Raw genomic sequence first — 288,358 nt, forward strand, 5'->3', positions numbered from 1 at the left:
CCCGTATAAAGATGGCCCCCAAGGTGTTTTCGGTGTCGGACGCATACGCTCTTATTGCCTCCGACACCAAAACAGCCAGTGAGGATGAATGGGGGGATCCTTATCTCCTCCATTCATCCTCATCATCCAGTGACGTGTCTGGGGGTAGCGTAGCGTACGCTGCCCCCCAGACACGTCTTTTCCGCCAGTACCGTCCCAATAAGAGATGACGGTATGGCGTGAAATTCTACACACTCTGTGAGAGTACCTCAGGGTACACTTACAGATCCAGGGTACGTGCACACTGCGGAATGGCGAAGGATAACCCTTTGTGCATTCTGCAGCTGGCACCCGCCGGCGGACTGATGGAGGCGAGCGTCTCCACCCGTGTCATAGACTCCATTCTATGCACGGGCGGATTCCGTCGTCCGTCCAAAGAATGAACACATTGGACAGAGGGCAGAATCCGCCCTTGCATATAATGGAGTGTGACACGAGCGGAGACGTGCGCCTCCATCAGTCCGCCGGCGGGTGCCAGCTGCGGAATGCACAAAGGGTTATCCTTTGCCATTCCGCAGTGTGCACGTACCCTTAGAGTGTATGAAGGAAGGGACACCCGAATCCAGCCCCCAGATGCTCCCCCCCCCATCCTCCGAGTTAGTGGGAAGATCATTCGGGAACTGATCTTCCCACTGCTGGATAAAGGTTACCACCTGTACGGGGATAACTTTTATACCAGCGCCCCCTCTTCCGGTCCCTCGCTGCCTGAGCTACTGTAGCTTGCGGTACGATCCGTAAATATCAGAAGTAGTAATAAAGCCCTAATATTTAGCAGCCATGGAGCGGACCCAGCGCTTCTGGATATGAAGGACCCCGTATCGCACCAGGACAACATTTTCCAGGTGACATCCCCCACACTGGAAAACAGGAGACCCCAGAAGAAGTGCAGAGTGTGGTGTAACAGGGGGATCAGGAAGGACACCATTTTTCAGTGTGACGCCTGTCCTGATCACCCCGGCCTCTGCATACTGGATTGCTTCAAGGCGTACCACACGTCATTGGGGTTCTACATTTTCTAAATTCTGTCCCTTATTCCTATTTCAGGGGTCACGTTGATCCAGGGATTATTCTGATCGCCATTATGGAGGCGGGAAGGAATTTTTCCCCTGTGATGAGGCTACTGTCGTCTGCCTTATGAGGGTTTTTTTTGCCTTCCTCTGGATCAACACAGGTTGAATTTGATGGACACCTGACATTTTCAACCTTATAAACTAATAATTGGCCTAATACCCCCAAATAAATTAGAATGGTCCCTTTTCCCCAGCTAAATAGGTATGGCCGCCATTCCCATTAGAGGATCCCATGATGCAATTATAAACCCTCTGTGATGCCAGGGCAGTAGAAACCCCCCACAAGTGACCCCATTATGGAAACTACACCCCATAAGGAATCTAACGAGGGGGGCAGTGGGGATATGGCCCCCTGGTGACGGCCACATTTGGGCCGTGAAAATGAAAAAATTGTATTTTTTATTTTCATGGCATATGTTCCACTTATGTGCCCGTCACCAGTGGGGTCCATATGCTCACTGTACCCCTTGTTGGATTCCTTATGGGGTGTAGTTTCCAGAATGGGGTCACTTGTGGGGGGTTTCTACTGTCCTGGCAGCACAGGAGCTCTGTAATTGCGACATGGCCTCCATCCTCCATTCAAGCCTCTAAATGGCGCTCTGTCACTTTGGTGGCTTGCCCTCTGCCCATATGGCACATTATATCCACATGTGGGGTATTTTCGTACTCAGGGGAAATTACCCTACACGTTTTGTGTTCACTTTCTTTTTTAACCCCTTGTGGAAAAGGAAAAAATCAAGGCTAGACCAACATTTAATGTAAAAAATGTTTAATTTTTACACTAAATCATTGATCTTGTCTTGATTTTTTCATTTTCACAAGGAGTTAAAAGATAAAAAAAAACACTAAATGTGTAGAGCAATTTCCCCTGAGTATGGAAATACCCGACATGTGGACATAAAGCGCCATGCGAGTGCAGGGTAAGTCTCCAAAGGGAAGGAGCGCCATTTGGCTTTTTGAGGCTGGATTTGGCTGGAATGGATTTCGAGGGGCCATGTTGCATTTAAAAGGCCCCTGTGTTGCCAAGACGGTTGAACCCCCCCACAAGTGACCCCATTATGGAAACTACACCCCTTAGGGAATGTAACAAGGGGTGTAGTGAGCATATGGACCCCACTGGTGACGGGCACAAATGTGGAACAATATGGCGTAAAAATGAAATATTACATTTTTTACACTATAATGTTGGTTTAGCCTTAAATTTTTCATTTTCACAAGGGGTTAAAAGAGAAAAAAACACACAAAATGTGTAGAGCAATTCCCCCTGAGTCCGTAAATTCCCCACATGTGGACATAAAGCGCCATGTGGGCGCAGGGCAAGCCTCCGAAGGGAAGGAGCGCCATTTGGATTTTGAAGGCTGGATTTGGCCAGAATGGATGATGAATGCCATGTCGCATTTACAGAGCCCTCGTGCTGCCAAGACACTGAAAACTCCCCACAAGTGACCCCATTCTGGAAACTACACCCCTCAAGGAATCTAACAAGGGGTGCAGTGAGGATATGGACCCCTTGATGACGGCCACATTTGTGCCGTGAAAGTGAAAAAATGAAATTTTTCCCTTTCACGTCACATTGTTCCACATTTGTGCCCGTCACCAGTGGGGTCCATATGCTCACTGAACCCCTTGTTAGATTCCTTGAGGGGTGTAGTTTCCAGAATGGGGTCACCTGTGGGGGGTTTCCAGTGTTTTGGCAGCACGAGGGCTCTGTGAATGCTACGTGGCCCTTGAAATCCATTCCAGTAAAATCCAGCTTGCAAAGGCCAATTGGCGCTCCTTCCCTTTGGAGGCTCGTCCTGTGCCCGCTTGGCACTTTATGTCCACATGTGGGGTATTTCCGTACTCGGAAGAAACTGCGCTACATGTTTGGTGTTTTTTTTTCTTTTATCCCTTTGTAAAAATGAAAAATGAATGCTAGAACAACATTTTAGTGTAAAAAACAGAATTTTTCCTTTTTTACACCACATTGTTCTGAAAATCTGCGAAGCACCTGTGGGGTCCAGTTTTCTAAATGGTGTCCCTTTAGGGGTGTTTTTTAGGTTTTGGCACCCCAGAGCCTCTGCCAACCTGAAGTGGTACAGTCAAAAATGACCAAATATAACGGAGGCGTTGAAATTCACTAGGCGCTCCCTTATATCTGAGGCTTGTGGTTGCGTCAAATAGCGCAATAGGGCCACATATGGGGTATTTCTATAAACTGCAGAAACGGGGCAATAAATATTGGGGTGCATTTCTCTGCTAATAGGTTTATCATTATCTCTGCACAGAAAATTTTCAAATTTCTTACACGCTTTTATTTCTGTAACTCCCCTAAAGGGTTAAAAAACTTTCTGGATATGCTTTTGCAGAGTTTGGGGGTTGCAGTTTCTGAAATGGGGTGCTTTGTGGGTCTTTCTAACATACAGGCCCCTCAAATACACTTTGAACCTGAACAGGTCCCTAAAAATATCTGATTTTGAAATTTTACAGAAAATTTGGAAAATTGCTGCTAATGTTTTAAGCTTCCTATTGTCTAAAAAAATGAAATATAGTTTAATAAATGCCGCCAACATAAAGTAGACATGTTGCTAATGCTATTTAATATATAATTTATGTGGTATAACCATTTTCTGTATAAGCAGAAAGGTTTCAAAGTTTGAAAAATGCATTTTTTCACAATTTTTACGTTATTTTGGTGTTTTTCATAAAGATTCGTTATGAGTATCGACTCCATTTTACGAGAAATGTAAAGTACAATATGTCACGAGAAAACATTCTCAGAATCAGCCGGATAGGTAAAAGCATCCCGAAGTTATTAATGAATAAAGTGACACTGGTCATATTCATAAAATTTGTCTCTGTCCTTAAGGCCATTTCAGTCTCTGTCCTTAAGGGGTTAAAGAGAAAGGCTTTGCAATTTCATATTTCCAGAAACCTGAAAAGAGAACCTGTAAAACTCAAATCACCAATAGGGACTAGGGATTGTCCGAAACTACCGAGGTTCGGGTTCGTATGAACCTGAACGCTCGGCATCAGATTCCCGCTGTCTGCCCGCTCCGTGGAGCGGGTGGATACAGCGGGAGGACCGCCTGGAAAACTGGGATACAGCCTATGGCTATGGCTGTATCCCAGTTTTCCAGGCGGTCCTCCCGCTGTATCCACCCGCTCCACGGAGCGGGCAGACAGCGGGAATCATTACCGAGAGTTCCGGTTCGTACGAACCCGAACCGAACTCGGTTCGGACCATCCCTCACAGGGACCGTTTTATATGCAATGTCACATACAAACAGCAATTATAAAGACTTATAAAACATAACTCCAACCTTCTATAAACAAAGTCACAACATCCTTTCATATAGAGATGAGCAAAGTGAATCAGGCAACTCAAGATTTGCTGTGAACCGCGCTGTCAATTTGCTGAATTCCTGCCGATTCATTAAGGAAATTTGCAAAAAAAAAAGGCTGCCTGCAGCGTCACTGGGCAGGAGAAAGGGATTAACCATAGTCCCTAGCGCTCGTCCGATCAGCTGCAAGCCCCTCTGTGATGTCAGCCCCTCCCCCTCTATATAAGTAGGTTCGGTAATGGAGGCGGCCAGTCGGTTGTGTGTGGAGGAGAGAGCAGGATGGCAGCAGGGAGTTACAGCAGAGCAGGGAGAGACTAACAGAGCAATATAGGGACAGAGAGGAGAGGAATGGCGGAAATACGATGATTGACTTTATATCTATTAAAAAAAAGAGAAACCTGCAAAATTGTATTTTACAATAACACCAGTATTAAGTTTGGTTTCCACATATTTTGGCCTTTATAACAGACTTTATTTGTGCAAAGACGGCCGTTGTTATAAAAGACAGAGATCATTTTTATATAGTGTAACCTAGCCATAGGCTTACAGCAAAAGGATTTTGGGCCATTTGTTGGAGAGACATTTTGCATTGACTAGATTTTCATGAAAGTGTTCAGGAGAATAGGAATTTGTTAAATGTTCACGCAACATTTGAAAAAAATCCCATCCCTAAAACTCTACTTTTATCATATATGTTGCAAAATAATCAACACAGAATTTTGAGCTGATTCAGATGAAAAAAAATAAATAAATAATATATATATATTGCACCAAGAAAACTTAGGGCCATATTTATTTGCCCGCTTACTGACCCTATACCACGGCTCGATAATCCTCAGCAAGGGCTCAATACTATATCTTGTTTAGGGATGGTCCGAACCGAGTTCGGTTCAGGTTCGTACGAACCCGAACCCTCGGTAATGATTCCCGCGGATCCAGCAGGAGGACCACCTGGAAAACTGGGATACAGCCATAGCCATAGGCTGTATCCCAGTTTTCCAGGCGTTACTCCCATTGTATCCGCCGGCTCCACGGAGCGGGCAGACAGCGGGAATCTGCTGCCGAGCGTTCGGGTTCATATGAACCCGAACCTCGGCAGGTTCGGACCATCCCTAATCTTGTTAGTGATGTCCGTGCAGCCCTTGTCCTAATGTAAAATAATAAACCTTTTACATACCTCTGACTTGGCAGAATATGACTCCATGAAATAGGGCCCTTACACGGACAGGTCAAGGCATATGTATTTCTTATTGTTACTCTATGGCAACAGAGAAACAGGGACCTCCTACTTATCTTATCCTCAGCATCACAGTTATAAAGCGGGCTTACCCAGATCCCCTTGAGCATCTCAAGACCAGTGGTCATGGAGATAGGGGGTGTCATGGGAAGGATCAATGGACAAACAAACAGAGAAGGAAGAAAATAAGAACGGAACATAGAACTATCGGAACCTACAAACAAAACGTCAGAGGATGAAGAAAAAAAATTGACTTAAATCCCAAAATAATAATCTTGGTATAACCCCTTTAAAAGCTATGAACACCTTTGGGGGCATTTCTTATTGAAATTAATGTATTTTAGATAATTAAAAAAAAATTGCAATAGGTTTTTATTAAACATTTTGGAGTGTTTAGCTTTTGTAGCTTATTTGTACAGTATATCACAGGGTGCAGTAGCCTGATCATAGGGTTATCCCTCCCAGAGCTTGTAGGACTGCTCAGTCTCCAGCTTATCCTGTATTTTTCTGAGCTGTCACCTTCGAGTTGATCATACTTGAGCTTAGACAATCATTCAGGGGAAGGCAGCAGTGACTGTGGATCGACACTGCCAGGAAAGGTCTCTGACAGATTTCACTGTGGATGGGTTTGCACCTTGTGTATACAGCAATATCTAGAAGCTAATGGTTCAAATAATAATACTAAAAAAATCTAAAAATACATTTTTTAAAAATCCCTGAAAGCCGTCTATAGTACCACGCATGCCCAAATGTTCTATTTCCTAAATCTATAAAATAAGCAGAATATTATAATAAAGAATACTACATAAAAATCGGATCTTATACCTGGAGAATGGAGACAGAATAATGAACGCAGCATAGAGAAATCCAGATCCAGAAGACATAGCTACATGCCATATCAGACGGCATTAGTATTCTGTCTGGTAATGCAATAAAATGCCTTCTGGCATTTGGAATATTGACAGATAGCTGAGACCTGCTTGAAACAATTTCTCTCCCAGAAGACACAGTGGAGTTTGGGTTAAGGTGAGAAGCATTACATAGAATACATACTTATATGCTGGAGCAGCCATCTGCTTAAAGGGGAACTGACTATAATAAAACACTGATTCTACATAATATAAAATGGAATCTAGACCTATTATATTACATTTAAAAAATTGTGTTTGTTTATTTATATATATATATATATATATATTTTTTTTTTTTTTTACATCGGACAGCACTTACCTATTATAATTATCTTAAGGGTACGTTCACACTTACCAGATCCGCAGCATATTTTCTGCTGTGGATCCGCAGCAGATTTCATTTAAATAACTGAACACAGCATCAAATCTGCACCATCAAATCTGCTGCGGATCCTGTAGGTGTGAACACACCCTAAGGGTACAAACACACACACCGTATCGCAGCATATTTTCTGCTGCGATACGCAGCAGATTAGATCTAAATAACTGAACACAGCATCAAATTTGCACCATCAAATCTGCTGCGTATACGGTGTGTGTGTTTGTACCCTCAAGGAAATATCCCATGCATTTCATGTTAGTTTTAGTCATTAGATGGAAGTCTGTAGAAGAGATATGAAGTTGCTTGTTCTTTTTTCAAATGTTGGATCTATTTATTTTTAATTTTTAAAAACATCCCTGGGGGGCGGCCATTTTAGAGGCTCGCACTTCCTTCCTGCATTTCTCTATATAACGTAGGCAACAGGGTTTAGAGGAGTAGTTCATGAAACAACCTCCATCCATATGCTCCATTAGGTGAGATGGATTTTGTAGAGGTATTAAAAATCTAAAGTCTTACAGTACTTATCAGCCACTGTATGTCCTGTAGGAAGTGGTGTATTCTTTCCAGTCTGACCAAACACAGGGGATTTGATTACCGGTGGCTGAAGAAGTTGGATGCAGCCCTAAGGCTGCCTGGAAAACATGGATACAATCATAGGCCATAGGCTGTATTCATGTTTTCCAGGACTTCCTATGGCTGCATGCAACTTCTATAAGACTATGATATACAAAGATATCAATGCGCCTGGTGAGAAGGCCTGTGATAAAACCTGTGTGCCCGCCAAGAGGTGGACACAGAAGTCATGAGAACAAGGGACAACAGGGGGCGCTACCACTGACATCAATGTAAGATATCTCATGACAGAGAAAGATTTTTTTAATCAATTGCTATTAATTTCATATATCCTATTAAAATACACATAATACTTTTTGTGATAATAATTTGCCATGAAGAAATAAGTTCCGGGTGGCTATCCTCTACATGTGGGGACTTCATTTTAGCTGGGGACAGTAAAATGCTGAATAAATTTAACCTTAGATTTGATTGTAAATTCCCACGACGTAAAAGGTTAAATCATCTAGTTCAGAAATTTATATAGATTTGTAATTTACTTCTTTTCATAATTCTCAAGTCTTCCCATACTTTCCGGCTGCTGTATGTCCTGCGGGAAGTGGTGTTTTTGTCCAGTCTGACACAGTGCTCTCTGCTGCCACCTCTGTCCAGGTCATGAACTGACCAGAGCAGGAGAGGTTTTCTATGGGGATTTGCTATTGCTCTGGACAGTTCCTGTCATGGACAGAGGTGGCAGCAGAGAGCACTGTGTCAGGCTGGAAAGAATACACCCTTTCCTGCAGGACATAAAGCAGCTGATAAGTACAGGAAGACTTGAGAATTTTAAATAGAAGTAAATGACAAATCTATATAACTTTCTGATACCAGATGATTTGAAAGAAAAATATTTTTGCTCTTTAAATGCTGATCTTGATCATATACTGTATAATAGTGTTGGCCCATACTGCAAATCTGGGTCACATATGCAGATAAGGCTATATCTGTGATACAGGTTCCAATGGATTTAGTTAATGTCATGTTAGGCCGTAGCACCAGGGTAAAATACTATAAGTATATGGAAATATAATTGTCGGATTATTATATTATACATTATAAGTCACTAGATGGGTGAACTGATCAGTAGGATTTTTGGATTAAAAAAAAATGAACTAGTAAATGCAATGATATTATAAGAACAAATCACAAATCATTGAACAGTCATTGAAATAATACTGATCCCCTTGGAGAAGGACATATGAGTTGTGGGTTAGGGATTGGGGTTAAAATCGGTTTACCTATTGTTAGTAATTGTAATAATTTAAAGGGGTACTCCCATGGTAGAATTTTTTTCTATATGCTACTGCTCTATTTAAAAAAAAACGAAAAAAAAACACATAACAAACAAACAAAAAACATCTCTTATTGTTACCTTTCCGCACTCCCCCAGTCTATGGTGTCCGTCGCTGACTGCAGCCCTGCCACTTCCAAGATGGAGGAGTATATTTAGTATAATACCCCTGTTGATTTCTTTAAAAAATAAAATGAAATTTCTTATGACCCTCCGATGATCCAGAATATTTGATAATCTGGCACCATGTAAACCAATGGGATTAGTTCAGTTAGTGACGACTTATAAATCAATAACTAATGTTTTTCTGTTTTTTCTATGTTATAGGATACAGGTGTATGTCTGCATGTGCTAGATTACCACCATAATGAGTACCACATCGTTTTAAATAGCTTTCAACTCACGCTGTTCCTCGTAGTCATCCAACAGCTGGGCTGATACGGTTACCTAAGCTAAATGTGTAAAAGACAAAGATCTGCGGTTCACACCCAGCCGCAGGCTGCAATGCCAGCTGCAGTTACACAAGCGCCATCTAGAGGCAATTTGTAGTAATAGCAATTGGTTCTCAATTAAAGTGACAGATGACTATTGTGCCTTCATCTCAGTCATCTTTCAGTTTTATTGCAAAGTCATTGACTTTAATTGTTGTAAGTTCAAGATCACCATATATAATGATAATGAATTGGATGGGGAGTGTAAAGTATTGTCTAGTTGGAGAAATATTCTCTGGATTGTTGTCTAACCTTTCATCATATGATGGGTATAAGGCCAGGGCTACACTGTGACATTTTAAGGGGCTACTAATTGAATTTAACTATTGAACTATGGCTACAGTCTAGAGAAATACACTAAGCTGCATGCGTCTTGTGGACGGCAGCTGTCACTCAATAGGAAGTGATGCTACAAAAGGTCACAGTACAGCCCAGGCCTATAGCATGAGCGGAAGGATAACCGGAGAACAGTCCCTGTCCAACTGCAGTGACAACCGAGGCTGGACTCCTTTATAGACACAATGAGGGAGATTGATCAAACATGGTGTAAAGTGAAACTGGCTCAGTTGCCCCTAGCAACCAATCAGATTCCACTTTTCATTCCTCACAGACTCTTTGGAAAATGAAAGGTGGAATCTGATTGGTTGCTAGGGGCAACTGAGCCAGTTTCACTTTACACCATGTTTGATAAATCTCCCCCATTAATAGGCCTAATTGGAGCCATTGAGGAAGGATGTCTGCTAATAGGAAAATATATACAGTAGATAAAAACAATGAACCACTAAGGAGAGCCTTAAAGGTGTTATTTAGCCTTACTAAACTGATGGCCTATCACCTAGCACCCTGCACCCCCAACAGATCAGTTTGCTTGTGCGTATACCTACAATTGCTGTATTAGTGATGCAAGGTACTGTTCACTTGGGCAACTTTGTTATACCACCACTACTAACAGTATAGCAGCATAGTATGGAAGGACAAGTAGAAGAGACTTCAGCTCTGGCCCAATCGTCATCACCCCCTCAAATAATTAGGGTGATGCCCCTCATCTGATATCGAAGGATAGGCTATAAATTTGTAAGGGTGAATAACTCCCCTTTAAGGTATGATCTACTTGATGGTCAGACAGTATAGCCTTATAGGAACCTAAAATGTAAATCCGGCACTGACAGCACTGGTAGCATTTGGTGGAGAACAAATAATGATCTGAGACTGCTTTGCTTGGATTGGGCTTTCAGTTCCATTGAAGGTATATTCTAATTGGAGATGAGCGCAATTTGAGCATGCTCAAGTCCGCTCATTAGGTATTTGAATACCGGTGGCTGAAGAAGTTGGATGTAGCCCTAAGGAGTCTGGACTGCATCCATGCAACTTCTTCAGGACCTCTGTTGTGGAGAACAGAGGGGAGGTACCAGCCAAACCACAAACCCCACACAATCATACACTTATTCCCTATCCTGGGAAAGAGGAAATGGGTTATCCAGCATTAGAAAAAACATGTCTACTTTCTTCCAGAGACAGCACCACTCTTGTCTCAGGTGTGATTTGCAATTAAGCTCCATTCACTTGGTTGCAAAACCTGCACCCAAACCGGAGGCAAGAGTGGTGCTGTCTCTGGAAGAAAGTGGTCATGTTTTATAACCCCTTTAATAGTTGGAATATTCCCCAAGTTATTCATTCTATCAAGGATTCCAATGTATCAGCACACATATCTATGGGTGCCATATTACTAATACGTATCTCAATCTTGCTCTTAACCCTGCACCATGCCTGAGCAATACATTTCTTTATTCTGTGAACTGCAAAGCTCTTTTTTGTGGAGTATCTTTAAGGTTCTAACCCCTTTTGTTTCCTGAATAGTCTACTTGCTACCTACCATGGTCTTTTTCTTGTTCCCCTTGATGACTGAACTCTATTTGCCCTCAATGACTAAACTCCAGGTGCCAAGTCCTCTGTCTGTACATCTATGCCTTCTGTCTACTTCTAAGGTACCATGCCTAGATACTTTATACTGTACTTCAGATGTTGCTTCTAGGGACTACATCAGGGTTAGTGACTTGGGGATTCCTTGTAAGTTCTCACTAGGGATGAGTGAACTGGGTTCGGGTTCAAGTCCATCCGAACCCAAACTTTCGGCATTTGATTAACGGTGACTGCTGAACTTAGATAAAGCTCTAAGGTTGTCTGGAAAACATGGATACAGCCAATGACTATATCCATGTTTTCCACATAGCCTTAGGGCTTTATCCAACTTCAGCAGCCACTGCTAATCAAATGCCGAAAGTTCGGGTTCGGATGGACTCGAGCATGCTCCAGGTTCGCTCATCTCTAGTCCACACCCTTTGAGGAAGTTAAAGAAGTCTGGTGATTTGACAAATTTCACAGCCGTCAGGGGCAGGGGGAACATTATAAACAATATGCACCTTGGGGATGTTTAGCCGTCCAATAAACAATCATCACTTACCTCTCCCTGTGCCCGCGGAGCGTTGCTTTAAAGGCTCCGGGATCCCTGTCAGAAGGCATTTTCCCCCCAGTTCTGATGATGTCACAACATCACGGAAATGCCCATCCCCGGCTGATAGATTGCACACTCAGCCAATCAGTGACTGCAGCAGCGTCCTGCCCCAGTCACTGACTGGCTGAGTGGTCATTCCATCAACTGGCTATGGAGGAGATCCCGGAGCCTGGCGGCAGTCCCGGAGTGGCAATCCAGTGCTGGAGAGGTGTGGGGAGAGGTGAGTTGGGATTGTTTGGTATGTTCCCCCCCCTGCGGGATGAAAACTATTTTAAATAGTTGAACTTTTCCTTTAAGGGTAAAGATTGATATGCTCCCTTAGACTCCATTCCCTGACCTAGCCCTGTGTCAAACCTAACCCTGAAAGTGACCCAGCGGATTCATTGCCACTACCAGGTACAACATGTGTCTTTATAAAAAAAAATATGAATGTAGTAGCTGGATATACAGTGGTACCTTGGTTCTCGAACTTAATTGGTTCCGGAAGGCAGTTTGTGAACCAAGCAGTTTGAAAACCGAGCAGTGTCTTCCCATAGGAAATAATGTAAATGTGATTAATTGGTTCCAGCAGCCACCAATAATTACCTACAATCCTCATTTATTACACTGATAAGTGCTCAGTATAATCACTACAGTACAGTACAGAACAGCACTATACTGTACAGGACATTAAACATAAGAAATGTTCATCAGAACCAGCAATTATAGTACAGTAGTCACCAACTCCTCACCCATCCTTTACTGTATAGCGTCCCCCCCATCCAAGCACTGTAATGTATGGGAGATGGTGGTGCACTGCCTGTACTACTACTGCACTGCACTGTACAGTGCGTCTTTCTACTGTATTTGACAGATATTGCAACTCCTTACCGAGGAAAGAACGAAGCATCGTTCTTAAATGCGTCTAAGAGTTGCAATATCTATCAAATACAGTAGAAAGACGCACTGTGCTCAAACCATCACCACCAGTCCGTATCATCTATTCTGTTTATTGCACACTGGACCCCTTTGAAGCACTCCCATACCGGCAGCAACCTAGGGAGTAGCGCCCCGTCAAGGGTGAACGCCCAGCCACATTGGGGGAGAGAATTAGACATCAAGCACATCTCTCTGAGTTTTACAACACTCTCGGGCAGGGGAAGCTTTACATCTATTTATACACTCCCCGTAACCTGCGACCACAGAGACTACAAATACAGAATCTTCGGACTGGTGAGAGGTGTACTGCCACCACTTTTCTCTATTATCTTAAGTGTATCACCTTTGCAAAATACGGGAATAGTTACTACTAATTGACATCCCAAACTGACAAATAGAGAAATGACTATTTACTCAATACAAGCACAGTGATTACAAACATTGCAACCTGCAAAAGCCCTGCAAAGTCACATATGGACATAATTCTACTGGTTTCATGAAATATACAACACAAGGATATGTTTCAAGCCACATATATATATTTTTTATGATATGATATTTTTATGCCAGGAATTCTTCCATATTTTTTTTATATATCCATATGATCAATTTATGAACCATAATATAGGGACACACATCGATATATATATACCTATGGATACATATGTCCTTCTGAATTTTGCTACAGTTATATATTTTAATTGTGTCCTTATTTCATTTCTACTTTGATTTTATGAATATAAAAAGTGTTTACTTCTATATACTACTTTGACTCTTATATGAATTACAATATTAACCTTAATCATCTATGCTATACTAATTTAGATGTTTTAAAGGGGGTTATGCTAGAGAGCCTACTATTACTACTATGTTTTGAAGGGAAACACCTTTCTTCCTCAGATCCATCAGTTTAACCTGATGAAAAAGGGAATTTTCCTTCGAAACATGTCCAAAAACCTTACAGAAACGGCAGTATAATTATATTTTCTGCTCTTTTTTATTAGGCTGTTTTCTATGATTTACTCTTTGAAGGAAAGGACTGAGGACTACCTTATCATTTTCTCAGACTTTTCAGTGAATGATTGTTACAGTTTAGTCGCAAAGACTACTTCTGTATAATGAGAAAACACACATACACGTGCACCGGATAACCACATAGAGTGCTTTTATTTTCAACCTGCAATATAATTCAGATCCATTAGTGAAATCGCCATGGCTTTCCACACACAGAGCCCTCAACTAATACTTTTTTAAAATTTATATACAAAATGCAAGATATATATTTATATATATTTATTTTATTTATACTATTTTATAAAGAGTATGTTGGAATACATTTCCTTTATATTTGGCTATGCATCATGTAGGATCAAGTTAAAGATTACAAAAATGTGTATTACCTGCAGGTTACATCCTCGTGTGATCTAAGGTTCTAATAACAGATTTCAAATATGGCTTTCTACTATATTAGTATTATACACAGAGACGTGAAGGCAAATATAAATAGGAACTTTTAATAGGCTGTGTCTTAATAAAGGGGTAATATGTGACTAATAAGAAAGAATTTTATTTCCCTCGAAAAACGTCGCCAATCTCCATTAGGGGCTCTTCCCCCTTATTAGGGCATATTGCTATTAAAGAGGTTATCCAAGCTTAGGAAAACATGGCTGCTTCCTTCCACAAACAGCGCCACCCTTGTCCTCAGTGTGGGTGTGGGTTTTGCAGCTCAGTTCCATTGAAGTAAATAAAGCTAAATTTTAATACTACACACAACCTGAGGACAGGGGTGTTGCTGTTTTTGCAAGAAAGTAGCTTTGTTTTTTACGTTTAAAGGGTTATCCCCATGTTGATGAGTTATACCTTATACACAGTAACTAAGAGTTCACAGGGGGTCTGAGCACTGGGGTCCCTGGTGATCTTGACAACAAAAAGCCCAAACCAGAATGGTGGGCTACGCATGCACACTGCAACCCCATTCATTCTCCAAAAGCTGCATTTGTCTATCTGCAGCACCTCCTTAGAGAAGAATGGAGAGGCGCCATTGATAAGTGGCTCACCACTCCATCCAGTGGGAATTATGGGGGTCCCAGTGGTCAGACCTCCTGTAATCTCTTAGTTATGCTCTATTCCATGGATACTCTGGATAGAACATAATTAGTCAAGATGGAAATACCCTTTTAAATATGGCTGACCTGCAATACTAGACAAAGCCCAGGGGAAAAAAAAGTGGCACGGTTTCTTAGGTTTCTTAGAATAAATGGATATTTATCTCATACAACCCCTTTAAGTTACACTGAATTGGCAAAACAGAGGAAAGCAGTGGCGTAATGCTGTAAATGCCAAGCAGATGCCAACATTGTCTAACTTCTATTTACAAAATGATAACACCACTGTCCTTATTGTACTAAGTTTCACACAGGCCCAGACCCGTAATAGGTGACAGCTGAAAATGAATAGACTTAAAAAAAAGGTACAAAAATAAAGTACATAAATAAATTATTGAATAAATATAATAATAATAATAATAATAATAATAATAATAAAAGGTTTTCTAAAACATGAATGCCCTATAATATAATCTTATTGCCAAGTAAGAATCTTTAAAGAGCATCTTTCTAAAGGAAAGAAATATATCAAACATAAGAAATGTTCACATTCTGAAGAGTCTACGGCTCGGTTCACATGTAGTACTTTGATCAGCATTTTTAGCCAAAACCAGGAACCGGTCTAAAAGACACAAAAAGGTAGAAAAAAATTCCATTATAGTTTTTATTGTGTCAGTTTCCCCTGCTGATTTTGAATAAAAATACTAAGTGTGAACCCAATCTTAGCGTCTGCTCACAAAGCATTCAGTTGGCTATACTCAAGAGCATGGGTCTCCAAACTGCAGCCCTCCAGCTGTTGCAAAACTACATTTCCCATCACGCCTGGACAGCTAAATCCAAAGCTTTAGCTGTCCAGGCATGATGGGAGTTGTAGTTTTGCAACAGCTAGAGGGCCGCAGTTTGGAGGCCCATGCTCAAGAGTGTCCTTTGGCATATGTGGCTGGTATACAGTAGTGGCATACCTGAAAATGACACAGTTACACAGTATGGTTGTATAAATGTCCATCGATTTCAACCAAGGAGGGGAGAAACTGTAGTTAACTAAACTTACAACAGTAAAGAAGAAAATATACTATGATGTACTTGGTTTTACGATAGCCACTAGAAATAACCCAATCTTGAGCACGCTCGGGTGGCTGAAGTAGTTGGATGCAGTGCTAGGGAGTCCTGGAAAACACGGATACATCCTATGGCCTATGGCTGTGTCCATATTTTTCAGGTTGCCGTAGGGCTGCTTTCAACTTGTATCATTGGTAATTTAATGGTGCACAGTGCTAAGCATGCTCGCGATTGGCTCATCTATAATAGTCACTTTGTACATGTATAACTCTGGGACATTTGGGGGCACTCTTCATATGCCAAATAAATAGCCTGAACACAATGTGGACAGTGGCCAAAACACCATCACCACGCCATAAAAGGACTATGAAAAGACCTCAGATTTGTGTTTGTGGGCTCCAAGGAGACAATGATTAGACCATATTTGTTAAAGGGTACCTGTCATTGGGTTCACTCACCGGATCAGCGTGCAGTTGGCGTGAATGAGTAAACTTAACGACAGGTACCCTTTAAATAAATTCACTTAAAAAGGGTAGGTAATGGTTCTCCTTTGGGAGAGCACCATAAAGGTGTGAGGAGATTTATGAGTCATTTATACTGCACTGAGAATTCTGGGAAGAAGCATATGCAAAGCAGCTCTCCGGTGCCTCTAAATGTGGCTGCTTTGCATATCCATCTTCCCAAAACAGCTCAAATGACTGGTTTGATTTTTTTGCCTATTTGAAAGTCAAGTTTCAGGAGTCAAGTGCAAACTACACCTACTACTTTCTCCACTGCAGTCATAGAAAATGTGGGTCTTCATGTTCATCCACCATACAGTAAGTAGTTTCTCCATGAAAGCTATAGAATAAGCTAAACCCATAGACTAGAGTTGACTTCCGAGTTGTATTCACCATTGGTAAAGGAGCAAAAACCTAGCAAGACCTCCAGTGAGCAACTAATTTTTGATTAACATAATCTAAGAAGTAGAAAATTTGAGTGAAGAGAGTTGACTTTTAGAAAATGTTACTGCGGCTGTTCAAAAATTCTAATTCCCTGTTATATATATATTATAAGCGTGTTCAGTGATTTTTTTTTTTACTTTTTGTTCCTTTGTACAGAAGAGCACTTTACAGAAATGTGTAGAACGTGTTCAAGCTGAAGGACCGAAAACCATTTGTGACGTCGGAGGCACATTAACATAGTTGAACATTGGACATCAACCGGTAAAAAATAGATTCGGTAGCTTCGATGGATAGTGTTGGTGTTGGATAGTAAGTATCCATTTTCACAAGTTGAACCCATCATTTTTTTTTACATCTGATAAATGCATCCAATGATCTAGTGAGTACTGGTCACATGACATTGTAAGAAGAGCAGCAGAAGTCACTGTGATTGTCCAGCAGAGTATATAGACACCTAAGCCCAAAGACCCTTAGAGTAAGTGGATAATTTGCATCAAAAAGTTCATAAACTGAATACAAAAATGAGCCTCCAAAAGTTTTTCTTATAGATCTTTTGTAGATTCCAGAGAAAGCTTCATTTCCATATAGTATTATAGGCACTAAACTTACATCATACATATAATAGACAATTTGGCATAGATCTCCAAGCAAACACCTGTGGACCTTTTTAGTCTATGACCTTTATAAATGGTGCATCACACATTCGACGTGAATTTATTTTGCATGACTTTTTCTCCCTTTACCATCTTCTTCCTTTTCAGCGTTGTCTTTTTCATTTGTCTTTTCGATACTGTCGTAGGAAGGGGGTGACATAGTTGAGCTGGACATGTCTGAATCAAGGGTGTTCGAATTTTCAGCATATTTTAAAGAACTTTGCTCACTTTTAGCCTTCATACTAGAACGTTTGTTCTTATTCTTTTTGGGCACCGTCGAACCACATGCGGCTTTTCTAGAGCGGTAACGCCTGTAGCAACGTTGGATGAGGACAGCTGATACCTCTTCTTGTTTACGTCTTAAGGTAGTTGTTATAGGCTCATAAGGAGTCTTAGATGGGTTTGAGGCCATAAACCGATCCTCCATTGTTAGACGTAGAGAGTCCATAAACTCCTCCCCACCCAAAACACGGTTTGTGAAAGCAAACAGGATGTCAAGGCAGTGTATTCTGTCTCCATTTACCATGGGCAGATCCATCGCAATGAGCTGAATTTGGTTTGGTTTTGGTATTTGTAGAGGTGGGTCCAGTGCATCTGCAAAATCAAAAAGTTTATTGTATTCAATAAACTGTGTAGCCTTTGGGTCAAACTTTTCCCAGACCTCATAGAACCTGTCAAAGTCATCTTCTCCTAAGGGTTCAGCACTTTCTTCAGTGGCGACACTAAAATTTTCGAGAATGACAGCAATGTACATATTTACCACAATGAGGAATGAGATGATAATGTAGCTGACAAAAAATAAAATGGCAACTGATGAGTTACCACAATCACCTTTAACAGTACTTCCGGGGTGTGAAAAATCAGGGTCACAGTCGGGTTTTCCAGTCTTAAGATTTGGACCCAACAGTAGATCCCAACCTGCTGATGTTGTGATCATGAACAAGCAAAGCATACTGTTGCCAAATGTCCTAAAGTTAAAGATGTCATCGATGCCACCACCATTCTTCACAAAGGCAAAATTGGACATTCCAAAGATGGCGTAAATGAACATGACTAGAAAGAGCAGAAGACCAATATTGAATAAAGCAGGAAGTGACATCATCAGAGCGAAAAGCAGAGTACGGATTCCCTTTGCTCCTTTAATAAGACGCAAAATTCTTCCAATCCTTGCAAGTCTTATGACTCGGAATAATGTTGGTGAAACAAAATATCTTTCTATGATGTTTGCCAGACACATACCTGTATGGAACAGTAAAGCATACAATATGTTACATTTTATGGATGCACACTGTAAAGCTCATTGCAAATCATACAATTTGATTTGGATGTATACAGGAGCAGGGGCTCTTGTTAAAAGACAGACATCCCTGGTCCTGTATGTACTAAGCATGGAGGCACTTGCCCGATACCTTAGCTAGGCCAAGAGCTGTAGACACTTTATGCCTTATCGCTTAGTACTGGAGCAGGGAGGGACTCCTATCTTTGACAGGACACAATGCTCTTGTATTGATTTGGGGGAAGGAACAAAAAACTTTTTCTTGTAAAAATCTGAACAAATTTAAAGTGAATGTACCAACAGGTACATTGCTGTAAGATTTTCAAATTAATACAATGGTGCCACTGTGGGGATGCCACTGCCGTAATCCTACTTTTGAACTGCGACCCGGTTCCCATGCACGGCACAGTTTTTTCCCCAGGCCTGAAGCACTGGAGGGGGCCCTGTCAACCCCCAGGCAGACGAAACCCCCTCCCCTCTGTAACGTGGCTCCTCTAGAATCAATGGAGCCGCGTCACAGAAGGGAGGGGTTTCATCACCGTGGGGGCGGGTGGGCCCAACTCCAGTGCTTCAGGCTGGGCCGGTGCCCGGGAATAGACTTGGTTCAAAAAAGGGACAGATGCACCAGCATCCTCACGCCGGCGCCAGCCTATTGATGTAAAAATCTGAAAGCGATATACCTCCTGGTACATTCGCTTTAATTAGTTCCAAATTGATTCCCTCATCACTATTCCCTATGAAGAAATGTTGATCATTTATATGGAAAAAAAAATTACATATTTGGGAAGATTTATCAAACATGGTGTAAAGTGAAACTGGCTCAGTTGCCCCTAGCAACCAATCAGATTCCACCTTATATTTTCCAAAGAGTCTGTGAGGAATGAAAAGTGGAATCTGGTTGGTTGCTAGGGACAACTGATCCAGTTTCACTTTACACCATATTTGATAAATCTCCCCCAATATGTATTGCAAATGTACTAAATTTGGTCAATCGACCCAAACCACGGTCTTACCTACAATGGAGAGTATGACCACAACCAAGTCAAATATATTCCATCCATTGGTAAAATAATAATGGCGCAAGGAGAAGAGTTTGAGAAGGAATTCACCAGTAAAGATTACAATGAAGACCATATTGATCCAGTACAAGTTTTCCTCTTTTTCTTTACTCTGGTCATCAGTTTCGATCATCATTGTCACCATGTTAAGGAATATGAGACACATGACGATGATATCAAATATTTGGTTTGTGACTATGTCAAAAGCAAATGCCTGTAAAACATTCTGTGGAGACAAGATATTGGTTATCACTATAAATATATTTATTAGTAATCAACATAGTAGACCTAAAGAATGACTGTTTAAGACCAGACAAAGGGTCATTCAGATGCCCGCCCCTAAATATGTAGTTAAAGGGGTTTTTCAAGCAAAGTAGACAGCTTATCAGACACTGATGCCAACACTCCCACTGACTAGTTGTTCTGCGCCCACACTACATAGTGAATGGGGCTGGAAGCGGTTGTCTCTGTTCATTTTGTAGTGGTGGTGACTTGTAGCTGCAGCTAAGCTCCCATTGAAGAGAATGGAAGGAACTGGGTCCACCTACTATACAGTGATTTGAGACAACTGCTTCCAGTCCCATTCACTGTGTAGTACAGGCACTGAGCAACTTATCGGTGTGGGTGGCAAATGTTGGCACCAAACTGATCAGTCCATTTTTCCTGGAAAAGGTTTTTAACACCCACATGGCCAAGTAGCGTGCCCAATGTAGTTTACCAGAATTTCTTTTGAATGTGCTTTATTCAAACACATCATTTTTATTGGTCAACTGTAAGATTTTATTCTTTATTTACCCAGCCTTGTTTATCCCTTCTTTATTTTCCCGCCAGCTTGTCATAATGAACCCAGGATTTCCACAGGGACCTTCCAGGCAGCTGAAGATCAGGTTACCATGTATGTGCCTCACACCGGCTAAGTTCCAAGCCCGAGCCCTGTTTTAAGTAATAAGGCTCATTGATGCAACTTAATGCGATGTGAGCTATAACCACAGTGCCACAATCTTTTGGCATCAGCAGCAACTGCATGGGAAATAGCTGCATCATGACAGGTCCCCATTAAGAAGAAATGGAGCCCATGTTAGACCATTGAGTAGAGGGTGAATGAAAAGGGTCCTCAGAGGGGTCACTTGGAAAAAAAGACATATCTGCAGAGACTGGGAAGTCTAATAGACAATCACAGAGAAGCCAGTGGTGTGTCTTCCCCAGAGTATCAGTTAAGCTGCAACATATTTTTTTTGTATAAGAACCAGTTGCCCCACAGCCAAGAGACTCAGACTATGAGAGAATACATGGTATGATTGAATGATGGCCAGAAAAGGTGTCTATAGGTAACCACACCAGTGATTCACTGCTACAGACCAATGGTCTGTAGAAGTCTGCCCTCTGCAAGTAAAGATACTTGCAGAAGGCAAGTATCTTTAGAAATAGGGAGATGTTACCCTGTTAACTATGGCCTCAGTCTTAAAGAGGTACACTCTATTGAAGCTCAAATGTTGTTGGTGTGTATGCTACATGCATTCAGCTGGAACCATCCAGGTTAATTCTGGAAAGTGTTCCATAGTTTTTTGGCATGTTGCCCACCTACACTGATAAAAACCAACAAGATGTGACCCTTTAATCAAGACTGTAACTATTAAAGGGTCATTCCTCTTGGTGACATTAGTAAATATTTACGGTTGGCATCAAAAAGCATCTGTGACATTCTAGCAGGGTGTAGTAGCCCATTTATTCTAAAGTAGTTTCACTGAAATTTGACATCTAACCTTAGGTCGTGGGATTGGCTTTTGGGGTTTCTTGGATCCAAGTTTCTTCATTGCATTGTAGTATTTCTTCTGCTCCTCTGTCATAAAGATATCTTGTCCTCCTAAGTAAAATAATAAATCAATATAAATCGAAATGTAAATGTAGTTCTCCCACTTTTCTAAAGGTCTCTAATAAGTGGAAAACATTTTGGGATTCTTTTCACTTTCTATGGCAATCCTTGTTTCTGTTGCAATTTTTACTTCTTTATTTGTTTTTTACACAATTTATTCTTCTAGTGGTTAAAATTAGATCTAGAAGGTCCCCCCCCCTCCCTTGTTGGTTCCTGAAGTAGTTGTGAAAGGTAATTGTCTTTTCCTATTTACGCAAGCCTGCATTCTTTGCTGAAGCTGCTGGTTTCTGCTTTTCAGTTGTATATCGGGGTAGTTAAAAGGAATCTGTCACTAGGTTTATGCTGCCTTAAATGAGGGCAGCATAAACTAGTGACAGAAATGCTGAACAGATTGGTATATTACTTACATCATTTTGTTCAGTCGTTCTCCTAATATGCAGAAGAATAGGATTCTCTGCCCCCCCCCCCCGCCTGCCCTCCAGCTGCTGATTGACAGTTAACTGCCTATACACAGCATTGATAGATAATTGCCAATCAGAACAACTCAAAAACGCAAAAACAATAGCATGCCTTCAATTGTCTATGGACTATGATAAATACTTTACCACACTATAACAAGAAATACTTATCTTCTTTTTCTGCTGATTGAAGTTATCTATAATAACACCGATGAAGAGATTCAGGGTGAAGAAAGACCCGAATATTATGAAGACTACAAAGTATAAATACATGTAATAATTCTCCTCATATCTGGGTTGCTCATCTTTCTATGTGAAAAAAAAGGACATACAATTAAAATATAGTGTGTGATACTGAATATGGCACACAGCCCTACATAGATTCATACCAAGAAACACCAATTAAAGGGGTATTCTGGCAGCTCACATTTTATTTAGCTTATGATACTGTAAAAATAGAAAATAAGCCATACTTACCTACCCCAATCCCCCGCTGCTGCCATTTGGATAGTTCCTGTCCTTGCTGCCCTTGGCTGCTTTCTAGCTTCAGTTATATGGTGTCCCCCAAGAACTGATGACTCAGCTAATCACTGGCTAAGGTGGGTCACTGTGGAAAGGGATTGGCTAACCTGAGATTTCCCGCAGAGCAGCAGGAATCGGGAGGCATTGCAATGGCATTCAGAAAAGTTTCCTCTTTATATCAGGAACTGTACAGTACTGACAGTATGAAGGCAATACCACGGCCTTATAGGAGCTGGTTGGTATATGTCTGACAGCAAGCTTGTTGACTGTCTCCAATGAAAATGAGCAGAACTATGAATGTAGCTCTGAAGTAAAATACATGATGTAGCTCAGACTCAATACAAAAAAATATATATATATTTTTTTTACTAACCTCTAAAATTAGATTAAAAGCCTATCACATTTCTGTCACTGTTATACAGTATCAGTAGAAAAGGACACAAAAGGGTTTACTATAGACTGATTATCCTAGTAAATTTTCCCCCTAAGTATTTATCCAATATATTCTCGAGCTTCCTTATAACTAATTAGATGAAATCATGTTGCCATTTATTTAAAGCACGAACCTTTAAAAAAATGAATACTCACTGCTCTGGCGTCAACAGCTGCATACATAATAGGCGTCCATCCTTTAAAAGTGGCCTTTGGGGAAAAAAAAAAGTTATTTTATGCAACCTAAACACTTTAAAGCGAATGTACCATGAGGTACATTGCTTTTTTTTTTTTTTTTTTTTACAATTGCAGATTAGCGCTGGTGCATTAATCCCAGTGGCGTGGTCCTTTTTTCTGAAACGCTGCCCGGTTCCCATGTTCGGCAACATTCTTTTGCTACAACCTAGCTCTATACACTGGCGCCGATCTGCTAATTTAAAAAAAAAAAAACAATGTATCTCCTGGTACATTTACTTTAATTTCTAAAAAGGTAATATTAGTTAAAGGGGTATTCCGCTCAAATATAACTTTTCATATGTTTCTGCCCATGGTGAGAATGTAGAAAAAAACGGCACTCACCAAATCGTTTTGCTCATTTATTGTAGTGCAGTATGCATCAGGTTACAGTAAGGATGTGTTTCGGCAAAGCATGGCCTTCATCCACAAAGCTTAGCTGATGAAGGCCATGCTTGGCCAATAAAGGTCCTAACTGTAACCTGATGCATACTGCACTACCATAAATGACCAAAACGATTTGCAGAGTGACGGGTTTTCTAAACATTCTTGGATATCTCCAGCTCGAGCACCACCGACCTCTGGAGTGCTATCCTTCCTAACCTACTAAGCTGCCCATGGTGAGACTAACAATTCTTTCCATACTTGTTATTATCTATTCAGTCTCCTACTCCCAGTTCTGATCTGCTACTTTCTGCTGAAGACACAGAAAACTGTGTGTGAGCTTTTTTCTCTGTCTCCCCCTTCTTCCCCCCTCCCTTTCAAGACGGCTGATGTAAACAAGTCCCTATCTGCAACTCTGTAGCAATTTTGTGAGGCTGGGAGGAATAATCACTGTGAGTTCATCAGCAACTTGTTTACATCAGTCATCTTGGAAGAGAGAAGGGAGGAATGTGCGACGGAGAGAACAGATCACACAGTTTTTTGTGTTTTTAGCAGAAAGCAGCAGCTTAGAACTGGGTGAAGGAGACTGAATAGATAATAACAAGTATAAAAGGAATTGTTAGTCTCACTACGGGCAGCGACATATCAAAAATTATGTTTGAGTGGAATAACCCTTTAAGTAAAGGGCAACAATATGCTACTTACCACTTGCAATAAAGCTAGGTATCCTGCTCCAACATTATCAAAATTCACTTTGACATTGTGCCATATAGCACTCTTGTTTGCCTCTTCTAGTTGCTGACATTCTGATTTATTATTAACTTCAGAGACAAGGAAATCTTCATCTGTTGAAGTATTAGTGCAGTGATAAAACCTTCCGGCGAAAAGGTTGACTCCCATTATGCTAAAAATCAACCAAAATATAAGGCAGACCAGCAGTACGTTCATGATGGATGGAATAGCCCCGACCAGTGCATTTACCACCACCTAAAAGATCAAGAAAAATAATATCATCAAGATAAATCTTGAATACCAAAATCCATAGGTTATACTATTTTTTTATGTATTTTCACACATGGCGGCTGTCGTAAGGCAGAAGGTTTACAATGGGGAAATGTTCCTACCATTAAAGCAGAATGTTCCTACTATTGCTTCTATAATATAACTCTTTATACTAAACTGTGCATATAGTGATTTTTCATATCAAGCATTTGCAATTTGTTTTACCTATAGAATGTTTTCCTTTGTGGCCCATCATTTAACCCTTTGAGGACCAGGCCCAAAATGACCCAGTGGAACGTGCAATTTTTGATCTTAGGGTTTTTCCCTCCTCCCCTTCTAAAAGCTCTAGCACTTTCAGTTTTCTATCTACAGGGCCATGTAAGTGCTTGTTTTTTACAGGAATAGTTGTACTGTGTAATGGCGTCTTTCATTTTGCCATAACATGTATGATGGAATTCCAAATATATTATTTATGAAGATATAAATTGGTGAAATCGTAAAAAAAGAATGCAATATGGTAACGTTTGGGGGGTTCCTGTGTCTACGTAATGAACTATATGGTAAAGGCGACATGATACTATTATTCTATAGGTCAGTCTGAACACAGCCATATGCAGGTTACACAGATTCCCTAATGTTATATATATTTTTTAATGAAATCCTTTTTTTTTTGGCAATTAATTATTAATAAAATGGGCCTATTGTGACTCTTATAACAGTTTTATTTTTTCACCTACGGGGCTGTATGGGGTGTCATTTTTTCCGCCATGATCTCTAGTTTTTATTAATACCATATTTGTGAAGATCGGACGTTTTGATCACTTCTTATAAAAATTTTTATATATAATGTAACATCAAAACGGTAATCCGCGCACTTTTTTCCCTCTTTTCGTGTACGCCGTTCGCAATGACGCTTTTTATATTTTAATAGATCGGACAATTACGCACGCTGCGGTATATTATATGTTTGTTTATTTATTTATTTTTATATGTTTTATTTATATAATGGGAAAGGGGGGTGATTTAAACTTTTATTTGGGGAGGGGCTTTGGGGTAGTGTATTGGTGTTTTTAACTTTTTTACACATTTCAAGTCCCTTTGGGGGACTCTTACATACATTAGTGTGATGCCTGTGCAGGCTCAGTGAACAGATCGCCGATCGGACAGCACGGAGGAAGGTAAGAGACCTCCAGTGGCCCGATACAGCATGACTGCTGGGGTCCCAATCGGTAAGTGACAGGGGACCCCCTTTGTCACTTACACTTAAACGCCGCGGCTGCGCTGCGATCGTGGCGTTTAAGGAGTTCATGACACGCTGCAGTGCGATTGCCTGCAGCCTGTTATTAGCGGTGAGGTGCCGGCTACTCACTACAGCCGGCCGCCACCTCCTATGAAGCGCGCTCCGCTCTGGAGCAAGGATCCGGGTCGTGACATGTCAGCCTCACTCAGCCAGTCAGCGCCCGGGGAACCAGGAACCGGAGTGGGGGACAGTGGACCCCTGAGCTGGAGCCGGGGAGGTAGGTGCGGTGTCCGACTAGGGTATCTGTGGCCAACCAGAGGAAATGCTCCTGGGGGCCCACCAATGAAGAACCAGTGATAAATGACATGTCAGTCAGTGTTAGTGCAGATTCTAAAGCAGGGGGGCCCAGCGGAAGATCCTCCGGTCCTCCGGTGCATGTTGTTCTGTTCAGCACACCTTCTCCCTGACTCTATTAATTAAATGCCTAACGCCGGACTTCCCCTTTAAATACTAATTCTAATTCAAGGGACGAAATATACAAAAATGTAAATAAAAAAATGTGATACGTTACTTACTACAAGAAACAATAAAAGTAGACCATGCACCCTCCGCTCTGCCGAGCAGGTTAAATGCTCAAGTCTCCCATTGATCAATGGGGTTTGGAAACAACAAAATAAATTTCTAGGGGCCAAAATCAGGCTCTACTGACCACATTTTCTAAGTACATATATTTGTTCTCCACTATATGTAGCAGTTTTTTTGTTGTTTTATATGGGTAGTCACTGGCGGTCTGCACCATCTCCTTGTCCTGTCAGATAATTAAGTAACAGCAATTTCTTGTAAATGAATTCAATGTATTTGTTTTATTATGCAAACTTACCCTCATGCCTTCAAAACGTGACAATGCCCTCAGAGGTCTCAAAGCCCTTAATGTTCTTAGTGACTTGATCGGCCCTAAGTCTGAGAATCCCAGCTCGTTGGCTATAAGGCTAACCAAGGATATCTGAGAAAGAGAGAACAATTAGGGTGTGATAGAATGTTTTTTCTCTGACATGGACACTTTAATGTTTTGTCTAGAAGGATGGGCATAATAGAATTAGGTACATAGGAATCTATTTCAGCATTATATACTATATACTATCCTGATAACATTTATATACTATTAAAATAAAATAAATATGAAAAAATTGCACATACATATAGAATAAAACCAAGATCTTACGTCTACTATCACAAAATCCAGGCAGCACCAAGCGTTGGTAAAATATGCTGCAAATCCATAGGCCACCCATTTCAGAAGCATCTCTGAGATAAAGATGTAAGTGAAGAGCTTGTCAGCGTATTCCAGCACTGTTTTGATTGTTCTACGGTTCTCTATGTAAATGTCTTCAAACGCCTGGGAATACAATTTATAAAGTATATAAGACCATATAATGGCAAATTTTTTTAAGAAACACAGAATGTAAAAAATAAACTAAATATAAAAAAAATACTATATAGAGTTAAAAAATAGCTAAAAAGTTAAAGGGGTACTCCAGCAAAAAGCTTCCCAGTAATTGAAAAACATTACAAAGTTATATAACTTTGTAATATGCTTCAATCACCTATCTGCTCTCCTTCTCTATCTTTTCCCCCCTCAATCCCCCCACCAGGAAGTGAAGTAAACTTATTCTTACCTAATGACTGTTGACCCCAGGCTGCTCTGTGGCAGCCATTTTGTGACAATGACATCTTCTAGAGGGAGGCGGGTCTAAGCCCTGTTAGGCCAGCCTCCCTTTGCTCAGCTCTGATTGGCTGAACAAGATGTAAGCCATCTAACAGTTTTACAGAGTCAGTTAGACATCAGAGGAGACAAAGTGCATCATAGGAAAGCCCAAACCAGGAAGTAAAGGAAAAATGAAGCTTCAGGGATCTGCAAACAGTAGGAAATTCAAACGGAGACAGACTACAGAGGGATGGTAAGTGGGAAAACTATGATTGATTTTCTTTTTTTTTTATCAGCGCTGGAGTACCCCTTTAAAGGTGAAATATAGGAAAAATGAAAGATGGAGATGAGCAAACTTGCTGAAAGTTCAGGTTTGCACAAACCAGAACGATTGGCATTTGAATCCTGCTGCCTGAAGAAGGTGGATGCAGCCCAGGAACTGCTCCAGGTTTTTGTGGGCTCTCAGGTGACAGAGACTCAGCGGGCTCCTCATCCATCCATTATGCATGATCACTTAAGACACCACTAACATACACAAACACACATTATTGACACAGACACTGACTGACACACACTGACTGACGCTGACACTTACTGACACAGACTGACTGACACTGACTGACATTGACACACAGCACTTACAGCTTAAAAACATTTGCATAATAAGGTCACAAAATGAGATAAAAAAAAAAAACTGTAGGCATCATAAACCTAAAACTTTTCATTTTGGAGTTTATGAAGCCGTACTACAGAATTATGATGAAATAAGCACGATTAGGCTCTCTGACTAAAATGAGAAGTATTGTGCTCACCAGGGCACCGCTGCTAAGTAGGATCATGAGGATTATAAATGACTCAAACCAGCTGTGTTCAACAATAAGGTAGCAGGTTTTTCTAAGATTCCACCACATTTTTCCTCTTCCCTCCTCAACATTTATTTGGCAGCATGGAAATGCCTTCACACAGCCTGAAGGGAATTAGAAGAAAGCATTGGGACAAAGGTAAAGGTTTAAGGATGAAAACAAACAATATGGATCCCAGTTGCAAAATTCAATGATTACATAAGTATATCGAAACATATTGCAGTGATTGGCTGCCACATTTTGACTGCATTACTCTAGTAAAGCTCTGTGAGTGCTACTGTATATGGATACTTTGGCCTATATCTTGGTCCAATTGTCTTGAACACAAAGTCACTCTCTCTCTACTTCTTCCTTACTTTAAAGGGGAACTACCAGCAGGTTAGATAAATAACGCACAGCGCACTGAGGAGGAAGGGGTGTTTCTTACCTCCCTCCTCGGCGCCATTCTCGTGCAGTTGTTAATATAATCCTGTGCCCGGTAAGGCCATTTGGAGCACTACCCCACCCCTGAGCAGTGATCCTCCCCGGCCGAACTACCCCTACTAATGATTCTCAGTGGAGCAAGCCAGCTGGGAAGCAGGCCTGATCGGTGCTCTGGGCGTGGTAACTGCGCCCCCCAGTGCGCCAAATGGCCTTACCGGACACAGGGTTACACTACAAATTTCACAGGAACAGTGCCAAGGATGAAGGTAAGAGACATACCTTCATCCTCAGCACCTGTGCGCAATAGGAAGCAATCAGCTGGTTAGTTTAAAATTCTGCAGCTGGCGGGGCAAATTTGATTACAAGTACGAACTTACATCTACTTGTTGTGATAATGTCATAACCCGGGGGGAAAAGGCCTGTCCCGGCTGATGGACTGGCCGGGTCATGACGTGACAGCGCGGGGGTCCCAAGGGCAATCCAGGACCTCACCATAGCCCAGAGAGAGGTAAGTGTGTACTTGTAATCAAATTCCCCCCTGCCGAATTTTAAAAATGGGCGGGCTTCTTCTTTAAGCCTTTGTATAAATGGAGGTTGACTCAAAAAGATATCATTCAACAACATTTGAATGTTGAGTATACCATCTGTAAAACATGGCTCCGGATCAAGAGCCTCCTCGTAGTCAAAGCCGTAGAGATCATCTTCTCTCTCCATGCCTGGTAGTCTGACCTCCACCGTGCTGCCCTCAGAGGAACTGGAACTAGAAGGTTTGTCCTTCTGCAATGACATTTGTCAATTTTATAAAGTTATATACCAATGCAGACGTAAAATTTTCTGCTTATTTGTGTTCCTATTCCGCGTTGAAATGCCACACTTCTACTTTATGCTCAATAGGATATTTTAACTTAGATCTGACTTCTCTAACCATTGCCTAATATTGGTGGGAGAAGCCACATTTGCTAATAGTATTTTGCATTACAGGGTTGAACATGTAATGCATGTATGGGTCTCTTCATATACAGTGCCTCTCTATTGTGGCTCATAGAGGGAATACCATTTAATATGAGCAACTCTTACACACATTTTTAGCATCTTTGCCCACCCACTGGTGACCACTAGAACAACATTTTAGCAACAAGTGTAGCAAAAACTTTGGATTTTTTCTCTCAACAGCACTTGACAAGTACAGTACTACAACTCATCCCTATTCATGCAGGGGGTTGTGTTGTAGTTGGGTACCTTAAAGTGTCCCTACCATTTAAATGCACTTCTATAGATTACAATGAAGCCAGTCTCCTGTAAGCAGATGGACTGAGCACCACTTTGGGGTTTGGAGGGCACTACTGTGTGTTACTTCCAGCTATAATTACAATCGGACAGAGTCTCAGCACCAAGACCCCGTCCATTTTAAACTTTTGATATGTCAGTGCAACATTTTAAAAGTCAATTTATATGACATTGTCGCTTAAAGGGGTATTCCACTGTTGTTACCTATTCAGTCTCCTTGTTATTCTATTCAGTTCCACGTGTTATTATCTATTCAGTCTCCTTCCCCTAGGTCTGAGATGCTGCTTTCTGCTGAAGACATAAAAAAGTGTGTGTGAGCTTTTATCTCCATCTCCAGTTGTAATCCTGGGAAAAATGATCACAGTGAATTCATCGGCAACTTGACCTCAGATTAACCCTCCCAGCATTACAAAGAAGCTACAATGTTGCAGATGTACAATGTTGCAGACTTGTTTATATCAGCCGTCTCAGAAGGGAGGGGGAGACTGAGAGAATAGCTTACATACAGGGTTTTTTTTGTGTGTTTTCAGCATAAAGCAGCTCAGAACTGGGGGAAGGAGACTGAATAGATAATAACAAGTATGGATGGAATTGTTAGTCTCACTATCAGCGGCAAAAATATGAAAAGTTTTTGTGGAATACCTCTTTAAAGCCTTTTTTGAAAAGTGGAAATTCAACCTCCTAGTAATATCAATAACATCAATTCATTGAAAACTCCTTTAGCAATTGTTTTTGTTAGTGCCAGTGCACATAAGGCGCCCCACCTAGACAACCATCTTTGTAAGGAGAGCAAGAACCCCATAACAATTGCCTATAGAGGGGGGCACTAGAGAGCAAGCTATTTTCCTTTTGGAGGACAGCTATACATACTTTTACCAGGAGCAATGCCTGGCTTATATATGACTTCCCATCCAAGCCTGGTGGTCTCCCCATGGAGACAAATTACAGTCTGACTGTACTGGACTTACTGTAGTAGAGGCAATAATTAGTGGTGAAGGACAAGGCCTAGCCCAATTTATTTATAAAACTTACCAGGTACCTTAATAGATCCTAAAAGTGTATACACAGCTTAGGTGAGAAATATAGTATAGACAAAAAGTATGATGTTCTGGTATATAAATATAACTAGAGAATAAGAGACTAAGAGAATAATGGATGCACTAAGATTTGAAAAAGTAAAGTACCAAGACAAAAATATGGAGCAAAAAGACTTTTGAGATGCTTATACACCTTATGCTAAAGCCGGCCAAATCCGCAGCCACATGTAGGTTTGGCCGACTCTTCTCTAGCAGATGTGAGTGGAGGGAAGGGTTCTGTAGAGATGAGTGAACCTTGAGCACGCTCGGTGAAGAAGTTGAATGGCGCCATTGGCCTGAAAAACATGGATACAGCCATAGGCCATACATAAATTTTCCAAAACTGTCTAGGGCTGCATCCAACGGTAATCAAATGCTGCATACTCGGGTTCAGATGAACCAAAGCGTGCTAGAGGTTCACTCATGTCTAGTGTTCTGGATTTTTGCCTCCTGACATTTTTACTATAGAAGCTATAAGCTGGCACCAGAGCTGTCTGGCAGGGGCTTATCCCTTTCCATAGGAAATACCTGAATGTTTGGTTGTGCCAAACGTTCATGGGTATTGGGAGGCTCAGAGTGGCCCACAGGAGAACCCATTGTGGACCCTAGAAAGGCACTGAGAGATTTCACAGAATGGTATTTTAGAATGTCTGTAGAGTGCAGTCGGCACTACCAGCACCGCGAACAAGCGAATATAGGGTGTAGGACGAAGCTCAGTACGCTTGTAAATGGGGTGCTCCCAATGGAAAAAAGAATGCAAATATGACAAAGTGGAGAGTAAAGAATGGGGCACTCACCAAAAACTTCAAGCTTGACAGTCCTTTATTGCATGTGTCTCAGATCCTAGGAAAGGGAGGGCAGATGGACTTGCGGGCATGTACACCCCACAGTCTAGTCCATCTGTCCTCCCTTACCTAGGATCTGAGTCGCATGCAATAAAGGACTGTCAAGCTTGACGTTTTTGGTGAGTGCCCCATTCTTTACTCTCCACTTAGTCAAACTATGCATTTTGCTGCCTCCTGAAGGTCTTCAAGAGTCAGTTCTACTGGTAGGCCCTAAACACCCAATACAATACTGCTAACAGGTAACATTCTGGGTGACAGTAGTTAACAGCAACCACTATAGTGTCTACAAGGACTGTAACTCAACTTTCCAAAGATCCTGAATGACATGATATTCTTAATGCATTACACCTGTAAATAGTAAATATTACCCAAGCAATTTCCTTCAAGCAAGCAAGCAAACATCTGTTGTGAATTTAATTGAGATGTCATGGCACAATCACCGATTTATCGGTTTGGCAGGCATAATGGGTGTCTCGCCCTAGAAGACTCTATTTTGCATAGAACATTGTATGAAAAGGAAAGTGCAAATTTTCCAACACGTGAAAGTTAATGCAAACCTCAATTAAACACAAGCAAACCGAGTAAATATGCAGATAAGTAATGACATCATGATGAAATGCAAGAAGGGTTCATTCATTATTTTTCCAAGGCTAGAAACAGGTTATATATACTGTATATCTGACAAATCCACTATGGACACAATTTTTACAATTTCTTTTCTGGAATATTTTTTGGTTTTGTCTAGAAAATCAGATCTGAAAAATGATGCATGGTCCCTTTGCATTTCCGCTTTGAATTTCTTGCAGTTTATTCAGTAAGTTATATCCATTTCCCCACGGAGCATGGCATGCACATTGTAGAAGTACAGTGGCGTCAATGACCACTTACTACATGCAGCCTGGAGACAGCAACATCAACTTGGTTGTTGATGGGAAAACATGATTGGTTAAAGCAACATGCTGCTCGAATCATTTCAGCACCATGGAGAGTGGCAACCGCCCAACCTGTTGTGTGAACGTCCGAAACGTCTGAGGCTTCACAGAACAGGGTAGGTTTGCCAGTCCTGCATGATCATGCTATGTGGAAGATAAACAGTTCAGCACTTGGAACAGCTGTGCATATTCTTAGTCGAGTTGCAATGGATGGCAGGGCCCATGGCTGAACAGCATGCAGACCAATAGTCATCAGTAACATAACCATATATATTACTTGACTGGACACGTTGCTCTGTCTTGTTAAAATAAACACCAGAGCTGAAATCTTGACTCCTTCAACCTGGAGGGGTTACCTCTGTGAGAAGGGGAAGCAATAAAAGTCAAAAATTGGATACTAGAAGAAAGGTATGGCGGTGTAATTTCAAACAATAATAGTGACAAGATACGTTACAAATTTTCAATGATTAATTTCCATGCAAAAAAGAACGAGAGACTTTGTAGTACATTCTGATTGTTTTGCCAGTGTTATATTTATAAGTATTGTAGTATTTATAATAAACTTCACAAATTAAGCGTTGGCTTTTATTAGAATATATGAAGGGTGATTATGAAAGCTACTTAAAGGAGTTGTTTGAAGTAATTCATCATGGTAGAACATATTGCCGTTGTCACATTCACCACTTAATTGGATCACACTTCCTGTTGCTTTTGAGCCAGTTTATTGTCATGTCACTTATGTCATGTGTGGATTATGAGCTACCAATGACTAGTAATCTGAGTTAAAGGGGTTATCCATGGCCACTTTTCCCCCCTCTCTTGTCTCCAGGTCAGGTGGGGGGTGCAATTAAGCTCCATTTACTTCAAACCCCACCCAATCTGGAGACAAGAGAGGGGGAAAAGTGGCCATGTTTTTGTAGCGCTGGATAACCCCTTTAATGGGGTTCAGCTGTGAATGGGTAACACCTATGGTTATACATCATCATATCGGATGACACTCATGTAGGCTAAAGTGTACTATTAGTCTAAGGATTAGACCTGGAGAGTCTGCTGGAATATAGTTGGGTCATCAGTACAGTACTAAAGACTACCTGTATTCGGTCAGAGTTCTGACAGACAATTAAACAGCTGACTAAATAAGGTTCAGGAGGGAAGGGTTTTTAGTAAGAAAAAAACTGAGCTCAAGAACAAGAGGACACAGTGAGAGGTTACTGGGGGAAAGATTAGAAGCAACGTGAGAAAATATTTACTTTACTGAAACAGTAGTAGATGCTTGGAACAATCTTCCAGCAGATGTGGTTGGTAAATCTACAAAAACAGAATGTTAACCTGCCTGGGATAAACATATATATAACATAGTATGTTAGCACCCTCTCCTACAGCTTAGGGATTGACTTTTAAGGCTATGTTCACACAATGTGCTATTTTTTAAAAGAACGGACACTGTTTTCTTTTCGACCTTGGCGGCATTGCTTAGAAATCAATGCAATGCTGCCTATTCCATGAACCCACTGCACCAACAGCTGCCTTTGTTCAGTGCGGCTGTGCAAAAAAAAAAATAGCAACGCTCACTGTTCCACGAACAGCGGCCGTTATTAATCTTCCATGCACACACAGATGCAATCTGTTCATCTGTGGTGTGTATGGAAGTCAATGTGTAATTGATATCCAGACACCCCCCAAATGGGCTGTATGGAAATAAATGTTCTTGTGGCTGTCAGAGCTCTGATGGCCACAGGAACATATAAACACCTGCCGGTGTTCGGCCAGTATAACATCGGCCATTGCTAAGCAATGGCCGTTGTTATTGTGTGTGAACATAGCCTGAAAGTGATCTAGGACATAGCCTTTAGTCTAGGGATCTGTAGAAAACTTTTTAGTCAACTCTGGCCATGGTGGACTTTTAAGGCAGAGATTGCACAGCAAAAATCCTTAAACGTTCACGGTCAATGCTAAAGACTTCCTCACTGTCTTAAACAGAAGTAGTAAAAAAGGGGATCAAACCTATGACTCCTCTTATCCCATAGCAATAGTGCCTTCCAGTCTTCTAACCATAATGTAATCCCCAATCTGCCAGGCAATGGTGATGTATAGACATAACCCTTAAGATACATGAAAGAATTTGTACCCCATGCTACAACATATTAAAAATAGGGACCAATAGGCTATGTTCACACATAGTATTTCTGTCAGTCTTTTGGTCAGTCTTTTTTCCACCAAATCCAGGAGTGGAACTGACAGGGCAAAACGATTTGCCCAGTTTCTGTGTTTTTAAACCACTCCTGGTTTTGGTTGAAAGATGACTGACCAAAAGACTGATGAAAATACTATACGTGAACATAGCCTAACAGTGATTTATTGATTACCTTTAAAGGGGTACTCTGGCCCTGCAGTATAATCTGTGTACGGCCGGGGAGGGGGTCGAAATAGAAGCCGGCGGTGACTTACCTTCCCGGTTCCAGCGGCGGCTCCTGGATCGCGATGCCCCATACCCCCATCCCACGGCCGCTTCCTGGTTGGAGCTGCGGCATGAGAGGTGACGTCTCAAGGCAGCTCAGCCATTCAGCGGCAGAGGCGGGACTCAGCTACGACCGCTGAATGGCAGAGCTGCAGAGGTGCGGGACGGAGGTATAAAGGTTGCGGGATCCGGGAGTCGCCGCTGGAACTGGGGAGGTAAGTCACCGCCGGTTTCTATTTCAACCCCCTCCCCGGCAGTACACAGATTATACTGCAGGGCCGGAGTACCCCTTTAAGAGCTCCCTGTACTGGGTGGGAACGCGAGTGGAGGAGTGGCATGGTCTGCATAGTGTGGTCTACATCTCTGTACTATGACCCAGGAAGTCTCCCTCACCTTCCAAATCAGATCCATTTCAGTCCTTGCATCAGGGGACAGGACTGTGGAGGTAATCTCTTCATAGCTGTTACCCCTCTCTCCCTGGACAGAAAGTGCTACTATACTGTACCCACATGTCCTGCTCATTCCTTCATGCTCCCTGCAGTCTCTGTCAGTCCGTGTGTTTCCCATCCTCTCCATTCCTGCTATAATGTGCCTGCACTTACACTCAGCTATACACACTGCTGCAATAATGTGCCTGCACTTACACTCAGCTATACACACTGCTGCTATAATGTGCCTGCACTCACACTTAGCTATACACACTGCTGCTATAATGTGCCTGCACTCACACTCAGCTATACACACTGCTGTATAGAAAGGTTTTTGTCACTGTTCCTGATTGGTCCAAGCTGAACACACTCCCCTTTTTCATTGCTGTCATATGACCACAGAGATCTCTGACAGCAGCCCTGCTTCTCTATTCTAGCCTGTTTTACTGCGCTACTGCATTATGGGGATCTGCAGCTCCTTCCTGTGTCTGCAAACTACTGTTGTGTTTTTCAGGTTTATGCACTCACTATACATTATACTCCACATGCTGATACTATATTGTACAGTAACTTATAATATGACGTATTTAGCTGCTTCTCATTGTTTGTTTTATCTGTTTTACATGTTATTCAGAATAAAAAAAATCATTATTGTTGAGATGTGGAACCAATTGTTTGCATTTCAGTGATTTCTTATGGGAAAATTTGCTTTGGTTTAAGAGTGCATTTGGTTTACAAGCAAAGTGCCGGAACAAATTATGCTCGTAATCCAAGGCACCACTGTATATGCTTTTACAGAGTTTTGCTTGTTTGTGCTGTTTATATGTATAAAGTTATATTGTATATGTTTATTCTATATATAATCACGTATATAATCAAGACAAGTAGTACACTGGCAAAATGGTCAGAACATTAAAGGGGTTATCCAGGGCTACAAAAACATGGCCACTTTCCCCCCGCTCTTGTCTCCAATGGGGGGAAAAGTGGCCATGTTTTTGTAGCGCTGGATAACCCCTTTAAACATACAGAAGTGTTGTTAATAGAGTTATCTCTGTCCCATGCCTCACCTCATCAATGTCGGACTCTTCAGAGTCTTCAGAGTTTTGTTTTTCCAAGTCGGACTCTACAACAGCAATAGGCACTGCGTTGATGAGGCACTGTTTGGTGTTGTCAGCCATAGGAACTTTCCTTTCAATAATACAGCCTATCCCACTTGTTTCACTAATAACAATACAAGGATCCTGGTTTTTCATGTTCTCCACAGCCACATTTGTGTAAACCCCATTATCGTACTTAATGGTCATGTCTCTGTGTAGTTTTGTGTTATCCACATCATCTTTTGTGCTCAGAAGCAATTTTTGGAAAAATTCTTGCAAGCACTTCTTGACATAAGCCAAGCCCCTCCGGATTCTGCCAAAGGCGATCTGGAGGTGATTGAGTTCAGCGTCTTCTTCATTTGCACAAAGATTTTCAGAGCTAAATGAGCTTAGCAGCAAGGCCAGGAACAAGTTCAGCACCTAAAACCAAACAGGAAAAAGTCAAAAACTTAAACTTTAGTAGGAAATGATTTTAAAATATAGTCTTACACTAGAAAAACATTTATTTTTCATGGCAACAACCCCATTCCATATGCTCTTTTAGCTGTCGTAAGGGTGGAGTCCCAATCTAGGACCCCTGAGTTGAGCTGTTCCTGGCGCCTCTCCCCATGTACATGTGCTTCCATGGCTTCCAAGACCCTGTGCCCCTGCTGCCAGCCACAGCATCTCAGCAAAGGAGGTGCAATATGATTCTTGTAAAAAGGGCTTGGAAGTTCCAACAAGTACGTATCACAACCTTCACCTTAAGAAGCCCATGTCCTCTCCAATTTAGGCTTAAAGCTTTAGATAGCTGCCTTCCATCCAAGATCTGTCCTGGGGTCCGTTCGACAGGTGATGCAGTTATTGTCCTAAAAAACAACTTTTAAACTTGCAGCCCTGTGATGAATTGGCGTGGCCTAGAGTGTGTATGCATTATGCTTGCACTGCCTTTCCATCCCTCCTCCCCGCCCTCCTCATCATTAGGAATGCTCCAGGCAGGTTTTCTGCTATTCACATGTGCTGGATCATTAAAGCACCTGTGCAGTGTTCAGACAACTGAGGAATGGGAGAAATGATACAATTCAACCTAATTTTTATATATCAGAATATGGTACACTGCCTGTTGCAAGTACCATATTGCCTAAGACTAAAGCAAACTGAACAAGCAGGACTTTCTAGAATGGGAGGAGTTAAAAAATGTGTATAAATAAAAAGCAAGCATCAAACCTCAGCTAAAGTTCGAAAATCATAGGGAAATATAAAACTTTAATTATAAAAAATTTTTTTACATACCACAAGATTCCCAATCACCATCACTAACATGAAGACTAGAATACACATAGATTGTCCCGCCACCTCCATACAGTCCCACATGGTCTCGATCCATTCTCCACATAGCACTCGGAACACAATCAGGAAGGAGTGGAAGAAGTCGTTCATGTGCCAGCGAGGAAGTTTGCATTCTTCAGAGATTTTACAGACGCATTCCTTGTAGTTTTTACCAAACAGCTGCATGCCGACCACAGCAAAGATGAACACTATGATGGCCAACACCAAGGTCAGGTTACCCAATGCGCCAATAGAGTTACCGATGATCTTGATCAACATGTTTAGGGTAGGCCATGATTTTGCCAACTTGAAGACACGAAGCTAGAATATTTAGAATAACAAAAAAATATTAACACTATTATTGAGTCTTTTAGAAAATTAACAATATGAGCTTTGCTTTAACCATTTCTTTATGTTTACAGATGTGTCCACTATTACCTTTAATTTAGTTAAAGGGAATTTCTTATGAAACCAATTCAACAAAATATCACAACATGCCATGAGGCTTCAGTTACCTAATGATTATTGGGTGTCCCTATATAGACATACAAAGTATATAGTCTTATGGACAGAGTGTCACCAAATCATGTTGCTATAAAAAAAAAACAACTGTCAATATCACGTCAGAATATATTGAATTTAGAGATATGTTAAGAAAGCACACTTCGGTGTGTTTGAATACATTTCTATACTGATACCATTTCTTAATATATCTTATCAGTGGTCAGCGGTCTGTTTTTCTAATATGGAATTTAAAATCCCCTTTTTGGCATTTTACGCTGCTCTTGCCACTTTTTTTTTTTAAATGGGCAGAACATACTGGTGCTGTCCTTTAATCCTTAAGGGACTGCAAAGATAATAGACACGAAAAAATAGGGGCTTCAGGGTCCTATTAGACAAAGCGATTTTTAACAATAAGCGATCGCAAATGAGATTGTTTATCTTTAAATTACTACATCTGATCCCAACAAAAGAATGAACAATGTGCAATTACATTGAACGATAAGTCAACGAATGTGGAATTACAGCGAACGATTAACAATGATTTTAGAGTCAGATCGAAATCAACGACACATGAATGATTTTTCGATCATTGCCTGCAATTACACAGAATGATCATCATTTAAATTTAAACAATATAACAATTTTCCGTGTAATAGGTCCCTCAGGCACACCCCTCTGCTGTATGTCAGCTGAAAATAAAATAAAAAGGATTTGCTTTACTAAAATGCAGAAACTTATACAGACAAAACTATGTGGGTAAAGGCCCTATTACACGGAGCGATTATCGTTTAAAAATTTGCTATAACGATCAAAAATTAGCGATTATCTGTTGGTGTAATAACATCCAACAATCAAACGACGAATGAAAAATCATTCATTTTTGTCAAAAAATTATCGTTGGTAGTTCGCCAATCGTTCTCATATCTGTTCATGTAAAAAGTCATTTGCGATAAAACATGTTGTGTGGGTTGTTCTGAGGAACGATTTACGACCATATAACAACGTGAAAACAATCGTTCATAACAGTAATCGGTGAATGTAATAACCTCAGAATCGTTCTCTGTAAAATTACTAGTTTTCACAGGCGATCGTTATAGTAGATCTTTAAACGATAATCGCTACATGTGATAGGGCCTTTAGTTTTCCTTTAAGCCTATACATAAAACTGAAGAAGGTTAGCAAATACATTACATGCATCTAAAACCAAATTCAATTACCAGTCTAAAGGATCGAAGAACACTGAAACCTCCTCCCGATGAAACTCCAAGCTCCATTAAACTAAGACCCACTATAAATCCATCAAATATATTCCAGCCTTCCTGGAAGTAATAGTATGGATGCAGTGCAATCAGCTTAAACACCATTTCTGATGTGAAAATTCCTGTAAAAACCTGGAAACAGAAGAATTGTTTTCAGTAGTGAATTATTGTGATATTGTGCATTTCCATAGCTAAGACAATGAACCACAACAGGAAACGGATAGGGATGTATAAAAACGCATTCTGCCCGAGCTTCAGGGTTTGTTTAAAAAGTGTAGCTTGTCCTTCCCGTTGTAATTATATAAAATACTTAGCCCTCAAAATATGTGAAATATGTTAGTGAGCACAAAAATTCTCGAGTGCTTGTTACTAGAGTCAAGCATACTTCAATGCCCGAGTGCTCAACGCGATTAACAAGCCCCATTTAAAACAATAGGAGACTCGCGTATGAAACCAGGTATCCCCCCAGCTCAGCAGGGCGTAGGGTACCCGATTAGGCTATGTTCACACAACGTATATTTTCGTAAAATCACGGCCGTGATTATTACGAAAATATACGTTGCCTCTCAGTCTATGGGATCCCCAGGATCTCTTGGGGCGCCGCGAACAACTGACATGTCAGTGAATAGCGGCCGCAGAAAACCCTATCAGTGCACACTATGGAGCAAGTGGCTCTGGCCGCTTGCTCCATAGTGTGCAATGGAGAGATCTGATGCGGGTGCGCACGGATGCGCCAGCATCAGAACCCTGTGGCTGAAAAAATAATCCGTCCGGTACTGCAGGGATGATGTTTTCAGAGACCGGCCGTTCCGCGACCTGCTCGGGTCACGGAATGGCCGGTCTCTTACACAGTGTGCACATAACCCCCTGGAGGCCAGACTGTTACCTTCAGATTAAGACTAAGTTAACCCCCTGGGCGCCAGACTGTGCTCTGTTGGTGGGGAATGGGGGGAGCTGGGAAAATATACTTAATGCTCCAATCTTCTACCGATCCAGTCTTCACTATCACCGCTCAACTCACTGAGCCGTGATAGTGAAGACGGGAGCGGTAAGTATAATTTCCCTTCTCAAATCCCACCCCTCATGTGGATTAAAGTGTACCTGTCACGATCGTCCCTTCTAGATCAGAGGCGAGATCCTCTGCTAATCCGGAAGGTTGCCTCTTTATGGATACGGAGACGCAATCAGACGATGCGTTATCGTCTGATCACATCTTCGTATCCATGGAGACCCAACCTTCCAGATTAGCAGAGGATCTCACTGCTGATTCGGAAGGGCTGATCGTGACAGGTACACTTCAAGTCTCATTATATTATATTGGTCCAGGATAAAAATGGAACCCACCAGATTTCCAACAAAAAGAACATTTTCAAAATCCTTAGACATGTTGGCGTGTTCCATGGCCATGAAAATAGTGTTGAGAACAATGCAGATTGTGATAGCGAGGTCTGCAAACGGGTCCATCACAATGAGCTTCACTATGTCTTTAAACTTCAGCCACAGATCACAGCAGTCCCAGATTAAAAAGCACTTAGCAAATTTATACCAACGAGGAGAGCATTTCTTTTGCCTAGAATCTTCAAGTTCTGGGAAAAAAAAAAGGAAAAAACAACAGATTTTATAAGACATAATTCCAGCAAGCAGCATCATTAGTAAGGTATTTTATACCTGCAGCGCCACTATAGGAGAAATGTAGCATTACACAGTGACTTTTCATACCAATGGATTATATATGTAATCCAGGACAGGACAGGTCCTCCAGAGTAAGGGACTCTCTTCATAATCACTTTATACTTTGAACAAGAGATGAGAATCCTGAAGGGATATGAACTAACAGAACCTGTCATCACTTTCATGCTGCCTGAACTACGAGTCATCGGGATGATCCCTGCCTGTGCCCCCAGCTGTGATAGTTCCCTCCCTATTTGGGAGGAGAGATCCATCAAGACTGGGCAGGGCAGGTAAAAGCCACTAGGGGCAACCCCAATAAGGTAAATGTATAATAACAGTTATCTAAGTTAAAGTAAATAGAAAGGAGATGAGGGCACTCACCCATACGTTGCAAAATTCTTCTTTATTCACACATCGTGCAGTTAAAAATTCCAAAAATCCTCTCCCATGTGGGCAGATGCCATACCGCCTTCACAGCGTTAACATCGATGTGAAGGCTGATCACTGATGTTAATGCTGTGTAGGCGGTATGGCGTCTGCCCACATGGGAGATGATTTTCGGAATTTTTAACTGCACGATATGTGAATACAGAAGAATTTTGCAACGTATGGGTGAGTGCCCTCATCTCCTTTCTATTTACTTGGACTGTTCACGTGTTTGCCTACATGTGAGGAGCACCCCCATTGCACATTGGTCATAGTACACATAGTATGTCCATGCAATACGTACAAGCCTATAACAAGGAGTAGTGCCGGTGATTTCTCTCTGTATACATCAGTTATCTAAGTTACTTATATGGTCAATATTTCACATACACTAGTTTCATATGAAGGGTCCAGACTAAAAAGCCTAAAATAGTAGACTATGACTGTCTATTAATAAAATATGTGAACTGAAATGGACAATGGCTTACCTTCCATTGCAGTTGTTAAAACAGTAGCAATACTTTGAGCCCTTTGTCTAACAGTCAGACCTTCCATCATATCCGCTGAGATTTTGTATGAGCTTAGTCTTCTTCTATTTGCCTCTGTTTCGGTTGTGGTGCCCTAGAAACCACCAGCACAAAGATATTCAATCTGCCATAAAACATGCTTAGAGAAATAGAAAACTAAAAATGAACTGTTTTCTAGTCAGTAACATGTTTCATGTGTAAAGTTTATATGATTCATTTTTTAATTGGGTTGTGGCTGACCAACAAGCACTTTGATTCAACACTTATGGCTGATCACTTGCTCGGCACTGGCCACTACAGGCGAAATGTAGTATTACATGCAGGGCCGATTCAAGGGTTTCTGCCGCCTGAGGCAAACCTCAGGCGGCCGCCCCGAGTGATAGCCGGCATCCCCCGGACCAACCCCCAAACCACCCCCCACCCCCGCCGCCGCCGCAGCAGCAGCCATCTACTCACCTGTCCCACACCACAGCCGGCCCGCGATCTCTGCTGTCTCCACATCGCGTCAGGTCCCGCGATGTCACCCGGCAGCTGTCACGGACCTCCAGGCTGTGGTGAGTGAGTGGGGTGATCGGGTCGCGCGGGGCGGTCCCGCGCGACCCGATCACCCCAGCGCGTCCCCCACCGACCCCGGGCACTCACCACAGCCTGGAGGTCCGTGACAGCTGCAGGGTGACATCGCGGGACCTGACGGGATGTGGAGAGCGCGGGCGACGGGACAGGTGAGCGGCCGCTGTCATTTTTGTTAAGTGATACTTAACAAAAATGACAGCAGGGGGGACATAATGCCGCCCCCAGCCGGACCGCAAATTCTGCCGCCTGAGGCGGAAGGCTCATTCCGCCTCATGGCAGAAGCGGGCCTGATTACATGCCATCCACATAATAAATAGTGACTAGCCCAGGTTCACAGCATGAGAGCCAATGTTTGTTTGTAGCTTTCCATTATGGTTTCTTTACGAGACTTATGAAGCGTGGTTGTCAATACTTTCTAGTATTAAATACCACACAAATAGCAGCCATTACATATATACTGTATATACAGCAGTATGAAAATGCTAAAGACAATACTTTACTTCATTACCAGTCAAAACAACCATTATGTTATTCACTTTTCTGGAAACATGAAACATTTAGATAAAAGCTTCCAACGCTCCCACAAATATATTATTTAGAAAAACGGAGTTTCCAAAACCGGAAAATTGTCTTAAATGGAGCTAAAGCCACACAAGGCTTGATAGACCACAAAAACTATTACCATCAGGAAAACACTGCTTAAAGCTTTCATCTTTTAGCAACATGAGAAAATCTAACTCAGCTTTTCTTCAGATGTGTAAAAGGTAAATCCTCTATAAAATGTATATAGTGCATTTATAACGCAGGTGAAAAAAGACGGCATGATAAATTTTCATCTCGACTTGGGAGTCTCTACTAAAGTTTCAATATTATATATGTATTTTTAAGAAGGATATACAGCCTGGTGCCTTTAAGATTTAGTCAGTATGCTATCTGACTCCATTAAGAAGCCATAAAGTGAATGTACCACTATATACCTGTGTTTTTTACATGAACAGACCGGTGCCGCAGTTCTTTTTTTGAACCATCACACGGTTCTCGTGTATGGCGCCGGACGATACCTGAGCACCGGCCTGGCATGAAGCACTGTTGGTGGGCTCACCAGCCCCCAGTGTGGTAAAACCCCCACCCCTCTGTGATGTTGCTCCATTAAAATCAATGGAGCTGCGTCATAGAGGGTAGGGTTTTTTGTCACACTGGGGGCCGGTGGGCCCACCAACAGTGCTTCATGCCAGGCCGGTGCTCGGGAATAGACAGTTCATTTAAAAAACACCAAGCAATGTACCCAGTGGTACCTTCGTTTTAAAGGGTGCGTGCACTTTGCGGAATGGCGATGGATAACCTGTCGTGCATTTTTCAGCTCCCATCCTCCAGCAGACTGATGCCAGCGTGCGCGTCTCTGCCCGTGTCATAGACTTTATTCTATGCACGGACGGATTCCTTCATCCGTCCAAAGAATGAACGTGTTCATTCTTTGGACGGATGACAGAATCCACCCGTTCATAGAATAGAATCTATGACACAGGCGGAGACGCGCGCCCACACCAGTCCACAGCGGGTGCGAGCTGCAGAATGCACAACGGGTTATCAGATCTGCAGCAGATTTGATGGCGCACATTTGATGCTGTGTTCAGTTATTTAGATTAAATCTGCTGCAGATCCGCAACATAAAATCCACTGCAATACAGTGTGTGTAGAGCTACCCTTAAGCATGACTGGGGATTTAAAAAGGAGAGGCTACCCATCTGTAGACAGCTGTTTTGAGTTGTTGCCCCTCATCAGTACAGAGCAGGTTGCAGGCTGGCTATAGATCCCTATCCTTGTTGGACCAAAGGGGTCACATTTCTAATTAGGAAGGTCATTATAAAGATGTATGGAGGCTTATAAGCCTTTCTTGCCCTAATGGAAAGAAAAGGATACACAACAACTCTCTGGCACTATTTTTTGGTTGGGCAACAGCATCCCAAAAAAGCTGTCTACAGATTGGTTACCTCTCTGTCTCGTCAGTTTTTAGCTTTTCTTATTTAATGCCTAGCCCTGTTCTAAGGCTTCTTAATGGAAGTAACCATTGACTTGAAAGAAACTACTGTACTTCCCAATGTTGGTGTCAGAGAGCTTCTTAGCACATTTTATTTCCCAGAATTCCCAGTGGAGCATGAATTCCCTCTAAGTCTCTCTCCGTCTTCATGGTGCTTTTCTCAAGGAGAAACATGATCCCTTTGCTCCCACAATATTAGTTTATTAGAATGCCACAGCAATGGAGTGTATTTTACGTAGAAGCAAATTAAAACTGATCTAGACCTTTAAGGCATTTAAGGTAATGGGCCCAATACCAACCACTGGATACAAGTAAGTTCGGGAAATTAACTGCATTGTGCCCCCATTGGCCATGGATCTGTGGGACCTTATGTCCACCCTTGTCCTTATGTATAGATTCAACACCTGGTTACAATGTGGATATTATATCTTGTCCTTCTCTTTCATCTATAATTAATAATACAGTGCTTTCCTCATACTGTTTCATGTCCTTTAGGACCTTTCACACTTGTGTCGGCTCCCTCGATTTTGATATATATTGTCACTATTGTATAGTAAATCTGATGGATTTATATTAGTACATTGCTTGTAATTGCAGCAGGATTAGCAGAGAGGAAAATGCTACACTGGGGATTGTATGCACCTTGGAAAGCCATTTCTTTTCTTGAACTGTACATTCCCCAGTGGTTCAGCTCAAATAACAATGCGCCCACACAATCCTTAAAATAAGACACTTATGGGTAGTTTGACGTCTGCTTCACCTTGTACTGTATGATTTTCTAAGCAATTGATAAAATAAAATGGTTTGAAAAATATTTCAAATTGATCTTTAGATGGGTTATAAGAAATAAAAAAAAAAAGAACCAATGTCGATCTGCATAAGAATACAGTAATTTGTTGCAGATTAAAAAATTTTACTGGGGACATTGCGCTATTTTTTAATTCAAGTATAATACGAGTTCAAATCTCCTGCATATATAGACCTGTGACTACCTTCAGCCACCACTAGGGGAGCTTGGGAGCTTATTGTTCAGATTTTTTCAATTCAATAAAAAGTCCAGTAAGCAGTAAGCTCTTAAGCTCCCTCTAGTGGCAACTACAGCTACACAAATTTTGGCTATTTTTAAAATATACGTTCATTTAAGTTTTTCATATTTTTTAAACAAAATACAATAACAATAAGCAACAATGTTCCAAAACAATGAACCAACAGTTTACCCGACATTTCATTGTCCCATGGACAATAAACAAGAAGGTGTACATTTGCCATATCTAGTATCTTCAGACATTCTGCAATTGAAGAACCCATTGATCCCTTTCAACACTCTCATCTGCCCCTTCAGATTTAAACCATTGCTACCCCCCTAACAAATAGCATACAGAAACTAAAAACACATGTCAGTCCCCTCTAATTCCTGCCCTGTTTCTTGTGATGGCCGGCAGAAGATGGAGAGATCCCAACATCCCTGCTAAAACACTCTGACAGTACCAGTCAGTACATTGAAAAGGAAATACTATGGGGGAGATATATCAAACATGGTCTAAAGTGAAACTGGCTCAGTTGCCCCTAGCAACCAATCAGATTCCACTTTGCTTTCCTCGCACACTTTTTTTGGAAAATGAAAGGTGGAATCTGATTGGTTGCTAGGCGCAACTGAGCCAGTTTCACTTTAGACCATGTTTGATAAATCTCCCCCTATATCTCTAATTTCCTGAGGTTTGTAATTTTGTTTCCATCTCTTAAAATAGTTCTTCGCACCTAGTCTTTATGCTTCTCTGCGTGGAGCCTATCCACTCCAAAAAGTAGTGTTGGAATATTACTATAGATATCTCTGGTGCTTTCTCTGCCAGCCATACCTGAAACAAGCATCTTAGAGCTACATGTAACACTATGTGGACCATTTCGGGGATAGCAATTACAGGATCCTCCTCTTTAGGAGGTCTCAATTGATGGAAAAGGAATGCCTTCAGGGTATCTGGTATCTGGATCTTACAATGGTTGAGAATATAGGTAGAGACTGATTGCTAAATTTTAGCTTTTAACGCCATTGCTGTGTTACTAGATTGCAATGCTGTATTAAAAAAAAAAAAAACACTGACCACTTCAAAGGTGTATTTAAAAAATTAATCAGCACACAAAATATTGAGATTAAAGACAACCATGTAGTAGGGGCAGCATGAAGCACCTGACAAAATGCAACCGTAAGATAGGTATAAAATGCTGCCGTATTTTGAATCTAATAAAGTGTTACAATAAAGTCTATAGAAAAACAATATAAAGTATCCAGTCTCTTAAAAAAACTTTGTCCTAGAGATGTTTGAGCAGTCAGGATCTGGTTGTTCGGATCATGGGAAAAAGTGCACTTCACTCCCCTGCTTGCTACCTTTTCCATCTTGCTCCATTGTAATTTTATGGAGACCGTCTCCTTTAGCGAGACTGATATGGCAGAGAGCCAGGGAGTGAAGCACTTAGCTTAGTTCTTATCCCTGCTCTACCTATTTATTGTTGGGGTCCGAACTCTTTGGGGTCTGGGTAATGTATAACAGAGACTTTATAGTAATCACTTACCACCTTGCATTCTTACTAGCTATTAGGTGTCTCTCAAGAAGCTTGGTAATAGTTCCCACTATTGGACATTGAACTATAGTACAAAGTTTAATTAACGTTTTATGCTGATAATGATGAGCCAATAGTGAACTATTTGAAAATCGATTTGAATAGCCCCCGATATTTGTATATATGATCGAATATCGAATCCCATTATACTCTATGGGAGAAAAATACTCGAGACTTTGAAATCAATATTTCGACCATTTGGTGGTCACCAAGTCCACAATGACGCCTCAGGGAATAATGCTAACACCTCTGGAATGCAACTGGGACAATAGGGGAAGCATGCATGGGTGCATTTAACTTTTGGGGGTCCCTTCCTACCCAAGGGCCCTATTACACGGGGCAATTATCATTTGCTAACTATTGTTCGCTAATTGTCCGCTGTAATTCCACATTTGTTCGCACAAGTTCCGCATTTGTTCACTACTCGGTCAGTGTAATTGCACATTGTTCATTGTTTTGCTGGGATCAGATGGAGTAAACGATCGTAGTAACGTTCGCAATAACGATCGGAACTAACGAATATAGTTCTGTGTAATATGGTGAACGATTTCAGGTTAACGATAAACAATCTTGTTTGCAAACGTTTATCGTTTGTCTGTAAACGTTAAAAATCGCTTCGTCTAATAGGACCCTCAAAACACCTTCTAAATCTCTGTTTTCTATACTTTTAGCCCTAACAAGGGCTTTTGGGGTCCCTCCCTAACTAACTACCTAAGTTTTCTCTCCCTGGTGTACAGTCTGTCCCTCTCTAGCTCCAACCAGCAAGTGACACGAATCTGAAATCCCCTATTCATATATTCAGAAGGTGACGTAGTTTAGCCAGCCAATCACATATAAAGCTTTTTTTTTAAAGTCCTGCCTATTCCTAGTGCCTGTCCCTACCCCCCGCATGTTTATTGGCTGGAAAAAAAACACCAGGGGGTTGGAGGGCGAATTGAATTCTTACTGCCTTTTCGTTCGAATATTCAAACGAAAACGAATAGCTCGAATAGCGTAGTATTCGATTGAATAGCTTATTGATCGAATACTATTCGCTCATCACTAATATTTATATACAGTACATATAACCTGTAAATTGTATTTAAAGGTGACCGTATCCTTCACTCATTCTAAACGCCAAGAATAGTCATTCATTAATTACGAGTAATGTTGAAAAGGAGTAATACAATTTCTATTCCCCATTTTCCAAGGACCCATACTGGGTTCTTAAGCGGAAAACTACACGTAACTGTATTATTCAACATTTTATATACAAAGCCTTAATGAACCACACAGCTTGGGCTGATTCACATGATGGAGAAAAAAAATCTTCCTATGCAAAGGTTGCCCTCCTACCCCTATTCTGCTATTACATTTATTATAAAGGGGTTTCCATTCTAGAAGAGAATCATTTCCTAATATGTTACATGTAGTTATTGTGCTCCTAGTGAAGCTTCTATCCTGAGGCTGGCATCACACTGCCTTAAAATCTTGGGAAAATGCCAAAAAAACCACGCCAGCTGCCAAATGTTAGCTGGAGGTCAATGCAAGTTTATGATCTGCATTACACACGTCTTTTTTTTTTTGCTTTTTTTTGGGGGGGGGGGGGGGGAGGGGTAATTTTTCTCTCCTCTTTTGCGTTTTAGAGGCTCTGTGGCAGTTTTTCCAAAAAGACTTCTGCTGATGTCACGTACACTGCTCCCAGCAGGCATTGCAGGGCAGTTTATACAGCTGTAAAATTTGGCCATCCTATCTAGACTTAGGCCATATTCACACGATCCGTAAAAAAAATAATAATAAGGATAAGTCATTAGTCACATGTTGAAAGGTTGTATTTCTAAAAAACGGATTTACGGAAATACAGCTACACTACAGATGAACTACAGATTAGCGGATTGTACGGGCGGATAGCGGGAGGAATCTACGAACATGAAAAAAATACTGAACGCTTTCAGCACAATAATTTAATGGAAAAAAATTATATTCAGAAAACTCTTTTGATTCACAGTTTAAACTGTTCAATGCTGCTCTGTAATGTCCTCCATGCTGCTGCTGCTTGTGTATACTATAAAGAAATAGAAGAGCAGGACTCCCTCCTCTGTGTGTGTGCAGTATATGGAAGCCACCATAGAGGCTAGGATTTACCAACTAGCTCAGGGACAACTAAACATTTGAGATAAAGCCTGTAGAGTAGAATACGGGTTACAAATTTTTTATACAGGTCATTTTATAGAAATACTGCTGCATCCACACTGTTACCTCTGGAAAAAGTTCTGCACGTGCAAATGAACCACTGACCAATGAAACAACTCCGTTACAGTCCACCGTACTGTGCATTTTACCATTCCTGAGAGATGGACTGGTTTGGCTAAGATTGCTATTGAGCCGATTTGTCCTGCCAGGCACAGACAGAGAAAGGTCCCGTCTACTGTCATTATCCTCAAAAGTACTATGTTCATCATCAGCAAAATCATTCTCCGACCCTCCATCCTTGATGGGATATCTGAAGCTAAAAGCGCTGCTCATATGGAAACTCGACCTTGTCTGCAAAAAACAAACCAGAGAGAAATATGTTGAAACGAAGTGGAGAAATTTCAGCAAAAACTAATGCTCAAATATGTTTTGTTTTTTTTTGTTTTCAGTAATTTTTCAGAAAAAAAACAGGAAACAGCTTTGTGTAAAGAGCAAATGACCTATTTGATACAGTGGAGTGTATCATGAAGAACACAGCCTATTACCACCAATGAACACAGCCTATTACTACAGAACACATCCTATTACTATAAAGGAAGACAGACTCCTATTATAGAACACAGCCTAGTAACACTAAAGCAAACAACCTATTGCTACAAAGGAACACAGCCTATTACCGCAGAAGAATGTTGCTCAAAGGGGCTGGCCACTTTGTAGTAAAATTGTTCAGTGTACAGTATTAGTCATTGTACTCACTGTATATACTGACAGCAGCTCCTGTGTACCTCATAGAGCTAAAATCAGGCTTCTCTCCTCTAGGCTGTGCTCTCCTGCTCTGTGTTGATTCTGTCCATAAGATGGCTGACATGGAGGAGCATGTGACCATGCCCCCCCCCCCCCCCCCCCAACACTGTCCAACACTGAGCCTGTTTATACCCATGGAGGACACGGGGGGGCTGGGCATGGTCACATGCTCCTCTATGTCGGTCATCTTATAAACAGCTTCACCACAGAGCAGGGCAGCACAGCCTGGAGGAGGGGATTCTGATTTTAGCTCTATGAGGTACACAGGGATCTGCTGTCAGTGTATACAGTGAGTACACTTACTAATACTGTACGCTGAGCAATTTTACTATACAGTGGCCAACCCCTTTAATATTACATGTGAACACAGTATATTACTACATCGCCTATGGCTATGTTCACACATAGTATTTTTATCAGTCTTTTTTTAACCAAAATCAGGAGTGGAACTGACGGGGTAAAATTATAATAGAAAGGTTTGCACAGCTTCTGTGTTTTCAACCCACTCCTGGTTTTGGTTGAAAAAAAGACTGATGGAAATACTATGTGTGAAGAGAACTACAGAAGAACTTATTACCACTTATTACCACTAAACAATAAGGCCTAATAATACAGGGGAACATAGTCTGGTATTATAAAAGAACATAGCCTATGACCACAAAACAACACTATCTATTCGTTCAAAAGAACACAGTCTATTATTACCAAAGAACACAGTCTATTGCAATGTTCACACATAGTATCAGCAAAAAGATGTGTACTGGCTCCCCTGCCCGGCCACCTTATCTGCAGTAATCCATCTTTAAAACAGCTCTCAGCCCCCTAGAGCTGTCAGACCTCCAGACCTGGCATTGCAGAGCCCAACAGAGAACAGCAAAGTGCTGAGCAAAGGAGCACAGGACTGCTGGCCAGAACAGCCAACAACTGTTTAGGTGCCTATCCTCCACCCAAAGCAAAAAGTGAAAGCAGGCTGGGAGGATGGAGAGGGGTAAGTGTGGCAGCTATGAATACCCCTTTAAGTACTTAGTTTAATGATCATTATATTATACCAGCTGCTTTGTGAATAGATCATATAACATCTATGATACCACACCAGATGTAGTAAAAATCTTTGGAATCTTTATTTTTTTCCAAACTGATTCAGACATTACAGATACATAATACATACGGATGCATTTCAGGCAGTTGATTGACCTTAAAGATAGCCTGTCATCACTTTCATGTTATCGAAGCCACAAGTCATTGGAGCGGTCCCCAAGGGCTTATCCCCCCTGCTTTAATTGGTAACCTGCTCCCTGTTTGGGTATAGGAAGAGATCTATCATTTAAGACTGGTGGGTTGCTGGACCACCCCAGTGATGACCGGTTTCCTTTAGTCATCAATGATTAATATGATTAATATGATAATTAAGGGCTTTCAACAGGCTGAAACACTTCCATATACCTTACCTATCTGCAACATCTTCTGAATTGGCTTTATGGGAATAAAATAAAGCTTCTGAAGATTTTACGGCATCTGTGTTTGACGACCTATTTTGTTTATATTTGACCTTTGTATATTGTGCCATGTTAGGTCCATGTAGCCAGGGGTTGCCAGATGAAGTGAACTAATGCTTTCAGATCTACAAAATGTTTTCATCAATATGGTCTACCTGCATTTCTTTTGCCAGCATGGAGTTAAATCTTTCTTCATCATCCCTTTTTGAGAGTGTAGATGAGCTCACAGATAGATCATCCAGGTCACCATCATCACTTCCATCTGTAGGTGCATCTGCGGCAGCCTAAAGTGAGAATTAGATAGTTTAGGCGATCTAAGGGTAGTCTTAAAGGGGTTATCCGGTCAGGTAAAATATATGTTGAATCATCCCTCCTCTTGGAGACCAAAAAATTTGTTCCATACGTGTCATTACCTTTTTAGTCTCCTTCCCCCAGTTATGAGCTGCTGCTTTCTGCTAAAGACTGTATCTGAGCTGTTCAGTCCATCTCCTGCTCCCTTTTGAGACGGCTCATGTGATCAGTTTCCTTGCTGGCTGGCACTGTTTCTGCTGTCTGTACAGCAGGGAGTGTTAATCAGAGTAAGGTCATAGAACAGATCACACACAGTTTTCTGTGTCTTCAGCACAAACAGAAGGCTCACAACTGGGAGAAGGAGACTGAAAAGCTAATGATATGTATGAAATGAATTGTTAGTCTCCAGGAGGGGGCGATGATTTAACAAATATTTACAGTACCTAACCGGACAACCCCTTTAAGGATCACCTGTAATCTGTGAAGAAACTTTGGCAGCTACCAATACAAAATTCAAAATCCAATACAAAATTCCACTGCAGGATATCTGTGGTACTACATGTTTCCTATTAAAATGCATTCAGAACTGCCTGTGTGTGCACATTTGCTGTACGAGTTACCTGAGCATCCTCTTGCTGTTTTTTCAAAGTTTCCATCATTTTCTTAAACTCTTCACACTTTTGCTGAGCTTCCTGTAAAGTTGCCTGATTCTGTTCTTCATAAGCCATAGCAACCACCGCCAGAATTAGATTCACCAAATAGAAAGAGCCCAGAAATATCACCAGCACAAAGAAGATCATGTAGGTTTTTCCAGAAGCCCGTAGGGTCTGTAGGAGTTATAGCATTGAAGGACAATTATAAGCTTGTACTGTAAATAGTTTTGAGAAGCGTTTTGTTTTAAAGGGGGACTTTCAGGCAAAACAGATCCTCGGGATAGGTCATCAATCAATGATTGGCACCTGCAATACTTGGTGAACAGAGTTGGAAGCAGTCAGCTCCATTTACTTTGTAGTGGTGGCGATGTGTAACTGCAGCTCAGTCCCATTCAAGTCAGCTGAGCTGCAGTAACCTGTGCATTGTAATGTTTTACCTGTTATAAGAGATGCTTATATACAGCAAAGCCTCCTTAAAAGACCAGGTAATACTGCATATGTATAGTAACCAGTAGCAGTAATAATAACCAGTAATAATAATAATTGATAGGCCCCTGATATAGTACATAGCACAGCTCAGCTTATACTCTATAGAGGGTCTATAGTTTACAGGAGTGAAATAGCTGAAACATTAAACATGAAAGCAGTTCTGTGTATACTTACCTTTATATACAGATTTTCCCAGTAGTCCTGAGTCATCAGTCGAAACAGAGATAAAAAGGCCCAGCCAAAGCTGTCAAAGCTTGTATATCCATAGTTAGGGTTCCTTCCTACCTTCTCACAGACATATGATTCTGGGCACTGACTAAGTGAAATGAGAAGTGACAGTGAATAAAAGGAAAAGTTTTTCATTGGAATAGATCAGCATCAACCAACGTTTCTACTCATGAACAACAGATGGCAATGTTCTTGACCTTTAGAAGCTATAATCCTATTATCCAGATGTAGCAGAGCTCAGTTTGTCATGAGTAGTAAATCCGTAGCTATGTCATTGGGTTAAAAAAAAAAGTATACCACTATACATATGGAAGCAAACCCTATAATATGTCCTGGATAGAGACCAAAATGAGACAGATATACATAATGGAGCTTGCTGAGCACTACAAAGTAGGTGACACCCTAAGGCTGTGTTCACACATAGTATTTCCATCAGTCTTTTTTTAAACCAAAACCAAGAGTGAGTTGAAAACACAGAAACTGTGCAAATCTTTCCATTATAATTTTGCCCTGTCCTTTCCATTCCTAATTTTGGCTGAAAAAAAAAAATGATCAGAAGATTGACGGAAATACTATGTGTGAACATAGCCTTAGGGTACTATTACACTGAACGATTATCGGCCGAATCGGCCCTTTTCGATTGTCATCGGCTGATCATTGATATAGGTTTGGACCTATAATTGTCGGGCGTCGACCATGCATCGCTATGTGTAATAGCGGTGCGTGGCTAACGATATGCAAAGAAGAAATACATTACCTATCCATGCTGCAGGGCTCCTTTTGCTGTCTGATTCTCCCCGGGTCCCGCGCGCTCAAGCTTCAGAGCGGCCTGTCTGAGCTGACAGGCCGCTCAGCCAATCACAGGCCAGGACCGTCATGGCCAGCTGAGACAGGCGCGGGACCCGGGGAGAAGCGGACCGCAAGGGAGTCCTGCAGCATGGATAGGTAATGTATTCTTCTTTGCATACAGTTTAAGGCTATGTTCACACTATGTATATTTCAGTCAGTATTGCAACCAAAACCAGGAGTGGATTAAAAACACAGAAAAGATCTGTTCACACAATGGTGAAATTGAGTGGATGGCCGCCATATAATGGCAAATATTTGCTGTTATTTTAAAACAACGGCTGTTGTATTGAAATAATGGCCGTTATTTACCGTTATATGGCGGCCATCCACTCAATTTCAACATTGTGTGAACAGATCCTTTCTGTGTTTTTAATCCACTCCTGGTTTTGGTTGCTATGAGGACCTGACATGAGGACCAAATACTGAAATATACTGACTGAAATATACGTAGTGTGAACGCAGCCTCAACAAGGGCTGCAGGGACATCGGTAACGATGTCCCTGCAGCCCTTGTTAAACGCTTATTGGGCCGTGTAATAGGCCCAGTAAATGAGCGCCGATCTAGCAGATCGGCGCTCGTGTACAGTTACTATCGGGCCCCCATCGGCCCGTGTAATAGTACCCTTACTCGGGAAGTCCAGTCAGACTTCTAATCAACCAGTTGACTGACGTTGACCACTAGATTACTGGATGATCGGAGGCTGCTTGGATGTTTTATCCCTAATTCCACGCTAGACGATTGGGAAACATTCTCTTACCCAGCATCTGTGCTATTACCACATAGCAAAGGATCCTTCTGACCTCTGTCTTTATAGACAACACCTGCAAAAAAAAAAAAATACAAATAAACCATTGAGTACATTGGCTAAATATTTAACAAGGAACATAGGAGCATCTTCCTTTTAGTACATTTTGATAGATAGGTTAAAGGGGTTGTTCACATTGGAAAACACTTCTCTATATTTTGTGTTTCCTGGAGAGAAGGTGAAGGCAGGATGTCATGTAGCTGTTTGCCCAACCTATCATTATTATTATGACTATCAAGGGGAAACCATAATTGAAAGAGATATTCCCATATGGAAAATGGTATCTGTAAAAAGGGATCAGCTAAAGCCTGACAGGTGGATTCCCAGAAGGAAGTTGTCACCACTGAGAAGGAAGCTGTCACCACTGAGAAGGAAGCTGTCATCACTGAGAAGGAAGCTGTCACCACTGAGAAGGAAGCTGTCACCACTGTTGCAGGACAAATATGACATGGCATAGCTAAGTGTGGTCCCAGGCTAGGGATAACCCTGTATGATGTCCATATGGCCTATATCTATAGTAATAAATAATGGTGCACCAAGAGTGGGTCTATATGCTACAGTCAGACTGAGAACCCTGTGCCAACCCCCTGATGACCATTATGAGGACAGCAGCAATATAAATCACCTAAAACATATTGTACCATCGGAGCAATTACTTAATAATTCTACACACCTGACTACTATATAAAAAAGGGTATGTTCACAAGTGAAAAGGAAAGGGTATGCTCACAAGGAAAAATTACTCAAGTGAACATGAACCCCCAACAGTAGTGAATACAGCAGGTCATTTCTACATTGTACACAGAGCTTGTACTGCGTGATCTCATGAAATATACAGCAGCACAGGGATATGCCAGCAATGTATTAAATTAGAGACCAGAAGCTGCAAGCTGCACCACCATTAGCAATTTTGGCTTGACTGATTCATTTATTCATTGAATCTTTGACCTATGAGGCTGCGTTCACAAGTATATTGAATGTACAACCAAGAATGGATCATAAATACAGCATACATACAGTATAAAGGAAAGCCTGAATCTTAATAAATCCACTCCTGGCTTTGTATTCAATAATTGCAATAAAAAACCTGAAAGTGTGTACACAGCCTTAAAGGGTTTATTTAAATGTGTAAGTCCTTCTCACTCATCTGGAGGCAGCTCTTGCATTCCTTGGAGAGAGTAGACATGGCATTGGTTTTCCACACTACGATAAGACTACTTTCACCAGGATTTCCTAGTGTATTACCTTAAAGGGGTTATCCAGCACTACAAAAACATGGCCACTTTCTACCAGAGACAGCCCCACTCCTGTCTCCAGCTTGGGCAGGGTTAAGCTGCTCAGTTCCATTGAAGTGAATAGAGCTTAAAGGGGTTATCCAGTGCTCCAAAAACATGGCCACTTTCTTCTAGAGACAGCCCCACTCTTGTCTCCAGCTTGGGCGGGTTTTGCTGCTTAGTTCTATTGAAGTGAATGGAGCTTAATTGCAAACTGCACCTGAACTGGAGACAAGAGTCGTGTTGTCTCTGAAAGAAAGTGGCCATGTTTTTGTAGCGCTGGATAACCCCTTTAATTGCAAACCATACCTGAACTGGAGACAAGAGTAGTGTTGTCTCTAAAGCCCCTATTCCACGGGTCGTTTAAAGGAGCAATATCGTTCGTATTCGGCCGATATCGGCCGCTACGAACGATATTGGTCCCGTGGAATAGAGTGCAACGATCAGCCGACATCGTTAATGTCGGCTGATTGTTGCAGTCGCTTGTTTTGAAAAACAAGCGACTGATATAGCAGCGATCTGCTGCCGTTGCTCCGTTGAATAGGAGCGTCGACAGCAGATGCTGCTATATCCTATGGGCTGCCCGGACGATCAGTGATCCTCCGAGCAGCCCCTCCTGCACTCACCCGCTCGCTGCAGCCGCGCTAAATAGCGGCGGCAGCGAGCGGGGAACGAGGAGCAAACGAGCGCTAATAGCGCTCGTTTGCTCCTCCAAACGACTCGTGGAATAGGGGCATAAAAGAAAGTGGCCATGTTTTTGGAGCACTGGATAATCATTTTAAGTGGATGCCACTACAAAGTACAAAGAAATGTACAGATGGAGCAGCCACACCGGTTGTGCACTACTCAGTAGCATGCTACTTTTTCAGTACAGCGTACCATCAATAGTATGTACAGGAGCAGGGACTCCTGTCAATGGCTGGACTTCTTTTTTTTTAACTGGATGCTTCTGCATTGTAAGTAGTAGAAGATTGAGATTCCTGGAAACTTACAATCAAATATACTCAGTTAGCCTCTAAAACATATCGGCTGATTTCTTCAATCCTCTTCTACTTTCTATGGCTAACACAGTGCTACATTATTTTTATCTGCATTGACAAACATAGTCTGCAAAAAAATTTGTACTGACATACTCTACAACAGCACAACAGAGACCAAAAAGACACTGTATATGCACTTGGAACAGGGCCTACAGATACATTTCAAGCATGCAGCAGAAGCTTTCCTAGCACATATGGCTAGCAAACACTGATCGGAGCCCTGGGTAGCAAGATCCTGGAAAGCAGTGCTTCACGGTTCCAGTGGAGGTCCTTAGTATTTCACAGACGATATTATTATCCTCAGTGCATCAGGTACTATCACAGGGGTTCTTTGTATGGGATAGCCCCAAACCATGACCTGTTGGTGGACCATGAGGACTGAATTTGGGCAGTGTTGTACTGGGGTATCTGGGACCCACCAGAGGAAATAATCCTGGGGGCCCACCAATGAAGACCCAGTTAGAAACAACATGTCAGTCAGTGTTTGTGCAGATTCTAAAGCTGGGGGCCCACTGGAAGATTCTCTGGTCCTCTGGTGGGCCAGTCCGACACTGGATTTGGGAAGCACTGCTGTAAAGGACTGTGCATTAGCAAACATGGCAATACAGAAGGAGCCCTAAAGTCAAGAAAACAGGGGAAACTAATGCTGCGTTTACGCAAAGCGATAATTCACCCAATCGAACGATTAACGATTTTGAAATAACGATGTTTTTTTTATAACGATCAGCGTTTAGACGGAACCATATATCGTTTGGAAAAATCATTATTGCGATTGTTTTAAGATCGCTTAAGCCCATCTCACACATAGGGTGAATCGGTAAAAGACTGTTTACACGAAGCGATCTGCAAATTTTCAGTGAACGACCAATGACGATTTGAGAACATGTTGAAAGATCAAAATTAACGACTGTTCGTTCACTGTGTTTACACGAGCCGATTATTGCTCAAATGCGAAAATTCAAACGATAATCTTTCCGTGTAAATGCAGCATTACATTAGTCTCTTCTGTTTGGAGTAGCAAAATCTGGTACCAATTTGATGTTTGCTCTAGGATGGTGCTTCTCAATGCACCTGTGAAATACTAAGGAAATGCTCAAAACATGACCTGTTGGTGGACCATGAGAACTGGAGTTGAGAAGCACTAATCTAGGAGCTTCTCTCTCTCGCTTCTGCACCACAGCATCTTATGGTGCGTTTACACAGACAGATTTATCTGACAGATCTTTGAAGCCAAAACCAGGAACAGACTATAAACAGGGATCAGGTCATAAAGGAAAGACTGGAATCTATCCTCTTTTCAAATCCATTCCTGGCTTTGGCTTCCAAAATCTGTCAGATAAATCTTTCTGTGTAAACGCACCATTAGATGGGACATTTAGACGGAATATCTATAGGTTAAAGTTATGTATGTTGTCTGTTTCATTAGAATGCACATCATGAACAAACAGCATCCAACCTGAAGGCCCTGGCATGAGGCTCTTGTTGTCTGCTCACTGATGGATGACCCGTCTCTACATGAGACAAGCATGAACTAATGTACGTCATTTAGCTCAAGATACAGATGTACAACATTGAAACAGTTTGTATGTGAACGTAACATTTTACGATGTAATTTAATCAAGGCTATCATTACAGCTTCAGGCCTGAAAGACACATTAGATTAGCATCACTCATAGAACTGGAACAAAAGTGCAATTTATTGTTGCAGGCAGAACGTCTAAAATGTCTGCAAGGAAATCATTAGTTATACTAACTGGTTATTTTGCTTTATTTCTGTAATTTTCATATGAATGATGTCTCATCTGTTGCATTCAAATGGATTGACTTCAATGGTCGAAGGATCCCAATAATAAACTCATCCCGAGGTGTCCTGCTACTGAGACCCACTCAGTCTGTTGTAAAGTGAAGAAGAACCCAGCAGCAAGTATATAATTTCCCTGCAGTGCCCCCACAGGACGAATGAAGTATTACACAGTGTTCACTGAAATAAATGGGTGTCGGTGGAACGTAAAGACAAGCCAAGGCGAGAGTCTTCAATGGTGTCATTCGCCTATATAAACGAATACATTGACGAACATGGGTTCCTTAGCAGATATGATGACTTACTTTCATTCTTGATATATTCTTCAATGCTTATATTTTCAGGTAAACCATTCGGAAGATACACACACTTATTCCTTAGGTGTCCCATGAATAGCTGCAGTCCTATTAGCGCAAACACACTCAGACAAAACACGGTGAGGATCATCACATCCGAAAGCTTCTTAACCGACTGGATCAGGGCCCCCACAATGGTCTTTAAGCCTTAAATACAAAGATGAGAATGGACAAAAGAGAATTCTTCAATGTATTGTCTTGGACTGGTTTCACATGGGAATGCTATGGACATGTTTTAGAGTCTGTATTATGATGCAACACTTCCCGTTTTGCATTGATCTTGGGATCAGAAAAGTCCAAGTTATTACAACCCAAGAGGCATCAGGCCATAAGAAGTATATGACCTCTTATACTACCTACATATTAAACGGTTGCCCCAAAGCTAAATATTAAATTTCTCTATTTATTTGGAATATTTAAAAAAAAAAATTGTCCATGTCTAACTGATACTGTTACATGTAATTCCCTGTACGCTTAAGATTCCACAGCTACTGCTTTGATTTTTATTGTCTAAACTGCACCACAACATAAATCCCTCTCCTACTTCAAAGCAAGAGCATAGAACTGGTGGGAGTAAGCTAGGGAGGGAGTTTGGCCCCCACTGTGCACATTAGGTGGGCACTCCCAAGTGGAACCAAAAGAATACAAGGGGGCGCCATGACAAGTATGTAACAGCAATATCTAAGCACATTAGCACGTTTTAATGATAAATATTTTTAATGATTAAACAGAATATTGTAATGCTTAAAAAAAAAAGTTATACAAATCACCAATATACACTTATTACAGGTAATGCTTATAAAGTGCTTTTTTCCTGCACTTACTACTGCATCAAGGCTTCACTTCCTGGATAACATGGTTATGTCACTTCCTGGATAACATGGTGATGTCACTTCCTGGATAACATGGTGATTTCAATTCCTGGATAACATGGTGATGTCACGACCCGACTCCTAGAGCTGTGCAGGCTGTGGCTGCTGGAGAGGATGATGGGAGACGGACACTGGGGGACACAGGGCAGTGGAGGGACACTGAGCATCCCCCTGCCATCATTCTCTCCAGCAGCCACAGCCCGCACAGCTCTGGGAGTCGGATTGTGAAATCACCATGTTATCCAGGAAGTGACATCACCATTTTATCCAGGAAGTGACATCACCATGTTATCCAGGAAATGAAGCCTTGATACAGTAGTAAGTGCAGGAAAAAAAACACTTTATAAGCATTTCCCATAATAAGTGTATATTGGTGATTTGTATAACTTTTGGGGGGCAATACAGTACTTTGATAAAAAATTTTGCCAAACTTTAAGTGTTGAAAATCTCTTAAATTAAAACATTTATTAAAACAAACCCTTCTAGTGTGTAGTTGTGTCCGCCCCCTTATTTAGTAACATATTAAGTGTTAAACCCTAAATAATACTTATATAATGTTAAAATATATATTGTATAAAATACTATAAACTTACCTACAAGAGAAAGTTCACAAACACATAACAGACACAGAGATACAATGGGCCTCACACGTCACACCACTTACCTGGGATTACAGAAATAGTTTTCAATGCTCTTAATACTCTGAAAGTTCGAAGAGCTGAAACATTGCCTAGATTTACAAATTCTGTTACATACCTGTAATAGTAACAATTACATCTATTACAATCCCTTATCACCTAATTGTAAACATACATGCATCATTACTCAAGTTTTCACAAACGACATGGTTTGCAGCAGTATTTTCCATTGAAATCTATGGGAATTATGGAATTCTAATAATGTACACAGAGGTTGGAACTCTATGATAACTGAGATAAGCTGATGTGCTGCCAAATATCTCTGATTGATATTGTAGAAATGACTATGATCGAAATGATTTTAGAAATGACGAGAAGCTGACCAATCCAATCTTAAAGGGGTACTTCAGAGAAAAAAAATTAAATCAACTTGTGTCAGAAAGTTATAAAGGTTTGTAAATGACTTCTATTTAAAAATCTTAAGTAGTCCAGTACTTCTCAGCTGCTGTATGTGCTGCAGGAAGTGGTGAATTCTTTCTAGTCTGACACAGTACTCTGCTACCACCTCAACTTACTACTGCTCTGGACAGTTCCTGACATGGACAGGGGCGGCAGCAGAGAGCACTGTATCAGACTGGAAAGAATACACACATCCTGCATGACTAACTGCAGCTAATAAATACTGGAAGACTTAAGATTTTTTAATAGAAGTCCTGTATGTATTAGTATTTATTTAGAATATTGTATATGCAGTCAAACTGGATGATGCATGACTGTATGAAGGCTGTAAATAGTTTATGATACAAATTATACTTACGCCAACAAGATGACGGTAAAGTCAAGCCAGTTCCAGGGATCACGGAGAAAAGTAAATTTTTCTAAACAAAAGCCCCTTGCAAGTATTTTGATCAGTGATTCTAATGTGTAAATCCCAGTGAACGTGTATCTGAAAGACGGAGACCATTATCAATAACAAAAGCACTAAAATTAGGGGACACATTGCGCACGGTTAAGAGGAGCGCAATACTAATATTATATATATATATAGTGTCAAAAGTTTTATTTAGTGTCAGCAACTCTTTAAGAAAGACGACAACAGTGCCATTGCATTAGGTGCACTTGTCATACTGTGTTACCATATGCTTTGTAAACCTCTGGTGAATATGGTATCAATAGTAACTATTTTAATTACTTTCATCTGTAATTTACAAGAGTTTTATATTTTGTTTATTGTATACATCTCCTATGTCTCATGTTAGATTATTGATGGATAAACCTTCTGCTCCTTTTACCTGTGTATTACAAGAATGCCTAATCTTATATTCTTCTTTTTAATGTATACGGCTCTTTGTTTGTCTCCATGGTAACAGACTACGAACAAACTGATGTGTGTAGTCTGATCCTACAAGCCATTGTTAAGGTATGTTTACACTGGGGATAAGGCAAGGAATTGAAGAGGAAAGTTTTCTATTTGAAATTTCCTCTCTTCAGCTCTGCCAGAATAGCTGCGAAATTCGAACGGAATGCGATAGGAAAGTCAAAATTTAAAGCCCCAATGACTTCTATAGGATTTTTCTAGCAGAATATGCCCAAACAATTGGCATGTCAATTCTTTGGGCGGAAAGCTGATCCGCGGCAGAACATTTCGTCCGTAAATTCGGCTGTATGAACAACAGAGCGGAAATCATATTGAGCGCAATGGGACATTGCTCTGTACATATTTTACGGGTGGAATTTCAAACGTAACAGGCATAAAATTAAACGCGGATTATGCTTGACTATTCCAAAGAGTGAACATACCCTTAAAGTGTTACTGTCGTTATAACTTTCAAAATCTAAATCAACAGTAGATGTGATATAAATTTAAAGTTTGCAATATACATTCATAATTTTTTTCGTTGTTATCATGCTGTAAAACAAAGCTGAACTTACCAGAAATCCAGGTCCAGTCTCCTGAAGGCAGATTTTTCTGACCTGTGCTGGTAAAAAAAAAAACGACTAAACACAGGAATTCTGGCCAGTACAGAGAGTAACGGCAAAATGTGTCCATCAATCACATGACTGCCTTCTCTGTGAGCGCTCAGATGGCCTGGGATACACAGGACTTCTTGTTTTCTGACTCTTTGAGAAAAAAACTGTCAGAAAACAGGAAGTGCCGTGTTTTCCATGATAACTAAAAAAAAATATTGAATGTAAATTGCAAACTTGCTTTATATCACATAGATTTAGATTTAGAAAGTTATAATGACAGTGACACTTTAAGATGGCCATACACATTAGAATATTATTGGATGAATCTACTGATTTTGGCAGGAGCAGCTGACTATCTTATGTGTATAGGGGGCCTCTTAGGTCGACTTGAACATGCCTTAAAGTGACACTGTCACCCCCTTTTTGCATTCTGACTTCTCTACACAGGTGTAATGGGTAAATTTAGCAGTTTTCATACCTTATTTTACATCATACCTCATGGTGCTTGCTCAAGTAAAAAGTGATCTTTTATCAACTGTAGATTGTGCTAAGTGGGCTGGGTTTCAAGGCAACTGCGCCACTTAGCCCCTCCCACAGCACCACAGTTGGCCCCGCCTCTCCACTATGTCATAGGCCCACAGGCCCCGCTTCCTCATCGACCATTGGAACAGGCTGGCCTAAAGGTTTAGGCCCCAGCCCCTCTAGGTCGGCCCATACCAATGGGCGTGGAGGGGGTGGGACCTATGTACCGATTATGTCACCTGAGGGGCGGGACCAATGGTGGTGCTGTGGGCGGAGCTAAGTGGCCCTGTTGTCGCGAAGTCCCGTCCACTTAGCACAATCTGCAGTTGATAAAAGATCACTTTTTACTTGAACAAGCACCATGACGTATGATATAAAATAAGGTATGAAAACGGCTAAATTTACCCATTAGCCCTGTGTAGAGTAGTCAGAATGCAAAAAGGGGGTGACAGTGTTACTTTAACCTTTTTGTTCTCAGGGGCCACATAAGATATAGCTGTCACCCATTAAATGTGTATGGTCAGCTGGGGATATGTATGACTACTAGTGCAATGGCAAGTCAAAAAGTTTCTCATTGGAACCAGATTCCACCAGTTCTTCTGGTTGCCACAGGCAACTACACTCTTCTTACCTTATCCCTTTTTTGATCCATCTCCTTGGTTCTCTTACTAGAACCCTGTAGGGTACCATGTTCAAGATCATAGAAAAGGTATAGTATGTCCAGCAAATACTTACTCTACATTCTTGGCCCACTCCGGGGGGTTACTCATGGTCATAAACACACAGTTGGTGAGTATAGTGCACATGATGAACATGCTGAATAATGTAATCCGTGTCAAGGAAGCAAAACATTACTAAATTTTATTATTATATTATTGTACAAAGCAGCACAAATATGGAAAATCAATAGTTCCGAGGCTGCGGTTATAATGCAATGACATTTCTTGATTACGGCACAGAAGATTGCTATCCTAGAGAGTTAAATATACGCTTTCTTTTTATGTTTTTTTTTTTCCTATTTCCAGAAAATGTGCTGGTAAAACAAAACTGCCTATTGAAAAAAAAAATGAAACTGCTTTTGTGGCCGACATTAAACCAAATAGTGACTCACAAAACACTGAATAGGAACCAACACAGAGCAATGTTCATGAAAGGAAGGAAATGAAATTTATGGAACACCGACAGATGAAATTGTATGAGGCCTGTGATGTTAGTCCTGTCATTTACATATAAAGGAAAAAAAATCTAAAACATGTCCATAAAATGGCGTATACTGTATACACTGCCTGCTGCCCAATGATACAAGTAATGGGAATATACTGGTAAGAAAAGAACATATCTGCAATTCATGGGTTTTAAAGGATTGTTCTATTGATTCTATCTATCTATCTGTCTATCTAAATGGCTGGGCCCCATAGCAAACTTCTGATTGGGCCCACCGACTGACCACTGAGCAGTCAAGTGTAGTCATAACTGCAAGTGCTGTTCAGGAGTGCTTGAAGTTGAAGGAACTTTTTCAGCACCTGGAAAGCTCACTTGGTCAAGTGGTGCTGCAAATGCTGATGGCTCAGGGGGCCCAGTGTATTGCTGGAGCAGGCAGCTGGGCCCCCTGATGCGGTGGGCCCCGTAGCAGCCGCTGTGGCTGCTATGGTGGTAATTACGCCCCTGCTCTGATCTATCTATCTATCTATCTATCTATCTATCTCCTATCTATATATTATCTATCTATCTCCTATCTATCTTTGGGGTTTTTTCTGTACATAAGCCACATGCAGAGGCATAGAGGTGCCGCCCTTTATTCTTTTTTTTCTGTTGAATGTGGGGGGTGTGGCTACCTCCTGTTGGCTTGAACTCCACCCATGTCCCAAGGGTGCTATAAAAAGAGATCATTTGGCTCCTATCTGCCCAGTTGTAGGCTTATTCAGCCCAGGAGAGGCCATTGTTAGTGTGAAAATGCTAGAGTAGTGACCGTGTCTCTGAGGACGCCTTAGCGTGGTGACATGGTACACTCTGTGGGATCAAATAGTTTGCTTAGATCCTTATTTTTGAATATCTATAGGGCAGGTTTTTATTATGTGTACACCGGGGGGAGTATATACGGTAAGAGCTTGCACCTGTGGGTTGCTGTTGCATTTCTGTTTATCTATCTATCTATCTATCTATCCATCTATCTAGTAAACAGATAGTCCACGGCACTCCAAGGGTTAACAGTGAAATAATCTGTGATTTATTCAAGTAAACAGTGCAACACTGGAGTCTTATGGAGTGTTGCACTATGGTCCCTTAAATAAATACCCGATTATTTCACTGTTAACCCTTGGAGTGCCGTGGACTATCTGTATACTATATGAATACGGTCTGAAACCAGGACTTAGGTCCGCTGGCACCGACGCTTCCTTGCATCGCTGTGCTTCTTCTTCTCTGAAAATTATCAATCTATCTAATATCTATCTATCTATCTAATATCTATCTACTATCTATCTATCTATCTATCTATCTATCTATCTATCTATCTATCTCCTATCTATCTATCTATCTATCTAATATCTATCTATCTATCTAATATCTATCTATCTATCTATCTATCTATCTATCTCCTATCTATCTATCTATCTATCTATCTAATATCTATCTACTATCTATCTGTCTATATATCATCTATCTATCTATCTATCTATCTATCTATCTATCCATATCTATCTTATGAAAGAGTGTCACAAAATTACGTTGTTGTAATAAGCTGGTAATCTTACTCCATCCATCTTATGTTCTGTTAAAGGGGAATGTTTAACCTTTTTTCCTTTAAATCAGCTGGTGTCACAAAGTTATATAGATTTGTAATTTAATTCTATTTAAAAATCTCAAGTCTTCCAGTACTTATCAGCTGCTGTATGTCCTGCAGGAAGTGGTGTATACTTTACAGTCTGACCCAGTGTTCTCTGCTGACACCTCTGTCCCTGACAGAAACTGTGAAGAGCAAGAGAGGTTTTCTATTAGGATTTGCTACTGCTCTTGACAGTTCTGTCACAGACTTACAACTTACTACTGCTCTGGACAGTTCCTGACATGGACAGAGGTGGCAGCAGAGAGCACTGTCACACTGGAAAGAATACACCACTTCCTGTAGGACATACAACAGCTGATAAATACTGGAAGACTTGGGATTTTTAAATAGGAGTAAATTACAAGCCCATATAACTTTCTGACACCAGTTGATTTGAGAAAAAAAATATTCTGGAGTCCCCCTTTAAGTTTAGACATAAATTAAGAAAGGACACATCTGTACAGTATCTCTATCTATATACAGATTTCGCCAGCCTCATCTTAATCCCAGGTGCATTACGATATTGTACTTCACTCCTGAAGTTAAGATAAGTTATCGTAATGCTTTACACAAGTCTAAGTTAAGCATTACTCCTCAATTACAGGCCTTATCTTGATCCCTGGTGCATTAGGATATCCCAACACAACACATTGCTAGGTAGTGCATTACTGTATACTATTAAGTCCTAAGTTCTGTGAGGATTCATTTATACAATATCTTTACATTGTTTAAACTTCACTGAGCCCGAAATCTCCAGAATAGCCATAGAGTTAAAGGGGTATTCCACTCAAACATAACTTTTGTTATGTTGCTACCCATGGTAAGACTAACAATTCATTCCATACTTGTTATTGTCTATTGAGTCTCCTTCCCCGATTTCTGAGCTTCTTTCTGCCGAAGACACAAAAATCTGTGTGTGAGTTTTTCTCTCTGTCCCCCCCCCCTCCCTTCTGAGACAGCTGATATAAGAAAGTCCCTGACTGTCCTTATCTGCAACTTTGTAACTTTTTAAAGTTGGGAGGGTTATTGTGAGGTCAAGTTGCTAATGAACTCACTGTGATTAACCCTCCTGGCATTACAAAGAAGCTACAATGTTGCAGATAAAGCCAGTCAGGGACTCGTTTACAACAGTTGTCTCAGAAGGGACGGGGGCGGAGGGGGAGACTGAGAGAAAAGCTCAAACACAGATTGTTAGCAGAAAGCAACAGCTGAGAACTGGGGGAAGGAGACTAAAAAGATAATAACATTTATGAAAGTAACTGTTAACTTTTCTTAACATGGCAAACAACATATCAAAAGTTATGTTTGAGTGGAATACCCCTTTAACCCCGAGCTGCACCAGGACTATACTGTACGTCCTGGTGCCACTGGGGGAGTTCATAGAGGGGTCGTGCGGCGACCCCGCTCTGAACTGCTGCAATCCTGGGTGCTATATGCCGGCCGGGACCGCGGCTATTAGCAGGCACGGTCCAGTTGCCGTGTCTGCTAATTAAGTATTTAGATGCAGCTTTATCTAAATGCTTGCATGTCCTCCTTCCCTGGTTGGTCTAGTGGGTAGATCGCACCCCCCCCCCCCCCCCCCGCAACGCGATCGCGGAGGCGCGATCCCCACATCTGCTCGGGGCCGGGGTCTGCGCCGTAATGGCGCTGATCCCGGCTAGGCATTCTTTTGCTTCCGGCTGCAGCAGCCCCGGGGGACTTGTAGTATGTGTGTAAAAAAAATATATATATATTATCAAAAAATCACCTCCCCTAATAAAAGTCAGAATCACCCCCCCCCTCCATTTTGTAAATAAAAATAAACAAACAAATAAATAAACATGTTTGGTATTGCTGCATGCGTAATCACCCGAACTATTAAATTATCACATTCCTGATCTCGCACGGTTAACGGCGTAAGCGCAAAAAAAATCCAAAGTGCAAATTTGCGCATTTTTGGTCGCATCAAATCTAGAAAAATTGTAATAAAAAGCGATAGAAAGTACACATCATAGCGCAAAAACTGGCTGTGTCTCCTAAGGGTTAAAGCATACAGTACCTGTAACCAAAAAATTTTTTTAAAAGGTCTCAGTGTTCAGACCAGATATTCTCATAAACTTACATTATGTGACCATCCCACCCACTAATATTAAGATTCTCCTAATAAGTTGCAGTCAGAACACTCAGATACAGACTAATAAAACTTCCGTATGACATGTATGGCAGCCACCACCAGGAGCTTACGGATACTGTATAATATTGTAGTACTGAACTGATTAACAAAGCTGTATCCAGTCGGCTCCCTCTAGTGTTGGCTGCAGGCGGCCAGAAATTTATCAATGACTATTCAGGGGATATCTTGCAAGAAAAGGAAACTCACACTCTTTTAAACATCTGTACAATCTATTGAACATAAAAATATCAGTAAGGCTGCTGTATATGTAGCTCAGTGTGCAGCATGGTCAACAAAGCCGGTCTGTTCCGATATACAAGAAACATCAGAAAAGGTTGTTATATATCACACAGGAGGAAAATGCATGCACTTATATCTTCACCTAATAGAAAATTAGTCATCTGTATAAAAGGATATGAGTGCACCAAAATCTTTATAGCTGCTTTACGGATAGGGTTGAAAGGTGTCAGAATGTACAAGGCAGACGTGGCACTGAAGCGGGAGATTGCCTTCCCTTTATTCAATACTATAAAAGTCTAAAACAGAAAAAGAAAACACATTTTCTTAGTAATATATTTGACAGAAATATTCACATCAATATACATAAATCATATTTTGTAATGTATTTATGGACCATGCTTTCTTCTTCATTGATGTTTCATTTCCTCCAAGAATCCTAACCCCTCGCTAGGTAATGATGTCCATTATCTATATTTCTATCACTTGTTCCTTCCTGACTAGATTTATGGTGATACAGTATATGAACAGGAGTATTGGACAACCGTCTTAATCACTGAATCCAGACGTTTTATTCAGTCCCATTGCCAATCTATATAAGAAAAATTAATGTCTGTCCATCCGTCCATCTGAATGTCTGTTCGCTATAGACTTCCGAACGTTTAAACCATTCGACCCCAAATTTGGCCCGCAGATAGATTGGGTGCCCAGGAAGGTTAGAGCAAAGGTTCCATCGTTGCCAGATGTACAAGAAAGGAGGGAGATGGGGAAGACCGCACAGAAATGACTGGGAGAATCTCCACACTGCACACTCAGGTGACATCATTAGAGCTGTGTGTCTCCCCAGCAATGCACAGGTGAGGGAATTAGCCTCAGCCAGAGCTATAGAGACATGATTGTGCAGATCCAAAGCATCAAAATGACAGATATGACAGCCAGGTCTGGTGGGAGCACACAAGGAGAATAGACCCATAGAAATAAATAGTAGAATGTTCTAAAGATCAGATTTTAGCTCACAAAGATGATGTCTGTGTCTGAACACACACACACACACACAATATTGGTAGTTGGGAAGGTAAACTGAAGCCTTAGGGTCCTATTACACAGAGCAATTTTTAACGATTAACAACTAACGATAAACGATCGCAAACGAGATTGTTTATCGTTAACCTGAAATCGTTCACCATATTACACAGAGCGATAGTCGTTAGTTAGGATCGTCACTATGATCGTTATTGCGATTGTTACTATGATCGTTTATTCATTCTGATCCCAGCAAAACAATGAACAATGTGCAATTACACATAGCGATTAGTGAACAAATGCGGAACTTGAGCGAACGAATGTGGAATTACAGCGAATGATTAGCGATAATTTTAGGTTCAGATCTAAATCAAAGATCAACGACATACGAACGATTTTTCGATCGTTGCCTGTAAATACACGTTATAGACGAATAAATCGTTAGAAAAATTGTTAGAAAATTCGTAAGAAAATTTTTTATTGCGATCGTTATTAAGATTGCTTAAGCCCATCTTTTACATAGGGAGAATCGTTGAAAGACTGTTTAAACAAAGCGATCTGCAAATTTTTAAGCGAACGACGAATGACAATTTGGGAACATGTTGAAAGATCAAAATGAACAATTTCTCGCTCGTCGCCTCATTGTTTGCTGTGTTTACACGGAACGATTATCACTCAAATGCGATCGTAATTGTGAAAACTCTAACGATATTCGTTCCGTGTAAACGCAGCATAATAGGGCCCTTTGCGACCAATCATTACTACTTTCATTTTCAAAGGGAGCCGGAATCTGTTTGGCTGTTAGGGGTGGCTGCCTCATTTTTCTTTTACAATAGTTCAGTGAATATGTTTCCCATTCTATCTTCTGCTCTTTGGCCACTTACTACAGTTGTCATTTAAGGGGAACTCTGGATAAGAGTACAAACTACATTTTAGTCTATACAATGTATTACCGTATCTGTGCGGTTCTGCCACACTGGTAGCTGATAGAAATCCAGGAAGTAAAAAAAAATGGCCTCTGTGCCAAATCACATTGTCTCCTGCTCCTTCTGCTCTCCCACCTTAGGAGACAAATATTCCATGCCTCTGTCTCACATTGTGTGTGTTTGCTGAGGACAGGCTGATGATGCAGACAGGGGGCAGGGCGTGATCTCACAGGAGGCTTGGCTGGATCCCCCAATCCCCTGAGTGATCACCCATCTCTGAATGACCAGAAGCAGCTGCCGCACTAATTTTACTGATTGTGATGGGTGGGGGACTGATGATCAGCTGAGGGAAAGCATTGCATTCTGGGAACTGATCAACCAGGAAGGACAGAAACACAAAACAGACCCCCCCCCCCCCCCCCCCCAAACAAATGGATTTTTGGTAGTTTCAAAACTGGGATAGACAGGTAAGCAATGCTATATGCTTCTGCAGAAGTTTCATTTTTTAACCTCTACCTGGAGTTCCCTTTTAATCATAAATAACAAAGACAACCTGCAGCTGACCTTCCTTGGCATCTTTTGGACCATCTTTTGCTAAAACCAAGATCAGTACTGACTTGTGAGAGTTCGATTTTACATTTGTAAAGAGTATAGTACTAGGCTATTAAGAAACCACAACATCTTCTGGGTCTAACATTTACTTCCTTGGAACAACTCTAATCATCATACGGGCACTGTATAATTGGGCATCGCCGGGTACATTTTCTAGTGGTACAGTACAGTATATAAAATCTAGCCCCTACCAAAGCAGTCTGCCTTCTGTGATCAAACAGGACACTAAATTCAAACATGGGGGGAGATTTATCAAACAGTGTAAAGTGAAACTGGCTCAGTTGCCCCTAGCAACCAATCAGATTCCACCTTTCATTTTCCAAAGAGTCTGTGAGGAATGAAAGGTGGAATCTGATTGGTTGCTAGGGGCAACTGAGCCAGTTTCACTTTACACCAAGTTTGATAAATCTCCCCGATGGTGCTCAAATAGGACACCAACAAGGAAAAAAGTCAGTTCCAAGTCCTTTTAGATCTTCCACTGATAGCGGTAAGCAGTATTATTGAGAAATAGAAGCTTTTAGGGATCCCAGCAGCTCAGCCATAAGGAGACGACCACGTAAAATTACAGAAGCAAGTACTGAAGCACGGGGCCAAACCTTCTCTGCCATTGAAATCACCACAAAAAATGTGCCCTATTGGGAGCGCCATGTTATGGGTTTCTGTGGCCAAGCAGCTGCATGCAAGCTTCAGACATCAAGCACACTGCCAAGTTTAGGATTTTGTGGTATAATGCTACCTCCTCTGGCCTCTGGAGCAATGGAAATATGTTCTCTGAAGTGATGATCAAAATTCTTTATCTGACAGTCTAATGGATGTATCTGGGTGGGTTGGGTTAATGCCAGTTTGACTGACTGTGTCATTTCACTTGCAAAGTCTGGTTTAATGCTATGGGGTTGTTTTTCAGGGGTGGAGAAAGTCCCTTAGTTCCAGTAAAATGAAATCTTAATGCTTCAACATACCAAGACATTATGGACAACTACATACTAACAACATATTAATGCCTAAGGATGGGATGTCCTAAAATCTCCTGTAGGTGTAATGTATAGGAGTCCCAATACATCTGACCTGTCTCTCTTTATGTAGTGATAACTCTGCGGTGCTTTTAGCTATTGCGGTTATTCTGAGATTGTTTTTTCGTGACATATTCCTCTTTATGTTTGTGGTATACTTTGGTTGATACACTCAGTAGTTTTTTGTAAAAAACAAAAAATTTTCGCAAAAATTAGAAACATTTACAATCCTTTATATTCAAAACTCTCTTTTTCTGAGAAAAGTAGTCATGCCACATGAACTAATTATTAATTATTATCTACATCATGTCTACTTTATGGTGACGTCATTTGGTGAACGTCCTTTTACTTGTTAGGATGTTAGAGGGCTTTGAAATTTTGCAGCGATTTTTCTAATTTTCAGGAAAATGTCAAATTCTGATTTTATTAGGGACCAGTTCAGATCTGAAGTAGATTTGTGGGGACTATATGTAAGTTACCCCCATAAATCCCTCCACTGTAAAAACTGCACCCCTCAAAGTATTCAAAGTAGCATTCCATAAGTTTATTAACCCTTTAGGTGTTTCGTAGAGGTTTAAGCAAGTTGGAGGGGAAATTAAAAATTCTCATTATTTTGGCAGATATTCCATTTTAATCCATTTTTTCCTCTAACACAGCAAATACTAATTGAGAAATAGAACTCAATATTCAATCCCCTTATTACAATGTTTCTAGAAATCCCCCATATGTGGCCGCGGTGCGTCACCTGAATCAACCACAGGCCGCAGACATGACAGAGACCTGGTGAATTTTGGGGCCTTTTTTATTTCAGGAATTTTTTTGCCAGTATGCCATGTCACAGAGGCCTTGCGGTGCCAAAATATTTGTTTAAGACAAGTTGATTTTTCCATCGGTACCATTCTGGGGGACATGTGACACCCTGTTAATTTTTTATTACATTTTTTATGAGGTGGTACAAATAAAAAACACAATTTAGCAGCTGTTTTTCATAATTTTTTTGTACGCCGTTTACTATACGTCACATATGACATGCTATTGTTATTCATCAGGTCGGTACGATTACAGTGATATCCATGTTATATAGCTTATGTTAAAGTTTATGGAATTTTTTTTATAAAAACTGTTTGTGTCTTGCATATTGTAAGGGCAGTAATATTTAAATTTTTTCGCCAATGGAGTTATGTGAGGGCTTTTTTTTTGCAGCATAAGCTGACGTTTTTAGTGGTACACCTTTTAGGTACATGTGACATTCTGATAGCTTTTTTCTATATTTTTTAGGGGGCGGGATTAACAAAAAATTGTCATTTTGGTTAGTTTTTTATTTATTTTTTTAATGGCGTTAATTGGGCAGTATAATTAATGAAACAGGATAATTGACTGGGTCATTATGGACGCGGTGATACCAAATATGTGTATCTTATTTATAGGGGATCATTTATAAAGGGGTATGGGGAATGTGTATATTTATTTTAATTATTTATTTATTTATGTATTTATTTATTTAATTTATTTGTTTTAATTAATTAATTATTTATGTATTTGTGTGTATGTGTGTGTTTTTATTTTTATTTTGCAGGTGTATATATAATGCAATACAGCATATAAGCTGTGCTGTAATGCATTTTTTTAGTGAATGAGTGTCAGTGTTATACACTGACACTCATTCAAACGATCAGTGCAGGGACCTGATCGTTCAAAATCGGCACAAGGAGGGAGACTTATCCGGGGGGGGGGGGGGGGGGGGGGGGACAAGGAGAGGGACCAGATCGGGGGACAGGGGGAGCATGGAGGTGAGCAAGTGGGGGGGGGCACGGAGATGGGCACGAGTGAGCACGGGAGGTGAGCACGGGAGGTGAGCACGGTGAGCACGGAGGTGAGCACGGTGAGCACGGAGGTAAGCACGGGGAGCACGAGGGGGGAAGCACGGAGGGGGGAGATGGATCAGAGGGGGGAGATGAATCGGTGTGGGGGGGGAACTGAATTGGGGCGGGGGGAGCAGGAGAGGACAGGGAGAAGGAAGGGGGGCCTTGGGGGAGGATTACAGCAGTGACAACAGGAGGAGGCAACGTGTTGCAGCCTCCTCTCGCTGCCCGATCAACGTGCTGCAGATAATCTCCCCATAGACGGCGGTTGAAACGACCGTGGCGTCTATGAAGTTAACTGTCCAGGGGGGAGCAGGGCTCCCCTCCAGGCAGTGGCAGAAGGAGGATGCTGTGTGACACAGCCTCCTCCCGCTGCCAGATCTCAGATAGGGACAGCGGGGGAGGCAGGGAAACCATGAAGTCCAGGGACATCATGATGCGTTCTGGCACTGCTCTTCATGACGTCCCTGGACGTCATATTGGGGGAAGGGGTTAAAGAGACATTTAGGAACTCCCGAATGGTCAAGAAGTCTCTCTGGTATAACATATAGTCAACAAACATGGTGCACTACTAAGCTGGCCCACCATATGATCATCAGTTCTATAAAACCAACTACATAACCAATTATGTTGATGGGTCCTAATTGTACCAGCAAATAAAAAAAAATAATAATGTAACTTCGTACGAACCACAAGCTTAGATACTGCACATTTGATATATACCTGTAGAAAACTTTTTTGTGTCGTCTTTCTGTTTCATTTTATCGTTGAACAGTGTCACCTAGGGGGGGGGCCTCACGGCACTTGGGCCATCTCTCACGTGGAAGAAGGGACCCACCTGCCATGAAGCTCCACCTAGATGACACTGTCCCCCAATGAAATTAAGTGATTTTAGAGAAGAAAGAAGATACAGATAAGTTTTCTACATGTACAGTATATATTGAATGTACAGCATCTAAGCTCGTGGATGGTGTGGAGAACCGCAAATAGAGTAAGGGCAGTGACAATATCACTTTAAGGTCACAAGATTACCTTACTATGCCGACAAGGAATCTGTGCTTGGTCCATATATATATTCTTATTGCTATATCCCAAAAAAGAACAATTTTCTATATCAACAAACCAGATATCTCCATCCATCACCATCATTTTGGACTCACCTTCTGGTTAGCATAGTATGGGTCAAGATCCTCCAAGGGTTCTGATACCATTCCAGGTGGGATGTCCCCATATATAAATGGGAGCTTTTTTCCAGCCTCCAAGTCACTATTTGGTTTTGAAATCCATTCTTCACCTTCTTGCTTTCCATTCTTTGCATTCTTTTTCTCTGCAATACGTTTCTCAATGGCTTTAAGAGATTCCCTGGTAAAGTATTGGAAGCTATCAGGTCCAGGTGGTACAAGACTTGGCTGCGCCATCTTTTCATCCTGCTCCCCTTATTTACCATCTAGCTTGATGCATAGCAAAATTCTGAGAAAAAGCAGAAATATCAACATTATAGGGATTGTCCAGTTTAGAAAACCAATTATCAGAACCCTATTCCTGTGTCTATAGTTGTCACTTATTGGGCAGTGTGGAGAGAAGTTACAAAGAGATTCTCTTGTTCCGAAGGACTTATCATGCCCTACATGACATAAACAACCTGTTGATGTCAATGGTTACTGTGTAATGCTTGATTTTCCCTGTGGGGGCGCTGCTGGGAAATTGGACACTTACTCACAGGTTTCCCCAGAAATTATAGCTGATCAGTGTTGGCCCCAGCAGAAGAACGCTGTTATCTGCTGATTGCCAAGGGGCTCTTCTAAAAGGTAGGCAATTTTTAAAGCAGATAATCCCTTTAACTTCAGCTGACCAGTCATAGCATTATGCCATAGGGGTGCAAAATGTAATCTTTTACATTCTTGTTTAGGCCTTATGCACATAGCTGTATGATTATACAAGGCTGTAATCGGGAACCACTAGAAGACCATATGGGACCTGATAGCATGTCACAATATTGCGTTGCATTGGTTTCATGAGAAACCTGAATCCATGTACCTCATTTGACATTCTCCACTGTCTGCACTAGTTTCCATTGCGTTGTGTATGTACATCACATTTATCTCCATGCTCTGCCATCTTGTGGATTGGATTGCCATTGCTATATGAACGATGGGGAATAGCAGGAATAAAGTAACAATAAGTAGGTAACCTATGTGTAACCTATGTTATAATAATAATAAATTTGATAGGAAAAGGGTTAAACCATTTACATATGAAATTATACTGTAATCTTATCTTTCCTTTAGTTAAAGTAATACTGCCCCCCCTTACTCTCCCTTCATTTTATCGTTAACAGTGTCACCTAGTCGGGGCTTCAAGTCAGTAGGGAACCATCTCTTAGCTAGGCAGAGGGGGACCAGCTGCCGTGAAGCCCCGCCAAGGTGACACTGTCCAATGATGAAAAGAAGCGAGAGTAAGGGGGAGTCACAGGATCACTTTAACTAAAGGAAAGTTAAGTGTGGACGCATCTGTAGTATTATTTTATGAAGAAATTTCAGAGCAGAAAGAAGACACAGAAAAGTTTTATATAGGTATATATCAAATGTTCAGCATCTAAGCTCGCGGATGGTGCAGAGAACCGAACATATAGTAAAGGCGGGTGACAGTAATTTAAGTGACTAATTTCTCAAGAAACCAATACTATGAGAACACTTAAAATGCTTCATATACATAACAACCACCATATACCCATAGTGACACAATGTCACCCAGTCATGTCGTGAAAAGCTGTGAACCTCACACCATACATCTCACACTATATCCCATACTATACTGATATTAACCATTTAAGTCAAAGCATCTGTTCTCCAATGGAACTATGGTCTATGGATGTTGATTACTTTGGAAGGGAAATGTTGCATGTTTGTTACACATAGTAAATAATTGTGAACACAACCTTAGGCCAATATTATAGGAGCATAACCAGCACATATCTGTGACCTGAACTAATTTATAGGGATGATGCTGCAAGAGTCATTAAAACTTCAGACTGTAATCTGGGAATAGAAATCTTTCCATATCACACTGGCACCCACCATCTTTGTTAATATGAACTGTTTGTAGCCCGCACAGTAAATTAATGTAAATCTGGCAAAATTGTGCTGCCATTGGTGACCAGAGGTGGGCATGACTTTATCTACATGCAGTTGGGTGCACCATTAGAATTGCTACCAATGCAAATACCAACTAAAAGCCAGTGTTAAGTGTGTTACCTGCATTATCAGGTAGGCTCAAGAATAAGAACAAGAATAAGAAGTTGATCCTCATAACTACACGAGATCCATGGGTATTAGGGACTAGTGCATTTCTTGCACTTTACCTCAGCTGAATGTTCAGTCATAGAAACTACGAGTAGAGTCTAATTCCTCCATAATAATTCAAGCAGTTGCAATTCACTGTGTGGGCTACAAAGAGTTCATGATAAGAAAGGAGCAGGAAAGGGCAAACCCCAAGATGTTAATTCTGTTTGACTTGGGTGAGACAGAAGAGCGGCACCATCTTAATGACTGTTCCAGGCTGCAGAAGAGCTGGACACACCCTGACTGCACTCCCATCAGCGGGATTATGCGGAATCCTTAATAAACCAGGCAGAAGGGATATTTGCCCATTACACTTAGAAGGAAACGGAAGAGATGAACACATCCTGTAGTGTTCTGCATCCCGTATGGTCTTTCTCACACAATGGCTGTAATTTTGCACTCAGGGGAGTAAAGATACTTACTAATTGATATATTAATGCAATTTCTTAGAACTATTAACCTGATTTCAGTTTACAACACTTATGAAGTTGGACTCTCTCCAGAAAATACATCTATCCAAACCGTAGAAGAAAATGCACCACTGTTATAGGAGAGATGAGTTTGTATTTGGTGTGATTTGCTATAACAACTACACCACGCTGCTTCACCACGGTCACATATCATCACCATATCAAATAAATACTAAATAAAATTTTTTAAAAAGACTAAATAAAGACCAATATTCCCGCATAAGGTGGTAGATACCAGCTCTACATAAACTCCTTGAAGACCATATAAGTGATTACAGTGCAGTTATATCACAGGTAATGTTTTCTCTGACCAGAATCAGTCATTTTCCTTTTTGCAAGTACATCTGGCCCAGACCGCCAGGATTCTCTCAGCTGCATTTCATCTTGGCAGAACCTGACAAACATCTTAAGCTCTGAACTTTTCCAGAACCCTTCTTACCTTTACCCTAATTCTAGTGGCCCAAGCAGTATTAATTGCCCCTATGTGCCCTGTGCAGCAATATGGATAGGTTAGGTGGATGGGGAAGTGGTAGGTAGGTCTCCCCAATAGTTAGGTAGGACACTCTAGAAAGTAGTTTCTCCAGTATATACAGTAAGTGTCCCATTAGGTAATTTCCCCAACATACTGGTACCCCACTAGGTACTTTTACCCAGTAAATAGTCCCAAATAGATAAATGCAGTGAATTAAACATTGTATTCCCCATACAACTGTAACGTTAGTTTTTCTTTTTTTCTGGGTCTGTTTAACAAATGTAACTAAAAATACCATACATAGAACATGTTTCATTTTGGGGGGAAAACTACACACCAGAAAAATATTACAAAGAAAAAGATGCATAGTGTTTGTAGAGTGTTTAATATTTTACTACAGGCTGTCATATAACATCTGGCAGCAATGTTTGTCCAAGAAAAAAATGCATAAAAAATACTGTGGCCAGATGCTATGTGTAAGTCTATCGGGAAATGGTTAAATGCATTACAAACTATCTTCATTGTTGTCTTTTTCCATGTTTTTTTTTTTTTAATAACTTTTTTTTAGTATTGTAAATGTAGCAATATAAAAAGTCACTAAAAACACATGCACTAAAAAATTAAGAAAAATATTATCAATGGAGTGTGTGTGAACACTGTCAAGAAGACAACTACATGACAATATAGGAGCTATAATTTGGCCACAAATGGCAGATATTGTGGGTAAATTGGCAAAATCGATGTGGAAGACATAAGTATTTACACACTCCATTGGGCAAAGGAACTCCTGCAGGTGTGTCACTGCAGTAGCAGGAAGATCTGAACAGGTGCGCTGCCACCAGACCATAGAGCCGCAAAGCAGCCACCAGCACCCCCACCCCCCAGACCATAGAGCCACACAGCACCCCTGCTGCCCACAGCCCCACCTTTGCCCGCCGGAACATGGATCCACACAGGGTCCCCCAACACAAGACTCTCCTAACACAGTGCTACCAGCACCCCTGTCCCCCCCTCCACACACACAATCCCCCCGAACCACAGAGAGCCAACAAAGAAAACAAAGTAACGCGCTGGCCCACAAGAGTATGTATCAGTGGGGGAGGGGTGCATGCACAGGATTCATGGGGCCCCATGAATTGTAGCTACTCCCCTGTCCCAGCATCATAATGATTCATAAAGCCGGGAGTTCCCTATGCCGGCCTGCAGCTTCATGCTACGGGATATCCATGATCTACAGAATGTGAGAATGTGCCCTTACTCAACTTAAAGTCTACAGTTGTAGATTTTTCTGTGGATCTGCAGTGTTTTTTTATGGTGGAACCTACAACATTTGGATTTCTATTGGACTGTGTACATTTATTGAGCTGCTTACTTTGGTTGAGCATCACTGGAGAGATGTAGTATTTGAGGGTTTACTATACTGTATCCATCAAAAACTAGCTCTGGTGTTCAACTGTCTACAGAGATTTTTTCCGAAACACGTAGATGAAATCTCTTAAAGGGGTTATCCAATGCTACAAAAACATGGCCACTTTCTTTCAGAGACAGCACCACTCTTGTCTTTAGTTTGGGTGCAGGTTTTGGAACTTAGTTCCATTGAAGTGAATAGAGCTTAATTGCAGACTTCACCTGAGCTGGAGACAAGAGTGGGGCTGTCTCTGGAAGGAAGTTGCCATGTTTTTGTAGCACTGGATAACCCCTTTAAAGTCTAGTTCACATTGCTTCTAACAGAGTTCTTGCCACTGTTTTCAAGGGAAAATAGTGCTGTATGCAGAGCATGCAAAAACAATACAATCTAATATAAAGCCTGCAATGCAGATGTTAACGTCGTCTAAGTGGGGTGAGGTTTGTAGGTGACAATCCTCACTTTACTGCTCTTGTTATTCTTTAGCCTGATTGTAGGCCGTCAGCTGCCCTACAGAGAAGCAGATGATGTACAGTACTGAGGGCAGACACAGGCCATCACTGTGATAAACTGAGCAGCTGCTTTCAAATTATGGCGAGACAGAATCTTTAGCCTTTTCAAAGACTGATATGTCTGACGCCAAACATCAAAAAATCCCACTGGAATAATGGCATACATATCTGTCCTATAGAAAATGCCACTTTCTTCAATTTTCCAAGGGAAATACACAGTGTAGTCACATTAGTGTGACCAGCAGCTAATATCTAGAGTAACCACTATGTATAATATAACACAGACAGAAGCTAGATGGGCCAGGAGTGACTCGATAAGGTTCTGGTAGGTTGTCACAGGTATCTGGAGTAATACTGACTACATGGGGGAGAATCCATAGAAAGAACATGAAGATTGAGGTGCTCCCACAAATGTTCAATTGGGTTCAAGTAGAAGTCTTGGATATACTCTTAAAATATTGTGGCCTTGTGATATGTGAAACAGATCGCTGATCTCAGGGAGACCAGCCAAACGATAGCACTACCAGCTGCTAGTGAAAGCGCTCAATACAGTGAAATCCTAGCTGCATTGCCCCCTGGGAAACATGAATATGCAAAAGAAGAGCCCGTGGAGCCTCATTGAAGAGTCTCACAGGACTACCAGATATCCCTCTGGGAAGGACCCAACCAAGGGGTGGCTCCTGTAAGGAAACCACCAAATCCACCATATTAAGTGGCCCTATAAGTCAATGTAATGACAAGAGAAAAACCAAGACTAGGTGTCCATCCACATACAGCTGTTTCAGGGTGTTGCCCCTCATCAGTGTGGAGCAGGACTCTAGCCTTGTGATATATTACATTGTTTGCTGAAAGATTTCATCCACCTGAATGAAGACAATCAGCAAATCGGTTAAGAGTGTCTTCCACATGGATGAGCCCGAAGAATGCCACCAAAACATTTCCTAGACCATAGCGATGCCAACACCAGCTTTGTGCCATTTAGGAGTTATTTTTTCTGAAATATTTATGCAAATTAGGCCTTGAGGCGCACTGGGGTCTTTCTGGAACCCTCAGTACACCGTTCCACCCCCCACCAACTTGTACCTCCCCTTCTACTCTCTTTAATGGGAGAGACATGACTATTTATACCTATATGAATATGTATAAGTAGATGTGGACGTATGAGTCAGCAGATAGGACAGTGCACTGATTGAAAAGGACTAATTACCATATTAGCAGATATGTCCCACCCACCAGCTTGTAAATCCACATCCACAGGAGTTTTACGATTTGGTGGCCAGGCAGGATAGTGCACCGAAGAGAAACGAGTGCACCAAAAAGACTATTTATTTATTTATTTGGTAAAAGAATATGAAGGCAGGTGCCGTAACATGCGTCTTAATCTCAACAGGTACATATCACCAGGTTCGTATGTACTGCCATGAAAATCTACCATGTCGGAGCCTGCACAGTCCCTGATGAAGTTCTTGGGAACTTCAAATAATCTTGCAAATAATCTTTCTCACTGTAGGATAATGTATATTAAATTCTTTATAACCCTTCCAGGATTATTAGGCAGCAATAACCGTTCTTCTCGGATCATTTTAAGGAGCTAAGGACCTTTTTTTTTTTTAAAGTTTGTCCCGATACCAAAAAGAAAAAAAAAACATAGGGGGAGATTTATCAAACATGGTGTAAAGTGAAACTGGCTCAGTTGCCCTCAGCGACCAATCAGATTCCACCTTTCATTCCGCACAGACTCTTTGGAAAATGAGAGGTGGAATCTGATTGGTTGCTAGGGGCAACTGAGCCAGTTTCACTTTACACCATGTTTGATAAATCTCCCACATAGCATTCAAAAAGGTAGTAATTTTTTCCCCATGACTCTATGTAGTAGTATCTGATTTTAATTAGCAAAAATAAATTATTGGTGGACAACATGTTGAACATCATGAGACTGTAGTAAGATCACCTTGAAATTGGCCTCTGGAAATAGTGCGATTACTATGGGCAGTTGTACAGAGAGCAGATTGTAACTGCGCAGCAGATATAGATGTCATTAAGATTTAATGTTACTCTTAATTACGGCAATAAAAGCCTACAAATGTATTATTTGCACAAAGTCTCTGCCATACCTGAAAGAGTTAAACAACCAGACACTTGGCTAAACTAATTGTTTGTATGAGACAGTCTCAGGAGATGAACTCCACAACAAAGTCATTATGGCAGCTAAGCCTGTTATACGTTGCCTTATAATATACAGTGAAGAGGGAGCTGGGAGCATAGGATGATGGCTCTAACTAAAATGGCAATTTTTTGATCTTGACCTTTAAAAACTCCAATTTTGGTCGACGTCTGTCCATTTTTTTTTTTGGTAAAGAATCGGCATAGACAATAATAAAATAAAATTTGTCAAAATATTTCAGCAAATTGGCCCTCGACGACCTTTCAGAATGGTCATTTTGAAGATTTCGAAGGAAACATTTCATTGAGTAGAAAAGAAAATTCGAGCCTTTCTAAGTAACCTAGGAAACCTAGGAAATCTGGAGGCCTTGAAGAGTTACAGTGGTTCCTCACATAAAGTTTCTGTAATGCACTGGATATGTTCTGTTTTTCTAATGTGCCCACTGTTATAGTTAAAGTGACTCTGTACCCACAATCTGCCAACCACGAATCGCTTGTGCCATCAGATAGCTGCTTTTAATCCAAGATCTGTCCCGGGGTCCGTTCGCAGGTGATGCAGTTATTGTCCTAAAAAACAACTTTTAAACTTGCAGCCCTGTGTCAAACTGCCGTGGCCTAGGGTATCTGTGCCCTAACTTTGCACCACCCCTCCGTCCCTCCTCCCCGCCCTCTTCATCATTAGGAATGCCACTGGCAGGATTTTTCCTATTCCTCTGCAGTGAACACTGCACAGGTGCCTTGACGATCCAGCCCATGTGCCGTGTTCTCACTGTTCTCACAGTGTTCAGCTAATGGATAGGAGAATACCTGCCTGGAGCATTCCTAATGATGAAGAGGGTGGAGAGGAGGGACAGAGAGGTGGTGCCAGCCTAAAGCATAGTCACTCTAGGCAACTCCAGTTTGGCACAGGGCTGCAAGTTGTTTTTTAGGACAATAACTGCATCACCTGCCGAATGGACCCCAGGCCAGATCTTGGATTGAAAGCAGCTATCCAAAGGTACAAACAGTTTGGGGGGGACAGATTGTGGCTACAGAGTCACTTTAAAGGTGCCCATACACTGTATACTAATGTTGTCCAAATTGGATTTTCACTTTTTGTTCTAGGAGGTAGAAGCTGGGGGTGGAAGGGCTAGAGTGTTGTTTAGTTAAAGAGGTACTCCGGTGGAAAAAAAAAAATTCAAATCGACTGATGTTAGAAAGTTATATAGATTTGTAATGTACTTCTATTTAAATCAAGGCTTCCAGTACTTATCAACTGCTGTATGTCCTGCAGGAAGTGGTGTATTCTTTCCAGTCTGATACAACACAGTGCTCTCTACTGCCACCTATGTCTATGACAGGAACTGTCCAGAGCAGTAACAAATCCTCATAGAAAACTCTCCTGCTCTGGACAGTTCCTGTCACAAACAGAGGTGGCTGCAGAGAGCACTGGAAAGAGAACACCACTTCCTGCAGGACATACAGCAGCTGATAAGTAGTGCAAAACGTAAGATTTTTATATAGAAGTAAATTGCAAATCCATATAACTTTCTGGCACCAGTTAATTTGAAAGCATGCCCCTGGAGTACCCCTTTAAGTTTATGGTTTCATCTACATTCAGTAGCAGCATCATGGAACCATAATTTAAAGGGGTACTCCAGCGAAAAGCTTTTTCCTAGTAATTGAAACACATTGCAAAGTAATATAATTTTGTAATAAGCTTCAATCACCTATTTGCCCCCCTTCCTATCTTTTCCCCCCTGAATCCCCCACCAGGAAGTGAAGTAAATTCATTCTTACCTAATGACTGTTGACCCCAGGCTGCTCTGTGGCAGCCATTTTGTGACAATTACATCATCAAGAGGGAGGTGGGTCTAAGCCTGTTAAGCCAGCCTCCCTTTGTCAGATGACACAGATTGCTCAGCTCTGATTGGCTGAGCAAGCTGTAAGCCATCTAACAGTTTTACAGAGTCAGTTAGACATTACAGGTGACTTAGTGCATTATGGGAAAGCCCAAACCAAGAAGCGAAGAAAAAATGAAGCCACGAACTGGAGCTTCAGGGACCTGCAAACAGCAGGAAATTCAAACAGGACAGACTCCGGAGGGATGGTAAGTGGGAAAACTATGTTTATGATTGATTGATTGTTTTTTTTATCAGCACCGGAGTATCCCTTAAAGGCATCCTCCTCAGAGTGAAGCTCTTTGAGCTCATATGGCCTCTGTGTGCTTCTGGACCATACCCCCTTGGGTGCAATATCTATGGAGCTATTCTCCTTTAGAAGCATGGAAAGAGAGCATGAAGCAACATTTTCCTTCCTAGATTCAAGATGTGAGCTGACAGCAAATGGCTCCCCAGATACCATAGTGGACCATTTCTCAGCCCATTATGGTTTACTATTTAAAGTTAACGAAGTTATCCTATCAAGGATAAGAGAAACTTGGCTTCTTTCTTCCACAAACAACACCACTATGAAGACTAGTCTCAGAAGGCACAAATAAACCCACAAGCAATCATCTGCTTGTTCACCAGCTCATTGCTAGCCCTACTACACTGGGTGATATCGGCCTATGCGGCTAATAGTAATCCTGTATAATCCGGCCCTAACCCAGGAGCTATTATGGATTTGCATCCAAGTGACTAGGACAAAATTGCAATACTGGACATAACCAACAGATAAGAGAGGCACTGTTTCTAGGGAAAATAGGGGAAACATTTTTTTAGCTTCATAGCTACATACTAACATTACTTTAGTCTATTGACTGTTAAAAGGATATTGTATGCCAAAAAGGTACAAAGAAGTGCGAGATAATTGTATTTGCTCACTTAACTGCTCATTGAAATCAGATAATTTTCGACAGAGTCTGCAGAGAGGGCATCTACTAACAACTCAGCGTGTATGGCGCCTGGTAGACCACCCGTGGGATCTCATAATTGGGGTGAGTGGGTTGAGTAAACCGCGCGTTGCATTTATATTCATTGCACGTTTCATAAATCCCAAATTTTGCAGTATGTCAACTTTTTGTATGTCAGCGATATGAATCAAACATTACAATTCAGCGGCTATTCTCTTCTGAACTTTAACTAGAACAAAATGTTCAGCAAATTTGTTTTGTCAAGCACTTTAAACAAGAGTTCCCGTTGGCAGCGAATTACCGTCTTTCTTTAAGAACAGATCTACATTGCAGGTATCGAACTTTGCCATATGACATTCTCCGCTATACAAGACGTACGATTGGAGTAAATAATTATAGGACAACTTTTCTGTACCACATATATTAAAATATGTTACAACATAGGGAAACAAAAAAATGTATGCTTTCTAAATTTTATATAATAATGTAATTTAGGTTGTACACTTGAAGATAATTTATAGCAGTAGTGCACAGATGGCTCAGGGAGTACTGAGATCTTTTGCATGGTTAGATTTCTAACAACTCAACATGTAGGGGCATTGTGGGGTGTGATTAGGGTAAATTGTTTGACTTTTGTGTTTAATATGTAACTATTTTGCAGAACAGGAAGGGGGCTGAAGAAGGCGTCAGGCTGGGCACTGAAACACGTTGTACTATGTCTCCGACAAATAAAATGGAAAATTAAGATCCAAATTGATCTTTGGTGGTCCTTCAGTAGGGCTCTACCTATAAACTAGTTTGTCTATGGCATTTTTGTTCCTGACTACAATCTGGGATGTGGACTACATAAGGCTGTCACAACCATGAGAGGGACAGGGACAACCACATGGTCCTTGGATTTAATCTTCACACCTATATTTACCAACATTGTCTCAGATTGCAGCTACTGAATGCAGACAAGATCAACGGCAGGGTCCATCTTTAATACAGTGTCCCACTGGGAACTCTGTTGGGCATGTTGGTTCAGTGGTAATTTATTGTGCCTTGTTTTACATGATAATTTGTACTTCTACAATGTTTTTGCAGTGTCTTATTCTACTGTTAAGACTCCTCCGGAGCCCTAAGCAGGAGGGACATGACTTTGGGAGGGTCCATCCCATATCCAAAAGTCATTCTTTATTGGATCTGTATTCCCACACTTTTAAACAAGGGATATTCTAGAGAGGGGAGGAGCTTGCAGAACTCAGCCGAATAATAGCTAGTTCTACATTGGAGAAGGGATTTTCCAAATAGCACAACCACTTTTTTAAAAATTCTCGCCCCATCATACGCAAAACACTATTTGGGTACTTCTTAAAATTTGATAGTTGATGTATAATTTGAATTCATGCCTAGCATACTTGCACTTATTCAGACACATAGGTAAACTTTTGAGAATTTATTACTTGTTTCGAGTCCTGCCGTAATATCTCGATAAGTTTGATGCCAGGACTCCTCAGCCACTCAAATGAAGACTTTTTATTTCTAGCTTTTTCCTTTGGATCATTGCCTTGCTGCATAAACCAATTACTTGCTGCAGAATGATGTGTTCACAAAGATGCCAAAAAGGAGGGAATAAATAATATATAGGGGCTTTGGGGCAATCATATAACTTATTGCAGGTTCCCTTGCCAACAGCGGCTCATAAGAGGTTTTACCACTAGGAGTTGTTTTGTGCTATAGTGAAGTTAACTATCTAGTGAAGGGAATTATCCTGCTTTCTTGTTCTACTACTCCCCCCCCCCTGTCCGTGCTGATAGTTCCGCAGACTAAAGGGGGTGCTTGCATGTTAGGGCAGCGACCAATACCTGCCTGATGTTTTCAATGTTGCAGTGGCATCGGGCATCTATTGGACACGGCAATGCCCGCAGCACCAGCAATATACATTCGACCCCCCCCCCCTTTTCCCTGTGCAGAAGTTATCAGCATGAATGGGCATACGGAGAAAGTGGCCTGCCAGAGAACAGAAAAGGTAAGAGACCTTTCCTGCTCTCCAGATATTTCCTTTACAAATTGCAAAGTATCAGTCCAAGCAGTTGTTGACAGGGTGAATGTAATCATGCTCTATGAAAAAATTGAAGCCACCCGTACTGACACACTTGAACGATACACCGCAGTCTGGCAACCATGGCTACACATGACTACGCAACCACCCCATTCCTACTATCAATGCTCCATCTAGATTCCCAGAAATAGAATCTTCCGTACCTATACATGAGCTGAACCCTCCACCCCCCCACCCCCTGGGGGACTCTATTACCTTTCTTGTTTAAATCCTGCAGGAACTTGAATGACCTTGTATGCTAATACTGTATATCCGTTTGTTGTTTTTTTTATGTTTCCTTTTCCTTGGTCTTATATTTTCTTTTTCCAAACCTGGAGGATGTATCCAATATACTTTATACCCCCTGCGTGGGGCGATCTTGCCTTGATGCTGTTTATTGTATGCATTGAATCTGCTTCAATAAAAACTTTGACACTAAAAACCCTACACTAAAAACCCTATAACACAGAGCGATAAGAGTCTGAATCCGCCCAATTGGCTGATTATCGTTCTGTGTAATAGAGAACTTCTTTAGGCTCAGACCTTAAATCATTGGCCACCGACCACGCTATGACTGATGATTGCCCAAAAAGTTAATACTTTACCTGTCCACGCTCCTGGTCTTCTCCTGCGCTCTGTATGCATCCGGCACCGCAAGCTGCAGCTTCAGAGCGGCCTGTCTGAGCTGACAGGTCGCTCAGCCAATAAATGGTCGGGACGGTGCCGGGATGCATACAAAGTGCAGTAGAAGTATTAACTGTTCGGGCAAGGGCTGCATGGACATTGCCAACGATGTCCATGCAGCCCTTGCTAAACAATTATCAGGCTGTGTAATAGTCCCAGTAACTAAGCGCCAATCTAGCAGATCAGCCGTTGTTTACAATATTGACTGAGCTATTTTTGGCCCGTGTAATAGGACCCTTAGGGACAATTTAATGCAATCCTGGAGAACCATTGAGCTAGTTTTGATCTGTAGTAGTCTGTGCAAACTTACAGTTTGTCCTGTCTTGTCACAGGAGTCTTTTTCTATGGTAAGATTATGGAGCCCGACTTCTGCAATTAGATGGGTAGAGTAGCGATTCGGGTGTGGAGTGTCACTTATATGTAGTGATTGGTCAGGATTTGAACACCCAAACTGATAAAAACTATTGACATGTTAAACAATGTTTTAAAGTAAAAGCAGTAATGGTTGTATAAAAAGACACAGGCAATATGGAGCTCTGTGAGAGAAGCCATAGCAACACTTTATAAATTTTTAATGGTGGGTGTCTGGGTGTTGAGACCCCCACGATCACTAAAAAGAAGTAGGGAAAGAAGCGTTCAGCTCAGATGTCTACAACCTACGCCTTCAATCTGGATGCACAGGGATATAAACTGGAGGACTGTGCAGCTTCTCTGTGATTGCCCAGCCCTTTACTCATTCCTTGTGATTTCATATTACTATTTTTTATTTTTACTATAAGTGACAATAACTTACAGTTCAGGTATCAGGGCCTTAATCTTGGCTAGGAGATAGATTAAAGCTGTTGCAGCTGTTACACCACTGAATTGGTTGCCTGTCCTCAGAGGACCTTATCGAGAGATTGTGTAAACAAGGAAACTGGGAAGGTCATGAGAAGGGGTATTAATAGGACAGGAATATGATGTTTTTGAAGCAAAATATGATTTTAAGATAAAAATTCTATTTAAGAAGTTGACCTCTAGTAGTCTGTTTATTTGGGTTAGCCATCCTGGAGATCACCGGTACACAGCACCAGAATGACATCATATTATACAGCAACTGGCCATTTGGAGTTTGGTTTAGATATGAGGCTGGAGATCTAAGAAGGAGTATTGGTAGACTGCAGGAATGTCTGCGTCCTGCTGAAGGGGAAGAAAGCAGAGACATCTGAATGTAGCGATAGCTGGAGATAAGACTTAGGGCACACATCCCTTCTACCAAGTATCAGAAATGCCAAGTAGACCTATGTACATTACTAATGCACAACTAAATACAATTACAGTGTGCTATGCACAGAATAAGGCTACGTTCACACGTAGCAAAATTGGCGGAATTCCGTGGCAGAGAATGCCAACCTCCCTGTCATAATGTCAGTCTATGGGAGGCTCGCGCGCCTCCTCTCTCAGCACTGAAGGATGAACATGTTTTAGTTTTCATCGCGGAGAGAGGAGCCACACGAGCCTCCCATAGACTGTCATTATGACAGGGAGGCAGGCGGCATTCCACAGTGGAATTCTGCGCCACTTTTGCTACGTGTTAACATAGCCTTATAGACAAAAGATTTTGCTACATTTGGTAGCTTAAGGGGTACCCTGGGCAAATGAAAAAAATCATGGAGAGCAGGGGGTTATGGGAACATGACAATCAAGGGGTACTTACCTGTCCCTATGCCCCCACAGCACCACTGTTAACTGTCACCCTTCTGTCTCCTGTTTCTCCCAGTTCATGTGTCGCCATGACCCGACAGGAACTATCGGCTCCGCCAGTCAGTGAATGTAGAGATGTCAGCTGAGTGGGCATTTCTGAGCCAAGTTGTGATGTCACAGGACCAGGGAATCCGGGAGACCGCCGCGGGACTGTGAGCAGGCACGGGGCTGGGTAAGTATCCCTTGATTGTTATGTTCTCCTCACTCCCTGCCCTCCATGTTTTTTTTTACATTTGCCCAGAATTTTACTTTAAACACAATTTTACATTACGACCACCTGCTTTGCTTACTCTTTATACTGTGTATGTGTTTTAAATATAAGTGTACTAAAGTGCACAGAAATAGTTGTGTTGAATGGGAGGGAAGAAGTCTACTCTATTTAGTATGACTACAGCAGTTCTCAACTTAGATAACAAAATACTCTATCGTAATTTAAAGCATACCTGTCACCAAAATAAACTTTTTACATATCATAAGGTTTTATTTTCTGAGTGTCCAAGGAAATGGGCAGGGAAAGATGTGTGTTGTTGTCATCGAGACTGCCCTATAGACTAGTTGTCTCTGGTGACGCGAGCGCTTACTTCTTCTGATACATTGAACTGATAGATGACAGTCTGAACACCTCGACCAATAAAAACTTTTTAGTTTGTTCCTTTGAAATATTTAAAGATTATTTTATAACAATACTTTAAATTCTGTAAAATGGCTAAAGTGCATCCATATAACCTCCATATGAAACCAGCTTATATCTCCTTGTAGTACAAGAAGACATCTAAGAGGTGGCCTCCCCCATTCGGTAACAATGATGGATTTAACACATCTATGCATTACATTGTTGGCTATTCTTTTCAACGTTTCTACTGCTGAGAAACATGTCTTTCCCTGTGGATCATGGTTTATCCCCTGGGATTAGTAAAGCCTGGCTGGCTTCTTTTACAACAAGGGTTGTCTTTATTAGATGACCCCTGAAATGGCAACCGAAGATGAAGCAGCGCAATTGTCTTACTGGAGAAATAATGGTTTTCACTTTCTAACCATAAATAATGGGAACTTTTCCAAAATTGGATATTTCTATAGGGTTGAGTATGTAGAATTTTTTCTGGTTTGACTCCAGAGAGCCATGATCAAATGCACACAATGTATTATGTAGTATTACTACATTGTATTCTGCGCTATGCTTTCTGATGATAAATGTGTTGTGCATGTGTATGAATATTTTTGCTTGTAAAAGATCTCTTTTGTTATGTTTTCTGTGGATCCGTTTCAGCGAGAACCCACGTTAGAATAGGGAGAGGCATCCTGTGGACATAACTCATAGTCATCTGTAAGTAATCCTGGCAGTATAAATGTTTCAGCAGCGACCCCACCACCACCACTATCAGTAAATCATAGGTATATATAAGCATTATACAATGACTATTCACATTATTACAATGTCCGTGTAATACAAGACAGGATGGGTCATGTTCTTTGCAAATGAAGCTTCTGGCATATGGGGACAACCCCGTAAGGCAGCTGATATTATATGATCGTACCTCCCAACTTTCTGGACAGCAAAAGAGAGACACTTGTGGTTCACTCTAGGAAAAATTTACAGACTGTCCGCATTTGCAGGGACCCACTGTTAAAAAAGGTGACACGGATGCACAATGGCTTAATCGTGTTTTTTGTGTCACACGTCATGGCCACAAAATGGAATCCGTAACCCATTGAACTGCATGTGTGACATGATGTGAGAAAGGGGCCATAATCACATGATTCATTTGAATATAACAATTTTAGGATCCATTTTGCACCACATGATAGAATAATGTGCAAGTTAGGGTTTATTATACAGTAAGAAACCAGCAACATAAAAAGTTTATTAATGCAAATCAGAGGGACATGTAAGGGGAAAAACGGAACAGAAGGACTTGGTTCAAAAGTAGGGACTGACCCTCCAAAATCGGGACACTTGGGTGGAGTGTATGATTGCCTAAGATACCAGACTGCCTGCTCCCCAAGTGGGTCTCCCAATCATCGGAAGTTCTCTTTAAAGAGGATGTACCACCCGGTACATCCTCTTTAACCTGAACCCACGGATCGATCGGCGCAGGCACGGGGAAGCCGGTGCCATGGTCCGTTTTTCAGACCGCCGCCTGGTTCCCGTGCATGGCGCCGTTCGAACCAGCGGTATGGTACCGGCCGGTGCTGAAGCACTGGAGGTCGGCCGGCCCGCCCCCAGTGGGAGGGAATTCCCTCCCCTGTATGACGTGGCTCCATTCATTCTAAGCGAGCCGCATCATACAGGGGAGGGAATTCCCTCCCACTGGGGGCGGGCCAGCCGACCTCCAGTGCTTCAGCACCGGCCGGTACCGCTGGATCAAACGGCGCCCTGCACAGGAACCAGGCGGCGGTCCGAAAAACGGACCATGGCACCGGCTTCCCCGTGGGTTCAGGTTAAAGAGTTAAAGAGGATGTACTGGGTGGTACATCCTCTTTGAGTAACATTTATGTTTTATACTTAGTTCAAGGGTATGTACATTGTGTAACATCTTCCAATGTGCCAGTAATGTTCAATAACCAAAATATTACAAATTGTAAACTCCCAAAAGACCACCTCCAAATGTAGACTTGATTTTTGGTTCCATCATATATTATGGATACTTGCCACCCTCCTCTCTTCAATACCACTTTTTAATTAAATTTTGTGTGGACATCTCAAAGAGGTTTCCCTTTACATCTAAACATTAGAGAAACACACTATGGGGGAGATTTATCAAACATGGTGTAAAGTGAAACTGGCTCAGTTGCCCCTAGCAACCAATCAGATTCCACCTTTCATTTTCCTAAGTGTCTATGAGGAATGAAAAGTGGAATCTGATTCGTTCACTTTACACCATGCTTGATAAATCTCCCCCTATGTGCCTTGTAATAAGCTTAGCATAGTGAGTCAGTTTTGTCCCAAGTTATCATAAATGGTCTCTGTCATGTCAAACAACTTCCCTCCATGTGTTAGGCTATGTTCACACTACATAAGTTACGTAATAATCGCGGCCCTTGTTGCCGATTTGCAACAACGGCCTTGATTAATATGGAACTTACGTAGTGCTGCCTTCTATGTATTCACGACCAGAGTGTATACACATAGTATACACTCCGGCCGCGATCCCTAGCGGTGCCGCAAAAAACTGACATGTCCGGGTCACAGAATGGCCAGTGTCTCGTACTGTGGGAACATGGCCTTATGGTGCGTTTCCACAGAGAGATTTATGTGACAAATCTTTGAAGCCAAAGCCAAGAACAGACTATAAACAAAGAATAGGTCATAAAGGAAAGACTGAGATTTCTCCTCTTTTCAAATCCATTCCTGGATTTGGCTTCAAAAATCTGTCTGTGTAAACGCACCATTGCAAGCTGTTATCTTACTTGATGGATTAAAAAAAAAGAAAGTAAATAAATGACAAGTAGTCCATGGCATAATAAGTTGAAATGTTACATATAAAGCCACACCACTCAATACTAACAAATCTTCTCATAATCCTCTGTTAAGTTTTGCATCACAAAATGTAATACAGGCAGAAAAGTCAGAGAACATCGAACAATTGGAATTGGGTACTTCTATTATACTAATAACTGTTGGACACTACAATCTTCCATTACTGGGTGAAGCTGGCGCAGCAATCAGCCGACCTTCATGAATCAAGCTTATTTTTTTATTACCGACCTGATTCTGGTAATTCCATCTCGCTCCTATTTGACTTATAGCCATTTTCTAATTTATGCCGCTCTGCAACCTTCTGGCTCATTGGATTTGACAGCTCTTTGGTTTCATCCACGTTAATGGATAACAAATGAATTTTACATGGGTGTAACCTCATACTTTTACTTCAAGGAAACTGGAGAATAAGAGAAATAAGAGAGTAAAGATGTCTGGTTATAGTTAAAGGGGTACTCCGGCGGGGGAGTTTTTTTTTCGATCTGGCCGGGGAGGAGGTGGCTGAGGGCAATGACATCCACTCACCTCCCGCCTCTGTCACTGACTGGCTGAGCGGACTTGAAACGTCACGTCTCAAGCCCGCGTCAGAGATCAGGAAGCGTCCAGGCAGCGGGGTCGTTGCCCTTAGCCACCTCCTCCTAGGCCAGATTTAAAAAAAGAGCCCCCCCCCCGCCGGAGTACCCCTTTAAGGTATTTATGGGGGGAGGTGATAATTGTCACCCATATGTTTTAAAGGATTAAAGTGAACAAGGATTAAGGAGAACAAGGATTAAAGAGAACAAGGAGGATTACCACCCCCAGTGCACCGATCCAGCCCGCCCCCAACTGGCCCACCTGCTTCGATGATATTCATTAGTCTTGTCCCCAGTGCTCCAAACCACCATATTTGCCTGTGGATATAACTACAGACTACACAGAAATGGTGCCAAGGATGAAGGTAAGAAACTTACATCCTCAGCACCCCGTGCACAAAAGAGACATATCAGCAGGTTAGATTAGTCTTTAAAGTGAATGTACCACCGGTACATCGCTCTTCTGATATTTACATGGATAGGCTGGTACTGGCGGAGAAATGCTGGTGCCGCGGTCCTTTTTTGAACCACAGCCTGGTTTACGTGTACGGAGACGGTCTATTCCTGGACACCGGACGGGGTTGAGCCGCTGGTGGCGGGCCAGCCCGTCCCCAGTAGGAAGACATCCCCTCCCCTCTATGACACAGATCAATTAGAAAAAATAGAGCCGCACTGGGGCGGGCCGGCCCACCTCCAGTGATTCACCCCCGGCCAGTGCCCGGTAATAGACCAGTGTCGTATGCGGCAACCGGGCCGCGGTTCAAAAAATGAATGAAAATATCAGAAAAGCGATGTACCAGTACATTCGCTTTAGGAGTATTGATGGCCTATTCTTAAAGGGGTACTTTGACATCAGGTAAAATAGATAAATAGCAGCTCAGACACCACCAAATCTTTCCTTCAGCTATTCATCACAGCCCTTCCACCTCTTCCAGAGCCACCTCTCCCTTCCACCTCTGCCTAGAGCTGTAGCAGAACATTTTTTCACACAGAAGACCATCTCTCCACACTGCAACCCTGCAAAAACTGCTGTATTCCCTGCCTGCTCCTTTGCTTGTGGCATTGGTCAATACAAGGTAGCTTACTGTAAACATGTTCCCAAAATGTCCCAATAAACATATATACGACAGGAATATGGAGGGACTTAAGAGACAAAATCCATCCATCCCTGAAACATCCGAGAGTAATATGTGGTCTCAGGGGAGAGGGAGTAGTAGTAACTCCCTGCTGATGCTAGTGCTATTGATGATAACACTATATATATCTTGAGTAGAGTTTAATTAAAAAACATTTTTCTCATATTGGAATACCCCAGAAGTGCCAACCCCATTAATCTGCGATCATCTACAAAGCCTTCACATGGACTGATTAATTGTGTAGCCATTTAAAGGGGCTTTCTGGGCAAAAAGAAAACTTTCTGTAGTGCCACCACATACAGTATACCAATAACAAATGACATATTTACCTTCCTCGCACCCTCACTGCTCCTGCTGTGTGGTCTGCCGGTCTCTTGACAGCTTCCGATGTTCAATTCTCCTGCACAGCTCTGATTGGCTTAGCAGGACTTCATTTGAAACTACAACTAAAGGGGGAGCAGCAGAGGAGCAAGGGAGGTAAGTATGCACCCTGTTATAGTTTTAATATAACAAGGAGGCAAAAGTTTTCTTTTACTAGTAAAAAAAAAAACTCTTCAAATTCATTATTCATCAGCCCACAAATAAGCATTTAAATTTTTGCTCGACTCTTTCAGCAAAAAAAAACACGAAAAATGCTTTAAATTTGTCTTTAGTGCAAATACATGTTACAGTTAACACTAAGAATTGAGGGTTTAAAGGGTACTGACCAATAATTTTCTTTCATTTATTCAGTGCAGATGCACCAATACTTACAATCATTATGCCTTTCACCCACCTAAGCTGATGAAGGCCATAAAGAAAATTATTGGTGAGTGTCGGGATTTTTTCTACAAGTTGTAATACCGCGCACAACCTGAGGACAGTTGTGGAGCTGTCTTTGCAAGAAAACAGCTACATTTATCTAATCTTGGATATACACACTTAATATCTACATACGATAAGCAATACATTGATGCATTAAACTGAAATACAGAATACCTATCCCTATATTTAGATAAGATATAAATATCCTCCTGCTCCACAAGCCTGCGGTCTTCTAGCCTTTCTACAGACTAATATTAAATATACGGCAAGTGTTTTTCGCGAACGATTGCCGAACCCTTTTCCTGGTCTCTTAGCATACAGATACACGCGTGTCTACATTGTGCATATTTACACACAGGCACCCCTGGGCCTCATCCCCATCCTCTGCGTAGTAGCCAGGTGCATTATGATGAAAATGCACAGCAGTGACAGACACCAGTACTAGAGGCGAGCTCCTCTGATATTTCTCAGACAGTCTTAACCCCAGCAACTCCCCGAGGACAGCAATGTGTGCAGCTGTGTTCTGAACATCAGATAAGCTGCTAAGCATTTTTTTTTCTCCAGTGGAAATGCTGTAATGCTGGAAAAATAAGTTGTAATGGACCACTGCAAGTAAGCAATTTTGCACCCACTCTCTCAGATGGTGGGCCGTCCACATATTACTCACATAATCTGCTCGCTGCCCTTTTATTAGGATCATGGAAACGGCAGTACATTGTTTCAGATTGCCAGGGAATTATTAAATATCAATGCATTCGACGTACTCATACCACTGTCATCAAAAATGTTCTGTATAAAGGGTTATTAACCATGCTGGGTGGTCTTTATATATAAGCAAGGCCGTATTTACAGCTTGAATACACCCCAATTGGGTGATTCCATATATGTTCAAGTCTTTTTCATACGTATACACAGCAAAAAAATGCTTGTGTTAGGCTGGGTTCACTCTGCGTTTTTGCAACCCGTTTTTCTCATCCGTTTTTGCAAAAAACAGATGAAAAAGAGATGCAATTTGATAGTTATTTTTATAATGGAAGTCAATGGAAAAACTGATTTAAACGGATGCACACAATTGCATCCATTTTGTTCACCCGTTTTTTGCAAAAACAGATGAAAAAAAAAAGACGGATTGCAAAAACGTAGTGTGAACCCAGCCTTATATGTAGATTGTATTGCAGTTTTAAAGAGTTGTATAGAGTTACACATAGATCCATGTTATAGTTCTATGAATTTCTGTGAAGAGGCAGTTTTCTTTCTTTACATATACAGGCCTATCAAAGTGCATAAGGAAATATATGGCCTACACACTTTTACACAGGTATCAATGCATTTGGAGAGAAGGCCACCAATGGAGGCTGTAGAAGGTGAACCAAGAAATCGAGAGAACACAGAACAGCAGGAGGTGCTACCACTAGTCTCATACCAGAAACAGATTGCTATGGCTGAAATATTATTATTTTATTATTATTTACAATATTATTATTTTAATATTAATTTCTTAAATAAACAAAGTATTTCTTATGGGATACCTTTTTAAATGCTGCCCCCTCAGCACTGCTGCCCCAGGTACAGGCCCTAGAGGGCCTAGTGGCAAATACAGCCCTGACTGTAAGATTTCACCTATGCTTTGGGTAATTGTCACATTAGTCCAAACACACATGACAGGAATAAGAAGAATATAGCGGGGGATCGACAACAGTCATATAGAAGGGTGCCTGGTACTGTACTGATGGTCAGGAGGATAGTCAGACAATGCAGTGCTGAGTAACCCTGATGTAGCAGAGTTGGGTAAGATGTGAAGAGGATGATCCAAGTGAGTAGACAAGGCCAAAGCATGGGTAACAATGGAAAGGTACAGGATCAATGATAATTTCAATGAGGCTTCAGCTTCACTAATGCCTTAAAGAAGAAGTGCGACGGATTATAAAATCCTGCAGCATGAAGGGGCAGGGGGGAAATTGATTACAAGTACTAACTTATATCTCCCAGTGCCCTTGGTGAGTGGCGGGACCGGCCTCAGGCAGATGGGACTGGCCACTCAGCCAATCAGTGAATGGAGCGGCGTCCCGCCCCAGTCACTGACTGGCTGAGCGACTAGTCCATCAGCCAGTAGAGGCCTTTTTCCAGAGATCCCAGAGCCCAGGGGTCCCGTGGATGGTCCCGCCACTCACCAAGGGCACGGGGAGAGGTAAGTTAGTACGTGTAATCAATTTCCCCCCCTGCCGAGTTTTATAACCCGCCAGACTTCTCCTTTAACTATAGTGGCTAATGGTCCATTTAAACGGAACGATTATCATTCGAATTTTCACGATAACGATCGAATTTGAGCAATAATCAGCTTGTGTAAACACAGCGAACGATCAAGCGACGAGCGAGAAATCGTTCTTTTTGATCTTTCAATATGTTCTCAAACGGTCGTCGGTCGTTCGCTAAAAATTCGCTGATCGCTTTGTGTAAACAGTCTTTCACCGATAGGCTTAAAATGCCGATTTTTCCAAACGATATATCGTTCCGTTTATCGTTCGATTGGGCGAATTATCGCTCTATGTAAACTCAGCATAAAAATGTAACTGGTTGGACAGCCTATTACCGATTACTGTTTGTACAACTTTATGGAATATGTCAGAATCACAACAATACTTGAACATAGAAAAGGAATTTTATACTCTATTCTGCATATCTAGTCCCTAATGTAACTGAAGAGAAATGGACAAATAGCCAGCCCCTCCCTCTGCTGACCGCAGCTAATTCAGCCGTATACCTCAGCATTGCTCGGCTCCTTCCCAGTCTCTGACTGAGCTCTCACAATACACGTCTGATTAAAAGCATCACCCAGACATCCGTGTGGCCTTTCATCATGTGATCACAGCGACATTAGCAGTAAGGCACTATGACAGGCTGTCACAATGATTGCGTCTAAGCATATTAGTCAATATTACAGCCACCACAGGTCTGTTCTATCAATGAGAGGGATGAGCACTGCTTAGGAGTTCACTTACTAATATAATTTAATATGCAATCCTACAATAATCAAAAGAATAAAGCATGAAAGAAACAATGAGCAGAAACCTGAACAATTACCTAGTCCTAGGTAACAAATCCCTGGCATTTTATACTCTATGTAACAAGATGTAAAAGACATTAGAAAACCAAAACCTATTCCTCAACTAAATATCAAAACTATGAAGGAAGCTGCTGTTTGATACATACTCTCTGGCTCTTTCACATCTCTCTAATGGATAATGGCTTAGTAACCAATAGGCTGAAATATCAAGTATATTATGGTGGCACCAATGAAAGAAAAATGAGCCATTAGAAATGCCCTAGGGAGGAGGCTTATTTCTTATTACTGAGAAGGTTCTGGAATATAGATGAGCGAACTTGCTGAAAGTTTGGGTTCTCACAAAGCCAAATGATCAGCATTTAAAGGGGAACTATCAGCAAGTTAGACTTATCTAACCTGCTTACAGTCTCCTAGTGCGCACTGGGCACTGAAGAGTAGGGTATGTCTCGCAGTTGGCATCGTTCCTCTGAAGTTAGTAGTTGAATCCAGAGTACCATTAGGATACAGCGGGAGGAACACCTGGAAAACTGGGATACAGCCTATGGCTATGGCTGTATCCCAGTTTTCCAGGCGGTCCTCCCGCTGGATCCGCCCGCTGCACGGAGTGGGCAGACAGCGGGAATCATTACCGAGGGTTCGGGTTCGTACGAACTCGAACCGAACTCGGTTCGGACCATCCCTAATTAAAATATAACATTATTGTTCCTGCACAGTGAACACCGTAAACAGAAACAGCAAAAAAAAAAAAACGCACCAGATCATGACGCAAAAATAATGACACCCCAACCAGCTCTATAGGTAGAAAATTAAAAGCGCTATGGCTGGGAGGAACATTGCATTAATTTGACCCGGGCTTTTGTGCATCAAAGGGCTCTGTCTTGAAGGGGTTGAAAAATAAAAATGTTTTGCATCTTACTTGACTTCTAAAACCTTTTTGATAATCCTTTTGGTTATTTTTACAGTACACATCAATACTAATGAATATCAACGTATTGTAAGGTGATCTATTGGTACAGCCTACCTGCTGCCTTCCTAATGCCTCTGGCTGGCATGGCAACTGACTAGCACACCACAATTGTGTTGGTGTCTTGCTGGTCTGAGCACTGACAGGGTGACTGTCAAACCATTATTTAGATCACAGGTGTCAAACTCAGGCCCTCCAGCTTTTCCAAAACTATAAAACTACATGGGAATGATGGGAATTGTAGTTTTGGAACAGCTGGAGGGCCTGAGCTTGACATCCTTGATTTAAATAACATGAACATGGCATTCAGAGGGTTACAGGTGTCCCCAAATTGTAGTAATAAGAAAAACAGATCACTGATCTCAGGAAGACCAGCCAAAGATAATAGTTAATTGATAGTTAAAGTGCCCAATACAGCGAAATCCTAGGTGCATTGCTCCCTAAGAAACATGAATATACAAAAAAAAGCCTGTGGAGCGTCATTTAAGAGTCCTGAAACACAGGAATAGCCAGATATCCATCCGGGAAGGACCAAGTCAAGGGGTGGCTCTTGTAGGGAAACCACCATATTAAGTGGCCCTATAAGTCAATGTAATGACAATTGAAAAACCAAGGCCAGATATCCATCCACAGACAGCTGTTTCAGGGTGTTGCCCCTCATCAGTGTGAAGCAGGACTCCAGCTAAGTGGGAGCAATGCCTAGTAAAGCCATTAGAGAAACAGATCACTGATCTCAGGGAGACCAGACAAACGATAACACTGCGGGCTGCTAGTTAAAGCGCTTAATGCAGTGAAATCCTAGGTACATTGCTCCCTGGGAAACATGAATATGCAAAAGAAGAGCCCGTGGAGCCTCATTTAAGAGTCTGAAAACACAGGACTATCCAGACATCCCTCCGGGAAGGACCCTGCCTAGGGTTGGCTCCTGTGGGGAAACCACCAAAACCACCATATTAAGTGGCTCCACAGGCACTCTTTTTGGCACATTCGTGTTTCCCAGGGAGCAATGCACCTAGGATTTCACTGAATTGAGCGCTTTAACTAGCAGCCGGCAGTGTTATCTTTGGCTGGTCTCCCTGAGATCAGTGATCTGTTTCTCTTATGACTTTAGTTGGCATTGCTCCCACCTAGCCAGAGTCCTGATGAGGGACAACACCCCAAAACAGCTGTGTGTGAATGGATACCTGGCCTTGTTTTTTCACTTGTCATTACATTGACTTATAGGGCCACTTAATATGGTGGTTTCCTTACAGGAGCCACCCCATGGCTGGGTCCTTCCTGGAGGGATGTCTGGCTAGTCCTGTGTTTCGAGTTTCTTAAATGAGGCTCTCTTTTTTGCGTATTGTAATTATGGTTTCCTGGCCCCTTTCTGCCTGTTTGCATTGGCCTAAGGTCCTGATAGCAGAAACCAGCTGAAGTTACCTAAACAAGGAGAGTTGCAGAAACAGGATAGATATGCCAATATGACACTCTTATTAACAGTAATGGGGGTTTCAGAAATGGCCAAATTTACCGACTTTGGCTATTTGTGGCTTTATGAGCCCCATGCACAGTCTGTAAAGGGTCGAGAAGCCATAACTGTACAATAATGTACCATGGGAATACCCTTTTAGTTAATAAGATTAGATTAAAGTCCTATCCCAGCAGCTGCCAACGAGTAATAGATAGTAATATATAGCCAGCACCCACCACATATGGAACAGGCTTACTTCCTGAGCCTGCTCCATATGTCCCCTCCGCCTGAATCACATATGGTATGTTATACTACATGAAGGGGTTAAGTATTCCCATCCACCAGCTGCGCAGGGAACTGCAACAAAACTCCTTTCACTTGATAGTTCTCAAGATCAGATTATTTAGAGTCTTAGATGTTTGACCCCCATCAGTTGTAATGGTTTGGCATATCTAATGCCCATATCATGGCCTAAAATTATATTAGAATACCCATTACTACAAAGATTCCCCCTTTAAACTAAAAACCTGAAAATGAATAATATGTGGCTAATATGTAAATTATCATTATCCATACCTATTCTGAGCTACTTTATTAATGTACAAAACCCGGCCATCTTGTAGACAGTACAATGTTCTTTGCACTTTCAGACCAGATTTATTAGCCTCCCGTATCTGCCAAAGTCACACATAAGCAGCCTTTCAAAAGGACATGTCCTCCCAAACAATCCTCCCATATCCATGCTAAGCCCAGAACACATATAATGTCAATGGGGAGAAGGGGCAAAAAAGGGCTGTCCAGTGGGTTAATTTTTCTTTTTTGAAGAATAAGGCCTTATTCACATGTTTCATAAATTTATTCACACTTTCCGTAGCTTTACAGATCCGCAATCTGTGTCACAGGACCGTAATTGCTGCACGGATTCACCTATAGAAGTCTGCGGGAGTGTATTTTTGGCGATCCGTTAATTTTACTGAACAAACGTCTGTAACGTCTGCAAAAAATATCGATCACCTTAATTTAAGTATCACCTTACAGATTATGGATATACTACGGAAACCTTTTTGCGGATGAAGATTGCAGACATGAAATACAGTCCTGAAAAACTACTGAACGTGTGAATGAGGCCTAAGACTGGATACAAAATAAAATATGCAATACTCGCCTCCTTCCATCCTCTGCCACTGTTGTTCTGCAGCTCACCACCTCCTGGGCCTTTCTTGACACACAGGAAATAACCACATAGCCAATCACTTACTTGGGATGGATCACGGCAACGGCCAGTGATTATCTGAATGAGTATTTACTTCCACTTGCTGCATGTCAACACATGACCAGTCAACCCCTTTGAGCCCACAACTAGCTGTAGTACACACCTCCCTACCTAGAAAGGAAACACGAACTGTCGGCCAAATGTGTATGGCGAGGTTAAATTGCTGGTGGCCAAATGAGTGGCCATAAAAAGTTTTTATGTTAAACATGTTGAATTTTTTGGTGATATTTCTTTCTAATTTTCACTTTTGCTTTGTATACTCTAATTATCTTGCAGTTTTTAGTCTGACCACTTTGCCTAATATTATAATTAGATGTCATGTTCTGTCTGTGTTGATAATCAGGATGCTGCAGGAAAGTGACCTGTACAGAAAGGTGACACCAATTCATCGAGGAAACAATAGATGAAGCACACAGCACCGCCTCCCTTCCCCTATTGAATGACCTTTGAAGTCATAGGGGTCGCAGAGCATGCTTACAAATGTGTTCCTTACGAAGAATATTTCAAGTTTCAAGTCCACGATGCTTGCTGTAAAGCATATCACAAAATGTTGGTAAAAACATTTAAAAAAAGATGGCTTCCCCCATAACAATGTACTAAAAATAATATAAAACATTAGAATCAGAAAATAGAAACAGATTATGAAAAAATAAATAAGGTTTCAGGCTATGTTCAAAGACTGCCTTTACTGCTATGGGATTTCCGGCCTGAGCGTATACACATAATATACGCTCCGGCCGGGATCCCATACGGCGCCGCAAAAAACTGACATGTCGGTTTTCTGCGGCCGCAATTCAGTAAATTGCGGTTGCAGAAAGACCTGTCAGTTCACACAATGAAGCTGTCACTAGGTTTATGGTGTCTTAAATGAGGGAACACTTACATCATTCCTTTCAACTGTTCTCCTGGTATGCAGTGCTGTAGGGGTTAAATGATCGGGATCAAACATGTTTGGTATTGCTATGGGAATGCAGCTGTCAATTTATTTTGTTCTACTAAAGTCCTGCTCAAGCACAGCACCTCATAGAGCAAGACTGACTCCCTGGCCTGGTGTGAGCTCTATTTTCTCTTTAAAGCCTAAATGTTTCTCCACTGTAAACTGCTTTTTATGTGCTCTCTTCTCTCTCTACAGCTTGTGTTACATTTCTTTCAAGGTTTCTCTCCCCACTGTCTACTATCTGAGCTGGTGTGTATCCTTCCCCACTGTAATTAGATTCTGATTAGCCGCTAAATGGTAGGAAATTTCTAATGAAGACTTATTTACAAGGTTGCTTCAATTTCCCTTCAATTTGACAATCATCCTCCTTGGTAACTCCTAGATTACCCCATATACTGTATAATCCATAATTTAGGATTTACATGAATAAATCCTATGTAATGTATCATGACAAATCCTTATTAGCAAATTGAAATTAGATTGAAGAAGCTTATTATGTAATAAAGTATTCCTTTAATTCTAGTGCTTGCAGCAAATGTTTACATCCATGGATACCAGAGCCGCAGATTTAACTGGATACTACACAGTTTCTTGTGGGCGTACGTGGAATAATTAATCTATGTATATGTGTAAATATTAGATGTTGTTAGAAATGTAGATGAGAAAAATTTGTCATTTGGAGCAATTCATATGTCTTGTGGATTACATAGAAATGAAGCCTATTATATTATGTTATGTATTATATTATATTATATTATATTATGTCTTATATTATCCCTCCTAAATAATTATCAGAATGCACAAACAATGCAGCTCTAAAGAATAAGGACCCTTTCAGTTGTGAGTCTAAAAACACGGAAATAGCCAGATATCCCTCCAGGGAAGGAAAACCTGTTGCCAAGGGGGTGCATCCCAGTAGGGAGAACACCAAACCACCCCAATACGTAGCCTCTTAAGTCTCACTTGGTTGTGAGTTGGAATATAAATAGGGAAATACCAGGGTGGCCCCTTTGGCGTCAAAGTCTAGCTTAGTTACGAGTATTGCAAAATAGCAAGGGACTACCAAAGCCAGGCATCCATTCACAGACAGCTATTTAGGGGTATTGCCCCTCATCAGTGTGGAGCAGGATCAATGGAAACACTTGAGTGAGTACTTTATTGGATTATTTTTACTGATTTCCCTGAGCTCAGAGGTTGCTGTGTTTCGTTGTTCTACTTTTTATTGCCCCCGTTAGCCAGAATCCTGCTCCACACTGACGAGGGGCAAATACTCTGAAACAGCTGTCTGTGGATGGATACCTTATCATGATGCAATACTTGCAAACTGAGTTAGACTGTACTGCAAAAGGGGTCACCCTGGTATTTCCCTATTTATGTTCCAATACTCACAACCAAGTGGTACTTAAGGGGCTACGTATCCAGGTGGTTTGGTGGCTCCCCTTGGTAACAGGTTTTCCTTCCCTGCAGGGATATCTGGCTATTTCTGTGTTTTGTGACTCACAACTAAAGCTCCATGGACCCCTTTTTTGCCCTTTACAACCTGTGCCCGCAACAAGCACCAAAGTAGCAAATCACCCCTCATTTTTGAAATCTTTTAACTAGCGTATTTATCCTACAGACAGGGCCACAAGAACGATCACTGGATCACTCATTCATTTTCATACTTTTCAGATTCACACATCCCCCATTTACACAAGTTGCTTGCGTTCCAGCGATCGGAAGACAAATGTTCATTAACCTGATAATCAGCCTGTGCATAGTAAAAGTTAGTACTTTTAGTACCCTTAGTACTGCTCTGCTACATCTTTATATCAAATGCATAATTTGAAAGGAATCTGTCATCTCCATTTCATGCTGAAAGCTTTAAACATGAGTAGATAGCTGATAAAACAAATGATACCTGTCTCTTAGCGCATGGCTGTTTGCAAAGTTATAAAATCATGTTTTCCATCTAAGCTCAAGTCTTAGAGGCCGGGCTGAGCTGTAGCATGCACATCTCCTCCCTCCACCACCCCTCCCTGCATTGCATGATCAATATACAAGGCATAACTGCTAGGCATGCCAATCATGCAGTGAGAAGTTAAGGAGAAGGGAGGCGAGCTGCTCTAGTTGAGCATGGCCTTTACAACTCTCAAACTTAGAAACAAAACATGATTCTATAACTTTACAAACAGCAAAGAGACAAGTATCATTTTCTGATATTGATGGCCAATCCTAGGCATTTTGCAGAAACCCTTTTATCTAATCCGCTTTCACAAGGCCTGATATACTAGACTCAGAATACTGTCAAAAGTCTAGAGAGAGTGGTAGAGTTATGGATGTCTTTTTATGTTATTCATAGCATGCATCCAGTGGAAGACAAGCTAATAAAAAAAAATCTTATTCATCATGAATGCCAATGCATGAATGCTATGTGATCTGTAGATATAGAGGTCCTGTGCATGCATTTTAAGATCTGTATTACAGCTGTAACCAGACTCTACACAGTTCTACCAAACAAAACTCTATGGTATTTTTTGTGGTAATTTAGTAGAAAGGGGTCTGGTTGTAATAAAGATTTTAAAATGCTATTTTATTATGTGTGGCTAGGTTTACACTATGTAAAAATGACGGCCGTCTTTCATAACATCGGCCATCGTTGTGTAAATAACAGCTGTTAGTTAAAAAATAACGGATGTTATTTCTACAATGAAAGATGGCCGTCATTTTTACGTATTGTGAACCTAGCCTCCATAATAAAGACTAGTAGCAGAGTGAGCCACTGTGTACTTCTTTACAACCACTGACACTGTGAAAGAGTGAATTAGCCATGTAGTACTAGCTAATTCCATGGGGGCCATACTACTATTTTAAATCAAATGACTCCATCTTACATGGAGCCTCAGAGTCACAGACTTTTTTCATGGGCCGATTATCAGCAATAAGCATTCCTAGAAATTCTCCTTCTCTGATCGGCACTTGTTTGCATTCTTGTATGGACCTACTGTATATCAGCCCATGTAAAACCACCCTAAGTAAGAGGTCAACTCCAAATTAACTTTTTTTTTATTGATATAAATTGTCTATATTCAGGATGAGTCATCTATATCTGATCAGACGTGGTCTGCACCTCCACAATCATCTGTGGGCCTGGGCCGAGGCACCTGCATACAAAAAGAACAAATCTGGAAGCAAACAGCTCCAGACATTGTGTAGTGGCCATGTTGGAGCTGCAGTCACCTAGTACAGCCACTATAGAACGATCAGAGCTGTTCATGGGGGTCAACGAATGTTGAGTCCACACCTATCAGATATTGACAACCTATAAAAAAAAGTTCCAGAAAACCCCTTAATGGCTATTTTCACACAACGTTTTTTCAGCTCCGTTTAAAACAACGTCTGTCATTTTGAGTCTAAAATAACGGATGTCATTTAGCAGCCTGGCCTCCCCTTAGTGCAATGACTGATATTTGTACATTATTCTAGTTTGGGTGACTAATTGGACTTTGGGTGCGGCTTAATTGAAAAAAGTCCATTGAATTTAATAGTAAAAATAGAGAAAGAACAGTGACAAAGGAAAAACTGCATGTGAACTACTAATAAGTCCACTGTTTGCAAAAGATGTCCGAAAATAATGATCAAGTTCATTATTTTGACGTCCGCGGCAAAAACGTCCATTATTTAACACACTGTGTGCATTGGACGTTCGTCTTTCCATTGATTTCAATGCATTGCCATTGCAGTCAGTTAAATCGCGGTAAAAACTGACGTTTTCCTAAATATGAAAATCGGCCGCCTTTTCTCTATTTTTGACGTTGTGTTAACATAGACTATGGCAGACCTGTCAGTGTAAAAACAAGGGTGTAAACGAGAACAAGGCCATAACCACACAATGTCTTTTTTTGGCGGCTGCTTTTTTGGACGGACACTATTTTGCACCCAAATAATGGCCGTTATTTCAAAATAACGGATGCTATTTGGCCACGAAATTACGGCAGTCCAAGAAGCAAGATGTCAAACAGCAAAAAAAAAGTGTTGTTGTCACCCATCTGTGCAAATCTTTCCATTATAATTTTGCCCTGTCAGTCCCACTCCTGATTTTGGTTGAAAAAATACTGATAAAAGGACTGACAGAAATACTATGTGTGAGCATAGCCTAAGTCTGGGGTCACACTATGTAAAAATGATGGAAGTCTTTCATAACAACGACCGTCATTGCACAAATAACCATTATTTTTTAAATAGCGGACGTTATTTGCACAATGACGGCTGTTGTTATGAAAGATGGATGTCATTTTTACATAGTGTGAACCTAGCCTACAGGTGCAAATCTTTTTAAGATAATTTCTCTGAGTTGGTTCCATTTATGGTTTGACTAAAAACACTAAACAGAATACCACATATAAACCTAGCCACATTCTAAGGCTATGTTCACACACTATCTTTCTTTGGCCATTTGACGGCCATCTTTATACAATAACAAACATTATTTGTCCTCAGAATAACAGAAAAAAATTGGCCAAAAAACGTGTGTGAACATATTTTAAAGCAACCTTCAGATAGCTGCTTTTAATCCAAGATCTGTCCTGGGGTCCGTTCGGCTGGTGATGTAGTTATTGTCCTAAAAACAACTTTGAAACTTGCAGCCCTGTGTCAAACTGGCGTGGCCTAGAGTGTCTGTGCCCTAGGCTTGCACCCCCCCTCCGTCCCTCCTCTTCATCATTAGAAAAGCCCCAGGCAGGATTTCTCCTATTTATCACTTGCCTGAACACTAAACATGTGCTTTTACTATCCAGCAAATGTGCAGTGTTCAGACAAGTGATGTTAAGAAGAATTCCTGCCTGGGGCATTCCTAATGATGAGGAGGAGTGGGAGGAGGGACAGAGTGGTGGTGCAGGCCTAGGGCACAGACACTCCAGGCCAGGCCAATTTGACTCAGGACAGCAGGTTTTAAAGTTTTTTAGGAAAATAACTACATCACCTGCCGAACGGACCCCCGGACAGATCTTGGATTAAAAGCAGCTATCCGAAGGTACAAGTGGTTTGGGTGTGTGTGGGGGGGGGGGGGCAGATTGTGAGTACAGAGTCACTTTAAATCAGACCACTGGAAGAATATGAGAAGTTGCACATTTATTGCCAACCCATCCTAGAATGCAATGGATAAATCAACTTGTTGAACTTGTTACTTGTCATTTGCAAAAAAAAGCCGCACAGGCATTTGGCAGACACGCAAACAGGAGAGACTGATTCAAAGAAACAGCAAATCCGTGAAGGAGACAATTGGCAAAATTACAATACGTCTGTTGATTGTACGGAACTCTCCAGGTTTTAAAATTTTGTTCCAGAATTCAGAACGGCAACAGACACACTAAACAAAATCTCAAGATGTGCTATTTGAGAAAATGACTTTGACAAAGTTCAAAGTTAACAGATTATAATAATTTTAAGCACAAATATTATTATTATTATTATTATTATTATTATGACTTCCCTATTATTTATTCCAAATTGATATAAGAATTCCAAAACTAGCCTAAAATTTAAACAGGCCCTATTTTATTTAACCTATCAGAAAAGTAAATTTATAATAACTTAAAAAGTGGATTCTCTTAAATGACGTCATACATGTAAAAAAAAAAAAAAAAAGGGAAAGCACTAAAGGAGTGTTTTATGAGTTAATTAATACAGTTGTAAAAAGTTTTTTTAAACAGTTAATACCAATGTTGTACTGCACCTATACCTAATATCACAGCTTTTAAAAGAAAAAAAATTCAAAAGATAAAAATATATAATTTAGCAAACGTTCTATTTTGAAGCCTTTATTTATTTAAATAATGTAAAACAAATTTGACAAAAAAAGTTTTTGTTGGCCAAAGAATACCATATTCAGAAACAGAATGAACACTAAATAAAATATTAGGCTATCAAACAAACATAAGCAACGTTTACTGTCTGAAAGAGCACTGGCAGCCAGTGTACAGTATTATTTTATGTTGCTCTGTACAGATTGACAATTTAGCCTTAAGAGGAAGGTTAGCCCTGCCACACCCACACTCATGAAGAAGAACATAAGCATCAAAAATACCGACTGACTTCCTCTCATGATAAGGTTACATTTAATCACTAAAGCTTTATCTTATTTAAAGGACGCCCCTCAATCTGCATACATTACCATTATTTTGCATGATTTCTATACAATTAACCTTTCTGCAAGGATCACTGAACAAAGAGCTGAAATTGTCCAGAATACAATTAAAACCTAGAACAACACCCAGCTAAAATAACATAAAACAATAATAATAATAATAATAACAACAATAATAATAAATACACATCCTGTTAACCATTTCTTATTGAGGTCTGATAAAGGTCTAAGAACAGCTATAATCCTAAACCCTTAAAAACAGACAACAGGTTTGATTTTTTTTTTATGAGTTAGAATATTTTTGAAACTTATTTTAAAGGACATGTCAAAAATCAAGATTATAGACTATAAAATAAAAAAGAATCCCTTTAAGGAAAGGCCTCACAGATCCCAGCAAAGGAAATAAAATCACTGAGGCCTAAAGGATATGTTTTTGCTTTTTTTTTTTTCAGGAAAATAGCAGCAGTATCTAATAAGCACTGGCTTTCAATAGCAGGTTTGATCCTGATCTGCGATTAGCATGTTGCATGGGGAGAGCAGACAGTAAGCAGATATAGTTCGCCCTCTCCCTACCTCATGGGCAAAGATAAGGAAGTAGACATAATTATATGCTGATTGCAAGATTATTATGAGCAGTAAGTAACGGTGGATAGAAAAAAAAAAACATTTCAGATCCGTCCCTTTAACTTGCAACAGATACTATGGAGATAAAGGGCAGATTCCGGCGAGGAAAGCTAAAAATATCGGATAATTAACAAAGACAATAGTAATGATTTTCTGCAAGGATTGTCAAGAGCTGCAGACCATGTGTTACAAGCAAGAAGCAGAAAATGTACTGTAATCTTACCTGATGAGGGATACATTAGATATCATCGCACAGGGTAAAGTCCTAGTGTTCTTGCCAAGGCAGGTTTTTCCGCTGAGAGGCACAGATATGCACCGAGCTGCCACATTCATTTCATTCTGCTTGCAAAAGAGATCATAAACCTCTTCTTAATGTTCTCCATCTCCTGTACTGGTGCTTTCTCTATGGTCTGTAAAGCATGAAACTGCAAAAGAAATAAATATATAAAAAAATACATGCAACACCTTAATATGGCAGCTCCATCTACTGGTAAAAGTATAAACAGAACATAGGTACTTCAATTAGAGAAGTGCATGCCCTCTGCCAGAATGGGGGAAGACAGGGGAGGGATTCCAGTTATAGCAACAGGTTGTCTGTGTGGAGTGTGGGACCTCTGCGGTGGAGTGCAACACAAAAAAACTTTTTTCTATCCTGATAGGGAAATACAACAGGTGGCTTTAGGTTCTCCAATGTACAGAAGATCCTAAAGCTTTATGCTTGGACAGACTGCAGCCCTGAAGATTGCCATATGCTGCTCCCCTGAAGATAATAGTTACATACACTATACCCATATAGATAATACTGCCACACACTACACTCCTGAATATCACCACACACTACACTCCTGAATATCACCACACAAAACACTTCTGAAGATAATGCTGCCACACACTACACTCCTGAATATTACCACACACTACACTCCTGAATATTGCCACACACTACACTCCTGAATATCACCACACACTACACTCCTGAATATAATAGTTCCATACACTACACCCATATAGATAATACTGCCACACACTACACTCCTGAATATTGCCACACACTACACTCCTGAATATTACCACACACTACACTCCTGAATATCACCACACACTAAATTCCTGAATATTGCCACACACTACACTCCTGAATATCACCACACACTACACTCCTGAATATCACCACACACTACACTCCTGAATATAATAGTTCCATACACTACACCCATATAGATAATACTGCCACACACTACACTCCTGAATATTGCCACACACTACACTCCTGAATATCACCACACACAACGCTCCTGAAGATAATACTGCCACACACTACACTCCTGAATATTGACACACACTGCACCCATGAAGATAATACTGCCACACACTGCACACCTGGATATAACCACACACACAACACTCCTGAAGATAACACTGCCACACACTGTACCCATGAAAATAATACTGCCACACACTACACTCCTGAAGATAATACAGCTGCACACTGCACTTATTTAGATAATACTGCCACACGCTGCACCCATGAAGATAATACTGCCACACACTACACTCCTGAATATTGCCACATATTACACTCCTGAAGTTAATACTGCCACACACTGCAGCCATGAAGATAACACTGCCACACACTGCACTCCTGAAAATAATACTGCCACGCACTGCACCTATGAAGATAATACTGCCACACACTGCACTCATATATATAATACTGCCACACACTGCAGCCATGAAGATACTACTGCCACACACTGCACACCTGAAGATAATACTGCCATGCACTGCACCCATAAATGCTGTCTCAGACTACAATCCTGAAGATAATAGTGCCGCACACTGCACCCATGAAGACAATACTACTACACTGCACGTCTGAATATTGCCACTCACCACACTCCTGAAGATAGTACTGTCACACACTGCATTTAAGGGGTATTCCACTCAAACGTAATTTTTCATATGTTGCTGCCTATGGTAAGACTAACAATTCCTTCCATACTTGTTATTATCTATTTAGTCTCCTTCCCCCAGTTCTGAGCTGCTGCTTTCTGCTGAAGATAAAAAAAAATCTGTGTGTGAGCTTTTCTCTCTGTCTCCCCAAGATAGCTGATGTAAACAAGTTCCTGACTGGCTTTATCTGCAACATTGTAACTTTTTTATAATGCTGGGAACGATGATCATGTGAGTCCATCATCAACTTAACCTCAGATTAACCCCTTAAAGACACAGCCAATTTCAATTTATGCATTTTCGTTTTTTCCTCCTTGTGCTTAAAAGGCCATAGCACTTGCATTTTTCCACCTAGAGACCCACATGAGCCCTTATTTTTTGCGTCACTAATTGTACTTTGCAATGACAGGCTGAATTTTTGCATAAAGTACACTGCGAAACCAGAAAAAAATAAATGTGTAGTGAAATTAAAAAAAACAAACTGCATTTTGTTTATTTGGGGGGAATGTGTTTTTACGCCATTCACCCTGGAGTAAAACTGACTTGTTATGCATGTTCCTCAAGTCGTTACGATTACAACAATATATAACATGTATAACTTATATTGTATCTGATGGCCTGTAAAAAATTCTAACCACTGTCAACAAATATACGTCACTTAAAATCGCTCCATTCCCAGGCTTATAGCGCTTTTATCCTTTGGTCTATGGGGCTGTGCGAGGTGTCATTTTTTGCGCCATGATGTGATCTTTCTATAGGTACCTTGATTGCGCATATACGACTTTTTGATTGCTTTTTATTACAATTTTCTGGATTTGATGCGACCAAAAATGCGCAATTTTGCACTTTGGGATTTTTTTGCGCTGACGCCGTTTACCGTACGAGATCAGGAATGTGATTAATTAATAGTTCGGGCGATTACGCACACGGCGATAGCAAACATGTTTGTTTATTTATTTGTTTACTTTTATTAATAACCTGGGAAAAGGGGGGTGATTCAGACTTTTATTGGGGGAGGGGGCTTTTTACTAATGACAACACTTTGACAACACCAGGGACCCAGAAGTCCCTGGGGGACTTCTAGTATAAGTGCTTTGATCTCTCATTGAGATCTCTGCAGCATAGATATGCTGTAGAGATCCATGAGATAGGCACTCGTTTACTGCCGGCTGCTGCAGCCGGAAGTAAACGAGTGCCGAGCCGGGGACGGCGCCATCTTGGAGCGGTCCCCGGCCGGCTTCAGAAACAGAGATCGCTCCTCCGGGATATCTTCCCGGGGGAGCGATCTCCGCCACTAGACACCAGGGAAATGCTGCATCCAGTAATCGGATGCAGCTGTCATGTTTGACAGCTGCATCTGATTACTGTATTAGCGGGCACGGCGATCGGACCGTGCCCGCTAATACCTGCGGTCCAGGGCTGCAAGTGGCACCCGGGACCGCCGCGGTTCAGAGCGGGGTCGCCGCGCGGCCCCGCTCTGAACTCCCTTACCGGCAATAGGGCGTAAATATACGCCCTATGTCGTTAAGGGGTTAACACTGCCAGCATTACAAAATAAGTTACAATGTTGCAGATACAGGATGCCAGGGACTTGTTTACATTAGCCATCTCAGAAGGGAGGGGGAGGAGGGGGAGATGGAGAGAAAAGCTCACACAGATTTTTTTTTTTGTCTTCAGCAGAAAGCAGCAGCTCAGAACTGGGTGAAGGAGACTGAATAGATAATAACAAGTGTGGAATAAATTGTTAATCTCACTATGGGCAGCAACATATGAAATGAAAAGTTACATAATGTAATACTATATTTGGCTATGTTCACACTACGTAAAAAAACACGGCCGTATTTCATAACAACGGCCGTTATTTGCAAAAAATACGGCCATTGTTATGAATTACGGCCGTGTTTTTTACGTAGTGTGAACCCCGCCTTATACTAGAATACAATACTATGACACACTGCACCCCTAAATATAATACAGCTGCACACTGCCCCCCTAAATACATCTGCACTCTGCACCCCTGAATATAATACAGCTGCACACTGCACCCCCGAATATAATATAGCTGCACACTGCCCCCCTGAATATAATACAGCTGCACACTGCCCCCCTGAATATAATACAGCTGCACACTGCCCCCCTGAATATAATACAGCTGCACACTGCACTGCTATTAGCTATACATAATGCCCCTTGTCAAAAATAATTCTACATACACATTGTGCAGCCATACACAATGCAATAGATAATTCTTTATAATGATTCAAAAGTCATGAAAATAACATCTAATTACGCCAGCCAGTAATAGGTATCTTTTAGGCAATACCCGGTACATGGCCGCCATCTTGAAAGTCACCATTTTGGATCAGAAGCAAGTTATTTCAATGGGAAAGTGATCAAATTATGTGTTAATATTTGTCTCAGCCAAACTACAGTATTATATTGATCAGTTTGAGCACTTAAAGGGGTACTCCAGAGAAAAAAAAGGCTCCAAATCAACTGGTGTTGGAAAGTTATACAGATTTGTAAATTACTTTAATTAAAAAATCTCAAGTCTTTCAGTATTTATTAGCTGCTGTATGCCCTGCAGTAAGTGATGTATTCTTTCCAGTCTGACATAGTGCTCTGCTGTCAAGAAATGCAAAAAGTAGTCATGAAGTTAGTACTGAGGAAAACTATAGTTAACATTGCAAAAAATGAGCCATCACACAGCTCCATTCTAGGAAAAATAAAAAAGTTATAGGGGTTACCATCTAAAACTTATAATATAGACTATAAAACGTATATACAGCATATATATATATATATATATATATATATATATATATATAAAATTGTCCTTGTCCTTAGAGGGTTAATAAATTGATTAAACCTATGCATATACCAAAGACATATAATAATATCCTAAAGGGATATAAAACTAGTAATATACATGGATGACTATATATCATATCACTGCACTTTGTCTACTCATTGTTAGGCTATGTTCACACTACGTATATTTTCGGTCGTAGTGCGAACCGCGAATATACGCACATAGTTTTGAGGTTGATGTGTACGCTTGAAAGTATACGATATACGGCCGCACAATGCACACTACGTATGAACTTACGACCGGATCGTATACGGCGCAGTGAAAAATGAACAAGACCATTGTTTGAGGACAGAAATGTTGAAACTCACGGCCGTGGATTACCATGCGGTCCCGTACGGAGTACTTATTCCAGCCAAATTGAACTTGATTTTTCGATCCAAAAGATTCTGTGTGTTTTATGGGTCTGGGCGAAGATTTCCAAGTAAATGACCTGTTTCAGATCGCTTCGAAACAAGCTAGGGAAGCATAACTGTACTACGGGCGTATGTTCGCGGTTCGTACGCATCCGGCCGCATGTCGATTTTTCTCACGCTCGTAGTTTCAGCCGCACATGTACGGCGGCGTACGAAATGCGGCCGGAATTTACGTAGTGTGAACATAGCCTTAAACTGTAAGCAAAGCAACAAGTCAAATAGCTGAATAAAAATTCAGAAGCAAAAGTAATAACATTGCACAAAGCAGCACAGTCATCACCTGTGTCTCTATAGAGCAGTGATAGTGCAAATAGGTAATGTGGAAGCCAGTTTACTGGGTGATTCCTGTTATATCAATTGGAAAAGACCTTGAAATGTCTTCTGGATGTGTCACTCTATGTTAACAGGGCGCCATCTGGTGTCAGAATTCAATAAAGCAACACTAACCTTCTATCTATCTATCTATCTACTGTATCTATCTACCTACCTATAACCCGTTATATGAAAAATCTGAAAATGCATTGTGGTTTGATACATGATCGGTGCTGGGGCTCCCACTAGTCTTATTTTTGCACGCTTTTACATGTGGATTTACACTAACATACAGTATGGTATCTTGTTTGAGCAATGGAGGGCAGTGGGGCTGGTGCCATACAGGTAATAATGTTTCAATAATTTTTATTAAAGTTTTCACATTTTTTCATTGCATACAAATAATGACAATAAAAGGTAGCAAGGCATGTAAAGTAGCATACAAAGAATTGGTGTAACATGCTTAAAGATATGTTGAGAAGTAGCTAGCATCAAAGGTTAGAGTACAAAAACTAGTGTTATAGCATACACTAACTAAGGTATGAAGCCGAAGTGGTCTACTGATAAAGTTGCTACATGAATTGTGTATCCGCAGGTGGGTTGTTCATAAGATCCGAACTAGCTATATAGAAGGCTATGTGCTGTTTTATGTGCGGTCGGTTGGCAGAGAGTCCACAACAGAGCTGGGTAATAAATCCCGTTCCTCGGAGAACAGCGCCGGCAGGCAGAGGTCAGAAAGTAAACGCTGTATGTCGGGAGCCGCGATCGGCGAGAAAGGAGGCATCTGGAACGGGGCAGTAGATGGGGATAAAAAGTACTGTCCCTGCGGCTGTGTGAACTGCTGTCGCTGTGTTAATTCATCTGAAGTCTGCCGTCTCGCTGTAGCCGCGGCGCCTCGTCTCTTTTTCTTTTTGGGTTGCTGAGGGGGTATCTGCTTACCCTGAGTGCTTTGCTGAGGCCAGCTGTATGTCTCTGCAGGCGGGGGAGTCCACCACGGAGCTGCCTCGTTGGGGAAGAAACGGACCCTCTGCCAGTGAGGAAGAGAGCCGGCGCCATCTTGTCACGCTCCGGCCGCGGGAAGAGAGTTCTGAGTCTTCCACTGTGCTGCCGTGAAAGCCTTCTTTGAAGTCATCCTCATGTCGAGAAGGGGTCTGGGAGAATCGAGAGACCCCCAGGAGATAATCAAAGTGCAAAGTCTCTGTAGAAGTAGCTATATTACCGCTGTATGTGCAGGAGCTCAGCGGCATGCGACCTTCTTCTCCAACAGCAAACCACGCCCCCCGCCATACAGGTAATAATATGGATAACTGTTATGGGAAGTTATAAGCACTTGACAAAGGGGGTTGTCCCCGAAACGGACGTAGCGTACTGATTGACGTCATTCATCTATCGAGAGAGTGAGAGTCTCTAAGGACTGAGGATACCGTTCAGCACTGCGGCTGCGGTGCGAAGATTGGATACCGTCCTGTTCCCTGTGGTGACTTACTTTATTTTTGTGTTCATTATATTCATGTGAATAATTTTTCTAAATACAAGAAGAGAATTTATCTGCAACTGAGGGTTGTTTGTCCTTTTATGTGTGAATACGTTTGGATTGGATACCAAGTGGGGCATCTTTGTTGCAGGACTTAGTCACACAGTGTGATTTGGCACAAGCTCTTATACGCTTTTGTGCATGGGATGTTATCTGGGCCATTGAGTGGGCTTGGTTTGTTTAACAATAGTGATAATTCTGGTTCCGGGTCTATTAACTTACCATCTGTTTGAGAGGAATAGTCCACCTCAAAGTTCCTGCAGTGGCAAAACCACATGTCCAACACGCACTGTGGAGTTTACGATCACCTTGTGGATCAATAATTAGGATTTGTAAAATGTAATGCTTAGTACACACATTAAGGCACAGGTTTTAAACTCATGGTCCCCAAGGTGGCATGACGGGAATTGTAATGTTGAAACAGCTAGGGTAAAATCAGCAGGATAGATGAATTAAGTTGACTAATTGAGTACTTCATTGGAATTTTTTCCCTGATCTCCCTGAGCTCAGTGATTGCAGTGATTTGTTTGTCTATTTTTCACTGCCCCTGTTAGCCAGAATCCTGCTCCACACTGATGAGGGGCAAATACCCAGAAACAACTGTCTGTGGATGGATTGCCATGTCGCTATACTCACAAAAGAGTGAGACTTTGACAATATGGGGCCTTCCTGGTGTTTCCCTATTTATGTTCCAATACTTACATCCGAGTAAGACTTAAGGGGCTACCGATCAGGGTGGTGTGGTGATCTCCCCATCTGGAGGCACCCCTTGGCAACAGGCTAGGGATATCTGGCTTTACCCATGTTCTGAGACTAGCAAGCGAGGCTCCACAGACTCCTTTTTTGGTTAGACAAATTAAACCTGCTGATAGCTCCCTAGTGGGCACGGGCACTGAGGATAAAGGAATGTCTCTTACTATCCTATATGGCGTAGATCCCTTGCTGTTAGTTGTGAGACCCTCTACACAGTAAAACGTTAGAAGCACTAAGGGCAGAGATTCCCCCCACACACAATAGCCCCGCCTGATATGGGGATCCCCCTCTCCATCGTCCCCTTCATTGATAATCAGTGGGGGGAGCAGACTGCCATGCAGAAGCGAGGCTACAGCACTGCACCTTCTAATGATTGTCAATGGAGGGGGCTGGCTGGGGGCAGGGCAGATAAGTGCTGGGTTGGGGTGTAGCCCCGCCCCCAGTGCTAATAACGTTTTACTGGGAAGAGAATTTTACAACTATGAGCACACAATCAATGGGCAGAAAGACCCTAACCGAGAAGCCCACCCTTTCTCCAATATTCTGCAGATCCTTCAAGTGTCCAACTCTCTGAGGGCACCTTAACGTGGGGAGTTGGTACATTCAGTTTGATCAAACCGACTGTTTTTTTATTTACTTTTAGCAATGGCTGTGTGCAAACTGCATAGTGTGAACAAGAGTTAATGTGCGGGCTTTAATTGTTTTCTATAGTGGATTCTGTCCTGCTCTGTGACTTCTCCTTGTCTACGGCGTGGGATGAGGTTATCTTTTGGCTAGTCCTCTCCTGAGAGGTTTAACACTGCATAGTGCTTGGTGTACATACTTGTGAGAAGGTTTGTAACAGTGTGCTGTATTGCGTCCTACCCATGCGGGGTACTGGCTAAGACTGACTACCTGGGGACCTGGCAAGGGCCAGGGCCCAGACAGGACTGCTGTGGAGAGCTGGGAAACACAAAGAGTAGGGTGGGCACCACCTACCGTCAAAATAATAATAAATGTGGGTGCAGCCGACTACCCCATATATGCAACAATGTAAATAGAGAGAGGGACAGGAGAAAAATGGGGCAAAAAAGTCAGGCGCACACCAGAAATGACTGCAGTAATAATGAACTTTATTGAAAACAGTCAAGAGTTAAAAACATCTAAAACCCCATAAGGTGAAAGAAACACTGCAGCACCTATAATAAAGGTGAACCGCACTGCTACAATGTTGCAGGCCAGATGGACCCACAGAAATGGGACTCAACCGGGGAATATAGAAATGGCACAAAATACAAAAGTACACATGCAATCCTGTATAATAAATGTATCATACCCACTTATTACGAGTGCTCAAAAAAGCCCGGCCTTCATCACCCACATACAGAATACTGAGGGAGTCCTGGTAACCTCCACCCCTGAAATACTACAAGTATTTTATTTCTACTATTCAAACCTATATAGTTCTAAATTGGAAGTCACTCCCAATCATATCAAGGACTTCCTGTCCTCTATATCCCTTCCTGTCCTAACTGCTGATGTCCGAGAAGCATTAGAGGCCCCACTGACTTTGGAAGAGCTAGAGGCTGCGGCTTCCTCTATCACCAATAACAGAGCACCGGGGATTGATGGGCTACCGAGGATTGATGGGCTACCGGCCGGGGGAGCTATTTAAAAAAGTCGGGGAGGTACTATGAGTCTATGAGGGAAGCAATATTAATAGTTCTACCCAAGCCCGAGAGAGATGTGTCCTTGCCGGGTTCTTATAGACCCATTTCTCTTTTATCAACAGACATTAAGATAGTGGCCAAGGCCATAGCTAATAGACTTTCTCTCTATATGAGTGCCCTGGTTCATCCCAATCAAACGGGTTTTATCCCAGCCAGGTCTACTGCCATGAATATTAGGCGTTTGTATGTTAATCTCCAGCTGCCCTTGGGGGATCCGGGGGGAAGGGCGGTGTGTTCACTCGATGCTGTTAAAGCTTTTGACAGCGTCGAGTGGACCTTTTTATGGGTGGTACTGGACAAAATGGGGTTTGGACCACAATTTGTCTCCTGGATCCAGTTGTTATACTCCTCTCCCTGTGCTCGTTTGAAGATAAATGGCGGTCTCTCGGCCAGATTTGACTGGCAGCAGGGTACACAGCAGGGGTGCCCTCTGTCGCCGTTGCTTTTTGCGATAGCCATAGAGCCGCTGGCATCTCTGATTCATGGTCACCCGGGTATTCGTGGTTTCACTAGAGGTCTCCAGGAGGAGAAAATTGCGTTATACGCAGATGATTTATTGCTATATCTAAATGACACTGATGCATCTCTTACCACGCCTATTATGCTCATTAATGATTTTGGTAGGTTCTCGGGACTATCCATCGGTGCTGCTGCCGCTAGATGTGGATGTAGAACACATGCCCGTCCTCCCCTTCCCTCTTAAGATTGTCACGGAATTCAAATACCTTGGGATCATGATCTCTAAGGACATTAGGGCTTACGAGAGACTGAATCTTACGCCGATCCTCTCTAAATTTCAAGCCAAATTGGGAGTGTGGCGTAAGCTCCCTTTGTCTGTGGTGGGACGCTCCAATCTGATAAAAATGGTATGGATGCCTCAATTGCTATATGTATTGCACAACTCCCCGATATGGATCCCGATTCGTTTTTTTCATAAAGTGCACAGTTTATTCAGAGACCTGATATGGGGTTCCCAGCGCCCTTGTATAAAGCTAGAGACCCTACAGAGAGCTAAAACGTCAGGAGGACTAGCAGTGCCCAATGCCATGATCTATTTTTTAGCCTCCCAGCTGCAGCACTTTAGAGGATGGAAGACTGACGTGCTAACTGACCCTACTTCCCAATTGTTGCAGGCCCATTTTGGTACGGAGCAGTTGTTTGAGGTCCTGGAGGCTAAACGTTTCTCCACAGCCGCAACAGAAATGCCTACAATTCAGTTTTATCATAGGGTCTGGTGGAAAGTTAGACATGTACGGGTTACCTGGAAGCTCTGCATACACCTCTATATGGGATACCCCCTGGTTAAGTGAGCTCTTTCTCCTAGAAGGGTTCACACCATGGCGGACACTTGGTCTTAGACGAAAAGAGCAGTTATACACGAATGGCCAGCTAAAAAGCTTCCAACAGCTGTGTGTGGAATTCCCTATCCCTAGGACACATTTTTATAAATATCTTCAGTTGCGCCACGCGTGTAACAGTGAGGGGGACATTCTATCTCAGGAGCGAGTTGTTATCCCGCCTATTCAGATAGTGGGTACGTCTGCATCCACGTCTGGTCTAATTTCCATATTATATATCCATTTACATGACAAATTCTTAGAGAAACACCCGTTGACCATTAAGTAGAAATGGGAGGCTGACTTGGGTCCCCTAGAGGATGAGTTGTGGAAGGAAATTCTAGAGATGACTCCCCAGTTGTCTGTGGGGGAGCAGCACCGACTGTCCCAACTGTACCTACTACACCGTGTTTATAGGACCCCCGAGTTTTTATTTAAAGTGGGGCTTCGCCCGGATGCCTTGTGTCCTTGGTGCCGGAGGGATGAGGGAGGGATCCTGCACATGTTCTGGCGGTGCCCAAAATTAATGAGGTACTGGCAGGATGTTGCTTCCACCATTTACAAAGTCTTTTCTGTTCACATTGAACAGTCTCCCTTAGTTTGTGTTTTGGGCTATGTGGAAGACTTAGTTTTACCTAACCCTGAAAAACTAGCTGTTGCTAGGATATTATATATGGCCAGAAAGTTGATAGCCCAGTCCTGGCTTGATCAGGACCCCCCAACATGTACAGCCTCTATAGCTAAAGTTAAAGGGGTATTCCAGGAAAAATCAATAAATTGCTAATGGAAAGGGTTAACCAAGGTTAACCCTTTCCTAATATACTTACCTGTCCTTTTTTGGCCCCCCAAGGAGATCTCCGGTCCGGTCACGTGATCTTCCAAGTTGCGACTCGCGGATCCTCTGTCCTTCCGGTCCGGTGACGTCACTATACCCGGCCGGCGTCCGCTCTCCGTCTCAGCAGCAGATGTCACACAACAGCACCCTGCAGGGACCCCTCACAGTAACCTGCTGTACAGTTAGCCGAGTGCTGATCCCCCAGCCCCCTTCTCCTATATCATTGCGATCCCCCCGGCCCCCTCCTTCCTGTAACATTGCCACCGCGATCCCCCCAGCCCTCTCCTTCCTGTATCATTCCGGCCCCCCTCCCTGTGTAATGATTGCGATACACAGCGCTGTTACAGCGCTGGACCCGATCTCGGCACTGCTATCCTCAGCTCAAGCTGCTATCCTCAGCTGACAGGCGCTCTGTGTGAGTGCAGGAGAGATTCCTTTCTTGCTCCGTACACAGCACCTGTCAGCTGAGTTGTATCAGGGCAATTGCTGTGTACGGAGCAAGAAAGGAATCTCTCCTGCACTCACACAGAGCGCCTGTCAGCTGAGGATAGCAGCTTGAGCTGAGGATAGCAGCGCCGAGATCGGGTCCAGCGCTGCAACACACTTACACCAGGGGGTGGGGGTGAGTGATCTGTGTTTCGCAATCATTACACAGGGAGGGGGGCCGGAATGATACAGGAAGGAGGGGGCTGGGGGGATCGTGGTGGCAATGATACAGGAAGGAGGGGGCTGGGGGGATCGTGGTGGCAATGATACAGGAAGGAGGGGGCTGGGGGGATCGCGGTGGCAATGATACAGGAAGGAGGGGGCTGGGGGGATTGCGGTGGCAATGATACAGGAAGGAGGGGGCTGGGGGGATCGCGGTGGAAATGTTACAGGAAGGAGGGGGCCGGGGGGATCGCAATGATATAGGAGAAGGGGGCCGGGGAATCAGCACCCGGCTAACTGTACAGCAGGTTACTGTGAGGGATCCCTGCAGGGTGCTGTTGTGTGACAGCTGCTGCTGAGACGGAGAGCGGACGCCGGCCGGGTATAGTGACGTCACCGGACCGGAAGGACAGAGGATCCGCGAGTCGCAACTTGGAAGATCACGTGACCGGACCGGAGATCTCCTTGGGGGGCCAAAAAAGGACAGGTAAGTATATTAGGAAAGGGTTAACCTTGGTTAACCCTTTGCATTAGCAATTTATTGATTTTTCCTGGAATACCCCTTTAACTGGCTCATTGCCAATGATAAATATGCCTATGAAAGGCGGGAGGCGATGAAGAAATTTGAAAAAATCTGGTCCCCCTGGCTGGATACCCCTGGTATGGCGCCATCGTCACTTACTAGAGGCAGGCTCTCTCCCTCAACGGCCACCTGAGCATCTCTCAGTGGGGGACTCCGTGGTGATGCCCCACTACTATTTTACTCTATATGTACCATTCCGGTTTCTCTAGTCATAATGAAAGACACAGAGTCCATTTACCTGTTTTACAATCTTTATTACGGTGTATTCCCTTTTACGGGGGGACGTTTTCCATGATATGTTGGATGTTGCCAATACGATTTTTGTACTGTTTGTTAAACTTTGTTTTGTGCAGGGTCTGGACTGCTGTGATGTCCTCCCCTGTGGTTGTGTGTTTCTAAAATGTAAAATTTTCAATAAACACTATTTGATCAAAAAAAAAAAAAGTATCATACCCACAAACAATGACACGTCCCCAAGTAGCAGACAAGAGAATCTTGTCTGCTACTGGGGGACGTGTTATTGTTTGTGGGTATGATACATTTATTATACAGGACCCCATGTGTACTTTTGTATTTTGTGTTATTTCTATATTCCCCGTTTGAGTCCCATTTCTGTGGGTCCATCTGGCCTGCAACATTTTAGCAGTGCGGTTCACCTTTATTATAGGTGCTGCAGTGTTTCTTTCCCCTTATGGGGTTTTAGATGTTTTTAACTCTTGACGGTTTTCAAAAAAGTTCATTATTACTGCAGTCATTTCTGGTGTGCGCCTGACTTTTATGCTGTGGAGAGCTATCTAATCTGCGTCCTTCCTCCACACCGTCCCAAAGAGAAGACCTTTGCTCCTCCCCCAACCATGGGACTAACTTCCTCTACAGTGTGTACGGTGCGCTGTGATTGAGTGAAAAGAGTGCAATAGAAGAACAAAGAGATGAGGTGATAGGAAAGAAGAAAGCAGAAATCCTACTGGTCTACAGATTCTGGTAACACATAAACACAATAACCCTTTGCGATCCTTCAGCTGTGCAGCTTCCACATACTAGTACACAGTACAGCGACATCTAGTGGCCAACTCTTAATACTACATTCATAATCATGAGACCACAAAAAGTACAGACTTTTGCAAAGGGTGTATGTAACAGTAACACCCCTAGTGGGACACCACAAGTACTTATCAGCTGCTGTATGTCCTGCAGCAAGTGGTGTATTCTCTCTAGTCTGAGACAGTGCTCTCTGCTGACACATCTGTCCATGTCAGGAACTGTCAGGAGCAGGAGAGGTTTTCTATGGGGATTTGCTCCTGCTCTGTACAGTTCCTGACAAGGACAGAGGTGGCAGCAGAGAGCACTGTGTCAGACTGGAGAGAATACAACACTGCAGGACATATAGCAGATGATAAGTACTAGAAGATTTGATCATTTTTAAGAGAATTAAATTAAAAATCTCTGGCACTTTCTGGCACCAGCTGATTTGAAAGAATAGTTTTTTTGTGACATACCCCTTTAAAGCATATTATGTAACACATATACAGAATATATATCTTCACACTATTCTTGACTTATAAAATAGTTATAGTTCAGTCATAGTCTAAAAATTCCTGATTATACTGTATATTCTATGTATAATAGGGAGATGACCACTGACCAACTGGAGAAAGACCTGGACCTGGATCTCAGCTTTCTAAAGACCTTGCAGGACCTGACAATGTAAGCAGATGTATTGTACTAATACACACAACCAGTGTTGTACCTACCATAAAAAAAAGATGCTGGTTGACCTCAAGGAGATCAACCAGAACACCGCAGAGACACCATCACGTGTCTCAACGTCAGTGTAGAACATTGCCCCCTGGGAAATCAAATATGCAACAGAACACTGCAGAGACACCATCACGTGTCTCGACGTCAGTGGACTAGCCAGACCTTCCTTAGGGAAGGAACAACCAAGCCAAGGAATGTCTCCAATCAAGGAAACCACCCAAGCAAGGTATCCATCCACAGACAGCTGTTTCAGGGTATTTGCCCCTCATCAGTGTGGAGTAGGTTTCTGACGTCAACCAGCATCTTTGCATGCACTTACTAGGCCAGAAACCTACTTCACACTGATGAGGGGCAAATACCCCGAAACAGCTGTCTGTGAATGGATACCTTGACCTTGCTTGGGTGATTTCCTTGATTGGAGACATTCCTAGGCTTGGTTGTTCCTTCCCGGAGGAAGGTCTGGCTAGTCCACTGACGTCGAGACACGTGATGGTGTCTCTGCAGTGTTCCTTTGCGTACCTACCATAGAGACAGGCCACGCAGCTGCTATGGGGCCCACAAGGAAGGAGGGCTCCATAGTACAGCGCTCAGAGCCGCTACCCTCCCTCCCCTTCTGGAACGGTGCTCACAAAGGCCGTCACGGCACTGCAATCTCCCAAACATCTTCCTAGACCGCACTCTCAGACCACCTTGCCTCCCCAGGATGGTGCTCAGAGCGGCTCCTCCCCTTCCCCCGGAGGGCCCTCAGAGCTGCCCTAACGGCACAGTAATCATCTCAGCCCCGTCCCATACTGCGCTCACACACCACCCCTTCTCTCGGACGGCGCTCAGAGCTTCTTGAGAGAGCTGCTTTAGGTACCGTCCTGGGGAGAAGGGGTAGTGTGTGAGCGCAGTCAAGAACAGGGCTGAGATGATTACTGTGCCATTAGGGCAGCTCTGAGGGCCTTCCGTGAAGGGGGAGAAGCCGCTCTCAGCACCGTCTTGGAAGGAGGGTGGGAGGGGCGTACCATTGAGGCACACCGTTCAGGACAGGGCTGAGATGATGCGTGTGTCGGGAGGCCGCCCTGCAGGGAGGAGCCTCTTAGCTCAGTTTTGGGGGGGGATGGGTCTCCCTCACATACACGACCCCTAGACACTAGGATTCATGGGGCCAATACAGTTTTTTTGTTAAGGGGCCCCATGAATCCTAGTTACGCCCCTTACACAACCCTTATAGATGACACAAGAATATAGATGTGTCCCTGCACCTAGTATGGGACTCATTCAGGGACAAGTAGCTGCCAATATAGGTTCTCAGAGACTAACACTGATCACCCATCCTTAGGACCCTTAGTAGTAGTGTTTGATCTATAGGGTGAGCTGCAATATCAGGGTTAGATGGTCCTATATACTATGAATGGTGGTCACTCTATACTGTACAATAATGGGTCACAATGCTCAGTCTCATGTATCATCAATATTCAAGATTAATCCCTATGTGATCACTAACACAAGTTTTTTTTCTGGGAGTCACTAAGGTAATTGTGGCTAGACTGAAGACTTTCAACTATTTTGCATAATTTATATAATTTTTCATTCATGATGTTCATGATGACGATAGAAAAAATTAGGAAAATTATGGCGCTATAGTGAAAATTGGCTTGGTCATTACAGGGTACATAAGCTTTCTTACCCTGTGGCCCTTATGTTACCCTGCAGCATCGGTGATGGTGTTATACAATGGTCACATCTGCTGTTCCAATGTATTTTAGATTTCTCTAGTAATCTTTGTGGTCTGCTACCCCCTCGGGTTATCTAGTAGTGGGATATTTGTAGTCAATAAAGGGGTTTTGCAGAGGGGGGGGGGGGAATTGTCAAATCATCTGGTTTCAGAAAGTTATAGAGATCTGTAAGTTATTCCAATTTTAAAAAAAACAAAAAAACACTCATACCTTTTAAGTATGCTGTATGTATACTGTATATTTACTTCTATTTAAAGTCTTCCAGTCTTCCAATACTTATCAGCTGCTGTATGTCCTGCAGGAAGTGGTATATTCTTTCCAGTCTGACACAGTGCTCTCTGCTGACACCTCTGTCCATGTCAGGAACTGTCCAGAGCAGCAGCAAATCCCCATAAAAATCCTCTCCTGCTCTGGACAGTTCCTGACATAGACAGAGGTGTCAGCAGAGAGCACTGTGTCAGACTGGAAAGAATACACCACTTCCCGTAGGACATACAGCAACTGATAAGTACTTGTAGGTTTAAAGTCCTTGTTGCTCCTCTTTATACTGTATGTTCTATGTACAATAGGAAAGACAGCTCTAAAAAGCTCATGATGGACACTAAGGAACTGAGAGAGGGGAAGCACCTGCCAGAGCTGACAATGTAAGCTGAGAGATTTATTAATACAGTGGTACCTTGGTTTAAGAGTAACTTGGTTTAAGAGCATTTTGGTTTAAGAGCTCTAAGTTTTTCAAAATTGTGACTTGGTTTAAGAGCATTGCTTTGGTTTAAGAGCTCCCTGTACTGGGTGGGAGCGTGAGTTGGGGAGGGGCATGGTCTGCATAGCGGGGTCTACAGCACTGCACTCTGATCCAGGAAGTCTCCCAAACCTTCCAAATCATAGCAGATCCACTTCAGGCTGGGGCTTACATCAGGGGACAGGACTGTGGAGGTAATCTTTCCATAGCTGTAACCCCTCTCTCCCCAGACAGAGAGTGCTGCATGTATGTGCCCACATCTGTCCTGCTCATTCCTTAATGCTCCCTGCAGTCTCTGTCAGCCCTTGTGTAGCCCTTTGTCAGCCCATATTCAGCTGTTTATGAATGTTTGTTTCATCTGTTTTACACGTTATTCAGAATAATAAATCATTATTTTTGGTCTGTGGAACCAATTGTCTGCATTTCTATGATTTCTTATGGGAAAATGTGCTTTGGTTTAAGAGTAGATTTGGATTACAAGCACGGCCCTGGAACGAATTATGCTCGTAATCCAAGGCACCACTGTATACAAAACCCTTATGAATGACATAACATGGGACTCATTCAGGGAGAAGTAGCTGCCAATATGGGTTCTCAGAGACTGTAACACTGATCGCCCATCCTTAGGACACTATCCCTTTTTATACCGTATGTTCTATGTGCAATAGGGACGAAACCGCAGAACAGCTGCTATGGGAGCTGGATTTAAAATGCAGCTCTATGAAGAAGACGATGCAGGAGATAGGGAAGCAAGCAAAGAAATTTATTATACTAATACAGAAATACCTCTATGTTCAAACACTTTGATATTCAAACTAAATTTCCCCCTGAAATTTAGTCAGGTTAAATTTTAACATATACCTTCTTATCTCATTTTTCTGTACTTTTGGCGAAGGTTCTAACTATCATTGATTGGTGGGTGTACCATATTTACACCACTGTTGTAATATTTTTGTTACATTGGTCCCAGCTCTCTGCAGTTCATTCACAAGGTCCCCCCGCGTGGTTCTGGGATTTTTGCTCACCGTTCTTGTGATCATTTTGACCCCTTGGGGTGAGATTTTGCATGGAGCCCCAGATCGAGGGAGATTATCAGTGGTCTTGTATGTCTTCCATTTTCTAATTATTGCTCCCACAGTTGATTTCTTCACTCCAAGCTGGTTGCCTATTGCAGATTCAGTCTTCCCAGCCTGGTGCAGGGCTACAATTTTGTTTCTGGTGTCCTTTGACAGCTCTTTGGTCTTCACCATAGTGGAGTTTGGAGTCTGACTGTTTGAGGGTGTGCACAGGTGTCTTTTTATACTGATAACAAGTTTAAACAGGTGCCATTACTACAGGTAATGAGTGGAGGAAAGAGGAGACTCTTAAAGAAGAAGTTACAGGTCTGTGAGAGCCAGAAATCTTGATTGTTTGTAGGTGACCAAATACTTATTTTCCACCATAATTTGCAAATAAATTCTTACAAAATCAGACAATGTGATTTTCGGGATTTGTTTTCTCATTTTGTCTCTTATAGTTGAGGTCTACCTATGATGTAAATTACAGACGCCTCTCATCTTTTTAAGTGGGAGAACTTGCACTATTGGTGACTGACTAAATACTTTTTTTCCCCACTGTATGTATACAAGAACTTTCTGCAGTCAAATTGATTTGACATGCTGGGTCTGTGTACTTTTTGATAGGAACCATTTAAAGGAAAAATGTTTTTCATTCAGATGAACTGGTTTCAGAAAATTATAAAGATTTGTAATTTACTTCTATTTAAAAATCCCCAGTCTTCCAGTAGTTATCAGCTGCTGTATGTCCTGCACAGTGCTCTCTGCTGCCACCTCTGTCCATGTCAGGAACTGTCCAGAGCAGGAGAAGTTTTCCATTGGGATTTGCTGATACTCTGGACAGTTCCTGACACGGACAGAGGTGGCATTATACAAACTCTCAATAGGCACACACTATTCAACTCACTATCATTCATACAATTGCACACTCTCATCATCCAAACAAAGTGCACACTCCCATCATCCACACACAGGGCACACTCCCATCATCCACACACAGGGCACACTCCCATCATCCCCACACAGGGCACACTCCCATCATCCACACACAGGGCACACTCCCATCATCCACACACAGGGCACACTCCCATCATCCACACACAGGGCACACTCCCATCATCCACACACAGGGCACACTCCCATCATCCACACACAGGGCACACTCCCATCATCCACACACAGGACACACTCCCATCATTCACACAAAGTACACACTCCCATCATCCACACACAATGCACACTCCCATCATCCACACACAATACACACTCCCATCATCCACACACAATGCGCACATTCCCATCATCCACACACAATGCACACTCCCATCATCCACACACACTGCACACTCCCATCATCCACACACAATGCACACTCCCATCATCCACACACAATGCGCACACTCCCATCTAGGGATGCACGATGCACCGAAATATCGATACTACTATCGATATTTCGGGCAAAAAAAACGTTCGATACCAGGATTTCCTGGTATCGAAACTTTAAGTTAAGCAGAGAACACGGTGGGCGGCTAGCTGAGCGCCGGCCGTGTTCTCTATGTGCCTCCCCCTGCCCCCTGCAGTCTCCTCCTCTTCTCTCCCTCCCTCCGCTCCCATTGGCGCCAATTTCAAATAGCCGGCACTTAGCTATTGCTAGTGCCGGCTATTTAAGTATATAGATGCTGCTGTCACACTGACAGCGGCATCTGACTCCTCCTGAGCCCGCTCCATATGCTGCAGGGGTCGGCTACTGTGTGTAACAGACCCCCGCTGCTGGTGTCTCTCTGATAACAGAGTCCGGCTCCGCCAGACTCTGTTATCAGAGAGATGATTTATGCGGAGGAGCCGGAGCTGCACGGAGAGCGGCTGGAGAGGGAGAGCGGGAGAGGAGGACGGAGGAGAAGGCTGGAGGGAGAGCGGGATGTCCGGGAGAGAGGACGGAGGAGAAGGCTGGAGGGAGAGCGGGATGTCCGGGAGAGGAGCCGGAGCTGCACAGAAGAGAGCGGGAGGTCACGGAGAGAGGAGGACGGAGAAGGCTGGAGGTGGGGAGGATGAAGAGGGAGAGCGGGGGTCTGTGCGATCCGGGGGAAGTGCAGCACATGTGAGGATCCAGCCGGCTGGCAGGTGGGGGAGGTGGCCGGGGCTGAGAGGAGCAGATAAGATCGGCTGTAGTGTGTGGGATCCTGTGTAACCTCCTCTTCTCTTCCTCCGCAATCTTGGTAACTGGTGCAGCAGAGCTGTCTTAGTGGTGGGTGGTGCAGGAGAGCTGTCTTAGTGATAGCTGATGTAGCAGAGCTGTCTTAGTGATATCGGATGTAGCAGAGCTGTCTTAGTGATATCGGATGTAGCAGAGCTTTCTTAGTGATAGCTGATGCAGCAGAGCTGTCTTAGTGATAGCTGATGCAGGAGAGCTGTCTTAGTGGTGGGTGGTGCAGGAGAGCTGTCTTAGTGGTGGGTGGTGCAGGAGAGCTGTCTTAGTGATAGCTGATGTAGCAGAGCTGTCTTAGTGATAGCTGATGTAGCAGAGCTGTCTTAGTGATATCGGATGTAGCAGAGCTGTCTTAGTGATATCGGATGTAGCAGAGCTGTCTTAGTGTTATCTGATGTAGCAGAGCTGTCTTAGTGATAGCTGATGTAGCAGAGCTGTCTTAGTGATAGCTGATGTAGCAGAGCTGTCTTAGTGATAGCTGATGTAGCAGAGCTGTCTTAGTGATAGCTGATGTAGCAGAGCTGTCTTAGTGATAGCTGATGCAGCAGAGCTGTCTTAGTGATAGCTGATGCAGCAGAGCTGTCTTAGTGATAGCTGATGCAGCAGAGCTGTCTTAGTGATAGCTGATGCAGCAGAGCTGTCTTAGTGATAGCTGATGCAGCAGAGCTGTCTTAGTGATAGCTGATGCAGCAGAGCTGTCTTAGTGATAGCTGATGTAGCAGAGCTGTCTTAGTGATAGCTGATGTAGCAGAGCTGTCTTAGTGATAGCTGATGTAGCAGAGCTGTCTTAGTGATAGCTGATGTAGCAGAGCTGTCTTAGTGATAGCTGATGTAGCAGAGCTGTCTTAGTGATAGCTGATGTAGCAGAGCTGTCTTAGTGATAGCTGATGTAGCAGAGCTGTCTTAGTGATAGCTGATGTAGCAGAGCTGTCTTAGTGATATCGGATGTAGCAGAGCTGTCTTAGTGATAGCTGATGTAGCAGAGCTGTCTTAGTGATAGCTGATGTAGCAGAGCTGTCTTAGTGATATCGGATGTAGCAGAGCTGTCTTAGTGATAGCTGATGTAGCAGAGCTGTCTTAGTGATAGCTGATGCAGCAGAGCTGTCTTAGTGATAGCTGATGTAGCAGAGCTGTCTTAGTGATAGCTGATGCAGCAGAGCTGTCTTAGTGATATCGGATGTAGCAGAGCTGTCTTAGTGATATCGGATGTAGCAGAGCTGTCTTAGTGATATCGGATGTAGCAGAGCTGTCTTAGTGTTATCTGATGTAGCAGAGCTGTCTTAGTGATAGCTGATGTAGCAGAGCTGTCTTAGTGATAGCTGATGTAGCAGAGCTGTCTTAGTGATAGCTGATGCAGCAGAGCTGTCTTAGTGATAGCTGATGCAGCAGAGCTGTCTTAGTGATAGCTGATGCAGCAGAGCTGTCTTAGTGATAGCTGATGCAGCAGAGCTGTCTTAGTGATAGCTGATGCAGCAGAGCTGTCTTAGTGATAGCTGATGCAGCAGAGCTGTCTTAGTGATAGCTGATGCAGCAGAGCTGTCTTAGTGATAGCTGATGCAGCAGAGCTGTCTTAGTGATAGCTGATGCAGCAGAGCTGTCTTAGTGATAGCTGATGCAGCAGAGCTGTCTTAGTGATAGCTGATGCAGCAGAGCTGTCTTAGTGATAGCTGATGCAGCAGAGCTGTCTTAGTGATAGCTGATGCAGCAGAGCTGTCTTAGTGATAGCTGATGCAGCAGAGCTGTCTTAGTGATAGCTGATGCAGCAGAGCTGTCTTAGTGATAGCTGATGCAGCAGAGCTGTCTTAGTGATAGCTGATGCAGCAGAGCTGTCTTAGACAGATATCACTAACTTTATTTTTAACACAATAAAATAAAAATAGGCCAAAAATTGGTATCACTGTAATAGTGCAGGGGTATTATATTTCTACCATTTTTTTTTTTTTCTTTTATACTTTACTAAGTATCGAACTGGTATTGAGTATCGAAATAAAAAAGTTAGTATCGGTATCGAACTCAAAATTCTGGTATCGTGACATCACTACTCCCATCATCCACACACAATGCGCACACTCCCATCATCCACACACAATGCGCACACTCCCATCATCCACACACAATGCGCACACTCCCATCATCCACACACAATGCGCACACTCCTGTCATCCACACGTTATACAAACTCTCAATAGGCATACACTATTCTACTCACTATCATTCATACAATTGGCAAAAAAAAAAATTAAACAAGTCATTTCAACTTACAAACATGAACATACATATATACATCTACTACTACTACTACTACTACTACTACTACTACTACTACTACTATCAGTGTCGTCAGAGATCCTAAATATGGTGCTGTGTTGGGATTCTTCACAGCCAGTGAGTCAGAAGCACAGAAAGAATGCCACCTTTGATGGTAGCTCTTCCCTGCACATGTGCGGTAACAAGCGGCATAACTATGCATATAAGAATATGCATAGTGGGGGGAAGACCAAGTGGGCTAGATGGGCCAAGGGGGGTGCTCCGGGTGGATGGCATTTAGCAAAAAGCTCTGTGGTCAGAAGGTAAACAGCTGCTGGGGTATATCAGCAGGTTCATTGGCCTGAACCTGGTAACAGTGCCGCTTTAAAAAAACTAAAAGTGACAATACTCACCTGTTCCAGTCCCTCCTGCTCTCTGCTGCTTCTTGTGACATGTTGTCCCCAGAAGATGTGCCCACTTAGATGGAGTGGGCAGTCTTTGCGTGGAAAAAACATGTGGAAAGAAGAGGTGGAGAATACACTGAGCTGTTGGAATGATAGCAGCAGGCAATCAGAGCAGGTCAGTATGGTTGATTTTTTATTTTTAAAACCAAATACAAAAATATTGAAAAAATTTGATCACATTAATGGCCCATGCTCACTTCAGTGGGAGCTGAGCTGCAGCAACCCTGTGCCACTGCCATCACTACACAGTGAATAGAGCATAGCTTCCAATCCCATTTAATTTATCTGTGCCAGAGCCATGGCTCACCCAGACAGTTCTTTCCCTAAATAAAACAATCTCTGGTTAAGGAACATTATTGACTCATTTTGTGCTTATTTAATGTTATACGGAGATTAGGAGACAAATGAAGGGTAAACTGAGAAATAGTTTTTATCTTTGCACGGACTTCCACCACAGATGGTGAGGCCTAGCATCTTCTTGGTCAGTCTGGTGAGGCCCAGGCATCATTTAAACTTTTAGGTGAGGCTCCAATAGAAAAAGTTTGAGAAGCACTGCTATAGAGATTGGTTATGAGTGTATAATGTCCAAAAGAAACTTCTTTAAAGGGGCACTCCAGCAAAAAACAGGTTTCAGAAAGTTACATAGATTTGTTATTTACTTGTATTTAAAAATCTCAAGTCTTCCAGTACTTATCAGCTGCTGTATGTCCTGTAGGAAGTGGTGTATTCTCTCAAGTGTGACACGTTGCTCTCTGTTGCCAACGCTGTCCATGTCAGGAACTGTCCAGAGCAGGAGGTTTTCTATGGGGATTTGCTGCTGCTCTGGGCAGTTCCTGACATGGACAGAGGTGGCAGCAGCACTGTGTCAGACTGGAAAAAATACACCACTTTATGCAGGGCAGACAGCAGCTGATAAAAACAGGAAGACTTGAGTTTTTTAAATAGAAATAAATTACAAATCTATATAACTTTTTGACAACAATTGATTTCAATGTAAAAAAAAAAATTCACTAATTTTCACTAGCATATGTGAAATTTATATTTTCAGGATACCCATATTGTCTAATGACCTTACAATGGTGGCTTTTATTGTACAATGACATGAGCTTATTAAGATTGCATTATTGTTGGATAACAACCCCACAGATGACATAAGGCAACAGAGACATATGTGCATGCATCATAAATATCAACTTTTTAAAATGTGAATAAAATGCAATATTATTCACCCACATCCCCTTGAAACAATGACAGAAGGAATGATTGTAGATGGAGCCAAAATTGTCCCATGTATATTAATTCCATGCTGCTAAATGACTGTATGTGTTAAAATAAAAATACTGAATGTACCCAAACCATTTGCAGACATATGCCCTGAATACGAGGACACCCTGTATCCACTGCCAAGAGATTTCCATGACTGGATAACACCACACCGTGATTCAAAGGAAATGTAACATGAGAGATTGCAAAGAATTTAACTCAGGTTTTATATATATATATATATTTTTTTTTTTTTTTTTTTTTTTTTTTTTAAAGGGATTATCCATATAAAAAAAATATAATTATAGAAATTATAGAGAGAGATTTATCAACCATGGTGTAAAGTGAAACTGGCTCAGTTGCTCATTCCTCACAGACTCTGCACACTGTACACTGCAACAAAACACTACAAGTCCCAGCATAACATAGAAGAGAATAAGTGCACACTACAACAACTAAGCACTGCAAGTCCCAAGATATCCTGTATATAAATGAACTGAGCTACTACAATTCCCAGCATAGTCACCATGTACATAAGAGCAGAGTGAAGCACAGAGGTGTAGTGTTCTGGTTTTGCTTTTGGGCTAGGCAGGAACTCGTGGTACTTGGTCTGTTGGGTACAAAGATGTCTAAACCTGGAATATCCATCTGATTCATGTAAACTATACAGTAATCTCCTCCCTACACACATTGTACATATGACACTCCCTAACTGCCACACAGGTGGTATTATCTATGACATCATCACTGCCACACAGGTGGTATTATCTATGACATCACAATAGATCACCAAGTGCTTTGTGTGTCCGGGCTGCACTGGAGTCAGTTGAGTGTTAGTGCTCAGCGAGGATGGAGGTGAGGAGAGTATTGGAGATATTGGTGCTTTGCAGCTTTTGCTTTGGTGGAGATGAGGTCTCAGTTATTTCCATCCTTCACAATGATGTTCATCATATACAAACATCATAATAATATATTAATCACTTTCTGTGTTTATTATTAGGCAGACGCAGTGTTGGGATTATAGTCGGCCTGGTCTTGGCAGTGATTGTATTCATATCCTGGTAAGTTCTGTCTCTCGGTTCTGACCATAGAAAACTGTCATTTACATCTGTTTGTCTAAAAGATTTTAATATGTTTTACAGCGCCATATATTGGTATTGCCGCAGACGATGGAGACGTCGCAGACCGAACCCGGTTTATTTAGAAGAAGTTGTCATCCACAGGCCAGGTAATAATTACTATATCTTAAAGGAACCCACCCCTGGCACTGGCATCTATATTTAGATTAAGGACTCCCTGGCACCCTCTGGCTTATTTGAGGCTGTTTTAGTTGGTAGGGATGCCAATCCCAATAAGTTGTATAACTCCTATTGAGTCACATTGGGGAGCTTTTGATCTAAAATAGATGGAAATCCCAGAAGTGGGAGCTGCATCTAGGGAGCATTTATGGTATATCCTGTGGATTTGCAATAAGTGCCCCTGATGGATAAGTGCCCCCTTTAAAAACCAAACCCATAAATCTATTGTACAGTCTCTCAAGTCCTGGTTACAGCAATAACATGTGGTTTCCCTTTTACATTACAGATATTCCAAAGACCATGGCGGATAAGGATGAACTTCAAAGTGAGAAAACAGAAAGCCCCAGAGAGGAGGCAGCAGCCATGGAATTAACATTACAGCATGGAGGAACCAACTGCCAATCAAATAACGTCCCCCTGGAGGCCGTGATTGTTATAATGGAGCAGAAAAAAAAGGAATTCATTTCTGCCATAAAGAAGACAAAGGAGGCACTGACCATCTCGCCCAAAATGAAAAAAAAATTAAAGGCTCAAAAGTTCAAGAAACTTCGCTCATGGTTAAAGAAGACCAAAATGAGCGAAGTGGATGAAAGGAGAGAGCAGGACATGAGGTATAAAAGAGTTATGTACCGGCTGGAGAAGAGGCGGCAGGAAAGGAGAAACAGCATGGAGAGAAAAATGCGTCTAAAATCACGTTTTAAGAAGGCTCCATGGCTCTGGTGCTCAACATGCCGCTGACACGCCACCACAGATATTTTGCATCATTAAATATGCACTAATAACATCTGATCAATAAACTTTTATAACATCTATAATGACTTATGGGCATTTGTTTTTCTTCACATATTTGGGATTATGTTGGTGTGATACCTGCATTAAAGGGTTTTTTTTTCCAGGAATACAAGAACATAAACTTTCTTACAGAAACCACATATTCGTCTACAACAGTCATGTCAAACTCTGGCCCGCAGGCCAAATCTGGGGGAGGGCTGGCTACTAAATTAGACTATAGGGGAAGGCTGGTTACTATATAAGAGACTATGGGGAGGGCTGGTTACTATATAAGAGACTATGGGGAGGGCTGGTTACTATATAAGAGACTATGGGGAGGGCTGGCTACTATATAAGAGACTATGGGGAGGGCTGGTTATTATATAAGAGACTATGATGGAGGGCTGGCTACTATATAAGAGACTATTGGGAGGGCTGGCTACTATATTAACCTACTAGGGAGGGATGGCTACTATATGAGACTACAGGGGAGGGCTGGCTACTATAAAAGACTATTGGAAGGGCTGGCTACTATATCAGACTACTGGAGAGGGCTGGCTACTAAATGAGACTACTAGGGGGGCTGGCTACTATATAAGACTATGGGGGAGGGCTGGTTACTGTGATACTATTGGGGAGGGATGGTTACTATATGATACTACAGGGGAGGGATGGCTACTATATGATACTATTGGGGAGGGATGGTAACTATATGATACTACAGGGGAGGGATGGCTACTATATGGGACACTTGGGGGCAGGGCCGCCATCAGGAATTTGGGGCCCCATACAACCAAAAAGTCTGGGCCCCCCACAATAATAAAAAAAAAAAAATTGTGTGTTCGACCCACGCCTTGCTGGGAGGTATAATTTGGTTCAGATCAATTCTAGAGAACTGGCTCATATACCCCATTTTTCCCAGTGGCTTAAAATGTAACCTCTGTTATACAGTTATAAAATTGTAGAAACTAAATGTGAACAAGGTGCAATGTAAATGTCACCATACAGACACTTACTTGTATAGCTGTCTCTTGTGCTCTGTATGCAGTGCATTATATTCACCCCTGCAACGTACAATTTATAGCGTGTCTACAAGCCCAGCGGGGCTCATTATGATGGAGACTAAAACTTATACAAGAGTGGGGTAGGGGTTCCCCTGTATTCAGAATGCTGTTGAGTACTAGGCAATGCCCCGTTTGGGGTTATTGAATTTCGAGGGTCTGGGGGGCTGTGTGATTTGTATATGTTCACCAATATCCCCCCCACCCCATCCCGGTATGCTCACTAACATAGAATATGTTGATAAGGCTAATATAATGAGGCTGTTCCATGTTAGTGAGCATATACAAATCACACAGCCCCCCCAGGCAGACTAGTTTAGCTCACCCAAGACAGTGATAGCGAATACATGGCAGTGAGAACGCTTTCTAGGAGATCCTGTTTGTGCAGCAGAGGTGTCTTTATCCTGCTCTGCATAGACCCTCGAAATTCAATAATCCCAGACGGGGCATTGCCTAGCACTCAACAGCATTCTGAATACAGGGGAACCCCTACCCCACTCTTGTATAAGTTTTAGTCTCCATCATAATGAGCCCCGCTGGGCTTGTAGACACGCTATAAATTGTACGTTGCAAGGGTGAGTATAATGCACTGCATACAGAGCACAAAAGACAGCTATACAAGTAAGTGTCTATTTGAATTGCACCTTGTTCACCTTTAGGTTCTATAATTTTATAACTGTATAACAGAGGTTACATTTTAAGCCACTGGGGAAAATGGGATATATGAGCCAGTTCTCTAGAATCGATCTCACACACAGACACCAGCACACATGTATACAGACACCAGCACACATGTATACAGACACCAGCACACATGTATACACACATGCAGACACCAGCACACATGTATACAGACACCAGCACACCAGGGCACGATGAAGTTTGAACTTCTGCAACCTGGAGAAATCACCTGATATCACCTGCAGTCCTATGTAACACCACATAACACAGTGGTATCTCTGAGTATAGATAATGTAGTAGATTTCACCTGCAGTCCTATGTAACAGCACAGATAACACAGTGATATCTCTGAGTATAGATCATGTAGTAGATGTCACCTGCAGTCCTATGTAACAGCACAGATAACACAGTGATATCCCTCTGAGTACAGATAATGTAGTAGTCACGTGCAGTCCTATGTAACAGCACAGATAACACAGTGATATCCCTCTGAGTACAGATAATGTAGTAGTCACCTGCAGTCCTATGTAACAGCACAGATAACACAGTGATATCTCTGAGTACAGATAATGTAGTAGCTGTCACCTGCAGTCCTATGTAACACCACAGATAACACAGTGATATCTCTGAGTACAGATAATGTAATAGCTGTCACCTCGGGGCACCCCTACTAAATGATGTTCTACAAAATAAGAAAAGTGTCATACAGTGACTCACAGGTGACGTCTTCTTTGATCTGAGGCGTCACTTTCCCTTTTCCTCTCCATCAGGCCCAGTCCGCCATGATGATTCCTTCCAGATATGTTTAATCTTTTCAGAACCTGCGAGACAAACAATTTAGGCTCCGCACATTTCTAGCAACTTCCTTCCCTTTCTCCCCCCTGTAGGCTCCCATAGTAACTGCGCTGTTTGGTGTTATGTGCAGTAAAGCAAATAGGAATGTGGGATGCCCCCTGTATGTAGGATCCCCTTCTGTGCCCCCTGTATGTAGGATTCCCTGCTGTGCCCCCATGAGCTAATAATGCCCCTAGAGCTCGCTCCCATGAACTAATAATGCCCCCAGAGGTACCCCCATGAGCTAATAATGCCCCCAGAGGTGCCCCCATGAACTAATAATGCCCCCGAGGTGCCCCCATGAACTAATAATGCCCCCAGAGGTGGCCCCCATGAACTAATAATGCCCCCAGAGGTGGCCCCCATGAACTAATAATGCCCCTAGAGTAGGGCTGGGCGATATTGGCCTAAATCAATATCGCGGTTTATCGCGGTTGTAGCTGCGGTAACGATAATTGAACGATAATTATGACACGCCCCTTTTTTTGCAAACCACACCCACTTGCCATGCCAAACAAGCAATATTTTGATTAAAAAAAGTTAAAAAAAATTATAATAATATAATGTAATATAATGTCGTCATTATTAGGGGGTCTCAGCAGAGACCTGGACGTGTATCTACAGGGGGTTACATAGGGAAAGGGGTGTATGACTGTAAAGGGAGGGGCAGATAGGGGTGTATTACTATACAGGGGGGCTGATAGCAGTGTATGTCTATATGGGGGGCTGATAGTGTATGACTATACAGGGGGCACGGACAGGGGTGTATGATATACGGGGGGTGGATAGGGGTGTATAACTACAGGGGGGCTGATAGCAGTGTATGTGTATACGGGGGGCTGATAGCAGTGTATGACTATACAGGGGGGACGGACGGGTGTATCATATACGGGGGGCAGATAGGGGTGTACGTGTATACGGGGGCTGATAGCAGTGTATGACTATACAGGGGGGACGGATGGGTGTATGATATACGGGGGGCAGATAGGGGTGTATGACTATACAGGGAGGACGGACAGGGGTGTATGACTATACAGGGAGGACGGATAGTGGTGTATGACTACAGGGGGGCTGATAGCAGTGGATGTCTATACGGGGGCTGATAGCAGTGGATGACTATACAGGGAGGACGAACAGGGGTGTATGACTATACAGGGAGGACGGATAGTGGTGTATGACTACAGGGGGGCTGATAGCAGTGGATGTCTATACGGGGGCTGATAGCAGTGTATGACTATACAGGAAGAACGGACAGGGGTGTATGACTACAGGGGAGCTGATAGCAGTGTATGTCTATACGGGGGGCTGATAGCAGTGTATGTCTATACGGGGGGCTGATAGCAGTGTAAGTCTATACAGGGGGGGCTGATAGCAGTATATGACTAAACTGGGGGCTTATAGGGGTGTATGACTATACGGGGGGCTGATAGCAGTGTGTGTCTATACGGGGGGCTGATAGCAGTGTATTACTATACGGGGGCGGATAGGGGTGTATGACTATACGGGGGGCTGAAAGGGGTGTATTGCTATACGGGGGGGCGGATAGGGGTGTATGACTATACGGGGGCTGATAGGGGTGTATGACTATATAGGGGGCACATAGTTATGGATAGTGGATAGGGGTGTATGACTATATAGGGGGCACATAGGGATGGATGGTGGATAGGGGTGTATGACTATACGGGGGCTGATAGGGGTGTATGACTATATAGGGGGCACATAGTTATGGATAGTGGATAGGGGTGTATGACTATATAGGGGGCACATAGGGATGGATGGTGGATAGGGGTGTATGACTATATAGGGGCACATAGGGGTGTATGACTATATAGGGGGCACATAGGGATAGATGGTGGATAGGGGTGTATGACTATTGGGGGGACGATTAGGGCTTTATTACTATATAAGGGGCGCATAGGGATGAGGGTATGGGAAGTACAGTGCTGCAGCTTAGGAGGAATGAATGGGCTGCAGCAGGCAGGATGCCACACACATAACTTATAGGAGACATTGCTGTGTGCTGCAGCCCATTCATTCCTCCTAAGCTGCAGCACTGTACTGTTATTGATGCTGATGGAACTACAGTACGGCAGCCTCCCAAATGCTGCTCCTCCATATCCTGCCTGTGTCCCTGCACACACAGAACAGGTGCAGCGCTCGCCGGTCATGTGTGTGTGGTGTGAGATCGCTCGTATGGGACTGATGCGGGGGGGGGGGGGGGGGGCGCTCGGACAGGAGGGGACTGATGCGGGGGGCGCGCTCGGACAGGAGGGGACTGATGCGGGGGGGTGCGCTCGGACGGGACTGGGACGGGACTGGTCCGGGGGGGGGGGGGCGTTTTACAGGACTGATCCGGGAGGGGATACTGGGACGGGTGCAGGCGCATTGGTAACGGGCGGGGGGCGCTTGTACGGGCCGGGTGCAGGAAGATGGGGCACTCAGACACTCTCACCACTGCTGCTCCTCCTCCACCTCCCGCTCTGATACCGGTGTCCCTGCACATAACGTGCAGCGCTCACGCCGGGCCGCACGTGTGTGTGTTGGGGGACGCTCTGACAGGGGGAAGGTACTGACAAGCCGGGACTGGAGCGGGGAGGAGGCGCTCTGACAGGTCGGACAGCTCAGACCAGGAGATAAAAATACAAAGATACCGCAGATACCGTCCTGGCCAAGTTGAGGTCGGTTAACCGACGCCAGAGACGGTATCGGTATTTTTGCGGTATACCGCCCAGCCCTACCCTAGAGGTACCCCCATACACTAATAATGCCCCCAGAGATGCCCCCATGAACTAATAATGCCCCCAGAGGTGCCCCCATATACTAAAAATGCCCCCAGAGGTGCCCCCATGAGCTAATAATGCCCCTAGAGGTGCCTCCATATACTAATAATGCCCCCAGAGGTGCCCCCATGAACTAATAATGCCCCCAGAGGTGCCCCCATACACTAATAATGCCCCAGAGGTGCCCCCATATACTAATAATGCCCGCAGAGGTGCCCTCATATACTAATAATGCCCCCAGAGGTGCCCCCATATACTAATAATGCCCCCAGAGGAGCCCCCATACACTAATAATGCCCCCAGAGGTGCCCCCCATGAACTAATAATGCCCCCAGAGGTGCCCCTAAAAAACCAAACATCCTACTCACCTAATCCGCGCTGTGCAGGCAGCAGCTCTTCCTCCTCCTCTTCGGGTCCATCTTGCGAGCCGCAGGGACGGGACTTCCGGCAGGCGTGATGACGTCACATCATCACGCCTGCCGGAGAGGTCACGTCCCGGCCTCCCATAGGCTGCTGGTATGAAGTGCCGGCAGCCTATGGGAGAGAATACAGGAGGAGGACGCTGACAGGTCCTGCTCCTGTATTCTGATCACTTTAATGTTCCGCCTGCTCAATGTGCGGGCGGAACATCAAAGCGATCAGTGCATCCCGAGAAGCTGCGCGGCCGCAGGTTCTCGGGATGCTCAAAAACAGGTGGCAAGGGGGGCCTTGCGGGCCCCCCTAGCGTAGCGGACGGGGGGTGGCGGCCGGCGGACCCCCCAACCCCATGTCTCTTAGGGTCCGGGCCCCATACGGCAGTACCAGTTGTACTGCCCTATCGGCGGTCCTGCTTGGGGGGCTGGTTACTAATAAAAGGAACCTGTCACCCCCCTGTGCCGGGGTGAGAGCTGCCCGAGGGTAAGTATCCAGGGCTCTAGCGGGGGGTCGGCAGCCTTCACCCCGGCATGGAGGGTGACAGGTTCCCTTTAAGGCACTATTGGGAGGGGCTGGCTAATTTGTGGGGCAATTTTGGTTGGGTTGGCTACTACATGAAGCAATATTAGGGGGGTGGGGGTGTCTATTACATAGGTTTGGGTTTAATCATATCATAGCAATTTATCATGTCATTTATAATAGTGCACAGCACTGGGAGACGCACACCACTCAGTGTCAGGAACACCGCACGCTACTCTGACAGTGCCAAGACCGCCAAATTCGCGCTTCAATAATTATCAAGGTTGGCTTTCAAGGTTGACTTTATTTTTTATCAAGGTTGACTTTATTTATTTTTTAAAGGGATTATCCATATAAAAAAAATATAATTATAGAAATTATAGAGAGAGATTTATCAACCATGGTGTAAAGTGAAACTGGCTCAGTTGCCCCTAGCAACCAATCAGATTCCACCTTTCATTCCTCACAGACTCTGCACACTGTACACTGCAACAAAACACTACAAGTCCCAGCATAACATAGAAGAGAATAAAGTGCACACTACAACAACTAAGCACTGCAAGTCCCAAGATATCCTGTAAATAAATGAACTGAGCTACTACAATTCCCAGCATAGTCACCATGTACATAAGAGCAGAGTGAAGCACAGAGGTGTAGTGTTCTGGTTTTGCTTTTGGGCTAGGCAGGAACTCGTGGTACTTGGTCTGTTTGGTACAAAGATGTCTAAACCTGGAATATCCATCTGATTCATGTAAACTATACAGTAATCTCCTCCCTACACACATTGTATATATGACACTCCCTAACTGCCACACAGGTGGTATTATCTATGACATCATCACTGCCACACAGGTGGTATTATCTATGACATCACAATAGATCACCAAGTGCTTTGTGTGTCCGGGCTGCACTGGAGTCAGTTGAGTGTTAGGGCTCAGCGAGGATGGAGGTGCTTAGAGTATTGGAGATATTGGTGCTTTGCAGCTTTTGCTTTGGTGGAGATGAGGTCTCATCATCAGGTAATGGAGATTAAATATTACTGTTTATCAATCAAGGATTACAGGAAACCCTGATATAGATTATATATATATCGGAATGGGGGTGTTGCAGCTGGGAAAATGTACTTAATGTCTGTACTTTCCTTCTTAGATTTGGTGATAGAGAGTGCCATCCCACAGGACGGGGGCGGGCATATCAGTAAGTAGTTATTTCCATCCTCCACAATGATGTTCATCATATACAAACATCATAATAATATATTAATCACTGTTTGTGTTTATTATTAGGCAGACGCAGTGTTGGGATTATAGTCGGCCTGGTCTTGGCAGTGATTGTATTCATATCCTGGTAAGTTCTGTCTCTCGGTTCTGACCATAGAAAACTGTCATTTACATCTGTTTGTCTAAAAGATTTTAATATGTTTTACAGCGCCATATATTGGTATTGCCGCAGACGATGGAGACGTCGCAGACCGAACCCGGTTTATTTAGAAGAAGTTGTCATCCACAGGCCAGGTAATAATTACTATATCTTAAAGGAACCCACCCCTGGCACTGGCATCTATATTTAGATTAAGGACTCCCTGGCACCCTCTGGCTTATTTGTGGCTGTTTTAGTTGGTAGGGATGCCAATCCCAATAAGTTGTATAACTCCTATTGAGTCACATTGGGGAGCTTTTGATCTAAAATAGATGGAAATCCCAGAAGTGGGAGCTGCATCTAGGGAGCATTTATGATATATCCTGTGGATTTGCAATAAGTGCCCCTGATGGATAAGTGCCCCCTTTAAAAACCAAACCCATAAATCTATTGTACAGTCTCTCAAGTCCTGGTTACAGCAATAACATGTGGTTTCCCTTTTACATTACAGATATTCCAAAGACCATGGCGGATAAGGATGAACTTCAAAGTGAGAAAACAGAAAGCCCCAGAGAGGAGGCAGCAGCCATGGAATTAACATTACAGCATGGAGGAACCAACTGCCAATCAAATAACGTCCCCCTGGAGGCCGTGATTGTTATAATGGAGCAGAAAAAAAAGGAATTCATTTCTGCCATAAAGAAGACAAAGGAGGCACTGACCATCTCGCCCAAAATTAAAAAAAAATTAAAGGCTCAAAAGTTCAAGAAACTTCGCTCATGGTTAAAGAAGACCAAAATGAGCGAAGTGGATGAAAGGAGAGAGCAGGACATGAGGTATAAAAGAGTTATGTACCGGCTGGAGAAGAGGCGGCAGGAAAGGAGAAACAGCATGGAGAGAAAAATGCGTCTAAAATCACGTTTTAAGAAGGCTCCATGGCTCTGGTGCTCAACATGCCGCTGACACGCCGCCACAGATATTTTGCATCATTAAATATGCACTAATAACATCTGATCAATAAACTTTTATAACATCTATAATGACTTATGGGCATTTGTTTTTCTTCACATATTTGGGATTATGTTGGTGTGATACCTGCATTAAAGGGTTTTTTTTCCAGGAATACAAGAACATAAACTTTCTTACAGAAACCACATATTCGTCTACAACAGTCATGTCAAACTCTGGCCCGCAGGCCAAATCTGGGGGAGGGCTGGCTACTAAATCAGACTATAGGGGAAGGCTGGTTACTATATAAGAGACTATGGGGAGGGCTGGTTACTATATAAGAGACTATGGGGAGGGCTGGCTACTATATAAGAGACTATGGGGAGCGCTGGTTATTATATAAGAGACTATGATGGAGGGCTGGCTACTATATAAGAGACTATTGGGAGGGCTGGCTACTATATTAACCTACTAGGGAGGGATGGCTACTATATGAGACTACAGGGGAGGGCTGGCTACTATAAAAGACTATTGGAAGGGCTGGCTACTATATCAGACTACTGGAGAGGGCTGGCTACTAAATGAGACTACTAGGGGGGCTGGCTACTATATAAGACTATGGGGGAGGGCTGGTTACTGTGATACTATTGGGGAGGGATGGTTACTATATGATACTACAGGGGAGGGATGGCTACTATATGATACTATTGGGGAGGGATGGTAACTATATGATACTACAGGGGAGGGATGGCTACTATATGGGACACTTGGGGGCAGGGCCGCCATCAGGAATTTGGGGCCCCATACAACCAAAAAGTCTGGGCCCCCCACAATAATAAAAAAAAAAAAATTGTGTGTTCGACCCACGCCTTGCTGGGAGGTATAATTTGGTTCAGATCAATTCTAGAGAACTGGCTCATATACCCCATTTTTCCCAGTGGCTTAAAATGTAACCTCTGTTATACAGTTATAAAATTGTAGAAACTAAATGTGAACAAGGTGCAATGTAAATGTCACCATACAGACACTTACTTGTATAGCTGTCTCTTGTGCTCTGTATGCAGTGCATTATATTCACCCCTGCAACGTACAATTTATAGCGTGTCTACAAGCCCAGCGGGGCTCATTATGATGGAGACTAAAACTTATACAAGAGTGGGGTAGGGGTTCCCCTGTATTCAGAATGCTGTTGAGTACTAGGCAATGCCCCGTTTGGGGTTATTGAATTTCGAGGGTCTGGGGGGCTGTGTGATTTGTATATGTTCACCAATATCCCCCCCACCCCACCCCGGTATGCTCACTAACATAGAATATGTTGATAAGGCTAATATAATGAGGCTGTTCCATGTTAGTGAGCATATACAAATCACACAGCCCCCCCAGGCAGACTAGTTTAGCTCACCCAAGACAGTGATAGCGAATACATGGCGGTGAGAACGCTTTCTAGGAGATCCTGTTTGTGCAGCAGAGGTGTCTTTATCCTGCTCTGCATAGACCCTCGAAATTCAATAATCCCAGACGGGGCATTGCCTAGCACTCAACAGCATTCTGAATACAGGGGAACCCCTACCCCACTCTTGTATAAGTTTTAGTCTCCATCATAATGAGCCCCGCTCATTAATGCACTGCATACAGAGCACAAGAGACAGCTATACAAGTAAGTGTCTATTTGAATTGCACCTTGTTCACCTTTAGGTTCTATAATTTTATAACTGTATAACAGAGGTTACATTTTAAGCCACTGGGGAAAATGGGATATATGAGCCAGTTCTCTAGAATCGATCTCACACACAGACACCAGCACACATGTATACAGACACCAGCACACATGTATACAGACACCAGCACACATGTATACACACATACAGACACCAGCACACATGTATACAGACACCAGCACACCAGGGCACGATGAAGTTTGAACTTCTGCAACCTGGAGAAATCACCTGATATCACCTGCAGTCCTATGTAACACCACATAACACAGTGGTATCTCTGAGTATAGATAATGTAGTAGATTTCACCTGCAGTCCTATGTAACAGCACAGATAACACAGTGATATCTCTGAGTATAGATCATGTAGTAGATGTCACCTGCAGTCCTATGTAACAGCACAGATAACACAGTGATATCCCTCTGAGTACAGATAATGTAGTAGTCACGTGCAGTCCTATGTAACAGCACAGATAACACAGTGATATCCCTCTGAGTACAGATAATGTAGTAGTCACCTGCAGTCCTATGTAACAGCACAGATAACACAGTGATATCTCTGAGTACAGATAATGTAGTAGCTGTCACCTGCAGTCCTATGTAACACCACAGATAACACAGTGATATCTCTGAGTACAGATAATGTAATAGCTGTCACCTCGGGGCACCCCTACTAAATGATGTTCTACAAAATAAGAAAAGTGTCATACAGTGACTCACAGGTGACGTCTTCTTTGATCTGAGGCGTCACTTTCCCTTTTCCTCTCCATCAGGCCCAGTCCGCCATGATGATTCCTTCCAGATATGTTTAATCTTTTCAGAACCTGCGAGACAAACAATTTAGGCTCCGCACATTTCTAGCAACTTCCTTCCCTTTCTCCCCCCTGTAGGCTCCCATAGTAACTGCGCTGTTTGGTGTTATGTGCAGTAAAGCAAATAGGAATGTGGGATGCCCCCTGTATGTAGGATCCCCTTCTGTGCCCCCTGTATGTAGGATTCCCTGCTGTGCCCCCATGAGCTAATAATGCCCCTAGAGCTCGCTCCCATGAACTAATAATGCCCCCAGAGGTACCCCCAGGAGCTAATAATGCCCCCAGAGGTGCCCCCATGAACTAATAATGCCCCCGAGGTGCCCCCATGAACTAATAATGCCCCCAGAGGTGGCCCCCATGAACTAATAATGCCCCCAGAGGTGGCCCCCATGAACTAATAATGCCCCTAGAGTAGGGCTGGGCGATATTGGCCTAAATCAATATCGCGGTTTATCGCGGTTGTAGCTGCGGTAACGATAATTGAACGATAATTATGACACGCCCCTTTTTTTGCAAACCACACCCACTTGCCATGCCAAACAAGCAATATTTTGATTAAAAAAAGTAAAAAAAAATTATAATAATATAATGTAATATAATGTCGTCATTATTAGGGGGTCTCAGCAGAGACCTGGACGTGTATCTACAGGGGGTTACATAGGGAAAGGGGTGTATGACTGTAAAGGGAGGGGCAGATAGGGGTGTATTATTATACAGGGGGGCTGATAGCAGTGTATGTCTATATGGGGGGCTGATAGTGTATGACTATACAGGGGGCACGGACAGGGGTGTATGATATACGGGGGGTGGATAGGGGTGTATAACTACAGGGGGGCTGATAGCAGTGTATGACTATACAGGGGGGACGGACGGGTGTATCATATACGGGGGGCAGATAGGGGTGTACGTGTATACGGGGGCTGATAGCAGTGTATGACTATACAGGGGGGACGGATGGGTGTATGATATACGGGGGGCAGATAGGGGTGTATGACTATACAGGGAGGCCGGACAGGGGTGTATGACTATACAGGGAGGACGGATAGTGGTGTATGACTACAGGGGGGCTGATAGCAGTGGATGTCTATACGGGGGCTGATAGCAGTGGATGACTATACAGGGAGGACGAACAGGGGTGTATGACTATACAGGGAGGACGGATAGTGGTGTATGACTACAGGGGGGCTGATAGCAGTGGATGTCTATACGGGGGCTGATAGCAGTGTATGACTATACAGGAAGAACGGACAGGGGTGTATGACTACAGGGGAGCTGATAGCAGTGTATGTCTATACGGGGGGCTGATAGCAGTGTATGTCTATACGGGGGGCTGATAGCAGTGTAAGTCTATACAGGGGGGGCTGATAGCAGTATATGACTAAACTGGGGGCTTATAGGGGTGTATGACTATACGGGGGGCTGATAGCAGTGTGTGTCTATACGGGGGGCTGATAGCAGTGTATTACTATACGGGGGCGGATAGGGGTGTATGACTATACGGGGGGCTGAAAGGGGTGTATTGCTATACGGGGGGGCGGATAGGGGTGTATGACTATACGGGGGCTGATAGGGGTGTATGACTATATAGGGGGCACATAGTTATGGATAGTGGATAGGGGTGTATGACTATATAGGGGGCACATAGGGATGGATGGTGGATAGGGGTGTATGACTATACGGGGGCTGATAGGGGTGTATGACTATATAGGGGGCACATAGTTATGGATAGTGGATAGGGGTGTATGACTATATAGGGGGCACATAGGGATGGATGGTGGATAGGGGTGTATGACTATATAGGGGCACATAGGGGTTTATGACTATATAGGGGGCACATAGTGATAGATGGTGGATAGGGGTGTATGACTATTGGGGGGACGATTAGGGCTTTATTACTATATAAGGGGCGCATAGGGATGAGGGTATGGGAAGTACAGTGCTGCAGCTTAGGAGGAATGAATGGGCTGCAGCAGGCAGGATGCCACACACATAACTTATAGGAGACATTGCTGTGTGCTGCAGCCCATTCATTCCTCCTAAGCTGCAGCACTGTACTGTTATTGATGCTGATGGAACTACAGTACGGCAGCCTCCCAAATGCTGCTCCTCCATATCCTGCCTGTGTCCCTGCACACACAGAACAGGTGCAGCGCTCGCCGGTCATGTGTGTGTGGTGTGAGATCGCTCGTATGGGACTGATGCGGGGGGGGGGGGGGGGGGGCGCTCGGACAGGAGGGGACTGATGCGGGGGGCGCGCTCGGACAGGAGGGGACTGATGCGGGGGGGTGCGCTCGGACGGGACTGGGACGGGACTGGTCCGGGGGGGGGGGGGGCGTTTTACAGGACTGATCCGGGAGGGGATACTGGGACGGGTGCAGGCGCATTGGTAACGGGCGGGGGGCGCTTGTACGGGCCGGGTGCAGGAAGATGGGGCACTCAGACACTCTCACCACTGCTGCTCCTCCTCCACCTCCCGCTCTGATACCGGTGTCCCTGCACATAACGTGCAGCGCTCACGCCGGGCCGCACGTGTGTGTGTTGGGGGACGCTCTGACAGGGGGAAGGTACTGACAAGCCGGGACTGGAGCGGGGAGGAGGCGCTCTGACAGGTCGGATAGCTCAGACCAGGAGATAAAAATACAAAGATACCGCAGATACCGTCCTGGCCAAGTTGAGGTCGGTTAACCGACGCCAGAGACGGTATCGGTGTTTTTGCGGTATACCGCCCAGCCCTACCCTAGAGGTACCCCCATACACTAATAATGCCCCCAGAGATGCCCCCATGAACTAATAATGCCCCCAGAGGTGCCCCCATATACTAATAATGCCCCCAGAGGTGCCCCCATGAGCTAATAATGCCCCTAGAGGTGCCTCCATATACTAATAATGCCCCCAGAGGTGCCCCCAGAGGTACCCCCATAGGTGCCCCCATGAACTAATAATGCCCCCAGAGGTGCCCCCATATACTAATAATGCCCCCAGAGGTGCCCCCATGAACTAATAATGCCCCGAGAGCTGCCCCCATATACTAATAATGCCCCCGGAGGTGCCCCCATGAGCTAATAATGCCCCCAGAGGTGCCCCCATGAACTAATAATGCCCCCAGAGGTGCCCCCATACACTAATAATGCCCCAGAGGTGCCCCCATATACTAATAATGCCCGCAGAGGTGCCCTCATATACTAATAATGCCCCCAGAGGTGCCCCCATATACTAATAATGCCCCCAGAGGAGCCCCCATACACTAATAATGCCCCCAGAGGTGCCCCCCATGAACTAATAATGCCCCCAGAGGTGCCCCTAAAAAAACAAACATCCTACTCACCTAATCCGCGCTGTGCAGGCAGCAGCTCTTCCTCCTCTTCGGGTCCATCTTGCGAGCCGCAGGGACGGGACTTCCGGCAGGCGTGATGACGTCACATCATCACGCCTGCCGGAGAGGTCACGTCCCGGCCTCCCATAGGCTGCTGGTATGAAGTGCCGGCAGCCTATGGGAGAGAATACAGGAGGAGGACGCTGACAGGTCCTGCTCCTGTATTCTGATCACTTTAATGTTCCGCCTGCTCAATGTGCGGGCGGAACATCAAAGCGATCAGTGCATCCCGAGAAGCTGCGCGGCCGCAGGTTCTCGGGATGCTCGAAAACAGGTGGCAAGGGGGGCCTTGCGGGCCCCCCTAGCGTAGCGGACGGGGGGTGGCGGCCGGCGGACCCCCCAACCCCATGTCTCTTAGGGTCCGGGCCCCATACGGCAGTACCAGTTGTACTGCCCTATCGGCGGTCCTGCTTGGGGGGCTGGTTACTAATAAAAGGAACCTGTCACCCCCCTGTGCCGGGGTGAGAGCTGCCCGAGGGTAAGTATCCAGGGCTCTAGCGGGGGGTCGGCAGCCTTCACCCCGGCATGGAGGGTGACAGGTTCCCTTTAAGGCACTATTGGGAGGGGCTGGCTAATTTGTGGGGCAATTTTGGTTGGGTTGGCTACTACATGAAGCAATATTAGGGGGGGTAGGGGTGTCTATTACATAGGTTTGGGTTTAATCATATCATAGCAATTTATCATGTCATTTATAATAGTGCACAGCACTGGGAGACGCACACCACTCAGTGTCAGGAACACCGCACGCTACTCTGACAGTGCCAAGACCGCCAAATTCGCGCTTCAATAATTATCAAGGTTGGCTTTCAAGGTTGACTTTATTTTTTATCAAGGTTGACTTTATTTATTTTTTAAAGGGATTATCCATATAAAAAAAATATAATTATAGAAATTATAGAGAGAGATTTATCAACCATGGTGTAAAGTGAAACTGGCTCAGTTGCCCCTAGCAACCAATCAGATTCCACCTTTCATTCCTCACAGACTCTGCACAATGTACACTGCAACAAAACACTACAAGTCCCAGCATAACATAGAAGAGAATAAGTGCACACTACAACAAGTAAGCACTGCAAGTCCCAAGATATCCTGTAAATAAATGAACTGAGCTACTACAATTCCCAGCATAGTCACCATGTACATAAGAGCAGAGTGAAGCACAGAGGTGTAGTGTTCTGGTTTTGCTTTTGGGCTAGGCAGGAACTCGTGGTACTTGGTCTGTTTGGTACAAAGATGTCTAAACCTGGAATATCCATCTGATTCATGTAAACTATACAGTAATCTCCTCCCTACACACATTGTACATATGACACTCCCTAACTGCCACACAGGTGGTATTATCTATGACATCATCACTGCCACACAGGTGGTATTATCTATGACATCACAATAGATCACCAAGTGCTTTGTGTGTCCGGGCTGCACTGGAGTCAGTTGAGTGTTAGGGCTCAGCGAGGATGGAGGTGCTTAGAGTATTGGAGATATTGGTGCTTTGCAGCTTTTGCTTTGGTGGAGATGAGGTCTCATCATCAGGTAATGGAGATTAAATATTACTGTTTATCAATCAAGGATTACAGGAAACCCTGATATAGATTATATATATATCGGAATGGGGGTGTTGCAGCTGGAAAAATGTACTTAATGTCTGTACTTTCCTTCTTAGATTTGGTGATAGAGAGTGCCATCCCACAGGACGGGGGCGGGCATATCAGTAAGTAGTTATTTCCATCCTCCACAATGATGTTCATCATATACAAACATCATAATAATATATTAATCACTGTTTGTGTTTATTATTAGGCAGACGCAGTGTTGGGATTATAGTCGGCCTGGCCTTGGCAGTGATTGTATTCATATCCTGGTAAGTTCTGTCTCTCGGTTGTGACCATAGAAAACTGTCATTTACATCTGTTTGTCTAAAAGATTTTAATATGTTTTACAGCGCCATATATTGGTATTGCCGCAGACGATGGAGACGTCGCAGACCGAACCCGGTTTATTTAGAAGAAGTTGTCATCCACAGGCCAGGTAATAATTACTATATCTTAAAGGAACCCACCCCTGGCACTGGCATCTATATTTAGATTAAGGACTCCCTGGCACCCTCTGGCTTATTTGTGACTGTTTTAGTTGGTAGGGATGCCAATCCCAATAAGTTGTATAACTCCTATTGAGTCACATTGGGGAGCTTTTGATCTAAAATAGATGGAAATCCCAGAAGTGGGAGCTGCATCTAGGGAGCATTTATGGTATATCCTGTGGATTTGCAATAAGTGCCCCTGATGGATAAGTGCCCCCTTTAAAAACCAAACCCATAAATCTATTGTACAGTCTCTCAAGTCCTGGTTACAGCAATAACATGTGGTTTCCCTTTTACATTACAGATATTCCAAAGACCATGGCGGATAAGGATGAACTTCAAAGTGAGAAAACAGAAAGCCCCAGAGAGGAGGCAGCAGCCATGGAATTAACATTACAGCATGGAGGAACCAACTGCCAATCAAATAACGTCCCCCTGGAGGCCGTGATTGTTATAATGGAGCAGATAAAAAAGGAATTCATTTCTGCCATAAAGAAGACAAAGGAGGCACTGACCATCTCGCCCAAAATGAAAAAAAAATTAAAGGCTCAAAAGTTCAAGAAACTTCGCTCATGGTTAAAGAAGACCAAAATGAGCGAAGTGGATGAAAGGAGAGAGCAGGACATGAGGTATAAAAGAGTTATGTACCGGCTGGAGAAGAGGCGGCAGGAAAGGAGAAACAGCATGGAGAGAAAAATGCGTCTAAAATCACGTTTTAAGAAGGCTCCATGGCTCTGGTGCTCAACATGCCGCTGACACGCCGCCACAGATATTTTGCATCATTAAATATGCACTAATAACATCTGATCAATAAACTTTTATAACATCTATAATGACTTATGGGCATTTGTTTTTCTTCACATATTTGGGATTATGTTGGTGTGATACCTGCATTAAAGGGTTTTTTTTCCAGGAATACAAGAACATAAACTTTCTTACAGAAACCACATATTCGTCTACAACAGTCATGTCAAACTCTGGCCCGCAGGCCAAATCTGGGGGAGGGCTGGCTACTAAATTAGACTATAGGGGAAGGCTGGTTACTATATAAGAGACTATGGGGAGGGCTGGTTACTATATAAGAGACTATGGGGAGGGCTGGTTACTATATAAGAGACTATGGGGAGGGCTGGCTACTATATAAGAGACTATGGGGAGGGCTGGTTATTATATAAGAGACTATGATGGAGGGCTGGCTACTATATAAGAGACTATTGGGAGGGCTGGCTACTATATTAACCTACTAGGGAGGGATGGCTACTATATGAGACTACAGGGGAGGGCTGGCTACTATAAAAGACTATTGGAAGGGCTGGCTACTATATCAGACTACTGGAGAGGGCTGGCTACTAAATGAGACTACTAGGGGGGCTGGCTACTATATAAGACTATGGGGGAGGGCTGGTTACTGTGATACTATTGGGGAGGGATGGTTACTATATGATACTACAGGGGAGGGATGGCTACTATATGATACTATTGGGGAGGGATGGTAACTATATGATACTACAGGGGAGGGATGGCTACTATATGGGACACTTGGGGGCAGGGCCGCCATCAGGAATTTGGGGCCCCATACAACCAAAAAGTCTGGGCCCCCCACAATAATAAAAAAAAAAAAATTGTGTGTTCGACCCACGCCTTGCTGGGAGGTATAATTTGGTTCAGATCAATTCTAGAGAACTGGCTCATATACCCCATTTTTCCCAGTGGCTTAAAATGTAACCTCTGTTATACAGTTATAAAATTGTAGAAACTAAATGTGAACAAGGTGCAATGTAAATGTCACCATACAGACACTTACTTGTATAGCTGTCTCTTGTGCTCTGTATGCAGTGCATTATATTCACCCCTGCAACGTACAATTTATAGCGTGTCTACAAGCCCAGCGGGGCTCATTATGATGGAGACTAAAACTTATACAAGAGTGGGGTAGGGGTTCCCCTGTATTCAGAATGCTGTTGAGTACTAGGCAATGCCCCGTTTGGGGTTATTGAATTTCGAGGGTCTGGGGGGCTGTGTGATTTGTATATGTTCACCAATATCCCCCCCACCCCACCCCGGTATGCTCACTAACATAGAATATGTTGATAAGGCTAATATAATGAGGCTGTTCCATGTTAGTGAGCATATACAAATCACACAGCCCCCCCAGGCAGACTAGTTTAGCTCACCCAAGACAGTGATAGCGAATACATGGCGGTGAGAACGCTTTCTAGGAGATCCTGTTTGTGCAGCAGAGGTGTCTTTATCCTGCTCTGCATAGACCCTCGAAATTCAATAATCCCAGACGGGGCATTGCCTAGCACTCAACAGCATTCTGAATACAGGGGAACCCCTACCCCACTCTTGTATAAGTTTTAGTCTCCATCATAATGAGCCCCGCTGGGCTTGTAGACACGCTATAAATTGTACGTTGCAAGGGTGAGTATAATGCACTGCATACAGAGCACAAAAGACAGCTATACAAGTAAGTGTCTATTTGAATTGCACCTTGTTCACCTTTAGGTTCTATAATTTTATAACTGTATAACAGAGGTTACATTTTAAGCCACTGGGGAAAATGGGATATATGAGCCAGTTCTCTAGAATCGATCTCACACACAGACACCAGCACACATGTATACAGACACCAGCACACATGTATACAGACACCAGCACACATGTATACACACATGCAGACACCAGCACACATGTATACAGACACCAGCACACCAGGGCACGATGAAGTTTGAACTTCTGCAACCTGGAGAAATCACCTGATATCACCTGCAGTCCTATGTAACACCACATAACACAGTGGTATCTCTGAGTATAGATAATGTAGTAGATTTCACCTGCAGTCCTATGTAACAGCACAGATAACACAGTGATATCTCTGAGTATAGATCATGTAGTAGATGTCACCTGCAGTCCTATGTAACAGCACAGATAACACAGTGATATCCCTCTGAGTACAGATAATGTAGTAGTCACGTGCAGTCCTATGTAACAGCACAGATAACACAGTGATATCCCTCTGAGTACAGATAATGTAGTAGTCACCTGCAGTCCTATGTAACAGCACAGATAACACAGTGATATCTCTGAGTACAGATAATGTAGTAGCTGTCACCTGCAGTCCTATGTAACACCACAGATAACACAGTGATATCTCTGAGTACAGATAATGTAATAGCTGTCACCTCGGGGCACCCCTACTAAATGATGTTCTACAAAATAAGAAAAGTGTCATACAGTGACTCACAGGTGACGTCTTCTTTGATCTGAGGCGTCACTTTCCCTTTTCCTCTCCATCAGGCCCAGTCCGCCATGATGATTCCTTCCAGATATGTTTAATCTTTTCAGAACCTGCGAGACAAACAATTTAGGCTCCGCACATTTCTAGCAACTTCCTTCCCTTTCTCCCCCCTGTAGGCTCCCATAGTAACTGCGCTGTTTGGTGTTATGTGCAGTAAAGCAAATAGGAATGTGGGATGCCCCCTGTATGTAGGATCCCCTTCTGTGCCCCCTGTATGTAGGATTCCCTGCTGTGCCCCCATGAGCTAATAATGCCCCTAGAGCTCGCTCCCATGAACTAATAATGCCCCCAGAGGTACCCCCATGAGCTAATAATGCCCCCAGAGGTGCCCCCATGAACTAATAATGCCCCCGAGGTGCCCCCATGAACTAATAATGCCCCCAGAGGTGGCCCCCATGAACTAATAATGCCCCCAGAGGTGGCCCCCATGAACTAATAATGCCCCTAGAGTAGGGCTGGGCGATATTGGCCTAAATCAATATCGCGGTTTATCGCGGTTGTAGCTGCGGTAACGATAATTGAACGATAATTATGACACGCCCCTTTTTTTGCAAACCACACCCACTTGCCATGCCAAACAAGCAATATTTTGATTAAAAAAAGTTAAAAAAAATTATAATAATATAATGTAATATAATGTCGTCATTATTAGGGGGTCTCAGCAGAGACCTGGACGTGTATCTACAGGGGGTTACATAGGGAAAGGGGTGTATGACTGTAAAGGGAGGGGCAGATAGGGGTGTATTACTATACAGGGGGGCTGATAGCAGTGTATGTCTATATGGGGGGCTGATAGTGTATGACTATACAGGGGGCACGGACAGGGGTGTATGATATACGGGGGGTGGATAGGGGTGTATAACTACAGGGGGGCTGATAGCAGTGTATGTGTATACGGGGGGCTGATAGCAGTGTATGACTATACAGGGGGGACGGACGGGTGTATCATATACGGGGGGCAGATAGGGGTGTACGTGTATACGGGGGCTGATAGCAGTGTATGACTATACAGGGGGGACGGATGGGTGTATGATATACGGGGGGCAGATAGGGGTGTATGACTATACAGGGAGGACGGACAGGGGTGTATGACTATACAGGGAGGACGGATAGTGGTGTATGACTACAGGGGGGCTGATAGCAGTGGATGTCTATACGGGGGCTGATAGCAGTGGATGACTATACAGGGAGGACGAACAGGGGTGTATGACTATACAGGGAGGACGGATAGTGGTGTATGACTACAGGGGGGCTGATAGCAGTGGATGTCTATACGGGGGCTGATAGCAGTGTATGACTATACAGGAAGAACGGACAGGGGTGTATGACTACAGGGGAGCTGATAGCAGTGTATGTCTATACGGGGGGCTGATAGCAGTGTATGTCTATACGGGGGGCTGATAGCAGTGTAAGTCTATACAGGGGGGGCTGATAGCAGTATATGACTAAACTGGGGGCTTATAGGGGTGTATGACTATACGGGGGGCTGATAGCAGTGTGTGTCTATACGGGGGGCTGATAGCAGTGTATTACTATACGGGGGCGGATAGGGGTGTATGACTATACGGGGGGCTGAAAGGGGTGTATTGCTATACGGGGGGGCGGATAGGGGTGTATGACTATACGGGGGCTGATAGGGGTGTATGACTATTTAGGGGGCACATAGTTATGGATAGTGGATAGGGGTGTATGACTATATAGGGGGCACATAGGGATGGATGGTGGATAGGGGTGTATGACTATACGGGGGCTGATAGGGGTGTATGACTATATAGGGGGCACATAGTTATGGATAGTGGATAGGGGTGTATGACTATATAGGGGGCACATAGGGATGGATGGTGGATAGGGGTGTATGACTATATAGGGGCACATAGGGGTGTATGACTATATAGGGGGCACATAGGGATAGATGGTGGATAGGGGTGTATGACTATTGGGGGGACGATTAGGGCTTTATTACTATATAAGGGGCGCATAGGGATGAGGGTATGGGAAGTACAGTGCTGCAGCTTAGGAGGAATGAATGGGCTGCAGCAGGCAGGATGCCACACACATAACTTATAGGAGACATTGCTGTGTGCTGCAGCCCATTCATTCCTCCTAAGCTGCAGCACTGTACTGTTATTGATGCTGATGGAACTACAGTACGGCAGCCTCCCAAATGCTGCTCCTCCATATCCTGCCTGTGTCCCTGCACACACAGAACAGGTGCAGCGCTCGCCGGTCATGTGTGTGTGGTGTGAGATCGCTCGTATGGGACTGATGCGGGGGGGGGGGGGGCGCTCGGACAGGAGGGGACTGATGCGGGGGGCGCGCTCGGACAGGAGGGGACTGATGCGGGGGGGTGCGCTCGGACGGGACTGGGACGGGACTGGTCCGGGGGGGGGGGGGGCGTTTTACAGGACAGGACCGGGAGGGGATACTGGGACGGGTGCAGGCGCATTGGTAACGGGCGGGGGGCGCTTGTACGGGCCGGGTGCAGGAAGATGGGGCACTCAGACACTCTCACCACTGCTGCTCCTCCTCCACCTCCCGCTCTGATACCGGTGTCCCTGCACATAACGTGCAGCGCTCACGCCGGGCCGCACGTGTGTGTGTTGGGGGACGCTCTGACAGGGGGAAGGTACTGACAAGCCGGGACTGGAGCGGGGAGGAGGCGCTCTGACAGGTCGGACAGCTCAGACCAGGAGATAAAAATACAAAGATACCGCAGATACCGTCCTGGCCAAGTTGAGGTCGGTTAACCGACGCCAGAGACGGTATCGGTATTTTTGCGGTATACCGCCCAGCCCTACCCTAGAGGTACCCCCATACACTAATAATGCCCCCAGAGATGCCCCCATGAACTAATAATGCCCCCAGAGGTGCCCCCATATACTAAAAATGCCCCCAGAGGTGCCCCCATGAGCTAATAATGCCCCTAGAGGTGCCTCCATATACTAATAATGCCCCCAGAGGTGCCCCCATGAACTAATAATGCCCCCAGAGGTGCCCCCATACACTAATAATGCCCCAGAGGTGCCCCCATATACTAATAATGCCCGCAGAGGTGCCCTCATATACTAATAATGCCCCCAGAGGTGCCCCCATATACTAATAATGCCCCCAGAGGAGCCCCCATACACTAATAATGCCCCCAGAGGTGCCCCCCATGAACTAATAATGCCCCCAGAGGTGCCCCTAAAAAACCAAACATCCTACTCACCTAATCCGCGCTGTGCAGGCAGCAGCTCTTCCTCCTCCTCTTCGGGTCCATCTTGCGAGCCGCAGGGACGGGACTTCCGGCAGGCGTGATGACGTCACATAATCACGCCTGCCGGAGAGGTCACGTCCCGGCCTCCCATAGGCTGCTGGTATGAAGTGCCGGCAGCCTATGGGAGAGAATACAGGAGGAGGACGCTGACAGGTCCTGCTCCTGTATTCTGATCACTTTAATGTTCCGCCTGCTCAATGTGCGGGCGGAACATCAAAGCGATCAGTGCATCCCGAGAAGCTGCGCGGCCGCAGGTTCTCGGGATGCTCAAAAACAGGTGGCAAGGGGGGCCTTGCGGGCCCCCCTAGCGTAGCGGACGGGGGGTGGCGGCCGGCGGACCCCCCAACCCCATGTCTCTTAGGGTCCGGACCCCATACGGCAGTACCAGTTGTACTGCCCTATCGGCGGTCCTGCTTGGGGGGCTGGTTACTAATAAAAGGAACCTGTCACCCCCCTGTGCCGGGGTGAGAGCTGCCCGAGGGTAAGTATCCAGGGCTCTAGCGGGGGGTCGGCAGCCTTCACCCCGGCATGGAGGGTGACAGGTTCCCTTTAAGGCACTATTGGGAGGGGCTGGCTAATTTGTGGGGCAATTTTGGTTGGGTTGGCTACTACATGAAGCACTATTAGGGGGGTGGGGGTGTCTATTACATAGGTTTGGGTTTAATCATATCATAGCAATTTATCATGTCATTTATAATAGTGCACAGCACTGGGAGACGCACACCACTCAGTGTCAGGAACACCGCATGCTACTCTGACAGTGCCAAGACCGCCAAATTCGCGCTTCAATAATTATCAAGGTTGGCTTTCAAGGTTGACTTTATTTTTTATCAAGGTTGACTTTATTTATTTTTTAAAGGGATTATCCATATAAAAAAAATATAATTATAGAAATTATAGAGAGAGATTTATCAACCATGGTGTAAAGTGAAACTGGCTCAGTTGCCCCTAGCAACCAATCAGATTCCACCTTTCATTCCTCACAGACTCTGCACACTGTACACTGCAACAAAACACTACAAGTCCCAGCATAACATAGAAGAGAATAAAGTGCACACTACAACAACTAAGCACTGCAAGTCCCAAGATATCCTGTAAATAAATGAACTGAGCTACTACAATTCCCAGCATAGTCACCATGTACATAAGAGCAGAGTGAAGCACAGAGGTGTAGTGTTCTGGTTTTGCTTTTGGGCTAGGCAGGAACTCGTGGTACTTGGTCTGTTTGGTACAAAGATGTCTAAACCTGGAATATCCATCTGATTCATGTAAACTATACAGTAATCTCCTCCCTACACACATTGTATATATGACACTCCCTAACTGCCACACAGGTGGTATTATCTATGACATCATCACTGCCACACAGGTGGTATTATCTATGACATCACAATAGATCACCAAGTGCTTTGTGTGTCCGGGCTGCACTGGAGTCAGTTGAGTGTTAGGGCTCAGCGAGGATGGAGGTGCTTAGAGTATTGGAGATATTGGTGCTTTGCAGCTTTTGCTTTGGTGGAGATGAGGTCTCATCATCAGGTAATGGAGATTAAATATTACTGTTTATCAATCAAGGATTACAGGAAACCCTGATATAGATTATATATATATATATATATATATATATATATATATATATATATATATCGGAATGGGGGTGTTGCAGCTGGGAAAATGTACTTAATGTCTGTACTTTCCTTCTTAGATTTGGTGATAGAGAGTGCCATCCCACAGGACGGGGGCGGGCATATCAGTAAGTAGTTATTTCCATCCTCCACAATGATGTTCATCATATACAAACATCATAATAATATATTAATCACTGTTTGTGTTTATTATTAGGCAGACGCAGTGTTGGGATTATAGTCGGCCTGGTCTTGGCAGTGATTGTATTCATATCCTGGTAAGTTCTGTCTCTCGGTTCTGACCATAGAAAACTGTCATTTACATCTGTTTGTCTAAAAGATTTTAATATGTTTTACAGCGCCATATATTGGTATTGCCGCAGACGATGGAGACGTCGCAGACCGAACCCGGTTTATTTAGAAGAAGTTGTCATCCACAGGCCAGGTAATAATTACTATATCTTAAAGGAACCCACCCCTGGCACTGGCATCTATATTTAGATTAAGGACTCCCTGGCACCCTCTGGCTTATTTGTGGCTGTTTTAGTTGGTAGGGATGCCAATCCCAATAAGTTGTATAACTCCTATTGAGTCACATTGGGGAGCTTTTGATCTAAAATAGATGGAAATCCCAGAAGTGGGAGCTGCATCTAGGGAGCATTTATGATATATCCTGTGGATTTGCAATAAGTGCCCCTGATGGATAAGTGCCCCCTTTAAAAACCAAACCCATAAATCTATTGTACAGTCTCTCAAGTCCTGGTTACAGCAATAATATGTGGTTTCCCTTTTACATTACAGATATTCCAAAGACCATGGCGGATAAGGATGAACTTCAAAGTGAGAAAACAGAAAGCCCCAGAGAGGAGGCAGCAGCCATGGAATTAACATTACAGCATGGAGGAACCAACTGCCAATCAAATAACGTCCCCCTGGAGGCCGTGATTGTTATAATGGAGCAGAAAAAAAAGGAATTCATTTCTGCCATAAAGAAGACAAAGGAGGCACTGACCATCTCGCCCAAAATGAAAAAAAAATTAAAGGCTCAAAAGTTCAAGAAACTTCGCTCATGGTTAAAGAAGACCAAAATGAGCGAAGTGGATGAAAGGAGAGAGCAGGACATGAGGTATAAAAGAGTTATGTACCGGCTGGAGAAGAGGCGGCAGGAAAGGAGAAACAGCATGGAGAGAAAAATGCGTCTAAAATCACGTTTTAAGAAGGCTCCATGGCTCTGGTGCTCAACATGCCGCTGACACGCCACCACGGATATTTTGCATCATTAAATATGCACTAATAACATCTGATCAATAAACTTTTATAACATCTATAATGACTTATGGGCATTTGTTTTTCTTCACATATTTGGGATTATGTTGGTGTGATACCTGCATTAAAGGTTTTTTTTTCCAGGAATACAAGAACATAAACTTTCTTACAGAAACCACATATTCGTCTACAACAGTCATGTCAAACTCTGGCCCGCAGGCCAAATCTGGGGGAGGGCTGGCTACTAAATTAGACTATAGGGGAAGGCTGGTTACTATATAAGAGACTATGGGGAGGGCTGGTTACTATATAAGAGACTATGGGGAGGGCTGGCTACTATATAAGAGACTATGGGGAGCGCTGGTTATTATATAAGAGACTATGATGGAGGGCTGGCTACTATATAAGAGACTATTGGGAGGGCTGGCTACTATATTAGCCTACTAGGGAGGGATGGCTACTATATGAGACTACAGGGGAGGGCAGGCTACTATATAAGAGACTATTGGGAGGGCTGGCTACTATATCAGACTACTGGAGAGGGCTGGCTACTAAATGAGACTACTGGGGAGGGCTGGCTACTAAATGAGACTACTGGGGAGGGCTGGCTACTAAATGAGACTACTAGGGGGGCTGGCTACTATATGAGACTATGGGGGAGGGCTGGTTACTGTGATACTATTGGGGAGGGATGGTTACTATATGATACTATTGGGGAGGGATGGTTACTATATGATACTATTGGGGAGGGATGGTTACTATATAATACTATTGGGGAGGGATGGTTACTATATGATACTACAGGGGAGGGATGGCTACTATATGGGACACTTGGGGGGCTGGTTACTAATAAAAGGAACCTGTCACCCCCCTGTGCCGGGGTGAGAGCTGCCCGAGGGTAAGTATCCAGGGCTCTAGCGGGGGGTCGGGCAGCCTTCACCCCGGCATGGAGGGTGACAGGTTCCCTTTAAGGCACTATTGGGAGGGGCTGGCTAATTTGTGGGGCAATTTTGGTTGGGTTGGCTACTACATGAAGCAATATTGGGGGGGTGGGGGTGTCTATTACATAGGTTTGGGTTTAATCATATCATAGCAATTTATCATGTCATTTATAATAGTGCACAGCACTGGGAGACGCACACCACTCAGTGTCAGGAACACCGCACGCTACTCTGACAGTGCCAAGACCGCCAAATTCGCGCTTCAATAATTATCAAGGTTGGCTCGCGACTTTGTCCAATTTTTTTATTTTGGCCCACTGTGTGTTTGAGTTTGACACCCCTGGTCTACAACAAGCTATCCCCACCATGTGTCCCCTGGGGATACCTAGGGTGCAATATGGAGATGTGCATAGAGGCTTCTGGTGGCTGCAGTTTGTCAAAATCATCAGCCCTGAAGATCCATCAATAAATCCCTTTACATCATCATCAATTATCGATTGTCCGTTCAGATGTACTACAACTCCCATCATATCCTGAGGACTGTGTGCTGTCAGTAAATGCTAGGAGTTGTAGTGTCTGCAGCTGTTGTAGTTGGAGGATCCTATGTGTACACTGGAGGCTTTGTGGGAGATCAAAATACATAGTTCTGTGGGGACTCAGGATGTGTGACCCCAGAAAAGCACTAATAGGGAATAGAGCAAATAAGTAAACAAGACCAATAGTACCAAATATGAAACAAATATTTTTGTCACAACTTCAAGAACGTATATATCAGAAGAACAGGACCACATGGAACATATATTAGTATACTCCTCACCAAGCCGGACCCTAGTTTGTATACAAGTAATGTGCAGGATGAAGTATGTGAAAAAATCTAGTGGAGTTTATTCACACTGGTGTAAATAAACACCACTATATTTTATCACACCTTTACCACCAGGTAGTAACTAATACCACCATACCATTACTAAATAACATCCAGTATATAAAGACCAGTATCCCCCCATTACACTGACCCATATGGAGGAAAATACCAGCTGTACACAGACTCTGCACACCATATACACGATTACAGTGCAATTACTTCCAGTGACTCACAGGGGCGTCTTCTCTGATCAGAGTCGGTCACTTTTCCTTTTCTTCTCCATCTTGCCTTGGCCATCATGAAGACTTCTCCTGGTTACAGCTTGTCTCCACAGAATCTGCAAGAGAAACATTTTAGACTTCTCGCTCATACAGTATAGGCGTCCTCTGTGCTCCCATATAGTACTTATAGGAAAGAGAATATTAAACAAAAATAGGAGGTCCTCCCCGGGAGTCAGCGCTGCCCAACAAGAATGTCCCAAGATCAAATATATATTATATATATTAGAATGCAGAGAAAAGATGCATTTTAGGAACCTATAGTCCATGACCACTGAGAATGGGAGCTAGTCTCCAGAAACACATTTTCTCTGCATTCTAAGATTCTAAGTACCGCATTTTCCGGCGTATAAGACGACCCCTGACTTTTAAAGCGACTCTGTACCTACAATCTGACCCTCCCAAACCACTTGTACCTTCGGATAGCTGCTTTTAATCCAAGATCTGTCCTGTGGTCCGTTCGCCAGGTGATGCAGTTATTGTCCTAAAAAAATACTTTTAAACTTGAAGCCCGTGCCAAACGGGAGTATCTGTGCCCTAACTTTGCACCACCCCTCCGTCCCTCCTCCCCACCCTCTTCATCATTAGGATTGCCACTGAAACATTTTCTCCATGCTGAACATTGCGCAGGTCCTTAATGATCCAGCCCATGTGTCGGGCTTCCACAGGTGGGGAATAGGAGGCAATCTGCCTGGAACATTCCTAATGATGAAGAGGGTGGGGAGGAGGTACAGAGGGGTGGTGCAAGGTTAGGGCACAGACACTCTAGGCCACGGCAGTTTGACACAGGGCTACAAGTTTAAAAGTATTTTTTTAGGTCAATAACTGCATCACCTGCCGAATGGACCCCAGGACAGATCTTGGATTAAAAGCAGCTATCCGAAGGTACAAGTGGTTTGGGGGGGGGGGGGGCGGTCAGATTGTGGGTACAGAGTCGCTTTAAGAACATTTTAAGGGGTTCCTCTTATATGCCACAAAATGTTAACCCCTGCCTTACTGCAGCAGGGTTTACTAGCTGGAGCCCTGCTGCGGTCAGGCAGGGGTTAACTAAAGTTGAAAAAAAAAAAAAAAGAAAAAATCTATTTACCTGTTACTGTCAGCAGAGCGTCTCCTGTCATATTCCCAGTGCAGGAAGTGTGGTGCACTGTCTGCGCCGGAGGTCCCCAAAGGTTTCCCGGCAGCTGAGCATCTCTGAGCTTCTCCAATGAGATGCTCGGCTGCCGGGAGAGCTTTGGGGGCCTTCAGCACAGGTAGAGTCTCTGCATCATACTGCCTGCGCCACAAACATGACAGAAGACACTTTTTATAGTGGTCGCCGCATACTGTGGGGATGCTGCCGTTTGAGCACCCCCCACGGAATATGGAGACCATACCCAGCATATAAGACGACCCCCGACTTCTGAGAAGATTTTTCAGGGTTAAAAAGTCATCTTATAAGCCGGAAAATACGGTACTCTGGTCATTTGATAGCAGCCCTTGTTCTATTCAGCTGGATTGTCCATCAGAAAGAGGACACCATAGCCAGACCATCTGTACCCCTGTCATTGGGGTGATACACACAAAACTCAGGGGGTTTACAGGAGAAGTCTGGTATCAAACATTTTTTCCAAAAGAGCAGGGGAGGAGGAACATAACATGCATCTACCTCCCCGACTCCAGTGCAGGGGCGGCTGTCCTCTGCTCAGACCAGGAAGCAGCCGGGGGATCAGGAGCCGCAGTAGGAGACAGCGGAGCCCAGCACTGGAGCTGGGGAGGTAGGTGCATGTTGTTATTTTCAGCCACTTCACCCCTGACTCTTTTTTGGGGAAAAAAGACCCCGGACTTCTCTTTTTAAAGGTGAGAATATTATGTTCCTTCACATTTCCGGTTACATTAGCGAGATCACATTAGGCGCCACCTTCTGCCTATTTTCCTTTTAGAATATAGTAGTTATGCACCTTCTGTGCCTCCATGTAGTACTTAGGCATCTCTGTGCAGTAGTAGTGAGGTAGTATCCCCCAGTAGTAGTAAGGTAGTATCCTCCCATAGGTATTTCCTCTGGATTTTAGCCCCACATCCCAGTAAAAAGTATCCCCCTCATGCAGACATAGTCTGAATCTCTCTCTCTCTAATTTATTCACATGTACAGCAGATTCATTTACACAAATAAACACACACACACACTAATATATATATATATATATATATATATATATATATCCCCCGCACCCCCACTCTATATCTATATATCCACAGCAGATTCAGTCACATAAATATAAATGTATATACACCCTGCTGCACCTCCACAATATATCTATATACACACAGCAGAATCAGTCACACAAATACATGTATATTCAACCTGCACCCCCCATACCATATCTATACACACAGCACATTCAGTCACATTAATACATGTATACATACACCCTGCACCCCTACATTATAAATATACGTTCCTTAAAATCGCTCTATTCCCAGGCTTATAGCGCTTTTATCCTTTGGTCTATGGGGCTGTGTGAGGTGTCATTTTTTGCGCCATGATGTTTACTTTCTATCGGTACCTTGATTGCGCATATACGACTTCTTGATCGCTTTTTATTACATTTTTTCTGGATTTGATGAAATGCGCAATTTTGCACTTTTCGGGGGATTTTTATAACACTTTTTTTTTTTTTACACATATACTAGAGGCCCCCCTGGGGGACTTCTAGTATATGCACTCAGATCTCTCATTGATCTATGCTGTATATAGTTATACAGCATAGATCGATTAGATAGACACTTGATTGCTTTCGGCTGCTGCAGCCGAAAACAACCAAGTGCCGAGCCGGGGTCAGCCCCATCTCGGAGAAGACCCCGGCAGGTAATAGACACGGGGATCGCTCCTCCGGGGCGATCTCCGCCACTAAACACCAGGGACGGCTGCATGCAAGTGATCGGATGCAGCTGTCAACTTTGACAGCTGCCTCCGATTACTTAATTAGTGGGCACGGCGATCAGACCGTGCCCGCTAATAGCCGCGACCCCGGGCTACACACGGCACCTGGGATTGCAGCGGTTCAGAGCGTGGCCCCGCTCTGGGCACCTCTTGCGGACACATGACGTACTGGTACGTCATGTGTCCTTAAAGGACAAGTGCCATGAAAAACAGGGAAGGGAGGCAGATAGGTGATTGAAGCATATTATAGAGTTATATAACTTTGTAATCTGCTTCAATTACTGGAAAAAGTTTTTCATGGCACTTGTCCTTTAAGAGGATATCTATATACACGCACCAGATTCAGTCACAGAAATACATGTGGGTGACTGGAGCAGACTGAAGGTGACTGGAGCAGACTAGGGGAAACTTGGGCACACTGGGAAATACTGGGGCTGACTGGGGCAGACTGGAGCTGTATCTCCTTGAACATCATGCCCCTCATGTTGGCCCCTCAGTATACCACCAGTATAATACAGTGTGGTGTGACTGGTATATACTGGTATATAATCCCCTCATGTGGGCCCCTCAGTATACCAGTATAATACAGTGTGGTGTGACTGGTATATAATCCCCTCATGTGGGCTCCTCATTATACCACCAGTATAATACAGTGCTGTGAAACTGGTGGTATACTGAGGAGCCCACATGAGGGTGATGATGCTGAAGGAGGTATATAGCTATATACATTGGTGTGAGAGACTAGTAATCAGAGCTGTGTATACCAGTCACAGCTTATCTTATGTTATCATCTTACCTGGCTCACAGCAGCTCACAGCCATCTTCCTCATTCAGGCTCTTGTGGGGCAGGAGTGGCGTCCCTGCCAGGCCCTGTAGCTGGAGGAGAGAGCGGCATCTAGTGGCTGGTGGTGGAACATACAGCCTCCAGCCAATACTGACAGCTGTACTTTAATTTACTTATGGTTTGCTTTGGGGGCCCATACAGGGGGGGGGGCGCGACCGGGACATACTGGTAAATTAATTTGCCGGGACTGCCCTGTCAAAACCGGGACTGTTGGCAACTACACCCCCACACACTATGGGGGAGATTTATCAACAGGGGATTTTTCTAGAAGTGGTCTATTTCTTCTTTGACAAGAATAGACTATTTAAAGTGCAATTTACTATCAGGGATAAGCCTGAGCGGCTGAGCACAGTTATGACGCGGCAGAGGGGGGCCGGCATCAGGGATGGCGGCAGCGATTCGGCCGGCCTCCCGAAGATGACGTCTTGGCACAAGATGGGGGACATGTGCGACACGGATCAGGTAATGTATAATGCACCAACACTTCCGGTTACACGGGTGGGGGTGGTGGGACACGGGAAGGGGGCGATTCACAGACATAACATACATTACAAAGTTGTATAACTTTGTAATGTGTGTTATTCTGTGAATAATTTCTTAGCGCCGCACTACCCCTTTAATGTACAATAAAATGTTCAACGAGGGGTGTGGGGGTGTTTTTATTTGAATAAAAAAAATTTTTTTTAGGTGTGTGATGTTTTCTCTCATTACTTTACAGACTGAGGGAGGCATTTATTAAGTCCGGCGTTTTTTACGCCGGACTTAAAAATGCCCCCGCAGCTCCGGCGGTACGGGGATTTATGTAGAGGCGGACTGCCTGTACATAAATCCTGTGCGCGCCGGTGCGCACCGCCGAAAACCTACGCCAGCTGAGGACTGGAGTAGGTTTTCGGCGTACATTTGGGCGGAACGGATGATAAATCGCGCGGACTCTGAGTCCGCGCCCTCCGTTCCGCCCACTTCCCGCCTACTTTCCGCCCCCTTTCCGCCCCCTTTCCGCCCCCTGGCGTACTCGGCGGAAAGTGCCGATTTGCGATTATTTTATTCGCAAATCGGCCATTTGCGTATAAAATAATACGCAAATCGGCACTTTCCGCCAAAAATCATCCGTTCGCCGGATGATACATGTGGCCCTTAGTGGTGGAAGCTGTCTGATAGACGGAATCCATTACTAAGTTGGGACCTAGTGTTAGCCGGTATAAAATGGCTAACAACAACCCCCCCCCCCATTATTACCCCAGTACCCAATGCCACCAGGGGTACTGGGAAGAGCCGGGTGCCAGTGGTCCCAGAGTGTGAAAATTGGCGCTCCTGGACTGGACGGCAGCAGGCTGATAATATTAGGCTGGGGAGGGCCTAAACCAATGGCCCTTCCCACCCTGGTGTTACCAGGCTGCTGTTGCTTGGTTTTTAACCCGGCTTGTTATGGAAAGGAGGGGGAACCCTATGAAGTTTTTTTTTTTTTTTTTAAATAAATAAATATTTTAAAAAAACGCATAGGGTTCCCCCCTATTTTCATAACCAGCTGGGTTAAAAACCAAGCAACAGCAGCCTGGTAACACCAGGGGGGGAAGAGCCATTGGTTTAGGCCCTCCCCAGCCTAAATATTACCAGCCTGCTGCCGCCCGGTCCAGGATCGCCAATGTTCACGCTCCGGGACCACTGGCACCCGGCTCTTCCCAGTACCCCTGGTGGCATTGGATACTGGGATAATAATGGGGGGGTTAGTGTTAGCCATTTTAAACCGGCTACCACTAAGCCCCGACTTAGTAATGGATTCCGTCTATCAGACAGCATCCAGTACTAGGTCTGTAAAGTAATAAAAGAAACACAACACACCTAAAAAAAAAAAAAAATTATTCAAATAAAAACACCCCCACACCCCTCGTTGACCATTTTATTGTACAGTAAAGTCCGCCGGTCATCGATGTAGTCCAAAGAATCTGACATAATCCTCTGCATACTGGTTTCTGAAAAACAAAAAGAAGAAACACAAGCAAAAACAAACAGTAAGTAAGGGGTTAAGTCCCTGGGAGCCAGACTGTAACTCCCATACCCATGCTGGAGGTTACCCAGCTTTCCCAGCATCCTGTAAGGTAACCCTTACAGGATCCTGGGAAAGCTGGGTGACCTCCAGCATGGGCATGGGAGTTATGGTGTGTTTACACAGACAGATTTATCTGACAGATTTTGGAAGCCAAAACCAGGAGCAGACTATAAACATTGAACAGGTCATAAAGGAAAGACTGAGATTTCTCCCCTTTTTAAATCCATTTCTGGCTTTGGCATCCAAAATCTGTCAGATAAATCTTTGTGTGTAAACACACCATTACAGTCTGGCTCCCAGGGACTTAACCCCCTGGGGACCAGACTGTTCTGGCACTGCACCGGCACCAGCAAGGAAGGGGGTTAAGTGCCCCCCTCCTTGCTGGGGCAGATGCAGTGAGCTCTCTATGGGGGGGGATGATGGGAGTGATGGCTGGGGGTTACCTGCTGCTGCTTTATCATCCAGAGTCCGCTAGTAGTCCCGGTATGCCAAGCCCCGCCCCTACCATTCACCCCCCCCCCCTCATGGAAAGAGCACTGCATCTGCCCCAGCAAGGAAGGGGGCGCTTAACCCCCTTCCTTGCTGGTGCAGATGCAGTGCCAGAACAGTCTGACTCCCGGGGGCCTAGGTCCCTGGGAGTCATGTGCGACTATTTTAGATAAATCATGTGGGGTGAGTTTGCGACATGTGCGACTATTTTAGATAAATCATGGCTACTTTCAGCGTAAGCTGAAGTAGGCATGATCAGTCTATGTTGGGGATAAGTCGCAAAAGTTTGCGCAGCTATGCGGTTGCTCAAAATTTTGCGACTTTTCCACTCCAAAAAAAGGTGTCAATTTTTGATAAATCTCCCCCCTACATTTATATAAACACCCAGCAGATTCAGTCACAGAAATACACCTAAAGGCCCCGTTCACACTGAGCAAGAACGTCGGAATTCCGCGGCAGAGCTCTGCGCCGCCGAATCCCGCCGTGCTCAGAGTCTCACTGTGAGTGAAGGAGAGGGCATGCGCGCGTACGCTGCCGCCGCTCTCCGCTCGGAGAAATGACATGTCACTTCTTTGAGCGGAGAGGGGCGGCAGCAGAGTAGCGCGCGCCCTCTCCTTCACTGAAAGCAGCACACTGAGCACGGAGGAATTACAACGTTCTTGCTCAGTGTGAACGGGGCCACACTATATACAGCCTGCACCTAGTCACATGTCAGACCTCCCTCTATATTTACCCACCATACCTGGCTGTATCCTGGGAGCTTTGGAGGAGAGAAGGTCTCAGGGACATCATCAGGTAATGGCTTCATACAGGGGGGAGGTTTTTATACTAAATGGAGAGGAAATATTACTGTATACCAATCCAGGATTACAGGAAACCCTGATATATACATATATACAGTAAAACCCCGGTTCCCAAACACCTCAGTGTTCGCACAATTCGGTATTCAAACTAAATTTCCCCCTGATGTTTTGCTCAGTACTTGAACATTGCTCGGTATCCGAACAAAACCAGAGGGATAACTGCCTCTCACTGTGGGGACGCCGTGTAAAGAAGCTGGCTCCCTGCACTGTCCTGTCTCACCCCACATCCCCCCCGCCGGCCCGCAGCGCTTCCTATACACTCACCCAGCCGGTACACTTCTATAGCCTGCGGCGCGTCCGTGCTGTTGCCCACTGGAGGAAGAAGTTAAGAAGCTGGTGAGCGGGGCTGCAGGCGCAACAGCACGGGCACGCCGCAGGCTATTAGAAGTGTACCGGCTGGGTGAGTGTATAGGAAGCGCTCCTGGCCAGCGTGCGGGGGGGGATGTGGGGAGAGACAGGACAGTGCAGGGAGCCGGCTTCTTTACACGGCGTCCCCGAATTCAGAGGCAGGAGCGGGCGGCTATTTAAACTTGCCGCCGCGCTCCTGCTCCTCTCAGCTGCGGGGGGACACCTTGTAAAGAAGTGGGGAATCCTATGGGATGAGTGGAAGCGGACCCCGCTTATTAATTACAACACACTTTTTGTACAAATGCACTATTGATGGTCATACTGTATGATTTGTATATTGTTATATACATAGTAGAAGCAGGTAGAGGACAGCATCATATTCCAATTAAAACGACTTTATTGTGCCAGTCTGCATAACAATGCAACGTTTCAGCTCTTGGACCAGAGCCTTTCTCAAGCTTGAGAAAGGCTCTGGTCCAAGAGCTGAAACGTTGCATTGTTATGCAGACTGGCACAATAAAGTCGTTTTAATTGGAATATGATGCTGTCCTCTACCTGCTTCCACTATTGAGATTGGGGAAATGAGTCGAGCCCCCTGGGGACTGTGCATCGGACAAGTGTTTCCGCGGATCCTGTTTCTGTTTTTTGTTGTTATATACATAGATACTGTGTAGCATATATATAACAGTTCCGAATAGGAACCTGATTTTGTTTATTCACCTCCTATGACGTAACACACTTTGTTTTCATTGGTTCACGTATTTTCACAATGATTGTTCACAGATGTCACTTTTGATTTTTTTGCTTATGCACTAATAAAACACAAGAAGTTTTTTCACTATTCTGGATGTGCTGCAAGTTCTTGATTATACATAACAGTAAGTAGTTATTTCCATCCTCTCCTAATTCTGCCCTGAGGTTCTTCTCTATGGAGTAAGGAAACCATTCCAGGGTGTCACTGGGAGATCAGTCCTGAAAAGCCACAATGATGTTCAGCATATACAAACATCAGTCCCATAGTTCACCGACTGGTTCCACCACCTCCAGCCAGAGATGCCAATGTCCTATATATATCATTATTACTAATTGTGGCATCAGGAGGGTCTAAAGCACTGGCGTAGCTACCATTGGGGCAGGGTATGCAGTCGCTATGGGGCCCGGGGGTGCAGGAAAACAAGTGTCCTAATGGTGAGTGCTGAGTGTGCTAGCACCCCCGAACTGTCACAGTGCGATCAAAGTGCATCAACCCCCCCCCCCCCCCCCCCGCGGTACTGTGCACTGTGACAGGGTGATCCGCCGGCACGTCCAAAGTTCCCCCCCCCCTCCTGTGACAGGCCGATCCGCCGATACCTCCCCCCCCCCCCAGATTGTGACAGGGCGACATGCCGGGAGAGGAGCTGCTGGGACCGGGGACAGGTGACTTACTGTTTTTCATTTTCTTTTTCTGCTGTGGGAGATGGGCGGGTGTCACTGGTGGTTGCATTGGATGCTATATGGGGACCTATTGGGGGGATTTAATGCTATATGTGACACTACTGGGGTACTATATAGGGCACTACTTGGGGCATTGGATACTATATGGGGCACTATTGGGGGGGTTGCATACTATATGGGTGGATTGCATACTATATGGGGCACTATTGGAGGGGATTGGATACTATATGGGCACTATATGGGCGGATTGCATACTATATGGGGCACTATTGGAGGGGATTGGATACTATATGGGCACTATATGGGTGGATTGCATACTATATGGGCACTATTGGGGGGATTGGATACTTTATGGACACTCTATGGGCGGATTGCATACTATATGGGGCACTATTGGAGGGGATTGGATATGGGCACTATATGGGCGGATTGCATACTATATGGGCACTATTGGGGGTATTGGATATTATATGGGCGATTGCATACCATATGGGGCACTATTGGAGGGGATTGGATACTATATGGGGCACTATTGGGGGGACTGGACACTATATAGGGCACTATTGGGGGAATTGGATACTATATGGGCACTATATGGGTGGATTGCATACTATATGGGGCACTATTGGGGGATTGGATACTATATGGGGCACTATTGGGGGGATTGGATACTATCTGGGGCCCTATTGGGGGGATTGGATACTGTATGGGGCACTATTGGGGGGATTGGCTACCGTATTGAGTGCTATGGCGGGGATTGGCTACCATATGAGACACTATGGGGGGCCTTACAACTATATGGGGCACTATTGGGGGAGTAACTACTATATGGAGCAGTACAGGAAGGCGTTAGCTACCATATTGGGCACTAATGAGAGGATTAAAAACTATTGGGGGGCTAACTACAATATACAATATAATCTTTTCCTTCCCTACCCCGCCCTGGGATGGTGTCTCAGAGGAGCAGCTCACATCCTCCATCTATGACCTGCTGCCTGTTGTGCTTAGATAACCTGCTGGGAAGACCTGCGATAGAGACAGGGTAGGCAGGGTAGGTGGTTGATAAGAGCCTCCTATATGCTGTGCTTCGTGTTGTGCGTAGGGGAGGGGGGCCCTTACAGCTTTTCCTTGCTATGGGGCCCCTTAAATCCTAGCTACGCCCCTGATCTAAAGATCCCCCCAAATCTGTTATAAAAAAAACCCTAAAAGAATAATTGTAATAAATAACTAGATTTGCATTTCCAGGGAAATACATAGTGCTTGAAAAGAGCGCCCCTTTAACAGTGACTTCCCTTTAAGAGAAACTTTAACCCTGGGTGCCATCCCTTTAAAAGCCTGTACATTCATATATTTATGTGGTATTTTTGTATCTATGTCAGTGTTACAATAAAGATTTTCGTGATGTGCTACCATTTTTTGTGCATATGCTTTTTTTCTGAGAGGTTGATCCCTTTAAAAGTGTCTTGGGTCCTGTCCCTTTAAGAGCAACTTTGGTCCTGTCCCTTTAAGAGTGACTTGGGTCCCGTCCCTTTAAGAGCGACATGGGTCCCAACCCTTTAAGAGCGACATGGGTCCCTTTAAAAGCGACAAGGGTCCCGTCCTTTTAAGAGCGACATGGGTCCCAACCCTTTAAGAGCGACATGGGTCCCTTTAAAAGCGACATGGGTCCCGTCCCTTTAAGAGCGACATGGGCCCTTTAAAAAAGCGACTTGGGTCCCGTCCCTTTAAGAGCGACTTGGGTCCTGTCCCTTTAAGAGCGACATGGGTCCCGTCCCTTTAAGAGTGTCATGGGTCCCTTTAAGAGCGACTTGGGTCCCTTTAAGAGCGACTTGGGTCCCATCCCTTTAAGAGCGACATGGGTCCCATCCCTTTAAGAGCGACAAGGGTCCCTTTAAGAGCGACTTGGGTCCCGCCCCTTTAAGAGCGACATGGGTCCCTTCCCTTTAAGTGCGACATGGGTCCCTTCTCTTTAAGAGCGACATGAGTCCCGTCCCTTTCAGAGCGACTTGGGTCCCATACCTTTAAGAGCGACTTGCGTCCCTTTAAAAGTGTCTTGGGTCCCGTCCCTTCAAGAGCAACTTGGGTCCCGTCCCTTTAAAAGCAACTTGGGTCCCGTCCCTTTAAGAGCGACTTGGGTCCCGTCCCTTTAAAAGCAACTTGGGTCCCGTCCCTTTAAAAGCTTCTTGGGTCCCGTCCCTTTAAGAGCAACTTAAGTCCCGTCCCTTTAAGAGCAACTTGGGTCCCTTTTAAAGCGACTTGGGTCCCGTACCTTTAAAAGCATCTTGGGTCCCGTCCCTTTAAGAGCGACATGGGTCCCGTCCCTTAAAGAACGATATGGGTCCTTTTAAGAGCGACTTGGTCCCGTCCCTTTAAGAGCGACCTGGGTCCCGTCCCTTTAAGAGCGACTTGGGTCCCGTCCCTTTAAGAGCGACTTGGGTCTCATCCCAGTAAGAGCAAATTGGGTCCCGTCCCTTTAAGAGCGACCTGGGTCCCGTCCCTTTAAGAGCGACCTGGGTCCAGTCGCTTTAAGAGCGACCTAGGTCCCTTTAAGAGCGACCTCGGTCCCTTTAAGAGCGACTTGGATCCCTTTAACCCCTTAGGGACCAAGCCTATTTGGACCTTAATGACCAGGCTCCTTTTTCAAAATCTGACCTATCTCACTTTATGCGCTTATAGCTCAATGATGCTTTAACGTATGCTAGCGATTCTGAGATTGTTTTTTCCTAACATATGGTACTTTATGTTAGTGGCAAAATTTGGTCACTGTCTTGTGTGTTTTTTGTGAAAAACATCAAAATATCATGAAAAATTTTAAAAATTTGCACTTTACAAACTTTGAAATTCTTTGCTTCTAAAAAAAGAAAGTCGTATCACATAAATTAGTTAGTAAGTCACATTATCAATATGTCCTCTTTATTCTGGCTTCATTTCATAAACATATTTCACTTTTTTAGGGTGTTACGGGGCTTAGAAATGTATCAGCAAATTATGAAATTTTCATAAAATTTCCAAAACTGATTTTTTTTTAGGGTCCAGTTCTTTTTTTAAGTTGATTTAGGAGGCTTGTATATTGTAAACCCCCATAAGTGACCCCATTTTGGAAACTAGACACCTTAAAGGTGCGTTCACACCTACAGGATCTGCAGCAGATTTGATGGGCACACAGGGGGGCTCAGAAGGGAAGGATCGCCAATTAGCATTTCCAGTTCAGATGTTGCTGAAGAAGTTTCTGAGCGCCAGGTGCGTTTGCAGAGCCCCTATAGTGTCAGCAGAATAAAATCCCCACAAAAGTCACCCCATTTTCGAAAGTGCACCCCTCAAAGAATACATCTTGGGGTGTGGTGACCATTTTGACCCCACAGGTATTAGAGGAAAATATTCAAAAGAAGACAGTAAAAATGAAAAAATAGAATTTTTCCAATAATATGTTTGTTTAGTTAGAAATTTCTCAATTTCACGAGGAACAGGGGAAAAAAAGCACCCCAATATATGTAACACAGGTTTCCCTGAGTAGAACGGTACCCCATACGTGGGCATAAACCACTGTATGGGCACACAGCAGGGCTCAGAAGTAAGGGAGCGCCAATTAGCATTTTCCGTGCATGATTTTTCTGAAAAAGTTTCTGAGCGCCAGGTGCGTTTGCAGAGCCCCTGTAGTGTCAGCAGAATAGAACCCCCCCCAAAAGAAAGTACACCCCTCAAAGAATTCATATTGGGGTGTGGTGAGCATTTTGACCCCACAGGTATTAGAGGAAAGTATTTAACCCTTTGAAGACCAGGCCCAAAATGACCCAGTGGACCGCGCAAATTTTGATCTTAGTGTTTCCGTTTTTCCCTCCTCCCCTTCTAAGAGCTCTAGCACTCTCAGTTTTCTATCTACAGGCCATGTAAGGGCTTATTTGTTACAGGAATAGTTGTACTGTGTAATGGCGTCATTCATTTTACCATAACATGTATGATGGAACCCCAAATATATTATTTATGAAGATATAAATAGGTGAAATCGTAAAAAAGAATGCAATATGGTAAGGTTTGGGGGGTTCCTGTGTCTACGTAATGCACTATATGGTAAAAGCGACATGATACCATTACTCTATAGGTCAGTCTGAACACAACCATATGCAGGTTTACGCAAATTCTCTAATGTTATATATTTTTTTTAAATGAAATCCTTTTTTTTGGCAATTAATTATAAATAAAATGGGCCTATTGTGACGCTTATAACGGTTTTATTTTTTCACCTACGGGGCTGTATCGGGTGTCATTTTTTCCGCCATGATCTCTAGTTTTTATTAATACCATATTTGTGAAGATCGGACGTTTTGATCACTTTTTATTAATTTTTTTATATATATAATGTAACATAAAATCGGTAATCCGCGCACTTTTTTCCCTCTTTTCGTGTACGCCGTTTACCGTTCGCAATGACGCTTGTTATATTTTAATAGATCGGACAATTACGCACGCTACGGTATATTATATGTTTATCTATTTATTTATTTTTATATGTTTTATTTATATAATGGGAAAGGGGGGTGATTTCAACTTTTATTGGGGGAGGGGTTTTGGGGTAGTGTGTTAGTGTTTTTAACTGTTTCTTTTTTACACATTTGAAGTCCCTTTGGGGGACTTGTACATACACTAGTTTGATTTCTACACTGATGAATGCTATGCCATAGGCATAGCATTGATCAGTGTTATCGGCGATCTGCTCATTGAGCCTGCCTGTGCAGGCTTAGAGTAGCAGATCGCCGATCGGACCGCACGGAGGCAGGTGAGAGACCTCCGGCAGTCCGTTTTACCGATCGGGACCCCCGCAGTCACACTGCGGGGGTCCCGATCGGTAAGTGACAGGGGACTCCCCCTGTCACTTACACTTAAATGCCGCGGTCGCGCCGCGATCGCGGCGTTTAAGGAGTTAATGACACGCGGCAGCGCGATCGCTGCAGCGTGTCATTACCGGTGAGGTCCCGGCTGCTGATTGCAGCCGGCCCCCACCTGCTATGAAGCGCGCTCCGCTCCGGAGCACGCTTCATAGCGGAAGAAACACCCAGGGCGTACAGTTACGCCCTAGGTCGTCTGGGGACAGACTTCCATGGCGTAACTATACGCCCTGGGTCGTCTAAGGGTTAAAAGAAGACGGTAAAAATGAAAAAATTTAATTTTTCCAATAATATGTTCATTTAGTTTGAAATTTCTCAATTTCACAAGGAAGAGGGGAGAAAACTCACCCCAATATATGTAACGCAGGTACATAACGCAGAGTAGAACGGTACCCCATATGTGGGCGTAAACCACTGTATGGGCACACAGCAGGCCTCAGAAGGAAGGGAGCGCCAATTAGCATTTTCAGTGCATGATTTTGCTGAAGAAGTTTCTGAGCGCCAGGTGCGTTTGCAGTGCCCCTGTAATGTCTGCAGAACAGAACCCCCCCAAAAGTCACCCCATTTAGGAAAGTGCTCCCCTCAAAGAATTTATTTTGGGGTGTGGTGAGCATTTTGACCCCACAGGTATTGGAGGAAAGTATTCAAAACTAGACAGTAAAAAAGAAAAAAATTTAACTTTTCCAATAACATGTTTGTTTAGTTTGAAATTTTTCAAATTCACTAGGAACAGGGGAGAAAAAGCACCCCAACAATTGTAACGGAGGTTCTCCTGAGTACAATGGTACCCCATATGTGGGCATAAACCACTGTATGGGCACACAGCAGGGCTCAGAAGGGAAGGAGTGTCATTTTAGTTACAGGCAATATGTGAGTGTTTACTGGCTATCTGGGGTGGTAATGGACAATCTCGGGGTGTTTACTGGCTATCTGAGGTTGCGACAGGCAATCTGGTGTGGTTATGGGCAATCTGGGGTGGTTACAAGCAGTCTGTGCCAATCTGGGGTAGTTACGGGCAATCTGGGGTGGTTACAGGCAATCTGGGGTGGTTACGGGCAATCTGGGGTGGTTACAGGCAATCTGGGGTGGTTAGGGGCAATCTGGGGTGGTTACGGGCAATCTGGGGGTGTTTACTGGCTATATGGGGTGGTTACGGGAAATCTGGGGGTGTTTACTGGCTATCTGGGGGTGTTCACTGGCTATGTGGGGTGGTGATGGGCAATCTGGGGGTGGTGACGAGCAATCTGGGGTGTCAACGGGCAATCTGGGGTGTCAACGGACAATCTGGGGTGGCGACCGGCAATCTGGGGTGACGACGGGCAATCTGGGGTGGCGACGGGCAATCTGGGGAGGCGACGGGCAATCTGGGGAGGTGACGGGCAATCTGGGGAGGTGACGGGCAATCTAGGGAGGTTGCGAGCAATCTGGGGTGGTGACAGGCAATTTGGGGTAGCTATGGGCAGTCTGTGGCAATCTGTGGTGGTTACGGGCAATCTGTGGTGGTTACGGGCAATCTGTGGTGGTTACGGGCTGTCTGCGATGGTTACAGGCTGTCTGTGATGGTTACGGGCTGTCTGGAATGGTTACGGGCAATCTGGGGGGTTACGGGCAATCTGGGGGGTTACGGGCAGTCTGGGGGGTTACGGGCAATCTGGGTGGTTACAGGCAATCTGGGGAGGTAACGGCCAATCTGGGGTGGTGATGGGCAATCTGAGGTGGTGATGGGCAATGTGAGGTGGATACAGGTAATCTGGGGTGGTTACAGGTAATCTGGGGTGGTTACGGGTAATCTAGGGTGGTTACAGGTAATCCAGGGTGGTTACGGGTAATCCAGGGCACTTGACTTGGCAATCTGGGGGTGGTGACGAGCAATCTGGGGTGGCAACGGGCAATCTGGGGTGGCAACGGGCAATCTGGGGTGGCGACGGGTAATCTGGGGTGACGACGGGCAATCTGGGGAGGCGACGGGCAATCTGGGGAGGTGACGGGCAATCTAGGGAGGTTGCGAGCAATCTGGGGTGGTGACAGGCAATTTGGGGTAGCTACGGGCAGTCTGTGGCAATCTGTGGTGGTTACGGGCAATCTGTGGTGGTTACGGGCTGTCTGCGATGGTTACGGGCTATCTGCGATGGTTACGGGCTGTCTGCGATGGTTACGGGCTGTCTGGGATGGTTACGGGCAATCTGGGGGGTTACGGGCAGGCTGGGGGGTTACGGGCAATCTGGGTGGTTACAGGCAATCTGGGGAGGTGACGGCCAATCTGGGGTGGTGATGGGCAATCTGAGGTGGTGATGGGCAATGTGAGGTGGATACAGGTAATCTGGGGTGGTTACAGGTAATCTGGGGTGGTTACGGGTAATCTGGGGTGGTTACGGGTAATCTAGGGTGGTTACAGGTAATCCAGGGTGGTTACGGGTAATCCAGGGCACTTGACTTTGGTGACGGGTAAAAAAGTGCCGGCACCATTTGGAACAAGCGATCAGCGGTATATACCGTTGATCGCTTGTACTGGGACCACACCGGGTGGTCCCCGATCATTGCCCCATGCTCTCCGCCACCTCTGGTGGTGGAGAGAATGGAGCTTTGATCATTTTTAGAAATTCCATCACTGTCAACAGAGTCTGTTCACAGTGATGGCTGCGGCCATCTTGGATCAGATGGCCGCCCAGGGAGGGGAGGGTCAGTGACCAGGTCACTAGGGTTAATTCTGGGGACGGGGGGGACATGTTCTCATCTCCTCTCACCGTGGATTCACTGTGAGAAGAGATGAAAGCGTTCAGCTGCCCTGGCAATGCCCGTTACCGGTGGTCGTTACGGGTGAACTGGCCGGGACTGAGCCCACACTCTGCCCTGACTTCTCAGCGACCTCCAATAGCTGAGAGGAGGGGGCTGCGGGCATTACCAGCGCCGCTGCACTATTCTGCACCATCGCCATAAAGAGCTGATGGCAGCAGAATAGAGCCCATTAGTGATCTCCGTAAAAATCCGTATCGGCGGTCACTAATAACATAATACATGTATTCTCTGGGTCACTACGGTTACGACGATACCACATTTGTATAGTTTTTTTTTAACTATTATCACTTTGGCGCAATAGAAACTATCTTCCTAGCAAAAACCCACAAAAACTGTCGCCGCATTGTATGATCCATAGCGTTCTTATCTTTTGCGCGACAGAGCTGGTTTGGGGCTTATTTTTTGCGGGAAGATCTGTAGTTTCTGCTGATACCAAGTTTTATATGTATATGACTTTTTGATCTCTTTTATGACGTATTTTCTAAAGTGGATTGATAAAATACAGCTATTCTGGTACTGTTTTTTTATTATTTTTTATTTTTTTATGTTGTGCGGTACAATTATTGATATAGTTTTATAGATTGGGTCGTTACGGACGTAACGATACCAAATATGTATAGGATTTGTGTTTGTGATCACTTTTATGTCACGTTTTATTGGGTATAGGGAATGTAATGCATCTTTATTAGTGGGGGGGCTGAGGGAGGGCTGTGTTGTGTTTGGTGCACTTTTTTTTCACTTTTTTTTACTTTTACACTAGTGTACATTACTGTAGTCACTTAGATCACTGATACAATACATTGCAGTACCTGATGTACTGAAATGTATTGTATCATGCCTCATGCTGACAGACAATAGCCACAGCCACCCCTGTCAGCATGAGGCATCTCCATAGTGACCCCGGGGGCCTTCATTAGGACCCCGGGATCACCATGGAGACATCGAAGGACCAGACGGCGCCACGGGACATCGCGATCACGTAAGTGACCCACGGCGCCGACCGGAACCCGTTAGATGCCGCTGTCATGGTTTAAAGGGACCAGGGTCGCTCTTAAAGGGACCCATTTCACTCTTAAAGGGACCCAAGTCGCTCTTAAAGGGACCCAAGTCGCTCTTAAAGGGATACAAGTCGCTCTTAAAGGGATACAAGTCACTCTTAAAGGGACCCAGGTCGCTCTTAAAGGGACCCAAATCCTACTTAAAGGGACCCAGGTGGCTCTTAAAGGGACCCAGGTCACTCTTAAAGGGATCCATTTCGCTCTTAAAGGGACCCAAGTCGCTCTTAAAGGGACCTAAGTGGCTCTTAAAGGGACCCAGGTCGCTCTTAAAGGGAACCAAGTCACTCTTAAAGGGACACAAGTCGCTCTTAAAAGGACCCAGGTCGCACTTAAAGGGACCCAGTTCGCTCTTAAATGGACCCATTTCTATCTTAAAGGGACCCAGGTCGCTCTTAAAGGGAGCTGAGAGGAGCAGGAGCGCGGCCACAAGTTTAAATAGCGGCCCGCTCCTGCCTCTCTCTGTTGTGGGGGATATGGAGTGTTTTTATACTCTGTGGGATGGGTGTTTAATGTCTGTATTTTCCTTCTCAGATTTGGTGGTAGAGAGTCCCACCCGAAAGGACGGGGGAGGCCATAACATTAAGTAAATAGCAGGGTGGAGTGCACTCTCAGGAACAATGTTCGGAGTGCCAGCAATGGAGAGTGGATCCCGTCTCCTCTTCAAATATAATCAAGAACTTAATACAAATCCCCATGAAAGCGGTGGATTAACTAGGTTCTTATACATAAGGTACTATATCACAAAGTAAATAACAGTAAAATGGGGAACCTATATATACACATATATACTGGGCACTGGGTGTTGCTTTATCGAGGGTGAAGCAACACGCGATAAAGCAACACGCGAAACGCGCGTCGGGTGTATGGTGAGGTGGACTCGTATACTAAGGACATGTATGGGTAATATGTATTATTTGTGGATGGTGTTTCTTTCTGTGTACTCACTGTGAGATTTATTCATTTATTGTATGCAGCACCAACCCAGTGCCCAGTATATATGTGTATATATAGGTTCCCCATTTTACTGTTATTTACTTTGTGATATAGTACCTTATGTATAAGAACCTAGTTAATCCACCGCTTTCATCGGGATTTGTATTAGCTCCAGCCCCCCTGTTATGTATTTTTAATTGAAATAATTTCTTTTTGATATTCCAATAAAAGATAAGTACTTATATATACATTGGTCTTGCATTCGTAATTTTTTCTTTTGGTTTTTATGTTGGACAGTTTTGGGTGCGCATAGACCGCACTATTTGGGCCTTATATAGGATTATATAATTAAGAACTTGCAGCACATCCAGAATAGTGAAACAACTTCTTGTGTTTTATTAGTGCATAGGCAAAAAAATCAGCAACATTTCTGTCTCATCACGAGACCTTTCTCAAGCATAAAATTCAGTGACTCATATCCTTTTATACAATTAATTTAACAAGTGACATCTGTGAACAATCATTGTGAAAATACGTGAACCAATGAAAACAAAGTGTGTTACGTCATAGGAGGTGAATAAACAAAATCAGGTTCCTATTCGGAACTGTTATATATAGGCTACACAGTATCTATGTATATAACAATATACAAATCATACAGTATGACCATCAATAGTGCATTTGTACAAAAAGTGTGTTGTAATTAATAGGCGGGGTCCGCTTCCACTCACCACTGCTCCGTAAGAAATGAAGGAAAGAGTACGCTCCATGTTCAGTCTCCCACGTTGTCTGATGTTTGTAAACAATGTAATCCCGCATGCGCGAGTTCGTAGGTGTGTTCATTCCAGTCAACGTCATAGAGGATCATGTGACTACTCAGAACTGTCAAGTAAGTATTTAGTGGCTCAAAACATCTGCGATCGTTCAAGATTATGTCACCATCTCTAGTGTCCAGGATTGTTGCTTGTTGGAATGCATACATTGTCAGGGAATACTCTGTCAAGTAGTTGCTAATGCATTCATAGCCAATATGGAGGACACACATATCTATGGATCCCACCACTTCAGCCATGTGCTGGGGTGGTGGAGATTCATAGATGATATTTTTCTTTTGTGGACAGCTGACACACAGCAACTGACAGAGTTCCATAATTTTCTGAACAGTATTGAACCGAACATACAATTTACGCTAACATTCTCGAGGGAGGTGATTAACTTTTTGGATGTTAGTGTTTCAATAATTGACAATCAGATATGTACGGAGATTTTTAGAAAACCTACCGATGCCAACCTATGCTTACGTTTTGATAGCTGCCACCCCAGACCCATGTTACGCAGCTTACCTTTCAGCCAGATGCTGAGGGCACGTAGAATCACAGATTCTCCTGCTAAGCTGGAAAAAGCTCTTGACACTATGACCAATGAGTTTGTGAACAGGGGGTACCCTCGGAGACTCCTAAGGGAACACAAAGAAAAAACACTTAAAGGAGAAGTCCGGCCAAAATTAATTTTTGATATGTTGTTACTTATGAAAAGTTATACAAATTTCTAATAAACATTAATTATGGGAAATGCACATATAGAGCTATTTCCCTTAATTTAGTAGATCAGGAAGTGTTAGAAATATCTCTGAAGAAGTGACGTCACGACCCAGGGTGTAATTCCTATGGAGTGTCCAGCAGGGGGCGCTCTCTATATAGAAGTCTATGGGACTTTATTGTTTCTATGGGTTTCTATGTAATGTAATGTAATGTAGTGTACAGTGCTTTATTGAATGAATACATCTATGGAATACTTTGGGGAGCAAGTGTCCTTGCTCCCCAAAGTATTGCATAAATGTATTCATTCAATACATTCAATACACAGTAAGCCCGCCGATCCGCCGAATTTCCGCCGCATTCCCGCCGATCCGCCACACGCTGATCCGCCGCATTCCCGCCGATCCGGACCATATACATTGAACTACAGCTCCCATCATCTGCTTCTAGTATGAACAGGTGATGGGAGCTGTAGTTGGGTAATGGATATGACATGCCGCCGGGCGCAGGGGGGAGCCGCTCAGTACACAGGAGCGCTCCCCCCTCCTCCTCCTCCTTCCGTGATAACTTCCGCCTATACCAATGCTGACTCCCTGCCTGGCCGCCGCTCTCCGCTCACATATACCGGCTCCCGGCATCAGCGCGGACACCAGGATGCATCGGGAGCCGGTATGTATGGGGGGGGAGAGCGGAGAGCGGCGGCCAGGCAGGGACTCAGCAGTGCTATAGGCGGAAGTTATCACGGAAGGAGGAGGGGGGAGCGCTCCTGTGTACTGAGCGGCTCCCCCCTGCGCCCGGCGGCATGTCATATCCATTACCCAACTACAGCTCCCATCACCTGTTCATACTAGAAGCAGATGATGGGAGCTGTAGTTCAATGTATATGGTCCGGATCGGACGAGGCTGAAGTTGGTTTCTTATTCGGCCAGTTTCTTATTCGGGACTGAAGTTGGTTTCTTATTCGGCAGTTTCTTATTCAGAGGATTTTTCTTTTTCCTGTTTTAGCTATTATTCTTACAGAAAATGAATAATATTCATACCCTACCGTAAGTGAGGGGCCCTGAGAGGACTGGTGATAAAAATGGCAAAAAAGATCCCACGGTTGGCATAAAAATGGGCATGAAAGTAAAACCACAAAATTATTATTTAAAAATAAAATTGACTTTGGGCCACTGATCTCACACTGATAATACACAGAGAGGGATGCCCTGCATCATACCCAAGAGAGTCCAGCCTGGCCCAAAGTGGTTCTGGGTATAAAAACTGGCATCAAAGTGGGCAGATTGGCATTTTTTCCTAATTTGAATAAGTAACAGCTGTTTTCAAAGGGTTAAATGAGTTTGGGCCACTGATCTCACACTGATAATACACAGAGAGGGATGCCCCGCATCACATCCAAGAGAGTCCAGCCTGGCCCAAAGTGGTTCTGGGTATAAAAACTGGCATCAAAGTGGGCACATAGCCATTTTTCATGATTTGAATAAGTAACAGCTATTTTCAAAGGGTTAAATGAGTTTGGGCCACTGATCTCACACTGATAATACACAGAGAGGGATGCCCGGCATCACATCCAAGAGACTCCAGCCTGGCCCAAAGTGGTTCTGTGTATAAAAACTGGCATCAAAGTGGGCAGATTGGCATTTTTTCCTAATTTGAATAAGTAACAGCTGTTTTCAAAGGGTTAAATGAGTTTGGGCCACGGATCTCACATTGATATTGCACAGAGAGGGATGCCCCGCATCACATCCAAGAGAGTCCAGCCTGGCCCAAAGTGGTTTTTGGTATAAAAACTGGCATCAAAGTGGGCAGATTGGCATTTTTTCCTAATTTGAATAAGTAACAGCTGTTTTCAAAGGGTTAAATGAGTTTGGGCCACTGATCTCACACTGATAATACACAGAGAGGGATGCCCCGCATCATACCCAAGAGAGTCCAGCCTGGCCCAAAGTGGTTCTGGGTATAAAAACTGGCATCAAAGTGGGCACAGAGCAATTTTTCATGATTTGAATAAGTAACAGCTATTTTCAAAGGGTTAAATGAGTTTGGGCCACTGATCTCACACTACGTACACACAGATAGGCATGCCCCGCATTACATCCAAGAGAGTCCAGCCTGGCCCAAAGTGGTTCTGGGTATAAAAACTGGCATCAAAGTGGGCAGATTGGCATTTTTTCCCAATTTGAATAAGTAACAGCTGTTTTCAAAGGGTTAAATGAGTTTGGGCCACTGATCTCACACTGATAATACACAGAGAGGGATGCCCCGCATCATACCCAAGAGAGTCCAGCCTGGCCCAAAGTGGTTCTGGGTATAAAAACTGGCATCAAAGTGGGCACATAGCCATATTTCATGATTTGAATAAGTAACAGCTATTTTCAAAGGGTTCAGTGAGTTTGGGCCACTGATCTCACACTACGTACACACAGATAGGCATGCCCCGCATTACATCCACGAGAGTCCAGCCTGGCCCAAAGTGGTTCTGGGTATAAAAACTGGCATCAAAGTTGGCAGATTGGCATTTTTCCCAATTTGAATAAGTAACAGCTGTTTTCAAAGGGTTAAATGAGTTTGGGCAACTGATCTCACATTGATATTACACAGAGAGGGATGCCCAGCATCACATCCAAGAGAGTCCAGCCTGGCCCAAAGTGGTTCTGGGTATAAAAACTGGCATCAAAGTGGGCAGATTGGCATTTTTTCCTAATTTGAATAAGTAACAGCTGTTTTCAAAGGGTTAAATGAGTTTGGGCCACTGATCTCACACTACATACACACAGATAGGCATGCCCCGCATCACATCCAAGAGAGTCCAGCCTGGCCCAAAGTGGTTCTGGGTATAAAAACTGGCATCAAAGTGGGCACATAGCCATTTTTCATGATTTGAATAAGTAACAGCTATTTTCAAAGGGTTAAATGCGTTTGGGCCACTGATCTCACCCTGATAATACACAGAGAGGGATGCCCAGCATCACATCCAAGAGAGTCCAGCCTGGCCCAAAGTGGTTCTGGGTATAAAAACTGGCATCAAAGTGGGCACATAGCCATTTTTCATGATTTGAATAAGTAACAGCTGTTTTCAAAGGGTTAAATGAGTTTGGGCCACTGATCTCACACTGATAATACACAGAGAGGGATGCCCCGCATCATACCCAAGAGAGTCCAGCCTGGCCCAAAGTGGTTCTGGGTATAAAAACTGGCATCAAAGTGGGCACAGAGCCTCTTTTCATGATTTGAATAAGTAACAGCTATTTTCAAAGGGTTAAATGAGTTTGGGCCACTGATCTTACACTACGTACACACAGATAGGGATGCCCCGCATCAGATCCAAGAGAGTCCAGCCTGGCCCAAAGTGGTTCTGGGTATAAAAACTGGAATCAAAGTGGGCAGATGGGCATTTTTGTCCTATTTTGAATAAGTAACAGGTGTTTTCAAAGGGTTAAATGAGTTTGGGCCACTGATCTCACACTGATAATACACAGAGAGGGATGCCCCACATCACATGCAAGAGAGTCCAGCCTGGCCCAAAGTGGTTCTGGGTATAAAAACTGGCATCAAAGTGGGCAGATGGGCATTTTTTCCTAATTTGAATAAGTAACAGCTGTTTTCAAAGGGTTAAATGAGTTTGGGCCACTGATCTCACACTGATAATACACAGAGAGGGATCCCCCGCATCACATCCAACAGAGTCCAGCCTGGCCCAAAGTGGTTCTGGGTATAAAAACTGGCATCAAAGTGGGCACATAGCCATTTTTCATGATTTGAATAAGTAACAGCTGTTTTCAAAGGGTTAAATGAGTTTGGGCCACTGATCTTACACTACGTACACACAGATAGGCATGCCCCGCATCAGATCCAAGAGAGTCCAGCCTGGCCCAAAGTGGTTCTGGGTATAAAAACTGGCATCAAAGTGGGCAGATGGGCATTTTTGTCCTATTTTGAATAAGTAACAGGTGTTTTCAAAGGGTTAAATGAGTTTGGGCCACTGATCTCACACTGATATTACACAGAGAGGGATGCCCCGCATCACATCCAAGAGAGTCCAGCCTGGCCCAAAGTGGTTCTGGGTATAAAAACTGGCATCAAAGTGGGCAGATTGGCATTTTTTCCTAATTTGAATAAGTAACAGCTGTTTTCAAAGGGTTAAATGAGTTTGGGCCACTGATCTCACACTGATATTACACAGAGAGGGATGCCCCGCATCACATCCAAGAGAGTCCAGCCTGGCCCAAAGTGGTTCTGGGTATAAAAACTGGCATCAAAGTGGGCAGATGGGCATTTTTGTCCTATTTTGAATAAGTAACAGGTGTTTTCAAAGGGTTAAATGAGTTTGGGCCACTGATCTCACACTGATAATACACAGAGAGGGATGCCCCGCATCATACCCAAGAGAGTCCAGCCTGGCCCAAACTGGTTCTGGGTTTAAAAACTGGCATCAAAGTTGGCAGATTTGAATTTTTTCCTGATTTGAATAAGGAACAGCTATTTTCAAAGGGTTAAATGAGTTTGGGCCACTGATGTCACACTGATAATACACAGAGAGGGATGCCCTGTGGCTCCTTACCAGACTTTGGAGCAAATGCCAAACTTTACTGAAACGGTAATGAGGATTAAGGTAAAACACACCTTTATCCATGGTGTTTTTGGTGCAATAAGGAGCTATCAGCAGTTTAGATTAATCTAACTGGCTGACAGTTCCCCTTTAATAATGGTCATTATTTGCCCTTATTTTTACTTTGTTTAAACATAGCCTAAAGGGTTATCCTGGAAAAATTGAAAAAAAAAAGAACGAAAATTAACCCTTAACTAAAGAACTTATAAATTCCTTGTTGGCTTTACTCGGAGATTGCTGGTCCAGTCACATGATGCAACCTTTCTTACAGTGATGTCCTACTTCCTATCATCTTCTTGGGTATGGTGACGTCAGCACTTGGGGGCAAAGCCATCTCTCGTACCCAGAACGGCCTTCCTACACGTGCGCAGTGCGATCATTAGTATTGCAGCATGCATCTGCTAATCCCACTGGGTACAGGGACATCAATGCTCCCGTAATCAGGTTCTGCTGGCTACAAGGGCGGTCTTACTGGCTACAAAGGGGACCTATATGGCTACAAGGGGACCCTGACATTGCAGGCAACACATAGGACAAATATATTTCAATGGCCCTGTTCACACATCTGTACAAGTGTTCAGGTCCACGTCCCGCGCTACAAAAAAATAAAGGATAGATTATAGTGCGGACTTGCATTTGCGGCACGAATCATTGTCTTCTACATAGTGCTCCGTAAACTGCGTAGCACTGTTACTGCACATTCATAGTGCGGTCCACCATTACAGGTCCGTATTCACTGGCTGAACTATGGATGTGTGAATGAGGCCTAACATAGCCTAAAGCAGACCTGTCAGCAGAAAACATTGCTGCAGGTATTGTTACTATAGAAATGTATTCAGGGTTAGCCGAGAAATGTTTAATAAGACGAGATGGGACGGCTAATTCTGGGATCCTGTTATGCTGACAAATGCCTCCTGAGTACTTTAGCCCTGTTTGCTTAAAGGGATAGTGCGGCGCTAAACATTTATTCACAAAATACCCAGAACCACTTTGGGCCAGGCTGGACTCTCTTGGATGTGATGGGGGGGATCCCACTCTGTGTATTATCAGTGTGAGATCAGTGGCCCAAACTCACTGAACCCTTTGAAAATAGCTGTTACTTATTCAAATCATGAAAAATGGCTATGTGCCCACTTTGATGCCAGTTTTTATACCCAGAACCACTTTGGGCCAGGCTGGACTCTCTTGGATGTGATGCGGGGCATCCCTCTCTGTGTATAATCAGTGTGAGATCAGTGGCCCAAACTCATTTAACCCTTTGAAAACAGCTGTTACTTATTCAAATCATGAAAAATGGCTATGTGCCCACTTTGATGCCAGTTTTTATACCCAGAACCACTTTGGGCCAGGCTGGACTCTCTTGGATGTGATGCGGGGCATGCCTATCTGTGTGTACGTAGTGTGAGATCAGTGGCCCAAACTCATTTAACCCTTTGAAAATAGCTGTTACTTATTCAAATCATGAAAAGAGGCTCTGTGCCCACTTTGATGCCAGTTTTTATACCCAGAACCACTTTGGGCCAGGCTGGACTCTCTTGGGTATGATGCGGGGCATCCCTCTCTGTGTATTATCAGTGTGAGATCAGTGGCCCAAACTCATTTAACCCTTTGAAAACAGCTGTTACTTATTCAAATTAGGAAAAAATGCCCATCTGCCCACTTTGATGCCAGTTTTTATACCCAGAACCACTTTGGGCCAGGCTGGACTCTCTTGCATGTGATGTGGGGCATCCCTCTCTGTGTATTATCAGTGTGAGATCAGTGGCCCAAACTCATTTAACCCTTTGAAAACACCTGTTACTTATTCAAAATAGGACAAAAATGCCCATCTGCCCACTTTGATTCCAGTTTTTATACCCAGAACCACTTTGGGCCAGGCTGGACTCTCTTGGATCTGATGCGGGGCATCCCTATCTGTGTGTACGTAGTGTAAGATCAGTGGCCCAAACTCATTTAACCCTTTGAAAATAGCTGTTACTTATTCAAATCATGAAAAGAGGCTCTGTGCCCACTTTGATGCCAGTTTTTATACCCAGAACCACTTTGGGCCAGGCTGGACTCTCTTGGGTATGATGCGGGGCATCCCTCTCTGTGTATTATCAGTGTGAGATCAGTGGCCCAAACTCATTTAACCCTTTGAAAACAGCTGTTACTTATTCAAATCATGAAAAATGGCTATGTGCCCACTTTGATGCCAGTTTTTATACCCAGAACCACTTTGGGCCAGGCTGGACTCTCTTGGATGTGATGCTGGGCATCCCTCTCTGTGTATTATCAGGGTGAGATCAGTGGCCCAAACGCATTTAACCCTTTGAAAATAGCTGTTACTTATTCAAATCATGAAAAATGGCTATGTGCCCACTTTGATGCCAGTTTTTACACCCAGAACCACTTTGGGCCAGGCTGGACTCTCTTGGATGTGATGCGGGGCATGCCTATCTGTGTGTATGTAGTGTGAGATCAGTGGCCCAAACTCATTTAACCCTTTGAAAACAGCTGTTACTTATTCAAATTAGGAAAAAATGCCAATCTGCCCACTTTGATGCCAGTTTTTATACCCAGAACCACTTTGGGCCAGGCTGGACTCTCTTGGATGTGATGCTGGGCATCCCTCTCTGTGTAATATCAATGTGAGATCAGTTGCCCAAACTCATTTAACCCTTTGAAAACAGCTGTTACTTATTCAAATTGGGAAAAATGCCAATCTGCCAACTTTGATGCCAGTTTTTATACCCAGAACCACTTTGGGCCAGGCTGGACTCTCGTGGATGTAATGCGGGGCATGCCTATCTGTGTGTACGTAGTGTGAGATCAGTGGCCCAAACTCACTGAACCCTTTGAAAATAGCTGTTACTTATTCAAATCATGAAATATGGCTATGTGCCCACTTTGATGCCAGTTTTTATACCCAGAACCACTTTGGGCCAGGCTGGACTCTCTTGGGTATGATGCGGCGGATCCCTCTCTGTGTATTATCAGTGTGAGATCCGTGGCCCAAACTCATTTAACCCTTTGAAAACAGCTGTTACTTATTCAAATTAGGAAAAAATGCCAATCTGCCCACTTTGATGCCAGTTTTTATACCCAGAACCACTTTGGGCCAGGCTGGACTCTCTTGGATGTGATGCGGGGGATCCCTCTCTGTGTATTATCAGTGTGAGATCAGTGGCCCAAACTCATTTAACCCTTTGAAAATAGCTGTTACTTATTCAAATCATGAAAAATGGCTATGTGCCCACTTTGATGCCAGTTTTTTATACCCAGAACCACTTTGGGCCAGGCTGGACTCTCTTGGGTATGATGCGGGGCATCCCTCTCTGTGTATTATCAGTGTGAGATCAGTGGCCCAAACTCATTTAACCCTTTGAAAACAGCTGTTACTTATTCAAATTGGGAAAAAATGCCAATCTGCCCACTTTGATGCCAGTTTTTATACCCAGAACCACTTTGGGCCAGGCTGGACTCTCTTGGGTGTGATGCGGGGCATCCCTCTCTGTGTATTATCAGTGTGAGATCAGTGGCCCAAACTCATTTAACCCTTTGAAAATAGCTGTTACTTATTCAAATCATGAAAAATGGCTATGTGCCCACTTTGATGCCAGTTTTTATACCCAGAACCACTTTGGGCCAGGCTGGACTCTCTTGGATGTAATGCGGGGCATGCCTATCTGTGTGTACGTAGTGTGAGATCAGTGGCCCAAACTCACTGAACCCTTTGAAAATAGCTGTTACTTTTTCAAATCATGAAATATGGCTATGTGCCCACTTTGATGCCAGTTTTTATACCCAGAACCACTTTGGGCCAGGCTGGACTCTCTTGGGTATGATGCGGGGCATCCCTCTCTGTGTATTATCAGTGTGAGATCAGTGGCCCAAACTCATTTAACCCTTTGAAAACAGCTGTTACTTATTCAAATTGGGAAAAAATGCCAATCTGCCCACTTTGATGCCAGTTTTTATACCCAGAACCACTTTGGGCCAGGCTGGACTCTCTTGGGTATGATGCGGGGCATCCCTCTCTGTGTATTATCAGTGTGAGATCAGTGGCCCAAAGTCAATTTTATTTTTAAATAATAATTTTGTGGTTTTACTTTCATGCCCATTTTTATGCCAACCGTGGGATCTTTTTTGCCCTTTTTATCACCAGTCCTCTCAGGGCCCCTCACTTACGGTAGGGTATGAATATTATTCATTTTCTGTAAGAATAATAGCTAAAACAGGAAAAAGAAAAATCCTCTGATTAAGAAACTGCCGAATAAGAAACCAACTTCAGCCCCGAATAAGAAACTGGCCGAATAAGAAACCAACTTCAGCCTCGTCCGGATCGGCGGGAATGCGGCGGATCAGCGTGTGGCGGATCGGCGGAAATGCGGCGGAAATGCGGCGGATCGGCAGGCTTACTGTGTATTGAATGTATTGAATGAATACATTTATGCAATACTTTGGGGAGCAAGGACACTTGCTCCCCAAAGTATTCCATAGATGTATTCATTCAATAAAGCACACTGTACATAACATTGCATTACATTACATAGAAACCCATAGAAACAATAAAGTCCCATAGACTTCTATATAGAGAGCGCCCCCTGCTGGACACTCCATAGGAATTACACCCTGGGTCGTGACGTCACTTCTTCAGAGATATTTCTAACACTTCCTGATCTACTAAATTAAGGGAAATAGCAGTATATGTGCATTTCCCATAATTAATGTACATTAGAAATTTGTATAACTTTTCATAAGTAACAACATATCAAAAATTAATTTTGGCCGGACTTCTCCTTTAAAGAGAATCCTAAATACAAAGTGAGAGATTCTGATGTGAGAATACCATTTGTGTCCACATATAGTGATCTCTCCCCCAGAATAGCGGGTGTTATCAGGCAGTATTGGGGCATTATCAAAGATAGTTTCAAAACAATACCGGAATTGCAAATCCCTCCTCTGATGTCCTACAGAAGATGTAAAAACTTGAGGGACAAACTAGTGAGCAGTGAAGTAACTAAAAAAGATACTAAGAGTGGCCAAAAATTTGTTAGGGTGAAGAATAAAGGTAAATTTCCATGCAGACAATGCGTTACTGGCACATACATGGAAAAGGGCACATCCTTCACACACCCATCTACAAAAAAAAATTTTAGAATTAATTTTTACCTTACATGTACATCAAGTTGGGTAATATATGTACTCTGGTGCCCATGTAAACTTCTATATGTTGGAGAAACGACCCGTGACATGAGAACAAGACTAAACCAACACAGATACTCTATAAGGACAAAAAGGGAAGACCTACCGGTCTCTTAACACTTTTTGGATCAGGGTCACCATGAAAAGGACCTCAGATTTATGATCTTGGATCACATCCCTCCCTTGAAGAGGGGTGGTGATCGAAGTACATTGTTAAAAAAAATGAGAATTAATGTGGATACATAGGCTTGACACTTTGCAACCTAAGGGTTTAAATGTGGAATTTAAAATCACTACTAAAATGTACAAATAAATTTTGACAGGCAGTGGTTTGTCCTTCAGTTCGTTCCAGATCATTTTGTTTTGTGGTTTTGTATATTTTGTTACTTATATCCTTTCTCTTTTTCTTTTATTTTAGATTTTTTGGAATCCAGCGAGGAAAGCTTCCTATCAAACACTGCTCTGATGTGTTATTTTTATATCGCTCCTGTTTTGCTATTGCTCCTGCCCTACGTGTATTCTGACGAAATTCCTATAGATCCATCTGTGGGTGTGTAAATATCCTCTTAAACTAGTCTGTGGAATACGTATGTACAGCAAAGGTATGGACCTGGGCCAAGGTAGAAAGGGATTTTTACTGGAGGGGTTTGGGCGACTATCTGCTAGTCGTGAGGTCCACAGTGTGGGCCTTGTTCAGACAAGCAGATTTATGACGGGTGAGTTAACCTGCTGTGCGGGAACACACGCCCCTCTGCCGGATTTCCCCCCAATCACTGGAAGGAGTTCCTTTCCCCGGATACCAAGAGACCCGATCCTAGCTGTCTGTCATAGAGCCCGGACGGTGTTCAGATGGAGATTCTGAGCACTTGCGATATGTTGTGTGTCTGTACGGTATTAATAGGGCGACTACTTGTCCGAGTATTCCCTGACAATGTGTGCATTCCAACAAGCAACAATCCTGGACGCTAGAGATGGTGACATAATCTTGAACGACCGCAGATGTTTTGAGCCACTAAATACTTACTTGACAGTTCTGAGTAGTCACATGATCCTCTATGACGTTGACTGGAATGAACACACCTACGGACTCGCGCATGCGGGATTACATTGTTTACAAACATCAGACAACGTGGGAGACTGAACATGGAGCGTACTCTTTCTTTCTTTCATTTCTTACGGAGCAGTGGTGAGTGGAAGCGGACCCCGCCTATTAATTACAACACACTTTTTGTACAAATGCACTATTGATGGTCATACTGTATGATTTGTATATTGTTATATACATAGATACTGTGTAACCTATATATAACAGTTCCGAATAGGAACCTGATTTTGTTTATTCACCTCCTATGACGTAACACACTTTGTTTTCATTGGTTCACGTATTTTCACAATGATTGTTCACAGATGTCACTTTTGATTTTTTTGCTTATGCACTAATAAAACACAAGAAGTTTTTTCACTATTCTGGATGTGCTGCAAGTTCTTGATTATACATAACAGTAAGTAGTTATTTCCATCCTCTCCTAATTCTGCCCTGAGGTTCTTCTCTATGGAGTAGAGCAACCATTCCAGGGTGTCACTGGGAGATCAGTCCTGAAAAGCCACAATGATGTTCAGCATATACAAACATCAGTCCCATAGTTCACCGACTGGTTCCACCACCTCCAGCCCGAGATGCCAATGTCCTATATATATCATTATTACTAATTGTGGCATCAGGAGGGTCTAAAGATCCCCCCAAATCTGTTATAGAAAAAAAACTAAAAGTTTTTGTAAACTAAAAATAATTGTAATAAATAACTAGATTTGCATTTCCAGGGAAATACATAGTGCTTGAAAAGAGCGCCCCTTTAACCCCTTGCCTCTTCAGCCTGTTTTGGCCTTAAAGGACAACTCCGGCCAAAACTATTTTTTTATATGTTATTACTTACGGAAAGTTAGGCAAATTTCTAATGTACATTAATTATGGGAAATGCACATATATGGCTATTTCCCTTAATTTAGTAGTAGGGAGACTTCAGATTCTCTAAAAAAAAAGTGACGTCACAAACCGGGGGTGTAATTACAATGGAGTGTCCAGCAGGGGCGCACTATATTTAGAAGTCAATGAGTACCATTAACTTCTATATATAGTGCGCCCCTGCTGGACACTCCATTGGAATTACAATGGATGTGTATGTAAGTGTTATATACAGTGTTTTTTAATGAATACATTTATGGAATACTTTGGGGAACAAGTGTCCTTTCTCCCCAAAGTAATCCATAAATGTATTTAACCAGTACGTTTGGAGGGCACTGAGGAGGGAGGGAGAGAGGTGCATCTACCTCCCCCCTCCCTCCCTGCTCGGTGCTGCTGCCGCCACATATACACAGTACTATTCCTCCCATCATCTGCTCATAGTATGAGCAGATGATGGGGGAATAGTACCAGGGCCGAGTTCCATCACCCGTAAGCCCGCCGATTGCCCGCCGCCGCACTGGACTGGTTTATATACACTGAACTACAACTCTCATCACCTGCTAATAGTGTGAGCAGGTGATGAGAGTTGTAGCTGGCTTACCCCTATCACATGCCTGCCGCCAGGCGAGCCGCTCATCATACAGGAGCCATCATGCCCCCCGCCCCCTCCCCCCCCCCCTACTCCTGCTTCTTCTTCCGGGATCCGGCAGCTTTACACTGATGGCTGACTCCCCGCCCGGCTGCCGCTCTCACATACCGGCTCCCAGTGCTTCCCCTCTCCCACATGTGCCGGCCGGGGACACCAGGAAGCACTGGGAGCCGGTATGTGAGAGCGTATAAAACATGGTCTTGGACTAAGAGGAGGCGAATTTTTGTGCATTGGCACACGTTGGTAGCCAAGAGTTGTCAGGACATCTTAGGTGTGAAAATTGTGGAACTGGCAGATTATTCCTAAGCACGACTGGACATACTGACAAGTAGCCTTCACATTGGCTTTATATCGTTTGGAGAAATTTTCACTGTAAATAATTATAACTGATTGCAAATTGTATATGTTTTAAACGCATATCAAATAAACTTGTATTTTTTATCTAAGCATATCCTTTTTTTTGTACCTTATACTTTAATCAAGCAAGGATTTACACATTAATACTATTGGTGAGTGTACCTGTAATTACACTAACTGTACAGTAAGACTTGACAGGTGTCCTGGCAAGTCGAGACAAAGTGAAGGAAATAATTCCCCAGGACCTGATTAGCTCTCTCTACTTGCCTGTTGGTCTCATGGTAGTAGGCCAAAGAAAAGTCCAGCTTCACCTGGATATAGGAACAGAGGGCACGCGAAACCTGAAAAGGTTCCCTATTGAAAACAATGTGTTGTGGTAGCCTATGCAACCTTAAGATGTGTTGGAAAAAAAGACTTGCAAGACGAGGAGCGGAGGGCAAACAAGGGGGAGACACAAAATGGGACATCTTGGAAAAGCAGTCAGTGACCACCCAGATGATGGCGTTGCCTGCTGAAGTAACGTCCATGGCAAGATGTTCCCAATGGCGATCTGGAATGGGCAAAGGCTGGGGTAGACCCCTGGTTTTAACCCCTTAACGATGCATGACGGGTATACCCGCCATACGGCCGTTAGGGGTGAACAGAGAGGGCTCCCAGCGTGAGCCCTCTCTGCAGCCCGCGGTCCCCGGTTGCTATGTGTAGCCAGGGACCGCGGGTATTAGCTGGCGCGGGCTGATCGCCACGGCCGGGTAATTAACTATTCAAATGCAGCTGTCAAAGCTGACAGCTGCATTAGAATAGTGGTGGTGGCTCCTCTCCCTGGTGTCTAGTGGGGGATCTCACCCCCGCGATTCGATCGCAGAGGGGAGATCCGTTGGAATGAGCCGGCCGGGGTTCAGCATCGGAATGATGCTGATCCCGGCTCGGCAATCTATGTAGATGGTCTGCAGCAGACCAATATAATAGAGCACCGATCTGATGCATCATTGCTCTATTATATACACAGCATTGATCTCAATGGGAGATCAGTTCTGTGTATATAGAATGAACCGATAAAGAAGCAACAACTGAACATCAAAATTATCACAATATGAAAAAATCTTTATTAGTTAAAAAACACATATGAGAAAACAGAAGCAGGAAGACAGCGATAAATCACGACTGAAGAGATGTTAAGAACAAAACGATAACGAACATACAAGCAGGGGGTACAGCAAGTGGACCACAGAGGGTGTGATGCAGATAAAAATAAAAATAGTACTATATTCAAAAATGAAGTAAACACCGTAAAAATACACCCCTATATATAATAAACAAGCAGTAAACATAAAGTGGCAACAAAGTAACAAAGGTATATTACCAAGGTAAAAGTGTTATAAAGTGTCCACCGGCGGCCCCCACCCCGACGTACGTTTCGGCTATCCGCCTTCTTCAAAGGGGTGTATATAGAAGTCCCCCAGGGGGATCAGTGCTGTTTATATAGAAGGGGCTTCTAAGTACTGTGTGTGAAAATAAAATAAAGTGTTTTTATTAATAAATAACCCCCTCCCCTAATAAAAGTTTTAATCACCCCCCTTTTCCCATTTTATAAATAAAAATAAATAAATAAACATATTTGGTATCGCCGCGTGCGTAATCGCCCAAACTATTAAATGATTACATTCCTGATCTCACACAGTAAACAACGTAAGCGCAAAAAAAAACGCCAAAGTGCAAAATTGCACTTTTTTTTTTTTTACATTAAATCCAGAAAAAAATTAATAAAAAGTGATAAAAAAAAAAGTATATACACAAGCAAGGTAACAAAAGAAAGAACAGATCGTGGCATAAAAAAATAACACCTCACACAGCCCCATAGACCAAACAATAAAAGCGTTATAAGAATGGGAATACAGCAATTTTAAACACATTTAGTTTTTTCTAAAAGGTTTACATTTTTTAAGAGCCGTCAAATAATATAAAAGTTATACAAGTTACATATCATTGTAATCGTACTGACTTGAGGAACATAGATAACATGTCACTTTCACCATATGGCGAATGGCGTAAATACAAAACCCCTCGAAATAAAAGGAATTGCACCTTTTTTTTCAAATTTCACTGCACATATAATTTTTTCTGTTTTTTCAGCATATTTTATAGAAAAATTAAGTCTGTATTTGCAAATTATAATTGGTGTCGCAAAAAATTAGGGCTCATGAGGGTGTGTAGGGGGAAATATGCAAGCGCAGTGGCATTTTAAACATGAGGAGGAAAAAACGAAAGTGCAAAAATGAAAACTCGCTCCATCCTTAAAGCGACTCTGTACCCACAATCTGACCCCCCAAACCACTTGTACCTTCAGATAGCTGATTTTAATCCAAGATCTGTCCTGGGGTCCGTTCGGCAGGGGATGCAGTTATTGTCATAAAAACAACTTTTAATCTTGCAGCGCTGTGTCTAACAGCCGGGGCTTACATTAGTATATGCATTAGGCTGGGACACCCTCTCTGTCCCTCCTCCCCACCCTCCTCATCATTAGGAATGATCCAGGCAGATTGCTTCCTATTCCCCACCTGTGTGTATATTGAACAAGGGCTGGATCGTTAATACACCTGTGCTAAGCTCAAACAGCACTAAATGTTCCTGGATCACTCCTACAGGTGAGGAGGGTGGAAGGACAGAGAGGGTGTGCCAGCCTAATGCATATACAAATGTAAGCCCCGGCCGTTAGACACAGCGCTGCAGGATTAAAGGACAACTCCGGCGAAAAATTTTTGGGGTTTATTTAACACACATTACAAAGTTATATAACTTTGTAATGTGGTTAAATACCCGGTCTGGCCCCCTTCCCCCACTTTCCGACTCCAGACCCCCCACCCCGGAAGTTAAAGAATGTATACATTACCTATTACGGTCGTCACGGTCCTCTTCTCCCAGGCGACATCTGGTGACGGGTGACGTCAGAGCTGGGGGGCGGTCCGGGTCTTCTTCCTCTTCGGCGTCTTCATTGAGAGTGAATGGGAGAGAAAAGGCTGCTGGTGCACATGCGCACCAGCAGCCTTTTCATTGGCTGGAGCGCATCACATGGCTTCCAGCTTGCTCAGCCCTGATTGGCTGAGCTTGCTGGAAGCCATGTGATGCGCTCCAGCCAATGAAAAGGCTGCCGGTGCGCAAGCGCACAGGCAGCCTTTTCTCTCTCATGGACCCGGAAGCAAGAGACATCGCTGGACGGCGGACGCAGGTGACGGTGAGGCGGACGGCGGGCGAATGGAGTGGCGATCGTCACCGTAGGGATGGTGAGTATGGTGTCTGTGTGTGTCTGTGTTTTCTTTTGGGGGGGGGGGGGGGTCCCGCCGGAGTTGTCCTTTAATAGTTGTTTTTATGACAATAACTGCATCACCTGCCGAACGGACCCCAGGACAGATCTTGGATTAAAAGCAGCTATCCAAAGGTACAAGTGGTTTGGGGGGAACAGATTGTGGGTACAGAGTCACTTTAACCCTTTGCCTCTAAAGCCTGTTTTGGCCTTAATGACCAGGCTCATTTTTCAAAATCTGACCTGTCTCACTTTATGCGCTTATAGCTCAGTGATGCTTTAACGTATGCTAGCGATTCTAAGATTGTTTTTTCGTCACATATGACACTTTATATTAGTGGAAAAATTTGGTCACTACTTTGTGTATTTTTTGTGAAAAACATCAAAATATCATGAAAAATTAGAAAATTTTGCATTTTATGAACTTCTGAAATTCTCTGCTTCTAAAAAAGGAAGTCATAGCACATAAATTAGTTACTAAATCACATTACCAATATGTCCTCTTTATTCTGGCATAATTTGGGAAACATATTTTACTTTTTTAGGGTGTTATGGGGCTTAGAAATTTATTAGCAAATTATCACAATTTGTGAAAGTTTCCAAAACTGATTTTTTTTTAGGGACCAGTTCTTTTTTTAAATGGATTTAGAAGGCTTGTATACTGGAAACCCCCATAAGTGACCCCATTTTGGAAACTAGACACCTTATAGAATTAATCTAGGGGTATAATGAGCATTTTAACCCTACAGGGGCTGGAGGAAAGTATTCACAATTAGGCCGTAAAAAAATTAAAATTTTCAAATAATATTTACGTTTAGATTAAAGTTTCTAATTTTCAAAAGGAACATGAGAAAAAAAGCATGCCAAAATTTGTAACGCAGGTTCTCCTGAATACAACGGTACCCCATATGTGGGCGTAAACCACTGTATGGGCGCACAGCCGGGCTCAGAAGGGAAGGAGCGCCAATTAGCTTTTTTAATGCAGATTTTGCTGAAGAAGTTTCTGAGCGCCAGGTGCGTTTGCAGAGCCCCTGTAGTGTCCGCAGAATAGATTCCCCCCAAAAGTCACCCCATTTTCGAAAGTACACCCCTCAAAGAATTCATCTTTGGGTAGGATGAGCATTTTGACCCCACATGCATTAGAGGAAAGTATTCAAAATTAGACAGTAAAAATGAAAAACTTGAATGTTTCCAATAATATGTTCGTTTAGTTTGAAATTTCTCAATTTCAGAAGGAACATGAGAGAATCTGCACCCCAAAATTTGTAACACAGGTTCTCCTGAGTACAACGGTACCCCATATGTGGGCATAAACCACTGTATGGCCACACAGGAAGGCTCAGAAGGAAGGGAGCGCCAATTAGCATTTTCAGTTCAGATTTTGCTGAAGTAGTTTCTGAGCGCCAGGTGTGTTTGCAGCACCCCTGTAGTGTCAGCAGAATAGAACCCCCCCAAAAGACACCCCATTTTGGAAAGTACACCCCTCAAAGAATTCATCTTGGGGTGTGGTGACCATTTTGACCCCACAGGTATTAGAGGAAAGTATTCAAAATAAGACAGTAAAATTGAAAAACTAGAATTTTTCCAATAATATGTTCGTTTAGTTTGAAATTTCTCAATTTCACTAAGAACAGGGGAGAAGCTGCATGCCAAAATCTGTAACGCAGGTTCTCCTGAGTAGAACGGTACCCCGTATGTGGGCATAAACCACTGAATGGGCACCCAGCCGGGCTCAGAAGGGAAGGAGTGCCAATTAGCATTTTCAGTGCAGATTTTTCCGAAGAAGTTTCTGAGCGCCAGGTGCGTTTGCAGCACCCCTGTAGTGTCAGCAGAATAGAACCCCCCCAAAAGTCACCCCATTTAGGAAAGTACACCGTTCAAAGAATTCATCTTGGGGTGCAGTGAGCGGTTTGACCCCACAGGTATTAGAGGAAAGTATTCAAAATAAGACAGTAAAAATGAAAAACTCGAATTTTTCCAATAATATGTTCGTTTAGTTTAAAATTTCTTAATTTCACGAGGAATGGGAGAAAAAAAAGTACCCCAAAATCTGTAACGCAGCTTCTTCTGAGTAAAACGGTACCCCATATGTGGGCATAAACCACTGTATGGGCACACAGCAGGGCTCAGAAGGAAGGGAGTGGCAATTTGCTGGAGCAAAACCGCAGCTAGTGATAGTTATTAGAATAGCGCAGTTACTAAAATACAATAAAAAACGAGATTACAGGTAATGTGGGGTGGTTACGGGCAACCTGGTGTGGTTATGGGCAACCTGGGGTGGTTATGGGCAAGTTGCGGTGGTTACGGGCAACCTGCGGTGGTTACAGACAATCTGGTTATGGGAAACGTGGGGTGGTAACGGGCAACGTGGGGTGGTTAAGGATAAACTGAAGTGCTTATAGGTAATCTGTGTTGGGTACCTGTAATTTGGGGTCGTTACAGGCAATCTGGCGTGGTTACGGGCAATCTGGGGTGGTTACGGATAAACTGAAGTGCTTATAGGTAATCAGGGGTGGGTACATGTAATTTTGGGTGGTTACGGGAATCTGGTGTGGTCACGGGCAATCTGGAGGGGGTCACTGGCAACGTGTGTGAGTTAGAGGCAACGTGCGGTGGTTATAGGCAACGTGCGGTGGTTATAGGAAACGTGCAGTGGTCAGAGGCAACGTGCAGTGGTTACGGGCTATCGGGGCTGATTACGGACCATCTGGAGGGGGTCACTGGCAATTCGGGATGGTTACGGTCAATATGTGGTGGTTATGGGTAATGTGGGGTGGTTATAGGCAAGGTGCGGTGGTTATGGGCAATGTGTGGTGGTTATAGGCAACGTGCGGTGGTTATGGGCAACGTGCGGTGGTTATGGGCAACTTGCGGTGGTTATGGGTAACGTGCGGTGGTTAGAGGCAACGTGCGGTGGTCAGAGGCAACGTGCGGTGGTTATGGGCAACGTGCGGTGGTTATGGGCAACGTGCGGTGGTTATGGGCAACGTGCGGTGGTTATGGGCAATGTGCGGTGGTTATGGGCAACGTGCCGTGGTTATGGGCAACGTGCGGTGGTTACGTGCAATCTGGCGTGATTACGGGCAACCTGGGGCGGATACGGGCAACCTGCGGTGGTTACGGGCAACCTGGGGTGGATATGGGCAACCTGCGGTGGTTACGGGTAATCTGGGGGGGGTTAGGGTTAATTTGGGAGAAAACTGCAATTATTACTATAATAAAAAGTGTGTGTTTTATTTTTTTGTATGTTTTTCACTTTTTGTACTTTTACACATTCATTTTCACTATATTACTATGATTACTGTGATATTTTCTATCACTGTAATCATAGTTCAGTGACTCTGTCTCTGTCACTTTAAATTTTCAGAGCTGGCTGGTTGTGGAGCGCATGCGCACTTCACAACCAGCCAGGACGCCGAGGAGGAAGGAGCTCCAGGATTAGGTAACGTATATGGGGAAGGGGGGGTGACTGGGGGGCGACACACTGACACTTTTTATCCCCTGTCACCAATCATTTATGGTGACAGGGGATAAAAAGTGCTTCTTTGCACTGGGAACAGGCGATCAGCGGTATATAGTATATACCGCCGATCATCTGCTCCGGGACCACACGGGAGGTCCCCGATCACTGCCCCATGCTCTCCGCTACCTCCGGTGGCGGAGAGCATGGGGCTTTGATCATTTATTCATTTCCATCCCTGCGAACAAACATCGTTTGTTCGCAGGGATGGGGGCGGCCATCTTGGATGTGACGTGACGTGGATAGCCATGACGTTTGGGGAACGTCATGTTACGGGAACTACTTGTTTTACATGACGTTCCCCAAACGTCATTTTGCGGCAAGGGGTTAGAGGGTTAAACAGGAAGCCTTGCTTTGTGCACAGGGTGTACAAGAAACCACATAGTCGTTGTAGACATCCTTGTAGAGACACGGCCACCAGTAATGTTGAGAGATCAACTGCCCTGTCTTTTGGGAAGTGCTGGGCGCACCTATGTCTTGCCTGGTGGGACATTCCGAAAATTTTAGGCGGCTACCAGCATCAAACATTCAGGTGGTATGATGATTAGAACATCAGAATCACAAGAAAGAGCGTCAGCTTTCAAATTCTTCTCCGCCGGTTGAAAGACAAATGACAAATTTAAACCGGAAGAAGAAGTGGGACCACCTGGCCTAACTGGGATTAAGTCGCTGAGCCAACTGAAGATAGAGGAGGTTCTCGTGATCGGTGTAAATGTTATTAGGATTATTTGCCCTCTCCAAGAGATGGCGCCACTCCTCCAAATCCAGTTTGATGGCCTCCTATTGTGTAGTTTTGTTTGGCAGGAGAGAAAGTCTTAGGTTTAGCCTTCTCCTCGGCCAAGGCTACATTTGACGGGACCAGGTGGTAGCGTGTCAGCCTGTTTTTTTCAAGTGTTTAGGGTCCACCCTTTTTTTTGATAATCAGCCAGACAAAAAAAAACAAACAATTAGCAGCAGCATAGTAACGCCAATAAAAACACCATTGCATGTTTTTTTGCAAAAACGCCAGTGGCAAGATGTTAGCTGGAGGTCGATGGAGATTTATGATCTGCCTTACACACGTGGTGTTTTTTTGGTGTGAAGTTTTTCTCTCTTCTCTGGTGTTTTGGAGGCTCTTTGGCAGTTTTTATAAAAAGGCAGCATTTTTTTTAGCAAATGGTGCCATTTTTTCTACCATAAGGGCAGTTTAGATGGACCAGTTGGTCTTTTTCTGACGATCCTCTATGTTTCTATAATACATCAGACCCAAACTGAGTTTCTAGTAAAATCTCGTTAATTTGGAGTTCGATATTTTAATGGATATGGTCACACATAACTGTCTCGATTTAAGCAGAAACATTTCTACAAATATGGAGATTGGGGCATCAGAGACTGCCATAAAGTTACCCTTATGGTGCGTTTACACAGAGATTTATCTGACAGATCTTTGAAGCCAAAGCCAGAAAGAGACCATAAACAGGAAAGAGGTCATAAAGGAAAAACTGAGATTTCTCCTCTTCTCAAATCCATTCCTGGCTTTGCCTTCAAAAATCTGTCAGATAAATCTCTGTCTAAACACACTAGAGTTTGCAGTGAGCTTCTACAACTGTTATATTAACCTTCTACCACAAGGGGGCTCTAACACCATCACATAGTGAGAAAGAAGTTATCACACATTCTGTGACACTGGATCTTTCAATAAAGAAGAAGTACTGTAAACCCTAGTGCTTGGAGGATCCTGCTCTTCAGCAGACTGAACCTTGTTCAGCGTATATTATTGCATCTTAGTACAAAGCACAGATGGTTCAAGATGCTATGCTATTGTAGAAATAATGGTTGTTCACTGAATATATGTATATGTATATTGCAGATTTTACATTTTTATTCTTTATTTGCTTGTCAATTAATGGTAAATCTGTGCTTACATCCTAATCATATAGTATCATTTTAAAGATTACCTCATAAATGAGTAGTGATAATGGTCCTTAAAGGGTTTTCTGACCATAGACCATCAATGTTTTATTGTTGTCTGATCTCTGGAACCCACCAGGGAATTTTGTAAATTGAAGAGTGCACAAAGCCCCGCTTCTAAAGTGGCTCCCTGGAGACTTTTGGCCCAGTCCCTCAGGAAATCACCACTTAAATGTGTGCAGAGGACATGGTCACAATTATAATCTATGGCATAGCAGGGAGCAATAGGCTCCCTGCCCAGCCTGTGACTTACAAGATGTCATGGTGTTAGTGTCCCAATGCAGGCTGCACAATGATATCACTGCATTGCACCTCCTGCACAGGTTTAGCCATTTCCGTCGTTGTGGGATCAGGTCTAGGCTGTAGCGACTGGAGTCGTGGATCCGCTATACCACCGCTAGTGCACCAGAGAGTGGAGTCTAAGGGGCCTCTGGTTTCCCCAATGTCCGCCGCAAGGCGGGACGGACTTGCTGCGGCAGGCGACCCCCAGGTCTCTAACCATGGCTAGGTGTAGCTGGAGACACGTGGATAGACAGCAGGGCAGCAGCAGGACTCAGGGCTGGAAGCTCAGTCAGCGGAAACAACGGGGAGCTGGAACCACACACCAAGCATTTAGAGGATCCAACAGGGAATGTCAGGACAGGTGCATACATATAGGGGCAAGTGATTGGTGCAATCAACTAATTGCGCGCGCTAGCCGGGACAGCAGGGACCAGGAGCGCGAATTAGGGAGCTCCGCACGTGGGCTCCGGCATCCGCTGTTAGGAGCGGGGAAGTGGCGGCGGCCTGGAACACGGGCCGTGACATAGACAAGTATAGTTTTTTATTCCCACTGTAGCTCTAAAGAGAAAATCTATAGATGTAGCAAGCATCTGGTTGCCTGGTGCTTTACACTATTACAGGTCGTGTTACTTTTTAAGTGGCACAAAGGTGGGCATTTCTACTATATTGTGAACACAAATGGGTCATTGTTACTGTGTTGGGGCAGAAAAGGAATATGACCCCTGATGAAGTCACAAATGGGCTGTGGAACACGTGGGGCTGCATTAAACTGCATACTGTTTTCTTGGTGACATTTTATTTTGGGTTTTTTTCTTTGTATGTGTTGATTTGTGCACTATTACTGTATTTTCCTGCGTATAAGACTACTTTCTAAATCTGCTCAAAAGTCAGGGGTCGTCTTAGAGGGCGGATAATGAAAGACTACGGAGCCGGACTGGAAAATCTGCAGTTGCGCAATATGGTAAGGGGAGCTCAAAAACAGCCGTATCGCCGCCATATGACAGTATGAAGGGCAGAGCAAGCTGCAGGTGTCCAGAGTATGGAAAAAAGACATACGGTAGGGTGGCGCTGGGCCCAAAAAAACACTCCTCTTTCATCCGTCTGGCCGCCCTTGTACCTACCGATATTACTCTACCTCCTTCTCTGCCTCTCAGATCTCACTGTGTCTGTTGTTTTTTATTAATTTTTAACTCTATATTTTAACTGGAAAAGTTGGGGGTCGTCTTATACGCCCAGTCGTCTTATACGCCGAAAAATACGGTATATTTATTTGCATTCTCAACTATCTTTTGAGTTGCACTTTGTATTCAGTAGTTGCAATATTTTCATGTACTGTAGTGGATATCTACATGTACTTCATCTTATTGAGTCACAATGCTTGCTTCCTATTCATTCTGGGGAAGAATTGAGGTCTTGGGGGTTTTTCCCCTCCCCTTGGTGGTTTTCTCTTAATTAATTTAAATTAATTTCAATATTTGTCCAGCCTTTGTTTACATTGAATAAACTTTGTTGGATGTTTCTATAATTCAGGGAACATCATCATTTTTTAGGCACACATCTTTTCTTTCTTCTTTGGCTTAGCGCATCCCCAGTTCGCACCTTTTTGACCAAAAACGGTTATCGCAGTTATCATGCAGTGTGTTGGTGGACAACAAGCACACAGTTTATTGAGAAAACTGATAACTTTATGGTATACCTCAGTACAGTAAAGTCCTTGTTCACAAGGTGCAGAAAGACTCTTACGCTTGAGGGACAATATACTGGTCACTTCCCTTTTAAGTAGCACTTCTTCTAATGAAGAAATAGTTCTGGGAGACTTGAGGTGGTAAGGCTATACAATACTTGCCTTTTAGACAGGTGACGGTATATGCAGGAGCATGATCACCAACATGGGAGAGTTTCCCATTGGTGGGAAGATGCCTGAGGTAACGTGAGCACCCATTGGCTCAGGGCAATGAGGAGACTTTGAAAGGCCCTGATAGGTTTACAATGGGGAGGTAACCCAGACACACTGTTTCGGTAAGCAGGTGGCACAGTTACAAAGCAAAATGATACAGAAACTTGGTTAACCCCTGTAGACCCTTCAATTAATGCTACCTGTCAATGAATAGAACCATAGTTTAAGCTGCATACATAGAACGCCTTTGACGTGAAATAAAGTGATAGAGTTTGCCGGCCTACATAAAAGTACACTCCAGCAGCACAGAAGGTATTGTCTTGGGCACTGTATGTGTGTGGCAACTTTTTTTTTAATTAGTAATTTTCTTCTATTAAAAAATCTCTAGTCTTTGAGTTCTTATCACTTTTTGTATGTCATAGACATAAATATATATATATATATGTGTGTGTGTATATATATATATATATATATATATATATGACATACAGCAGCTGATAAGTATTAGAAGACTTGAGATTTTGAGACTTGAGAAGTAAATTACAAATCTCTGTCACTTTCTGCCTAAAATGTTTTTTTTCTGTTGGAATTGCCCTTTGACCCTTGCATTGCTCTCATCCTTGCCTGGTACACAAGTTCAAGTCACAGTCTCAGTGGCATAACAGTATACAACACAATGCTGGTTTGACAAACATACAAGTCCTCCCTTTATATTTTCCATACCATTTTAATCCACTCCTGGCTTTGGCACAAAAACTGCCATGTGTGTTATCTGCCATGTTCACACGGCCTAAAACACCGGCCGTTCTGGTACCCGGCCAGGTCACGGAATGGCCAGTATTTGTGAAGATCATCCCGGCCGCTACTCCAGTACCGTCCGGATGAACTTCCTTTGTGTGCAATTGGGATGCAGGTGCATCAATGTGCGCCCGCATCCCAATTCACCATAGCCGACAATGGAGAGTGCGGCCGGAGCAGCACGCTCCATTGTGTGACCTGTCAGACTTGTTCGGCCGCTATTCAATGAATTGCGGCCGCAGAAAACTGACATGTCAGTTTTTCATGCAGCCGCTAGGGATGCCAGCCGGAGTGTATTCTATTCCCTAGGCCTGCAGTGCACGTAAGTTTTGAATTAATCACAGCCGTTGTTCAAATCGGCAACAACGGCCGTGATTAATTCAAGACTTACATTGTGTGAACATAGCCTAAAGCAGGACAAATCAGTATAAGGGGCCATTCACACTTCTGTAAAATACATAATGAATGCTGATGCCAAGAGGTCAGTGGTCCGATCCGTGCACTGATAGTATTTCTGCAGAGGTGTGAATGCTCCTTAAGACGTTGCAAATAGCAGCACATCTGAAATAGATAATATAACATCCAACCACAGGGACGTCAGGGATACCAGGTGGAGACTGTACAAGCAGAAGAAATAAATTGTCAACCATATGACAAATTTATATACTTGTGCAGTAAATATATATACAATACATATTCTCTAGTGAAACCATAAATACATTTATTGCTCAGATGCTGGGGCATGGGAATAATAAAATGCATTGATATTATTTCACATGGGGCTTTTCATTACTTATCTCTATTGTTATTTATAAAAACTGAGTAACGTTTTAGGAATCATCTAATATCTTACTGTGATCTGGTTGTTTTCTGCCGAATCTTGCCACCCACGTGGCAGAGTGTAGGATGTGCTAAGCTCATTTACAGTAACAAATATACAATAATCAAGTCAAATTATGACACTAGAGTCAGTGTTATCTTACATCATTTGTTTGTTATGAACCATAGAGTGTCATCATGTTTACCTAATAATATTTATTAAATAAAATAAAATAAAAAAAATAATAATGTAAAAAATGTATAAATAAAAAAATGCCCAATTGTTTTTTTCATATGAATAATGATACTCTCAACGCCCCGATGTTCGGTTCGGATCCGGAACACAAACATTAAAAAAATTGATCTTGATCGGTTTGGTTCGGGTTCGCCAAACATTCACGAACAAATAACGAACATACGGTGGAAGCGTATGTTTCGGTTTACACACACGCATACAGATTATCAGGTGCAAATCATAAAATACGTAATAGCGGAGTAATTATGAGGTGCATGGCATTAGCGTAACTTTTATTCGCCCGTTCATATATACGCAATGACATGCATACATGTATCATGCAATTTGCGCGAGGAATACTAGGCTGCAGTGTATAGTCAGCTCAGCAAGTCAAGATGTCCCAGCGAGCCCCCCCTTTTGGCCTCAGAGAACTCAAATACAATGTGATGACAATTGACAGAAAGGGCTATGATCTGCATCATGGCCTCATGCAGAATTCAAACATACATAAAAAAATATTGTTTTAAATTATTCACGACCTGCATCAGAAGTTTGAGGCATGAAGGACTCTGGGCCAGATCCAGCGCAAGTGGTCCATTCTGAAGTATAAGAGCTCACAGTGGCTCACTGAGATATGTGAACAGATATGGCAGGGTGAGTAATATGCTGGGAGCCTGATACTGGGATGTGTAATATACTGGGGACCTGAAACTGGGGTGTGAAATGTGCTGGGGACCTGATATTGGGGTGTGTAATATACTGGGAGCCTGATACTGGGATGTGTAATATACTGGAGACCTAGTACAGGAGTATGTAATATGCTGGGGACCTGAAATTGGGGTGTGTAATATACTAGGGACCTAATACTGGGCTATGTAATATACTGGGGACCTGATACTGGGGTGTGTAATATACTGGGGACCTCATATTGGTGTGTGTAATATGTTGGGGACCTGATAGTGGTGTGTGTAATATTCTGGGGACCTGATACTTGGGTATGTAATTTGCTGGGGACCTGATAGTGGGGCATGTAGTGCTTCCTTTGTGTTCCAACTGTAAAATTCTGACTGTAAAATGTTAGCATTTTTTAAAATGTTCAAAAATTATCGTTATAGCCATTCTGATCACCAAACAAATTGTTCGTGATCGGTGAACATGAACAATTAGCATCATGTGTGTACGAATATATGAACATTAATGAACATGGTCGCTCATCACTACTCTCAAGTTCAGACAGCCATAATGTCATTTTTACACAGTGTGAACCTAACCATAATCTGTTTGCGCTCATGTCTCCTGCTCCACTGGACTTATAAAGTGAAATTTGCCTGCTAAAAGTAGTGTGGATACTTTATTCTGCATCTCGGCCCCTGCAGATCTATTAGACAAATTACTTGTGCAAAAAATAAATATTATGCAAATCCTTTGTACAACCATTTCAACAAATTATTGGAGACACAAAAGAAATATACACAAGACTTCTACTAAGATATCCAGCAGTGGCTATTGGCATGTCTCTTGTGTATCAGGGCCTGAGATCTGTTTTCTGGGTAGTGTATCTCTGTAGGGAGTGCTGTTTTTTTTTTTTTGTTTTTAAAGAGATCCAGCTTTGTAAGGAGTTTTAAACGTACTGTAATTTTTCCACTGTGTAATGCCAGCGGTGGTCAAATCTTTGCCTTGAGTTTGCTCAAGTTTCTTCCTCAAGTCACTATCCTGCTGCTTTAAAGGAGAAGTCCGGCAAACATTTTTAGTAAAGTCATGTATTGCCCCTCAAAAGTTATGCAAATCTCTAATACACACTTATTACGGGAAATGCACATAAAGTGCTTTTTTTCCTGCACTTACTACTGCATCAAGGTTTCACTTTCTGGATAAAATGGTGATGTCACTTCCTGGATAACATGGTGACGTCACTTCCTGGATAACATAGCGATGTCACTTCCTGGATAACATGGTGATGTCACTTCCTGGATAACATGGTGATGTCACTTCCTGGATAACATGGTGATGTCACTTCCTGGATAACATGGTGATGTCACTTCCTGGATAAAATGGTGTCACACCCCAACTCCCAGAGCTGTGCGGGCTGTGGCTGCTGGAGAGGATGATGGCAGAGGGATGCTCAGTGTCCCTCCAGTGCCCTGTGTCACTCAGTGTCCCCCTGCCATCATCCTCTCCAGCAGCCACAGCCCGCACAGCTCTGGGAGTCAGGTCGTGACATCACCATGTTATCCAGGAAGTGACATCATCATGTTATCCAGGAAGTGACATAGCTATTTTATTGAGAAAGTGAAGCCTTGATGCAGTAGTAAGTGCAGGGAAAAACGCACTTTATAAGCATTTCCCATAATAAGTGTATATTGGGGATTTGTATAACTTTGCACACAGATGGAAAAACGTATTGAAAAAAAAAAACGGATTGCAAAAATGTAGTGTGAACCCAGCCTTATAAAGAAGCCCACATAATGGAGCAAAACCTCACTGCTATACATAATTAGCCACAAAGACTATGGGTGAAATGTATTATTACTAGGTTCACACTATGTAAAAATGACATCCATCTTTCATAACAATGGCTGCAAAATTGCGCAAATAACACCCGTTAATTTTTTTAATAACGGACATTTTTTGCACAATGACGGCTGTTGTTATGAAAGACAGATGTAATTTTTACATAGTGTGAACCTAGCTTTAGGCCGGGTTCACACAATATGAAACACAGAATGGCCAGTGTAAGGGTCCATTTACACAGAAAGATTATCTGACAGATTATCTGCCAAAGATTTGAAGCCAAAGCCAGAAACAGACTATAAACAGAGATCAGGTCATAAAGGAAAGACTGAGATTTCTCCTCTTTTCAAATCCATTTCTGGATTTGGCTTCAAATCTTTGGCAGATAATCTGTCAGATAATCTTTCTGTGTAAATGGACCCTTAGGGAAGATCATCCCGGCCGGTACTGAACATGATCATTATTAGCGGCCGTCTATTTAACAAGACGGCCATGTTTGTCTGATATGTTCCCGAAGTGGGAGCATAGCCTATGAAAGGATCAGATATAACAATTACTAGAGCTTCTCTCTATCTCTCTACAGTTTCCCCTTCTTCTATAAGCAGCATGTAACCTAATACCTCCCTGAGCTGATACCTTTCAATACAGATTTCTAGCAGTTTTTCTGAGAAAATGATGAGTTTAGGAGGGAGGCAAAAAAAAAAGACTGAAAGATGAGATTTTCTCTACTAAGATAGATGACAAAGTATTGTTCTACTGATTTATGTAACGTTCGTTGAAAGTTAATGAGTCTTTCATTTGAAATGACCTATGACCTATTGCAGTGATATCATTCCCTAAACTAAAATGAAAATATAATGGATTAGATTTAAAGTGTTACTGTAAAAAAAAAAGAAATAAATTACTTTTAACATGTCATAGAGATGTAATATAAGTAATGGGTGCTGAGACCTCCACCAATCACAAGAACGGGCTAAGTGATTCTTTTCCTATCTACTCGCTGCAGGAGACTGACTCCATAGTAAGTCTATGGGCTGTCCTATGGAGTAAGCAGCAAGCCAGGGAGAAAAGCACTTAGCCTGGCACTTCTCCTGAAAAAACAAATGTGAACAGCGCTCCATAGTGTAGTATGCAGGATAAGGGGTGAGATGCTTCGGAATAAACAGGAGACTCTCACCTGGTAGTGTTGTGCAAATGCAAGGCACAATGCTCGGTAATGGCATATGTAGGACCGCAGCCACTCCGAGCAACCAAAGATAGGTACTAAAATGTATCAATTCCTCCACTCCACTCTGGGTAAAACGATAGGCGCAGGTCCAAATGGATGTAAATTGGTATAAAAATCTTTAATATAATAAAAACACAACGCGTTTCGAAGTCGGGCTGACTTCTTTTTCAAGTGTCTAGACACTTAGGTTACAAACCCACTTGCCGAATCTGCAGCGAGTCTCCTTGCTGTGTTTTTGCAGCGAGACTCGCTGCAGATCCCGGCCCTATACTTTCAATAGCAGAGAAACTCGCAGCAGGGATGTACATCCCTGCTGCGATTTTGTCTGCAGCCCGCCCCATTAACCCCCCGGCCGCCGGACATTATACATTACCGGGTCCCCGTTCCTGCTTGCTTCGGGGCTCCCGGTGTCTTCACGGCCCGCCCGGCCAATCAGTGCGCTGCGGCGGGGCAGCGCACTGATTGGCCGGGCGGAACGTGCCGGGAGCCGCTGAAGCAAGCAGGAGCGGGGACCTGGTATTGAAAGTATAGGGCCGGGATCTGCAGCGAGTCTCGAGTCTGCAAGGAGACTCGCTGCAGATCCGGCAAGTGGGTTTGTAACCTTAAGAAAGAAGTCAGCCCGACTTCGAAACGCATTGTGTTTTTATTATATTAAAGATTTTTATACCAATTTACATCCATTTGGAGCTGCGCCTATCGTTTTACCCAGCGTGGAGTGGAGGAATTGATACATTTTAGCACTTCTCCTGGCATGTTCTAGCAATCAATGGGGTTTTGGGCACCCAGACCTTGATCCACATTCACCTCGACTGTGACATGTTTAGTGATGAGCAAACATCCCGATGTTCGGTTCGGATCCTGAACATGAACATAAGAAAAAATATTGTGATTAGTTCATGTTCATGTTTGCCAAACATTCATGAACACATAACGAACGAACAGCAGAAGCGTTTCGGTGTACGCACATGCGCACAGATTATAAGGCGCAAAGCATAAATTACACAGTTGCGTATGTTCGCAAGTTTGAATATGTTCGTTATAACCATTCCGATCATTGAACAAATTGTTTGTGATCGGCAATCACAATTAGCATCATGTTCGTACAAACATACAAACATTTACGTACATGTTCTCTCATCACTATGAGACATATCTACTCTCCATAAATATAAGTATCTGTGGCACGTATAATACACAATATATGATTTTAATACTTATTTGTCTACCAGTAGAGTTTTATATTTCAAGAACATGCACAGCACCTTAGTAGCATCCCATTAAAGGGGTTTTCCACTTAAACATAACTTTTCATATGATGCTGCCCATGGTGAGTCTAACAATTCATTCCATTCATGTTATTATCTATTCAGTCTCCTTTCCTAAGTTCTGAGCTGCTGCTTTCTGCTGAAGATACAAAAAGCTGTGCGTGTGCGTTTTTCTCTCTGTCTCCCTCTCCTCCCCCCCTCCCTTCTGAGATGGCTGATGTAAATAATGCCCCTATTCCACTGGTCGTTAGAGGAGCAAACGAGTTTGCTCCTCGTTCCCCGCTCGCTGCCGCCGGTATTCAGCGCGGCTGCAGCGAGCGGGTGAGTGCGGGGGGGCGGCGGGGAGCTGCGGGGGGGCTGCCCGGGTGACCGCTAGATCGTCCGGGCAGGCCATAGGATATAGCAGCATCTGCTGCCGACGCTCCTATTCAAAGGAGCGACGGCAGCAGATCGCTGCTATATCAGTCGCTTGTTTTTCAACATGTTGAAAAACAAGCGACTGCAACGATCAGCCAACATGAACGATGTCGGCTGATCGTTGCACTCTATTCCACGGGACGATTATCGTCCGTAGCGGCCGATATCGGCCGAATACGAACGATAATCGTTCCGTGGAATAGGGCCTTTAGTGAGTTCATCAGCAACTTAACCTCAGAATAACCCTCAGGGTTACAAAGAAGCTACAAAGTTGCAGATAAAGCCAGTCAGGGGCTTGTTTACATCAGGGAGGGGGAGGAGGGGGAGATGGAGAGAGAGGCTCATTCACAGACTTTTGTGTCTTCAGCAGAAAGCAGCAGCTAAGAACTAGAAAAATGAGACTGAATAAATAATAACAAGATTGAAATAAATTGTTAGTCTCACCATTAGCAGCAACATATCAAAAGATGTGCACGCTTTGCGGGGGTGGTGGTCGCTGAACGACATGGTGTGGAGTTAGTGTAGGGACCCGTGTGAACCAGGAGACCTGCACGTTGGTCGGCGGGGCGATATGGCTGGATCAATTCATATTCCAACATCCTGAAGTTGTTTTTTTAAAATAGGCTTAGCAGCATTAGTATCAGCCATAGGTGTGATGTGCAGACGCTCCTCTCTCTCCCCATGTCGGATTTTGCATTTTTCTCCCCTTTCTGGGCAGCTGGCACTCCCCTTTATAAGACCCATGTGACCTAAGTCAGCAGAGCATATACCTGTGCTCACACGACAGTACCTCCATGTTTTTCCCATTCTGTCTGCAGCAGTTTTGGTGAGTGTAATACCATATCCATACTTGTGTTGTTTGGGGGCAGCCTTCCCCGCCGGTGGTGCTGGCTGGGATGTTTGGTTGGGCACTTTGGGTTTGGTCCTGTGACATGGGGGTTTGCATGGCGATTCCATGGCCTCCCTTCCCTGCATATGCACGCTTTGCGGGGGTGGCAGTCGCTGACCGACACGGTGTGGAGTTAGCGTAGGGACCCGTGTGAACCAGAAGACCTGCACGTTGGTACGTGGGGCGATATGGCATGATCAATTCATACTCCAACATCCTGAAGTTGTTTTTTTAAAATAGGCTTAGCAGCATTAGTATCAGCCGTAGGTGTGATGTGCAGCCGCTCCTCTCTCTCCATGTCGGATATCAAAGGATATGTTTTAGTGGAATACCCTATAGCTACATAGGTTTTTTTTCTCAATCAGTGGCATCCATTGCATACATAAATCTACCATACGATTCATAAGTGTGATTAGCCCTATGAATAGGTCTAATAGGGCTATAAGTAGCCCTCCTTCCAGTGGCTCTGTGCCCTTTCAGTGAGTGACCTATAGGCACAGTCTTCTTCCAACCTGCAGCAGGAGAATAGTCTAAGCACCACCAGCATACTACTAGATCTGATCACTAATATAATTTATTGTTATGTTATTCTCTCTAATATAATTTATTGTTATGTTATTCTATTCGCTAATTGAAGCAGAAGAGGCATCACACAAGATGATCGCTGCAGTTGAGTTACATGTCCCTATTAGTTTCCTTACGTTAAAGGAGAAGTGAAATGGACTTGATTTCCTGGCAAACAACCAAGTAATACTATTTTTAACATCTGTTCCCCTGCATAGAGGATCAATTGATCTCCCAGAGGAATTGGACAGCTTATGGCTCAGCTCATTGATCACATCTACTTATAGTCCTGTATCATGATCCCTTATGCCCAGACAAAATAGTCTGGTCTCACATTTCTCCCTTAAAATGTATAAGTTGAAATGGAAAACTAAAATGGAAAACAGGGGGTCCAGGGAGGAGTCCTAGTCTAATTCTGTTATCTTCAGCTATTTTTACAATGTTTTTATTCCGTACATTTACTATGTGTGATAATACCATATGTGGCGTCCCACAAGGGGTGTTACTATTATCCACACCCTTCGTAAAAGTCTGGACTTTTTGTGGTCTTATTGCAGCTAAAGTGTTAGTAGAGATGACCACTAGATGTTGTTGTATTGTATAACCAAAGTATGGAAGCTGCACGGCTGAAAGAGTTATTGTATTTGTGTATACTAAATTCTGTGAACCAGTAGGATATCTACTTTCTTCTATCCTATAACCACTTCTATTTCTGCGCTTCTATCGCACTCAAACCACAGCGCATCACACACGCTGGTTAGGAAGTTAGTCCCTTGGGTGAGGGAGGAGTCTTAGGATTCTGTGGAGAAAGATCGCAGCTCAGATAGCTCTCCACAGTGGTTTTGCCTGCCAGGTCCCCCCTAACAAGTTGCAGTCTTAGTCAGTACCCTGCATGGGTAGGACGCAAAACAGTGCCCTCTTACAAACTTCTTTCCTGAAGCACCTAAACCCTGCATAATTCAGTGCTAGACCCTACAGGAGAGGACTAGCCAACAGATCACCCCCACGTGAGGACTAGGAGTAACCACAGTGCAGGACAGTATCCATTAAGAAGCCAGAAAGCTAGGAACTGATCCGGGTGGAGCAAAGTTACTGGAAAGTCTATGAACCCCATCTCGCAACGCGAGTGTCAGCAGGAAACCCTCAGCACTCTGCTCATCCCAGGTAACAAGGTCTGGGGCCTGTGTCACCTATTAGTATGGTTCAGCCAAAGCTAGTGGGCATCAGGTGGTGTGAAGACTATAGGAAAGGTCAATACACAGGCACAAGTTGTTTCTTCTTCTTCTACTACAAGTATTCTTCTATACACTCCAACATCCTGGCAGAGTACATTACTACTTGGGTTGAGACTCTCACGGCACCCTCCTCTCTACTACGCTACCTCAGTACAACCTTATCAACTCCACTACATCCTACTCAGCACTTATCACACAGCTCTGGTGGTTCTATGTTCAAGTATTTATTGGAACTGTATTAAGTGTCAACGCTTTTAACGGAGTCTGTGATTATTCACCACCACCTGCACAGCACTTACACCGCAACCTTGGGACATCTCCCCTTTCTGTGGGTGGCGGGTCCTACTACTACTCGGGAGAGTCATTACACCACTCTGGCCACCTGTAACAACACTATCCCAAGGGAACGGGCAGCAACAAGACAGAACAACGACCACAGGGGAAAAAGGTACAACCGGCCTTACATCTTAAAAGCAGGCGTGCCGTCACACCTGTGTGCCCAACAGGCACTGTCGTCACGTGACAAAACCCTAAGGTCTGGCTGTATCTCGGCCATCCACCACAGTAGTGGCATCCAGTGTCAGACTGGGGTACCTTGGGAACACCAGGGAAATTGATTCTTGGGGCCCACCCTACATACACAGATATAATCAGCGCCAAACCTTTCACTTTACTACAGTGACTTTGCATAGAGCTGTGTATGTGAGCAGCAATGCTAGCACACTGCCAGTCACTTATACAGTTGTTACTGATTTATGCAGGTGAGGTAAAACATTATTTATGTAGAAACTTAAATGAAATTCCAAGAATATTGCGGCAAAGACACATGAAAAATGTCATATGTGAACACAGCCTTAGAAACATAGAAGATAAAGGAGAAAATGACCATCTAGTCTGCTCTTCTATTACAATCTCCAGCAGAGGAGACCCATGACAGTTTATTCTAGCCTCACAGGGTGTTGGGCTAGAATAAGACTTTTAAGGACCTTCATAAATGGCATATCAGTGGTCATTAAAGCATTAAAGGGGTTATCCGGTAAAAAAAAATTTTTTTTCAAATCTGATGTCGGAAGTTACAGATCAGTAAATTACCTTACTTGGTGTATTCTCTCCAGTCTGACACAGTGCTCTCTGCTGCCACCCCTGTCCATGTCAGGAACTGTCCAGAGCAGCAACAAATCCCTATAGAAAACCTCTCCTGCTCTGGACAGTTCCTGACATGGACAGAGGTGGCAGCAGAGAGCACTGTGACAGACTGGGAAAAATACATTACTTCCTGCAGGACATACAGCAGCTGATAAGTATTGGAAGACTGGAGATTTTTAATTAGAACTAATTTACAAATTCGTATAACTTCCTCACACCAGTTAATTTGAAAAAAATATCCCGGCCGGGTGATCTTCATCTCTTTGAATTGGGATGCAAGCGCACCCGTGTGCGCCTGCATGCCAATTCACTGTTGCACACAATGGAGAATGCAGCCAGAGCCGCACACTCCATTAAGTGAACTGACATGTTCTGTGCGGCCTCTATTCAATGAATAGCGGACGCAGAAAACTAAAACGTCAGTTTTTCATGCGGCCGGATGGAATCCCGGCTGGAGCGTATACTATGTGTATACGCTCCGGCTAGAATTCCATTCATTCAAAAACGTAAGTTTAGCATAAATCACGGCCTTTGTTGCAAATTGCAAAAACAGCCATGGTTTATGCTAAACATGCGTTGTCTGAACATGGCCTAAAGACTGCAAAAACTGACAATCAATGGCTGCAGCAGGACATCGCAGTGATTGGCTGAGTGGGTTGTCAGCGAGTCAGGACTGGGAGAAGCAGATGGGAGTGCACCCGAGGAAAAGGAGCGGTAAGCATGGTGTCTTAGGCTATGTTCACACACGGTATTTTTGCTCAGTATTTTGCAACCAAAACCAGGAATGGATTGAAAAAAAAGAAAGGCTATGTTCCCACACTGCTGAAATTTACTGGATGGCCGTTATTTCATGACAAATAATTGCCGTTATGTCATAACTAACGGCTGATGTTTTAAAATAACGCCAATTATTTACCATTATATGGCAGCCATCCACTAAATTTCAACAGTGTGTGGACATAGGCTTTCTGTGTTTTCAATCCACTCCTGGTTTTGGTTGCAAAATACTGAGCAAATATACTGTGTGTGAACAAAGGTCATGTTCACATTTAGTAAAACGGCCGGTCTCTGCACGGATCATCCCGGCCGGTACTGCAGTACCGGCCGGATGATCTTTTGGCCACAGGGTTCTGATGCGGGCGCAGCACACAATGTGTGCCCAGCACACAATGAAGCAAGCGGCCGGAACCGCTTGCTTCATTGTGTGAACTGACAGGGTTTCCTACGGCCGCAATTCATTGAATTGCAGCCACAGAAAACTGACATGTCAGTTATTTGTGGGGCCGCACAGGATCCCGGCCGGAGCGTATATGATGTGTATACGCTCTGGCTGGGATCCCATAGAAGCAGAGGCAGTGTTCCACAATGTGAAAAATACGGCTGTTGTTGCCAATGGCAACAACGGCCGTACTTTAACGTAGTGTGAACATAGCCTGAAGGTGTAATCTGCCATTGTATACATGTACTAGGAAAAGGCAGAGAACACCATAAGGCGCACATGGCGTATTACTGCAGAACAGATTTGTGCCAGTGGCTAAACTTGCTGCTCACCATGGGCTACAAGCCCCACACACCGCCAGTCACTTTAGTGGTGGTTAATACACCTTGACGCCATCTGCAGCCCTTTCAACGGAACCAGGAGACTTGGTACAATCATTCCTCAGGAGAGACAGCACCAAAGTGACTTTATTCACTCCCTCTTGTGCGACTAAAATCAAAACATCACACTAGAGCAGCGCTTCTCAAACTTTTTCTACTGGAGCCTTACCCAACAGACCAAGGCAATGCTTGCGCCTCACCAGACTGACCAAGAGGATGTCTGGGCCTCATTATCTGTGGTGAAAGTCCATTTAAAAGCTGGAAATAATGCTAGGGCCGCCTTTCACTCATCTCCCAAGCTCTCTATACTAGTAAAGCAAGTACAAAATAAGTTAATAATGTTGCTAAAATGGAGATTTTTACAAAGAGAAAAAGGACTGTGCAGATCATAGTCACTTTTGTGAAAACTGGCTCCCCAGCTGGGCCTCACTAACAACTAGGGGGCGCCACACTGGTGAGGCCCGCCTCACAGTTTGAGAAGCACTGACTTATATCACCACATATATAACCACATATATCACCCTTCATATCAACACATATATATTTCCATATATCACCACATATATCACCATACATATCACCTTATATATGACCATACATATCACCACATACATCACCATGCATATCACCACATATATAACCACATATATCACCACTTATATCACCTTACATATCACTACATATATCACCATACACATCACCACATATATCACCATATATATACAACCACATATATCACCATACATATCACCACATGTATCTCCACATATATCACCATAAATATCACCACATATATCACCATATATATACCACCACATACATCACCACATATATCTCCACATATATCCCCACATATATCACCATATATATCACCACATATATCTCCACATATATACCCACATATATCACCATAGATATCACCACATATATCACCATAAATATCACCACATATATAAATATACATATCACCATACATACCACAACATATATCACATACATATCACAACATATATCACCATACATATCACCATATATATCACCACTTATATCATCAAATATATCACCACTTATATTAACACATACATCACCATATATATCACAATATATATCACCACTTATTTCGCCAAATATATCACCACATATATCAACATATATATCACCACATATCACATTATATATCACCATACATATCAATACATATATCACCATAAATATCACCACATATATCACCACATAAATCGCCACATATATCACTATATTTATCACCACATATATCACATTATATATCACATACATATAACCACATATCACCATACATATCACCACATATATCACCATTCATAACACCACATGTATCAGTATACATATCTCCACATATATCACCTTATATATCACTATACATATCACCATAAATATCACTTTAGATATCACCATATATATCACCATACAAATCATCGTACATATCACCACATATATGGCCATACATATCACCACATATATCACCATAGATATTACCACATATCTCACCATACAAATTACCATACATATCACCACATATATCACCATAAATATCACCACATATATGACCATACATATCACCATACATCTCACAATATATATCACCATGCATATCACAACATTTATCACCATACATATCACCATTTATATCACCACATATATCAGCATATATATCACTACATATATCACCATACATATCACCACATGTATCTCCACATATATCACCATACATAACACTACATGTATCAGTATAAATATCACCACATATATAACCCTAGATATTACCACATATATCACCATAAATATCACCACATATATGACCATACATATCACAACATATATCACCATGCATATCACAACATATATCACCATACATATCACCATTTATATCACCACATATAGCATCATATATATCACTACATATATCACTATACATATCACCACATATATCACCATATATATACCACCACATATATCACCAAACATATCACCACATGTATCTCCACATATATCACTAGACATATCACCACATATATCACCATATATATACCACCACCACATATATCACAATACATATCACCACATGTATCTCCATATATATACCCACATATATCACCAGAGATATCACCATATATTTCACCATAAAAATCACCATACATATCACCACATATATCACCACATATATCAACATACATATCCCCTTATATATGACCATACATATCATCACTTTTATCACCATGCATATCACTATATATCACCATACATATCCCCACATATATCACCACATATCACCACATTTATCATCATACATATCAAATAAATATCACCGCATATATCACCTTACATATCACTTCAAAAATCACCATACACATCACCACATATATCACCATATATATATACCACCACCACATATATCACCTCACATATTACCACATATATCACAATCCATATCACCACATATGTCAACATATATATCCCCACATATCACATTATATATCACCATATATATCACCACATACATCACCATATATATCACCATACATATCACCACTTAGGTCGCCACTTATATCACCATACATTTCACCATCCATATCACCACATATATCACCATCCATATCCCCACATATGTCAACATATATATCCCCACATATCACATTATATATCACCATACATATCACTACATATATCACCACATAAATAACAATAAATATCGCCACATATATCACTATATATATCACCACATATATCACATTATATATCACCATACATATAACCACATATTTCTCCATACATATCACCACATATATCACCATACATATCACCTTATACATGACCACATATATTACCATTCATAACACCACATTTATCAGTATACATATCACCTTATATATCACTATACATATCACCATAAATATCACCATATATATCACCATACATATCACCATATATATCACTATACAAATCACCATACATATCACAACACATATCACCGTAAATATCACCACACATATGACCATACATATCACTATACATATCACAACATATATCACCATACATATCACAACATATATATCACCACCTATACCACCATATATATCACCACTTATATCACCACATGCATCACCATATATATCACAATACATATCACCACTTATGTCGCCACATATATCACCATACATTTCACCATCCATATCACCACATAGATCACCATCCATATCACCACATATATCAACAAATATATATCACCACTAGAGATAAGCGAACCGGGTTCGGGTTCAAATCGATCCGAACCCGAACGTTCGGCATTTGATTAGTTGTGACTGCTGAACTTGGATAAATCTGGAAAACGTGGATGCAGCCAATGACTATATCCATGTTTTCCACATAGCCTTAGGGTTTTATCCAAGTTCAGCAGCCACCGCTGATCAAATGCCGAAAGTTCGGGTTCGGATCGACTTGAGCATGCTCGAGGTTCGCTCATCTCTAATCACCACATATCACATTATATATCACCATACATATCACTACACATATCACTACATATATCACTGTAAATATCACCACATATATAACCACATAAATCACCATACATATATCCACATATATCACTATATATATCACCACATATATCACATTATATATCACTATACATTTAACCACATATCTCACCATACATATCACCACATATATCACCATACATATCACCTTATAAATCACCACATATATCAACATTCATAACACCACATGTATCAGTATACATACCACCACATACAGTATATCACCTTATATATCACTATACATATCACCATAAATATCACCATATATATCACCATACATATCACCATATATATCACCATACAAATCACCACAGATATCACCGCATATATTACCATACATATCACCTTATACATGACCACATATATCACCATTCATAACACCACATGTATCAGTATACATATCACCACATATATCACCTTATATATTACTATACATATAACCATAAATATCACCATACATATCACCATATATATCACCATACAAATCACCATACAGATCACCACATATATCACCATACATATCACCTTATACATGACCACATATATCAACATTCATAACACCACATGTATCAGTATACATATCACCACATATATTACCTTATATATCACCATATATATCACCATACATATCAAAATATATATCACCATACATATCACCATATATATCACTATACAGTTCACAATAAATATCACCACATATAAGGCCATACATATCACCATACATATCACCATAGATATAACCACTTATATCACCATACAAATCACCATACATATCACCACATATATCAGCATATATATCACTACATATATCACCATACATATCACCACATATATCACCATACATATCACCACATATATTACCATACATATCACCGCATATATCACCATATTTATACCACTACATATATCACCATACATATCACCACATGTTTCTTCACATATATACACACATATATCACCATAGATATCACCACATATTTCACCATACATATCACCACATATATCACCATAAATATCACCAAATATATGACCATACATATCACCATACATATTACCACATATATGACCATACATATCACCATACATTTCACAACATATATTACCATGCATATCACAACATATATCACCATACATATCACCATTTATATCACCACATATATCAGCATATATATCTCTACATATATCACTATCCATATCAACACATATATCACCATACATATCACCGCATATATCACCACAAATATCTCAACATATATCCCCACATATATCACCATACATATCACTACATATATCACCATAAATATCACCACACATATGACCATACATATCACCATACATATCACAACATATATCACCATACATATCACAACATATATATCACCACCTATATCACCATATATATCACCACATATATCAGCATATATATCACTACATATATCACTATCCATATCACTACATATATCACCATACATATCACCGCATATATCCCCATACATATCACCACAAATATCTCCACATATATCCCCACATATATCACCAAACATATCACCACATATATCACCATAAATATCACCACATATATCAGCATATATATCACTACATATATCACTATACATATCACCACATATATTACCATACATATCACCGCATATATCACCATATTTATACCACCACATATATCACCATACATATCACCACATGTTTCTCCACATATATACCCACATATATCACCAAAACAGCAGAACGGAGTGCACTCACAGGAACAAGTGCTCGGAGTGCCAGCAATGGAGACTGGATCCACGTCTCCTATTCAAATAGTAGCAAGGAATTGCAGCACTTCCAAAGTAGTGAAAACAACTGGTGGTTTATTTGGTGAAGCAAATAACAAAAATCAGCAACGTTTCTGTCTCATCACGAGACCTTTTCTCAAGCACAAAAATCAGTGACTCATATTCTTTTATATACTTAGTGAAATACAAAACAGGTGAGTAATCACAGTGAAATCATGTGACTCAAAATACACAAGTGTTGTGAAAAAAATTTTTGTTTACAAAATAGGTTTCCAATCAGGAACAATGTGCAGTTACAAATTGCGTATACAATACATTTCATACAGTGATGTATATACAGCGTGTTACCAATGTTAAGATATATTAAATCGGCGGGGTTAGCTTCCACTCACCACTGCTCAGAGAAGAAAAAGGTAAAATGTAGTTGTCTCCATGCTTGTTCGCCCTCGTTGTGAATGGTTTGTAAACAACATCATCCCACATGCGCGGGTCCGTGGGTGTGTGTCAACTGGCTTACGTCATTGTAAGGAAGACATAACAACAAACACCATGTCACTACAGTCAAGTATGTACTTAATGTCCAGCCATAGGAACTTCTGCAGCCTCTGACGTAACTCCACACTGGTCATAGTGTTGGAAATGCTCAGTAAAACTGTGGCCCCCTCGATCCATGAAAAACGCAGAAGACTTACCAGTTTCCAAAAATTTTTTGGACCTGGGACACAGGGAGAGTGATCTAAAATTTAAAATTTTGGGGGGCGTGGCCTGGCTATGGAGGAGTAAGCACGCACCTTCTGTGAGCTCCTGCAGCGGGACACCAGACAGCCTGAAAAAGCACCCCAAATTTGGCCAACTGCACCCCAAATGGTTGGTAGCCGCAGGAGGACTAAGGCAGGCACAAAAATATCCCAGCCCCGGCTCGCCCGGGGTAGCCTGGACTGTTTTCTCTTACCCGCCGGTCGCGGCCTACCTGCTTGGCCTGCAGTCTCCGAGATCCCCGGCTCTCGAGTTACAAGAGCGGCCGCCGCCGCAGCAGCAGCCGCCGTGGTTCCGTCCGGAACGGAGCTACAGCCGCCCTCTGCCGGTGTGGAGTGGACCCCGGTGTCGGCAGAGAAGGTAGTAGGAGCCCCGGTCCCGACCCCCCCCCGTACCAGCTCCCCTGGGCCCCGGCAGCCGACGGGAGCACGGCGCAGCCCAGCATCACCATCAGCCCTCAGACGCTGCTCCTCCAACTAACCGGAGTCAGCAGATCACAGCCAGTGATATAGAGCCTCCTGGCCCCCACATCGGGGAAACGGTACCTGTCTGCCCCCCCGCTACAGGAGCGGTCCCGTTGAGCCCTCACCTCAGGACAGTGACAGAGTCAGTGTCCCCCGGTCCCTGCATTAGGGTGGCTGCATCCCTGAGGTCTCACCTTAGCTCAGCGGGGATCCCTGGTCTCAGCTTCGGGGCCACAGTGTATTCCTGCCCTGGGCAGAGAGAAGCAGAGGTGGCCATAAACCCTGCTCCCTGTGGGGACACAGCCAGCTCCTCAGCATCAGGCCCTAATCTGGCAGCCAGCATGTCTTCTTTGTCCCCTGCTGCACTTCCCTTCTCCTCCACTAGAGGCAACGAGCTGCACCATCTTAGCTCTGCTACGCCTATTAACCCCATACAGGATGGCGCAGATTGGGAGTGGAAAGAGTATATGAAATTGCTGCCCACACGCTCGGATATGGAAAAGTTTGTGGAGCGCCTAGAAACCTCATACAAGCAAGAACTCAATTCTCTCAAATCTGATGTACACGCCTTGGAGGTAAAAGTTTCTGATATTGCTGCTGATCAGGACTCTTTGACCACCACAGTGGATGATGTTCAGGCTACTCTTGCTAACCAGGAGAGGCAAATTCGTCATCTTTACAGGCTTCATGATGATGTGGAAAACCGCGGCAGACGGAATAACATCCGTATCAGAGGGCTCCCTGAAGCAACTAGAGCTGCTGATCTTATCCCGTCACTCCAGGACTTGTTTGCCTCTATTCTTAAGCGTCCACCCGGGGCAGAGTTTGAAATTGATAGGGCTCACCGCACTCTGGGTCCTGTTTCCACCAATGTCAATCGGCCTCGGGATGTCATTTGTAGGCTCCATCATTACAGAGTAAAAGAGGAAATCATGAGAGCGGTGCGCAACATGGACTACGTTGATTTTGATGGTGCCCAACTGATTTTTCTTCAAGATCTCTCCAGAGCTACCTTAACACAACGACGGGCTCTTAAACCCTTATTGGAGCTGCTAAGAGAGCGTGAAATCCAATACTCTTGGGGCTTTCCATTTCAACTGGTTGTCCGTAGAGGTGGGAGAAGATTTGAGCTACATACACCTGAGGATTTACCGGCCTTCTTAACTGCTCTGGATCTGCCGCAGATGACTTTGCCAGATTGGGATCAGGTCCCGCCGATAGCACAGGGCAGGCCTTCTCGCCCTATTGACGTGGCAGCTTCTGGGGACTGAAGTCGTTGCGGAGGATGGGAGCCGTGGTATTTTGTTCCCTTGAAGATGCCTTACTGACGCGGGATGTACCTTTTTCCATTTCCGCACACCGCGTCATGTTTCCTTCTGTTTGTGGGGTTACTGCCTACGCTCATCTAGTTATAGTAACATGGTTATATGGTTATGCTGGTGTAGTATACCAGAGCATGGTTCCTGTGGCTGGGCTGAGGATGGCACCTGTCAACAAGTGTTATTATATATTTAACATGCTTTATGTGCAACTATTCTGTGTATTTCTCTGTACCAGTAACTGGCAGGCAGAGATTGGTTACATGCTTACACTGCACACAACACAACAGCGCCATCTACTGTCCCTAGTGGGAACTGCTCTAGGTAGTGTAGAGATAGTGTATTAATCCCATAGGAAGTTGCTAGAAGGGGGAGGAGCAGTCTCCTCACAAGACCTAGCTGTGACAGGAAGTGGTGTTCAGTCCAGTTCAGTCCAGTCAGTGTGCAGTCACTGGCAAGTCAGTGTGTACAGCCACTATACAGTGCAGCTAGTGGTTGTTCTGCAAGCAGGCCAGTCAAGCCTGCTTGTTACTAAAGAAGGGGAAGGAGATAAAGGAGAAGAGACTGAACCAGAGGAGAGTTCTTCAGAAGTATTTACAGAGATACACGGTATTTCTCTAGTGGGAATCCTAAGGGCAGAACCCCTAAGCAAAAGGACTTGAGCATACTGGGTAGCAGAGATAACTGAGGCCTCTGTACCCATCTTCCTGAAATTCGGGGGGGTAAGATTGACTAGGACCCCTGGATACCTCTGGGACCCGAAAGTTGTGGCCTAAGGCCCGGCCCAGTAACGGAAGCAGGAAGCTCCCTAGCAGACTGAGAGGGATAACAGACTCAAGCGCCATTGGGGGAAGAGATCCACAGGGTCACAGCGCCCATCAGCATTCCACACACCACCAGACTCTCCATCAGTACAGTAACCCAGTCAAAGCCGCCAGTATTCATCACTGTATGCTAAAGGACTGTATAACACCTGCAAGTCTTACAGTAAAGGAGTTGTTGTTACACTGCCTCCCTCCTTGTCTCCCTGTTGTCTGGTCCACCTGCACCACACCACCATCAAGGGCCATATTACCAGGCAGCAGTATTTTGGGGTTGGCCCCGGGGGAACTACAAGTCCACACCACCGACCACCTTACACACGGGTGCAGCCCCCCTACAGAAACCGCTGCAGCAGCCACAGAAGAGAGAGAGATACCCGGGAAGCGCCAGAGAGTCCCCCTGTACCTGCAGAAGCCCTCGGGCCCACCTGTGACCGTGACAAGTTCCAGCCATCCTGCAGGTATAGCACACTCTCCCCCTGCAGCCCTCAGTGCGTCCCCTCACAGAGGAGCTCAGCGCCACGCTACCAGGAGAGACTACCAACACCATCATCCTCTCCTCATTCCCCTCACTCTCTTCCCATTACCCCGGCTCGCTGCATAGTTCTCTTTTGGCGTCACGAACAGGATAGGCTGTGTGCCTGTCACAAAGTACCGACACCTCAGCTGTGAGAAAACTTCCCTCAAGTGTGTGCTAACCGCAAAAGAGGGGGAACCCTGCATCTCCATAGACTGTGAGTGTACATTATCTGCCTGAAAGCTTGCCATTAAACTGTTCTTGCATTGTAAGAGACTTTGTTCCAGCCCTGAAGGAGTTAAAGCACCGCAATTGTTTGCTGCGCCACAGCCTGAACCCGGAAGTGATAGTGCCCGCGCAGACGCTCCGTAACGGAGACTACCTCCATCTTAGGCTCCTGCTGCTGCCTAACCATCACAACAAGTGAGTCTACATACTGTTCCTGTCAGCGATCGCTGTGGTGTGTGTGCGACTGTGCATTAGAGATTATCCGGTCGGCGGCAGTGATCCCGCTGTGCGTGCTCTTAAAGAGACAGTACCATATATCTGCAGAAGCACGGAAAAGGTGCTAAAATGTCCAGTTCTTCAAGTGACAGTGACTCTCCTGGGCCTAATGCCGCTACCGCTGCAGGCCCAATGCCTCTCACTCTACCCTACTACATGGGGGCTCCCTGGCTGCCCCGTTACCGTGGAGACGCTAATACTCTTAGAGGATTCAGAGAACAAATGATGGCCACCTTCAGGATGTATCCTTTATCCCAAGAGCAGCAAGTAGAAATGTTGATGGGACAATTAGAGGGACCTGCCCTTAAAGAGATAAAGTCATGGTCTCCTACTGAGAGGAAGACAGTAAAAGACATATTTGCTAAACTACAGTCTGAGTTTGAAGCACGCTCATTGTCAGAGTTACAGATGAGCTTCTTTGAGAGACGACAGAAACCTGGAGAATCACTCAGAGACTATGCTTATTCTCTCCAAGAAGCTATGGGAGCCATTATCCAAGCAGAACCCTCTGGGGAGGCTCATGCAGACAGAACTTTGTTAGAGCGCTTCATAGAGGGAGCCTACTCCGAACACATCCAAGGCCAACTGAGAATGCTTGCTGAGCAGCACCCTACTCTCCCTTTCCAAGAATTCAGAAGAATGGCTGTTCGAGTGCTAGAGAGGGGGCGACATCAAGAGCCTTCCAACCTGGCAGGCCATCCAGCTGTTGCCATGAGACCTGTCGTTCCTGTCTCTTTGCTTCCTTCCACAGGTGCTCCACCCGTGATCCAGGCTGCGCAAGCCCCTGCATCTGATGCTGTTTCCCGGTTGCAGGAGCAACTGGCTTCCTTGGCCAAGACTGTTGAGACTCTATGTAGACGTCTAGATGACCTCGCTACTCACCCTCAGCCGTCCAGTGTTCCTGAGACCCCTGTCAGGAGCTTTCCAGATGCATCACCTCCTGTCTACAAGGGTCCACCTGCAAGGACTGCACCAGATAAGGCAAGTCGTCCCAGGCCTATTTGTCGTTATTGCCACAAATATGGACACTCTGCTGACACCTGCTTTCAGTTAAACTACACATCCCCGAGGGCGAGGACCGCCCCTCGGGATCAGCAGATCAAGGTCCACCTCGAGAACCGCTCTGGGGCCCTAGGTACATCTCATCCTGCCCGAGAGTAACTATCTATCTAAATGGGGTACCCTTTGAGGCTCTTATTGATACTGGGTCTCAAGTGACTACTTTTCAGAAAAGTGCATATGAACAGTACTGGGACGTGTGTGACTTAATTCATCCCCCTGAACCCTGGCTTAATGTTATTGGCAGTTCTGGGCACCATATTCCCCATCAAGGCTTTTGGGAGCCTACCATTCAGGTTAATCATCTCATGTTACCCAGGCAAGGTGTTATTGTGACTTCAGTTGAGGATCATGAGTTTCCACCTGTTGTGTTGGGGATGAATGTAATGAAAAATTGTTTTGGGGAAATTCTCGAGTTGTTGCATGCATCTCTGTCCACAGCTCCACCACCTACCCAGAAGGGAATTCAGAGCGCCATCAAGAATATCAGCGCACAACAGAAGTTCAGCAGTGGATCTGGAGACATCTGCAGAGTACGTATTTATGATTCCAAACCTGTACTTTTACAACCTAATGCAGAAACTGTACTTTGGTGCCGCGCACGCCCTGGTGTTGGAGGAGAGGACTATCAAGCTCTCTTAGAACCCATTGACATCAAGGAGCGAGCGCTAGTGAAGGCTGCCAGAAGCCTAGTTACTGTGTCTCAAGGGCGAGTGCCAGTTCGCCTAGTCAATGTTGGTGACAGTCCAGCTACTCTTCCCAAGTTCTACGCTGTTGCAAAGCTCTCCCAAGTCACATTTGAAGACATTGTCAGTAGTAAAGCAGCAACCTGCTGTCAAACTGCTCGAGTCATGGACAGTGCAGAGCAGAGGCCCCAGGAACCCTGGTGGACCCAACTTGATATTGGTGATCCTGCTACGCCAGCTGCGCAACTAAAAGGCGTACTGAACATTGCATGCCAGTATCAACAAGCTTTCAGTCAACATCCACTGGACTTCGGCAAAACCACTTTGCTGCAGCACACCATTCAAACTGGAGACCATCCGCCAATCAAGGAGCGGCATAGGCCTCTACCACCTGCTATGCACCAGTCAGTCAAGAAGCTTTTGCAAGACATGAAGGATTCAAACGTTGTCAAAGATAGCCAGAGTCCTTGGGCAGCACCCCTTGTGTTGGTAAGGAAAAAAGATGGAACCATCCGTTTTTGTGTGGATTACCGCAAACTTAACAGTGTGACCCACAAGGATGCCTACCCACTTCCGCGCATCGAGGAGTCCCTCACAGCTCTAGGGAAAGCTGTTTACTTTTCTACCCTGGACCTTACCAGTGGATACTGGCAGGTACCAGTGGCACCAGAGGATCAGGAGAAGACCGCTTTTACCACCCCAATGGGTCTCTACGAGTTTACCAGCATGCCTTTTGGGCTGTGTAATGCCCCAGCTACGTTCCAGAGGCTGATGGAGCGATGCCTTGGACATAAGAACTTTGAGAGCGTTCTACTTTATTTGGATGACGTGATAGTCTATTCCAAGACTTATAAGGAACATCTCGAACATCTCACAGAAGTTTTCCAAGTTCTAATCCAGCATGGGCTGAAGATTAAGCCATCAAAATGCCACCTCCTCAAACCACAGGTGAAGTACTTGGGCCACATAGTGAGCGCAGAAGGAGTGAAACCTGATTCGGAAAAGATCTCAGCAGTTCAAGACTGGCCTACACCAACCACTGTTAAGGAAGTGAGGAGTTTCCTCGGATTCGCAGGGTACTACAGAAGATTCATACCACAGTTTGCCCACATTTCCGAACCGTTGCAAGAACTACTGAGAGGGCATCCGCCTGAAGTTCGTAAAAAGAGGTTGCCCATCATCTGGACTGACCGGCAGGAGACTGCCTTCCAGACTCTCAAGAGGCTTCTGACCCAGCCTCCTATCTTAGCTTACCCTGACTACCAGCTTCCATTCCGCTTGTACACCGATGCCAGTTACCTAGGCCTCGGAGCAGTCTTGTCCCAAGTGCAAGATGGGAAAGAAAGAGTCATTGCCTATGCAAGTAGAGGTCTGCGAGGTGCAGAGAAGAACGACCAGAATTACAGTTCTTTCAAACTGGAGTTCTTAGCACTCGTATGGGCAGTGACCGAGAAGTTTAAGGATTACTTAGCAGTGACACCCTTCACTGTCTTCACTGACAATAATCCATTGGCACATCTCAACACGGCAAGACTTGGAGCGTTGGAGCAACGCTGGGCATCAAGGTTGGCAAACTATCAATTTACTGTGAAGTACCGCTCCGGCAAGGTCAACATCAATGCCGATGCCTTATCCCGCCTACCAACAGATGAGGAACCACCCAGTACACTGGAAGATGAGTGGGAAGAAGTCGAAATGCCCGCATTCTACACCCGTTTTGCTCATCAGAAAACAACTGTGGTTGCACAGAGTCAAAATGCCAGGCCTACCCAATCTAACCAGCACCTTGAAAATGTTTCCTGGAAGACCCTCCAAGAAGAAAGTAGAGTGTTGGGAGAGATCCAGGACTACCTGCAAAGTGGTAGGATACCACGCAGACTGCGTCAAGACTATCCTGACCCTGAGCTGCTACGTCTCTGGAGACAGAGAAAACGCCTGTTTTTCTACCAAGGTCTACTACAGAGGAGTACTCTTGACCCAACCTCAGGTGAGCGACTTCATCAGTTGCTGATCCCACGTAGGGATGCTCACATTGTACTTGAGGCGTACCACGACAAATCTGGACACTTTGGTGTACAGAAGACCGAATCAACCATTCGGAGAAGGTTTTACTGGATTGGCATGCGCCAGGACATTGAGAAGTGGTGTAGAGAATGTCCTTCCTGTACAAGGACCAAAGGAGAAAGACATGACCAAAGAGCTCCTTTGCATCCTATCAAGACTCAACGTCCTCTTCAAATTGTTGCTATGGACCATGTAAAACTGGAGTCAAGTAGGTCTGGGTATACCTATGCCTTGACCATAGTCGACCACTTCACAAAGTTCGCTGTAGCAGTACCAGTGAAGGATTTGACTGCTCAGACAACTGCTGAAAAGCTTTGGAAGAATTTCATTCTACCATACGGCTGTCCTGATCACATTCTAACAGACAGAGGAGCTGCATTTGAGTCGCAGTTAATCCACCAACTCTGCCAGCAGCACAACTGTAAGAAGTTGAGAACCACCGCTTACCATCCTCAGGGTAACGGTCTTTGTGAGAAGATCAATCAGATCCTCATCAGTATGTTGAGAACAGCCTCAACCTCTCAAAGGGCTGATTGGCCAAAATCACTACCTGAGTTGGTGTACACCTACAACAACACAGTCCACTGTTCCACTGGATATACTCCATACTTCCTAATGTTTGGTCGTCAAGGACAGTTACCATCCGACTTGGCCCTTGGAGTACAAGTACCAGATTCAGTGAACCCTTTACCAGAAATCACCTGGGTGAAAGACCACCAAAGACGTCTGGAAGAAGCTAAGGAGATTGTTGCCACTAAGATGGAAGAAGCCAGACGTAAGCAAGAAGCAGATTTTAATCTACATGCTCGATTGGAACCATTACAAATGGGAGATAGAGTTTGGCTAAAAAACCATCATCGAACAAGTAAACTTGATCCAAAGTGGGAAGCCGAACCCTTCACAATTGTGGCTGTACCCTATCCAGACGGAGAGGTCTACAAGATTGAGAAAGAAGGAAGAGAACCTCAAACCGTACATCGTAACCGATTGAAACTTTGCCTAAAGGAAGATCATCCAGCAGAGTTCAAGGATACAGAACCTAGTTCACAGACAGAAGAAAGCTCAGAGCTACCTGTTCATGTACCAAGTGCATTCTTTGACCCACTGTACATGTTTCTGGGACCTATTCTAACTGTGCCTACCTCAAGAGTTCCTACCAGAGAACTGGCTACCTCAAGAGTTGAACCAGAATCCGAACTACTATCAGTAGTAGTGGAGCAGCCACCTCCATTGAGGAGATCTGAGAGAACCACCAGAGGAATGCCTCCACTCAGATACAGAGTATAAGTTTCGGCCTTGTTGGCCATATTGTTGATTGCATTATAATGTTCTTTATGAGAAAATGTTATAGCAATGTATTGTTCAAGCTTTAGTGCCTGACTTAAAGTCAAGAGTAACGTTTAAGAGATGTGCCTGGTTATATAGCCAAGATTCCCAGAACTGTTTATGTTAGTTATAATCTGCCATGGACTGCCTATTCAGTGACCTTACTTACCCAGAGACTCTCATGAACACTATCTTTGTCATGTGCCACAGAGCTTTGTTTGTTCTGCCAAAAAGGGACTTCATGTTCATGGACACTACCAGGACTCTATATATATTGAGCTGTGCCAGAAGCCCTATACTACTACACTGTTATTGCAGCCATGTGTATTGCTTATTCAAAAGGACCCCTCTAATATGGACGCTGTGCTAAGTGCCAATAGAGAGACTTTAAGAGTTCCCTGTTGGGCAGGAGCCCACTATGTTTACAAAATTGTTTGCACTATATTTGCCTATGTGCCTAACCAAACTTTTACACTTTTATACAGGTATGGTGCCTTTTATTTGTGTTTCCAGCTTTCATCCTCGCCCCAGCCCGTCGCCGAGGCCGGCTTATTTTTAGAGGGGGAATTATGTAGTATACCAGAGCATGGTTCCTGTGGCTGGGCTGAGGATGGCACCTGTCAACAAGTGTTATTATATATTTAACATGCTTTATGTGCAACTATTCTGTGTATTTCTCTGTACCAGTAACTGGCAGGCAGAGATTGGTTACATGCTTACACTGCACACAACACAACAGCGCCATCTACTGTCCCTAGTGGGAACTGCTCTAGGTAGTGTAGAGATAGTGTATTAATCCCATAGGAAGTTGCTAGAAGGGGGAGGAGCAGTCTCCTCACAAGACCTAGCTGTGACAGGAAGTGGTGTTCAGTCCAGTTCAGTCCAGTCAGTGTGCAGTCACTGGCAAGTCAGTGTGTACAGCCACTATACAGTGCAGCTAGTGGTTGTTCTGCAAGCAGGCCAGTCAAGCCTGCTTGTTACTAAAGAAGGGGAAGGAGATAAAGGAGAAGAGACTGAACCAGAGGAGAGTTCTTCAGAAGTATTTACAGAGATACACGGTATTTCTCTAGTGGGAATCCTAAGGGCAGAACCCCTAAGCAAAAGGACTTGAGCATACTGGGTAGCAGAGATAACTGAGGCCTCTGTACCCATCTTCCTGAAATTCGGGGGGGTAAGATTGACTAGGACCCCTGGATACCTCTGGGACCCGAAAGTTGTGGCCTAAGGCCCGGCCCAGTAACGGAAGCAGGAAGCTCCCTAGCAGACTGAGAGGGATAACAGACTCAAGCGCCATTGGGGGAAGAGATCCACAGGGTCACAGCGCCCATCAGCATTCCACACACCACCAGACTCTCCATCAGTACAGTAACCCAGTCAAAGCCGCCAGTATTCATCACTGTATGCTAAAGGACTGTATAACACCTGCAAGTCTTACAGTAAAGGAGTTGTTGTTACACTGCCTCCCTCCTTGTCTCCCTGTTGTCTGGTCCACCTGCACCACACCACCATCAAGGGCCATATTACCAGGCAGCAGTATTTTGGGGTTGGCCCCGGGGGAACTACAAGTCCACACCACCGACCACCTTACACACGGGTGCAGCCCCCCTACAGAAACCGCTGCAGCAGCCACAGAAGAGAGAGAGATACCCGGGAAGCGCCAGAGAGTCCCCCTGTACCTGCAGAAGCCCTCGGGCCCACCTGTGACCGTGACAAGTTCCAGCCATCCTGCAGGTATAGCACACTCTCCCCCTGCAGCCCTCAGTGCGTCCCCTCACAGAGGAGCTCAGCGCCACGCTACCAGGAGAGACTACCAACACCATCATCCTCTCCTCATTCCCCTCACTCTCTTCCCATTACCCCGGCTCGCTGCACTGGTTTACATGTGTGCGGGTCGGGGGGTGGGGTGTGGGGTTCTTGGTGAGCTTGTTTAGTTATTTTCTTAAGGGGTGCTACTTAATTTAGCATATTACATATATTTGTGGGGTGCATTCATGTTATATGTTTAGATTGCATTCTGGTGTTCTGTTGCGGGCTTACAGACCTTCATCTGTTAGTCCGTCCCTCTCTAGAATAGACGCTTGACGCGTTCTTGTACCCACTTGGGTCCTTCCCGGTAGTGTAAAACTATCTGGATGCGGAGGTTGTCTACCTTGATAACCCTCTTTTTCTGGCTGCAGGTTCAGTCTTGGTCTTTCTTACTGGCCATATTCTCTCTCAGTCGTCTTTTTCTTTTTTCTTTTTCTCTACTTCCTCTTATTTCTTTTCTGCTTTTCTTCTCTCCTTCTCCCTCTGTGGCGGGTGGCGGTGGGGACATGGCGGGAGCGGACGTCAAATTTGCTTCTATTAATGTTAGGGGATTGAATGTCCCACACAAATGGTCTCAGATCCTCTACTCCATGCACAGACAGAAGGTGCATGTCCTACTACTACAGGAGACACACTTTCAGACTGCTCGTGCCCCTCATATGCGACTTAATTATTACAATGTGTGGACACATAGTACCAACCCCGACGCCAAGTCTAAAGGGGTCTCCATAGCATTGCATAAGACCTTGTCGCATAAACTGCTGGATTCCTTGATTTGTCCTAAGGGGAGATATGTTTTCATTAAGATAGAAATCCAAGCGCGGATTTATACTATTGGAAACATTTACCTCCCTAACTCCCATCAGGGCAGTGCCCTGCGGGCTATACTCCGAGCGGCCTCTACATTTATAGAGGGCGTGCTGATTTTGGGGGGGGATTTCAATCTGGTTATGGATCCATCCTTGGATACCTCCTCCGGCAAAACTGCGGTGCCATGCTCTGATTATGCGCTTGCACGGTCGGTCCTTGTCTCCATAGTTTGGTGGATGTCTGGCGCATCCTTCATCCTAAGGATAAGGACTTTACACATTATTCAGATGCACATCGCACTTATGGCAGACTAGATATGTTTTTTATTGCTCAGTTTGCCTTAACGTTTAGTCCCAAGGCCTCAATAGGCACTGCCTTGTGGTCAGATCACTCCCCTATTTTTCTGTCATTGACTTTGCCGGGGTTGGTGTCTAGGGAATGGTCGTGGAGATTGAATGAGTCACTCCTTAAAGATGTAGCGTGCAAAGCGGCTGTTACTCAGACAATATCTGACTTCCTACTTGACCATAATGACGATGATACTGCCCTACCTATGCAATGGGAGGCCCTGAAGTGTGTTGTCAGGGGGACTCTGATTCAGCAGGGGGCTAGGATCAAAAAGGACAGGGGTGCTAAAATTGTCAGCCTAGCAGGTAAAGTGGAAGTTCTTTCCAAAGCACATAAACAAAATGCCACCGACGAAGCTTTGACAGCATTAACACTGGCTAGGGAACAATTGAAGGACCTCCTTAACAAGTCGTCTACCTCCCAGCGGGAGCGCTATCGCAGCTTTCTTTACGAGCATGCCAACAAGTGTGGCAGAACACTGGCTAGACTGATCCATCCGAGGACACAGGTTACGCACATTCCGAGCCTCCTTGACCAAACTGGTACTGCCATACACAATCCCAGAGAGATATCTGATCTCTTTTGTTCCTATTTCTCATCTCTGTATAACATTAAGGGGCGCTATTCAGAGATGCCGGCAAAGGACTTGGAGTCTAGGATATCTGCGTACCTGTCAGACACGAAGCTGCCTAGTGTTCCTGCGGAGGCGGTTGAGGACTTGGAGACTTCTTTCACTGAAAGTGAGCTCAGAGGTGCCATTGCCGATGCAAAATGTCAGCAACTTACCTGACCGCGCTCCAGCGTCGTCTGGCCCGGCTGGAGCGCAGCACCGCCCTCCTCGGCCGAGCCGGGTGACGTCACAGAGACCCGACGGCGTCCCTAGTAACCAGGGGAGCCGCGGGTCTCGCGTTAGTAAGCGTCACCCGGCCGAGCAGCTGAGTGCTGTTGTACTCAGGCTGAGTGACGGATCTCTCTGCCACTCAGCCTGCAGTGCACCAGCTGCTATGTGGCTGGATTCAGGAGGCCGGACCAATCAGTCTCTGGTCCGGGCTCCTGATCCAGTATAAAGTGTTGTAAATGCCAGTTGCAAGTCGCTGGCTATTAGTTGTCCTGATCCAGCTGCCCCGGTTCCCTGCATTCTGCCCTTTCCTTGCTCTTTTGCCCTGTCTGGATTCTGACCTTTTTGCCTGTCCCCTGACTCTCCGTTTGTCTCTGATTTGGTACTGCGCTGCTCGTTTGGTTTCTGACTCGGTTTGTCGACTACCCGCATTGTGTTTGTCTGTCTGTCTGCGTTTTATGTTGTGCTTGTATATAGTATAGGGATTGTCTTCGTGGTTGTCCGCGACCGCCTAGGGTCGGCCGAGGCAAGTAGGCAGGTGACAGTGGGTGGGATCAGATTCAGGGCCCACTGTCTGGTGTCTTGTCTTCACCCGCTGTTCCTGACACAAAGGGTGGAAAAAGTCCGGGACCGGATGGTTTCACCGTTTGCTTTTTCAAAACATTTCGGGATCTGTTACTACCATTTATGACTAGGTGCTTTAATAGTATCTCAGCAACATGCCCCTTTCCCCGCCAGTCGTTGGAGGTGCATGTGGTGGTTCTGCCCAAACCAGGCCGGGATCCTAAATACTGTAAAAATTACCGCCCCATTTCACTCATTAACTGTGACCTCAAACTTTACTCTAAGATGTTAGCCAATCGCTTGAGTCTTCACATTCCCCAACTCATTCATGCCGACCAGGTGGGATTTGTTCCGGGCAGGGAGGCAAGGGACAATACGCTGAGGACTCTCACTTTGATGTCTTGGGCCGCCCGTACGGAATCCCCTTTGTGCCTTCTTTCCATCGATGCAGAGAAGGCTTTTGATAGGGTGCATTGGGGGTTCCTGCGGTTGGTCCTACGAGGAGTGGGATTTGGACCGCTTCTTGTGGACAGAATAATGGCGTTGTACTCCAATCCCTCGGCTCGAGTGCGGGCTAATGGTTTATTATCTAGCTCATTTGAGATCCACAATGGTACGCGTCAAGGCTGTCCCTTGTCTCCCATGCTATACATTCTATCAATGGAACACTTGGCGGTGGCCCTCAGGCATAATCCTACGATCCGGGGAGTTGCGATTGGTCAGGACCACCACAAGCTTGCATTATATGCAGATGACCTCCTGCTCTATATTTCATCCCCCTCTACGTCACTCCCTTCTATTCTACAGGAGTTCCAGAGATTTTGCGACCTCAGTAACTTTAAGGTCAATTTGGCTAAAACTGAGGGGCTTAATATCTCAATTCCTCGGGCTGTGTTTGATGCGGTTAGAGCTTCCTTCCCTTTCCAGTGGCACACAGATTCCATTGTTTACTTGGGAATTAGGCTCCCGCTGGCTCTTAGCTCTCTTTTTGACCTGAACTATACACCCGTGCTGAACAGGGTCCTCTCAGATATGACGTCTTACTTCCTGAAACCGACTTCGTGGTTTGGAAGGATGGCCATTGTAAAGATGGATATTCTTCCTAAACTACTGTATGTTTTCCAAACTGTCCCCATTGTGGTTCCGGTTGCTTTCTTTAGGACTCTGCGCAGGGCTATCTCCAAATTTATCTGGGGGAACAACAAACCCAGGATTGCATATTCCACTCTCACTCAATCTAAGTGTATGGGTGGTATGGGATTGCCTGACCTACGCCTCTATCATGAGGCGGCTGTCCTGCGCGGAGTCCTGGATTGGGTACACTGCAGGGGCTCTAAGAGGTGGGTGGACCTGGACTTCTTGCTTTGTCCGATTGCACCCTCTCTTCTGCCATGGATTTCTTCGGGAGACCGTCAGTCCCTGTCACGCCTTTCATTTTTTGTCCCACATGTGTTGTGTGTTTGGGATAAATGGGTTACTAAACACGGATTGTCAGCAGTGCCAGGACCGCTCTCCCTGATACTCCAAAACCCATCATTCCAGCAAGGCTTGCAGACGCATGGATTCCTTCTATGGGAGAGGTCCGCATGCCCAAGAGTCCGGGACTGTATGACTGGTGCTGTCATCTCTTCTCTGGTGACCCTTCAGGCTCAGTCCCCGGATCGTCGGCTGTCTTGGCTGGAATATGGGCAGTTAGCCTCGTTCATACGGGCTCTTTTTCCTAGGAGCTCGTACACCCCGATACTCACAGATTTTGACAACTTGGCTGTTTCCGCATCTGCTATTATGGATTGCATATCGGTGCTCTATCAGCTCTTGGTGAGTAGGGCTAACCCTGACAGAGCTCTTTTTTTGACAAATGGGAACGCGACTTGGGTGTTCCTTGGGACGGTCAGTCTCTCCAGAAAACCTGTGAACTTTCTCATGGCATCTCCATGGCCGCTAAGGCTAAGGAGAAGAACTACAAAATCCTTTCGCGGTGGTACTACTGCCCAGTCTCCTTACATACAATGTTCCCTGAGGTTTCTGACAGGTGTTGGCGATGCCTTACTGAGGCTGGTGACATGATGCATATCTGGTGGGCCTGTCGGGGCATCCGAGAATTTTGGGACAAGATCGTTGTCATTTATAATGCGTATTCTGGAAAGACTGTCGTCAACTCCCCACAACTGACCCTCCTCTCTCAGATCCCGGGTTCTCTCGCTACAGTTAAAAAAGGGATTTTGCGACATTTTCTCACTGCGGCGAGGATGGTTATTCCCCGACATTGGAAAACACCCGTCGTACCTTCAATAGCGGAATGGCTTGGTGAACTTCGGGAATTGGGCAGAATGGAAGAGTTGATAGCAGAGGCGCATGAGCAGTCTGACAAATTTGATAACGTGTGGTATCCATGGCGTCTGTTCATGGACTCAGAGGACTTCCTTGCTCTCGCTTGTTAGTGGTGGGAAGTTCTGGATTCTGCAGACCCGTACTAGTGGCTATGTATGGCTTTGGTGACTGTCCCCCGTCTGTCTCCTCACCTTTCTCCTGGTCTTTTCTCTTTTTCTCGTTTCTTTCCTCTCCTTTTCTTTCCTGAATCTTACATCACTATTAGTGTGATTAGCATTGGGTTTAAGCGGCGCTACTGTGTTGGTGGTGCTTATGTTTAGATATGTTAGCATTATGCTGCTTTTTTTCTGTTCTTTTTATATATATGAAAATGAGTGACACCATGCGACTTGCAGGTCGCTCTGTACCAATACTTGATGGCTTTGTATTTACTGTATGCTGTGTGGTTGTCAATAAAAATCAGATTACACCTAAAATTTTGGATCATATACCACCCCTCAAAAGGGGAGGTGACCGAACCACATTGCTTAAAAAACGTGAACTTATGTGGATCCACAGACTTGACACATTGCAACCTAAAGGGTTAAATGCGGAATTTGTAATTACAACTAAAATGTACAGATGAATTTTGCAGGGAAGTGGTTTGTCCGAAAGCTCATCTAGATTTTTTTGTCTTGTTCTACTCTGTATTTTGTTGTTACTTATATCCTTTCTCCTTTCTTTTTTGTAGATTTCTTTTTGGAACGGCGAGGAAAGCTGCCCACCAATCACTGCTCTGATTGATTGCTGTTTTTTTGTTCTCCATACACTGCCCGGATTTTGATGACTGCACAGTCTTCAATGGACATAGTCACACTGTAGTGTGGAATGTGACATACTAGTATGTGCTGGGGCTTTGGGTTAGATGAGGGAAAAGTTTACATAGGGGTTTGGGTGACCGTCTGGGAGTCCCGTGGTCCACATCGTGGGTCCCGGTTTGACCCCCAGGTTTCTGACTGGAGAGCGATTCCGCTATGTGGGAATGCTCTCCTCTCCACCGGATAACCCTGATACACTGGAATGAGTTTCTATCCCTTTACGTCTTTAGACCCATTCTTAGCTCCTTCCCTGTGTGCCCCAACATAGTCAGTGTTCACACGAGATTTTGTTAACACCTGCGTTTTTCATGGATCGAGGGGGCCACAGTTTTACTGAGCATTTCCAACACTATGACCAGTGTGGAGTTACATCAGAGGCTGCAGAAGTTCCTATGGCTGGACATTAAGTACATACTTGACTGTAGTGACATGGTGTTTGTTGTTATGTCTTCCTTACAATGACGTAAGCCAGTTGACACACACCCACGGACCCGCGCATGTGGGATGATGTTGTTTACAAACCATTCACAACGAGGGCGAACAAGCATGGAGACAACTACATTTTACCTTTTTCTTCTCTGAGCAGTGGTGAGTGGAAGCTAACCCCGCCGATTTAATATATCTTAACATTGGTAACACGCTGTATATACATCACTGTATGAAATGTATTGTATACGCAATTTGTAACTGCACATTGTTCCTGATTGGAACCCTATTTTGTAAACAAAAAATTTTTTCACAACACTTGTGTATTTTGAGTCACATGATTTCACTGTGATTACTCACCTGTTTTGTATTTCACTAAGTATATAAAAGAATATGAGTCACTGATTTTTGTGCTTGAGAAAGGTCTCGTGATGAGACAGAAACGTTGCTGATTTTTGTTATTTGCTTCACCAAATAAACCACCAGTTGTTTTCACTACTTTGGAAGTGCTGCAATTCCTTGCTACCACATATATCACCATAGATATCGCCACATATTTCGCCATACAAATCATCATACATATCACCACATATATCACCATACATATCACCACATATATCACCATACATATCACCATTTATATCAGCATATATATCACTACATATATCACTATCCATATCACCACATATATCACCATACATATCACAACATATATCACCATACAAATCACTATACATATAACCACTTATATCACCATAAATATCACCACATATTTGACTATACATATCACCATACATATCACAACATAGATCACCATGCATATCACAACATATATCACCATACATATCACCATTTATATCACCACCTGTATCAGCATATATATCACTACATATATCACTATACATATCACCATAAATATCACCATACATATCACCGCATATATCACCATACATATCAACACATATATCTCCACTTATATCCCCCCATATATATTACCATACATATCACCACATATATCACCATATGTATACCACCACATATATCACCATACATATCACCTTTTACATCACCCCATATAACACCATTTATAACACCACATGTATCAGTATACATACCACCACATACATCACCTTATATATCACTATACATATCACCATGTATATCACCATACATATAACCATATATATCACCATAAAAATCACCATACATATCACCACATATATTACCATACATATCACCTTATACATGACCACATATATCACCATTCATAACACCACATGTATCAGTATACATACCACCACATATATCACCTTATATATCACTATACATATCACCATAAATATCACCATATATATCACCATACATATCACCACATATATCCATATACAAATCACCATACATATTACCACATATATCACCATAAATATCACCACATATATGGCCATACATATCACCATACATATCACCACATATATCACCATAGATATTACCACATATATCACCATACAAATCACAATACATATAACCACATATATCACCGTAAATATCATCACATAAATGACCATACATATCACAACATATATCACCATGCATATCACAACATATATCACCATACATATCACCACATATATCAGCATATATATCACTACATATATCACTATACATATCACCACATATATCACCACAAATATCTCCACATATATCACCATACATATCTCCACATATATCACCATATATATTCCACCACATATATCACTATACATATCACCACATGTATCTCTACATATATACCCACATATATCACCATAGATATCACCAAATATTTCACCATACAAATCACCATACATATCACCACATATATCACCATAAATATCACCACACATATGACCCTACACATCAACATACATATCACAACATATATCACCATACATATCTCAACATATATATCACCACCTATATCACCATATATATCACCACTTATATCACCACATACATCACCATAAATATCACAATACATATCACCACTTATGTCGCCACATATATCACCATACATTTCACCATCCATATCACCACATAGATCACCATCCATATCACCACATATATCAACAAATATATATCACCACTAGAGATGAGCGAACCGGGTTCGAGTCGATCCGAAATCGAACGTGCGGCATTTGATTAGTTGTGGCTGCTGAACTTAGATAAATCTGGAAAACGTGGATGCAGCCAATGACTATATCCATGTTTTCCACATAGCCTTAAGGCTTTATCTAAGTTCAGCAGCCACCGCTGATCAAATGCCGAAAGTTCGGGTTCGGATCGACTTGAGCATGCTCGAGGTTCGCTCATCTCTAATCACAACATATCACATTATATATCACCATACATATCACTACATATATCACCACATAAATAACAATAAATATCGCCACATGTATCACTATATATATCACCACATATATCACATTATATATCACCATACATATAACCACATATTTCTCCATACATATCACCACATATATCACCATACATATCACCTTATACATGACCACATATATTACCATTCATAACACCACATGTATCAGTATACATATCACCTTATATATCACTATACAAATCACCATACATATCACCACATATATCACCATACATATCACCACAAATAACTCTACATATATCCCCATACATATCACAACACATATCACCATAAATATCACCACACATATGACCATACATATCACCATACATATCACAACATATATCACCATACATATCACAACATATATATCACCACCTATACCACCATATATATCACCACTTATATCACCACATGCATCACCATATATATCACCACTTATGTCGCCACGTATATCACCATACATTTCACCATCCATTTCACCACATATATCACCATCCATATCACCACATATATCAACAAATATATATCACCACTAGAGATAAGCGAACCGGGTTCGGGTTCAAATCGATCCGAACCCGAAAGTTCGGCATTTGATTAGTTGTGGCTGCTGAACTTGGATAAATCTGGAAAACGTTGATGCAGCCAATGACTATATCCATGTTTTCCACATAGCCTTAGGGTTTTATCCAAGTTCAGCAGCCACCGCTGATCAAATGCCGAAAGTTCGGGTTCGGATTGACTTGAGCATGCTCGAGGTTCGCACATCTCTAATCACCACATATCACATTATATATCACCATACATATCACTACATATATCACCGTAAATATCACCACATATATAACCACATAAATCACCATACATATATCCACATATATCACTATATATATCACCACATATATCACATTATATATCACCATACATTTAACCACATATCTCACCATACATATCACCACATATATCACCTTATAAATCACAACATATATCAACATTCATAACACCACATGTATCAGTATACATACCACCACATATATCACCTAATATATCACTATACATATCACCATAAATATCACCATATATATCACCATACATATCACCATAGATATCACCGCATATATTACCATACATATCACCTTATACATCACCACATATATCACCATTCATTACACCACATGTATCAGTATACATATCACCACATATATGACCTTATATATTACTATACATATCACCATAAATATCACCATACATATCACCATATATATATCACCATACAAATCACCATACATATCACCACATATATAACCACATATATCACCCTTAATATCAACACATATATATTTCCATATATCACCACATATATCACCATACATATCACCTTATATATGACCATACATATCACCACATACATCACCATGCATATCACCACATAAATAAACACATATATCACCACTTATATCACCTTACATATCACTACATATATCACCATACACATCATCACATATATCACTATATATATACAACCACATATATCACCATACATATCACCACATGTATCTCCACATATATCACCATAAAAATCACCACATATATCACCATATATACACCACCACATATATCACCACATATATCTCCACATATATCCCCACATATATCACCATATATATCACCACATATATCTCCACATATATACCCACATATATCACCATAGATATCACCACATATATCACCATAAATATCACCACATATATAACGATACATATCACCATACATACCACAACATATATCACATACATATCACAACATATATCACCATACATATCACCATATATATCACCACTTATATCATCATATATATCACCACTTATATTAACACATACATCACCATATATATCACAATATATATCACCACTTATGTCGCCAAATATATCACCACATATATCAACATATATATCACCACATATCACATTATATATCACCATACATATCAATACATATATCACCATAAATATCACCACATATATCACCACATAAATCACCATACATATCACCACATATATCACTATATATATCACCACATATATCACATTATATATCAGATACATATAACCACATATCACCATACATATCACCACATATATCACCATTCATAACACCACATGTATCAGTATACATATCTCCACATATATCACCTTATATATCACTATACATATCACCATAAATATCACTTTAGATATCACCATATATATCACCATACAAATCATCGTACATATCACCACATATATCACCACATATATTGCCATACATATCACCACATATATCACCATATATATTACCACATATATCACCATACAAATTACCATACATATCACCACATATATCACCATAAATATCACCACATATATAACCATACATATCACCATACATCTCACAATATATATCACTATGCATATCACAACATTTATCACCATACATATCACCATTTATATCACCACATATATCAGCATATATATCACTACATATTTCAACATACATATCACCACATGTATCTCTACATATATCACCATACATAACACTACATGTATCAGTATAAATATCACCACATATATAACCATAGGTATTACCACATATATCACCATACATATCACCACATATATCACCATAAATATCACCACATATATCACCATACATATCACCATTTATATCACCACATATATCATCATATATATCACTATACATATCACCACATATATCACCATATATATACCACCACATATATCACCAAACATATCACCACATATATATCACCACATATATCACATTATATATCACCATACATTTAACCACATATCTCACCATACATATCACCACATATATCACCATACATATCACCTTATAAATCACCACATATATCAACATTCATAACATCACATGTATCAGTATACATACCACCACATATATCACCTTATATATCACTATACATATCACCATATATATCACCATACATATCACCATATATATCACCATACAAATCACCATAGATATCACCGCATATATAACCACATATATCACCCTTAATATCAACACATATATATTTCCATATATCACCACATATATCACCATACATATCACCTTATATATGACCATACATATCACCACATACATCACCATGCATATCACCACATAAATAAACACATATATCACCACTTATATCACCTTACATATCACTACATATATCACCATACACATCACCACATATATCACAATATATATACACAACCACATATATCACCATAGATATCACCACATGTATCTCCACATATATCACCATAAATATCCCCACATATATCACCATATATATCACCACATATATCTACACATATATACCCACATATATCACCATAGATATCACCACATATATCACCATAAATATCACCACATATATAACGATACATATCACCATACATACCACAACATATATCACATACATATCACAACATATATCACCATTCATATCACCATATATATCACCACTTATATCATCATATATATCACCACTTATATTAACACATACATCACCATATATATCACAATATATATCACCACTTATGTCGACAAATATATCACCAAATATATCAACATATATATCACCACATATCACATTATATATCACGATACATATCAATACATATATCACCATAAATATCACCACATATATCACCACATATATCACCATAAATCACCATACATATCACCACATATATCACTATATATATCACCACATATATCACATTATATATCAGATACATATAACCACATATCACCATACATATCACCACATATATCACCATTCATAACACCACATGTATCAGTATACATATCTCCACATATATCACCTTATATATCACTATACATATCACCATAAATATCACTTTAGATATCACCATATATATCACCATACAAATCATCGTACATATCACCATATATATGGCCATACATATCACCACATATATCACCATATATATTACCACATATATCACCATACAAATTACCATACATATCACCACATATATCACCATATATATGACCATACATATCACCATACATCTCACAATATATATCACAATGCATATCACAACATTTATCACCATACATATCACCATTTATATCACCACATATATCAGCATATATATCACTACATATATCACCATACATATCACCACATGTATCTTCACATATATCACCATACATAACACTACATGTATCAGTATAAATATCACCACATATATAACCATAGATATTACCACATATATCACCATACATATCACCACATATATCACCATAAATATCACCACTTATATAACCATACATATCACCATTTATATCACCACATATATCATCATATATATCACTATACATATCACCACATATATCACCATATATATACCACCACATATATCACCAAACATACCACAGATATATATCACCACATATATCACATTATATATCACCATACATTTAACCACATATCTCACCATACATATCACCACATATATCACCATACATATCACCTTATAAATCACCACATATATCAACATTCATAACATCACATGTATCAGTATACATACCACCACATATATCACCTTATATATCACTATACATATCACCATAAATATCACCATATATATCACCATACATATCACCATATATATCACCATACAAATCACCATAGATATCACCGCATATATTACCATACATATCACCTTATACATGACCACATATATCACCATTCATAACACCACATGTATCAGTATACATATCACCACATATATCACCTTATATATTACTATACATATCACCATAAATATCACCATACATATCACCATATATATACCACCACCACATATATCACCATACATATCACCACATGTATCTCCATATATATACCCACATATATCACCAGAGATATCACCATATATTTCACCATAAAAATCACCATACATATCATCACATATATCACCACATATATCAACATACATATCCCCTTATATATGACCATACATATCATCACTTTTATCACCATGCATATCACTATATATCACCATACATATCCCCACATATATCACCACATATCACCACATTTATCATCATACATATCACATAAATATCACCGCATATATCACCTTACATATCACTACATAAATCACCATACACATCACCACATATATCACCATATATATACCACCACCACATATATCACCTCACATATTACCACATATATTACCATCCATATCACCACATATGTCAACATATATATCCCCACATATCACATTATATATCACCATATATATCACCACATACATCACCATATATATCACCATACATATCACCACTTAGGTCGCCACTTATATCACCATACATTTCACCATCCATATCACCACATATATCACCATCCATATCCCCACATATGTCAACATATATATCCCCACATATCACATTATATATCACCATACATATCACTACATATATCACCACATAAATAACAATAAATATCGCCACATATATCACTATATATATCAACACATATATCACATTATATATCACCATACATATAACCACATATTTCTCCATACATATCACCACATATATCACCATACATATCACCTTATACATGACCACATATATTACATTCATAACACCACATGTATCAGTATACATATCACCTTATATATCACTATACATATCACCATAAATATCACCATATATATCACCATACATATCACCATATATATCACTATACAAATCACCATACATATCACCACATATATCACCATACATATCACCACAAATATCTCTACATATATCCCCATACATATCACAACACATATCTCCATAAATATCACCACACATATGACCATACATATCACCATACATATCACAACATATATCACCATACATATCACAACATATATATCACCACCTATACCACCATATATATCACCACTTATATCACCACATGCATAACCATATATATCACAATACATATCACCACTTATGTCACCACATATATCACCATACATTTCACCATCCATATTACCACATATATCACCATCCATATCACCACTTATATCAACAAATATATATCACCACTAGAGATAAACGAACCGGGTTCGGGTTCAAATCGATCCGAACCCGAACGTTCGGCATTTGATTATTTGTGACTGCTGAACTTGGATAAATCTGGAAAACGTGGATGCAGCCAATGACTATATCCATGTTTTCCACATAGCCTTAGGGTTTTATCCAAGTTCAGCAGCCACCGCTGATCAAATGCCGAAAGTTCGGTTTCGGATCGACTTGAGCATGCTCGAGGTTCGCTCATCTCTAATCACCACATATCACATTATATATCACCATACATATCACTACATATATCACCGTAAATATCACCACATATATAACCACATAAATCACCATACATATATCCACATATATCACTATATATATATCACATTATATATCACCATACATTTAACCACATATCTCACCATACATATCACCACATATATCACCATACATATCACCTTATAAATCACCACATATATCAACATTCATAACACCACATGTATCAGTATACATACCACCACATACAGTATATCACCTTATATATCACTATACATATCACCATATATATCACCATACATATCACCATATATATCACCATACAAATCACCATAGATATCACCGCATATATTACCATACATATCACCTTATACATGACCACATATATCACCATTCATAACACCACATGTATCAGTATACATATCACCACATATAGCACCTTATATATTACTATACATATCACCATAAATATCACCATACATATCACCATATATATACCACCACCACATATATCACCATACATATCACCACATGTATCTCCATATATATACCCACATATATCACCAGAGATATCACCATATATTTCACCATAAAAATCACCATACATATCATCACATATATCACCACATATATCAACATACATATCCCCTTATATATGACCATACATATCATCACTTTTATCACCATGCATATCACTATATATCACCATACATATCCCCACATATATCACCACATATCACCACATTTATCATCATACATATCACATAAATATCATCGCATATATCACCTTACATATCACTATATATATCACCATACACATCACCACATATATCACCATATATATACCACCACCACATATATCACCTTACATATTACCACATATATCACCATCCATATCACCACATATGTCAACATATATATCCCCACATATCACATTATATATCACCACTTATATCACCACATGCATAACCATATATATCACAATACATATTACCACTTATGTCGCCACATATATCACCATACATTTCACCATCCATATCACCACATATATCACCATCCATATCACCACATATATCAACAAATATATATCACCACTAGAGATAAGCGAACCGGGTTCAGGATCAAATCGATCCGAACCCGAATGTTCGGCATTTGATTAGTTGTGACTGCTGAACTTGGATAAATCTGGAAAACGTGGATGCAGCCAATGACTATATCAATGTTTTCCACATAGCCTTAGGGTTTTATCCAAGTTCAGCAGCCACCACTGATCAAATCGGTTTCGGATCGACTTGAGCATGCTCGAGGTTCGCTCATCTCTAATCACCACATATCACATTATATATCACCATACATATCACTACATATCACCGTAAATATCACCACATATATAACCACATAAATCACCATACATATATCCACATATATCACAATATATATCACCACATATATCACATTATATATCACCATACATTTAACCACATATCTCACCATACATATCACCACATATATCACCATACATATCACCTTATAAATCACCACATATATCAACATTCATAACACCACATGTATCAGTATACATACCACCACATACAGTATATCACCTTATATATCACTATACATATCACCATAAATATCACCATATATATCACCATACATATCACCATATATATCACCATACAAATCACCATAGATATCACCGCATATATTACCATACATATCACCTTATACATGACCACATATATCACCATTCATAACACCACATGTATCAGTATACATACCACCACATACATCACCTTATATATTACTATACATATCACCATAAATATCACCATACATATCACCATATATATCACCATACAAATCACCATACAGATCACCACATATATCACCATACATATCACCTTATACATGACCACATATATCAACATTCATTACACCACATGTATCAGTATACATATCACCACATATATTACCTTATATATCACCATATATATCACCATACATATCACCATATATATCACTATACAGTTCACCATAAATATCACCACATATAAGGCCATACATATCACCATACATATCACCATAGATATAACCACTTATATCACCATACAAATCACCATACATATCACCACATATATCAGCATATATATCACTACATATATCACCATACATATCACCACATATATCACCATACATATCACTGCATATATCACCATATTTATACCACTACATATATCACCATACATATCACCACATGTTTCTCCACATATATACACACATATATCACCATAGATATCACCACAAATTTCACCATACATATCACCACATATATCACCATAAATATCACCACATATATGACCATACATATCACCATACATATTACCACATATATGACCATACAGATCACCATACATTTCACAACATATATTACCATGCATATCACAACATATATCACCATACATATCACCATTTATATCACCACATATATCAGCATATATATCACTACATATATCACTATCCATATCAACACATATATCACCATAAAAATCACCGCATATATCACCACAAATATCTCCACATATATCCCCACATATATCACCATACATATCACTACATATATCACCATAAATATCACCACACATATGACCATACATATCACCATACATATCACAACATATATCACCATACATATCACAACATATATATCACCACCTATATCACCATATATATCACCACATATATCAGCATATATATCACTACATATATCACTATCCATATCAACACATATATCACCATACATATCACCGCATATATCACCATACATATCACCACAAATATCTCCACATATATCCCCACATATATCACCAAACATATCACCACATATATCACCATAAATATCACCACATATATGGACATACATATCACCATACATATCACCACATATATCACCATAGATATAACCATTTATATTACCATACAAATCACCATACATATCACCACATATATCAGCATATATATCACTACATATATCACTATACATATCACCATATTTATACCACCACATATATCACCATACATATCACCACATGTTTCTCCACATATATACCCACATATATCACCATAGATATCACCACATATTTCGCCATACAAATCACCAAACATATCACCACATATATCACCATACATATCACCAAATATATAACTAGGGCCGGCTCCAGGTTTTTGTGGGCCCTTGGGCGAGAGAGCCTCAGCAGGCCCCTTTGTATAGCACACCTTGGGGCACACCTACCAAATAAAGTTTGACAAAATATCGAAAAAAAACGTAATTCAGTAACTCACAGGTGACGTCTTCTTTGATCTGAGGCGATCGCTCTCCGTTTCCTCTCCATCTGGCCCAGACCTCCATGATGATTTCCCCTGATGCTGTGCCCCCCATATAGTAATAATGCCCTCTGTCCCCATAGTAATGCCCCCTGCTCTGTCCCCATAGTAATGCCCCCTGCTTTGTCCCCATAGTAATGCCCCCTGCTCTGCCCCATAGTAATGTCCCCTGCTCTGCCCCAAAGAAATGCCCCCTGATCTCCCTCAGCACAAGAAAATAAAAAAATAAAATCATACTCACTAATCCGGGCGGGGGACGGGTCCTCTTCTCCCTTGTGTGCGCCTTGTGGATCCACCAGCAGGCGTGATGACGTCATCGCTCTGCGCCTGCTGGTGAGAGCGCATCCATGCTAGAATGGACTAGAATGGAGGTGCTAGAAGGAGTTCCTCCCCCTGGATTCTGGATTCTAGCTTCTTCACCATAGAGCAGGCTAGAATGGAGTTACAATAAGAGACATTACATGAAATATACCAGGGGGAACTACAACTCCCAGCATGTCCAGACTGTTATTATGGGATGTCAGAGGACATTACAGGAGGAGATATAATAGGACTACAACTCCCAGCGTGTCCAGCCTGTTATTATGGGAGATCAGAGGACATTACAGGAGGAGATATAATAGGAGTACAACTATCAGCGTGTCCAGCCTGTTATTATGGGAGATCAGAGGACATTACAGGAGGAGATATAATAGGACTACAACTCCCAGCGTGTCCAGCCTGTTATTATGGGAGATCAGAGGACATTACAGGAGGAGATATAATAGGACTAAAACTCCAAGCGTGTCCAGCCTGTTATTATGGGAGATCAAAGGACATTACAGGAGGAGATTTAAGAGGAGTACTACAACTCCCAGCATGGACAGCCTGTTATTATGGGAGATCAGAGGACATCACAGGAGGAGATATAAGAGGACTACAACTCCCAGCATAGACAGCCTGTTATTATGGGAGATCAGAGGCCATTACAGAAGGAGATATAAGAGAAGGACTAAAACTCACAGCATAGAGAGGGAAGGTATTAGTGAGCCCCGCCTCCTCATGTCACATGACAATGATCACAGGTCCTTCATCCATATACAGCCTCTCCCGTTCTCAGCCCCGCCCCCTTATGACGTCACCACAGGTCCTTCATCCATATGTAGCCTCTCCCGTTTTCAGTCCCGCCCCCTTATGACGTCACCACAGGTCCTTTCCCAGTGCAGCAAACACGGCAGGTCCTTCCCCAGCCCCTCCAGCCCTCCCCCGTACTTGTTGTCGGCAGCACCCGCTCCCCCGGGGGTCGGTCATGCCGCGGGCGTCTGTCTCACTGCTTGGGCAAGTGTCGGGGGCCCCTTGGGCGGCCGTGGGCCCCGGCACTTGCCCGAGTATGCCAGGTGCTGACGCCGGCCCTGTATATAACCATACATATCACCATACATTTCACAACATATATCAACATGCATATCACAACATCTATCACCATACATATCACCATTTATATCAGCATATATATCACTACATATATCACTATCCATATCAGCACATATATCACCATACATATCACCGCATATATCACCATACATATCACCACAAATATCTCCGCATATATCCCAACATATATCACCATACATATCACCACATATATCACCATAAATATGACCACACATATGACCATACATATCACCATACATATCACAACATATATCACCATACATATCACAACATATATATCACCACCTATATCACCATATATATCACCACATACATCACTATATATATCACAATACATATCACCACTTATGTCGCCACATATATCACCATACATTTCACCATCCATATCACCACATATATCACCATTCATATCACCACATATATCAACAAATATATATCACCACTAGAGATGAGCGAACCGGGTTCGGGATCGAGTCGATCCGAACCCAAACGTTCGGCATTTGATTAGTTGTGGCTTCTGAACTTGGATAAATCTGGAAAACTTGGATACAGCCAATGACTATATCTATGTTTCCACATAGCCTTAGGGCTTTATCTAAGTTCAGCAGCCACCGCTGATCAAACGCCGAAAGTTCGAGTTCGGATCGACTTGAGCATGCTCGAGGTTCGCTCATCTCTAATTACCACATATCACATTATATATCACCATACATATCACTACATATATCACCATAAATATCACCACATATATAGCCACATAAATCACCATACATATCACCACATATATCACTATATATATAACCACATATACCACATTATATATAACCATACATATACCACATATATCACCATACATATCACCTTATACATCACCACATATATCACATATATCACCATATATAACACCACATGTATCAGTATACATACCACCACATATATCACCTTATATATCATTATACATAATACCATAAATATCACCATATAGATCACCATACATATCAACATATATATCACCATACAAATCACCATACATATCACCACATATATCACCATACATATCACCCTATACATGACCACACATATCACCATTCAAAACACCACATGTATCAGTATGCATATCACCACATATTTCACCTTATATATCGCTATACATATTACCATATATATCACCATACAAATCACCACATATATCACCATGCATATCACCACATATATGGCCATAAATATCACCATACATATCACCACATATATTACCATGCATATCACAACATATATCACCATACATATCACCACAAATATCTCCACATATATCCCCACATATATCACCATACATATCACCACTTATATCACCATAAATATCACCACACATATCACCATAAATATCACCATATATATCACCATATATATCACTATACAAATCACCATACATATCACCACATATATCACCATACATATCACCTTATACATGACCACATATATCACCATTCATAACACCACATGTATCAGTATACATATCACCACATGTATCACCATACATATCACCATTTATATCACCACATATATCAGCTTATATATCACTACATATATCACTATACATATTACCACATATATCACCATACATATCACCGCATATATCACCATATATATACCACCACATATATCACCATACATATCACCACATGTATCTGCACATATATACCCACATATATCACCATAGATATCACCACATATTAACCATACAAATCACCATACATATCACCGCATATATGACCATAAATATCACCACATATATGACCATACATATCACCATGCATATCACAACATATATCACCATACATATCACCATTTATATCACCACATATATCAGCATATATATGACTACATATATTACCACATATATCACCATACATATCACCACAAACATCTCCACATATATCCCCACATATATGACCATACACATCACCACATATATCACCATAAATATCACCACACATATGACCATACATATCACTATACATTTCACAACATATATATCACCACCTATATCACCATATATATCACCACTTATATCACCACATACATTACCATATTACATATCAGCACTTATGTCGCCACATATATCACCATACATTTCACCATCCATTACACCACATATATCACCATCCATATCACCACATATATCAACAAATATATATCATCACTTGAGATGAGCGCATCGGGTTCGGGTTCGAGTCGATCCGAACCCGAACGTTCAGCATATGATTAGTTGTGGCTTCTGAACTCCGCATATATCACCATACATATCCCCACAAATATCTCCACATATATCCCCACATATATCTCCAGACATATCACCACATATATCACCATATGTATACCACCACATATATCACCATACATATCACTTTATACATTACCATATATATCACCATTCATAACACCACATATATCAGTATACATACCACCACATATTTCACCTTATATATCACTATACAAATCACCATAAATATCCCCATATATATCACCATACAAATCACCATACATATCACCACATATATCACAATAAATATCACCACATATATGGCCATACATATGACAATACATATCACAACATATATCACCATGCATATCACAACATATATCACCATACATATCACCATTTATATCACCACATATATCAGCATATATATCACTACATATATCACTATACATATCACCACATATATCACCATACATATCACTGCATATATCACCGTACATATCACCACATATATCTCCTCATATATCACCAAACATATCACCACATATATCACCATATCACCACTTATATCACCATATATATCACCACTTATATCACCACATACAGCACTATATATATCACTATACATATCACCACTTATGTCGCCACATATATCACCATACATTTCTCCATCCATATCACCACATATATCACCAATCTGGAAAACGTGGATGCAGCCAATGACTATATCCATGTTTTCCACATAGCCTTAGGGCTTTATTCAAGTTCAGCAGCCACCGCTGATCAAATGTCGAAAGTTCGGGTTCGGATCGACTTGAGCATGCTCGAGGTTCACTCACCTCTAATCACCACATATCACATTATATATCACCATACATATCACTACATATATCACTATATATATCACCACATATATCACATTATATATCACCAGACATATAACCAAATATCTCACAATACATATCACCACATATATCACCATACATATCACCTTATAAATCACCACATATATCACCATTCATAACACCACATGTATCAGTATACATACCACCACATATATCACCTTATATATCCCTAAACATATAACCATAAATATCACTATTTATATCACCATACATATCACCATATATATCACCATACATATCACCATACATATCACCACATATATCACTATACATATCACCACATATATCACCATACATATCACCGCATATATCACCATACATATCACCACAAATATCTCCACATATATCCTCCACATATATCACCATACATATCACCACATATATCACCATATATATCACCATACATATGACCACATATATCACCATACATATCACCTTATACATCAACACATACATCACCATTCAGAACACCACATGTTTCAGTATACATATTACCACATATATCACCTTATATATCACTATACATATCACCATAAATATCACCATATATATCACCATACATATCACCATATATATCACTATACAAAACACCATACATAACACCATAAATATCACCACATATATGGCCATACATACCACCACATATATCACCATAGATTTTACCCTATATATTACCATACATATCACAACATATATCACCATACAAATCACTATACATATAACCATTTATATCACCATAAATATCACCACATATTTGACTATACATATCACCATACATATCAAAACATAGACCACCATGCATATCACAACATATATCACCATTCATATCACCATTTATATCACCACCTGTATCAGCATATATATCACTACATATATCACTATACATATCACCACAAATATCACCATACATATCACCACATATATCACCATACATATCAACACATATATCTCCACTTATATCACCCCATATATATTACCATACATATCACCACATATATCACCATATGTATACCACCACATATATCACCATACATATCACCTTTTACATCACCCCATATAACACCATTTATAACACCACATGTATCAGTATACATACCACCACATATATCACCTTATATATCACTATACATATCACCATGTATATCACCATACATATAACCATATATATCACCATAAAAATCACCATACATATCACCACATATATTACCATACATATCACCTTATACATGACCACATATATCACCATTCATAACACCAAATGTATCAGTATACATACCGCCACATATATTACCTTATATATCACTATACATATCACCATAAATATCACCATATATATCACCATACATATCACCACATATATCAATATACAAATCACCATACATATTACTACATATATCACCATAAATATCACCACATATATGGCAATACATATCACCATACATATCACCACATATATCACCATAGATATTACCACATATATCACCATACAAATCACCATACATATAACCACATATATCACCATAGATATTACTACATATATCACCATACAAATCACCATACATATCACCACATATATCACCATAAATATCATCACATATATCACCATACATATCACAACATATATCACCATGCATATCACAACATATATCACCATACATATCACCATTTATATCACCACATATATCAGCATATATATCACTACATATATCACCACATATATTATCATACATATAACCACATATATCACCATACATATCACCACAAATATCTCCAAATATATCCCCACATATATGACCATACATATCTCCACATATATCACCATATATATTCCACCACATATATCACCATACATATCACCACATGTATCTCTACATATATACCCACATATATCACCATAGATATCACCAAATATTTCACCATACAAATCACCATACATATCACCACATATATCACCATAAATATCACCACACATATGACCCTACACATAAACATACATATCACAACATATATCACCATACATATCTCAACATATATATCACCACCTATATCACCATATATATCACCACTTATATCACCACATACATCACCATATATATCACAATACATATCACCACTTATGTCGCCACATATATCACCATACATTTCACCATCCATATCACCACATAGATCACCATCCATATCACCACATATATCAACAAATATATATCACCACTAAAGATGAGCGAACCGGGTTCGAGTCGATCCGAAATCGAACGTGCGGCATTTGATTAGTTGTGGCTGCTGAACTTAGATAAATCTGGAAAACGTGGATGCAGCCAATGACTATATCCATGTTTTCCACATAGCCTTAAGGCTTTATCCAAGTTCAGCAGCCACCGCTGATCAAATGCCGAAAGTTCGGGTTCGGATCGACTTGATCATGCTCGAGGTTCGCTCATCTCTAATCACCACATATCACATTATACATCACCATACATATCACTACATATATCACCATAAATATCACCACACATATCACCACATAATTCACCATACATACCACCATATATATCACTATATATATCACCACATATATCACATTATATATCACCATACATATAACCACATATCTCACCATACATATCACCACATATATCACCATACATATCACCTTATACATCAACACATATATCACCATTTATAACACCACATGTATCAGTGTACATACCACAAAATATATCACCTTATATATCACTATACATATCACCATAAATATCACCATACATATCACCATATATGACACCATACAAATCATCATACATATCACCACATATATCACCATACATATCACCTTATCTATGACCACATATATCACCATTCATAACACCACATGTATCAGTATACATATCACCACATATATCACCTTATATATCACTATACATATCACCATATATCACCATACATATCACCATATATATCACTATACAAATCACCATACATATCACCACATATATCACCATAAATATCACCACATATTTTGCCATACATATCACCATAAATATCACCACATATATCACCATAGATATTACCACATATATCACCATACAAATCAACATACATATCACCACTTATATCACCATAAATATCACCACATATTTGACCATACATATCACCATACATATCACAACATATATCACCATGCATATCACAACATATATCACCATACATATCACCATTTATATCACCACATATATAAGCATATATGTCACTACATATATCACTATACATATCACCACATATATCACCATACATATCACCGCATATATCACCATACATATCACCACAAATATCTCCATACATATCACTTTATACATCACCACATATATCACCATTCATAACACCACAAGTATCAGTATACATATCACCATACTGTATATATCACCATACATATCCCTATATATATCACCATACAAATCACCATACATATCACCACATATATCACCATAGATATTACTACATATATCACCATACAAATCACCATACATATCACCTATATATCACCATGAATATCACCACATATATGACCATACATATCACCATACATATCACAACATATATCACCATGCATATCACAACATGTATCACCATACATATCACCATTTATAATCACCACATATATCAGCATATATATCACTACATATATCACTATACATATCACCATATATATCACCATACATATCACCGCATATATCACCATACATATCACCACAAATACTGTATCTCCACATATATTCCCGCATATATCACCATACATATCACCACATATATCACCATATATATACCACCACATATATCACCATACATATCACCACTTCTTCTTCGTTGACAGGCAGCACAGAAGGGATATACCATCCCCCACTCTCCTCTCCAGGACCGCCCACCTAGATCAATTAGCTAATTAAACAAATGATATTAGCTACAGTATAAGTATCCACCACCAGCAATGCCACATGTGTTTTTTTCTGTCCTCCATATCTCCAGCAGGTATGGCTTACCTGCTAGAAGCCCACCTGGACGTGAGGAAGAAGTACAGCCTTGCGGGGTCTTGGCTGCATCGTGGCCTAAGCGGCAGGCAGTTGAAAGAGCCAGCGGGGGTGTCCCTGGCCAGACTGCGCCCGGAGAGTACCTTATAGGGCCAGAGTGATTCTGGAGATAGGTACTTGTCTTTTTAATAGGCATTCCCGGGTAAGTCACCGCTAATGGCGTTACTTGACTGTCTTACTTGCAGGTGTACCATCATGGCTGCTGACCGGGACGAGCTGCGGCGCGTCATCAGCGTACGTCCGGCGTCTGACGTCCGTGACGTGCGGCGGCGCGTCATCACGTTGCGCGCCGTCGTCGGATGGTTGTGCTGGCATCCGGCGCATCCTGCTGACGTAGGTGTGCGACAGGGGCGTGCGTCGCCGGCTTCTGACGCGTCGGCGTCTTCCGGGTTCTACTGCGCATGCGCAGCCCGCGGCCATTTAAACCCCCTGAATCTGGCGCCGGCATCCACTCTACTGCCTGGGCAGCCGGATTCTGGTATTTGTAAGGTACATCTTCTGTCTGGGGGTCATGTTTTCTGCTATGATTACAATAGTTTTACTGCCATTTCTGTTATTACAGATGTCTAGTCCAAGTTCTGGCAAGAGCAAGGGCAAGTCCCGGCATAGATGCTGTACTGATTGCGAACAACCATTGCCTGATGAACTCTCTGGAGATGTCTGTGATCCTTGTACAGATAGGAGACGGGACTCTGGATCTCGGTCTGGTCGCAGGACTAGATAGTCCTTTTAAGACGCTCCTCAGGAGCAGAACCAAGGTCTCATGGGTGAATTGAAAGAAATGCTCACCTGGTTTCAGACTCATAGAGATGAGATGGTTCCTCCATCTAAACGACCAAAGCATCATCATAAAAAACATACAGCTTCTTCTTCCGCATCTGAGGAAGAGTCATCCGGGTCTGTATCTGAGCCAGAAATATCTGAAGATTTCTATTTATTCAAGAAAGAGACAGCGGATAAGCTCATTAATCTAGTAAAAAAGAGCTTAGAGTCTAAGAAGGATGAGTCCACTCCGCAAGACAAAGAGAGTCTCTTTTATTTTCCCAAGAAAAGATCCTGTGTCCTGCCAGGTCATCAGGTCCTCAGCCATATCATGGAAAAAGAATGGAGAAGGCCAGATAAGAGACTGGACCTTGGGTCTAGATTTAAATCAGTGTATAAATTAGATCCTTCTGTCTCTGAAAAATGGGAAGCTCCTGCTGTAGTAGATCGTGCAGTCTCCAGACTATCCAGAAAAACTTACTTTCCAGCTGACGACTCGACACTGTTAAAGGACCCTATGGACAGAAAGGCGGATACACTCCTTAAGAAGGTACATTGCAATTTGGCCTCTCTGAATAAGGCCGCGCTGTCTTCTGTGCCTATTGCTAGGGCATTAAGACTCTGGTTAAGCCATCTCACTAATGACATTAAAGATGGCATCCATCGTGATGAATTACTAGAACAGATGGCTTCTTTGAAATCAGCAGCGGACTTCCTGTGTGACTTCCCTCTGGATGTCGTGAAGATAGCCTCCAAGAATATGGCTATTGCCAATTCAACCAGGAGAGCTATATGGTTGAAACCATGGACTGGCGATATTTCCTCCAAGAACAACTTTGTATCAGTACCCTTTGAGCCAGGAAGACTGATTGGCTCCTCTCTGGATAAAGTCCTTGAAGAGAATAAAGAGGTGAGCTCCATGTCTTTACCACAGTCCTTCAAACGCAGAAGTACCAAAGGGTTTCGTTCACAGAGAGGAAGAAGTGATTTTCGCAGATGTACAGGTCAAGACAAAACAGGGAAGAACTATAAGAACAGATTCCAGGGAAAGTCCCAAAAGAAACAAAGTGAGTCTGGCAATCAAAAATCAGAGTTCTGACGCCAGGAGCAGCCTTTCTGTCGGGGCAAGACTCACTGCCTTCTTCCCGGAGTGGGATCAGATTACGAACGACAAATGGGTCAAGTCCATCGTGGCCAAAGGATACTCTCTGGAGTTTGCAAGATATCCTCGGGACAGGTTCATAATAAGCAGAACAGAGGATTATCGCGTCAACAATCTGGTGTCCGAATTTCTTCACAAAGAAGCTCTAGAAGTGGTCCCCCAAGGGGAAGAAGGCTTAGGTGTCTACTCAAGGCTTTTTCCGGTGCCAAAACCGGATTTAAAGTGGCGCCTAATAATAGATCTACGATACTTAAACCAGTCCTTGCTAAGAAGCAAATTCAAGATGGACACAATAAAGACTGTTCTTGGATTAGTCCAGCCCGGGGACTTCATGGCATCTCTCGACTTGAAAGACGCATATCTCCACATTCCTATACATACTCATTCCAGAAGGTACCTCCGAGTCGCCATCAAGGTACAAGGGAAGGTGCAGCATCTACAATTCAAAGCCCTACCGTTTGGTCTCTCACCCGCGCCACGCATATTCACGAAAGTAGCAGTAGTGATTCTAGCAACATTGAGACTGCGGGGCATCCGTCTAGTGGCATACCTAGACGATTGGCTTATCATGGCTTATCATGGCAGAATCAGAGCAAAGATTAAAAGAACATGTGAAGATCGCCATGGAGCTACTCCAAAGAGTAGGATTCATTATAAACCTGTCAAAATCAGAGCTTGTTCCCACCTCTCGCATCCAATTCCTGGGGTTCATCATCGATACCGTTACTATGAAGCTGTTTTTTCCCCAGGACAAGTGTCAGGACTGGCAGGCGTAGACAAGACAAGAGACAGTGACCCTAGATCTGAACCCACCCACTGTCACCTGCCTACTTGCCTCGGTCGACCCTAAACGGTCGCGGACAACCACGGAGTCGGTCCCTACACTGCGTAAGTGAATACACAAAACGTAGACAGACAAACAAAACACAATGGAGGATAGTCAACTAGCAGGGTCAAAACCAAACAGACAACGCAGTACAAAATCAGAAGGAGAGCGGATAGTCAAATGTCAAGCAAGAGGTCAGAACACGGGTAGAGCAATAGCAAGGGGATTAGGACAGGGAACGCTGGGAAAGGAGTAGGGGAGCTGGGACTAGTGACAACTAATAGCCAGCGGGGAACTGAGGATCTGACTGCTTTTTATCCAGGGTAAGAGCTTAGGTCCAGCAGCTGATTGGAGCAGCCCTGATCCCAGCACCAAGCTCAGCTGAACAGACCTAGCAGTGCAGTAACCCCTGCACTGCCCGAAGTCTCACAGGCAAGGCAGGTGTGGCTGAAGTAAAACACAGTTCAGACACAATTCATATGCAAACACAGACAAAAATTCAGCGCTTCCTCGGCCGCCTGGCACAGACCGAAGAGCGCAAAGTCACATTCCTAACAGTACCCCCCCTCTTATGAGGGGCCTCCGGACCCTCTTTCAAAGGACTCGGCTTAGAGGGATTGCGAGCATGGAACTGGCGTATGAGACGAGGAGCATGAATATCTTTGCTCGCCACCCAAGTTCGCTCTTCTGGGCCGAACCCCTTCCAATGGATGAGGTATTGGACAGAGTTCTGCACCCGACGAGAGTCCAGAATCTTTTCCACTTCAAACTCAAGATCCCCCTGAACGATCAGAGGGGCAGGGGGAGTAGATGGCAACACCGGAGTAACATACATCTTTAATAAAGATTTGTGAAACACATTATGAATGCGCATGGTTCTTGGCAGTTGTAACCTGAAAGAAACAGGGTTAATGATTTCAGTAATGGCATATGGACCAATATATTTAGGTGCTAGCTTTCCAGACGGAACCCTAAGCTTCAAGTTTTTGGTGGAAAGCCACACTTTGCCACCCACACAGTACTCTGGGCCAGATATACGTCTTTTGTTGGCTTGTCTTTTAGAAGATTCTTGGGCTTTAACCAAGCTCTCAAGAGCTCGAGCCCAGACTGTGCACAGTCTACTATAGGTCTTTTCAGCGGACGGGTTAACAGATTCAGAAGCATGCGCAGATGAATACCTTGGATGAAAACCATAATTACAGAAAAACGGCGACATTTTGATAGATTGATTTTCCCTATTATTGAGGGCAAATTCTGCCAAGGACAAATACTCCTTCCATTTGTCCTGGGCACCAGAAACAAAGCATCTGAGAAATTGTTCCAATGACTGGTTCACTCTTTCAGTTTGCCCATTGCTCTGAGGGTGAAAGGCAGATGAAAATGATAGTAAAGTGCCCAATCGACCACAGAACTCCCTCCAGAACTTAGACACAAACTGCACCCCTCTATCAGATACAATGTTCTCTGGCACCCCATGTAGCCGTAGAATATGATTGATAAACAAAGATGCTAAAGTACGTGAATTAGGGAGTTTCTTAAGGGGAATGAGATGGCACATTTTGGAAAATCTATCAACAACAACCCAGATGACAGTCTTTCCTTTTGATGGCGGCAAGTCAGTGATGAAGTCCATTGAAAGGTGAGTCCAAGGTCTCTCAGGTAAAGGTAGAGGATGTAAAAGACCTTCGGGTAATCTGCGAGGGACCTTGGACCTGGCACAGACCTCACAGGCCTCAACAAACAGTTTAACATCTCTGGCCCAAGTAGGCCACCAATAACAACGTGAGAGCAAATACTTTGTGCCAGCAATGCCCGGGTGACCTGCTAATACAGAACAATGGGTCTCTTCAAGAACCCTGAGTCTAAGATTAGGAGGTACAAAGTTTCCCATCTGGAGTATTCCTGGGTGCTAGGGACTGTGAGTTTACCACCTGAGCTGCAAGTTCAGGTTGGAGAGTGGCAATGACCACTCCTGGTGTTAAAATAGTCTCAGGTTCTTCCCTGGGGGCACTGCTGACATCAAAGCTGCGAGACAGGGCATCAGCTCGGACATTTTTAGAACCAGGACGAAAGGTAATCTCAAAATTAAACCGGGTAAAGAATAATGCCCACCTGGCTTGCCGGGGGGTAAGGCGTTTAGCCTTGTCCAGGTATAATAGGTTCTTATGGTCAGTTAAAACCTTAATCTTATGCTTAGCCCCTTCAAGAAAATGTCTCCATTCATCAAAGGCCCACTTAATGGCCAGTAGTTCTCTGTTGCCGATATCATAATTACACTCTGTTTTAGAGAATTTTCTTGAAAAGTAGGCTACAGGGCTTAAGTTAGTCAGTGTCACAGGACCCTGTGAGAGAACTGCTCCAACCCCTACCTCCGAAGCATCCACCTCAATGATAAATGGTTGCTCAGGATCAGGCTGAATAAGGATTGGAGCTTCAGAGAAACACCTCTTCAACTGTCCAAATGCCTGTACAGCTTCGGGGCTCCAGTTCACCAGATCTGCCCCTTTTCTGGTCAAATCAGTTAATGGTTTAGCAATGACAGAGAACCCCTTAATAAATTTTCTATAGTAATTGGCAAACCCCAGAAACCGTTGCAGGGCCTTGAGGTTAGTTGGGCGTTCCCATTTCTCAATAGCGGTCACTTTAAGGGGGTCCATACAAAAAGAGTTAGGGGTGATAATATAACCAAGAAAAGAGACTTTCTGGATCCCGAACTGGCACTTGGACAATTTAGCGTAGAGGTGATTCTGTCGGAGTAACTCCAATACCTTACGGACATGACAAACATGAGAGGACCAATCTGGTGAAAAAATTAAGATGTCGTCCAGGTATACTACCAGAAACTGACCAAGATATTTACGAAAGACATCATTTACAAAGTGCTGAAAAACTGCCGGCCCGTTACTTAACCCAAAGGGCATGACTAGGTATTCAAAATGCCCTTCAGGGGTATTGAAGGCAGTTTTCCATTCATCCCCTTCTCTTATTCGAATCAGATTGTAGGCCCCACGAAGATCAATCTTGGAGAACCACTGAGCACCCACAATCTGATTAAACAGATCCGGAATAAGAGGAAGGGGGTGCTGATTCTTAATGGTGATCTTATTAAGTTCACGGTAATCTATGCAGGGTCTAAGTCCACCATCTTTCTTCCCCACAAAAAAGAAACCAGCACCTAATGGAGAGCAAGAGGGACGAATATGACCTTTGCGAAGACTATCCTGGATGTATTCTCGCATGGCCTCCCTCTCGGGTCTGGACAAATTAAAAATTCTCCCCTTAGGATATTTGGACCCTGGAATCAAATCAATAGCACAATCGTACGGACGGTGCGGTGGCAGAACTTCCACAGATTTTTCATCAAACACATCGGCAAAGTCAGCTACAAACTCAGGAATCTCTCCCTCCATAGTAGAGCAGTCTGTGACATTTAATGCAATACAGTGAGAAGAACACTTAGAACCCCATTTAATCAACTCCTTAGTGGACCAATCAAATACAGGATTATGTTGTTCCAACCAGGGCAAACCCAAAATTATGTCAGAAGACAAGTTATCTATGACCAGAAAATCAAGAATCTCCTTGTGTACTGACCCAACCTGCACCTCCATAGAAGGAGTAATGTACCTGACTTTACCCTGGGCCAGGGGTGTAAAATCAGCACCAGTAATAGTCAACGGACATCTAAGCTGAAGCAGGCATATTCCCAGAGCTGACCAGAATGCAGAGTTAATGAAGTTGGCCGAGGCCCCCGAATCCACATGAGCATAACCGGAAACAGATTTGTCTCCCAAAAACAAAGAAATAGGCAACATTAATTTGTTTTTCTTTTCAAGAGGTACCTGGGCACCTGAGTGACCCCCTCGATCGTCACTCAGGCGCTGGAGTTTTTCCGGAGGTGGTTCTGGTTTGGAGGTACATTCCCTCACCCGGTGTCCGGCCTGTCCACAGTACAAGCAGAGATTATGTTGTAGGCGGTAAGCCCGTCTAATCTTGGCATCCGCAACCCCGAGTTGCATGGGTTCATCTTGCAATCGGGGAACAGAAGGACTTAACTTAGGAGTAGAAACTGCGTCTGTCTCTGAGTCGTCTGTCCACCCGTATGGCTAATGTCATGGTCCCCTCTAAAGTATCAGGGGTAGGGTACACTACCAATAGATCTTTAAGCTGATCCGACAACCCCATCCGGAACTGGCAACGCAGAGCTGGATCGTTCCAGCCGGATGGTACACACCACTGCCGGAAGTCAGCACAATATTCTTCTACAGGTCTCTTACCCTGTCTCAGATAAGTAAGCTGATGCTCTGCTACTGCCGCCTGGTCTGGGTCATCATATAATAGCCCTAGGGCAGCAAAAAATTGATTCACGGAGGTCAACTCCATGGATCCAGGGGACAATGAAAAAGCCCACTCCTGAGGAGGACCCTGCAAGAGGGACATAATAATGCCCACCCTTTGGTCCTCGCCCCCAGAGGAGCAGGGGCGCAAACGAAAAAACAACTTGCATCCCTCTCTAAATGTTCGGAAACTCCTCCTGTCTCCCTTAAACTTTTCAGGGAGCTGCACAGGAGGTTCCAGAGGTAGAGGGGTGGTCATGGTCACCTGTCGTGGTGCAGTCTCTTGCTCCTGGACGCGATCAGCAAGGTTCTGAACCAGCGTGTTCAGACCTTGCATCTGGTTAACCAGAGCCTCCATGGCGTCCATGATGCAAGGTGACTGCAAAAAAAAAAAAATATTTTTTTTTTTTTTTTTTTAAGGCTGGCTATTCTGTCAGGACTGGCAGGCGTAGACAAGACAAGAGACAGTGACCCTACATCTGAACCCACCCACTGTCACCTGCCTACTTGCCTCGGTCGACCCTAAACGGTCGTGGACAACCACGGAGTCGGTCCCTACACTGCGTAAGTGAATACACAAAACGTAGACAGACAAACAAAACACAATGGAGGATAGTCAACTAGCAGGGTCAAAACCAAACAGACAACGCAGTACAAAATCAGAAGGAGAGCGGATAGTCAAATGTCAAGCAAGAGGTCAGAACACGGGCAGAGCAATAGCAAGGGGATTAGGACAGGGAACGCTGGGAAAGGAGTAGGGGAGCTGGGACTAGTGACAACTAATAGCCAGCGGGGAACTGAGGATCTGACTGCTTTTTATCCAGGGTAAGAGCTTAGGTCCAGCAGCTGATTGGAGCAGCCCTGATTCCAGCACCAAGCTCAGCTGAACAGACCTAGCAGTGCAGTAACCCCTGCACTGCCCGAAGTCTCACAGGCAAGGCAGGTGTGGCTGAAGTAAAACACAGTTCAGACACAATTCATATGCAAACACAGACAAAAATTCAGCGCTTCCTCGGCCGCCTGGCACAGACCGAGGAGCGCAAAGTCACATTCCTAACAACAAGATTCTAAAAATCAAAAAGGAAGTACGGACTCTCATACAGACTCAGAGAGTATCTATTCGGACGGCCATGAGAGTGTTGGGCTTTCTGATGTCTTCAATAGAAGCTGTTCCCTGGGCCAAAGCCCACATCAGAGCTCTGCAGCAAGAGATTCTTGTGGCCTGGAGCAGAGACTACAAAAATCTTTCTTCACGCCTGAGAGTGTCGTCATCTACTCGCATAGATCTACTCTGGTGGTTAAAGGACCTGAATATTTCTCAAGGGAAGACGTACTTGCCACAAGATCCGGTCATCTTGGTGACGGATGCCTCCCAAGCGGGTTGGGGGGCGCATATTGCGGACAGTTGGGTTCAAGGTACCTGGTCCCAGGATCTGAGAGAGAGGTCGTCGAATTTCAGAATATTAATGGCCATTCGCTTGGGGTTACGCAGCTTCGAGGGCATTCTGAAGAACAAGCCAGTCCTCGTACACTCCGACAACTCCGTGTCCGTTTGCTATGTGAACAAGCAGGGAGGAACTCGGTGCCGTCAACTTCAAGCTGTCTGTCATCAGATCATGACATGGGCAGAGAAGAATCTTATGTCCCTGACTGCGCTACATATCAGAGGAACAGACAACAGCACGGCAGACCTTCTCAGTCGGACACAGATACTACCTACAGAGTGGTCACTGAATCCAGTATACTTCCAACAGATTGTTCAGAGATGGGGACTTCCGGAATGGGACCTCATGGCCACCAAGGCCAATCGTCAAGTTCAAAAATTCTGCTCCCTGAACAGACAGGACAGACCTTGTGTCCTAGATGCCTTTGCCATGTCATGGAAGGGAAAGTTTGTGTATGTTTATCCACCAGTACCCCTAATCCCAAAGACCCTGAACAAGATCAGGAAAGACAAGCCTCGGGTGATTATGATCACTCCATTCTGGCCTCGCAGAGCATGGCTACCTGTACTCCTGAACCTCTCGAAAGGGAACTACTGGACGCTGCCACCTCACAAGGACCTACTTCTTCAGAAGGGACTTCTACATCCTCAGGTGCACAAGTTACATCTAACGGCATGGTTCTTTAAACTGACAGGTTGAAGAGCCTCGGTCTTTCGAACGAAGTTAGAAAAACTTTACTGGCAGCTAGAAGACCTTCAACCAATGTGACCTACAATAGAATGTGGAGGGTGTTCTCAGGTTGGTTGCAACGTAATAATGGCCAAGACCTCACGGTTTCAGTTGTTCTGCAATTTTTACAAGGCGGTTTCGATAAAGGTCTCAAAGTTAACACTTTACGTGCTCATCTTACTGCAATTAATGCCTTCACAGATGGGAAATTCTCTAACCAGCCTCTTTTTACGAGATTTTTCAAAGCCTTGAAGAACCTCAGACCAACACTGAGACATCCTGTAGCATCATGGGACTTGATCTTTGTTCTGAATTGTATCAGATCGGAACCCTTTGAACCCTTACAAGATGTAGATCTTAAGTGGCTATCTTACAAGACATTGTTCCTGGAAGCAATAACTTCCGCAAAGAGGCTAGGAGAGCTTCAGGCATTGTCATCCCGCAGTCCCTACCTAAAATTCTTACCAGAAGGGGACAGCATCAGAACGGTTCCATCTTTCTTACCCAAAGTAGGGTCAGTGGACAACGTAAATAGAGAAGCATTTCTGCCGGTGTTCTTTCAGAATCCCAAGGATGAAGAAGAAGAACGTCTACATACCTTAGATGTAAAAAGAGCGCTGTCAATATATACTTCCAGAGTTGCTCAATTTCGGCAGGAAGAGAATCTTTTCTTACAATTCTCGGGGCCTAATAAGGGCAAAAGAGCCTCTAAAGATACCCTGGCAAGGTGGATAAAGATGTGCATCCATGAAGTTTACAAGCTGGAAGATAAAGAGCCTCCATTTCCTCTTAAAGCGCATTCCACTCGCGCCACTTCAACATCTTGGGCGGAAAGAGCTCAGGTTCCACTACAGGAAATATGTAATGCGGCATCATGGGCCTCGGCATCTACATTCTCTAAGCATTACAGATTGAATGCGCAAAACCAGAATCCAGCCTTCGGTGAAGGGGTGCTGTCTGCTGCTATGCAAAATTAACCCCTCCCAGTTATTCGTGTTTATTCTATGCATCTCCCTTCTGTGCTGCCTGTCGACGAAGAAGAAGGTCAAAATTTGTACCTGTAATTTTTCTTTCTTTGAGACGACAGGCAGCACACGAATACCCACCCAATAAATGTTATAATTTGCATCAAAAAATTTTTGTTATCTATGTTATTACACATGTGGCATTGCTGGTGGTGGATACTTATACTGTAGCTAATCTCATTTGTTTAATTAGCTAATTGATCTAGGTGGGCGGTCCTGGAAAGGAGAGTGGGGGATGGTATATCCCTTCTGTGCTGCCTGTCGTCTCGAAGAAAGGAAAATTACAGGTACAAATTTTGACCATGTATCTCCACATATATACCCACATATATCACCATAGATATCACCAAATATTTCACCATACAAATCACCATACATATCACCACAGATATCACCATAAATATCACCACACATATTACCCTACACATCACCATACATACCACAACATATATCACCATACATATCACAACATATATATCACCACCTATATCACCATATATATCACCACTTATATCACCACATACATCACCATAAATATCACAATACATATCACCAATTATGTCACCACATATATCACCATACATTTCACCATCCATATCACCACATAGATCACCATCCATATCACCACATATATCAACAAACATATATCACCACTAGAGTTGAGCGAACCGGGTTCGAGTCGATCCGAACCTGAACGTGCGGCATTTGATTAGTTGTGGCTGCTGAACTTAGATAAATATGGAAAACGTGGATGCAGCCAATGACTATATCCATGTTTTCCACATAGCCTTATGGCTTTATCCGAGTTCAGCAGCCACCGCTAATCAAATGCCGAAAGTTTAGGTTCGGATCGACTTGAGCATGCTCGAGGTTCGCTCATCTCTAATCACCACATATCACATAATACATAACCATACATATCACTACATATATCACCATAAATATCACCACACATATCACCACATAAATCACCATACATATCACCACATATATCACTATATATATCACCACATATATCACATTATATATAACCATACATATAACCACATATCTCACCATACATATTACCACATATATCACCATACATATCACCTTATACATCACCACATATATCACCATTCATGACACCACATGTATCAGTATACATACCACCACATATATCACCTTATATATCACTATACATATCACCATAAATATCACTATATATATCACCATACAAATCATCATACATATCACCATTTATATCACCATACATATCACCACATATATCACCATACATATCACCACATATATCACCATTCATAACACCACATGTATCAATATACATATCTCCACATATATCACCTTATATATCACTATACATATCAACATAAATATCACCTTAGATATCACCATACATATCATATATATATCACCATACAAATCACCATACATATCACCACATATGTCACCATAAATATCACCACATATATGGCCATACATGTCACCACATATATCACCATATATATATATATATATATATATATTACCACATATATCACCATACAAATCACCATACATATGACCACATATATCACCATACATGTCCCCAATATATATTACCACATATATAAGCATATATATCACTACATATATCACTATACATATCACCACATATATCACCATACATATCATCAAATATCACCGCATATGTCACCATACATATCACCACAAATATCACCATATATATCACCAAACATATCACCAAACATATAACTATACAACACCACATATATCGTCATACATATCATCACATATATAACCATATATCACCACATATATCACCATACATATCACCACTTAAATCAGCGCTTCTAAAACTTTTTCTACTGGAGCCTTACCCAACAGACCAAGGCAATGCTTGCGTCTCAACAGACTGGCCAAGAGGATGCCTGGGCCTCACTATCTGTGGTGAAAGTCCATTTAAAAGCTGGAAATAATGCTAGGGCTACCTTTCACTCATCTCCCAAGCTAATAAATCAAGTACAAAATAAGTTAATAATGTTTCTAAAATGGAGATTTTTGCAAACAGAAAAAGGACTGTGCAGATCATAGTCACTTTTGTGAAAACTGGCTCCCCAGCTGGGCCACACCAACAAATAGGGGGCGCCTCACTGGTGAGGCCCGCCTGACAGTTTGAGAAGCACTGACTTATATCATCACATATATAACCACATATATCACCATTCATATCACCACGTATATATTTCCATATAGCACCATACATATCACCACATATATCACCATACACATCACTTTATACATGACCACATATATCACCATTCATAGCACCACATGTATCAGTATACATATCACCACATATATCACCTTATATATCACTATACATATCACCATAAATATCACCATATATATTACCATACATATCAATATACAAATCACCATACATATTACCACATATATCACCATAAATATCACCACATATAAGCCCATACATATCACCATACATATCACCACATATATCACCATAACTATCACAACATATATCACCATACATATCACCATTTATATCACCACATAAATCATCATATATATCACTACATAAATCACTATACATATCACCACATATATCACCATACATATCACTGGATATATCACCATACATATCACCACAATATCTCCACATTTATCCCCACATATATCACCATACATATCACCACATATATCACCATATATATTCCACCACATAAATCTCCACATATATACCCACATATATCACCATATATTTCACCATACAAATCACCATACATATCACCACATATATCACCATTAATATCACCACACATATGACCATACATATCACAACATATGTATCACCACCTATATCACCATATATTTCACCACTTATATCACCACATACATCACCATATATATCACATTACATATCACCACTTATGTCGCCACATATATCACCATACATTTCACCATCCATATCACCACACATATCACCATCCATATCACCACATATATCAACAAATATATGTCACCACTAGAGATGAGCAAACCGGGTTCGGATCAATCCGAACCCGAACGTTCGACATTTGATTAGTTGTGGCTGCTGAACTTGGATAAATCTGGAAAACGTGGATGAAGCCATTGACTATATCCATGTTTTCCACATAGCCTTAGGGCTTTATCCAAGTTCAGCAGCCACCGCTGATCAAATGCCGAAAGTTCGGGTTCGGATCGACTTGAGCATGCTCGAGGTTCGCTCATTTTTAATCACTGCATATCACATTATATATCACCATACATATCACTACATATATCACCATAAATATCACCACATATATCACCACGTAAATCACCATACATATCACCACATATATCACTATATATATATCACCACAGATATCACTTTAAATATATCACCATACATATAATCACATATCTCAACATACATATCACCACATATATCACCATACATATCACCTTTAAATCAACACATATATCACCATTCATAACACCACATGTATCAGTATACATATCATACATATCACCTTATCTATGACCACATATATCACCATTCATAACACCACATGTATCAGTATACATATCACCACATATATCACTATACATATCACCATATATATCACCATACATATCACAATATATATAACTATACAAATCACCATACATATCACCACATATATGGCCATACATATCACCACATATATCACCATAGATATTACAACATATATCACCATACAAATCACCATACATATAACCACTTATATCACCATAAATATCACCACATATTTGACCATACATATCACCATACATACCACAACATAGATCACCATGCATATCACAACATATATCACCATACATATCACCATTTATATCACCACATATAACACCATTCATAACACCACATGTATCAGTATACATACCACCACATATATCACCTTATATATCACTACACATATCACCATATATATCACCATACATATCACCATATATATCACCATACAAATCACCATACATATCACCACATATATCACCATTCATAACACCACATGTATCAGTATACATAATACCACATATATCACCATAAATATCACCACATATATGGCCATACATATCACCACATATATCACTATAGATATTACCACATATATCACCATACAAATCACCATACATATAACCACATATATCACCATAGATATTACTACATATATCACCATACAAATCACCATACATATCACCACATATATCAGCATTCATAACACCACATGTATCAGTATACATATTACCACATATATCACCATAAATATCACCACATATATGGCCATACATATCACCACATATATCACCATAGATATTACCACATATATCACCATACAAATCACCATACATATAACCACATATATCACCATAGATATTACTACATATATCACCATACAAATCACCATACATATCACCACATATATCACCATAAATATCACCACATATATGACCATACATATCACAACATATATCACCATGCATATCACAACATATATCACCATACATATCACCATTTATATCACCACATATATCAGCATATATATCACTACATATATCACTATACATATCACCACATATATCACCATACATATCACCACATATATCACCATACATATCACCACAAATATCTCCACATATATAACCATACATATCTCCACATATATCACCATATATATATACCACCACATATATCACCATACATATCACCACATGTATCTCCACATATATACCCACATATATCACCATAGATATCACCAAATATTTCACCATACAAATCACCATACATATCACCACATATATCAACATAAATATTACCACACATATGACCATACATATGACCATACATATCACAACATATATCACCATACATATCACAACATATATATCACCACCTATATCACCATATATATCACCACTTATATCACTAAATACATCACCATAAATATCACAATACATATCACCACTTATGTCGCCACATATATCACCATACATTTCACCATCCATATCACCACATAGATCACCATCCATATCACCACATATATCAACAAATATATATCACCACTAGAGTTGAGCGAACCGGGCTCGAGTCGATCCGAACCTGAACGTGCGGCATTTGATTAGTTGTGGCTGCTGAACTTGGATAAATATGGAAAACATGGATGCAGCCAATGACTATATCCATGTTTTCCACATAGCCTTAGGGCTTTATCTAAGTTCAGCAGCCACCGCTGATCAAATGCCGAAAGTTTAGGTTCGGATCGACTTGAACATGCTCCAGGTTCGCTCATCTCTAATCACCACATATCACATAATATATAACCATACATATCACTACATATATCACCATAAATATCACCACACATATCACCACATAAATCACCATACATATCACCACATATATCACTATATATATCACATTATATATCACCATACATATAACCACATATCTCACCATACATATCACCACATATATCACCATACATATCACCTTATACATCCCCACATATATCACCATTCATAACACCACATGTATCAGTATACATACCACCACATGTATCACCTTATATATCACTATACATATCAACATAAATATCACTATAAATATCACCATACAAATCATCATACATATCACCACATATATCACCATACATATCACCTTATCTATGACCTCATATATCACCATTTATAACACTACATGTATCAGTATACATATCACCACAGATATCACCTTATATATCACTATACATATCACCATAAATATCACCATATATATCACCATACATATCACCATATATATCCCTATACAAATCACCATACATATCACCACATATATCACCATAAATATCACCACATATTTGGCCATACATATCACCATACATATCACCACATATATCACCATAGATATTACCACATATATGACCATACAAATCACCATACATATCACCAGTTATATCACCACATATTTGACCATACATATCACCATACATATCACAACATATATCACCATGCATATCACAACATATATCACCATACATATCACCATTTTTATTACCACGTATATCAGCATATATATCACTACATATATCACTATACATATCACCACATATATCACCATACTTATCACCGCAAATATCACCATACATATCACCACAAATATCTCCACATATATCCCCACATATATCACCATACATATCACCTTATCTATGACTTCATATATCACCATTTATAGCACTACATGTATCAGTATACATATCACCACAGATATCACCTTATATCACCATACATATCACCATATATATCCCTATACAAATCACCATACATATCACCACATATATCACCATACATATCACCACATATTTGGCCATACATATCACCATACATATAACCACATATATCACCATAGATATTACCACATATATCACCATACAAATGACCAAACATATCACCAGTTATATCACCATAAATATCACCACATATTTGACCATACATATCACAACATATATCACCATGCATATCACAACATATATGCCCATACATATCACCATTTATATCACCACATATATCAGCATATATATCACTACATACAGTATATAACTATACATATCACCACATATATCACCATACTTATCACCGCAAATAACACCATACATATCACCACAAATATCACCATATGTATACCACCACATATATCACCATACATATCACTTTATACATCACCACATATATCACCATTCATAACACCACATGTATCAGTATACATACCACCACATATATAACCTTATATATCACTATACATATCACCATAAATATCACCATATATATCACCATACATATCACCACATATATTACCATACATATCACCTTATACATCACCATATATATCACCATTCATAAAACCACATGTATCAGTATACATATTACCACATATATCACCTTACATATCACCATAAATATCACCATATATATCACCATACATATCACCATATATATCAATATACAAATCACCATAAATATCACCACATATTTGGCCATACATATCACCATACATATAACCACATATATCACCATAGATATTACCACATATATCACCATACAAATCACCAAACATATCACCAGTTATATCACCATAAATATCACCACATATGACCATACATATCACCATATATATCACAACATATATATCACCACCTATATCACCATATATATCACCATATATATCACCACATACATCACCATATATATATCACAATACATATCACCTCTTATGTCGCCACATATATCACCATACATTTCACCATCCATATCACCACATATATCACCATCCATATCACCACATATATTAACAAATATATATCACCACTAGAGATGAGTAAACCAGGTTTGGGTTCGAGTCGATCCGAACCCGAACGTTCGGCTTTTAAATAGCTGTGGCTGCTGAACTTGGATAAATCTGGAAAATGTGGATGCAGCCAATGACTATATCCATGTTTTCCACATAGCCTTAGGGCTTTATCGAAGTTCAGCAGCCACCGCTGATCAAACGCTGAAAGTTCGGGTTCGGATCGAATTGAGCATGCTAGAGGTTCGCTCATCTCTAATCACCATATATCACATTATATATCACCATACATATCACTACATATATCACCATAAATATTACCACATATATCACCACATAAATCACCATACATATCATCACATATATCACTATAAATATCACCACATATATCACATTATATATCACCATACATATAACCCCATATCTCACCATACATATCACCACATATATCACTATACATATCACCTTATAAATCACCACATATCACCATTCATAACACCACATGTATCAGCATACATACCACCACATATATCACCTTATATATCACTATACATATTACCATAAATATCACCATATATATCACCATACATATCACCATATATATCACCATACAAATCACCATACATATCACCACATATATCACCATACATATCTACTTATCTATGACAACATATATCACCATTCATAACACCACATGTATCAGTATACATATCACCACATATATCACCTTATATATCACCATACATATCACCATATATATCACTATACAAATCACCACATATATCACCATAAATATCACCACATATATGGCCATACATATCACCACATATATCACCATAGATATTACCACATACACTCACCATCCACCTTATTAGGTACACCTGTCCAACTGCACGTTACCACTTAATTTCTAATGAGCCAATCACATGGCGGCAACTCAGTGCATTTAGGCATGTAGACAAGGTCAATACAATCTCCTGCAGTTCAAACCGAGCATCAGTATGGGGAAGAAAGGTGATTTGAGTGCCTTTGAACGTGGCATGGTTGTTAGTGCCAGAAGGGCTGGTCTGAGTATTTCCGAAACTGCTGATCTACTGGGATTTTCACGCACAACCATCTCTAGGGTTTACAGAGAATGGTCCGAAAAAGAAAAAACATCCAGTGAGCGGCAGTTCTGTGGTCGGAAATGTTTTGTTGATGCCAGAGGTCAGAGGAGAATGGGCAGACTGGTTCGAGCTGATAGAAAGGCAACAGTGACTCAAATAGCCAACCATTAAACCAAGGTAAGCAGAAGAGCATCTCTGAACGCACAGTACGTTGAACTTTGAGGCAGATGGGCTACAGCAGCAGAAGACCCCACTGGGTGCCACTCCTTTCAGCTAAGAACAGGAAACTGAGGCTACAATTTGCACAAGCTCATCGAAATTGGACAGTAGAAGATTGGAAAAACGTTGCCTGGTCTGATGAGTCTCGATTTCTGCTTGAACATGACAATGAGTTCACTGTACTCAAATGGCCTCCACAGTCACCAGATCTCAATCCAATAGAGCATCTTTGGGATGTGGTGGAACGGGAGATTCGCATCATGGATGTGCAGCCGACAAATCTGCGGCAAATGTGATGCCATCATGTCAATATGGACCAAAATCTCTGAGGAATGCTTCCAGCACCTTGTTGAATCTATGCCATGAAGAATTGAGGCAGTTCTGAAGGCAAAAGGGGGTCCAAACCGTTACTAGCATGGTGTACCTAATAAAGTGGCCGGTGAGTGTATATCACCATACAAATCACCATACATATCACCACATATATCACCATAAATATCACCACGTATATGACCATACATATCACCATAAATATCACAACATATATCACCATGCATATCACAACATATATCACCATACATATCACCATTTATATCACCACATATATCAGCATATATATCACTACATATATCACCACATATATCACCATACATATCACCACATATATCACCATACATATCACCACAAATATCTCCACATATATAACCATACATATCTCCACATATATCACCATATATATACCACCACATATATCACCATACATATCACCACATGTATCTCCACATATATACCCACATATATCACGATACAAGATTTATGGGTGAAGAACCCATTTACCACTGAGCACCGGCTTCCACATTTAAGGCAGAGGTGTGCAGCACTGATCCGATATAACATATATCACCATACATATCACCATTAATATCACAACATATATCAGCATATAAATCACTACATATATCACTATACATATCACCACATATATCATCATACATATCACCGCATATATCACCATACATATCACCACAAATATCTCCACATATATCCCCACATATATCACCATACATATCACCACATATATCACCATATGTATACCACCACATATATAACCATACATATCACTTTATACATCACCACATATATCACCATTCATAACACCACATGTATCAGTATACATACCACCACATATATCACGTTATATATAACTATAGATATCACCATAAATATCACCATATATATCACCATACATATCACCACATATATCACCATACATATCACCTTATACATCACCACATATATCACCATTCATAACACCACATGTATCAGTATACATATTACCACTTATATCACCTTATATATCACTATACATATCACCATACATATCACCATACATATCACCATATATATCAATATACAAATCACCATACATATCAACACATATATCACCATAAATATCACCACATATATGGCCATACATATCACCATACATATCACCACATATATCACCATAGATGTTACCACATATATCACCATACAAATTACCATACATATCACCACATATATCACCATAGATATTACTACATATATCACCATACAAATCACCAAACATATCACCATACAAATCACCAAACATATCACCACATATATCACCATAAATATCACCACATATATGACCATATATATCACAATACATATCACAACATATATCACCATGCATATCACAACATATATCACAATACATATCACCATTTATATCACCACATATATCAGCATATATATCACTACATATATCACTATACAGATCACCACATATATCACCATACATATCACTGCATACTGTATATCACCATACATATCACCATAAATATCTCCACATATATCCCCACATATATCACCATACATATCACCACATATATCACCATAGATATTACCACATATATCACCATACATATCACCACATATATCAAAATAGATATTACTAGATATATCACCATACAAATCACCATACATATCACCATATATATCACCATAAATATCACCACATATATGACCATACATATCACCATACATATCACAACATATATCACCATACATATCACAACATATATCACCATACATATCACCATTTATATCACCACATATATCAGCATATATATCACCACATATATCACTTTACATATCACCACATATATCACCATACATATCACCGCATATATCACCATACATATCACCACAAATATCTCCACATATATCCCCACATATATCACATATATCACCATATATATACCACCACATATATCATCATACATATCACCACATGTATCTCCACATATATACCCACATATATCACCATAGATATCACCACATATTTCACCATACAAATCGCCATAAATATCACCACACTTTTGACCATACATATCACCATACATATCACAACATATATCACCATACATATCACAACATATATATCACAACCTATATCACCATATATATCACCACTTATATCACCACATATATCACCATACATTTCACCATCCATTTCACCACATATATCAACAAATATATATCACGTCTAGAGATGAGCAAACTGGGTTCGGGTTCGAGTCGATCCGAACCCGAACGTTCGGCATTTGATTAGTTGTGGCTGCTGAACTTGGATAAATCTGGAAAACGTGGATGCAGCCAATGACTATATGCATGTATTCCCCATAGCCTTAGGGCTTTATCCAAGTTCAGCAGCCAGTGCTGATTAAATGCCGAAAGTTCGGGTTCAGATCGACTCGAGCATGCTCGAGGTTCGCTCATCTCTAATCACCACATATCACATTATATATCACCATACCTATCACTACATATATCACCATACATTTCACCACATATATCACCACAGAAATCACCATACATATCATTACATATATCACTATATATATCACCACATATATCACATTATATAACACCATACATATAACCACATATCTCACCATACATATCACCACATATATCACCATTCATGACACCACAAATATCTCCACATATATCACCACATTTATCACCATATGTATACCACCACATATATAACCATACATATCACCTTATACATCACCACATATATCACCATTCATAACACCACATGTATCAGTATACAAATCACCACATATATCACCTTATATATCACTATACATATCACCATTCATAACACCACATGTATCAGTATACATATCCCCACATATATCACCTTATATATCACTATACATATCACCGTAAATATCACCACATATATCACCATATATCAATATACAAATCACCATACATATTACCACATATATCACCATAAATATCACCACATATATC

At 42.6% G+C, this 288,358-nt stretch overlaps 4 protein-coding genes and 2 long non-coding RNA genes across 9 annotated transcripts; 5 read left to right on the plus strand and 1 right to left on the minus strand.

The window, feature by feature from the left end:
- The first annotated feature begins 10,079 nt into the window (after positions 1–10,079).
- Positions 10,080–21,716, plus strand: LOC138800824 (uncharacterized). Its single transcript, XR_011364530.1, has 3 exons — positions 10,080–10,260; positions 17,048–17,200; positions 20,710–21,716. It is a non-coding gene; the product is annotated as an uncharacterized lncRNA (long non-coding RNA).
- Positions 15,799–169,470, minus strand: LOC138800823 (sodium channel protein type 2 subunit alpha-like). 2 transcript variants are annotated; one of them, XM_069982876.1, is made up of 29 exons: positions 169,393–169,470; positions 165,632–165,735; positions 111,325–111,526; positions 76,127–76,436; positions 69,714–69,832; positions 65,056–65,145; positions 62,645–62,773; positions 61,854–61,945; positions 60,267–60,464; positions 55,799–55,862; positions 54,139–54,280; positions 53,443–53,649; positions 52,687–52,815; positions 50,298–50,582; positions 42,794–42,926; positions 41,553–41,794; positions 40,167–40,340; positions 38,410–38,766; positions 37,108–37,557; positions 29,656–29,791; positions 28,541–28,695; positions 27,246–27,419; positions 26,904–27,026; positions 24,487–24,768; positions 23,320–23,373; positions 22,381–22,518; positions 21,642–21,746; positions 19,834–20,104; positions 15,799–18,783 (listed from the first exon to the last, which is right to left on the minus strand). In XM_069982876.1, the coding sequence occupies exons 4-29, from the start codon at positions 76,382–76,384 to the stop codon at positions 17,606–17,608; spliced, it is 5,685 nt and encodes a 1,894-aa protein (XP_069838977.1). In that variant the 5' UTR covers positions 76,385–76,436; positions 111,325–111,526; positions 165,632–165,735; positions 169,393–169,470; the 3' UTR covers positions 15,799–17,605. The 2 variants fall into 2 exon arrangements, with proteins under 2 accessions (XP_069838977.1, XP_069838975.1); XM_069982874.1 differs by lacking the exons at positions 69,714–69,832; positions 76,127–76,436; positions 111,325–111,526; positions 165,632–165,735; positions 169,393–169,470 and having other exon boundaries at positions 65,056–65,140.
- LOC138802009 (uncharacterized) lies at positions 136,336–137,582 on the plus strand. Its single transcript, XR_011364663.1, has 4 exons — positions 136,336–136,415; positions 136,504–136,564; positions 136,646–136,731; positions 137,088–137,582. It is a non-coding gene; the product is annotated as an uncharacterized lncRNA (long non-coding RNA).
- Positions 144,756–146,260, plus strand: LOC138802010 (uncharacterized). Of its 2 annotated transcripts, XM_069985129.1 has the most exons (5): positions 144,757–144,880; positions 145,011–145,058; positions 145,148–145,208; positions 145,290–145,375; positions 145,732–146,260. In XM_069985129.1, the coding sequence occupies exons 1-5, from the start codon at positions 144,805–144,807 to the stop codon at positions 146,181–146,183; spliced, it is 723 nt and encodes a 240-aa protein (XP_069841230.1). In that variant the 5' UTR covers positions 144,757–144,804; the 3' UTR covers positions 146,184–146,260. The 2 variants fall into 2 exon arrangements, with proteins under 2 accessions (XP_069841231.1, XP_069841230.1); XM_069985130.1 differs by lacking the exon at positions 145,011–145,058 and having other exon boundaries at positions 144,756–144,880.
- LOC138802011 (uncharacterized) lies at positions 153,475–154,980 on the plus strand. Its single transcript, XM_069985132.1, has 5 exons — positions 153,475–153,600; positions 153,731–153,778; positions 153,868–153,928; positions 154,010–154,095; positions 154,452–154,980. Exons 1-5 carry the CDS (start codon positions 153,525–153,527, stop codon positions 154,901–154,903), a joined length of 723 nt encoding a protein of 240 aa, XP_069841233.1. The 5' UTR covers positions 153,475–153,524; the 3' UTR covers positions 154,904–154,980.
- On the plus strand, positions 162,120–163,634 carry LOC138802012 (uncharacterized). 2 transcript variants are annotated; one of them, XM_069985133.1, is made up of 5 exons: positions 162,121–162,240; positions 162,407–162,454; positions 162,544–162,604; positions 162,686–162,771; positions 163,128–163,634. In XM_069985133.1, exons 1-5 carry the CDS (start codon positions 162,165–162,167, stop codon positions 163,577–163,579), a joined length of 723 nt encoding a protein of 240 aa, XP_069841234.1. In that variant the 5' UTR covers positions 162,121–162,164; the 3' UTR covers positions 163,580–163,634. The 2 variants fall into 2 exon arrangements, with proteins under 2 accessions (XP_069841235.1, XP_069841234.1); XM_069985134.1 differs by lacking the exon at positions 162,407–162,454 and having other exon boundaries at positions 162,120–162,240.
- Positions 169,471–288,358: the final 118,888 nt, after the last annotated feature.

Source organism: Dendropsophus ebraccatus, chromosome 9 (assembly GCF_027789765.1).
Source record: "Dendropsophus ebraccatus isolate aDenEbr1 chromosome 9, aDenEbr1.pat, whole genome shotgun sequence".
Taxonomy (NCBI): Eukaryota; Metazoa; Chordata; class Amphibia; order Anura; family Hylidae; genus Dendropsophus; species Dendropsophus ebraccatus.

Coding starts and splice junctions, on each gene's coding strand:
- LOC138802012 (XM_069985133.1), top strand. CDS start 162,165: ATGGAGGTGCTTAGAGTATTGGAGATATTGGTGCTTTGCAGCTTTTGC. Junction 162,455..162,543: donor GGACGGGGGCGGGCATATCA/GTAAGTAGTTAT, acceptor GTTTATTATTAG/GCAGACGCAGTGTTGGGATT. Junction 162,605..162,685: donor GTGATTGTATTCATATCCTG/GTAAGTTCTGTC, acceptor TATGTTTTACAG/CGCCATATATTGGTATTGCC.
- LOC138802010 (XM_069985129.1), top strand. CDS start 144,805: ATGGAGGTGCTTAGAGTATTGGAGATATTGGTGCTTTGCAGCTTTTGC. Junction 144,881..145,010: donor AGATGAGGTCTCATCATCAG/GTAATGGAGATT, acceptor TTTCCTTCTTAG/ATTTGGTGATAGAGAGTGCC. Junction 145,376..145,731: donor AGTTGTCATCCACAGGCCAG/GTAATAATTACT, acceptor TTTACATTACAG/ATATTCCAAAGACCATGGCG.
- LOC138800823 (XM_069982876.1), bottom strand. CDS start 76,384: ATGGCGCAGCCAAGTCTTGTACCACCTGGACCTGATAGCTTCCAATAC. Junction 69,833..76,126: donor CATACTATGCTAACCAGAAG/GTGAGTCCAAAA, acceptor TTTCTGTTTTAG/ACTTTTATAGTATTGAATAA. Junction 27,420..28,540: donor TACTTAGCAGCGGTGCCCTG/GTGAGCACAATA, acceptor TTGTATTCCCAG/GCGTTTGAAGACATTTACAT.
- LOC138802011 (XM_069985132.1), top strand. CDS start 153,525: ATGGAGGTGCTTAGAGTATTGGAGATATTGGTGCTTTGCAGCTTTTGC. Junction 153,779..153,867: donor GGACGGGGGCGGGCATATCA/GTAAGTAGTTAT, acceptor GTTTATTATTAG/GCAGACGCAGTGTTGGGATT. Junction 154,096..154,451: donor AGTTGTCATCCACAGGCCAG/GTAATAATTACT, acceptor TTTACATTACAG/ATATTCCAAAGACCATGGCG.